General features: G+C 38.4%; 4 protein-coding genes and 2 pseudogenes across 17 annotated transcripts; 3 read left to right on the forward strand and 3 right to left on the reverse strand.

Moving 5' to 3' along the window:
- The first annotated feature begins 41,608 nt into the window (after nt 1-41,608).
- On the forward strand, nt 41,609-57,643 carry TRIM59 (tripartite motif containing 59). Of its 3 annotated transcripts, none has more exons than XM_059163633.1 (3): nt 41,609-41,738; nt 42,687-42,767; nt 54,483-57,643. In XM_059163633.1, exon 3 carries the CDS (start codon nt 54,486-54,488, stop codon nt 55,695-55,697), a length of 1,212 nt encoding a protein of 403 aa, XP_059019616.1. In that variant the 5' UTR covers nt 41,609-41,738; nt 42,687-42,767; nt 54,483-54,485; the 3' UTR covers nt 55,698-57,643. The 3 variants fall into 3 exon arrangements, with proteins under 3 accessions (XP_059019616.1, XP_059019617.1, XP_059019618.1); XM_059163634.1 differs by having other exon boundaries at nt 41,615-41,738; nt 42,687-42,763; XM_059163635.1 differs by lacking the exons at nt 41,609-41,738; nt 42,687-42,767 and adding an exon at nt 49,275-49,421.
- A 231-nt stretch (nt 57,644-57,874) lies between these two features.
- Nucleotides 57,875-94,284, reverse strand: SMC4 (structural maintenance of chromosomes 4). Of its 2 annotated transcripts, XM_059163631.1 has the most exons (24): nt 94,143-94,284; nt 92,852-92,995; nt 91,812-91,990; nt 91,161-91,352; nt 89,441-89,617; nt 82,292-82,456; nt 81,915-82,042; nt 78,562-78,702; nt 77,681-77,831; nt 76,339-76,503; nt 74,137-74,370; nt 72,054-72,239; nt 70,667-70,828; nt 67,866-68,091; nt 67,706-67,785; nt 66,727-66,879; nt 65,458-65,584; nt 63,225-63,414; nt 61,869-62,013; nt 61,401-61,574; nt 60,754-60,936; nt 60,376-60,608; nt 59,675-59,858; nt 57,875-59,235 (listed from the first exon to the last, which is right to left on the reverse strand). In XM_059163631.1, exons 2-24 carry the CDS (start codon nt 92,988-92,990, stop codon nt 59,083-59,085), a joined length of 3,867 nt encoding a protein of 1,288 aa, XP_059019614.1. In that variant the 5' UTR covers nt 92,991-92,995; nt 94,143-94,284; the 3' UTR covers nt 57,875-59,082. The 2 variants fall into 2 exon arrangements, with proteins under 2 accessions (XP_059019614.1, XP_059019615.1); XM_059163632.1 differs by lacking the exons at nt 91,812-91,990; nt 94,143-94,284 and having other exon boundaries at nt 92,852-92,968.
- Nucleotides 94,285-94,607: 323 nt separating this feature from the next.
- Nucleotides 94,608-219,599, forward strand: IFT80 (intraflagellar transport 80). Of its 11 annotated transcripts, none has more exons than XM_059163641.1 (24): nt 94,608-94,739; nt 99,848-99,990; nt 103,631-103,673; nt 106,556-106,640; nt 108,167-108,201; nt 109,375-109,455; nt 112,037-112,260; nt 121,588-121,698; nt 123,186-123,254; nt 138,796-138,905; nt 145,262-145,351; nt 146,087-146,224; nt 168,126-168,305; nt 178,186-178,304; nt 182,672-182,746; nt 185,347-185,510; nt 196,053-196,117; nt 198,874-199,009; nt 199,423-199,570; nt 202,529-202,700; nt 203,542-203,631; nt 203,731-203,903; nt 208,847-208,970; nt 217,696-219,599. In XM_059163641.1, the coding sequence occupies exons 6-24, from the start codon at nt 109,421-109,423 to the stop codon at nt 217,804-217,806; spliced, it is 2,334 nt and encodes a 777-aa protein (XP_059019624.1). In that variant the 5' UTR covers nt 94,608-94,739; nt 99,848-99,990; nt 103,631-103,673; nt 106,556-106,640; nt 108,167-108,201; nt 109,375-109,420; the 3' UTR covers nt 217,807-219,599. The 11 variants fall into 11 exon arrangements, with proteins under 11 accessions (XP_059019624.1, XP_059019627.1, XP_059019623.1 ...); XM_059163644.1 differs by lacking the exon at nt 106,556-106,640 and adding an exon at nt 106,678-106,746; XM_059163640.1 differs by lacking the exon at nt 108,167-108,201.
- On the forward strand, nt 176,172-176,671 carry LOC131824925 (alpha-ketoglutarate dehydrogenase component 4-like; annotated as a pseudogene).
- On the reverse strand, nt 204,336-204,840 carry LOC131824924 (large ribosomal subunit protein uL23m-like; annotated as a pseudogene).
- Nucleotides 219,600-236,004: 16,405 nt separating the features above from the next.
- On the reverse strand, nt 236,005-239,199 carry C2H3orf80 (chromosome 2 C3orf80 homolog). The gene is made up of 2 exons (XM_059163649.1): nt 237,600-239,199; nt 236,005-237,473 (listed from the first exon to the last, which is right to left on the reverse strand). Exon 1 carries the CDS (start codon nt 238,658-238,660, stop codon nt 237,914-237,916), a length of 747 nt encoding a protein of 248 aa, XP_059019632.1. The 5' UTR covers nt 238,661-239,199; the 3' UTR covers nt 236,005-237,473; nt 237,600-237,913.
- Between the last annotated feature and the right edge of the window lie 49,159 nt (nt 239,200-288,358).

Consider the following 288,358-nt stretch of genomic DNA (forward strand, 5'->3'; position numbering starts at 1 on the left):
AGAACCATTAAGACCATTAGTGATTTATGGGAAGAAGGAAAAATCACCTGAAGAGTTTAGAAGAAGTTGAACCCTTACGAGTGACTGAGGAATTCAAGACTTCAGTGAAGAAAGTAACTGCGGATGTGGTGGAAATAGCAAAAGAGCTAGAATTAGGAGTGGAGCCTAAAGATGTGGCTGAACAGCTTCAATCTCATGATAAAACTTGAATGAACAAAGAAGGTTCTGGAGGCACCTGGGTGGCTCAGTCAGTTAAGCATCTGACTCCTGGTTTGGGCTCAGGTCATGATCTCTGGATTGCGGTTGAGCCCCACCTCACACTCTGTGCCCATTGTGCAGTATGTTTGGGATTCTCTCCTCCTCCTCTGCCCCTCCCCCTGGTCTTTCTCTAAAATAAAATCTTTAAGGCTCCCTGCTCAGCGGGGAGCCTGCTTCTGTGTCTTCCCCGCCCCTCCTCCACTCCTGCTCTTACTTACGTGCTCTCTCAAATAAATGAAATATTTAAAAAAAAATTTTTTTTTAAGTGCTTTCTTGAGCTGGGATCTCCTGGTAAAGATACTGTAAAGATTGAAATTACAACAAAGGATTTAGAATCTTACATAAACTTAGTTGATAAAGCAGCAGCACGGTTTGAGAGGATTGACACTCCAATTTTGAAAGTTCTAATGTGGGTAAAATGCAGACAAACAGCATCGCATGTCACAGGAAAATCATTTGTAAAAGGACAAGTCAGTCAATGCCGCAAACTTTAGTATTGTCTTATTTTAAGAAATTGCCACAGCCAGCCTCCAGCAACCACCACCCAGAGCAGTCAGCAGTCATCAACACTGAAACAAGACCCTCCACCAACAAAAATATAAGGATTAACTGAAGCTCAGATAATGGTTAGCACTTTTTAGCTACAAAGCATTTTTAAAGGTATGTACATTCTAGACATGATACTAATGCATACTTCATAAAATAGGGAATAGTACAAACATAATTTTATATGCACTGGGAAACCAAAAAATTCATTTGACTCACTTCATTGTGATAATTTGCTCAATTGAGTTGGTCTGGAACTAAACCTGCAATATCTTCAAGGTACACTATAACCATTTTTACTCTGAAAGTTCACATCAGGGAGTGGTGGGAAGGGACCAGAACAAGCTTTATTTAGGGAGAAGGACTTAGGGATTTTAAGTGGAAGAGGGTCTTTTCAAGTTTTTTTAATAAATCACTGTCAACTTTATTGAACGTGAATTTCAGGAAGACTAATTAGAAAACTTTTAGAACAATCAAGCATGAGATAAGGAGGTGCTGAATAGGGCAGTAAATAGTAGGAAGAAGGAATGGCCTAAAAAATATTTAGAGGCATATCTAATATCAGTTATCTCTCATCTCCAAATCCACCCTAATTTGCACTACTTTGTGACACTGGAGCTAGACCATGTAAACATTTTTCCATTACCAGCTGGCACAATGTTAGGCTTTGAATATAGAACACTGGCGTGACATCACAAAACTATTGTGGGAGGAAGACACTTCTGGATGCCATCTGTCCATTTTTATTATTTACCACTGGAGCCTAGTGACCTTTAGAGACAAGATCCTGCTGTGCCTTCAGGCTGTGCTCTTTCAACATGGCAGCTGCTTCAGAGCAGCTCCAACAGGTCTCTACCATAGCATCGTGGATGTATACCATAAAGCAGATATGATAGTGGCACCTGGGCGGCTCCGTCTTTAAGTGTCTGACTCTTGATTTTGGCTCACGTCATGCTCAGCGTTGTGAGACGAAGCCCTGTGTCAGCCCCCAGGCTGGGTGTAGAGCCCACTCTACATTCTCATTCTCCCTCTCCCTCTGCCATCCCTCACTCTAAGAACAAATAATAAATAAATGTTTAAAAATTTTAAAAGATGACAAAAATATATTTACAAATTTTTATCCAAGGAGTAAACTTTATAAGAATATTGCCAGAGTAAGGTGAAGAGAACTTAAAATGTTAATGCAGGAAATCAATGTAATCTCAAAATATATAAGCTTTCAAAACTCAATAAGAAAATAACCCAATTTCGGGGTGCCTGGGTGGCTCAGTGGGTTAAAGCCTCTGCCTTTGGCTTGGGTCGTGATCCCTGGGTTCTGGGATCAAGCCCCATATTGGGCTTTTTGCTCAGCAGGGAGCCTGCTTCCTCCCCATTCTCTCTCTCTGCCTGCCTCTCTGCCTAGTTGTGATCTCTATCTGTCGAATAAATAAATAAGTAAAATCCTTAAAAAAAAAAAAACCCAATTTAAAATAAGCAAAAATTTGCATAGACACATCATGAAGGATGATATATCATGACAAACATGAAAAGATGCTCAATATCTAATCATGGGGGAAATGTAAATAAAAACTACAAAATACCACTACGCACCTATATTAAAATGGCCAAAATTAAAAACAAAAAGACAACCAAATACTGATAAGGATGCAAAGCAACTGACCCTCTTACATTCCTGGTGGGAATGCAAAAAATTCCAAAGTCCAGCGTCTTTGGAAAACAGTTTTTCAATGTCTTTTATAGTTGAACATGTACTTTACCCTACAACTAGCAATCCTGCTCTTAGGTATTTACTCAAGTGAAATGAAAACATGATTCACACAAAATCTGCACGTGAATGTTTATAGCTGCCTTATTTGTAATCGTATAAAACTATAAACAACCCGAAATTTCCTTCACCTGGTGAATGGATAAACTGGTCATCCATATAATAGATTATTAGCCATCAATTGAAAAAAATAAGTAGATATACACAACATGAATGAATTTTAAAATGCACTTTGCTAAATAAAAGAAGCCAAATTCAGAGGCTTTATACTGTTTGATTCCAATTATATGATAATCTACAAGAGGAATAGGAATTATATGACAATCTAGAATAGGAAAACAACTATTAGTGGGTTGCCCGGGACTAGGGAGGGGAGAGTATAACTATAAAAGAATACAGGAGGGATGGAGAAGTGCTATATCCTTAGCGTAGTGGTGATTACATGACTATATTCATTTGCCAAAATAAACAGAACTGCCCACTAAACAGGATGAAATTTACTAGACGTAATTTATATCTCGATTTTTTTTTAAGATTTTATTTATTTTGAGAGAGCACGAACTGGGGGAGGGGGCAGATGGAGAGGAAGAAGCAGACTCCCCTCTGAACAGGAAACCTGATGTGGAGCCTACCCCCAGAACCCAGGGATCATGACCTGAGCCCAAGGCAGACACTTTAACCAACTGAGCCACCTGGGGTCCTCTATAGCTCAGTTTTTTAAAAATGCTATCATCGAACACAAAAAGATGTGAATTAACAGTCATAAATATCAGGGCACCTGGGTGGCTCAGTTTTCCCAAGTTGACCTTTTGAAAGAAAAAATATAACAGGAATATTCATGAGAATTCCAAAAAGGAGTACTAGCTCTACCAGGCTTTAAAAATAGAAATTCATCATAATTAGAAGTGTGGAACTGAGTCATTAATAACAATTCACTAAAGCCCCAAATTTTGAAAACCCAGAAGTAGACCCAACCACATACAGGAACATAGTATATATTAAGAACAATATCTCAAATAACGGGAGAAAGATGAATTACTCAATAAATAGTAATGGAAAACTGAACAGTCTTCTAGAAAGAAAATTGGTTTCATACTTAACATCTCATACCAGGAAAAAATCCAAACAAAAGTACAAAAACCCACTAATACTATAAAAGAGCTAATGGAAGAAAGAAGCTCTTTCTGGATATAATACAAAAATTCAGAAGCACCATAAACAAGAAACTGATAATTTTACTTACATAAAAGACAATTATCTGTGCAGGAAAATCTTTACAAGCAAACTTCAAAAGAAAAACAACTTCAAAAATTAATCATTCTAGACAAAGGGCCATTTTCTAACATGAAAGTTCCTTCAAATCAACTTTTTTAAAGTCTCAGTGGAAATATGGATAAAATATATGAACAGACAGTTTAAGGAAATATAAATGATTTTGAGTCGAATGGTGTCCCTCTAAATTTTCTATGTTGAGAACCTCAGAACATGGCCTTATTTGAAAAAAGGTCCTTAAAAAGAAAAGTTAAAATGTGATCATTAGGGTGGGCCCTAATCCAATATAACCAGTGTCGATATAAAAAGAAATATGGAGACAGACATGCACAAAGAAAGAACACCATGTGAAAATGAAGGCAGCAATCAGAGTTTCTCCAAGCCAAGGAACACCAAGTATTGCCCACATCCCACCAGAAGCAAGGGATGAGGCATAGATCCTTCCTCACAGCCCTTAGAAGGAACCAACCCTGCCAATGCCTTGATCTCAGACTTCCAGCCTGCAGAACTGTGAGACAATAAATTGCTGTCGTTTAACGCACCCACCTTGCAGTACTTTGTTATAGCAGCCCTTGCAAACTAATGCAGGCTCTTGGACATAGGAAAATAGACTCAGTCTCCCGCAACCCCGCCACCAAAAGTACAATTAAAATTGCAAGAAGCCATGTGTGGTCTTCCTGATTGTTAAAGATCAAGAATCTGGTTAACAAAATGTGTTGTCATTAGTTTGTCTTACTGTTTGGGGTACAAACTGGTACAAATTTTGTGGAGGGAATTTTAACAAAAATCTCTCAAAATTATAAATACATGGAACCTTCTCAAAATGTGAGAAATGGCATACCTAGAGATGTATTCATTTCCACATCATTTGAAAAATCAAGAGACTAAAATTAACCACCAATATGGTACTGGTTAAATCAATCAACATACATATAAGGGAACATCATACACTTACTAAAAAATTAAGGAAGGGCGCCTGGGTGGTTTAGTTAGCTAAGCGACTACCTCTGGCTCAAGTCATGACCCCAGGGTCCTAGGATGGAGCCCCGCAAGCAGTTCTTTGCTCAGAGGGAAGTCTGCTCTTCCCTCTCCATCTGCCCCTCCCCCTGCTTGTGTGCACATGCTCTCTCTCTCTCTCTCTCTCTTTTAAAATTTTTTTAAAAAACTTACTTGAGAGAGAACAAGTGGAGGGAGGGCAGGCAGAGAGAGAGGGAAAAGCAGACTCCCCACTGAGCCGAAAACCCCAGATAGAGCTCCATCCCAAGACCCCAAGATCATAACCTGAGCCAAAGGCAGAGGCTTAGACAAATGAGCCACCCAGGCACCCCTAAATAAAATCTAAAAAAAAAAAAAAAAAAAAAAAAAAAATCAGTAATAAATAAAAAATGAAAGAAGATTCTGTGCATCAATATAGAAAAATTCCCCAAATGTTAAAAGACTGAAAATGCAAAATGTATATAGTAATCTGTATTTGTGTTAAAAATATAACCGCATTTGCTTAAATATGTTTAAAATACTCTGGAAGGATATTCACAAGAAATTATCAATATTGGATTCTCCGTGGAGAAGAAACCACTTTCTGAAGGATGATGTTGGAGAGACAGTTTTAATTACATGTTTTAAAATATATTTTTCGAATTTTCAGCCACATGAATAATAAAAACAAGAATATGTTTTTTACATAAAGTTTCACTTTTGCTGCCACAAGGGGGCAGTGTTGAAGGCTTTGTGGTAGAACGCAATACTGAAATGAGTCTCAGGACAGAACTTTTTTCATTTGGCTTGTAATTTTCAAGGATCTAATTGGGGATTGAAAATACATAAAGTGTATTTTCGTACAAGATAGCATATTTGGAGAGCTATGTGAATATTTCCCCTTCATTTTCCTAATTTTATAATCATAGTCTGTTTTCTTTTTGCTTTAATTAAAGCACTATTGGCTTGTGGTTAAAAGCAAAACAGATAGTACAAAAGTACTTTTAATGAAACATCAGTCTTCTTCTCTGTCCCACTTCGATTCCCCAGAGGTAACTACCTTTTACCAATACTGAGGTTACATCCAACACTTTAAATAATATGCATTGATCTCTAGTTTTTATTTTATCAACGTTAAATAGCAAATAGTTAAATAGCTACATGTAATATGAAAGTCAGGAATTAGCTCATAACACCTTCCACTTTCATTCTTCTCTTTCTCTTCCCAATTTTGATAAATTATTTTTGAATTCTTCTAATGGATATACTTTGTTCATTGAACCTCTATTTCTTATTCTATGAGTTTTCAACATTATCTCTTAAGCCCCTGGTATGTAAGATAATTGTATTATCGCTTCAGCTCTTCTCTTCACCCCTGTGCCCCCTTCCTCCTCCCAACTTTGGTTGGCTTTTATTGAGGTATAATTCATATGCATGAAGTCCATGCAATTCGATGGTTTTCATGCACAACAGTTGGGCAGCCATCACCACAATCTAATTTTAGAATATGTTCATTACTCCAAAAAGAAATCCATTCCCATTAGCAGCCACTTCTCTTTTCCCCACACCTCCTCCAGACTACACAACCAGTACTCTGCTTTCCATCTCTATAGATTTACCTGTTCTGGGCACTTCAGATGAAGGGAATCATATACTATTCGGTCTTTTGTGACTAACTTTCTTCATCTGGCATAATGTTTTTGAGTGTCAGCCATGTTTTGGTATGTATCAGAATTTCATTCCTTTTTATTGCTGAACAATATCCCGTTGTATAGATATACCACACTTTGTTGGTCTTAGTTAATGGACATTTTGGTTGTTTCTACTTTTTTTGCTATTATGAATAATGTTGCTGTAAACTGTTCAATTTATTTTTCATTTTATTCTGTAACCGTAATTGTCTTATCTATCTTGACTGCAGATTGATTCTAAAAATTGAAAAATAATGAATAAGGTTACATTATTATGAACATGTTGCTCACTACAGAGCAAAATACTATGCTGAGATTATATTTACTTCTCTACAAAACTAATACCATAATCTCCTCCTCCCCCCCCAAAAAAAATCCCCTCCGGAGCCTTCTGCCTGCCGAGGAAGGAATCTCATAAGGGACTTGATCCCAGGACCCTGGGATCATGACCTGAGCTGAAGGCAAACACTTAATCCACTGAAACACCCAGGCATCCCAAAAGCATCTTTTAACGGGTGGAAACTAGCATTGTGGAAAGGTAGTTATATATCTAAAGTTTACCTTCAAGATGTAACTGTTACTTGGAAAATTTTAAGTAAGCCATATAGAATTATTGCCTTCAACATAGGACACGCTAAAAAAAGATTTTCAGGAGCGCCTGGGTGGCTCAGTGGGTTAAGCCTCTGCCTTCAGCTCAGGTCATGATTGCAGGGTCCTGGGATCGAGCCCCACATTGGGCTCTGCTCAGCAGGGAGCCTGCTTCCTCCTCTCTCTTCCTGCCTCTCTACCTACTTGTGATCTCTGTGTGTCAAATAAATAAATAAAATCTTAAAAAAAAAAAAAAGAAAAGATTTTCAACATAACACACAATAATCAGATAATTAGGTCACAAGTATTTCCTGTGTCACAAGCTTCCTATGTACTGGGTCCTGTCCTAGGCCCAAGGAATATTCAGTAGTAAATAAAATAAGAGATGGTTTTTGTTCTCACAGAGCTCATATTCAAGCTGATTATATAACAGGTTCTATATTCGTATATATGTTCTCTCTATATATGATATGTATTTTATTTATGATATATGTCGGATATGTTAACTATTAGGCATTGCCGTTGTCACTCTCAATCCAGGCCCACGAGTATGAGGAGTCTGAGGGAGAACTGGACAGGTCAACACGGGGTCGTTGTTTACACTGGCAGCTATGGTCCTCCTTGCTGCTCTGAACTTGCCGTGAACACCAAAGGGATAGCGGGAAGCAGCTCCAGACCCCTGCTCCCCTCTCTTCGCGTTCCGTCTTCTTCCTGCAGGGCCTTTCCTTAGAAGCGCGGTTCTTGTTTCTATTTCTGTTACTCCTTCAAATCCTGTGGTGTCTTGGATTTGATTTTTGAAACTTAATGAAGGCTCCTTAACATCGCTCCCTAAGAGTTTGCCTAAAAGTGGTTTGGCAACTCCCAAGAACAGGGACAGAGCCCCGCTACGCCGGGTGGTCTTTCTTACTCCTGTTTTCCCGTAAATCAGAAATAGGGAGGGAGGAGGACGGACCGGAAACTTGGTTCAGACTCGTCGACAGCGCCCCCTCTCAGCTGCCTGTCCCAACGAGGGGCCTCCCACTCCGGGGTAGTGAGGGAGCACGTTGGACAGAGGAGGCCTTCACGTTAGCCGTCACCCCAGCTGCCATGCGGTACAGACAGTGGCGCGGAAGCAGCCAGTCTTATACCGAGGCCCAGTGGGGCAGAGCAAGCGGCTCCCCCCACCCAGAGCCGAGGGTGGAGAACAAAGCTAACCACCGGAGAGAGAACATGGCAGATTCAGGGGTCTGCAGGCAGCAGAAGTCTGGGAAAGCCAGGAGGCTAGGGCAGCCCCTGGGACCATTGCCCACGCTGAGAGGGTCCAGTCGCCCTGCACTTGAACTGTAAAGTCTGGCAGCTCAGAGGGGGACTGAGGGACTGAGCTGATGATGGATTGTGCAGAGCCACCAGGTACAGAAGCAAAAACTGAGCATGGTTCTAAGGCCCTTGCCTCCCCCCATCCCAAGTGTACAAAGTCACAGAGCAGCCCCTCTCTCCTCAGCATCCAGACCTGCCTGAGAGAAAGAAGGAGCCTCAGCGGTTGTTTCCACAAGGCCAAACACTACCTAAAGAGATTTTTTTTTTTTTTTAAGATTTCATTCATTTATTTGACAGAGAGAAATCACAAGTAGATGGAGAGGCAGGCAGAGAGAGAGAGAGGGAAGCAGGCTCCCCGCCGAGCAGAGAGCCCGACGCGGGACTCGATCCCAGGACCCCGAGATCACGACCCGAGCCGAAGGCAGCGACCCAACCCACTGAGCCACCCAGGCGCCCCCCTAAAGAGATTTTTTAAGTGACAAACTTCAAATGGAAATTTTATTTAAAAATGTTGTTTTTCTAAGAACTTGTGAGTAAAAGCTTGTTAGTAAGATCAGCAGACCTGCTAGACCAACCAGAGATAAAATAAAGAGGGTACCTTTTCTCTGCACATCCAAGTTGTGGGATGCTACATTAGTCTTCTCCAAAGAAACAGAACCAATAGAGAGAGAGTGTGTGTGTGTGTGTGTGTGTGTACACACATAAATACATACATATGTACTAACACACACACATATGCAGACAGAGAAATTTATTATGAGGAATTGGCTCAGAGGATTATGGAGGCTGAGAAACCCCACGATCTCTTGCTGGCAAGCTGGAGACTCTGGAAAGCCCGTGGTTTAGTTCTAGTCCAAGCCTGAAGCCTGACAAGCAGGAGTCAATTGTATAAAGCCCAGTCTGAGCACTGGAGAACACTGATGTCCCAGCTCAAGCAACTAGGCAGGTAAATTCTTTCTTCCCCTTTTTGTTCTCTTCAGGCCCCCAGTGGATGGGACGAGCCCCCCATACATCCACTGGAGGGAATAGTCTGCTTCACTCACTCTACCGATTCAAAGGCTAATCTTTCCAGAGGCATCCTCACAGACATACTCAGAAGTAATGTTTTCCTGGATCTCTGGATATTCCGTGGCCTAGACAAGTTCATACACAAATTGATGTATCATAGATGTAGATTTTTTTTTTAATCCTGATATGGAAAAAGTCCATTTTGTCCTTTCTCTTCCTCTGTGGGCCTCCCAGTCATAAAATTGGCCAAGTCTGATCCTTGATATGTTAATGGAGGACATAAAAGTTTTGTAGATGTTTTATTTCTCAAGATGATAGTGTAGCATGCCTTACAAGGCTGTTATCTTGTTTTGGAATTTTTTTTTTTTGAATGTCAGAAGCTAATATTCCTCATTTCTCTTCTAAGCAGATGGATCCAGGGCTAATTCTAATGGTCATATATTCACAAAGTCAAGGCATAATGCATGTTAGTCATTTTGAAAATATTGTTTCAGGCATAAATATCTGCTCTGACTTATATAAACTCTTTTTAAAGCAACTTTTGCATTCAACAATCGTTATTCCAACACACTTTGTCTGAAAGCAGAATCATTACAAAATGCTATAGGTAGGAAAGAAGGAAGGAGGAAAGGAAGGAAGGAAGAAAAGAAAGAAAAAGAAAGAGGTAGCCTCCACGGAAATAGAGACTGTCCACCAAACCCTGTGTATTTGTACCACTAAGACTTTCTGGTCTCCTCCTTAGTCCTTAGTGTGGTGGAAAGAACATGGACATCTGTGTTGAGCAAGACTGAGCTTGAATCCTACCTCTGTCTTCTTTACTAGGTGAGAAAAACTATTTAATCAATCTAAGCCTTAGTTTGCTAATCTGAGAAAAAAAAAAAATATGTGTTCTATCTCCTGGTAGGAGTAAATGAGGTAATAGATGCAGAGTGCCAAGCATCCTTTCTGGAACATAGAAGGAGGAAGAGGAGAAAAAGGAAAAAGGAAAAAAAAAAAAAAAAAAAAACAGAGCAAAAGGTCTACCATGGTTCTTTATCTCACAGAACCCCTCCTAGCAAGTTCTGTCTTCTTTATGTCTTAAATATTACTACTAAATTTATTTCTATATTTGCCATTTTGATTTCCCTTCTTAAAGACTTCCTCCTTCTCTTCGATAGTGTAGGCCTTAAGGTTTTGGGGAAATTAGACAGGGGAGAATTACTGAACTTAAAAATCCTTCGGCATATAGAGTTGCTAAAAAAAAAAAAATTCCTAGTTAGTTTAACTTGTATTTTTTTGAAGCTTAAAACAACATACACTTATATCTCACAGTTTCTGTGGGCCAAGAGTTCAGGAGTGGCATAACTCAGTTCTCTGCTTCAGGGTCTGCTGGCAGGGTTGGGGCAATCCCGGTTTGCAGTTTAGCTGGGGAAGGGTCCACATGGAGCATGACTCAGAGTGTCGGCAGACTTCCGCTCCTTGAAGCTGTCAGGCCTCTGCCGAGCTGCCTGCAGATCCTTCCATGTGGGTCCCTTCTCAGGCAGTGCACAACAGGGGTGCCTGCTTCTTCAAAGCCAGCAGGAGAGCGAGAGCAAGACTGCAGCAAGCTGGAATATTACAAACATAACGTCATGGCCCGAGTGCCATCCTATCCCATTTGCCATAATCTTCTGATTAGAAGCAAATCACAAATCACTGCCCCCCCCACACACACTCGAGGGAGGGAATCATACACAACGATGAACACCACACAGTTGCATACTCGATGGTTCAACTTTTAATACCGTTTTCACAGATGATTTCCTGTATCTCTCACAGATTTCTCAAGGATCAGCTTTTAAGTCGTGGATTAAGAATGGTGGTTTGCGGGGCGCCTGGGTGGCTCAGTGGGTTAAGCCGCTGCCTTTGGCTCAGGTCATGATCTCAGAGTCCTGGGATCGAGTCCCGCATCGGGCTCTCTGCTCGGCAGAGAGCCTGCTTCCCTCTCTCTCTCTCTGGCTGCCTCTCTGTCTACTTGTGATTTCTCTCTGTCAAATTAATAAATAAAATCTTAAAAAAAAAAAAAAAAAAAAAAAAAAAAAGAATGGTGGTTTGCCTTAAACCCTTTGTGGAATGAGACGGTCTGTCTGTATCTATTAAAAAAAACAAAATAACTTGCTCTTCATGTGTGGAGGCACCACAGGATACGCATTCGAGAAGAGGTATGCTTGGACTGATTTCTCAGCCGCCTTCATGCTTTCCACTGCTGGCTTCCCTTGACCACAGGCACAGACTTCTGAGGCAACAATTCAGAGGTATAATGGCTTAAAAAAAAAAAAAAAAAAAACTCTCTGTAATGAGCATCAAGTACATGTCAAACTTCTGGCCTTAGTCCTTTAGCACCAACTAAGATTTGGTTTATCCAAAGTTAAGTCAGACGCTAAAGCTGAAGTCTGTTGGTGAATATGTATGTAGTTTTCAGCTTCTTCAACACTCCAAACAACAGATAGGAGTGATGGAGTTCCTCATTTGATTGTTTTCCTGCAAATAAAACTACATATAGCGAGTCCCTAATGAACCTTGGATCTAATTTAATGAGGAATCCACTCACTGCATATACTTAAGTGCTTTTGTACGTTTGTGAGACGGAATACGAAGAAATCATTAGCTGTTAAATAAGCCGATGTGTTGCCATTAAGTAACTAGAAGGATGACTAACATGATTGTTTGGTTTTTCCAAATGCTATTTTTATAATTTGTAATAATTTTGATTCATTCCTCATACCCTTGGATGGCTCTATCCACTCCCTCTGCTGTGTATTTGGCTTAAAAGATTAGTTTTTAATCATAAGTAAATAATGAATGATAGTTTATGAGACACTAAACAACCTTTTGTACTTGCCTTTGAAATGAAATTCATTTTAGTAAAAAAAAAAAAAAAATTAACCTAAAAATGGTTCTATTTTTAAAAAGTCCTCTCTTCTGTGAAAGATCCCCTAATTTAAATGGCTCTAGGATGCAAAAAACGCTTTCAAGGGCATTCTGAGACCATATAGACTGGAAGAAGCACAAGGAGTGCCTAAGCAATATGTACAAAAACAGAGATTACCTCTCCAGGTAGAATCAAAAGTTGGTGGTGGAGATGTTCCTCTAGCCTGAGTCAAAAGGTTCTTTCTGTAAAAGTGAGATTTTTGTTGTACCCTAAGAAGAAGGTGACTGTACCCAGGATCCATGAGGGGCTGTTCATAGACAAGATTTTGGCCAATGTATGAAGCTGGAGAAGAGATTCTGTGTCAGGTTTAATCACACTGGAGATCAGAACAGGAATTTTGGACTGTGCATGCAGTAATAACCAAGGGACAGAAATCTGAGTTATAAAAGGCCTTTGAATGATGGCAGACAAAGGAGATGGGTACCTGGCTGGCCCCCACCCAAAACCATAACTCTGGAAAGTTCATCAAGCTGTTTTGTGCTTTGTGACCTGCCCTGAGAATTGCTCCCACACTTCCATTGTTTCCTTTCTTTCCCTCAAATTCCATAGCAGGAAGTTGTTATTCCCAGTTAGTGCTAAAACCAAGAGGTCCGTGTGTGTGTGTGTGTGTGTGTCTGTGTGTATACATATATATATGTATATATATATATTTTTTTTGATGATGATGTTCCTTTTCTCATTTGTCTAGTTCTTATCACATCTGTAGAAAAAGACATTTTGACTTCCAAACATGTAAAAACATCTGAAATATGCCCGCTTAGAAAGTGAGAATGTTTTCTCTAGGTTCAAAGAACTCATTCTTATTTATCTTAATATACCTTTAGTCACCTTTTTACACCTGCACTTCATAGGTATTCAGTACATGAAAAAATAAATAGAATTAATCTATTTCCTAGTAATACATATGTAATATTCTTTTTTTAAAAAAAAGATTTTATTTAATTATTTGACAGAGATCACAAGTAGGCAGAGAGGCAGGCAGAGAGAGGGGGAAGCAGGCTCACTGCTGAGCAGAGAGCCCGATGTGGGGCTCGATCCCAGGACCCTGAGGTCATGACCTGATCCAAGGCAGAGCCACACAGGTGCCCCCATGTGTAGTATTCTTATTTTGCCATGGGGTTATAAGCTCCATGAGGATAGTTGTTTCAGAGCTATAGTACCAAGTAGCCAGTTGAGATTTTTTTTATATTTCTTTAAAAATGATTATTACAATTACTTATTTGCAAACAGAATTATCATAACTGACCCATTACCTGCTCCAAAAGAAGGCAGAAGCAAAGAGAACAAACAGAAATCCAGGGCAAGTTTTACTGTTTACAGTGTTTCTGTCTCTGGTCCAGTGAGTGGTTTTGTTGGGACTTAATCACCAGGTCTGTGAAGAAGACCTCACAGAGGGTGAGAAGGTGAAGGCCTCTGGGTGACTCCAGCTGGCCACCCCAGGGTTCAGGTGGCCACGGGGCTCTCTCCAGAGTTCCTGTCTTGTTTCCCCTGTTCAACAAAGAAGGCATTACCTGTGATAAACTGGGGTATGTGATAAAGGCACTCCAGACGACCAGCTCTCGAGTGTCACCTTCACTCCAGCCTCCCAGCAGGGTCATCACAGAGCGGTTCTGTTCAAATAGGTTCTTTACAGTGTGAGAGGCAAGAAGTGCCTGAGACCTTTAGGGGAACTCTCTAAACATCGGAAGATGGGCTTTCACACAAACCGAAGGCACTGCAAAGCACCCAAGTCTTCCCACACACACACCCACTCCATTTGCTAAAAGCCTCAGGGCCTACCCTATTTAAAAGGATATCAGGTACCTTGAGCTAGGAAAGTGCTCAGGTCCACACAGTGTAGATGGCCATTATGGCTATAGTGTCTCACTGGTAATTTAGTGTCATTTGTTGTGAGGCTGTTCCTCCATTATCAAGGACAGTTACTGTTGGCAGCTGAGTGGTTGTGCCCCATAGACCCAAGTAAGTGAACCTTTGAAGCAGGACATTCCTTCTCTCAACACTAAGCTTAGCTAGGGAAGGCCCTCACTTGGGATTAGTTCCCAGGGTGCTTATCTCTATAGGACCCATGCGGGACATTCCCCGCACTGGAAGTTGCATTCTGGCATTCACTGCTGGAGAACCCAAACCACTGTTCCCTTTCTCTCTAGGGTTGGTCAGCAATAAGCCTTCAAACCCGGGGGACCGATGACCTTACCTCCTGGAAAACAGAGCTCTGGGCCCCTCCTCCAGCAGGCAGCCACTCTCAGGAGGCAGGCTTATTGAAACAACCCTGGCACCTCTCACTGGAAAGCCAGAAGAAAAATCATTTTATCTGCCGAGGGACATACTGCAGAATGGTAGGCTGCCAAAGCAGGTACACATTTTAACTTGCACTTCCCTCCCTCTCACAGTGTTCTATCTTATCACACCTCATTCACACTCCCTAGCCTGAAATCTCAAGTCCTGTCTGCTACTCTCTTCGGAGTGTTAGAAACATTCTAAAGAAGCAAATGTGAGTGAAGGTGAAATAATGCATACCTATAGAAGTAAAAGAAATAATGCATACCTATAGAAGTAAAAGAACGAGGGGCACCTGGGTGGCTCAGCTTTTAAATGTCTCTCTTGGTTCCAGCTCCGGCCATGATCCCACAATTGTGAGATCGAGCCTCATGCTGGGCTCTACATTCAGGGGGAAGACTGAGATTCTCTCCCTTTCTCTCTCTCCCTCTGCCCCTCCCCTCTGCACCATGTATACTCTGTCACTCGCTCTCTTTCTTTCTTTTTTTTTTTTTTTTAAGATTTTATTTATTTATTTGACAGAGAGAGATCACAAGTAGGTAGAGAGGCAGGCAGAGAGAGAGGAAGGGAAGCAGGCTCCCTGCCGAGCAGAGAGCCCGATGCGGGACTCGATCCCAGGACCCTGAGATCATGACCTGAGCCGAAGGCAGCGGCTTAACCACTGAGCCACCCAGGGGCCCTCGCTCTCTTTCTAAACAAATAAATAAATCTTCTTTTAAAAACATATAAAAGAACTATAGGAGTGAAAATTATCATTAGGATATAGATTCAGATTATATTCCAGCAGGGTTAGTTACATATGTGTATGTGGTTAATATAGCAATAGCGTCTCTCAAACAAAAGAACAAATATATAAATGAACAAGAATACTATACATAGGCTTCAGACTGCCCACAATAGATACAGTAACTCGATGGTCTATCATTTGATGGCCAATATTATTTTGATTAGCACTTATTAGCCAGGTCTTTCAACTGTAACATTTCTACCTGGCAGAAACTCTTATGGGAGCAATCACTTTGGTTTGAGACTCAATTTTAGTCTTGAACACACTATGAGAATTTCAGGAGGAAAGGTCCTTAAAAGTGGTGGAGTTTCTTAGTTTCTCTTCCCTTGGAAGATTAACCTTTCCTTTCTTTCTTCTTGAGTTTGGTCATTTATTAGCTTCATTTGCATTTAGAGTCACTGCCCAATATAAAGTATAGCATGAATGTAACCCATTTTCCACCTGATGACTAAAGCTTTTTGTTTGGTGACTATGGTTTGGGACAATCAGTATAATCTTGAAAGGACTTACTGAAGAGCTTGCCCCAGACCTTGTGTTACTCACCCCTTCACCTCCTCTGCTTGGACCTTATTCCATAGTCAGCCTTGAAACAGTGTATCTGGTCTTTCCTCCACCCAAAGGAATTGGAGGGAGGAGGGAGGAGGAGGGAATGAAGGCAGGAAGAGAGGAGGCACAGGGACTGTGAATCCCCCCCACCTCCACAGTCGTGAACTTATATCCTCAAGCCAAACACCAAACATTAGGAGTGGGCCTTGGGGAAAGGGGGGAGCCAAGTTTGCTATCTTCCCTAAATGTGAAATTTTTAAAAAGCATTATTAACAGTTGGGGCACCTGGATGGCTCAGTTGGTTGAGCACCCCACTCTTGATCTCAGCTTGGGTCTCCATCTCAGCGTTGTGAGTTCAAGCCCCACACTTGTTCTGTGCTGGGTGTGGAGCCTACTTTTAAAAAAGTGTTATTAAAAATATACTGGTTTACATTTAGTTACTTTCTAATTTGTGCTGGTGAGAAATTTTGTAGCAATTGTTACCAATTTAAACCTCTGTTATTTACAAAGTTCAGGAGTTACATAGTTTTGTAGAACTGCTGAGATCTAAAGAGCCCTGGGGAGCACAGGCCTTTGAAGCTGGAAAGGAGTTCAGAGACCAGCCCTCTCACCTGATGGACGAGAAGACTGAGGCCCAAACAGGGGTATCTGGTGTGGGTTAATGGGCTGGAGGCACAGCAGGGACCCAAGTGTCTCCCCCCTGGTTCAGTGCTTTACCACAAAAGCTGGTGCATTCTTTCACTCACTCTTCAAGAAATGTTTAGGCTCTCACTATGTGCCCAACACATTTCTGGGCAGGGTTCTGCCCTCCATGAATTGTGTTGGACACTACTGAGGGCCGGCCTTAGGGAAGTTCAGGGTGCTGTGGGCAGGGAAAGGAAGTCCGGGGCAAGAGCTCACAGGCCTCTCTGGGTAACAACTGCAAGTCATTTTGGTGTGACTGGAATGTGAGGAAGGGGATGTGAGGAGAAAACAGAGAGGGAGGAGGCTAGAGAAGGAGGCAGGGTTAGGTCTTACAGAGCCCTACAGGGTTAGGTCTTAGGAAGCCACAGAAGGAGGCTGAGCAGGACAGTGACCTTGGAAGTTGTATGCATCAGAAAGCCCCCTCTCACTGCAGCAGGGTGAAGAAATTAGTCCAGAGGTTTCCAGGGTGGCATGGATGGCTTTAAAAAGAGCCCAGATAATGAAACTCTTAGCTTCTGGGGCAACAGGCAAAACCTGGTGGCTTCTTCCAGAAGCCTAAAATGGTTATCCCAAGTGTGCCGTGCAAAGGTTGTCATTTTCTGTGAGTCCTGTGATAAGAAACAGATCGGAACGCATGGCCTTGGAGGAGAGCAAAACTCTAGGTGGGGAGCCCCATTCCACAGGACGTCCAAGACATATTGACCTGAACCATGAGGTGAGGATTTGACTCTTGACTTTGTGTTTTATTGGCTGTAAAGCGGGGAGTAGGACTCAAGGTGTTGGGCAACCAGAAGGGTGATGGCGCCATTTGCAGAGATGGGGAATGTAGGCAAAGAGCTAGGGTATGGGGCGGGACTGTGAGTTAGGACATGCTGGTGATAAAGGATCTGGAAGACATCCAAGAAGAGTTAGGTGTCCAAGGAACAGGAAAATATGTGGCTCTGGGACAGGGAAGGGAGCCTTGGCTAAAGCTGTAGATTAGGAAATCCTCAGCCTACCCATGGTCACAGAAGCTGGAACAGTGAGTGTGTTAGCGGAAAGAACTGTGTGCAGTGAAGGGAAAGTGGGTCCCAAGAAAGGAGTAGCAGCATGTAGACATGGCATCAAAGTGGATTCCCAAAAGAGAAGACATGGCCAGGGAGAAGGAGTGAGAGCTGAGCACGTGGGAGCCTGGGTGCAAAACTGAGAGCCTTTCTAGAAGATAGAGCTGCCTAAGGGTGTAAAACGCTGCCAATGCTTGCTATGTGGGGCCGTCAATAACCCCACACTCTGAGATTCATCTGTATTCTCAATATACATGGATGGTATTCACTTTTTTGTTTTTGTCTGAAAAGGAAAAAGGGGGGAAAAGTACTATGTAAGGTGAGGAATGCGGTTAACCAAGCTTCTTGAGTAATCATTTTGCAATATATACATGTACCCAATCATCACTTTACATGCTTTAAATTTACACGATATTATCTGTCAGCTACATATCAATAAAGCTGGAGAAAAAAACAAAAAAAGAGGAAAAAGACATTGTCATCTAGTGGTATGGAAGTGATGGAGAAAGAGGAAAAAATGGAGACCCTGAGAGGTTCAGGTAGAAACTGTAGGACTGGATGATGAGGGACCTTTGAGACTATGGGGTCTATGGGGCACAGGGTTGGAGACAGGGCCTCAGTTCCATGTAGCATGAAGGACCCCTGGCTGAGACCAGAGAGCAGCTGGCAGTGCGTGGTTGGGTATGGAGGGGGTGAGGTGGGGAGGGGGGTGTAACATCAAGACCAGCCTCTAATGGCTTGAAAAGGAGCGAGCTCTCATTACAAGCTTGGATGGAAGAGCAAGAGGACCTGTGAGTGGCCCTCCGAGGCCATGACACATCCCTAGGGACACTTTGGAAGCTGAGGGTTTGCTGGTGGTGGAGAACGAAGGAGCAAGCACGAAATGTGCTGTCATCTACATCCGCACTGCTGAGACTGGGTCCATGTCCCCGGGGTGTGGGAAAAAGCCCAGTGTTCTCGGAGAGAGCTGCAGGAGACATGACTCCTCCGGGCAGAGCCAGTTTCAGAAGTGGAAGGAACTGTTAGAGGAAGGGAGGAGTATGTATGGGGAGTTGTTTTCCTGGAGACAGAAGTTCCGGAAGTCACAGAAGAAAGGAAAGTTCAGGAAGGAGTGGAATAGTAGAAAATTAGGCCAGGGAAAGAAAGCCCAGAGGAATAAGGGGCTAAACATGCATAAGAGGAGACATGATGAGAGATGACAGCCACCAAAGATATGCAGGACTTGAGGGGAGAAAGAGGTAGACTGGGAGATGGGAATGGGAGAGCCAATTCAGCTCTCATAAAGAACCACTGGGCTTCGAAGAGGGCCTTGGCGGAGAGAAGTTCAGGCCTTTTTCCATTCTCTATAAAGAGCATGGGTCTCTGGGGAATAGGATATGCCCCACTTCTTGGGAGAATTTATTTCTGACTTGGTCCCTAAGTTTCTAGGTCAAAGTTGGGTATGCCCTGGGCTCTTCCCTCCACATATCTCCTCTGTTCCTCCAAAATAAATTCAAAGCCTTTAAATTAATTACCTGTCAGCTAGTGGGAGTGCTCCTAATGTATATTAATTAGCCTTTCAAGTTGTCATCTTAGAGTTTGGTGTTTGCTAGTTAATTCGATGCACACTTTATCCTCATACACTCTTACACATGCAGACCTAAATGTCCTACTACTGTGAATCTCTAGCCTATCAGACACCCACAGGCTGGACCCAGCTTATTCTGGAGTGGCTTGGTGACTCGGTGAATCAGGCTGCGGTCAGAGGGACTGCTAGGTCTCAGGCTCCACCTCTGTGTTCCATAACAAGACAGGAAAGGTGTGTGATTAGAGGGGATGCCTGAGAAAAGCAAGAAGCAGATGTATTATAATGGATATGGACTATAATGAGAGAGGGATATACTTAGTGTCCCAGGAGCTCGTGTGAAAATGCCTCTTTGGGTTGGGGATGGGCTGCTTATTCCCTCACAAAATAATTTTACCAGCAGATATGAAATGGATTTTAAACCCTGGATGTGAATGCAGAAATTCTTCAATTTCAGCATGCATCAAAAGACCTTATTAAAACAGACTGTCAGCCCCTGCTCCCAGTTTCTGATCTGGTAAATCTGGGGTACGGCCTGAGAGTTTGCATTTCTGGCACATTCCTGGGTGGTGCTGATGCTGGTGACCCTGAGAAGTTCAAGTCAAAACTGTAGGACTGGATGATGAGGGACTCTGTGAGACTCTGGGGGTGGAGACAGGGCCTCACTTCTATGCAGCACTGAGGACCCTTTTCTGGCTGGGCCCACAGAACAGCAGGCAGCGGAGGGCAGGGCGATGCAGCATCAGGACTGGCCACTGGTGGTTTGAAGAGCAGTGAACTCTGTTTAAGAGCGTGGAGGGAAGAATTTGGCTTTTCCAAATTCTGGGAACCATTGGCTCGCAAGAAAGATGAGACTTCCCGAATAACTGAGGGGGAAGAATGTAGGTCTAGGGGAAGTGGGATTCAGGAGATGAGGAGAGCCGAGGGAGGCAAAGGAGGTGGTGGAGTGCTAGAAACTGTGTCAGACAGTCCTCCAAACTCTGATAAAGCCTTTCAAACAATATGTTTTGCGTGAAGAGATTTCTTGTGAAAACTAGAAATGGGCTTGAGCTCTGCCTTCTGGGATGATGTGGGAGATGAAATAGAGACATTACCCACGGGGCCACGGGGACTTATAGCTAAGTCCATGGAAGTTTTCAGAAATCTTGAGGAACCCCTGAGAATTTTCCTGGGTGTCGGAAATTGAGGGTTGGAGGCAATTTAAAGGAGCTGCACGTTGAAACGCAAGGGATAAATAAACAAATAAGCAAATACATAAAATTCAAGGGATGGGGAAGTGGCATTTTGTATCCCAGCTGACCTCTAGACTGTGTGTGTTCTAGGAAGAAGTACTTGCTGGGGAGAAGGAAAGCCTCTCGAAGAAGAGAACACTGTACATTCTTGATGTGATAAAAGCTAATAGTGTTCACAGTCCATCCAATGTTAGCAAATACATGGAACACCTGGAAAACACAGAAGCTGCTCAACTTCTGAACAGGACAGGATTCAAACGACTTTTAATAAGCCCGTGTGCCTATTAATCCAAGGTGACATTAGTATGCAAGTCTCCACTAACTGCATCCTTTGGTGACTGGAAGAGGCGATGAGGTTTCTCCCCTGAGTTAATTTTTCCCCTACTTGTGGATGTTCACAAGTGAGGGGATTTCTTTACGTACCACACCATTAGCTATGGATACTCTGAAGGGTAGAATCATTACATTTTCTTTTTTTTTTTTTTTAAGATTTTATTTGTTTATTTGACAGACAGAGATCACAAGTAGGCAGAGAAGCAGGCAGCGAGAGAGGAGGAAGCAGGCTTCCTGCTGAGCAGAGAGCCTGATGTGGGGCTCAATCCCAGGACCCTGGGATCATGACCTGAGCTGAAGGCAGAGGCTTTAACCCATTGAGCCACCCAGGCGCCCCCATTACATTTTCTACTTCATTTCTGGGCCAGTGATTTTTTTTAAATAGGAAGCCTCATTATTTTTGTAATCAGAAAATGTTTTCATAAAGCAGATTTTTATCTCATACTTAGATGTTCAGCCATCTCATGAACTAGAGACTTTTCTCACCTGAAAAGGGAAAAAGGGCGAGACAGCTTTATCACATAAAGAGGAGATTGGGCTGAAGTTTAACTTTACTGTGTTGACACTGAGCAGACAGAGATGAGCACCTTGCAAGTGTGTATTTGAAATTGAACTGAACTAACCTGTTTTGTAACACGTTTATTTTAACAAGCTTCTGACAGAGACCTGTGAGGAATGCCGCTGTGTGGGCACACAGGGCCCTTCTGGTGGCAGCCACCCCCACCCTGCCACCCCACATCCGTCGGGGGACCTCAGCTCAGCCATGCACAGGTCTGGCTGCTAACAGAGATGAGAAAATTTCAGTGACATCCAAAACTATTAACATGGTTCTAACATGAGACAGTTAACATACATAAATCCAACTCAAGCAGGGATGGATACCAAATTTGCTCTTTGTATTTCCAACTCCTTCAAACTGAAATTTTCAGTTTTTTTGTAAGTAACAAAATTGGTTTCATTATTGAGTTTCTTTATCAGAAGTCCAGATACTGTCTCCTTCGGGGAGTAAAAGGTCTTCTTTCAGGAATCACTGTTATTTCCATTGCATTTGTAAGATATATTTTATATACGTGTGTGTACGTTTTTTTAAGATTTACTTACTTATTGGGGCGCCTGGGTGGCTCAGTGGGTTAAAGCCTCTGCCTTCAGCTCAGGTCATGGTCCCCGGGGTCCTGGGATCGAGCCCCGCATCGGGCTGTCTGCTCTGCGGAGAGCCTGCTTCCTCCTCTCTCTCTCTCTGCCTGCCTCTCTGACTGCTTATGATCTCTGTCAGTCAAAAAAAAAAAAAAAAAAAAAAAAAAAAAAGATTTACTTACTTATTTTAGGGAGGGCAGAGGAAGAGGGAGAGAGGGAATCTTTTTTTTTTTTTTTTTACTTAAAAGAGAATAATCTTAAGGAGAGACTCCTGCTGAGTCTGGAGTGCAAACCAGGGCTTGATCCCATGACCCTGAGATCATGACCTGAGCCAAAACCAAGAGTCAGTGGCCTAACCCCCTGAGCCACCCAGGCACCCCTGTATATATTCTTAAAAATCCACATTTCCACATTGGTAGGGCTCTGAGGGCCCAGCCCAGCCCCCTTGACATAATTTTGGCTAAGAAGACAGTATACAAGAATTTTGAGGAGTTTCTGGGAAAGGTTTTCTTTCTGGTGAAAGAGAAGCCATGGCTGGCATTGTCCTTTCCTCCCTTCTTTTCTAAACAGCAGGCGGACATGGCGTCTGAAGCTGGGCCAGCTTCCTGTCCCCACGAGGAGAGACTAAGGGAACTGCAGAGGTGCTGGGCCCGAGGTTGGGGAGCTGCTGAACGAACACAGGGGACCACTTAACTCCAGGTTTCTTGTGATGTGAGAAAAGGAAACCCTACTTTTCTAACTCTTGTTAGTCCTTCCTTGGGAGCTGCTTTTGTGTTACTTGCACCCAGAATAATCCCTAATTTATTCAGAGTCGCTGTGTGCTGTGGCACACAGGCAAGCAAAGTAAGACTAGCAATGGGCAGTCCACGTAGGCCCGGGTAGGCAAGGAGTTGGTGCAGGAAGCTAAGTAGCCGGTTGTCAGCCGCAGGATGAAGGGTAGAAGCACCTGCTTCTCCAAACATCAAAACTACACAAAAAGGCACACTCAGAGAAGCATCACTGTACTTGCATTTCCCATCCCCCATTCTCCACACCCCTTCCCCATCCATGCCCTGTAGACTACCTATCTGTTATCAGTTTTTGGATTCCACTTCTGGGTTTCTTTTTGCACAAATGAGAAGATACACATATATTCTTAGATCCTCTTCTTTCTTCCATGTAAAGAAACTTTGAACTTTGCGTTTTTCACCCGATGTTCTGTCCTGGGAAGCACTGGCATCAGTTCATGAAGATGTTCCTCACCTTTTACACAGCTGAATAGTACTCCATTAGACCAACGTCCCATAGTTTTTAATTCAACCACTCTCCTGGGCATAGGCATTTAGGTTGTTTCTAGTATTTTGCAAATACAATTGACTGCAAAGGTGCTGCAACATACAACCTTGTACGTATGTATTTGATATTGTTGGAGGTATCTCTTGGAGTAAATTCTTAGGATTATGAGATCAAAAGATAAGTGCTCATGTAGTTTTGTTAGATATTGTCATGTTTTGTTCCAAAAGGATCTGCATTCTCATCAGCAATGTGCAAGACTTACCAGAGCCTTACCACAGAATATGCTGTCACAATTTCTCATCTTCAACGATATTTTACCAATATATAAGTGAGAAGTGTGATATATCATTTGCATTTCTCCAACTCTGAATTCAATCTTATTATATATGCGAGTGCCATTTTTGTAATTTTTTGTAAATTATCTGTTTATATCTTTTCCCCAATTTTCTATCCTATTTATGGTATTTGTCTCTCAAATTTTAAGAGTTACTTATATATGAGGATTATATATTGGTCCTTTGTGACATATGTTGCAAATATTTCTCTCAGCTTTTCAGTTGTCTTGTTTTTGTTGATGGTGGCTTTGCCATGCAAATTTTTTCATTTTTATATTGAAAATTATCAGTACTTTCTTTCATTGTCTCTAGTTTGAATCATATTTTGAAAGCCTTTCCCTACTTGGAGTATTTACAATATAAATGTAAAAAGTTACATTTTTGTGTAATATATGGAGGGTTTAATTTTTATTTTATTTAGAATCTTAATCCATTTGAAATTTATTCTCATGTATGATGAGAGGTATGGATCTAATTTAATCTCTCTCCCAGTGGCTAATTAATTGTCTCAGCAGCATTTAATAAAAAATCCATTTTTGCCTCTGTAATTTGAAATGCCAACTTTATTAGATACTAAATTTTATATGCATTTGAATCAGGACCCTCTATTCCAAGAGTCAGCAAACTTTTTCTTAAAGTGCCATATAGTAAGTATTTAGGCTTGTAGGCCCTTAAAGCCTCTGCTGTTTGAAGGCAAAAATAACCACGGACATTGCTGTAACATTTTATTTCCTTTCTTTCAAGATTTTATTTATGTGAGAGAGAGAGAGAGAGAGAAAGAGAGAGGACACAAGGCGGGGGTGGGGGGAAAGGCAGAAGGAGCCCAACTCAGGGCTTGATCCCAGGACCCCGGGATCATGACCCGAGCCGAAGGCAGAGGTCTCAGCCCACTGAGCCACCCAGGTGTCCCTATTTGTCTATTTTTGCATCAGTTACTCATTCTTTTAATATAGAGGCCTTTTAGTATATTGTAATGTCTGCTAGGGTTTGTTTCCCCCTGTTCAATTATTTTTAAAAACAGATGTGTGATAGACAATGAAATAATGCACCTATTTTAATCTTGTTCGCCTTTGGCTTTTGGTCTGGTTCATGGACTGACTCGAAAGACAGTTTCTGAGCTGATGCTTTGAGCAATGTTAGTGTAATCATTCCAGTCTCCTGAGGGGCTAGCACTTAGAGACATGGCACTGATCTGAATGTACCCAGTATGGATTGTTAAAAAGTTAAATCCTGCAACTTACTGTACGGTTACAACTTTTTCATGCGTACTTAAAAACTGAGGTAAAAAAGATTTTGCTGAGAAAAATATTTTGAAATGTTCTAATAATCACTGGGGACACTTGAAATATTCTGGGCCAGTACAACCAGAGCCAGGAGCAGTTTCAGGAGGCATTCCCTCCCCCAACCCCCCGCGGTAACTACCTTGTCTACTGCAAATAATACCTAATTCTCCATAAGCTAAGATCATTCGAGTTATAAAAATAATCCTGTCAATCATCTCTGACTTACTTAGCAGAATACCCTTCTGCCCTTCTGGTGAATAGTTTTAAATGACAGAAAGCTTCCCAATTCTATGAGGCCCAGATCTTTGTCCTGCTGGACATGTTAGCTAATCCTTGTTGGTAACCTGATCGCTAATCTGGCAGTACTAGCTGTTGTCAATCCTACAGCTGGACAGAGAGGGCTCTATGAACAGTAATTCAGAAGTGGTGCATGAATAGGAAGTTTGTAACTCCCTGATGACCACTAAGAACCAGAAGCCCTAAACTGCAGGCAAGCCTGGCCTCACCATATACATGAGTTTCATGGTTTTGGCAGTTTTTTAAATTATAAAGGTAATTTTTCCTTTCCAGGAAAAGTGCATAGTGGTGTTTGTTTGTTTGTTTGTTTGTTTTATATAAACGTACAACTCACTTTTGGTTGCCGTCAAGTGGGTACAGGCTGAAAACCACGGTGTCTCCTATTGACGCCAGAATGACTTTTAGAGAAGGAACGTTTTATCCCCTCGTGGTAGGAAAAGTAACTTGACCCTGTGAGTATGGCAGTCAGAAGCTTGTAGCATCAGAAATGGCCAAGCTCCTCTCCATTCAAAAGTGAGTAGACTGTGTTTTGCTTCCGAGAGAGGGCGATGGGAAGCGAGGTCCAGTGAAACCAGAAAGGCGAGGCCGTGTGCGTAGTGAGCTGGGCAGAGTCTGCTGAAGCCATCACAAGCTGGGACCCATCTCTGCCAACATTGTCCCGCTGTAACAAACATCTTTTTGTTCAAGAGTAAGAGATCTCCAATTGTTCATGGACAAGTGGTAGAGAGGGTGACTTTTGTTTTCAACACAATGTGAGTGATAATTTGAACAGGAACCTACATAGAGACTTTAAAATGTTCTTTGAGGAAGGTTCCTTTAAAATGTACTCAGTGGGGGAAGGTCTTCCAATGATTTTGGATGGAAATGCCAACAAACCTGACTTTTTTGGTTGGCTCTGCAGGGTTTGGTACACAAAGCCCTGAGGCCCCTTTAACTTGCAAAACACAAGCTTCACCTTCCCTTGAAACTCCAAGCTACTCCCTCAGGTAAGGCCTGCTCCAGGAGGGCTGCTGGTTCCTGGGGCAAGCACAGGGCTGGCTTCTTTCTAAATTACCTCCTCTCCACCCCCTACCCCCACCTCTCCTCCCAGCTACCTACTGTCTCTAATCTGTCCTGCATTAGGACAGAGGGCAGAGGGGAGAGAAAGTTCTGGAAGCCCAGTTTGAGTTCTCTGGACCTGGGAGATGTTTGAAACTGACCTTTTTTCCTGGAGGCTCTTTTGCAATTCTTTGGAGACTTGGGAGTTCTTCCATGGGTTTCTTGGCATCTATCTTTGGGGGCTTCTCACCTGCGGTTTGCCCGGGCTAGGGGAGGCGATGCCCTCAGGCTCCTTGTTTACTCTTCCTGCAGCCTCTAGGAGTGCTAGGGTATTTCCAGCATTTCCCACTGAGGCTCCTGTGCAGCTCTGGTTGGCACCGGGGACAGGACCTTAGGCCACCGTATCCCAGCTCATCTGATCTTTTGGGACACTCATGCTCCTGTGGCCCCCCCAGCTCTGAGAGGGCAGGCCAGTTCTCCTCCTGCTTGCAGTCCCCTCTTAGATTTCCGAGGGCCTTAGTTAATGTCAGGCTGCTGGGCCCCTCCGGGACAGGGCAAGCAGAACTGAACTCTTCAATGGTGAGGGACAGACACTGGGGCAGAGAGGCAGGGCAGAAAGCACCCCCCAAACCTTTACAAAGGGAGCCCTCACACATCCTCTCCCACCCCAGGATACTCACTCCAGAGGTGAGAGGCTAACACCCATGACCAGTTCTCAAAGTCCTCATATTCCCCCAGAGTGGTCAGCCTCCTGCTTCACTTCGGTATTTGATATCTTATATCTTGAAGCTGTGACTCAAATTTCCAATGCAAAAGTCATCTGGAGAAGAGTAATTTATTTGGTCTGGGGAGGAGGTCAGTATCTAAGATTTGGACCTAATACCTTAGCAGTCAGATGGAAATAGATATAATGATGTAACTTTCATAGCTATGTGTATCCTAGTCTAGCTGTGAAAACAAACAAACAAACAAACGAATAAACAAAAAAACACACCTTTTTCCTGAGCCTGAGATCTGAGAGAAATTTGCCACAGAGACATACTAATCATTGTTTTTTTTTTTTTTAAAGATTTTATTTATTTGAGAGAGAGAGACAGTAAGAGAGAACATGAGCGAGGAGAAGGTCAGAGGGAGAAGCAGACTCCCCATGGAGCTGGGAGCCCGATGTGGGACTCAATCCCAGGACTCCAGGATCATGACCTGAGCCGAAGGCAGTCGTCCAACCAACTGAGCCACCCAGGCGCCCCTAATCATTGTTTTTAATCATGATTTTTTGACAGATGAAAACATTTTTAATCCTACAATGATATATATTAATCATCCTCTCATTATGTGAAAGGGCCCTTGGATACAGCATCAGGAAGGTAAAATGTGGCCTTAAATCTGCTGTGAACCTGCTGTGGCCCCTTGCATAAGGGACCCCTCTTATAAGCCTCAGTTTATTCTGCTGAAAATGGGAGAGGATCTCTGGGATTCGTTATCTAGTTTTCTAGGAGTCTGTGAAGCCCTCAACAATGTACCTGTGAAAAGTACAATGTTCAGGGATCTTTTTTTTTTTTTTTTTAAAGATTTAATTTTGTATTTGAGAGCGAGAGGGCACGTGCACACGTCGTGGAGGTGGGGGAAGGCAGAACGGGAAAGAGAGAATCCCAAACAGACTCTGGACTCAGCATGGAGCCCAACATGGGGCTCGATCCCATGACCCCAAGATCATGACCTGAGCCAAAAGAGTTGGATGCTTACCTGACCGTGCCATTCCAGCACCCCAAAATCAAGGATCTTATTAGGAAGGCATGGTGGATTAAATGGTGGTCATCCAAAAGAGGTGTCCATATCTTAGCTCTTGGAACCTGGGAAATGTGACCCAATTCACATAAAGGGTCTTTGCAGTGGTGCATGGGTGGCTTGGTCGTTGAGCATCTGCCTTCGGCTCAGGTCATCATCCCAGGGTCCTGGGATCAAGACCCCGCATTGGGCTTCCTGCTCAGTGGGAGGCTGGCTTCTCCTTCTCCTACTCCCTCTTCTTGAGTTCTCTCCGTCAAATAAATAAATTTTAAAAAAAAATTTTTTAAAGGGTCTTTGCAGATGTAATTAAGAATCTTGAGATGGGATCATCTTGAATTACGCAGGGTGGCCCTAAATCTATGACAAGTGTCCTTATATGAGACAGAAAAAGAGAAGAAAGACACACAGAGGACAAGGCCTTGGGAAGGCAGAGGCTGGAGCTGGAGTGACACAGCCTCAGGCCAAGGGAGTACTGGAGCCCCCCAGAGCTGAGAGGGGCAAGGACAGATTCTCCCAGAACATTTTCAGGGAATGCAACCCTGCCATCACCCTAGTTTTGGACTCTGTCTTTCCAAACTGTGAGAGAATAAATTTCCAAATTTATAGCCATTTGTTACAGCAACTGTAGGAAACTAATATAGAAGGTGAGTAAGAAAAGGAAAGCACATGGCCCAGCAGTGAAGACGCCTGCTTGGGAATCAGAGAACCCTATTTGGTAGCTTGATCAAGGGAGTTACTGAAACTTGCTTGTTCCTCCCTTTGTAAAATAAGGATAAAAATAAGAGACTTTTTTTTTAATACTTCATTTAAAAGTTTAAAAAATAGTAACTATTTTATAGAGTGGTTGTGAGGATTAAGCGAGTGAATGAATGATATAGTTCAGTGTGTGGTTTATATTAAGTGCTCGATAAATGTTAGCCATTGTATTGAGATTATGACATCTGTGAGGTGGATGTCTCTTCCTTTTTTTGAAGGCTATCTCTAAAACTTGTTTGGTGTTTACTGATACGGTGCTGAGATAATCTCGGCAATGAGACAGGGTACCAGAAAAACATACCATCTGCTTTTGTCTTTCAATCTGTCTTTAAGAAAAGGCGAATTCTGGTTATAATGAACACTGAGGGCATCCTGGAAGAGAACAAAAAGGAACTGTATGTTACTGTCCACATGAATCATTTCAAGGTCTTAACACACATGTACTTGATGTTGCCATCTTGAAGATATAGGATGATGAGTGTATACGGCCCTATGCCAAGTAGGTGGGTCTTTGTAACTAGAAAAGTCTTAGCTCTTCTCCTTTAAAAGAAAACAGGGCAGTGTCTCAGAAGAGAATTTAAACAACAGAGGGGTATTATTCCCTGCCTCTAAAACTTAAGATGAATGCTTCCTGATTTTTCAGCGGTGAGGCCAGCCATGGCTAGGAAGGTATTAGCCAATACCACACTTGTCTTGCCTCACTCCAACCAGTCTGAGTATAGGTGACAGAGACCATAAACTGAAAAGGTGGTGACTATAGACATGACACATGGAAATTTAATTGTGAGGCGGGCAGCCACTCTGATTTGTGTCAACTACAGAAACCACTCTATGGACTTTAGAACAGGTGAAGATCACCTCCGCCTAACCCCAGCTACCTGGTCACCAGTTACCAGTAGTCCTGGGAACTCCCCCGATTCAGGCCCCGGCTCCTTGTCCCATTTGCTATACACTCACCCTAGACTACAGCTTCTCTGGTATTATTAACTCTACTGTAGCTGTGAATTAGTTCGCTTAGATAACAGAGATTGTGTTCTTTGTGTCTTTCATGCTGTGCATTTATTAGTCAAATAATCAAATTGGTTTGATGAAGTGGATTAGAGAACCAGATAAGACTGAATCAGCATCAAAATTCTATGAATGATTTACAGGAAAGAATTCTTGAAATTCAAAAATGTTTGAATAATTTTTAAAAAGCTTTTATTTATTTATTTATTTATTTATTTACTTGAGAGAGCAAGCACGCACAAGCTGGGGGGAAGAGGAGAGGGAGAGAGAGAGAGAAACAGGCTCCCTGTGGGGGAGGGAATCCTACTTGGGGCTCCAACCCAGGACCCTGGGATCATGACCTGAGACAAAGGCAGATGCTTAACCGACTGAGCCACACAGGTGCCCCAAAATAAAATGATTATTAATGATAGATAGTAAATGAAAGGGAAACTAGTTTGGAGGTAACCTACTATTGAACAGAAGGCAGACTTTTCCTTCTCCAAATTGCATTCAGTGGTATAGCTGAAAAGAGTTGTGTGAAATAAATCCTACATATGCCTCAGTGTTTAAAACTGAGCAGTTTAGGGGCGCTTGGGTGGCTCAGTCAGTTAAACCTCCAACACTTGATTTCAGCTCAGATCATGATCTAGGGGTCATGAGATTAAGTCCCAAGTCAGGTGTGGAACCTGGTTAAGATTCTCTTTTCCTCTCCCTTTGCCCTTCCCCTTCACTCTCTAAAACAATAAAGTAAAATTGTGTAGTTCATATATTTTTTAGGTAGCAGTATCAAAATTGGGCTCAAACTCAGCATTAAGGCAATCGTTAAGGCAATACCAACACAGCAGGTAGGTTTTTTTCCTCTGAAAATGAGGTTTTTCTGGATTTCCTCTGAGTCTGTGAACTCTGCTACAGCATACAGTTTGGTGCTTTTTGTAGTGGAAATGAACTTGTATGAAATGCTAGGAAGTCCTCCTAGCTCACTGTCCCCTAGGCACTGCCCCTGTAATCAAGGTACCAGTTGCTACTGTGTTTTCTCTGAAGTCCTAGAAAGGAGCCACAGGTGCCTTCCAACTTTGGAAAATCACAGCTTATCTGTATTATATAATTCCTCTGAGGCTGATGTGCTGGGAGACAACAGAGGGATGTTGAATTCTGTGGCTACTAAAACCCCAAATCAGAAAGTGTTTTAGCTTGCCTACGGGGCAGCTCTCTGTGACTGAGGCCCTCTGTTCTGGTGCTTGAGACAGAGAATGTCTAAGCAGGGAGTCTGACTTGAGCGCCAAAGATCGACATAAAATTCATGTTGTATCGCTTCCTCTTCATATCACCTGTTAATAACTGCCAAAATTTACCATCTTTTTTCTTTTTCCTAGATCCTATCAAAAAGAGATCAGTGCCAGTATATAGGCAGAGCCCCAAAGCAGCTGAATCTTCCCCCTCCCTTCCTTTTTTGGGAGGTAGCTGAGCACCTCAGCACCTCAGATTTTTAGGCTGAAGGATTATAACTACATACTTCTGCATTCGAGTGTTTTCTTTTAGCCAGCCTTTCCAAGCCAACATGATCTTCTGCAGGAGGCCTGAATCCCAGCCCACAAACCCAAGTAGGGAGAGTTGAGGGTCTCTGCTGAGGCTGCTATTCTTTGTGTGGGCTCTGGAAGCTTTCTGCCACTTCCTGGTCATGCTGGGTCACAGGAAGCCATGGCAGAGTTGGGAGCCCATGGGCCTTGAAGGCCGCCTCCCTGTAGAAACAGCTGCAGCCTGTCCTGTAGGTGTGATAGCTTCCTCCACCCAGAGCTGAGTCATCTCCATTCTGAAGCAGCCTCCACACTCCTCTCTTTCTGCTTCTCCCAAACATTCAGCCTCTTCCCCTAGATGTTATTTTCCTCAGCCAGCTGAGGCTTTTTGGAAAACAGAAACCAGTTAAGTCTTGTGAGAGCTACTTCCGCTGTCTTGCGACAGAATTATTTTCAGGGAAGGAGGTAGGAGGGAAGACGTAAGTGGAAAATATAATAGCTCCAAGTATTATTCATTATTCAGTCATATTAACTAATTCTAGAAGCAATTACACTAAAAATTTTAAAATATCGATAAAGACTTTTTTTTTTAGAGTTTGGGTTCACAGCAACATTGAGGGGAAAGTACAGAGATTTCTCATGTATTTCCTGCACTGTACCCTCTATGCATAGCCTCCCCCATGATCAGCCTCCTCCACCAGAGTGTTACTGATGGGGAACAGAAGCAGAAAGATGTTCACCATTAGCTCACTAGGCTGACCTCTAGCCATGGGTCCTGTCCCCATGCTACTGCGTCTTTTGTAAATAGGTTGCGGCCAAGCTCCTGTACCTGCCTCTCTCTGCTTTTCCTGAATCACTCACCTTCTGTTTGTTTGCTTCTTCTTTCACGTGCCAGATCTGGACTACTTCTTGAGAGGACTGGATGGATGCTGCCTGACTCTTGTATGTGGGGTTTTCTGCCTCATCCATTTCCTGGGTTAATGGCTATAATAATTGAAGCCAGTGGTCTGGTTAGTAGTCTACCTCAGGACAGGGACTTTAAGGAATATTCCCAAGCAGCTGCCAAACTCTTTTTATTTCGGGGAGGTACCCTGTCTTCTCTAGCCTGACATGGACTACTTATTTTCACTTTTTGTTGGTGGAAAGAAAACAGGTCTGTTCATCTGTCTGAACGGATGAGCTTTAGGAGCAGGAGTTCTCTTTCTCTGCCCCCTGAGCTTTTTTTTTTTTTTTTTTTTTTTTTAAGATTTTATTTGTCAGAGAGAGCGAGAGAGAGCGAGCACAGGCAGACAGAGTGGAAGGCAGAGTCAGACGGAGAAGCAGGCTCCCTGCGGAGAAAGGAGCCTGATATGGGACTCGATCCCAGGACGCTGGGATCATGACCTGAGCCGAAGGCAGCTGCTTAACCAACTGAGCCACCCAGGCGTCCCGCCCCCTGAGCTTTTATCCACCTCCAGCCTTCCAGGCCTCACCTCATCTCTTCTGCCTGCATCTTCCTCTCCTCCAGTTTCTGCACCAACTCGGGCGTGGACTGCATAGTCAGCTCCAGTACCATCCTCAGTGCCGCGGGTGCCATTGGCTCCTGCTTCTCCTATCCTGGCTACCCAGGTGAAGGGCACCCCTCCCTGGACTTAAACTGCCCACTTCATTTCCCCACAGGTGTGCCCCAGGTAAAAATCGACAGTGGGGAACAAAAACCTCTTAAGTGGACCGAGGTGCAACATATTCAATATTTAAACTAATGAAATTTGTTAGTTTAATTAAGATAGACATGTCTGGGAGTGCCTGAGTGGCTCAGTTGATAAAGCATCTGACTCTTGGTCTCAGCTCACACCTTGATTTCAGAGTTGTGAGTTCAAGTCCTGCATTGGGTTCCATGCTTGTCAGGGAGTCTACTTAAAAAAAAAAAAAAAAAAAAAAGACATGTCTTTAGCGCATTAAAACTTGTATTCTGCCAAGGCATACTAAAGGTCAAATAAGCTCAAGTTATCTCTGTTGCAGTTTGTCTGCAAAAGATGACTTAATATGAAGGTTAATTTTATGTGTCTCAAAGTTCTCATGGGTAACTGCTAAAATAGCCTTCAAAATCTTTGGTAACCTGAACCTTTAAAGTTTTGCTAAGTTAGATGACAAATTGGGTTAAACTCATTGGATAACTAAGTCTTTTCCAAATAAATAGAATACTAAACATTGATTACTGAATATAGGCTCATCTGCTTTTGGTTTCTGACTGCAGAGAAACTGAGGATACTTGGGCTGTTGGTAATCATGTTTTCTGCTTTATTGAAAGATTTAGTATGGACAACACATATGTTTTTAGAAATTATGAAATATATTTGTAAACAGTTCCAAATTGGCTACTACTTAATTTTTACTGGAGACTAAGGCTTCTACAGGTTAAAATTCTGCTAAACGTAATGAAGACTGATGGAAATTAGGGAAACAACTCTGTATTCAAGAAAAAGATGTTTTTATGCTCCACAAGTAAGTGAAACCATATGATAACTGACTCTATCTGTTTGACTTATTTCACTCAGCATAATCTCCTCCAGTCCTATCCATATTGATACAAAAGTTGGGTAGTCATCCTTTCTGATAAAGGCTTAATACTCCATTGTATATTTGGACCTTATCTTCTTTATGCATTTTTTCTTTTGAAGGGCATCTTGGCTCTTTCCACAGTTTGGCGACTGTGGCCATTGCTGCTATGAACATTGGGGGTACAGATGGCCGTTCTTTTCACTGTATCTTTGGGGTAAGTACCCCGTAGTGCAATTGTGGAGCATAAGGGATAACATGGAGGACATTGGGAGATGGAGAGGAGAAGTGAGTTGGGGGAAACTGGAGAGGGAGATAAACCATGAGAGACTGTGGACTCGGAGAAACAAACTGAGGGTTTTGGAGGGGAGAGGGTGGGGAGTTGGGTTAGCCTGGTGGTGGGTATTATGGAGGTCATACATTGCATGGAGCACTGGGTGAGGTGCATAAACAATGAAAGCTGGAACACTGAAAAGAAATAAAGTAAAATAAAATAAAAAAAACCACAAAAAACAAAAAAACCTCAACCCAAACAAACACTTTAAGTGATAGAGTCCTCCTAAGAAGCTGTTTTGAGGCATTGGGGAGGGTATGTGATATGGTGAGTGCTGTGAAATGTGTAAGCCTGATGATTCACAGACCTGTATCCCTGGGGCAAATAATACATTATATGTTAATAAAAATAATTAATAAAAATATGTTTTTAATACAAAAAGATATAAGGAATGGGATTTTGTTGAGAGAGAAAGAAAGTACTTTGGTCCCAAAATGAGACTGAGTATTTGGAGAGAAAAGGCTTAGGACAAAATCTGAATGAAAAAGAAAGTATAGAAGACTTGTGAGGGGAAATTTTTGGAGTAGAATTTTATATGTGGTTAGGACTAATGTGGAAATGAATGGATTTTAAAAGTACATTGGTATGAGATTGAAATCCTGCTTTTTCTCTCTCCATTAAAATGATGATGTTTTCTTAGATTGTTGGTCTGCTCTTGATAGAAAATGAAAACGAAGGGGTTTTCCCCCCTTTCTATTCTTTATCTGCTCAGAAAACCAAAGCTTCTGTGTTTTGTCTTTATCAGGACTTCGATTACTTAAGAAAGTTAGAACTTTTCAATGTTGGGTGGCTCAGTTGGTTAAGTGGCTGCCTTCAGCTTTTGTCATGATCCCAGGGTCCTGGGATCGAGCCCCTTATTAGGCGCCCTGCTCAATGGGGAGCCTGCTTCTCCCTCTCCCTCTGCTGCTCTACCTGCTTGTGTCTCTTGCTCTATCAAATAAATAAATAAATAAAATCTTAAAAAAAAATTTCTCAATGTTAAAGGAGCTAAGTTTTACTAACAATTGTATAATCTTCTGTAGAATCCCTTAGTTAAATGTTAATATTAAATTTATAATGACCTGTAATCACTTAAAAATTTTTTTTTAAATTTATTTATTTGAGAGAGCAAAAGAGAGCAAGGAAGGGAGCACGAATGGGTGGGGGTGGGGGGGCAGAGGAAGAGGGAGAAGCAGGCTCCCTACCTGGGATACCTACCTGGGATCATGACCTGAGCCTAATACAGATGCTTAAACGACTGAGCCACCCAGGAGCCCCAGTGACCTGCAATCCTATTGAGGCAATCCTATTGAGGCAATCTAAAACGTTCTGAGGTTTTTGGAGCATATGGGACTGGCTCAGTCAGAAGAATGTGACTCTTGATATCGGGGTCATGAGTTCAAGCCCCGTAGTGCATATAGAGATTACTTAAATACATATTTAAAAAAACAACAAGTTTCTCAGGATTTTTTTTTTTTTTTAAGAAGGTTTCACACCCAGCATGAGGCCCAACATGGGACTTGAACTCACCATCCTGAGTTAAGATCAAGAGTTGGCATTTAGGGGCGCCTGGGTGGCTCAGTGGGTTAAGCCGCTGCTTTCGGCTCAGGTTATGATCTCAGGGTCCTGGGATCGAGTCCCGCATAGGGCTCTCTGCTCAGCGGGGAGCCTGCTTCCCTTTCTCTCTGCCTGCCTCTCTGTCTACTTGTGATCTCTCTCTGTCAAATAAATAAATAAAATCTTAAAAAAAAAAAAGAGTTGGCATTTAATCTACTGAGGCACCCAGGTGCCCCACTTTCTGAGGTTTTAAACAAATTTCCTTGAGATCAGAATTGTAAAAGAAGTCTTTTTGACTAATTAGGCTTGTTTATTTGGTATGTTAAGTTCCTTGGAAAGCACTGTCAAACCAATAACGATAAGCCTTAGGTTGTCTTGGATGGGTATATGCTATAACTATTCTAGAAAATACATGAAATTCTTGAAGTTTTAATATATGTTGATATAAGGTCATTGCTTGAATGATTGAAATGTTGTGTGTCACAGAAACAACTGATTTCCTTGTCAGCTACATAAGTAGGAACCCCGTATCAGATCCTTAACCATGTCCATTTCTGAGTCTTGATTTTTTTTTTTTTGTCATTTTTTAGTTATTGTTCTGATGCTCTTGCAAAATGTGTTTCATCTTCAAGGAAATTCATAAAAAGGACTTCTGGCAGATACAGGTTTTTGAGATCTTTAAAATCATAAAACTGAGCTTCCAGAATTTCCAGAATGAATGGGCAAGCTGCATTCAAACTAAACAAAAACTAGTAAATAGGACTGAACAAATTGAGGAAGATGATAACATATTCCGTTGTGAACAAATGGAAGCATTTAACTTTTCTCTCTACCTGAACCTTTCAGAAGTCAGAAACTCTCAATGAGCATTCTTTCTTCCACGGCTACTTCCATTGCACAAGTTCAATGACCTTCTGTTCTTCTTGTAATAGGACACCATTGGAAACATTGATTATAATACCAAAGCTTTGACTGGAATGTCATATTTGAGAGAGACATATATAGACTGAGATATGACAGACAGCTCCAAGGAATTAAGATTGACTTTACGGAGCCATTAAAACCCGTTGAGAATGTTAGCCTGATATGTTGCTTACAGAGTGTCCAGCAGCCTTACCAGGTGAGTAAAGAATGTTACTTCCTGGCAGGTGCAAGAACCCTCAGGGTATTTGGGGACCTCAAGAAGAGGAATGCACCCAAATCTATAGGTATTGCAAACAAATATTTGGCTTTACTCTGGTCTTAAGAAGCTATTAAAAGTTCATTCTAAAGATTCCTTATAAAAAGTCCTAGCAAAGCAGATTTTAAAAGATCTGTATGATCAATCACTATTTTCGCTAAGATTATATAAATAATTAGACCAAATTTGTTAAAACTGGACTTGTTTTATAAATGAATTAGTATTGATTTGGCTGTCTTTGGAAATAAGAGTGAATTTAGAGAGAAAAATTATGCTTCAATAATGCATCCTTATGGATGTAAGATTCTAGTTTTGTCTTTAAATGTTTGTTGTTTGCCTAAACTAGACAACTTGAGGTAAACTTCAGACACATTGCCATAATAGCTCATATATAGACAATCCTTCTGCTTATCACTCTATGGGGATAATAAAAGGGACCCCATGGGCATATGATTATTTAAACAGTTGGACACTAGGATGAACGCCCCAACAATTATGTAACTCAGCCATCATCTTGATCAATTCTATGTGGCTGGGATAACAAAATTTTTCCTTAAAAGTCAGAGCATGGGGCACCTGGATGGCTTAGTGGGTTAAAGCCTCTGCCTTCAGCTCAGGTCATGATCCCAGGGTCCTGGGATTGAACCCCGCGGGCTCTCTGTTTGGCAGGGAGCCTGCCTCCCCCACCCTCTCTGCCTGCCTCTCTGCCTACTTTGATCTGTCAAATAAATAAGTAAAATCTTAAAAAAAAAAAAAAAAAGAGCATACCCCACCCCATGGGGTTAACTATGAACTAGTGGAGATAATGGATGGCCCCACCTTCCTTATAATTGGATTGGAGAATGTACTTGGGGATGCCCTAATCTCTTGGGACAAGTCATCTCCCACTTGCCAGCAATTCCTCCTAATTAAGATACTGTTAAGGCTAGATGTTAGACCAAGAAGGCTTCTTAATGCTTTTATCCCTCAGCCATATTTGTCCTGGGAGCCACCTCTGTTATTGTATAATTATAAGTACAGTGTTTGGCAAAGCGTACAGTGGCTGCTTTTAACCAAACCCAACATAAAGTCAGCCCCATACCAGCACATATAGGTATCTTTCTATTACTAAAAATGTTTTTTATTGGCCTGTGGTAATGTTACATGGGACTCTCTAGTCTATAGGCACCTCTCTCTTAACCTCAAACTATCAACATTTTAACAGACTATAGCAACCCATAGATAGGCTCATGACGACAAATTTCCCCACTACACAGTCCTAATTGATACACCTAGGAAGGTTTATATCAAATATGTGATGGATATATGTTGCTTACTCCTAAAATAGGACAACTAAGCCAAAAGGCCCTTTTATGCTGGGAATAGAAAAACCATAAGATATTTTTAAGATATTATTTATTTATTTGAGAGAGAGAGAGAGAAAGCATGAGCAGGGGGAGGGGTAGAGGGAGAAACAGACTCCCTGCTGAGCAGGAAGTCTGATCATGCCCAGGATCCCGAGATCGTGACTTGAGCTGAAGGCAGATGCTTAACAGGCTGAGCCACCCAGGTGCCTTGAAAAACCATGCTCTTGATTCATAGCCCAAGAGTACTTGCCAAATGGAGTGGCTCCTCCCAAAAACCCTGTGACCATGCCATTATTTCACAGACAAATGATTGGTTTTCTACTGACTGGACAAGGCGATCAGGCATCAGACAGCTTGCACCTAATGGAACATAAAGGTTATGTGGGCCAAATTTGTGACCATAGCTTCCACCAGGCTGGATTGGAAGATGCACTATGCATGACTTTAGCACTAGGACTATCACAATTCCAGCTAATCTTCCATATCTAAAACAATGATAGACAAGATCCAAGTTCCATTGGTATGAACATCTGATGTCTCTTTTTCTTCCATCAATAGATTTAGAAGATGTCAATGGCACATGGAGGCCCTTGATAAATACACAATTAAGGCCTTAAATGATTCTGAAGATAGCATTATGTTATTAAACACTAAAGCAACTCATGTGTTAAGTAATTCTATAAAACAGAATGGCATTAGATATCTTAGCAGCGGCACAAGGAGGAACATGTGCCATTATTACAGTGGAATGTTATGTCTATCTTCTAGATGATAACAAAAATATAACAGAATTACTGATATGAGTAATCAAATTGGTGCTCTTAAAGTCCCTACACTGCCACTTAATGACTGGTTACATTCCTGGTTAGAAAGTTGACTGTGGTCCACGCTGAAGGACCTTCTCATTGCTCTTCTTATTTTCATTATAACATTAATACTAATATGTTGTCCCTTTCACTTTGTTCTCTCCTATTGTCCAGATACATGCAAGCAGTTCCTGACTCCTTTGCCCAGCTCACAGATGATTCTTACTACTCGAAACAAATTTATTCCAATGTTCACTCTGGACTATATAGCAATGGCCTCTGTAATTTATTTATAGAGACAGATAGTGACCATTTTCAGTCCCGTAGCTAGGGACATCTCTATGGCCCCTGTCAGCTTGAAGAAGTTATAGAAGATGAGCCTTTCACCCTTCAACAACTTTAAAGATTTAAAGAACAAAAATTGATCCGGGGGGAAATGATGAGGGATTGAAGGAGAAAAATGTTCACCTTGAGCCCAGTAGGTTGACCTAGAGCCTGTATAGTCTTGATGAGGATCAAATGTGTGCTGGTTGCTACATTCTAAAAGGGTCTCATGACTGCCTATACATCTCATCAAAGGTTAATAGTGGGCTGAATGATAAGCACCAGAAAATCTTGGAAAAGTAGTTTTAGGAGTAGAAATTTCAAGAAAACATTCATGATCTAATCTTTCTTGCACATCTCCTCCCCCTTGAGCACTAAGCATACAACTGGCTTCATATAATGTCCTGTCCTTGTGCTACTTAAATAAACTTACTAAGTTGTACCATACAATGTCTCAGGAATGCTTTCTTGGCCTTTGGATTCCACAATCCTGCAACAGTACATTTGTTACAAGCAATGAATCTAAACTGACACATCATAATCGCCCCAAATCTAGAGTTAATATCACTGGTTTACTTTTTTTTTTTTTTTTTTTTAAGAGAATAGGGGCACCTGGGTGACTCAGATGGTATGGTGTCTGCCTTTCACTCAGGTGATGATCTCAGGGTTCTGGGATCAAGCCTGCTTCTCCCTTTCTCTCTGCCTGCCTCTGCCTACTGTGCTCTCTCTGTCAAATAAATAAATTAATAAATAAAATCTTAAACAACAACAAAAAAAGAATAATTTTATCTAGGTACAGTGCATTTATTGCTATGGAAAGATACCCATATTATTTTGACAAGAAATTTAAAATCTATGAGGATGAATCTGATATTTAAATAGAAAATGTATAAGCATAATAAAGCTGAAATGGCTCTATACCACCATGTAACAGTAGGAATCCTAGGATATTGCCAGAATCCATACATCATAAGCAAACTTTTCAGTAACTGAATTGGCGAAGACATCTGAAATTGACTTGAGTACTACTCACTGATATTACCTTGTGTGTTTTTTTTTTCCTACAATTTACTGCATAAGACCCTAATACCTGAGGATATTGGCAATACAAGTATACCAACGCTCGTTTTTTTAAATTTGCTTTTAAGATTTTATTTATCTATTTGACAGCAACAGAGAGAGAGCTAGAGAGCTGGCGCGAGAGCACGCGAGCACACAAGTACGGGGAGTGGAAGAGGGAGAAGCAGCCTTCCAGCTGAGCAGGGAGCCCCATGCAGTGCTCAATCCCAGAACCCCAGGATTAATCCCAGACCCCAGAATCATGACCTGAGCCAAAGGCAGATGCTTAACGCTTAACGACTGAGGCTCGCAGGGGCCCCCAAGGCTCAGTTTTATCTAGGACAGCGTTAATTGACTTTTCAGTATAGTTAAGAGATGGAAACTGTGGTTAAGAAATCTTGAAATACGGCTAAAGTTTTTCAAGAAAAAAGGGAACCCTGACTAGTGAACTGCATGTTTTCTGATTCTAGGGGTTTAAGAAGGTGAAAAGAGGGTGAAGAGATTGAATCAGAAATCAGGTATTCTGGGCAACAGTGGTCATCTCTCAGTGATAATTTCACGAGGTTGGGAAATGGAGGGGGGAGAGGAGGGAGACAGTTATAAAGGAGTCCTAAGGTGCCGCTGGCTGTCACACAGTGAGTTCTCTTTAAGAAAACTGTCATCAGAAGCCCCCTCCCCCACACTGAGTCAAGTATTCAGGTAGGTCCAGAAGTTCGGATTTCGTGAACCAAAGGAAACGCGGAGTTGGAGCAGGACGGAGCGTGCCTGCTGGGTCGCGTGCCCTCGGGCCGGTGATCTCCCGTTGCAGAAAGCCTGTGAAGTAATAATGGGAGACGCCGCACCTTAAAGTCTAGAATCAGAACGTGCCAGATTAGCTCCAAGTGAAAAACAGTCCTATGAATCTTGCGGAGGTCGTCAGCCGCCGCCAGGCTCCACCTCTCCCGGGGCGGTGGACCACGTCCCACTTCCCCAGGAGGTGGGCCGGCCTAGCACCGCCGTTTGCAGAAGCACCCGCACGCACTGAAGCGCCTTCTGCCGCGTGCCTCGGAAGCTTCCGAGAGGCGGGCCGGCGCCTAGTGCGCAGGTGCGGGAAGCTGGCCCGGGGCTTCGAGCCAGGCCCTGGCAGTTACGCGTCCGCCTCCAAAGGCGCTGCCGGCCGTTTACTTTTGAAAGGCTGCCCCGCGCTCTTTCCCATTGGCGGACGCTACGCAGTTGAACGTTGCCGGGAGACTGCGCTTGCGTCGTGAGGCTCCGCGAGGCCCCGCCCCGTCTGGGCACCTGAAATCCCTCAGGGCGGAGGAGGGCGGGGACGCCAAGCATCTCGGGGACGCGGAGCGTGGAGGCCGTACAGCTGTTCTGGCCTGTGGAGTAGGTTGGTCTCAAACTCCCCGTGGTGAGTCTAAGGAGCGTCTTGGAGGGGTCCGTCTTCTTTGTGAGCACAGGCTGGTGTACTGGGTGTGTGTGTTTGGGGGAGAGTCTAGGGGCTTGGTGATGGAGAGCGTGGGCACGGGTCCTGCATTTACTCTCTCTCGTCCCAGAGGAGGAGGTTGCGGAACCTCGTTTTTCTCCCTCGGGTGCGGAGCTGAGTTTCTGTTTGGGAGCAGGCCGCGTGTAGTGGTGAGGGTGAGAAGAGCGGGACTCCACGGACCTGGTCTGCCTCGCGTGGTTTCGCCGGGGGGCGCGGGGGCGGTGGAAGTGCATTGTGGGGGGTGGGGGGAGGCTCGGAAAGATTTGCCCTAAACCTTGGAGAAAGGGAAGGGTACGGTTATGTTGCGGCCCTTTGTGAGAGGTTCTCACAAGACTTAATAGTGGGTGTGCCCATTTTACAGGTGTGAAACCTCGGTTCTGAGAGGCATTAGGAAAAACTGACCCAGGGCGCCGCAACATTTTAAATGGCAGAACTGAGACATGTACAGACAGACGCCTTGGTGGGGATAACATAAATCAGTATTTATAATATTAAGCTGGCAAAATCTTACGCTCCCGTGGATGTTTCTTGTTTTCAAGTTGACGTGAAGAAGTTAAATGCGCTTGAATGTTTGCTCCGTCATCATCATTGTTGGCTAACATTTTCAAGTGCTCGTAAGATACTTGACGCTACAAAAAGAGATCCTTTGTGACCATTTATTTGGTCACAGGATTGTTGGAATTTTCAGTGTACAAGTGATACCTCTCCTGCACCACCAACTGTTGATATTTCTCACTATTTTTATAAAAACACAGTGAGGCTTAGGGGAGATAAACGTCGAGGAGTGAAATAACCTTTCCTGTGATGTCATATTTAATTTGTTCTTTGAGAATGCAAACCTAAAATATTAAGGTAAAATTCTTTTAATTTTAGAACACGAATACAAGAAACTGAGTAAGTTGGAGAAGATAAAGTATATTCAGTCGCTAATCCAGAAGATCAGCAGCAAAGTAGGTAAGCTCTGAAAGATTAAGTGAATACAAAATTCTCAGTAAATTTTTTTGAGTGTATGATTTAAAGTGGAAGTTGAGATTTTTAAATCTGAAAAAAGACATGTTGGTGTATAAAATTCAAGCCATCTAGGAGGAGCATAAAGTGAAAACAGCTCCCTCATCTGATGTGTACCTTAAAGATAGTCAATTTTGTGTACTTTTTCAGAAATTTTACAGGAATTTGTGTACATCTAAACAAATGGTATCATTTTAGACATACAGACCTGCAAGTTGCATTTATTCCTTACCTGGATATAAAAACTATGCATTTACATACTTGATTTTTTTTTTTTTTTTTTTTTTTTTTGATGACTATGTAACTACCCTTTGAAGTAAGTTACAATAATTTAGTTGGGGAAGGTGAAAATTTTGATTTTAGGTCATGTTAATTTTAACATTGCCTTTCAGCAAACATTGCTGAATATACTTTCACTGTGAAAAGTGCTGAGGGAAAAACAGTGAAAACCTGAATTTCTCGTTTCAGTTCTTGGTTAAATCACATAAGTAGTTTCTTTTTTAGTTTGGGGAAATAGATTGATGTCAAATGCAAGAACAATGCAAATGGGCAGAGTTAAAGTCATATCTGACCATAGGATTTTTTTTTTTTTTTTTTTTTGAAAGGGTTATGGTTACCCCCCATTATTTTTGTATATTTAGATGTACAAATGTATTTTTAAAATTTTGCCCTATGTATATGGGCAATTGTATTTCTGAAGTAATCTTGAATTGCATAAAATGTGCCTTGTTATCAGTTTGGGCCACAGAGATGTGAGACCCAATCAGAATTTTCCCAGACTTATAGCTGACTCACACTATAAGTTCTGGAGCAAGTCACTTAAACTCTGTAATGTGGTAAACATAATTTACTTCAGAGGTTGTAAAATATAATGGAATTTTTATTACTATTCATGTTTAGAGATGAAAGAGGCATTGTTAGTGAATTAAAACTTAAAAAATCATTTACACATACTGTGTAAGAGAATGGATTTTTTTTGTACTGTTTAATTCTCCATAATCTCTTTCTACTGACCATTCTAGTTAGGCATCATGGAGGCTCTGTAGGAAATCCACTTTATGGAGAATGCCTTAAAAGTTCAGAAATTCAGAAGTGTATTTGTTTTTGACACTAAAACACAAGAATTTTGTGAAATAATTTTATAAGTGGATGGTTTAGCCTCAATTTCTTTCTTTCTTTTCTTTTTTTTTTTTCAAAGACTTTATTTATTTGACAGAGAGAGATCACTAGTAGGCAGAGAGGCAGGCAGAGAGAGGGGGAAGCAGGCTCCCTGCTGAGCAGAGAGCCCAATTCAGGGCTTGATCCCAGGACCCTGAGATCATGACCTGAGCCGAAGGCAGAGGCTTTAACCTACTGAGCCACCCAGGTGCCCTAAGCCTCAATTTCTGAAAAGATTTTATTTTTATGTTCATTTCTTGGTGACTTTTTAAAAATTTTTTAAAAACGATTTTATTTATTTAAGAGAGAGAGAGAAAGAGAAAAAATTTACCATTATACGCAGTAAGTGTACAGTGGAGGGTCATTAAGTTCATTCACATTGTTGTGCAACTGTCAGCACCCATCTGTCTCCAGAACTTTTTCCATCTTCCCAGACTAGAATTAAACAATAACTCTCCATCTCCTCTTCCTTTAGCCCCATTTTACTTTGTCTTTGTGGGGTGCTTACTAGTTTTTATATTACATGCACTTTCCACATCTATTGCAATTAAAAGTTTTGCCTCCATTGACCTGAGTAATTTTCAGTTATTAAATGAACTTACATTTCTGGGAAGAATCTCATTTTGATCATTGTACTCTGGATTTGGTTTTGCTAATATTGTGTTCAGGATTTTTATATTGGTATCCATTTTTGAAATTAGTCTATTTTAGTTTTTATTAGGTTTTGGAATCATGCTATACTGTTTTCAAAACAATTTGCAAACTCTACATCTTTGTATTATAGAATAGTTGAACTGGAAATTGCCTCCTAAAAATTTGAAAGAGCTCCCCCAGAGAAGCTTGTCCCTTCTTTTTTTCAGAATAGCACTTTTCTAATTTGTGAATTTCTCTCATATTTTGTTTTATATATTCTCTGGTCAGTTTGGTATTTGGACTGATATAGAGAATAATTCATTTTTGGTAACTCTTCCAAATATAGTAGCATAGAATTATGCAAGGTATTCTGATTTTGGATTTTTCTATTTTTGGTTTATTTCCTTTTTTCAATGCTGACTTTGTATATTTGTTGTTTCTTCCTTTTGTCTCTTGATGGGTTTGTGTATTAATCAATTGCTGCATAACAAATTATCCCCATATTTAGCAGCTTAAAAGAACAAATATTAAAATACAATTTCTGTGGGCCAGGAATCTAGGAGCAGCTTAGCTGAGTGCCTCCAGCCCAGCGTCTCTCTCATGAGGTTGCAGTCAAAGTTGTTGGCTGAGGCTGCAGTCATTGCAGGATTTCACTGGACCTGAAGTATCTTGCTAGTAAGCCCACTTATCAGCAGACTTCCAGTTTCTAGGGGGCTGTTAGACTGAGGGCTGTAGACTGAGGGCTGGTCATAACAAGTGGACTTTGGTCTGCTCACAACATGGCATCTCTCCTCCCTCAGTGACAGTGATCTAAGAGAGATGAAGAGAGCCAGGTCATTCCTGATGGAAACCATGGTCTTATTACAAAACCTTGAAAGTAATATCCGGTTGCTTCTGCTGTATTCTCTTAGAAGGGGGTCCCCTGGGTGGCTCAGTCCGTTAAACGTTTTCCCTCGGCTCAGGTCATGATCCCTGGGTCCTGGGATTGAGCCCCGCTTTGGGACCCTGCTGAGTGGGGAATCTCCTTCTCCTTCTCCTGCTCCCCCTGCTTGTGCTCTCTCCCTCTCTCAAATAAATAAATAAAATCTTAAAAAAGAAGAGAGTCACTAGGTCCAATCTACACTTAAGGGAAAGGGATTACAAAAGGACATGAGTACTAGAAAGTGGAGGTCATTGGGAGGCCATCTTGGATGCTGCCTATTCCAGATAGCTAGTGGCTTATTTATTTAAAGACAGCTCTTGGGTTTATCAGTACCAGCGATTTTGTTAATCATTGTTTTCTTCATTTATTTTTATTATTTTTGTTCTGCTTTTCTAGGTCGGTTTTCCTTTTTTTCTCTTTGCCTTTAGATGAATCCTTTTTCTATTCCTTTTGTTTGGTAATGAAAGTATATAGCTTCAGCTCTGCCCTATACAATTCTTTTTTTAAACCCTATAGATTTTCCTAAGTATTTTTGTCTCGCATGAATAAAGTACATCTTGGCTGGGTACAGAATTCTTAGGTCATACCCTTTTCCTTCTAGACCCTGTGGACCTCGCTATATGATTTCTTAGCATTCCTTGTTGCTTTGGAGATGTTCTGGTTATGTGTTGCCCTGTAACAAATACCCGAAGGCTTGGCTGGCTGTGTGTTCATGATGACTTTTTCACTCACATGTCTGGTACCTCATTGCTTCTCTACTTTTCCTCTCTTGCCAGCAGAGTAGCCTGGACTTTGTTTTACATATTGATTCATGGGTCTGGGACAGTAACCTGCCAGGCTAATTAAGGGCTGTACCCAGAATGGTCATAGCATCACTTGTACTTTATATCCTGTTGATCAAAGCAGTCACATGGCCTGCCCAGGTTTTTTGTGGGGAGAAGAGATTTCATCGTTTGATGGGGGAGTACCACTGAAGCCACATTGTGGGGAGTGTATGTGGGAGATAATGGTTGTGGCCATTTTTGGAAATTACAATTTCCCAGAAGAGAATTCTGAGACCATTGATTTTCCTTTTTTAAATATCTTAGTTTTTTGCCTGGATGCTTGCTTGTAGGATTGTCTCTGTCTAAAATTTTGTTTTTAGTTAGCTGTTAATAGTTAAAAATAAAATAGCAGTATTGAGGTTAATAATGAAAAAGAGTAGCCCGTCCTCTCACTCTTCCCACTCCTGATTCCTGCTCTCCAGAAGCAACCACTCTCATTCAATGATTTCTTTTTGTATCTGCTTCTAGATTTTTGGTATCTGCTTCTAGATTTTTTAATGTGACTTCTTGAATTTTTACTTTTGACTTCCTGGAAGATTAAGATTTAGTTCTTAGGTGTTTTTTTAAAAATTTATTTGACAGAGAGAGAAAGGGCACAAGTAGGCAGAGTGGCAGGCAGAGAGAGAGGGGGAAGCAGCCTCCCCTGCAGAGCAGAGAGCCCTATGTGGGGCTCTATTCCAGGATCCTGGGATCATGACCTGAGCCGAAGGCAGCCACTTAACTGACCGACTGAGCCACCCCAGTCCCCCTAAGATTTAGTTCTCAAACACTGTTTCCTTCCTTTATTCCCTCCAGCCAATATAATAGTCATTTTCTTAGTTTGGGCTATTATAACAAAAATACCATCAACTTAAGTGGCCTAAACAATAGATTTCATGTAGTTCTGGAGGTTGGGACGTCTAAGATCAGGATGTCAGCATGGCTGGGTTCTGATAAGAGTTCCCTTCCTGGGGCACCTGGGTGGCTTGTTGTTAAGTGTCTGCCTTCAGCTCACATCATGATTCCAGGGTCCTGGGACTGAGCCCCGAGCCCTGCGTCAGGCTCCCTGCTCTGCAGGAAGTCTGCTTCTCCCTCTCCCACTCCCCCCAACCTTGGCTTGTGTTCCCTCTATTGCTATCTGTTAAACAAATAAATCTTTAAAAACAAACAAATGCTCCCTTCCTGGGTTGCAGATGGCCCTCTTAATGCTGTTGTCCTTACGTGGTGGAGAGCTGAGGAGAGGGAGCACACCATCCTGTCTCCTCTAAGGGCACAAATTGGTTCATGAGGGCTCTCTGCCCTCATGACCTCATCTCCCAAAGGCTCTACTTACTAATACCATCTCATTAACCGGTAGGATCTCAACATGAATTTTAGGGGGACACAGGCATTCAGTCCATAAGTCATGTTTTTTGGTAAAGTCAATATTTAATATTACACTAATATAAGAGAGCCATATATTTCCTCCCATTTCATGGTTCTATCACTTTTCCCAAACTTTAGTTTTGTCATCACCTCTTAATATGTTCAGACACTTCTTGAAATATTGTCAGTTCTATTTCTCAAAGACATTCCTTTCGGATCTTTTTTTCCCAGACTACTTGTTCTCTAGGCTTGCTCCACAGTTGTTCTGGATTTAATTTCACCATTAACCCGGTGAGAATTCTTGCTTTTCTTTTCCAAAATTTATTCTTCTGGGTATAGAATTTTAGGTTGGAAGCCATTTTTTCCCGGAATATTAAGGGCATTGCTTCACTGCCTTCTATTTTCCAGTGTTGTTATTTTACATACAACATGGCTAAATCCAAGATACTCATCCTTGAAAATAAACATAGGTAAAGTTTTTGCCCCTTTTTTTCCCCCTCAGAAGTCTGACCTGGATATAGAAAACTTCTGGGGCATGAAATTTCATGCTGGTTTCTGAAGAACTAGTTTCTAAGCATGATAGTGACCTATACTTTCTGATTCTCAGAGTCAGAAAGTTGCTGACCTTACAGAGTTGTTTTCATCTAGGCCTGCTTCTGTTAAACAGTTCTGACTGTTCATAAATGTATTGCCTAAAATCAGGTTTTTTTTTTTCTTTTTTTTAAGATTTTATTTATTTGACAGAAATCACAAGTAGGCAGAGAGGCAGGCAGAGAGAGGGGTGGGGGGGAGGAAGCAGGCTCCCTGCAGAGCAGAGAGCCCGATGTGGGGCTCGATCCCAGGATGACCTGAGCCGAGGGCAGAGGCTTTAACCCATTGAGCCACCCAGGCTCCCCTAAAATCAGTTTTAAATAGCTCAGCAAGAAGAGGGTCGTCCAAGAGTAGGATTTTATTTCTGTATCTTTAGGTTATCTACAAACTTCTTTTTTAAAGATTTATTTAGTTATTTGTCAGAGAGAGAGAAAGAGAGCACAAACAGGCAGAGTGGCAGGCAGAGGAGAAAGAGAAGCAGGCTTCCCGCTGAGCAAGGAGCCCAGTGTGGGACTTGATCTCAGGACCCTGGGATCATGACCTGAGCCAAAGGTAGTGACTTAACTGACTGAGCCACCCAGGTACCCAGTTATCTGCAAACTTCTAATTACATTTTAAAAAAATGTTTATATACTTTGAAAGTTAACTTTTGAGACCGTATTTGCTTTTTATTTTATATGAGCCCAGGAGATGGCATTTTCTTTCAATATTGTGGTAAATATCTTAATTGTAAACAAAGTTGAGCTCTTACGGGGAAGGTCCCTAAATGGGTTCTGAGGGAAAAATGTTTTCTAGAGTTTTGTCAAATATGACTTTAGAGGGAAAGGTTTGATTCTGTTTTAGTCCTAATTTTGGCACTTTTAAATATTAAATAGCTCTAATATTAATTCTAAGTTGAATATATGTCCACTGCTCAGTTATTTTTTCACTGCAAAGTGCTGTTTTTTTTTTTCTTAAGATTTTATTTATTTATTTGACAGAGATTACAAGTAGGCAGAGAGGCATGCAGAGAAAAAGGAGAAAGGAGGCTCCCTGCTGAGCAGAGCACCTGATGCGGGGGCTGGATCCCAGGACCCTGATATCAGGACCTGAGCCGAAGGCAGAGGCTTAACCCATTGAGCAATCCAGGTGCCCTGTAAAGTGCTGTTTTGTTTTTTCCTTCATTATGAATTCTGACATCACTAAAATCCTCTGAGAAACATGTTTGTTTTTCATGGGTGGTTTTGTGTGATTATAGAGCTCTCTGTAGATATAGAGGAAAGTCAAGAAATCTTCCCAGCGGGGCGCCTGGGTGGCTCAGTGGGTTAAAGCCTCTGCCTTTGGCTCAGGTCATGATCTCAGGGTCCTGGGATCAAGCCCCGCATCAGGCTCTCTGCTCAGCAGGAAGCCTGCTTCCTCCTCTCTCTCTGCCTGCCTCTCTGCCTACCTGTGATCTCTGTCTGTCAAATAAATAAATAAAATCTTAAAAAAAAAAAAAGAAATCTTCCCAGCCTGCATTCTCTTGCACTGAATGTCATCATCTGTACTGTCGCTCAGTTACTTTAGTTTCCTGGAATGCTTCACAGTTCAGGCTTAGTATCTGTGTGATACGTCTTGGCTCATTAGGGTTCTGAATATTGTCAATCTGAATGGAATATTTTTTGATAGATTGTCCTGTTACAGCTTTTCTGAAACAAAAGTAGAGATTTTGCTGTTTAAAAAACAAAAAACTGGGGGTGCCTGGGTGGCTCAGTGGTTTGGGCCTCTGCCTTTGGCTCAGGTCATGATCTCAGGGTCCTGGGATCGAGCCCCACAACGGGCTCTCCTGCTCAGCGGGGAGCCTGCATCCCCCTCTCTCTCTGCCTGCCTCTCTGCCTACTTGTGATCTCTGTCTATCAAGTAAATAAATAAAAATCTTAAAAAAACAAAACAAAGATCTAATATTAATGTTGGTTTCTTTTTTTTTTTTTTTAAAGATTTTATTTATTCATTTGACAGCGATCACAAGTAGGCAGAGAGGCAGGCAGAGAGAGAGGAGGAAGCAGGACTCCCACAGAGCAGAGAGCCCGATGCAGGGCTCGATCCCAGTACCCTGGGATCATGACTTGAGCCAAAGGCAGAGGCTTTAACCCACTGAGCCACACAGGTGCCCCTTAATATTGGTTTCTTAAGGGGTAGTATTTATTCAATCAGTGAGTGAATCCCTACTGTGTTTAGTGAAAACATGTAGTGAATGCTTAAAGTTCTGTTTAGACACAACTCCTGCCCTTACTACAGGCTTACATCCTCTAATATATAGGGAAATTTGACAAAAATCTCTTAACTCTGGTTAAGTGCTGTAAATTGGCAGTACAGCATTCAGTGAGATTGAGAAGAGACCTTATTTGGGGAGGAGGCAGAGCCCAATTTGAGACTTGAATAAGAGATTGATTTTGAAAATGTGAAGGAGCATAGAGCCAAAAAGTCTAAAGAGGGTTTTTTTTTTTTTTTTTTTAAAGATTTTTATTTATTTCTTTGACAGAGATCACAAGTAGGCAGAGAGGCAGGCAGAGAGAGAGGAGGAAGCAGGCTCCCTGCCGAGCAGAGAGCCCAATGTGGGGCTCGATCCCAGGACCCTGGGATCATTGACCTGGGCCGAAGGCAGAGGCTTTAGCCCACTGAGCCACCCAGGCACCCCTAAAGAGGTTTTCAATAGTTAATAAAAGTACACAATTATTTGTAGATATCTTCTCAAACTTTTCATCTTAAAAGTTAGTTTTATAGAGGATGATTTACGTGAATGGGACTTGGGTTTTTTGTTTTGCTCTCAAGTTTCTCTAGATGGTGTAATTTGATTTTTCTCTACCATGGCTAAGTTTAATTCCTGAAGATTGTGGCTTGCATTGAGGATAGGTACAAACTAAGACTGTAAGATAAGGTAGGGTACAAAACTGTCAGGCTTTTGTTGTTGGAAATGTCAAAAATATCTTGCCAAGAGGTCAAATTATTATTTCTGGGTTTCTTTCATTAAGGAAAAGAGGACTAATGATGTTCTTACCACTAACGCTCTACTAGTCAGTAATTCATAGTTAAGCCCAATTAATAGTTCATCTTTAAAACTAGTTTTTATTGGAAGGACTAATTAAAAAATGTTTTTCCCTTCCAAATTGAAAGTATTACTTTGCAGTAGTAAACTGTGCTGATTCTGAACTTTAAGCATACTAGTATTTCAATTGAAGAAGCTAAGAAATTTATAGTAACTGTTATTAGAGAAATTTAATACCTTTCCTTAGGAACTATGGTTGAGCCAATTGGGAATATGAATTCTTTTTTTTTTTTTTTAAGATTTTATTTATTTGACAGATGGAGATCACAAGTAGGCAGAGAGACAGGCAGAGAGAGAGGAAGGGAAGCAGGCTCCCTGCTGAGCAGAGAGAGAGCCCAATGTGGGGCTTGATCCCAGGGTCCTGGGATCATGACCTGAGCCGAAGGCAGAGGCTTTAACCCACGGAGCCACCCAGGAGCCCTGAGAATATGAATTCTTTTGAATTAATAACATAATTTTGCTAATCCCAATCTGTTATTTAGTAGGAATGTTTGATCTTGCCTATTTTTGCACAATTAAAAAAAATTTCATGGGACACCTGGGTGGCTCAGTTGGTTGAGAGTCTGTATTTAACTCAGGTCATGATCCTGAGGTCCTGGGATTAAGTCCCACATCGGGCTCCTTGCCCAGTAGGGAGCCTGCTTCTCCCTCTGCCTGCCTCACCCCCTGTTTGTGCTCTCTCTCTGGCAAGTAAGTAAAATCTTAAAAAAAAAAAAAAAAAAACAAAACCCCAACTTATTTTCAAGTACAAATGATGTACATTCATTAGTTTCATGTGCATGACAGTTTCAGCAACTCTATATATGTTATGCTCACAGAATTTTAGCCACCATGTCACTATACTGAGCTGTTAAAATACCACTGACTGTATTTCCCAATGTTGTGCCTTATCCCATAACTGGAAGCCAGAACCTTCCTATCGCCTTCACCTATTTCACCATCCCCATCCACCCTCTGCCCCACAATCACTTTTGTTCTCCGTATTTTTGGGTCTGTTTTGGTGTTTTTGTTTGCACATTTATTTTTTTTTTTTTTAAAGATTTAACTTATTTAGAATGAGAGTGAGAGCACGAGCTGGGGAAGGGGCAGAAGAAAAGGTAGAGAATCTTAAGCAAACTGCAGAGCAAGGAGCCCCCATACGGGACTCGATCCCACAACCCTGAGATCATGACCTGAGCTGAAACCAAGAGCTGGACACTCAGTCAACCGAGACACCTAGGTGCCCCCGCTCATTTGTTTAGATTCCACATATATGGTATTAGTCTTTTTTCTGCTTAGCATAATACCCTCCAGGTCCATCCATGTTATTGGAGATGACAAGATCTCATTTTTCTATGGCTGATTACTCCATTGTGTCTATATTTATCTCTCTCTCACACACACACACTCACGATCTCATCCGTTCATTTTTGAAGGACACTTGTTATTGCCTCCATATCTTGGCTATTGCAGTGAATATGGGGTGCATACGTCTTTTGGAATTAGTGTTATCTTTGTTGGTTAAATATCTAGTAGTGCAATTACTGGGTTATATGGGATTTTGATTTTTAGTTTTTTGAGGAACCTCCATACTGTTTTCCAGTGGTTGCACCAATTCACACTCCACCAACAGTGCAGGGTTCCCTTTTCCCCCGCATCCTTGCCAACACTCATTTTTCTTGTCTGATACTAGCCATTCTGACAAACCTAAGGTGGTGTTTCATGGTTTTGGTGTGTGTTTCCCTGATCACTGATGAGCATTCTGTCGGATCTGTTGGTCATCTGTATGTCTTTGGAAAACGGTTTATTCCGGTCCTCTGCCCATTTTTGGGTGTTGGGTTGTACAGGTTCCTTATATATTTTGGATATTAACCCCTTATCAGGTATCATTTACAAATAACCACTCATTGCCTTTTCATTTGTTGGGCAGAAACTTTCAATTTTGGTGTAGTTCCAGTTTACTTCGTTTCCCTTGCTTAAGGAGACATATCTAGAAAAATGTTGCCAAGGCCAATGTCCCAGAGATTATTTTCTATGTTTTCTTTATGGAGTTTTCTGGTTTTACATTTTGGACTTTAATCCACTTGAGTTTATTTTTGTATATGGTGTAAAGAAATTGGTCCAGTTTGTCTTTAACATAGAGCTGTTCATTTTTCCCAGCATCATTAAAGTTATCTTTTCCTCATTATATATTCTTGTCTTTGTCAGAGATTGCCCATGTACGTGGGTTTCTTTCTGGGCTATCCTGTTCATTGATCTGTTTTTGTACCAGTACCATACTGTTTTGACTACTGCAGCTTTGTAGGATAGTTTGAAATCTGGGATTGTGGTACCTCCCTAAAGAACCACCTTTGTTGTTCTTTATCAAGATTTGCTTTGGCTATTCAGGGTCTTTTAGGCATATTCCAGTTCTATGAAAAATACTTCCTGGTATTTTGGTAAGAGATTACTGTGAATTTATAGATTGTTTTAGGTAGTATAGACATTTTGACAATGTTCTTCCAATCCAGACTATGGTGTATTTTTCAACCTGTTTATGTTATCTTTAGTTTCTTCCATCAGTGTTGAATAGTTTTCAGAGTACAGGTCTTTCACCTTCTTGATTTCTTCCTAGGTATTTTATTTTGGTAAATGTAGTTGTTAATTTCTTCCTGCTACTGTTGAATGTATAGAAATGCAACAGATTAATTTGTATACTGCAACTTGACTGACTCTTCATTTATTTCTAACAGTTTGTTGGTGGTCTTTAGGGTTTTCTGTATAAAGTATCTTGTCATCTGCGAATAGTGAGTTTTACCTTTTCTTTTAACCAATGTAGATGCCTTTTCTTTTTTCTTGTCTGCTGTGGCTAGGAGTTCAATTCTTGTGCATAGCTTAGATTTTAGCACTTAAAATGTTAAGAAGTTGCACAGGTTATCATTGAGTAGACTTCAACAGAATACTTAATTTTACTTTTGCATAGATGCAAACTTAAATAACTTTAATTTGAAATATTTACTACAAATTAGAATTGTTTAGTATGATTTTAGTCCCAAAGTTAAGCTCTTAAAAAATGATGTCTATATATTAGGAATTGTATTACTTAGAAATGTATGTACAAGTGTTTTGTTACATGGAGGCTTAAAATAGTTTTTTCTTCTTGACAGGAAATGCACAATTTTGAGGACGAGTTAACATGTCCCATTTGTTACAGTATTTTTGAAGATCCTCGTGTACTACCATGCTCTCATACATTTTGTAGAAATTGCTTGGAAAACGTTCTTCAGGCATCTGGGAACTTTTATATATGGAGACCTTTACGAATTCCACTCAAGTGCCCCAATTGCAGAAGTATTATTGAAATTGCTCCAACTGGTATTGAATCTTTACCTGTTAATTTTGCATTAAGGGCTATTATTGAAAAGTATCAGCAAGAAGACCATCCAGATATTGTCACCTGTCCTGAACATTACAGACAACCATTAAATGTTTACTGTCTCCTAGATAAAAAACTAGTTTGTGGTCATTGCCTTACCATAGGTCAACATCATGGTCATCCCATTGATGATCTTCAAAGTGCTTATCTGAAAGAAAAGGACACGCCTCAGAAACTACTTGAACAGTTAACCGACACACACTGGACAGATCTTACTCAACTTATCGAAAAGCTGGAAGAACAGAAATCTCATTCAGAAAAAATGGTCCAAAGTGATAAGGAAGTTGTTCTCCAGTATTTTAAGGAGCTTAGTGATGTATTAGAACAGAAAAAAAAATTTTTCCTAGCTGCTCTCTGTGATGTTAGCAATCTGATTAATCAAGAATATACTCCACAAATTGAAAGAATGAAAGAAATAAGAGAGCAGCAACTTGAATTGATGACACTGACAGCATCTTTACAGGAGGAGTCTCCACTTAAATTTCTTGAAAAAGTTGATGATATCCGCCAACATGTGCAGATTTTGAAACAAAGACCACTTCCTGAGGTCCAACCTGTTGAAATTTATCCTCGAGTAAGCCAAATATTGAAAGAAGATTGGAGCAGAACAGAAATTGGACAAATTAAGAAACTTCTCATTCCTGAAATGAAAATTTCTTCAAAGAGGATGCCATGTTCCTGGCCTGATAAAGATGAGAAAGAAGTTGAATTTTTTAAGATTTTAAACATTGTTATAGTTACTTTAATTTCAGTGATCCTGATGTTGATCCTCTTTTTTAACCAACACATAATAACCTTCTTAAATGAAATCACTTCAATATGTTTTTCTGAAGTTTCTTTATCTGTTTACCAAAGTTTATCTAACAATCTGCATGATTTAAAGAATATGCTATGTCACACTTTATATTTACTGAAGGAATTCATGTGGAAAATAGTTTCTCATTGAAAATTCAAATCTGAATTGTTTAAGTAGGCTTATTCTGTAGAGCCGACTAATAGCCATTGCTAAAGGGAGATATAGGGTAGGATGGACAAATAACAAAGTAAACTATCAGATTTACAGCAAATATAGAAATATGTTAAACCATCCATGCTGCTTAGCTAGAAATTTGTCAGAAATGATACATAAGGTGTCTTAACCAGAATATCTAGTTTACTTGATTTAATATATTATCCCATTTTATTTGCTTGAGGTTGGTATTATTGTTGTGGCACTGAAATACTCCTGTATCAATACTGTCTTTTAGCTTTTTTTTTGTCTTTTAGCATTCTGTTACTGCAGTGGATAGTGTTGCAGTTATGTAAAAATAGTTTTTAGATAAAAAAATCCTTAAAGTGTAAAGGCCTTTATTTTGATGTGGCTTAAAGCCTTTGGCCAAATAAAGATGTTGAGTAGAGGTATTAAATTCAAGTAGCAAAGTCTAATTGATAAGGGATTGTTTACATTAAGGATATTTTTGATCAAATATATCTGATTACCTGATAACATTAATGTATTTTAAGATAGACTTAAGAGCCCTAGAATGTTTATCAACCTTCATTCCTGACAAAGCTATGGCTTTTGGAAATACATTGTTAGGGAACAAGCAGTGAACTTTTTCAAATAATGGTTCTATTTTATTCTGTGGTTTGTGTAAATTTAACGTTTTGGTTAGTGCTTTAGTCTTGCCAGTCAAATCTGTTCTTGGATAAAAACTCAAAACGTTACTAGCATTGTATATTGTTGATAACTTCCATCATTAGATTTAGGTGGCATCATGCTAACTCTTATTTGTCTTAAAAAATGGTCTTTTTGTGCTATTTGCTAATGCTATTATCAAAGTACCAATAATTTAACTTTCTTAAATTTTGCTTAAATGGGAGCCTGTGTGGCTATTTAGTCAAATCCCTTTGATTAGTTCCCTTATTGTTAATAGGGACTGGAATTGTGGTGCTTGTGGTAGGACTTCTGGCTTGCCCCTTTTGTTCATGAAAATGTTAAGTAAAAGATCATTTTCCAGAAATTCCAAATTGGCTGTTGCTCTTAGATCCATTCCCTAGGAGCCCTATGTAGTTCAGACTTTCAGGTCATTTTGGGGAATGCTCCTGGTCCTATACTACATATAAATTATGAGTTAATATGGCTGTAGTTCTAAAATGTTCCTAATGTCTTATCTGCTGAGAATATCAACACAAAGATGGCTGGCTGTATTAAGTCAAATACATGACCAGAATCAGAATATATATATAGCACAATTAACAATCACAGAGGCAAAGAACACTTGGAGGTTATTAATGGTGGTGGTGGTGAGCTAAATATTAAGGTATTAAAATATAAATACAACACAGTAACTTAGATTGAAGTTGGTTGGTCACAATACAAAAATGCCTCTTTTTTTGAATACACATATTAGTAAGCATTGAAATTTCTAGCTGTTTGTGTCAAGCACTTCATGTCAGGTTTCTGAAGTAGGTATTATCTTCTTTTTGTAGATAAGGAAACAATGAGAAGCAAGCGGTTTGCCTAAGGCCATACAGCCAGCATAAGGGACAGTATATTTTTAGTGTTTCTGCTGTTATGCTACCAAAACCTTGAGCCAAGATTTTTATTCAATTAGGACTAATTTATGTCTAAGAATCTATTTATATAGCTAAAGATTGGGACCATATACTTATTATTAACACATTTTAGGTTTGACATTGTTAAGTTGCCAGTTCTTAGACAAAACTGAATTTTATGTAGTGTGTATGAATATAGTCAAGAATACAAATTATTGATTCTTAATACATGCTTTTCTGTTTTATAATTCTTATCAAGAGAATGAAACTGTAAAACTTAAAGTATATAATCTCAATATTTCTAAGTTTTATGTATAACAAAATATATTTTAATAAACTTATTTTGCTATTTTATGTGCATTTGAGTGGCTTAATAAGGCGCTCAAACTCAGGGGTAGTAGCTCTGGAATTTTCATATGGGTAATGGGAATTATCTAAACTCTTGTTTAAGACTTAAAATGTTGTAGAGCTTAGTACTAGAGTATTAAGTTCTGGAAATTCATCACTACTTTCACCAATGAAAAAGCACTTGATTATATTCTTTTTAGTTTTCCCTTATATCTTGATTGAAAACAAACGACCATATTAGAGTTTCATATCTTGCTTTATTTAAGTCCATGCTCATGTATTTACATATTTAATGACTGTTAGGATACAAACCATCTTTGTTGGATCTTTTAATACCTAAACAATGGCTGATTATTGAGCTAATAACTTTTAGTTTTAATTTCTTAGGATCAATATCCCAAAATCAAATAGCTAGGGCAAAGACTTGATTCAATACCAGAATTCCTCTTGAAAACCAAGTGGTTGCCAACTTCAGTTTACAGTGTAACACCGAGCTAATGCAGGAAAGAAAAAGCCCTGGCAGATGGATAGGCAAACAATTCCCATTTATACTAAGAAAGTTAACCCCTACATACTTCATTTTTCTTTAAATGAAGCAATAATAATGAGTATTTATTCCTTTTTCACTGATGAGTATCTTGCTCATGTTCAGATACTGCCTGTTTGCTGACTGGCCCTCTTGCAAGTTTTAAACACACGGAGTTAGAAAAGCATATAAAATATTTAAATTTTCATCTTGTAGAATTCAGAACTGTTTAAAAAAATGTTCCCATTGTTTGGGTAATAAATACAGTGACTGTCCACAAACTGTTATAGTAAATTAAATAGAATACCTTAAGAATTTATTCATTAGTAGTTGGCAGGCGTTTCCACTGTAGATTAGGGATCCATGATGGTATGTGCATCTTGAGTTAACATGATGTAGTTTAGAACTTACTGTTCATGAACTAACATACTTTTAAACTCTGTTGGTAGTAACTTCAGACTAAGGGCAAATCATCTAGCACTCCCAAGCATCTTAGTTTCTCCATAGCCTGCTTCTTACAAAACTGTCAGATTCTTAGTCTCCTAAAAGCAGGTATATAGAATATTTAAAAAAAGATTTGAGAGACAGAGGACACAAGCCGGGGAGAGACAGAGGGAGAAGCAGACTCCTTGCTGAGTGAGCAGAACCTGATACAGGGCTCAATCCTAGGGTTCTGGGATAATGACCCAAGCCAAAGGCAGATGCTTAACCAACTGAGCCACTCAGGTGTCCCTAGAATATTTTATTAGACTATTTAACCTACCTCCTAATAGCATAAACTAGAAACCAGTTAGTTATATGATCCAGTTTAGGAATATGTATTTTACATAATTTATAGTCCTTTACAAATAGAAAATCAATAATACAATATGCTCAATCTTCACTGATTCAATTTAAAGAATCCTGGCTATAAATAAATTCAACAAAGTCCTTTAGATGCGATTTGTTTTGGGTTTACTGCAACACTTTTTGTTATATTGTATGTCTTGTAAATTCCAATAAGTCTGTCTGAAATCTCAAACATGTTATTTCGAAGAGAAATTATTATGAACTGGGCATTTTTTGTTTGTTCCTAAAGAGAAAAAAACAGAAGTATTAGTAACAAATCATAACAAACATCTAACTTACTTGAAATGTTTTTGCTGGGCAATAAATTCAACAGTTTGATAATTAAGATGAAGAGGAATGATAGCATGTGTAATTTATGACACAGCCATTTGAGAGGAATTTGGTTATTTTGGGATACATGGTTGCCCAGAAGCTTCTTGGGGGGGGGGGGGGGGGGAGATCTAAGTAGACCAGGGATTCTAGCTGGGTTTCTGCTACTAATTTACATTACTTGTTCAAATTAGAAATATTTAGTTCAAATAAAGGACGTGGTCTCTCGGATACCACAGGACACCGTATTTAAGAGTATAGGGGAAAAGTTCAAAAGAAGTCAATAAATTCCATGTGTATTGTTAGGGAACCTATAAAATTCTCAGAATGAAAACCTCTAAATGATTACTTACATATATATAAAATGCGACAATGGACACATTTTTAAAATCAAGGGCTGCATCAATCTCATCCATGAAGTACAGAGGAGTAGGTTTGTAGTGGTGAAGAGCAAATACTAAAGCCAATGAACTAAGTGTTTTCTCTCCTCCTGAAAGATTGAAGATCTTCTTCCAACTTTTCTTAGGTGGTCGTACACTGTAAAGAAAATCTCTTATTAGATAACTTGCAAAGCTAAAGATTTCATGATTTGTTTGATTTAAAACTGGCTTCTTCTATCTTTCTGGGGATCTCTAATTTGCTTTTCACAGATTTAAACTTTTTTGAGGTTATTTTGTAAAAATGTTATTGGAGAACGAACACATAAGAACACTTATCAAAATTTTAAGATTTAAACAGCAAGACAGTAAACACTTCTTGCTATTCAGTTTCCAGTGCATTTTTTTGCTTTGCAACTTTAAATCCTAATGTTAAACTGAAATGGCTCAAATATTTAAAAAGATGAACTAGACAAATACCATGTAAAATTAAGTATTTGCTGCTTGCTCAGAATTTATGTTGTAAATTGCCAATATGTAAACAAATTAATACTCACCATCAAACAAAACAAGCTGGAGATCTAAACTACACATCCCACCCTTAAAAAATACTGACAGTTTGGAGAATACGTAGAGATATGTAACAAGAGGATCCAAAACTCAGTATAATTACAAACCTGAACATGATTCCTTCAGAGAAAGGATCCAAGCTGTCTACAAGCTCCAGTTCAGCATCACCTCCCAAAGTTAGCATTTGGTAATTTTCCTTTAATTTATTTGTTATTATATAAAAACCTGCCATGAATTCATTAAGCCTTTGTTTCCGAAGATCTTCATATGCCTGTCTAAACTGATCTCTTTCACAAGTAATTTTGTCCAATTCTGCTACCCGCTGTAAATACAATTCTTCCTATGAAAAAAAATCACGAGAAAAACATCTATTCAGTTACTCTTCTGAAATGAGAGTTAAAACTGCTAATTATACAAATTAAAATTCACAATTTAGGTTAAGGACTAAAGAATTTCTGTCTAAGTCATTAACAGTTTACTCGTACCTTCTTTTTATATTCTGCAATGGCACCAAGGTTTGGTTTCATTTCATGACACTGGGCTTCTAAGAGTGCAATTTGATTTGTTATAGAATCTGGGTTCTTGATTGCTTCAAGATCCTCTGGGGTTAAAACTGCAATCTCTTCAAGAGGACTGTCTTCTATGGGATGCAGTGATATTTTTGAAATCTAAAATTTCAATTTAGATGAACATTAGGGAAGGCACAGAACTAATTATTTAAAAAAAAATCAAATCACTATATGACAAATTACTTATCTACTAAATATATACTAAGGGTTTATGGCTAATTTCTGTAGCAATTATTTTTCAAAGGACAAGAAGAAAAATATTACAGTGTTCCAAAACGTTCACGTAGTCCTTTGTTAAATCTCTGAATCAGCCCTGGGGTGAAAATACTGACTAGTGGAATCATTACACAGATATATCTATATATAGAAATTACAATATATATTGTTCATTACATCCCCTGTAAACCTAAGAAATGATTATCTCTGGGGATTAAGTATCACAACATCTCAAAAATGCATCTCACAAATGCATATCACATCATCTCAAAAAATAGAAACAAGAAACACCACTCTTCCATAAGGATCTTTTAAAGTGACATTTAACTAAATGGTAACCATCTTACCTCTTTTTGCCAGTATTTTATTTTCGAATTATGTTCAGCAATGTGACCATCTATTTGTTCAAGTTTCAACTTAATACTAAGTGCATCTTTTTGAAGAGCATGTTCATTTTCTTGAATTATTTTTAGTTCTTGAAGTAGATTACGATGTTCTTTTTGGATCTCCGGTAAGGACCCCTAAAAAACAAGAACTACTACTATGGATAATGACCTTCCCAAATGGAAAGAAAGAACAGTATTTTTACATTACAGAGATGAAGAAATTAGTAATCTCCCCTTATGCCACTTCCATTTTTTAAGTTTATTTATGGAAAAGTTACAATACTCCTCTTTTTTATTGTACAAATAAATGTTAGTTATAGCTACAAAACTTTTAAGCTATTGAGTCTTTACTGTGTCAAGGTACTGATGTCATATATCCAAATCTTTAAATTGCTTCCAATACCATTCACTTCCATCTCCAAGTCTTACCTCTGCAGCATTTGTGTTCTTTACGACCTCTGCTGCTTTGTCCTCAAGACTTTTTAGTTCTGCTGTTAAATCATCTACTTCTTTCTCAGTGTCTTTTATTTCTCTCTCTGTGCGAAAGACGGAGTCTTGTGCTTTTTTAAGATTTCTAAACAAGCAAAATGATACATTAAAAATGTGCTAACATGGGATTTGTTTTTCTGCTTATGAGAGTTTACCAGAAAACTTCATGAAATTGACAGATTTTACTATCACAGATTTTAAAATTTATGATTTCTGAACCATCCTTGATAAGGTTTTTATGTTATACATACACTTCTGGGATGTATATTTTATTAAACTCTGAATATAAATTAATGAAACCTAAACCATGAAGCAAAGTTGTCTGTTGTATTATTATATTCTTGTCATTTTCTTATCTGATTGGAGATCCTTAAATCTCTACACTCATGAAGTTATACCTTCCAATAGATAATACCTTCCAGTTAGAGCAATGTGTGTTTCCCAAGGACGGGAACAAGGACTTTTTTCCCCCTTAATAAAAGTTACTTCTACTTTGACCAATGTGTTTAGATAAACTTCTGCTCCTAAGAAACAAATGGCTTATTAGTGCTTTATCTACCTTTGAGCCAAAAACACTGGAGTAATTTAACTAGATAAAATTGTAACAAATTGATTATTAAGATAAAAAAGTTATTCACATTTTAACTTTTTTTTTTTTTTTTAAGATTTTATTTGACAGATCACAAGTAGGCAGAGAGGCAGGCAGAGAGTGAGAGAGGAGGAAGCAGGCTCCCTACTAAGCAGAGAGCCCAATATGGGGCTCTATCCCACAACCCTGGGATCATGACCTGAGCCAAAGACAGAGGCTTTAACCCACTGAGCCACCCAGGCGCCCCACATTTTAACATTTTATAAACATGTTTAAGCTTTAATTATCTAGAAACACCAATACTCTAAAAATTGATTTAAAAACAAGACCTATGAATGGTTAAGACAATGGAGTAATCCAATGAACTAAAAACTAAGTTACCAAGACAATTTTGCTAATTTTCCTAGATCTATTTAATAACCATTGAACTACTCTATGCCAGAGAAATAAAACAGATTTTTAGGTGCATACAAGTGGAGAGTTACAGAACTATACTTTGCCAAGGCATATACCTGTTCACCACTTAACACACACACACATACGCATCCCCCCACATGGTCATCATAAATGTTTAAAGGTTTCCCTTTACTAAAGTCCTATTAGATAAAAACATGTTAGATAGGGTTACTAAGTAATAGCATACTTTCCAAGCTTTTCCAATATGGAAGCAGGAAGAAAACTGGTTAGGGTTAGCATACATACTCTACCTGTCAGCAGTCTTGATTGCTACTTGAGCTTTAGTAATAGCAGAAGCACATTCATCTAATTGCTTATTTATTTTATCAAGTTTGTCTTGTTGGGCCTTGAGTTTATGGTTATTGATTTCTACAATAATATTGTGTAGTCTTTTAACCTCAGCTTCTACTTTTCCAGCTCTCTCAGCCACGTTGTCATATTCTGAAATAAAAAAAAGAGCTCAATTCACGTTTCTAAGGTTCACACACTATTTCTTACTAGATGTAAATTTTGTCAGTCATAGGACTTAACCTGATGCATGAAAAATTTTAGACATTTGGGGAAAAGTGTATCTCAAAAAAAACCAGAACACACGATGTCAAAACAAATGGTATTATAACCACACATGGTTAAATTCTCTGGCTTAGCCATAGCATAAGCCACTCATTTCTTCTTTTTTAAAAATCATTTATTTATTTATTTAATTTGACAGAGATCACAAGTAGGCAGAGGGGGAGGGGGGAGTAGGTTTCCCACTGAGCAGAAAGCCCGACGCAGGGCTCGATCGCAGGCCCCCGGGATCACGACCTGGGTTAAAGGCAGAGGCTTTAACCCATTCAGCCACCCAGGCACGCCAAGCCACTCATTTATTAATGGCTTCATGCGCTCAGGCTCTTTTCAAAAATCTTTGCAACTTTTCTCTCCAAGAAAAGTAGCCACTGGAGAGTGATGTACAGGGAAGTGGCATTATGTGACCAGGGCTTTTATTTATTTTTAAAGATTTTATTTATTTACTTGACAGAGACCTGACTTGAGCCAAAGGCAGAGGCTTAACTACTAAGCCACCCAGGCGCCCCCTGAAGCTGCTTTTAGAAACCATACAAAACCAAGAAAAAGGGGCGTCTGGGTGGATCAGTGGATTAAAGCCTCTGCCTTCGGCTCAGGTCATGATTCCAGGGTTCTGGGATCGAGCCCCACATCGGGCTCTCTGCTTGGCAGGGAGCCTGCCTACTTCCTTCCTCTCTCTCTGCCTCTCTGCCTACTTGTGATCTCTGTCAAAGAAATAAATAAAATCTTAAAAAAAAAAAAAAAAAAAAGCATGTCATCTCTATTAAAGAATGCCATGGGGCAGGGCACCTGGGTGAATGACCAGCTAGCTCTTTGTTTCCACTTAGGCCTATGGCTCCAAACTCAGAGCAGAGTTTGCTTACAGATTCTCTCCTTCTCCCTCCCACCCTCAGCTTGCTCTATCTCTTAAATAAATTAATCTTAAAAAAAAAAAAAAAAAAAAAAAAAAGCCTTGGTGCTTAGTAGGACCACAGAAGCCTCCCAAAGCCATCTCATTGTACTCCCTTGGAAATCTAGAAGAACTGCTTGCAGGAAAAGGCACTCAGATTAACAAGGAAGGAAGTAGGAAAATGTAGAGATGCTGAAGAGAGGGGCATCTTGATCCAAGGTTCAGAGACCAAGAAAGGGGAGGTAACCTGGAAATGGGAATGATAGGAAAGAGGCAGTTAAAAGTCTGCTTTAGGGACACCTGGGTGTTTCAGTGGGTTAAGCGTTTGCCTTCAGCTCAGGTCACGATCCCAGTTCTGGCTTTGAATAACGCATATGCGGCTCTTTGCTCAGCAGGGAGAACCTGCCTCTCTCTACCTCCCCCTGGCTCGTGCTCGCTCTCTTTCTCTCTCTGGGCCAAATATATTAAGTATAAGATTAAGAGCATGGGTTCTGGAATCAGACTGCCTTGGTCCTCAATTCCTCTATCACCACATGCTGTATGACCTTAGGCAAATTATATGAACGATTCTGGGGTGCCTAGATGTGTCACTTGGTTAAGTGACTGCCTTGAGCTCAGGTCATGATCCTGGAGTCCCAGGATGGAGTCCCACATCAGGCTCCCTGCTTGGCAGGGAGTCTGCTTCTCCCTCTGAACCCTCCCTCTTCTCATGCTTGCTCACTCTGTCAAATAAATAAATAAAATCTTAAAAAAACCCAAAAAACCAAAAACCAACCATAATCCATTCTGTGCTTAAGTTTTCTTATCAAATGAAGTACTTAACAGTACTTAGTTTATAACCTTTTAAGAACAAAACAATAGAAACCATGAAACGGAGACGTGACTTGCACAGAAGTATGTGACTGCTATTTTTATTCTATAAACTGCTACATTAAACACTTCAAACATTAAAAGCTTATTTTTAACAATCTCAAAAAAAAAAAAAAAAAAAAAAGCACGTATGAGCAAGCAAATATCTTTAAACATACCTGTTTTGAAAACACTAACATTTTCTTCTAGTAATTTCTGCTTTTTTTTGTCAGGAGCTGTAGCAAGTACATTAGCTTCAAGTTCCTTAACTTGGACATTCAAATATTCTTCTTGCTCTGATAAACGCTACAGAAATGTTTTAACATTATGTCAATATTTTAACTAATAACATTTGCCTTAAATAGTTTAAAAGAAATAAAGACACTTAAAATCTTTAAGAAAATACTAACAGTAAAAGGGCAGAAAACATGAACAATATAAAACATGAAAATGGCAAACACAGGAAATTTGTAATTCATCACAAAGACGAGTTAAAATGCCATGTTTTAGGTGCAGATTAGCAAACTTAAAATATATGGAGACTACACCTAGTGTTCAGGCTTGGAAAAACAATTACCTGTATGTTACTTAAAGTTAAACGAATCAGAACCATCTTTTTGAGAACAATTTTATATTATACAATAATGCCTGAAACACTGTACCCATAGTGGGTAATAATTTTAGGAATCTAACCTAATAATTGGACGAATATATAAAGATATACCTAAAAAGCGTTATTTATTTTGAAGATTTTAAGTAATTGTTAGACCCAACCTGGGGCTTGAACTCACAACCCTGAGATCAAGAGTCTCAGGTTCCACTGACTGAGCCAGTGAGGTGCACCTGTCAAGGGTATTTTAAACACAGCAATATTCATTACATGGAAAAGATTTATCAAATTGTGATACAAACGAAATGCTCAAATGCAGCTGTAAACAAAGTAAATTTATACTGGTTTGGAAAGAAAACCACAATTTACTATGAAAAGTTAGTATGACTCATTAAAAATCTATGTATATATCCACATCTACCATAAACAAACACAAAGACTAAATATATTAAAAGGATATACATAAAAATTAAGTGTGATAATCTGTATATTTTCTGCAAACCACTTTTTTTTTTTTTTTTAAAATAGTGGGTACGCACTGCTTTTCATAATTAAAAAGCACTCTTCTTTGAAAAGAGAATGAACATAAAGGCTTACATAGATGTTAAAGGAAGACTCCATTAAGTATAAATGGAAGCCAAGAATAGCTGTGGTTAGAGCAAAACTGCAACAGGGCATTTATCCATTAGTACTAAGGGAAATGAAATCAAGACACAGGATTTCCATCTAGAGACCCACTCTCCTCCCTTGTATTCTAAAATTATAAGCAAACAACGAAATGCTTCTGCCAAATGTTACTGAATTCCAACAGTTTTAGCTAATATTGACAAAAGAGTACCTGGATGCTTGCAGTAAATTTTTCTAGGGTATTCCTCATTTCTTGTTCATTATGCCTTAACTCAACTACTGCTTCTTCCAGTTGTACTTTTTGCTCCTGGATTTGCATTGCTTTTTGAGAGTCTCTCTGCAACTGTGATTCCATCCTATTTACCTACAAAGAATACCAGAGAAATAAGTTTACTCCATGAGTCATTTCAGAGTAGCAGCCAAAATCAACCAACGAATGAAGAAAACTGAAACTTGTGATTTTAAAGACTAGAATAAAACAAAAAATCCAGTTCCAATTCACAATCCGAAAGCTTAGGAGACGGTCGAACTGATTTCTGTATCACATTTTAAGTGCTGTATAGTTACCTATTACACCATGAAAATTTTTAAGTGGAAGCATAGCAACTATTTCAAAATATGAGAAAAACAAACAAATAAAACCCAAGATACACCTTTTTGGAAAAAGGTCGGTATCCAGGACATTGAAATTTATGTTTTTAAGGAATAAAAAAGTATAGTGTTCCAAGGGGATGATGGAACACAGAAGTTTTTTCTAGACATTTTAACATTCTCATATACTTCTGGTCATGTTAAAACAGTCTGAAATAAAATCTGAAAATATGCATCAGAAGTCTTTGCTATAGTTAAATTTTTTTGAAATAGAAAAAACAATTACACACTGCAACAATAATTATATGTGGAAAAACATTAAATGTCAAATGAGTGGTTAAATTATGAAATATCCATATGATCCAAATGTAATACTAGAAAGATACATATGTGGAGCATATATTTTCTAATTAACATGTTTTATTTTTAGAGCTTTAGAGGGTTTTATATTTTAAAAAATTCCCAAAGCTTATGTCATTTATACAAAATTCAATCTGTTAACTTAAAATTTGAGTACGCTTAGACTGAATTTTATAGTATGTATGTTACATATCAATAAGCTTAAATAAAGGTCTGACTGTAATTTTATATATGCTGACCTCTTCTTCCGAGATTTCGACAACAACTGATGAACCCATCCTTCCTTTCATTACTTTGCTTCCACCACCAGTCATTGTACCTATAGAACAGAAGTAGACTTAGTTGTCTCCCCAAACAAGATTAAATAAACTCAATGCCAGGAAAAAAAATGATTATTACCTGACTGTTCTATGATTTGCCCCTGTAATGTCACCACTCTCCATCTTCTATCTTTTTGATATGCTACTCTTGTGGCTTGGTCTAAATTGTCAGCAACTAAGGTATCCCGTAAAGCAAAGTAAAAAGCCTGGCGAATTTTCTCATCTTTTACTTTTACTAAATCAAATAACCGAGGAGTATTTTCAGGAGTTTGAATTTTGGTCATTTTATTTGCCCACACTGTCATCTAAAAGTTAAAAAAAAAAAAAAAAAAAAAAAAGTATCATTTATGTAAATAATATACATATATTTGTATCAGGTAAGATCATGTATACAAGGTTCTGAGTATCTGCATAACTGAATATTATTCTACTATTATTGGAAAAGAGTTACTGTAAAATTCTATTCACCGATGATATATAAAATCTTATGGAACACACACACACGAAACTATTAAACCTAGTATTTCAACAAATCAATATACAAAAATTAATTGTATTTCTATACACCAGTAATGAATAACCTAAAAATGAGATTTAAAAATTCCATTTGTAAGGTCATATTAAAGAGAGAAAACCTCCAAAATAGGAATTTAACAACAACAAAAAAAAACAAAGAAAAACTGTATAGTAAAGGCTATAAAATATTATGGTATAGATTCAGACCTAAAAAAAATGGAAGACATCCCCAGTTCCTGGACTGTAAAGGTTTAAAATTATTAAGACGGCAATACTACACAAATTGATCTACCGTTCAATGCAACCTGCATCAAAATCCCAGTTACCTTCTCCCCCCCACCCTGAAACTGACAAAATTCATATGGAAATTATAGGGACTCAGAATAGCCAAAACAATCTTGATATCAAAGAACAAAATTCGGGGTGCCTCGGAGGCTCAGTTGGTTAAGAATCCAACTCTTGATCTAAGGGTTGTGAGTTCCAGCCTTGCATTAGGCTCCATGCTGGAGGTGGAGCCTACTTAAGAAAGAAACAAAGGGGCGCCTGGGTGGCTCAGTTGGTTGAGTGACTGCCTTCGGTTCAGGTCATGATCCCGGAGTCCTGGGATTGAGTCCCACATCAGGCTCCCAGCTCCGTGGGGAGTCTGCTTCTCTCTCTGACCTCCCCTCTCATATGCTCTCTCTCTCTCAAATAAATAAATAAATAAACAAAGAAAGAAAGAAAGAAACAAAGGAACAAAATTAGAGGACTCCTGATTTCAAACTTTTTTTTTTTACAAAACTATAGTAATTAAGACAGTGTGGTCCTAATGCAAGGACAGACATACAGATAAATGAAGAGTCCAAAAATAAACCCTTACATTTATGGTCAGTTGATTTTTGACAAGGATGTCAAGTAAATTCAGTGGGGAAAGAATAGTCTTTCCAACAAATGGTGCTGGAACAACTGGACATCCACATACAAGAGTAGAGTTAGACCCTTTAACACAGTATTATAAAATTAAAATGGATTAAAAACCTAAATGTAAAAACTAAAGCTATAAAACTCACAGAAGAAAACAGAAGGTCAACCACCATGCCCTTGGATTAGTAGTAGTTTTAGGTATGACACACAAAACACAAGAATCCATATTAAAAATTTATCAAAATTTTTAAAAATTATGCTTCAGAAGAAACCATCAAGAAAGTGAAGACAACCTACAGAATGGGAGAAAACCTTTGCAAATCATACATCTGACAAGAGATTTGGACCCAAAATACAGAAAGACTCTTACAACTTAGTAAGACAAATATACCAGTGAACAAATGGGCAAAGGATTTGAATAGTTCTCCAAAGAAGATAAATAAGCACATGAAAAAATATTAACATTAAGCAATCAGGAAATGCAAATCAAAACACAAAGAGAGGGGTGACTGGGTGGCGCAGTGTTCAATTCTTGCTCTCAGTTCAGGTTTTGATCTCCGAGTCGGGAGTTCAAGCCCCATGTTTGGGCTTCATACAGGGTATGGAGACTATTAAATAAACTGAAAGCTTTATACATTATGGGTAGTACATGGTACAGCAGCAGTGGGAAATTTGTAAGTTCCTCAAAAAGTTAAACAGTTAACAAATAACCCAGCAATTCTAATCCTAGGTATTAACCAAAGAGCTAAAAACATGGGTCTGCACAAAAATCTGCATATGAATGTTCATGGCAGCATTACCCATAAAGTCAAAACATGGAAAAAACACAAATGTTCATCACTGATGAATGGATGAACAAAAGGTGGCACATCCACAGCTTGGCAATAAAAAGGAACGAACTGTTGATGTATCCTACAACATGGATAAATTTTGAAAACCTAAACTAAACCACACACAAAAACCTATATATTGAATGATTCCATTTATACAAAACACCCAGAATGGGTAAATAAAAAAGCAGATTTTAAGTTGTGGGGGGTGGGTAACTATGAATGAGTAGATTTTTTTTTTTTGGAGAGAGGAAAATATCCTGGAATTAGTGGTCATGGTTTAACAACCTTGTAAGTACACAAAAACCCACTGAACTCTATACTTTAAAATGGTAAATTTTATGATATGTGAATTTTATCGCCATAAAAGGTTTTCGGTTTTGTTTTTTTAAAAGTAGTTACTGACAATGGAAATTAAAAAGAGTTACCAGTCACTCTAATATTGGAATATATATTCATTACAAGGTTTTTTCCTATAACCATATGTCCCTAGGGCCTAAAATAATCCTCAAAATATTTCCGGTGTTCACTAAATAACTATAAAGAAAACTAGGGTTCAAAAACCAAAAAGTAGTTTTCACTTTAAAATTAAATTATAGGTAATTATAGGTAGCTTATTATGAATACCCACCTTATCCAAACCTATAAAGGTTGCAACTCCAATATTTTGTCTTTTAAGGAAGTTCACACAATCTTGGGCTGTATCAATAGAATCAACAACAATGTAGTCTAATGCATGACAACAGGAGGAAATAGCAACATCATATTTTTCATCAATTGCTCCTAAATCCCCCTAATAATTAAGAGGAAGGGAAAAATTCAATGCATAATCAGTAGGAAATTAGGCACAGGATCATCACAATTTCTACAGACCTTTCATTACTTTAACTTGAAAAACTACTTATGTATGGTATAAATATAAAAAGGGTACACAATGAAAAATATGTGTTCTTCTCAACCTTCCCCTTCTGCAAAATCAATTAGTTTTTAATGTACCTTCAAAAAAATTTAGATATGCAGAATTTGAATTTTTAATGAACACAAATGAAAAGCACTGTTTGTTGCATGAAAATAATGTGAAGAGTTTAAAATCTTTCAACCTTAAAAGTACTATGGCATAAACTAAATGCTAAAATAATAACATTTTTAATTATTGAAAGCCAGCTAAGATTATTTAAGTCCTGATGAAACACATTTGCCTACATATCTATTAATCAGCCATTAAGCAGCGTCCACAGACTAGACTTTTCCATGAGAACAAAAGAATAGAATCAGATTATCTCCCAAGAAAATCAGGTGGAAGTCACCTGACACAAAGACATGGAAGTAACCACGCTAGGTAATTTTCATTTGCCCTTATGAATCATTCTTTTTCTGCTTACTTCTCTGGAAGGTTGACTCAGGAACTGCACTAATTGGTACCCTTAGTTCTCTAGCTTTAGAGAATGTGAGGTATCAGCTCGAGATGGCATGGTAGAGATGAAAGGGGCTGAAATATTTTCCCCATTCCCTCCTGTCAGCCTCTAGCCATGACTATAGTTCCCTTCCCTCTTCAAGTTCAGGGGCAGTAATGGTCTCCACTACTGCTAATCTGGGTTTCTATATTACCCCTTGTTGATTTCCCTACATTCTAGCCACACCCTTCAGTAAAATGGTATAAAACACAAAATTTATCAAATTCTTGTTTATTAAAAAAAGAATGAAGTGGTTTTGTTAAATTTCCTTATCACAACCACCTAGTTTTTTTCTTGGTAAAAAAATGATAGCTATCTGAAATTAAAAAAGAAAACTTTTAATCCATACCCATAACCCATGAGATAATCCATACTACAAAAGAATTTGATCAAGCCTAAAGAGCAAAGTGTTTAAAAATCAATGTCTTTTAAAACTAAAATAAATGTTATTTCATGTACAATAACTTAGCATTACAATATCTTAGCATTCTTTAAGTCAAAGGAAGAAAATTATTTACAATTGTCTTTAAGAAATATAGTCATTGCCAAATAAATCTACTTTACCAATCTTCCATATATTCCTGGAATCCTGCCAGATTTTTTTTCTTGAATTATTGCATCAAGGACTTTCCCCCTACTTCGATTCATTGCTAAGGAACTCTTTGCTTCTTCAACTTTTTGAAAAAGATCACGAACCAAACTTTTAAATTTTATTTCTTCTTGTGTAAGTTTTTGAAGTTCTTTTTCTTTCTAAAAGTATAAAGTGAAGAAAATGAATCCTAGAAGCATATGCCCAACCACAGCACAGAATTAGTTGTAATGCCTCATAAAAAAAAGGAAAGACCAATAATAATCACTTGAACCAGAACTAAACTTCCATCTTGCAACTGTTGAGGCTAGGTTTGAAAATATGGATCAGTTTTCATTTTAAAGGAACATAAAATTATTTGAGTGAATAATAAGGAACGTGAGTGTAGTATGGTTCTGGTAGTACACTGACTGACAGAATTAGTTGAGCTATGGCTGTGGAAATCCCAGCTTGGCACCACACAGCTATGCAAAAGTGTGTCTTAATTCTTTAAAAAATTATTTTATATATTTGAGAGTGAGAGAGAAACCATGAGAAAGGGGAGGGTCAGAGGGAGAGGCAGACTCCCCACTGAGCAGACAGCCCAATGTGGGACTCAGTCCTGGAATTCCAGGATCATGACCTGAGCGGAAGGCAGACACTTAACCGACTGAGCCACCCAGGTGCCCCAGTGTATCTTAATTTTTAATGTCCGCACTAATTAAAAATGGACCTTGGTACAGCACCCAGAATACAGGTTAGTGGACAGGACTATGGTTATATACTGTGCTTTGCATTCTAAATAATGACAGATTTTTATATTTATTTTATTTATATATATATATATATATATATATATATATATATATATATAGTTTGTTTGTTTGTTTTTAAAAAACCACAGCCCTTTAAAAAAAGATTATTTTAGAGAGGGAGAACATGTCCCATGAATGGCCGGGGCGGGGGGTGGTGGTGGGTAGGACAGAGGGAGAGAATCTTCAAGCAGACTGCCTGCTGAGTGTGGATCTCCCCCTCCCACTTGCGATTCTATGCCATGATCCATGAGATCACAACTGAGCTGATACCAAGAGTTGGATGCCCAACTGACTGAGCCCATCCAACTGCCCCCAAAATGCAGTTTTGAAAGGGAACATGGTAAATGAACAGTACTACTGCTACAAAAATGTCAGGCTGCCAACAAGAGGAACCATACACATGGATACAAAACCCCAATCTCTGTTTCTCAATCTCTTAAGTTAGAGCAGCCACTTTTTCCCTGACATTCTCCCTATCTCCCGGCTTTAAAAATATTACCTCTATTATTAGTCATGGTGTCAAGTAAAAGCTTAAGTTATAAACATTAATTTATCCCCAAATAAAATGAATCACCAACAAGACAGAAGTGGTCACTGGATATAATTCTACATTTTAATTCTAACTGGCCATGAAATTCCCTGATGACCAAATGGTGTACATTTACTAAAATAAAAAGGTTTTCAGTATAATTCAACTTCAAACAGCATTTTGTATTGCCATCTTACCCAATGAGGGTCTCCAAATTAAAGCTGTGAAATTCCTTAGAGACCTAGTTCACTCAAGGATAAGGAGGGGAACCTAATAAAGAGCTAAGATAGATATCTTAATTTGTTTAAAACAGTATACAGTCCCAACGACGACAACAAAACTATATCCTTAAGTTCAAAATCAGAAAAAAATACTAAAATATATATAAGAATGAATATAGAAACCATCTATTTAGGTTTTTCATTTACCCCTGCGAAAGTGGTCTACATTTAGATTTAGGGAAACACAAACTTCCTTTTATTTCTGTGGGAAATAATGGTGGCAGTGGCAGTGTTATCTATTGTTTGACAATTCTGGGGAGAATATAGTTCCTTGATAGACTCAATTCACAACTAACTCCATTCTTTTGGGGAAGATTACAGTAAATGAAAAAAGTAAATCTAAATATATCAGTCACTTCAGATGTTTAAATTAGAAAATATATATATAATGTATGAATTGATAACAAGGGTTGATAAAAAATATTTCAGATGAAATACAGAAGCGAAGATTTACCTCCTTTAATTCCAGTTCAGACTGAGGGAGTCTTGCTTCTATTTCTCTGATTGCAGCTTTCCTCTCTTTGAGAGTCTCAGAAGCTGTAATTAGAGCTTCCTTGGCCTTACTTAATTGAGACACTGCAGTATTATGACGACTGAGATAGATATCAAGTTCTGATTGGGCAACATCCATCTTTGAACGAGCTTCATTTACCAATTTGCTGAAACCCATAAGTTCTTTCTCTCGACTCTGTTAAAATATGATGGACTCCATTAAATCCGAAATACATTTTCAAAGCTAAGCTGAAATGGAAACCATACATGTTGACTTCGCCTTTAGAGATTCTATAAACATAATACAAAAAAATAATTTTTACAGTTGGAATTAGACTAGTAGTTTTTGCCTAGTGGCCAATGTTCACTATACATAAAGTCTCTTCCCAACTAATTTCACAAGGGCTTAATGGACTAGATGTAAATATGCTCATTGTGAAGATTAAAACAACAAAAAAAGAGTGGTCCAAAGAAAAACCCAAGTCTAAACTCTAGATCCATGGTCTTTCTACACTACTTTATCTCAAATGGTAATAAGGTATAAGGACTATTGAGCAGTAAGTTTCCTCAAGTATATTTATATTGAGAATCTTTGTAAATTTTAGAGGGTAGGCCAGGTAATCCTCAATACCAGTGATTATTTGACAAGTGAACAGAAATTATGGGCTACTATAACTGACTGTGTAGAAAGGATCTATATATTAGAATAATGGCAAATGAAAGGCCCTTACAAAAAGCTCAATCCTTCCCTTTCACACATAAGGGAAAAGGCCCAGGACCATGGGTTATGTGCGAAGTCATCAGATCATCAGTTTAAATGTTTGATGGTGAAAATCATGCACACTAACATATATACACACTGCTCATGATGTTCTAGGCCTATTATGAATGTTATGTATGAATTCTTTAACATAATGATTTCATGATGTACTATCAATGTTCATTTTGAAGAAAATGAGATCAATTTAAATACTTTGCTCCAAGTCATACAATCAGTCTTAAATGGTAGAACCTCTATTTTCAGCTACTATATTATGTTGAGGAATGAAGAAACTTGGATGTATGTCCTGGCTTTGTCATTAACCCACGGTGCCAAGACACAGAGAAATACTCAATATGCATTAGATGAGCAATTGTGAAAATCTGTACCCATAAAGTACTATATCATAAAAGCTACTGCATTATCTACTGCCATTTTAACACTTTGGCATCCTACTTGTAAAAGTTTGTAGTGCAGCATTAGAACATGCCTCTATTCTAAAACAGAATCTACTAAATCTTTAATTAAAAAAAAAAACAAAACCCAAGAAAACTTTACAGAGATATACAAAGTTTGTACAGAAGTCTATAACTTATGTATGTAAGCCTTACATATCTATATGAATTTACTATATAACATAAGTCAATTCAACTCAATTACTAATTTCTACTCAGTTTTGTCAAATGTTGTGAATATAAACAAAGACAGCTAAACTCTGTGCTTTATATATACTCTTCTTGGGCAGATAAGATATCAATATGACCACCTCACTCTCATTAATAAGGTGCAAAATAGCTAATGTTTATTATTTATAGGTACTTTATGTGAGAATATGTACATTTTATTTTCACGAAGATTCACAAGATGGTTAGTATTTTCTTCCATTCTGAGAAGAGCACTTGGAGACATAACCCATGCAAGATCAGAGATAATAAATGAATGAAGTAGGATTTCAACCAAGAACTGACTCAAGGGCCATGGTTTCAAAGTATTATACAAGTGTTACAGGAAAAAAAAAGGTAAGTATCAACCTGTGGGTAGTGTGTTTCCATGTTTTTATAGGTACTAACCTATTAAATTATTTTCTTGGTAACTTAGACGAAAAAGACTATCTGATGAAATTAACAAACTTAAAAGAATGACATATATAACAAAGTATTTAACATCACACATTTCTTGCCATCATCATAAATTCTCATTTAGTTAACTTTTTTAAAAATGGGAAAGTAGAAAACAAAAAGGGAAAAGAGTCTAGGCTGTTTTTAGAAACATTAGATATTAGAAGTCCAAAATTATTCTAGCAGTTCAGTTTTTATTATTATGCAAAAACATTAAGTAAAAAAAAAAAACAAAAAACAAAAAAAAACCTCACCAAAATAAATACCAACAGATAAAGAATCTTACCTCTTTTTCCTTCTGAAGCCCCTGTGTTTCCTGTTTAAGGCTATCCATAACTTCTTTTAATTTGTCTTCTTCTTTCTCTTTTTCCTTCTCTAGAGCACTGTTTCGAGCTGTTGTTTCAGTTATGATCTTCTCACTCTTGGCAGGTATACTTTTAAATTCTTCAACCTAAGATGGTAAAATAAACTTATTGGAGCATATGCCTTTAGACTAATATCATCAATATTTGACTTATTTAAAACTATTTCTCAGGGTCCTCTAAGTCTTTGTGGTTTCCTCTGTAAATCAGACTTGAATTAGCTAGCTTTAGCAAATACTTTAACCATTTATTGCATTTCTGTGTTCTCAGTTTAATAGAAAAGCTAATTCTATGAATTCCTCATTTGTTAAGGAAGAAAATCCTCCCTAGCTGGCCATCAGGTCTTTCTTCCTTCTGCTCCATTTCCAGGCTGTAATTACCCTTTTTCACCAATTAATACACTCAGAATATATGGAATTCCCAGACTGTCCCTCACAGAATATTGCAATTTACCATAGATTACTTTTATACCCCTGGCCTCCCTGAAATCTTAAAATCTTTCATGATACCCTTCCAAAGTTACCATGTAGGACTAATACCTTATTCCATTAATACCTTTTGATAATAACCATTTACTGACATATTTTGACTAAAAGCTAATACTCCTCTAAGTTATAGCTGGCTTAGTTGTAATTTAAGGGTTACTCTCAAATCCATGTTTTTGTTTATCCTGATAACCCAGTAGTAGTTCAGTATTTCCCAAAATGATGATCCTCAAACACTGAGTTATTCTCATGCTGAGCATAAAATATTTTGTAAACAAATGTATTTGGAAAAATACAATGAAAGACTTCCAACTGATTATTAGGGACTCCTAAAAAACTGCTTCAAACTTCAGTGTTTTTAAAAAGTTTTAGAACAGCTACTCAGCTCCTTGTAGATTTTGAGTTTCCCTTCTCTTCTTTTCAAGAGGGAACTCCTACTCTGATATTTTCAACTTGATTTTTGTTGGAGGTAGGTAATATTTTTATAAGTCCAAAATATATAACAAAAACATCTCTTTAAACTGTTACCCTAAGAAAAAGAAAACTATTTTGTGATTAAATAGAACTGCTATTTTGGTAACTATTTCCCTAATAGTGTATGCCACAGAAAAATAAGCTCTAAACTCAAAGCCAATGAATGCTATGATTTACTTTTAGAGAAAAAAAATCCTGAAACAGTTATTATTCGGAATCCCAACTCATTCTCTTAAAAATAAGGTCTGGTACATCTACGAAAAATATTGAAAATTAGATCTGATATTCAGATTCTTTGAAAACCTACCTTTTCTTTGTCTTTCTGAAGTTGTTTCTCCAGTTTCTTGGCTTTACTTGAAGCATGTTTTAATTTTTCCTGAACTTGAACATCTTCCAAATCCAGCTGTGTAAATTTTTCTTTGTTTTCCTCAATAAATTTTGTTATTTTATTCAGTTTCCTAGCAAGGAAAGAGAATTATGTCACTATTCTGGATATTCATTTAAAGCCATGTTATATGCCCTGCTGGGACACTGCTACTGTAAACATGTCCAGACTCATACGAGGTGGAAGATCCTACAGCAATCCATTTTCAAACTGTACCTCCCACTTAATTTGAAGGAGCCATTAAGATAGGATTATGAGAGCTGCTTTGCCCTTCTAAGCTAGCTAGGAAATACATTTTCCAGTGACTATAATGTCAAGGTATAGAAAAAGTTAACCATAAACGTAGGTGAAGTTCATTTTAAAGGAAAAAAAAATCACATGGGTAAGAGATACTGGTGTTACCAAATACCAACAGAGAAAGATCATGATAAAATTAAAAAAAAAAAAAAAAAATCCTATCTAGAGTAACCTAATTCTACCTCAACTAGATTAGTGGACTGTTTTTTCTTTAGACAACTAACGTGTCAGATTAAATGCTTATTTTCACTATGATGGTTTGAGTTGTGTTCTGCCACTGGGGGGCAGCATCCTCTGCTATTTTAATACCAGTGTTGGACATTGAATTTGTAATAATCAATTGGATGCACGGCAATTAAGTTTATTTTCTGTTTGGAAAAGGAAACCATTTTATATGCTGGCAAAAGCATTACACTTATGTGTTGGCAGTAAGATTATGTATGAACACACACTTAAAAACAAGAACTCAACCCAAATTCTTTTAACACTTTCCAAAAGATTATTACTTCTCTACATCTTTTACAGCTTTATTCTTGGCTTTCATTTCATTTGATAGTATACTGCTCTTCTCATTAATTTCTCTGGTATCTTCATGAATTTTTTCCTTTTGAGTTTCCATTTCAGCAATTCGTTTCTGCAGATCATAACTAGAAAGAAAGAAAAAAAAAAAAATCAGAAAACCTAAAATGCCATTTCTAAAACTGTATAACTACTTCTGGTAAAACCAGTTGTTTTTAAAGTATTCTTTTTTTTTTTTTTTTTTTAAAGATTTGAAGAAGAGAGAGAGAGAAAAAATGAGCAGGGGGGAGGGGGAAGACTCCCTACTGAGCAGGGAGACTAATGTGGGCCTCCATCCCAGGACCCTGGGATCAGGACATGAGCTGAAGGCAGATGCTTATCTGACTGAGCCACCCAAGCACCCTGTGTCTAAAGTATATTCTTAGCTGCAGTCAATTTACCATTACTTAGGGCTAGGGGAGGGGGAGAGACAGGGAGCACTAGAGGATAGACCTGAGGGTCAAAGCTAGAATTAAGGACAAAATAGGTTCCATATAGACACAATTAGGCTGGCTATTACATGAATTATATATATATATATAATAATTATATGTATAATCATTATACATATATTACATAATATATATTATTATGAATTATAGAGAATACATATGTAGAATTATTAAGTATGTTAACAAACACTGGTGAACCCATCTCCCAACTAAAAGTAGGATTTTTAAAAGTCAACTCTGAGGACTTCAGGGGTAGGTAGGACAATAGAAAGGTCCTAAGTTCACCTCATCCCAAGGATACAATAGGTAACATCCACATCAGTTTAAACCCAGAAAATGATGAAGACTAGCAGAGCACTCTCCAGAGCTATATGTAAAGAGGCCAGCCACACTGAAAATGGTAGGAAAGGCGGAGACAGGCTTGGGACTACAGAGACCCAAGGCACTATTCTTGGGAGGGAGAGGTGCCACAAGCATTAAAAAAAAGGGAGGGAAAGAGACACATCAAGAATCCCAGGTATGGGGAAGAGGAATCCCTGTAACATTTGGCTTTGAAAACTAGGGGGGCCTAATTATGACAGTTCTGATAATCAGTGGGGTGTCACATCTTAACTTCAAATATCAGCAGGAAGAGAGGAGAGGGTGAGAGGATACGGAAACCGGACCCTTAAAGAGACAGCACAAAAAGCCAGATGGAGCATAGAAGCAGCAGTTTGAAAACTGGGGTTTATGTGAAAGAAATTTATTTACTAATCTCAGAGCAATTGCTGGACTGGAAGGGCAGACAGCTTTAGAAGACTCTTCCAGAAACAAAGGAGCTAGCAGGAGCCATTTCCTTCCTCTATCTCCCAGCCTAGATACACAGATAGCTGCATGAACAAGTGCAATGCCAATACCCTCCACTTATCTTGCTAAGAGCTTGCACCCTCCCCCAATTCTCCTGAAATCCTGCCCCCTCTAATAAAATGCCCTTGGCCAGAGCCCACCCAAAGTGGTGCCATAAGCCTGGCAATGTGCAAGCAGCACAGACAGGAACCAGAACTGCTCCAAAGTGACACCTGCCCTGGGGAGAGGGGAATACTGACTAAACCCCAGCAGTGGGCTGGGAGCAGACACCTGGTCTGGCTGCAGACCCTGCTTACCAATAGAAGCTTCTCAAGGGACAACAGGGAAAGTGTCCTGTAGTTCGGTGCTATTGTATCTCTGGCAAATGCCTAGTCTGATTAAAGTCAAGCTCAAAGTGGCCCCAGACTAACTCACTAATAACAGAGGGAACAAACCTGCCCAAAAGGCAGAGAGAGACTATTGCAGACAACACTGAAGGCAAATGCAGCTTAAGCCACATCAGTGGGGGCACATGCAACAAACACATAACAGATATTCCTGCAGTGGCAAGTTCTGGTGAACAGAAAACACTGCAACGCAGGGCATTATAGCACCTCTTTATGAAGCCACTACTTTCAAGAGCAGAAGACGGACTTTCCTAACACACAGAAAATCAGAGTTGGACAAAATGAGAAAACACAGAAATATGTCTCAAATGAAAGGACAAAAATTGCAAGAGACCTAACAAAATAGAGATAAGCAATATGTCTGATAAAGTAATGGTCATAAAGATCCTAGCTGGAATTATGAGCGGAGGACCTCATTGAGACACTCAACAAAGAAACAAAAAACATAGAAAACCACCAACCAGAGATGAACTCAACAACTCATATTAAAAATACACTAGAAGGAATAAATAGAACAGAAGAAAACAGAAGAAAGGATCAGTGACCTGGAGGACAGGGTAATGGAAAGCAATCAAGTTGAAAAGGAGGAAAAAAATAAAAATGCGGAGTGGGAACTCAGCAACACCATCAAGCGTAATAACATTTGCATTACAGGGATCTCAGAAGAAATGGGGGCAGAAATTTTATCTTAAGAAATAATGCTGAAAAGTTCCCAAATATGGGGAAAGAAAGTAAAAAATAGAATCACTATATGATTCAGTTATTCCACTACTAGAATTTATCCGAAGTATATGAAACCACTAATTTGAAAAGAAATAGGCACCCCTATGTTTACTGCAGCATTTACAACAGCCAGACTATGAAAATAGCCCAAATGTCCATCAAAAGATGAACGGATAAAGATGTGGTACCAGATGCCTGGGTGATGCAGTTGGTTAAATGTCTGCCTTGAACTCAGGTCATAATCCTAGGGTCCTCGGATTGAGACTGTGCTGGGCTCCCTGCGCTGGACGGGAAGGAAAGGGAAGTCTGCGTCTCCCTCCCCTTCTGCCGCCCTGCACATACTCTCCCAAACGCTAAAAAAAAAAAAAAAAAAAAAAAAAAAAAAGGTGGTATATAAACACACAACCATAAGAAAAGAATGAAATCTTAACATTTGTAACATGGATGGATCCAGAAAGTATAATATTAAGTGAAAAAAGTCAGAGAAAGACAAACACCATATGGTTTCACGAGTATGTGGAATTCAAAAAATAAAACAAAAGGATCAAAGAACAAAAGACAAACCAAGAAAAGAGATTCTTAAGTACAGAGAACAAATTGATGGTTACCCAGAGGGAAGGTAGGTGACAGGATGAGCCAAAGAGGCTAAGGGGATTAAAAGTATACTTATGAGTACTAAATGTAAAATTGTTGAATCACTACAGTGTATACCTGAAATTAATATAATATTAGAATTAAAATGAAATAAAAATAATCAACTTTAATAATATGGTAAAAGACCCTAATTTAATGAATTACATAAAAGTTCTTAGAATTTTTTTCTATCTTTTTCTTTACTATAGGAAAGATAGAGCTTAATGTTAGAAATAAGAACTGATAAATTAATGTACTTACATATAATACTGACAGACATGGTTCTTTTTTCTAAATATTTCATTTTCCAAGGTAAGAAATTCAATGGCAATGTTTTTCTCTCCTTCTAAGGCATCCTTTTCCTTTTCCACCAGCTTAACTCTGTTTAACTATAAAAATTTTGTGTGTACAGATTATTCAAGTATGCTTTATATGTATAGCTTCAGTTTCAAATATACCCACATTGGACAAAAACATCAACAATATTAATAAAATATTGAACTTTAGATTTCTTTTTGGCATTTAAATGAGCAATCTAAACAGTAGATTTCTTCAATAATTCTAACTTTAGGATTTGACTCAACAAAACCTATTCAATAAACAGTCTGATTTGCAAGAAAAGTCTACAGAAAACTCACCTTCTCTCCTCTGTGTTCATTTAATATTTCAACTCGCCGACACAAGATTTTAATAGGCTCATTTAGCCGTCCGCAACCAATGATATCTTCTAAGTATTCAAGCATACCCTCATCATGTTCAGTCTGGCCTTTTGGTTTCATCATAGCGATTTGTTCAACTTCACCCTTAAAAAAAAAGTTGTATTACACACTTACTGTCTATGTTTAGCCACATCATCTTAAGTGAGGATCAGAAACAATCAAACCCAACAGTAACCAACAACTAAATGATGTCAATCAGTCGTTCAATGAAATTTAATAAGATATAAATAAAAATGTTTTCTCCACTGGTGTTAGGAGTTTTCACTGTCATAGGTGGTTAATATATATTTGAACTCCCTTACACAAACTCTTACAAAATTACAATATACAGTCACATACATATTAGAGCCAAAGAAAGATTCCCTATCTAAAAAGTTCATTCAATATAAAAAATAAATAAAAGTATTAACTTCTCCATGAAGCAAAACTCAGCAAGAAATTCACATAACCTACAATTACTTTGGCAACATTATCAATTCTTAATAACCTAATTAGAGCTCCTGTTCTGAAACAATGAATTTTCAAAAAGATCCCTCATAGCTCAACTGTAGTAGGAATCTTGTCCCAAGATGGTACGTTATTCAACTTTCTCTATAAACCTGGTGTTGAGTTCCTCAACAAGTGCTGGACTCTATAAGGACATCTCAAATTTAATGCCCTAACTTCCTAAAATCAAGACCATTAAAAAAAAAAAGAAAATTACCTACTTACTACAAGACATCCAAATGACCGAAAACTAAAGGTCATGGTACATATGAATTTGGAAAACTTAATTGCAATTAATATAACCACTTTAAAGTATAATTAAAATTCTTAGATTAGCATTATTTGTATTTATGTAATTTAATTACAAAGGAAAAAAGAAGAAAAATGCACAATCAGTAACCTTCAAGGCTGATTGCCAGGCAGCCACTTAGTTTCATGGTGGAGAAAATTTTGTCTAAACATGCTGAGGCAAAATGCTGCTGCTTTACTTCACAGCACAAGCCTGCTTGTGCTATTACAACAGAAGATGAGGCAAGAAGAAAAAATATATACTACAACTTTATTTCAGCAAAATAACAAGGGTGAAAAAAATCAAGAATACCCATAAAAAGCATACCACTTCCTCAATTTAAATATTCAAAGTATTTATGAATAAATCTCAAAAATCTGGAGTAAATCTTGCCAATGTAATGACAAAGTCATATTTACTAAAAGCTCCCACATAAAAATAAGAAAAAACAAAACAAAACCCAAAACCAAACAAAAACACAAAAAAAAACAACTTTGGGCACTTGGCTGGCTTCGTCTGTAGAGCATGCCACTCTTAATCTCAGGGCTGTGAGTTTAAGCCCCACGTTGGGCATGGAGTCTACTTAAAAACAAAACAAAAAACACAACAAATACCACCCCCCCCCCAACAAACTTAGAAACAGTTCATTTTAAATCTAATCATTTAAAAAAATAACATTTTTGTACACTATCACCTTTCTATAGTTTAACACAACAGAACATTATTATCAAACACAAAGTAAAATGTTATCCAGAGAGCTTGTTATTTTTTTATTTCTCTGTAACCTTCAGTAATGTATAGTGTTTTAACTAAGTGTTTAAAATATGTAGATATTTCGGGCTCTCTGCTCAGCAGAGAGCCTGCTTCCCCCTCTCTCTCTCTGCCTGCCTCTCCATCTACTTGTGATTTCTCTCTGTCAAATAAATAAATAAAATCTTTAAAATATGTAGATATTTATAAAAAACCTTTTATTCTGCTTTCAATATGTTTACAGTATTATGTTTACAGTATTAGCTTTAAGTTTTAGGATTAAACCTGGAATAACATCCAAAGTTTGGGATTACAACAAGCAAACATCAGCCCTTGAGGAAGCATAGAGTCTTATCAAAGTTTTTAAGGAGGCAGGTTTTATCAACAGCAACACTACTCACATTTTGGGCTGGATATTCTTTGTTGTGGGGAGTTTTGCTAGGCATTACAGGATGCTTTGTAGTATCTCTGACCTCTACACACTAGATGCCAGGAGCATACCGCCCCGCCCTCAGCTGTAACAACCCAGTGTCTCCAGACAATGCTCAATATCCCGAGGATAGGGATGTAAAACTACACCCAGCTGAGAATCACTAATTTGAGATAGGACTCTTTTTGGGTTTATATTTAACAAAAAATATCTGACATCTGATAATTTAATATACTGCCTAATTCAATTTGAGTATCTGAACACCTGTTTTAAGAGGATTGAAAAACTAGGCCAAGAGAATTTAAATCTTAGACAAAGGGGCATACGGTATTATTCGAGTAGCTGCTTTTCGGATAGCCAGAAGTTAGGACTCAGTGTAGAAGTTTACACTGACAAAAATATTCCTAAAGGCATTATACTTTTCCTGGCCAAAATTACTCAAGAGATGGAATAATGCTATTAGGAGACTGCCTAACTTTGAGTAAAACATAGTGGCAGCTTCTTTTGGGTTACTTGTTCTTCCCTCCCCAGTTAAAATGATGGCTATATAGCTATGATTTTTTTAATTCTAATAAGGCGGCAGTCTGTTAAAAATAAAAATGCTAAAGTTAAGACAAGGACATTTATGAATCAAAATAGTTCCATTCCAAGTGCCACAAAACATTCAGTTTTAAATTGTTACATGGCACTCTTTCTTTCCCCAGACAGTTATTATTAGATTAGTACTACTGATTCAACAGGCTACTAGAACATTCAGGCCTCCACCTGTCATTTGACTTATTAGAACTACTGTGCAACTCCAGTGACAACCTGGGACTTTTCTTATGGCTCTGTTCCTTGATGTTCTTTGCCTGCTTTACCACCTGCTACTATTTGCTTTCTTCTTTTTCCATTTTACATCATTTCATATATACTGGGAGTTCACAATCTGTGCCTGGAAAACCATTCCCCTACCCCCACTGCTGAAAACATACCTAACCCCATGTGAAATTATACAATATAGTTTTAATTTAGGGCATAAGTTATATGCTCATACATTTCAGAAATGATTCGAAAGCATCAACCTAAATTTAAAGTCACCCATCCATATCAAGGCCCTAAATCACAAATAATGACAGCATGAAAACATAAAAAAATTTCAAGTTGCTCTCATATTAGCATCTGAAGCCAGACAAGCCCTACAGGCCTCCAGGTATCTCTAGCTTCTATACCTTCAGGAGACGGAGTAAGATTTCAAGCCCCCCCCCCCCTTTTGCTGTTCTTTACTACAAACTTTAATTCTATCAGAGACATTAAGCAACTATGTAAAATACCAACTATGGTTTTTAAGAGTAACAGAAATTGCAAACATTATTTCAAAAAAATACTTATAATAACCAAGGGCTTGAACCTTAACTCACTAAAATAGGTGGCAAATCAGGATATTGTGATTCAGTTGCACTATTTTTGATAACTTATTTTATAGAAATAGAAATACACAACTTAAAAATCTAAGAAATAGGTATGATGCTCTTTATTCTTAATTCATACAGAATCCAAATTTTAGCAAGTATGAACCACAAGAAACTCAAGTCCAGAGCTATATTAAAACTTTTTTCCTAAAAAGGCTTGAAGGATTCTTATGATAAATATGGGTGTTTGCATCAAAATTAAATGGCCCCGATTTACTGGGCTCTAAAATTTTCGAAGATTTTATTTGAGAGATCACAAGCGCCCACACACTGGAGCATGGGGAAGAGGTACAGGGTGAGGGAGAGGGACAAGCACAATCCCTGCTGAGCATAGAGCTAGATGCAAGACTGAAGCTCTCCATCTTGAGATCATGACCTGAGGAGAAACCAAGAGTGAAACGCTCAACCAACTGGGCCACCCAGACACTCCTGGGCTTTGAATTTTTATATTGTCTTGATAACCTTTTTATTTTCTCTACTTTCCCCTGTACCATAAATTATTGTCCTTTATATTCTGCTAGTAAATTTTTATTCTAATTTGCTCTTTGTCAGCGTCAGAGGACAACAGACCAAATCACCAAGGTTAGTATCGGCCTAAAATACATACATAAATAGAAAGGATAATGCTTTAGTAGGTAGACAGCTTGATGTCTATTCTGGTTGCTTAGGAGTAGCTTCTTTCACAGCTGAGGCTGTTGAATCAGATACTTTTGGGTAACTGATAAAGCTAAAAAACTCTTGAAATAGCACAGACTAATTTCTACAGCTAAGACTATAACCGAAATAGTTTGTATGACATGCCAGGCTTGGGAAAAATAAACTGGAAAGAAAAAGGAACAATAGATAAACTGGATTAACAAAGGTCTGAGTTACCTATTTCCAAATTACTACCCAAGAAGAAAAAAGTCTTGGTTCTTATTTAAAGTTCTATCTCAGATTTTATAATAATGAAGACAAGAAGTATAGAAAATTGAAAACTTTGACAAAACTAAAATTTCTTTAATAGTTGTAGCTTTTAGGAGTTTACAAAACTGTTCCGGAGACAGCAATCATTAGTGTAATTTTGAACTGCCATAAAAGCATTAAGGTTATCATTCTTTTAACTTTGGAACAAATGTTCCAAAACCAATTAAATCTCATTTATAAGTCAGAGTTACCATGAAATGTTATGGAGACCTAACAAAACCCTACTTATTTGCACCAACAGTTATTACAAGGGGACAAAGGCTTTGAAATTAAGGTAAATATAAATGAGGACATGTACAAACACGAGAAGTACAATGGCCAATTATAATCTAACACTTTTTGAAGGCATGTGTGCATCCCTCTAAGGACAAGAAACAGGGCTTAACCATTTCTGTATCTTTTATATCATTTTCGTACATAGCCTCATCATGTACTCACTTGAATCAACTGATGCAATTTAAAATGGATCCAAATACTAGAAATGTCTACTTCAAAAAACTACTAAATCAATATAAACACTGCAATTTTTTTTTTTTTTTTACTGTTATGGACTTCTAAAATTTAATGGTGTTTAATCTTAAAAATCAATATTCACTTTACCTAATTCAGATTACTTAGCATGATCACTGGCCAGTCTATATGTTTTAGTCAAACTAAGCACTTTTGTTTTGATATTATGCTGTCTCCAAGTTCCCAGCCTCCCAAATCACATTAAAAGAAATCTTCAATGGGAGAGAAGATAATTAAAAAACCATAGTTTTTACTTACCTTCAACTGCTTTAAAAAGTTAGTGCAGGAGTCTAAACTTTTGAAAAGGAATTAAACATCCATAGAAACCACTGTCACTCTCCCTCAAACTTTTAAATAGGGCATCATTATTCTACCTAGTCCAATCTTTATTTCTTCTTCCTAACAAGTGAATTCCTAAGGTTCCTACCTGTCAACTTAATCAAATGGAAAATCTGTTACTTAGGAAGTTTACCTTGATATTAAAAATGCTTTAAATAATTTGTTAGAAGGACACAAAAAGGTTGTGATTATAGGAGGACAAATGGCATAAGCTCAGGTACTTCAGAAGTACATGTTTAACGAAATTGACATTAAAAAATTACTGTTATTTACTTCTTTGGGAAGTTATGACTTTATTTACCTTCCTTTGTTATGGAATTATATAGAGAGGATGCGCCAAAGGAAAAAAAATTACCCTTACAGGGGTTAAAATGCAGTATACTTTATTTTGAGGAATCTTGGCACAGATGTAAAATTTTAACCAATTATCCCAGGATGACAGTAAACAGCAAATAATAAACAAAAATAAACACAAGAATAGGGTCCTGCAAAATGCTATTATAAAATATAGTATTATAGAGTGAAATAACTTATAATCCATAATTAACCAAACCAAATCCTAGAATATGAAAGTCTATATAAGTTAAATTTGATTAAAGACAAACATACATACACAAATACACACAGCTTTATTTTCATATTTTGTAAATACAAATTCTGTTAAGAAATATATCTGCAGCTGATTTCCCCCAATATTCATTTTTAAATAAGTCTGGGTTACAGAAGTATTACAAATGTACCATGCCTGGTAACAAAAGATAGTAACAGAAGTCATTCTAGAACAATGGGAATTGACTGAGAACACTCAGGCATCCTAATGAAACTTTCAATACCAAATCAAAATTCCCAACTTAGTTTAAAATCAGTAGCATAAGACATTAAAGAATACCAGCAGCTATTTTACATCACAATATAGTTTTGTTTTAATAATTATGCTCTTGGGAGGGTCTGGATAGAACACAGGAAAAGAAAGGAGCTTCAAATCAAAAAGGAATTAATATATCTGACAAAGCCATGTTTTACACTAATAACTTTCTGAAGGGAAGACAAAAGAAATTAGGTATTTTTCTTACCAGGCAAGACTGGTAAAACATATCTTTACTCAGGGAACACAGGGTTCCTAATAAAATTCAACTTAACACCAGGTATTAGTTTTATACCTCTCTAAAAAGACTTTAAAGAGTTGTGATATTTCATAATGACATAGGAGTTATTTTCTTGTCTTCCAATATTTAGTAGTTCAAGTAGGCCATTCTAACCAAAACAAAAACCAGCTTGGTAAGCTTTTAGTTAACCATGCCAAGGTAAAAAAAAAAAAAAAAAGTAAGGCACTGAAGTAAAATCGTCAAACACCATGTGTACAGAGTTCATTTTTGTGCTATTTAAAATTAGTACAGATAAGAACAAAAGTAAAGGACTATTAAAAGATAATGAATCTCATTTAAAATATTGTCTTAAAGGAAAATATAAACAATAACAATAAAAAGCTGTAATATCCCTGTCACGCTAAAGCAGCACAATAATATTGGTGTTTAATATTTATTTCACTACGCCAATATTTACGTGCTGCTAGAGCGGAACAAGTATGTCAGTCCATCCAAACATAAAACAAGCATCTTATGGTGAAAATAGTTTTGAATGAATTTCCTTAAATTTCTAGAGCAGCAAATAATGATTCGCATCTTGACTGTAGTATGTAAACCATGATGTGCTGCTACAGTACTTTAAGGCCTCAATAATACAGGATTCATCCAACAGGGGGATAACCCTCTAAACTTTATTGAGGGGAAAAAAAAAAAGAAAGAAAGAAAAAGAAGAGACTCTCTTAAGTCTTTAATAAAACTTACCTGCAAGATTAAAAATCTATTATGGTCCAGGTCAATTCCATGGCTTCGAAGAAGATTTCCAACATCCTTAAACGTTGTCTTTTTCCCACTTATGTGATAGACAGAAGTATTATCTCTGTAGGCAGTTCTGGATACATAGAAGTTACTGTTAGGAATGACTTCATAATCATCCCCTTCCTGTTTTGCATAAAAACAAAACCAGAAAACAACTGTTGGTATTAAGTCACAGGTCTGCACCAAATTTCATTCTCTTCATATTCAAACCAATTCTATGGATTAAAAACTTCAACATGCACATAAACTGGCAATAGTTCTAAGACATAACCCTCTGAGCAAAGAATAGCCTCCAAGTTCTGATCTCTTACTCATAGATCACAAAAAGCAAAAGGCCAAACAAACAGAAACAAAACAAAAAACCCACTTCCAAACAAGTCAAAATATATTTGACTGAGAAAAAGGGCATTTGAAGTGAGAAAAGAATCTCACCATATCTGAAACAAACTCATCTAAATTATCAAGCCATGTTGACAGATTAAATTACTAGTCCCATTTTTTAAAAGCTGCAAGAAATGATCCAAGGAAAGGAAGGTAATAATGGCATAACATGGCTTAATCCTCCCCCCACCCCCTGCTTTTTGGTAAACAATATTCTATTAATGAAAGGTATAAAGAACTGCAAAGAATTCACTACATTCCTCCAATTTCTAGAAAAATCAAACAAATTTTTAAAAATGAAGTGTAAATCTACTTTAATATTAAAAAGTTGCTTTCCCTTAAAAGCTTTCCCATTCTGAAATTATGGCTTTTAAAATTTACACAAATCAAACATAATTACAATAAGCAAAGAAATCAAACCTGATTTACTGGCAATCATTTTCTAACCTAAATTGTACAATAAAAAAGCACTAAGAAACAAAATAGATGCCATCATGTAAATTTTATTAAAGTCCATTATGTTAAAAAAAAATCTAAAAAACAAAACTTAGAAGCCAAGTCACATCCTCGCTTCACTATGAAGGTTTCTATATTTTTAGGTTCCAACCGGTCAGTTTTAAGCCATGAATTTCCAACGTTAGCTATTCAACAGATAAGAAAAAAAACGAGTACTAGCAGAACCATGTAAATAAGCTAAATATTTTACCTAAAATTGTTTTTCTAGAAAACATATCAACTTTGCCTTTTCCCTGTTTTAAAAGGGTGGTTTTATTTATAAAGGATAGTTTAAACTGAAGCAGAGTTTTTTCATATTACAGACAACTAATAACATTAATGTGAATTAAAATAATGGAGATGGTAAAATTAGTAACATTTGTAACATTTTCAAATTTAAGAAATTTATCTGAAAGCAATAAAAACAACTTTAAAAACGAACCCAAAATTTATAGTGAAAGAATGCCTCGATGGCACTCAGGATTATACTCAATGTTTTATTCTAAAAAGGTAAGTACTACAATGAGCTACATATAATTCATTCCCCTGGCTACAAATTTTAATATTTTAAGTGTAACAGCTGCCACCAACACTACTCAAAAAGAAAATATGGTCTGGAGGTAATGAAATCAGATCTGGGGGGTAATAAAATAATTATCTGTTCTGCTTTAAACATACGCTGATTTTTTAAAAAGCCAATTTAAGCCAAAAATAATAAATGCACAATGTATGGAAATCTTATGTTCCGTACTTGAAATTGCAAATAACTAAATACTCCAAAGTCCCTTACCTTATCAATTATCTTCTGAAAATGAACCTCTACAGTACAACTCTGAATGTCCTTGTGTTCATCAGAATTGTGTATTAGTACTGAAAGTTTTTTAGATCTTATTTTTTGTGCTCGATAGCCAAACACAAAAAGCATAGAATCAATAACATTGGATTTGCCACTGCCATTTGGCCCAATAATACAGGAAAAGCGCTGCATAAAAAGAACAGAAAAAAAATTAAAGTTAAAAAGTTCATACCATACAACTGATTTAATTTAAAGTGCTTGCCTTTTTTACTTGCAGCAAAACTATTAAGTATTTAAAAGGTTTCATTTCAATTTGTTTTCTTACATCATGTTCTCCTTTATCACGAGCTTCAACACCTTTAATAAGACCATATTCTCATTCTAACTCACTTTTTACAAAATTCATTCTAATAGAGAAAATACTTCCTTCAAACAAAAAACTCACCAATTCTATTCTGTGAGGGGAAACTTAACAGCTAAAGTCGTACCAAAGATAACCAGTATAAACAAAAATTAATTTCAGTTGTTAAAAACACAGGAAACATACCATTTGTTGTCAATCAGGATGAACATGATAAAACTGATTTATTCATCTTGTAATAAAAACACATGACCCTATAATAGTTACTTAAAACAGTCAAATACCTTATGAAAAGGTCCCAGAATTTTTTCCCCAGCATAGGATTTGAAGTTCTGGTTTACAATATGAGTTATCATAAGCCGAGGAGCTCCAGCTTCATTGGCCATTGCTGGAGGCGGGGGAGGAGGGATGCTATTCAAAATTTCTTCTAAACTTCTATTATCAATTTCCTCACTTGGAGTCTCTAGGTCAGTCAAAGGAAAGGGAAAGCAAGGGGGGAAAAGCCTATATTAGTGCAATTAGTTCGGAGAACTACTGCTTGCTAATTTTTGGAGAAATGTTATTTATGAAATCTAGGAATCTGTATTTTCCACTTCAATGTGTTATCCTAAATTCAGGAGAAATGAAAATCTTTCAGCTTAGTTTTATAAAGAAAGAAATTCTCAAAAGAAATAACCTACAAAAATACATCTCTTTAAGAGTCAAAATGCTACAACATAAAGCAGGTCTGGGAAAACCAGAACAACGTGATTCTCTGCTCCTCACCTTAAACAGGTGGTTAAATCCTAAGGCTCTATTCCGCTTATCTCTGAGTACCGGGAACCTTAACTTTGCACCCTCAAGAGCTCCAGCGACCCTGTCACAGGGGCTTTCTAATGTCACCCAATTCCTGTACTCAAAAAAGTTACAGTAGTTTCGAGTAAATTATTCTCTCTTTAAACGCAATTTAAGACCAGGTAAGTTAAGTTATGGTCAAGCAACTTTAAAGATGCAATCATGTTAATTCTGTCCTAGAAAACTGTATACTAGCTATTGGCTTACCGACTTCGGTGGAAATACAAGGCCACAAATTCATAACTGTAGCCACATACTTGCCCTAATACCCACCAGCACCGTTACATAGAAATTGCACGAACACTCTGATCTCTGAAAATTGCCAAATCGCTTTCTTGAGCTGCTCTATGGGACCGACACGCGACCTACAGTCATCAACTCCGCAGCCCCTCACCTCCACGCCTCCAAACACCAGTCAGTCCCGGGTTAGGCGCGGACCCACAATGGTCTCCTAGCGCGTTTTCCGAGGGAGTCGCGGTGGGGTACTCACCTGCGGTAGCAGGGGCCGGGCTGCCCGCGCGGCCGGGCGGGGGTTCAGGCTCCGCGTCGCTGCTGGTGCCGTCCGGGGACTGAGGCGGCTCTTCCCTTCTGCGCCGGGCGGTGGAAGGCTGGGTGCCTTTGCGGGGCATGGTCGCTGGGGCCGGGGGAGAGCCAGGGGCAAGTCAGCCCGCCGAGCCGCAGGACAGTACCGGTACATTCCTCGCTGGAGCCCGCGTCGGATGGGTTCAGCCCCCACCCCTTCCCACTCAGGGGAAAAACTCTGCCAGTTTCCGAGAGCCCAGTTTAAAATACGCCGCTCGACGCCAGCGGGGTGCTCGATAAAGAAGGCACGAAAAACCCAAGTGCCCAAAAGGCGGGATTCGTTTTAAGTCCGAAGCGAGTGGGAAAACCTAGACGTGCCTGGTTGTCAAGCAAGGATAGAACTGCCTAAGTTCTTTTTATTTCCTTAATGCCCCCTACTCCCGTCCCCCCACAGGTGTAAGAATCTTATCCTTTAACTTCCTAACGAAATAATTCCTATACGCCGGCATTTACTGACATTCCCACGCTGCGGGGGTTAGAGAAGCAAGCGCACGGACTCTGCGAGAAGAGTTCTATTAGCTTCAGGTTCGGGGGGACTATCCACTCTTCCTAGAGTAGCTAAGAAGACTAACCGGCGACTCGCCGCCTACTTTCCCCGCCATTTAGCTCTCGGTGCCGTTGACGGCCCGGCGCTTCCAGGTCTCCTCGACACCGTCCGACCCGGAAAGGCGGCAGGAGACTGGGGTCGACCACTCTCGACTTCCAAATCAGACATAAATAGCGCCTGCTCCAGCTCAGTCATCTTGGGGTGGCGGGGTCTGTCCCTCCGGGGCCCGTTGCGGAATCTCGTTGGACAATAAACTACAAAAGGTCACCACTAAGGGTTCAGACCCGGTGATTATTCCCTTGAGAGAAGAGAGAAGGTCAGGGGGCCGGGGCAGGGGAGACGCCCTTTCCCCGACAGAGACCAGGATTTCTGAGAAAAGATCCGTGAGGCTTAGAGTCTGCGTCCCCCGCACCCCCGCCGAGAGACGCTTAAGTAGCTCAGAGAAGTGGCGCCCGCGAGAAGCGCGCGGGAGTCCCGACTGCCGGGAGGCGGCCGAGGGGGGAGGGGTGACAGCGAAAGAAATCTCCGGGCGGCAGCCTCAGCCCAGAGCGGACTTCGGCGGCTCCAGCTCAAGGCCTCTACTTTCCAGGCGCCCGCAGACGGGGCAGGAAGTAACAGTGTGACAACCTGATCAGGAAAAGAAGTACTTTACCTGCGGGGTAGTCCACGCACACCGAAGCTGGAAACCGTTGTATAGCACCCCCGCTTCTACCGGTGTTTCGGCTCCGGGTCCTTCACTCGAAAATGGCGCCTAAAATACAAACTCGAACGGAAATTCGTTACAAATGCGCGCAATGCTTTCTGGGAACCACTAATTTGAAAAAAATGCGGCGATTACCACCGCCATCTTCTGGTCGTTTACACGCATGCGCGAACTCCTGGCGGGACCCTTGTGCCAGGGCACTTTTATAATAAGTTAAAAGGTAGAGCGAAACACTGTTTTGTCTGACTCCTACGGCAGCAGTATTTTTATAAAAATGTTTTTCTTAAAAACACCAATCTGGAGAATGGTGAACGAGAGGAAAAAAACCAGTAGGGCTCCACCCACAGCTGGAGGAGGACTCAGTCGTCCACTAACGTCCCTTAAAAAGAGGGCGGGATCGGGTGACCCGCGATGGGGAAGTATCGCGAGAAGAAGGAGTGTGCGTAGCTAGCAGGAGTCACTATGGTGACGGGGAGGTCGGGAGGTTTCTTGGTAACTGGTCCTAGCTCTGTGGGAGCAATCGCCACTGCTTTCCTGGAACTTAAGGTAAATCTCTTCACCTCTGGATGTGGTGAGGAGGGGGTTTGGAAATTGTGACCATCAATGGACCCCACCTTACTTGCTTTAATAGTGTATGTGACATAGAGCATCAGTTATTTTTCCATCTCCGTGGAGGCAGTGGGGCTCTGGACGTAGCTTTTGGGACGCGAAGCAGGAAGCCCTAGGGAGTTTGGAAGGAGTAGAAAGACAAAAACAACAAAAATCCTGAATTCGTGAATGATTGTATGGTCTATATATATGTGGTTAGCAAAATAATTTCCGAATTCATTGGTGTTAGGTCGTTAGTGTCACGAGTGAAAGGGGATTTCGGGCTTTTGAAATCATTTGATTGAAAGATTCCGTAATGGAAAAAATGATTTGTTGATGTCATCTGGTTATCTTCATGAGAAAATTATCGATCGGAAAATATTTCTTAAGTAACTTTTGAATACGTTGCGTTGTGCAAGGCATAATCAGGATTATTAAGCAAGTATTCCTGTTCCAAGAAAACTTAGTTTTGTTAGTCGATTTTTAACCTGTAGTCTGTGATCCTGGTAGTAAGGTGATTGAGATTCAGTGGAATTCCTAATTAACCCTTCCTCCCCCCAGCCCCCCACCCTTTCCGCTGCTGAAACTGTAAACAGAATTCTGTGTGTTTGTGCTTTTTTTTTGCGGACTTGGTTTTCCCAGAACTTTGATTACTTTCTCAAATGTGGTCCTAATCTCCTATTATGTTAACCACTGGTTGATTTGACTACCTCCAATGATGTATTTATTCAGCGACGCTTAGTTTGACTATGAGAACTGGGAGTCTTCTTTTCCCCTTTAACCTTTGCATACCTAGGGCCCGTCACAGTAAAGCTCCCATAAATCTGCTTTATAAATGAATTTATGTTACCATTCTAAGTAAGTAGTATGAGTCTTGCCCCAGGAGCATAAAGTCAGGTTCAGAGATTCTCAAGTGGGGTGTGGAGGACACCCCTTACAAACTAAGAATTTGGTGAGGTTCAGTGTGGTTAGCAGGAACATTGACTCAGTACTAGAATACACATTTATTTATTTATTTTTATTTTAAATTTATTTTTTATCTTTTTAAAAAAGATATTCATTTGTCAGAGAGAGCACAAGCAGGGGGAACGGCAGATAGAGGAAGAAGCAGGTTTCCCGCTGAACAAGAAGCCAGATGCCAGACTCAATCCCAGGACTCTGAGATCACGACCTGGGCCTGAGCCCAGGCAGACACTTAACTGACCAAGCCACCCAGGCGTCCCTATTTATTTTTATATTTACTTACTATATTTACTTAACATATAGTGTATTATTAGTTTCAGGGGCAGAATCTAGTGATTCATCTGTTTCGTATAACACCCAGTGCTTATTACAATCAGGTACCCTCCTTAATGCCCATCACCCAATAATATACCTTTATTTTTAAAGTTGAAAAAATTATTGTTTTCATAAGACAAATTACAGACAGTAAAACTCAATGAAAAAAATTTTTGGCTCGTAGGCATATCAAGAAAATGTAGTGATTCTGTTTGAAGGCTTCTTTTCAGAGTTTATAAAACACTACAAACCCTGAGTCAGAGAGATATCAATCGTGAAAAAAGCAAAGACTAGACCAAACTGAGTGGTGTAAAAGAGTCATGGAGATGATGTAGTAGAAAGATGTACCGTAACAAAATCCCAAGTCCCATCATTTTTTTAGCTACGTTCCTGGACAGTTTACTCAATTTATCAATCTCTTTGAGAATATTTATTATAAAAATCAGTATATAATGTCTGCCTCATAGGATTGTTTATAATTATCTAGTACACATGTGAAGCATTTGATAATACTGTGTTTATGACATTGACCTTATTAGGGCATGTGCTAAGGATGAATAATGGGATGTCAAGTTAGAAAATCAGCTTATGAAGGGTCTTGAAAGCCAGATTGAGCATGTTAGATATGATATAGAGGAAACACTTATTAGAAAAATTTTGAGCTAAGGAATGACTTGGTTAAAAAAGAAAAAAAATAATGATAGTTAAGTAGGATGTGTTAAAGAGGAGAAAGACTTACATCAGGCATGGCTGAACTGAATTATTAGTATACAGTCTCTCATGTGGAGGGAGAAGTGCCTACACAGTAGAATGGAAAAATATCCAGGAACATTTGGGGGGAAAAAATCTATAGCTTCTGAAGATTTTAAGGTTTAAGAGTCGAAACACCTAAAGTCAGTCAGATAATATTCTTTATTGGTGAATCCCGAACTAGTGATGAGAAGAAAGAAAGAAAAACAAGTTATGGATAATTCCTAGTTTTACTGCCTTTGATGATTGCTATAAACAGCAGTAGGTCTTAATGACAGATGAGAAAGATATGCAATTTCAATAAATCAATTAAGTAACCTATTGATTTAGATTTAGTTCAACCTAACTATGCTCCACTCAGAACAAATATTTTCAAAATAGCTTAAACCAGGTTGTATAATATAGAAAAGATATTTATAACAAACAGCTACAGAGTAGACCTAAATCTAAAGTGAAAGTAGGACGCTTAGAATAAGTGAAGTGATTTGAGAAGAGATTAGAATCACAAGAAAAAGTCTTGATTAATTCCTTCCAATATTTTGGATACTTCTCATGAAAATAACAGTGTTTAATTATAAAAAGAATCTGGTCAGATTGGGATGGACTAACTTAACAGTCATTTGGTAAAGTATAATCAAGCCTTATCTTTCTGATCCAAAATCATCTAATAACCGTTATGTGTAATTTCAGGCAGTCTGAGAAAAGAACCCTCACGTTTTACATTTTAAAAGGGAAATTGTACCACATAGGAAGAAAGAAAAATAAATTTAAAGAGAATAATAGAGTTAGAATTTAAATCCACATTTGCAATTCTTTAAGTGCATACTTAAGTTTTGTCATCATTATAATATATTTTGTCTGTCTTCTAATGAGTTTCAGCATTTCATAAAGTCTGATATTAGATTTGTGGATAAATGTTTAAAGATCTCAAGTTTTTAGTTAATTGTGAGTATTTGGATTAATTGGATATTAACTAATAAATAAATAAATATGAATTTATATAAGTAATGAATACTTAGAGAACGTTGTTCAAAATTAATAAATTGTTTGGGGTGCCAACCCTAGGAGTCATGACCTGAGACAATGGCTTCTGCTTAACCACTGACCCACTCAGGTGCTCCCATCTCATTTCTAGATCATTGCACAGCACTCTGGCATATTGTTGAATATGATTATTTTTTTATGCTAGTTGATCAATTAAAAGGATGAATTAAAGATGACTACGTATTTGAGATTTTCTGGCTAGAATTTATTAGGCCATACTGTAAAAGGATTATAAATACAGCAATATAAACAATTATAAAAGACTGGCTCAGTTGGTGGAACGAACATGCAACACTTGATCTCACGTTGTGGGTTCGAGCCCCACACTAGGTGTAGAGATTACTTAAAAATAAAATCTTACAAAAAAGATTAATAAATTGGCTATAGAACAGGACAGATAGTAATGACTATTTCTCTTGATAATATAATGTTATTATACATTTACATATTATATATTTTGTTATACATACACATAATATATATATGCATCCATGTAATATGTACATAAATACATTATATATTATATATTAGTACATGAATGTTATTGGAATTCTCACTTTTTTTTTTTTTCTTCAAGATTTTATTTATCTGACACAGAGAGAAAGTACAAGCAGAGGGAGCAGCAGAGGGAGAGAGAGAAACAGGCTCCCTGCTAGGCAGGGAGTCTGAAGTGGGGCTCTTTCTTAGGACCCTGGGATCTGACCTGAGCTTAAGGCAGATGCTTAATCAACTGAGCTAGCCAGGCTCCCGAAATTCTCACCTATCTTAACAAAAGAAATAGGAAGTGAGGAAGTAGAATAGTGTTTTGGGGAAAGACTTTTGAAAAATGAGTTTGCTTTTATTCATGTCAGTCGGGATTAGGAAAGATATATCCAGTGGGAGCAGAGGCAAAGAATATAGTATAGGAAAGAAAATAGGATGAGGCAGTGCTATATGAATGAATAAAACATACAAATAGATTAGTTTTTTAAGGTTGTAAAGTGAGGATAGCACCAGAAAATGTCCATTCTTAGACTCTAGGAAGGAGAAATAATTATAGTAATGCCTCAGGATGGATTCTAGATCATAGGTGATAGAAAACCTAATCTAAATTGTCTTGAGAAAAAGGGAAGTTTTTCTTCCACATCACTTATTTGAATAAAAGTCGTGGGCCACCTGTGAAACAGTCTCTGCAAAGGGAATGGAATGTTCTAATTGGCTTAAGTCTCTCTCATGCTGGCTTCATTGAAGCCACATGGGCTAAAAGTGGGGAAGTGGGTGTTCCAAAGAGAAAAATTCTTTGTAGCTAGGAAGAGTGACAAAAAACACCAATTTTCAACTATGAATAGCTAACAGTTATGTAATTTTTTACTATGTTTCAGGCACTTCACTGGACATTTTACATACATTTAATTATCATAACCAACCTGTGAAATAGATATTATTAGACATATTTTATATAAGGAAGAAAACAACACAGTATCTGGAAGATCAGTAGGTAAAAGTTTCAATAAAAGGGGGTGAAGTGCAGTAGAGATTGAAGGGAATGAGAATGGTGATCCTATGAGAAAAAAACATTAGTTTTTTTTCAAATGCAGAAATGCATGAAGAAGACAACAAAACTGGGCCATAGTCTTATCACTCAGATAATCTTGTACTAAACATACAAGTGTATAGATAAGTAAAATACTATGAACATAGTAAAAACTTCAAATGGTACAGAAACCTAAAACGATAATTAAAACCTTCCCTTCTCATGCCAGTGCACCTACCCTTACAGAGGTCTCCATTGTCTTGCATATCTTCCCAGAAAAATCTTTTATAATCTTCTAGCTTAAATATAGTCCTTTTTATTTACACAAAAAGGATTGTGTTATATTATACTGCTATGAACTTTGCTTTTGTCATTTAGCATTATACACCTCTTTCTATATGAGTACATACGGATTCAACACACACAGATTCACCTCATTTTAAATTTTTATTTATTTTAAAAAAACTTGTTTATTTGACAGAGCACAAGCAGGGTTAACAGCAAGCAGAGGGAAGAGAAGCAGGCACCCCTCTGAGCAGCGAGCCCAATGCGGGACTTCATCCCAGGACCCTTGCAATCATGACCTGAGGCAGAGGCAGCTGCTTAACCCACTGACCCACCCAGGTACTCCCATCTCATTTTCTAGGTAGTTGCACAGCACTCTGGCATATTGGTGAATGTGATTCTTTTATGCCAGCTGATGAATTAAAAGGATGAATTAAACATGACTACGTATTTGAGATTTGAGAATCTCATGGTTTACTGACTAGAATTTATTAGGCCATACTGTAAAAGGTTTACAGATACAGCAAACAAGAATAATATTAAAAGTGTGGTTGGCAATATCTAGACATAATCATGGCTAGAACTGCAGAGAAATGTAAATACCACAGTATATACATATACTTTAGCAAATGCATAGAGGCATTGGAATGGGATGGGGGTTAAAGATCTTCAGTAATTGAACTCTCTGGCCATTTGCAAGCCCATTTTCTTTGCTTATTATGTCTTTGAATCTGTCTCTGGAAATGGTGCCTGCCTCGCTCTTCTCTGACGTGCAAGAGATCCTACCTCTAGTCTGCAAGTGATTTTATGACAGGGCAACCTGGGTAAAAAGATCTGCCTTCCTCTCTCTCTCTCTGTACTCTCCTGGGAAAGAATCACAGGAATCTGATCAGAACTATCAATTTACAAAACTGTACATAAAAGTTGCACTTTCAAAAATAGGGCCTTGGATAGTCATAAGCAAACCATTCATTTTAATATCAATATCCAAGGGCTAGCCAGTATGCAGATGACCCAGAACTTGGTATAAATGTACTTATGATTTAGCTCTTGTGAGTTATCTATTCTTCACATTCTTGTTCACTCCTGAGGCTTATCTGCTATTTCTTATCTATAAATTGATGTTATACCTTCCCTCTTTCCTGCCTAAAATTTTTCTCATCTTGTTAGTGCTTCTACCTCTTAATTTTAATTCTTTTTCTAAATAAGATTTTTTTGGTTGTGTATTTATTTATTTGAGAGAGAGAAAGAGAGAGTGCAAACGGGGGCGGGGGAACAAAGGGAGATGGAGACGGAGATAGTATCAAGCAGACGCTGCTCTAAGCCCAGAAACTAGCTCCAGCCCCCATTTCATGACCCTAAGATCATGACTTGAGCCAAAATCAAGAGTTAGATGCTCAACTGACTGAGCCAACCAGGTGTCCCTCTTAGTTTTAATTCTTAAATCTAATTCTTTTATTTCTTTTTTTGTAAACCATTTAACCATTTTTAAGTGTATAGTTCAGTGGCATTAAGTACATTAATATTGTTATACTATCATCTCCATCTATCCACAGAACTCTTTTCATCTTGCAGAACTGAAACTCCATAGCCATTAGAGAATAACTCCCCTTTCTTCCTCCTTCCTGCCACCAGCCCCTGGCAACCACCACTCTACTTTCTGTCTTTATGAATTTGACTACTGTAGTACTTCATATAAGTCTAATATACAGTATTTGTCCTTTTGGATGCTAACTGGATTATTTCAGTTAGCATAATAGTAAGTCAAATTCTCAAAATTAGTTCTGAATTTCAGTTTCTTGGTTCTAATTCATTTTCACATTATAAACGCATATATCCACAAGCTGAGTGTGTAATCCATGATGAACATTTAAACTTAGTTTTTGATAGAAGTATACAGAGTTCTGTAATAAACAGGTGTATGCAGTTGCATATATGTCTTGATGTACGTTTATATGTATGTGATAAATTCTTATGACTAGCGATTCTTCCCAGGCTAGATTTCTTATACAATACTTCCATTGAATTGTAGCTTCTAACAAAGTTTAGCACAGATGTGTCAGATTGGCAGAGCCTAGGGTACTTACCTCTGTCTAGCTATAAGGAAGGCTAGAAAGGAAATAATGTTTCTTATAATGAGAAAAGGACTCGTAAGATAGGGGATTACCCAAGTATAGGCAAACCAGTCAAATGTTTGGGGTAGAGAACAGAATAAATGACCATTAGCAGTAATTTACCTGCTCTTCAGTAATGTATGCGTTGCGTTTCTGTTTCTCCATATGCCAACACTAGGTTCTGAGTATTTTGCGTTTAACCACTCTGATATCAGAAAAGTGGTATCTAGTTGTTTTAGTTTTCATTTCTTTAATTACAATTGAGGCTAAGCATTGTTTCATGTTTTTGATTGCCCACCTACCATCTGTACTTATGTTTCTTTTTTTTTTTTTTTTTTTTTAAAGATTTTATTTATTTATCAGAGAGAGAGAGGGAGAGAGAGCCAGCACAGGCAGACAGAGTGGCAGACAGAGGCAGAGGGAGAAGCAGGCTCCCTGCCGAGCAAGGGGCCCCATGTGGGACTCGATCCCAGGACGCTGGGATCATGACCTGAGCCCAAGGCAGCTGCTTAACCAACTGAGCCACCCAGGCGTCCCTGTACTTATGTTTCTGTGAACTGTTAATTTATATGTTTATCAGTGCCCTTGATCCAGTGACTTCATGGATGACTGTGTTGTCTTAGTTATTTTCTGCTTCTATACTATTGCCAGTCTATCCCTCTCCACTGATTACTTCTTTTTTGTCCCCAAATATACTGGAGTTTACCCTAGATAAAAAGGCCTTTATAGCTACTATTCTATTTCATCCTTTAATCTCTACACTTAAATAGCTTAATATGTACAGTTATATAATTTTAACTTCTACCCTTATGACCTATGCTGCTGATTCTGTTTTAGAGCATGCAAGGATGGTTCTAGATGCAGGGAATATAGGAATGAACAAAATAGACAAAAGTTCTTGCACTTAGGAAGCTTACATTTTAGAAAGAGAACGGTAAGTAAAATTCATAGTATGGCAGTTGGCCTTATATAGGTTGTACAGGGAAGGCTTCACTGAGAAGGTGATTTGGAGGGGAGAGATATAAAGGAGGGAAAAGGAGTAAGCCAGGCAGCTACCTGGGGGCAGGGACTTCAGTCAAAGAATACAAGTTCAAAGGCCCTGAGGCAGGAGCATTCTTAGTATGTTAGAAAAGGTAGAGGTTTTTGTGTTTGGAGCAGTTTGAGTGAAGAGAGAGAGAGAAATCAGGTAGGGTCAGAGAATATTAGGATATATTAGGGCTCTCCAGAGAAAGAAGAGTTGATGTTGTAGTCTTGAGTCCAAAAAATAGAAACTTGGGCAAAATTTCTGTGTTGCAGTCTGGAGGCAGAATTCCTTCTTGAGGAAATAGTGGTCTTTCGTCATAAGGCCTTCAGCTGATTAGATGGAGGCCACTCAAATTATGTAGGGAAATCTGCTTTACTCTAAGTCGACTGATTATAAATGTTAATCACTTCTAAAAAATACATTTAAGCAACATTTAGATTAGCCCAAATAATTGGGCACTGTTGTATAGCTAGGTTGACACATAAAATTAACCATTACAGTAGAGGAGTTCAGATTAAGAAAAGCTTTCAACACTGTTGCAAGAACCTTAACTTTGAGTGAGATAGGAAGTCATTGTAATATTTTGAGCAAAGAAGTGCTATGATCTATTTTAAAACAGTCACTTTGGCTGCTGTGGTAAGTATAGATGATGAAGGGTTAGAGGCCAATTAAGAGGCTATTATATCCAAGCCAACAAATGATAGCACCTTAAACTGGGGTCATAACAGTGGGGGTGGCAAAAATCAGATACTCTGAAGATAGAGTGTAAAAGTTTTGATTTTTAAAAGTTGGAGTTGGGATGTGAGAGAAGAGTCAATAATAATTCTAATTCTAATTCTAGGCCTGTGCAACCACAAGAAAGGAATTACCATTTACTGACATTGGTAAGGCTGTGAGGAGCGGTTAGAGGAATGATCAGCGGTTTCATCTGGATCTCAAGTTTGAGATGTTTGTTAGACATTCAGATAAGTTGTTAAATAATCAGTTAGATATAAAATCAGGTTCAGTGGAGAGGTCTGAACTGGAGATATGAAATTGGAAATTGTCACTATGCAGTCAATATGTTTGAATTTATATTAAACCATGAAACTGGGTGATACCACCATGTCAGTAGTGTAAATATAGAGGAGGTACAAAAACGGAGCCCACAGTTTAAGGCTGGGAAAATTAGGACAAGAAGTTGGTGAAATTTATTCCCTCTATAACTCTGCAGTTCCTTTCCCTTCCTAACCTGCCCAATGAAGTAAAGCCTAATACCCCAGTAGATTGAAAAGGAATCCCGCAGAGTTCCATGTTCTCTTAGGAAGATTGCCTCTTCCTTCCTTAGAAAACTGCATCAACACTGCTAACTACCGTAGAGACCAGTTCCAGGAAGATGGCTGCAATTTAAATTGATTATCCACCCTCCCTTGTGAGACCACTGGGACTATTCCAGCATACCTTATATCTATGTTTACCTCAGTCTCCACATTCAAGATTCTTAATTCCCTATATTAGTTCGTTACTGGGCTTATCTGTTGATGATGGTAATTTCCACATGATAAAACTTTATTATCTGTCACTGAAAAGGTGGTAAAAACTGATAGGACTCTCCACAAGGTCAGGAATCTTGGCTCTTTCTATCTTGTTACTGTTGTATACATGGCCTTGATGACATAGCATGGAGAGTGTTACTCTTATTTTTCAAGTTTTATTTGTCAATTATGTTGTGATTTATAAAACTTTTCTAAGAGTTAATAAAATGGCTTCCTTAGGAAACTCATTTACTTTTCATATTGCTGTTGTGGTTAACCACAGAATGTAAATCCCAGATTGGGCCACTAGGTTGATGATGATGTACCATCTCCACATGGGTTTCAGAATTGTTAATGCCCTGTGTGGCCACATCTAGTTTTGAGGGCAGCTGGGAAACATAGTTTTATTCTAGGTGGCCGGTGTACAGCAAAAATTCAGATTTTTTTTTATCACAGAAGGAGGGATGAATGAATATTGGAGGACAGCCTGCCATTTCTACCATTTTCTACCATCTGTCCCAAACTCCTCCCCATAAATACTACCATTCTACCTTTTGGAACTCACAGTATGTTATTGGCCAAATCTGTATTCTCAGCCTTTACTCTGAATGATCCCTTTACCTTGGTAGTCTAACTCAAGTCTTGTTGTTTCCTAAGGAAATTGCTTTCCCCATGACCCCTTCAAGTAGAGGCTCTTTGCCTCCCAGGATCCCATGTGTCAAAAGGCCTTATTTCTCACTGATGTATCTAGACAATGGATTCTTTTTCTCTTTTTCTTTATATATCTCTAGTCCCTTTAAACAAGTCCTACCCGATTAAACCATTCTCTATCCATTTTGTAGTCTCTGCAGTTTTTCCTCATACAATGAATATTTGAGTGCCTAGCTGTCTTTATCCTCTACTACTATTATTGTCATTATTCTCAGTGATTTAATATCCACAAATCATTCCACTCCATTCCCTGGCCTCTTAGCTCCTTGGCCTCATATACCCACTTTTACAGTCTTTTTTTTTTTTTTTTTAAAGATTTTATTTATTTATTTGACACACACAGAGAGAGAGAGAGAGAGAGAGAGAGAGAGAGACCGAGACCACAAGTAGGCAGAGAGGCAGGCAGAGAGAGACTGGGGGAAGCAAGCTCCCTGCCAAGCAGAGAGCCCAATGTGGGGCTTGATCCCAGGGCCCTGAGATCATGACCTGAGCTGAAGGCAGAGGCTTAACCCACCTAGCCACTCAGGTGCCCCGCACTTTCACAATCTTTATCATTACGACCTTATCATTACCAATGTCTACTTCTCTCTCAAAATCTGATATAATTGACACATAATAAAATAAAACTTAAAACTCCAATCTGAATTTTAGTTTAGTTTTTTTTTTTTTTTAAGATTTTGTTTATTTGACAGAGAGAAAGAGCACAAGCAGGGAGAGTGGCAGGCAGAAAGAGAGGGAGAAGCAGGCTCCCAGCTGAGCAAGGAGCCCAATGCGGGACTTGATCCCAGGACTCTGGGATCATGACTCGAGGTGAGGGCAGATGTTTAACCAACTGAGCCACCCAGGAGTCCCTTACATTTTTTCTTCTTAAGCCCCACAAATGTTGACCTATACTGGACCAAAAACAGCTTATCAGTGATTTTTAGGGGTAAAGGCATAGTTGCTCCCATCATTTTCTCATATAAAATTGCAGAGTAGATCAAGTTAGCTATACTGTGGAGATTTTCTTACTATTATCTCCCCACCTCAGCCACTCCCTCTCCCCAAATACTACTGACTGATCAGCCTTGATGACCATGGCTTTGGGTGGAAAAAAATGCCTCAATGCAGTTCTCAGGAAGCTTTGTACTTCCTCAAATTGGCAATGCTCTAATTCTTCTTTTCCCTTACTCTACTATCCAGTCTCATATTAGAATGCACATATCCTTCATGCAGATGATCTCAGCTAAATTGGACAAAATATCTTTCTGAGCAAGGGAGAATCTTCCCAGTGTTGGAATGCCTTGCTCTGATTCCTTGGCACCAGGTTTCTGAATGGTGGCAGATACCTTTCTTATCAAAACCATACTGCCTTTACTATTTACATGGGATTATAATTTCTTTGGTGAGGAATTATTCCTAATTATCATGGTTTTCAACAATTTGAGGTATTTTGATGTAGGATACATCATGCCTTTGTCAAAGATCTTTTAAGTTTCTGATTGCAATTGTATATTCAGATTTTACATGTATTTTCTTATCTATTGTGTTTTCATTTCCAGAAGCACCAATTTGTCTGCCTTTATTGTTTTAAAATCCTTATAAGCTTGGTAAATTTGAATCATTGTGGAAAAAAAGCAGGATTTTGTAAGTACTTTTGCTCTTTTTCCTCCCCTATAATTAGGAGAAGTTCTGATGGAAAGGAGGAAGGAGTTTTGAGAAAGGTGCTGAAGGTGCTCCCAAAGACGAAAAAGTAAGCCCTGGAAGGTGTGCCTCAGAGAGAGCATATTCTTGCTCTGGCTACTATACATAGATTCATACTTTTGAGAAGGACAGAAATCTCCCTAAATGAACTAACTGGAAAAGAAGTGTTTCTGACCCTGTGGTTTTAACAGTCCCCACCCCCACTCAATCTAACAAATTAATGAGCAGAATAAGTGAAAAAGGTGCTTTGAAATACAGCTGTGTTTAGCACTTTGCTGATCTAAAAGTCTTCTTGGGTTTGGGAGAATGAGAAATTATCTAAGGGAGGTCCACTGAATACTTATCTGTACTCAGCAGCTCCTTTGATGTAGTTAGCAGTAATTTTCTACTGGACAGAGATATTTTTTCCTTTAATTACACTTTCATTTTTTTTTTTTCTTTTTAAGTTAGTGATATTACTCTGAAAGAATTCTGTAACTATAAATTAGGTTTAGACAATTTAGCAATTTTCTTGTTTATATAAATAAATATATGAGTTATATATATGAGTAATTTATTTTTTAAAAAAATTTTAAAAGATTTCTTTATTTACTTGCGAGAGAGTGAGCAGAGGGAGGGGAGGTAAGCAGACTTCCACTGAGTGGGGAGCCTGACCCTAGGCTCAATCCCAGGACCCTGAGATCATGATCTGAACCAAAATCAAGAATCGGCTGCAGGGGCGCCTGGGTGGCTCAGTGGGTTAAGCCTCTGCCTTCAGCTTGGGTCATGATCTCAGGGTCATGGGATCAAGTCCCACATCTTGCTCTCTGCTCAGCAGGGAGCCTGCTTCCTCCTCTCACTGCCTGCCTCTCTGCCTACTTGTGATTTCTGTCTGTCAAATAAATAATCTTTAAAAAAAAAAAAGAATCGGCTGCTAACCAGCTGAACCCCCTGGTGCCCAAGAGTAATTTAAAAAATGTTATTTATTTATTTATTTTAGAGAGGGAGAGAGAGAGAGAGAGAGAGAGCGAGCATGTGTACATGCATGAGTGGTAGGGGAGTTTCAGAGAGGGAAGGGGCAGAGGGTAAAGGAGAGAATCTCAAGCAGATTCCCCACTGAGCTTGGAGATCCACCTGGAGCTGGATCTCAGGACCCTGAGATCATTACCGGAGCTGAAATCCAGAGTCAAATTCTGGGGCGCCTGGGTGGTTCAGTTGGTTAAGCAAATGCCTTAGGCTCAGGTCATGATCCTAGAGTCCTGGAATCAAGTCTCACATTGGGCTCCCTGCTCAGCAGAGAGTCTGCTTCTCTCTGACTCTCCCTCTTCTTATGCTTTCTCTCGCTCTCAAATACATTAAGTCTTAATTAAAAAAAAAAAAAAAAGGTGCTTAACTGACTGAACCACCAGGTGTTCCAATTTATATATATATTTTTAAGTTTCTTATTTTCATTCCAGTATAGTTAACATACAGGGTTATGTTAATTTCAGATATACAATACAGTGATTCAGCAATTCTGTACACGGTAAGTGTACTCTTTAATCCTCATCACCAGTTTCAAACACAACCCCGCCCCTCATAATCATCAGTTTGTTCTTTATAATTAAGAATCTGTTTCTTGGTCTGTCTCTTTTTTCCCTTTTGTTTGCTTCGTTTCTTAAGTTCCACATATGAGTGAGATCATATGGCACTTGTCTTTCTCTGACTTACTTCACTTAGCATAATACTGTGTAGTTCCATCCATGTTGTTGCAAATGGCAAGAATTCATTCTTTTTTATGGATGATTAATACTTCATTATATACACACATACACACATACACCACCTCTTCTTTATCCATCTGTCAGTTTACACTTGGGCTGCTTCCATAATTTGGCTATTGTAAATAATGGTACAATGAACACAGTGGTACATATTTCCTTTTGAATTAGTGTTTTTGTATTCTTTGGGTAAATATCCAGTAGGGTGTTTCTGGATTGTAGGGTAGTTCTATTTTTAATTTTTTGAGGAAATTCCATTTGATTTTTTTCTTGTGATAACAAGGTTATTTGGGGGAGTATTATTCTTTTTCTATATTTTTATTTGGCAAATTATCATTGCAATTTTTATATAACTTTTATAAGAGATTTATTACCTCTTTCTTAAATAACTCACGTATTTTTCTCATTGCTACTGTGACAACCATAACTGTTGGTCAGTGTATCTATCTCCAACAGAATGTAAACCTCAGACTGATGATGTCATCATAGTCACATGTGGGCTCCAGAATTGAAGCCATTAAAACTAAGGCCTTGATCCCTTGATTAGACCTTGAGAGTTTATTGTAATATACCATTCAATAGGACCAATAATGATCTTCCATTAAGGGGTTCCCAGTTTATAGAGTCTTTTGATTTGGCCCTAGGAGAGCTTTTGGAAATTATTTACCTGCTCAGAATTTGTGGTGGTCTGTACTTGTATAATGTTCAGGCAGGCTGTAGAGGACCTCTGGAGTCCCACCCAAGGCTTCCAGTCACTCCTTGGCAGGATTAGCATACTGACTAGTTTTCTTCTTCTTTCCATGTATTTGATGCCAACAGTATTAAAGGTGTTTTGGTGTCCTTAGAGTGCTAAAATGTTTTGTTTGCTTTTATTTTTTGTGTACATGTGTTTGTTTTTAATACAGATTTTATATTTTCCCTCAACTTTTATTTTACAGTGAATACAATCAAATTGCATTTTAAAATTTTGCTGAAAGTGGAGACATGAGACTGAAGATATCTCTTTTAAAAGAACCAAAACATATCCTTTTGATACTTATAAACCTTATTGTGATCATCTATTGTTAAAAGTTTCCTATTTTGTATTCTAGTTATAGAGTGGATTTTTTTATTCTTTTAATGGTAATTTAGCTAAATTGTTTTTGAAATATTTGAGATCATGTGCTGCAGGTAATTTTCCAAAGCAAACTATTTGCTCTAAATCTTACTTTCAAATTCTTATTGACTTTTTTTTTTTTACTCTGTTTAAGTACTGAGCTTAAGTGCATAAAACACAGTTTTTGTTTAGTCTAGTAGGATCCTAAAGAGTGGCTTTTTTTTTTTTTTTAACCAAGTAACTTCTTTGCTATTGTGATTTAGTATGTTTTCACTGAGTTTTGCTCTGTTTCTTCATACTCATGATAAAGTGGAGTTTAAGCCAGGGAAATCTGAGCAGTGAGACCTTTATTATTTCATGTGGGAAGGTCGTGATTATAAATATTTTCTCAAATGCATGACTCTATATTGTGTTAGCAGGAATACCCAATTATGTATCAGGAGGGTATGACAGATCTCTCTACCTTCATCCTTAGTTATTTAGATTAGTGCTTCTGTAAGAATCAACTGTAGACTGTTACAGGTCTGTGAAAGGATAAGTACAGAAATTAGAAAGTAAGAGGTAAATTCTTACAGCAATTTGACATTGTCATAACACCCAAATATAAGATCATTTTTCTAATAATTAATTTTTATTTTATCTTATACAGGTTGGAAATAGAGAAAAATGTGGTCCTTCATCAGAGATAGCAAAGCACTGTTTAGATATTTGATCAAATTTTTAAAATTTATACTATCCTGCTTATTTAACCTATTGAGTAAAATAGAATTCCTTTGATTTCTCCTTAAATCCTTTTTACTGTCTTTTCAAAGTGTTCTCTCAAGAGTTCATGCCAGGGCGCCTGGGTGGCTCAGTGGTTAAGCCGCTGCCTTCGGCTCAGGTCATGATCTCGGGGTCCTGGGATCGAGCCCCGCATCGGGCTCTCTGCTCAGCAGGGAGCCTGCTTCCTCCTCTCTCTCTGCCTGCCTCTCTGCCTACTTGTGATCTCTATCTGTCAAATAAATAAATAAAATCTTTAAAAAAAAAAAAGAGTTCATGCCATATACAGTCTTACAGATTTTGACTGTGTCTGTAGTCTGCTTTTACCTTTTCAAGTTGAAGTATAACAGTTTTTTAAACTTTCTTAATCTGTCAGTCCCCTCATTTCTCCCATATTCTTAGTTGACCTGTTAGGCTGAAGATCTATCACACACATCTGTTGTGCACTTACAGCAATTTATACAAGGATAAACTTAATGTTTTTGTTTTGGAATGGTGTGCTGTTTTTGTGTATTTTCTTCCTTTCTTGGTTTTATCTAACATTCTCCCTTCCTAATGTTACGTTTTACCTAACATTATTTAGACCATAGCAATTATATTGGAACAGTTTTTTTCAGTAATGGTCTTGTGATATCCAGGTCCTTTTGTTTAGATTATATGTTGAATATTCCAATGCTACTTTGTTATCTGTTTTTGAAGACTCTAAAGTTCTTGCTATAATTTCTCTTTTACCTTTTGGTTATTTGCTTACTCTGTCATTTTGAAATATTAAATCTTAGAACATTCCAGAATAATTATAGCACATTGTTTCTTTTTCCTTGGAGTTTATTGATTGTTCAGAAAAGCCAATAAAAAGCACTAGTGAGAAGAGGAGGAAGTAAAAGGATTATACAAAAATAGCAAGAAAACAACCCAACTAGGAATGATCTGGTAATACAGATAGCCAGATATATGAAAGAGAAAGGTTTCTCTTAAATGACAAACTGAAATGCCTTCTCTATGTACACAGTTCTGCTAGGGTAAGCAGCCTGTTCTGATGGAGGAACAGAGGGCTCCTTGAGCACCTCAATTTATAGAAATCCTCCTAATAAATCAGAGGCCGAAAAAATGGGTTAAATAAAGTAGGAATTTTAGGGTTCATATCTTATCCAGTGCTATGCATCATGTAGGTGCAGTAAATTATAATTGAATTGTTTCCTGGGTTTAATGTCAAAAAGTTTGGTAAGATTTTATTTTGGCAGGTAGGCTGTAGGTTTTTTTCTAGGTAAATTGTTATTATAATATGTAATTTAAGCAGGTATTTTCCTGTTAGATTTCGGTCTTCTTTTAACACTTGATTTTTTTAACTTATCAAAATAATACATATTTCTTCTAATATGATATAGATCTATATAGATTTGAAAATTATAATTCATTATTCTCACCTGTCCCCCAGCAGTTTAGTGTATATCCTTTCATACCTTTTGATCTTTAAATGTCTGTGTATCTTCTGGCCTTATTTATGGAATCTTTTGTAACAAAATTTAAAATTTTTCATGTCAGATCTTTCTTTTTTTCCTCTTTTAGCATGTGGATTCTTGCTTTCCATTCTTCTTGCAATTGTCTTGATAGATGCAAGTCATGAAATGAAAATGTATTTAGAAACTTGAAACATTTTACTCTATCTTATCTTTTTCCTATAATCTGCATCTGCAAATTATTTTATTATGATTTAAGGTTTTTGTGTGTCTCCTTAACATGGTGATACATCAAGAATTAGTAAGCTGTGTGGGCTGGACTACGGCTGAAGAACTGTATTCATGTAGTGATGATCACCAGATAGTGAAGTGGAACTTGTTAACCAGTGAAACAAGTCAAATAGTAAAGCTTCCTGATGATATTTACCCAATAGATCTTCACTGGTTTCCAAAAAGTTTAGGCATAAAGAAACAAACTCAAGCAGAAAGCTTTGTCCTCACAAGTTCTGATGGTAAGTTTTTAATAAATGTTGTATGCTTATCTTTGTATTTAAAAGACATATTAGTAGTGTGACTTACACTTTTAGTTGTTTTACAGAGCTGATATTTGTAGATCTGCATACCTCTGTCTACACATTTAATCCATATTCTTTGTAGTCATTTGCTTTGTGTATAGGCTATAAAACTGTTGTCATGGGAGAAAGTAAAGCTGGCATATCATGGGATTTGATCTGAGCTTTTAGCTTTACTTTTTCTGTGATCTCACTGAAAATAGTTGTTAAGCTGTTATCAGTTTTGGTTTTGAATTTAACTTTATAACATAACCACACTAAAAAAATACGGACACACAAAAAATATGGGCACAATGCAACATTTAATAAGCTATTTAATATTATCTTTCTTTTCTTTTTTAAAAAATTTTTATTTATTTATTTGAAAGAGAGAGTGAGAGATCATGAGCAGAGGGGGAAGGGTAGTGGGAGAAGCAGACTCCGCGGTGAGCAGGGAGCCCAATGTGGGACTCAATCCCAAGACCCCAGGATCACAACCTAAGCCCAAGGCAAACGCTTAACCAACTTAGCCACCCAGGCGCCCCCAATATTGTGTTTATTTTCTGTTACATGTTAGTTTCCACTCAACAGAGTTGGAGTTTTGTTTAATTTGACTGTAGCTTTATTACTGGTGAGTAAAAAGCACGATTTTTCTACTTATTGAGGAAATGTTTTTATTTTCATTGAAATAACTTGAACTGCTTTTGTCTGTATTACATTTTACGTACTTTGTCAATTTAAAATACATTCATCAAAAGTAATGGAAACTTATTTGACTAACTTATGCACAGATGGAGTTTTTTGGTTCACCTAACTCTAGGGGTGGACCTTCAAGCATAGCTGCAATTAGGCCCCTGTTCTCATCATCTCTTAGATGGGTTCTCCCTACAAGGTGAGCATGATGGCAGCCAGTAGCTCAAGGCCCATCCATAGAGAAGTGTCAGCAGAGAGTGCTTCCTCAGTATCTCTTGCAGACAAGTTGCAGGAGAATCCTGAGGAAACTTGTGTCCTGTGCTAATGAAAGAATCACTGTAGTCATGGGAATAGGACACTGATTGACTGAGCACAACTGGCCTCAGGCTACCATAGAAAAGTAAAGAGAAAGAGAAGAGGGCTTTTGTAACAAGAATAGGGAAGGGATGTTATGACAAAGTATCAAATCAGATTTCACTTCTTTTACAGACAGAACTTAGGATATTTTTTTTTAACCTTATTTTCTGAATCTTGATTAAATGAGATGTTGTGTGAAAGTAATTGGACTTAGAAGATTGACTCTGAACCACTGCTAGAATTTGGCTTACCTCAGATGTTAAAATAAAGGGTTGACTTAAAAAAAATTTTTTTTAATTTTGATATAATTTCACATTTGCAGAAAGGTTGTAAGAATTGTAGAAAAAACTCCTGCATATCCTTTATCCAAATTCATTTCCTGTTAACATTTTGCCCCATATATTTTATCATTGGCTTTCTCCCTCTCTCTCCCCCACTTCACTACACATATACACGCACATACACAGACACACATACTTTTTTCCCCCTAAGTATTTAAGGGTCATTTTATAGACATGCAACATGCCCCTTTTACCATAAAATACTTCAGTGCACTTCTCGAGGGTGAGGATTTTCTGTTACATAGTCACTGTACATTCATTGGTCAAAATCAGGAAATTTAACATTGATGTTAAATTGAATATACAGTTAATATTCAAATTTTAACAAGGGCCGTAATAACATCTTTTATAGAAATTTGGTTTTTTCTGGTACAGAATAACCACACTGCTTTTGTCATATCTCTCTAACCTCCTTTAATATAGTTTCCTCAGTCTTTCTTTTATGATCTTAATAGGTTTGAAGAATACAGATCTGTTTTTTCTTTATAGAATGTCCCTCAATTTGTGTTTGTATGATATTTTCTTATAATTAGATTCAGTGTACACAGTTTTTAGCAGCAGTAGTTAGGGCATCAGATTGCAAGGTTCACGATGCTGGTTTGATCCATTATTGGTGATGTTAACTTTGAATACTTTGTTGGTTTTTTTTTTTTTAACTTTGATTACTTTGAAAGGTTGTATTCACTAAAGTAATCCACTGTGAAGTTACTATTTTTACCTTTTAATAAATAATTTGTGAACAAATACTTTCAGGCTATATAAAAATATTCTCTTCCTCCTTAAAATTCTACCTACTATTTTAGCATCTATTGTTGATATTCGGCTGAATCATTTATTATTCACATGGTTGCCAAATGGTGATTTTTTTAATTCCATAATTCCTTCCATATTGATTGGTTGGTATTCTGCTGCATGGAAAAGCCCGTCTTTTCCTACCCATTTGTTTACTTACGTCAGATTAGACTCATAGGTTCTTTATTTTATTTCTGTAATTTTTTTATTTTGTTGTGAAAATTGTCCCAGCTTTGTCTAGTAGAGTCCTATTAAGCCAGCTCCTATGAATTTTTGGGGGTGGGTGGGTGGGATAATGTTTCCTCATCATTTTTTGAGCACTGCTTTGCTGGCACAAGATGTTTCAGTCTTATCTTGCGCTTTCCCAATCCAGCCCCCCAAATTATCCATTTCTCCAAGGAGATCTCTTCTTTTCTTGGTGCTTTCTGGTATTTTAAAAACAATATGAGAGGGGCACCTGGGTGGCTCAGTGGGTTAAGCCGCTGCCTTTGGCTCAGGTCATGATCTCAGAGTTCTGGGATTGAGTCCCGCATCGGGCTCTCTGCTCAGCAGGGAGCCTGTTTCCTCCTCTCTCTCTCTCTGCCTGCTTCTCTGCCTACTTGTGATCTCTCTCTGTCAAATAAATAATAAATAAAAAAAAACTTTATAAAAAAAAACAATATGAGAATGCTAGCAAGCTCATTTCAATGAGGTGTGTTTGCTTCAAGGTCCTTTCAGAGAGCTAAGAAATGGAATATAAATGTATATTAAAGAACAATTTTCTCTTTCTCCTGTCCTTCCCTTTATTTTCTTTTCTTCCCTTTTCTTTCTTCTACTTCTCCTTCCTTCCTTTCCATACTAAAAATCATGAGTTCATTCTGATGCCACCAATTCAACATCACAGTTGGTTCATTCCAGTCTTTCTTTTTTCCATATTTGGAAACAGTGAGTGAGCTTGGCTCCTATTATTCTCAAATATATTTGCTCACTTGCTCAATTCTGCAGTACAAAGTAAGTTGTTTCAGAATGGCTTATCTATACTACTGCAAAAAACTAGAGTTTAATATTTGTTTACTCCTGTTTTGATCTTTATACTGAATATATGGAGTTAAAGTCCTGTGTTCAATAGTTACTTGCATTTCCCCTTCCTTAACTGTTATGTTATTCACAGTTAAATGTGTTATTTGTGTTTTCTACTTAAGGTTTCCATTGTCTCCCATCCTTGTTGATTTATCTTCTGAATATGTAAAATAGTAACATGACAAAACTATATTAAAGAAAAAATTATATTGAAAACCATAGACAAAATACAAAGACAAAACTATATTTAAAAAGCATACTCAGGGGCTCCTGGCTGGCTCAGATGGTTAAGTATCTGCCTTAGGCTCAGATCCTGATCCCAAGGTTCTGGGATTGAGCCCCACACTGGGCTCACAGCTCAGCAGGGAGTCTGCTTCTCCCTCAACCTCTGCCTGTCTCCACTGCTCATGCTCTCTTTCTCGCTGGGTCTCTCTTTCTCAAATGAATAAATAAAATCTTTAAAAAAAAAAAAAAAAAAAAAAGCATACTCAGAGCAATGTCACTATTCCTACCCACCCAATCCTATACACCTTATTTCTGTTTACTCCCTGTAGATAAACAGTCTCTTTGGTTCTGGCTTATCCTTCCTGTGTTTCTTTTGGCAAAGTAAACAGATACATGCATATTTTCTCATTTCACCTTTTGTATTACACAGAGGGTGATATACCATATATTTTATTTGCATTTTCCTTTTTAAACTCAGTAGTATATAAAAATTAACTTTCTATCTGACGAATATGGACAATAAACATAATTAGTCTTGATAATTTTTGTTGTCTGAGTGTCTCTCTGAATTAAGATCATTTAATTACACTCAACTAAAAAATATTTGCTTGAGTCTCTATTTCAAATTGGTTTTAGAGAAAATACTTTCTGTGAGGGAAAATATTTTAATGTAAAAATGTAACTTAAAAGATAAATTTGTGAGATTTATATAAATCTATAAGTATAAATATATTATGACTCTTCAGAGGAAACTATAATGTTCAATATTATTTTTAGGTTCACTCTATTAATAAAACAAATAACATACATGCCACAGCTAGATGTGGGAAATGTGAGAACCAAAGCAGAATAGTTGAATATTTTCTTTTAAGGTAGGATGAGGAGTATCGGGCCTTGTAAAAGAGGGAAAAGTGTGATAGATTGAAGAAAAGAAGAAAGAAGAAAGAAGAAAGTAGCTGTCAATGGGAGGTAGTCAAGGGCTTTTCTGTCAGATAAACATTTGAAGTTATTTTATGTATCAGAGCTATATTATTTGTTAACCCAATACTTAATACTACTCTGGTTAAAAAAATACATAACATGTGATCTGCCCCGTTAACAAGTTTTTAAATATACAGTGTGGTATTGTTAACTATAAGCACAATATTTGTACAGCAGATCTCTAGGACTTTTTCATTTTGTATGATGTTAACCCAATTAAAAAATTTTTTTTTCTTCAAAATTTAATTTACTGCCCAGGAGTTTCTTTTTTCTAGTTGCCACCAACTTTCTCCTCTTGATTTTTCTCCCCCAGTGTTGGCAGAGAAGGGTTGCAGTTTTGGAGTTCTTCTTTCTCTTCCAGTGTTTTTTCATCATACCCCCTCCCTCTCCTGTGTAGTGGTAACATTCCAAAAGAGATCCCTGAGATCTGGTGGTAGGTCCTTAAATATATAAGGCAGACTTTTGCCAAGTGTTTTGTCTTACCAATAATTCTCTCCAACATTACTGCTTTTTGAATATTTCATGCAGCTGTACACTACTTTTTAGAAAAGATATTTGACAATGTATTAAAAGATTTACATTTAAAAAATAATTCAGGGCGCCTGGGTGGCTCAGTGGGTTAAGCCGCTGCCTTCGGCTCAGGTCATGATCTCAGGGTCCTGGGATCGAGTCCCACATCGGGCTCTCTGCTCAGCAGGGAGCCTGTTTCCTCCTCTCTCTCTCTGCCTGCCTCTCTGCCTACTTGTGATCTCTCTCTGTCAAATAAATAAATAAAATCTTTAAAAAAAAAAAAATAAAAAAAAAAAAAAAAAAATAAAAAATAATTCAATTATGTAAAATGCATTAGGGGACTTCTGGTGTATAATCTTCTGTAAAACTGTTAAATACTCCTTAAATTATATTTACTAAAAGATGATTTTTTAAATACATTGTATTAGATAGCTTAAAATAGTTCTTTTATTTTCTTAATATGTCTATTTTAAAATCCCACTTTAAAAAGAATTTGTGTGTTCATTTCTTTTATCATAAGTTGGTAGTTGGTTATAGATCTCTGGCTTTTTGCAACCATCTGCCAAATCATTTCTGCTATTAAGCAGTCTGCAAAAGTGCTCGTGTGTCCTTTTTCCTAACACCCTATTCAAGGTCCTTTCATGTTTCCATGGACATCTGCTAAGGCATTTCTAACTTTAAGAAATGTGTTTTATATAATTTTAATGTTTCCTCTGTTCTTTTTCTCTTTTATAACATATCCCTCTTTTTAAAAAGTCTTTTTTTTTTTTTAAATGAGCAAAAGGTTAATTTTTCACCTTAGGAATTAAATATCCAAATCTGCTTTTTTGTTCAATAAATTAATAATTAATATAACCATATTGACTATATTCTCTTCTCTACCCCAGCCGTAGCAAATAATTAGAAATAAATTGATCTGCATTTGGGTCTTGCATTTTGAAAAGATTATAGAAAATTTGGAGAGAAGAAAGAAAATAGTTAAATGGATAATTATATTTAAAATTATTTAATTTAATTTAAAAATTATTTAATTTAATTTAAAAATTATTTAATTATATTTAAAATATTTAAAAATATTTGTGATGTGGGGGCACCTGACTGGCTCAGTCAGTAGAGCTTGTGACTATTGATCTCAGGGGGCTGGGTTCAAGCCCCGCATTGGCTGTGGATCCTACTTAAAAATTGTTTTTTTTTTTTTAAATGAAAAAATAAAAATATTTGATATATATATATATATAGTTTTATATTTTTGGTTTATTCTGGGTGTGCTATTCTTATAATCTCTAATCAGACAAAATACAAAGGCCAAAGATTTATTGAGTACCAAATCTATGCAAAGAGCTGACCCTAGTTTGTCCCAGTATATATCTTTCTATGTGAGGTCATAGGAAGCAAGAATAATTTTAGCACTTGTCAGAAAATCAGTATTAGGTATTTTAGGATAAGAAATATCAATAATCTAAATACATAAAATTTCTCAAATACAGAATAGATTGAAAGGAAATGTCTGGATCCTTCATTTCTTGTTTGAGAGATATTTGGTTAATCTCTTTGGTGATGGATTCATGCATTAGATGCAACAGTTTATATGCAATATATATTGTGATATATAATATGCAATATAATATATATATCATAATATATTATATATGCAATTATATGTAATTATGTTTATTACATGGATATTCTGTGTTAGGAAATGTGCTAACATTTAGTGAGAACAGATCTCAATAAAGTAAACAATGACCACAGGATTAGCTTTCCACTTACTGTATATCATCTTTACAGTTTCCTCTTGAGATTTTTTCCCCCACCTTTTCTCTGTAAAGCAACTGATTAAAAAAAGCATATCCCAGTTAATTTCAAGTTAGTTTAATGAAGAGAATAATAACAGTTGAATTTAAAGTAATTTTATTACATTCAAAAATGACCTAGCAATAAATAAAAAGTTAAAAGGAAAGGTATGGGGAAAAATAGTTGCTGCTGGTGGGTAGTTAGATGAAGGAAAAGGGTAGCTTTTTTTAGGCCTAAAAAATGAATGGTGAGAAAAGAAAGCTATTAGATGGAATGAGAAAAAAAGAAAAAAAAGAATGTCAGCGTAGTTTTTTCTTTTTTTTCTTTTTTTTTTTTTCAAGTTGGGAGATGGTTACCTAGTTGGTCAAATTTAACAAGTGCTGATTATGTAAAAGCACTACTGCAAATAAAAATATGTAAGACATGGCCCCCTGCCCTTAAAGAGATCACAGCCCAGTAAAAAAATGCTGTAACAGAGCTGCAAATAATGCTCACAGTGTAAAAAAGACGGAATTACTTTGTTGGTAAAAAGGGGTAGATGGTTAGTGAAGTAACCACAGGGTGCTAGGTGTTAAGTGTTTCAAAGCCATCTGTATTAGAGTTTCCCAGAGAAATGTCTTAAAGCCATCTCAAGCATCTGACTTAGATATATAGTTATTTATTTTAAGATTTTATTCATTTATTTGAGAGAGAGAGCATGAGCAGAGAGAGGCAAAGCCAGAAGCATATGCCCCCACACTGAGCAGAGAGCCCATCATGGGCCTTGATCGAAGGACCCTGGAATCATCACCTGAGACGGAGGCAAACACTTAACCTACTGAGCCACCGAGGTGTCCCTGACTTAGATATATTTTTAGTAAATTGTTAATATTATGACAGTCTGGAAAAGCCTTCAGTTAAAAGTGTATTCAAAATAAATTCTATGATGCCAAAATTTGATTAGCCACATGGTTTTTTTTTACTGTAAGATAGATGACTGATGATAGATTGATTCGTGGGAAATTTCTAATTTTACTGTACTTAATTATTATGAGCTATGTATTACTAGATTTTATGATTATTCAAACCCACATTATTTCATGATCTTCTCTCAGCTTTTTTAAAAAAAGATATTTATTTATTTATTTATCAGCAAGAGAGAGCACAAGCAGGGGGAGTAGCAGGCAGAGGGAGAAGCAGGCTCCCCGCTGAGCAGGGAGCCCCATGCGGGGTTCATTCGGAAGATCCTGAGATCATGACCCAAGTTGAAGGCACTGATGGAGCCACGTGGGCACCCCTTTTTCTTAGCTTTCTGTAATACTTTATTCTTTGCACCGTTGATTTGTCCCCTTGATATTTCTTAGGTACTTTAAAGTTGTAAGTTTAAAAAGTTGTGCTTTTTACCTATATATGTGCGAACTTTTTGAGAATAGCAATCTGGTAGCCTGCTCCTTTTTGTCTAGCTAGTGCCTGGCACAGTGTAAAATCGTATGAGGCAAGTATTTTAAAATTTGGAATTATCGATTGTTAAATTAAGTAAACAACAAGGCCATTAAACAGAGGGGGCTCCATGCCTTTGGCCAGCATGAGCAAACCAAAATCTGTCTGTAAACACGTCAAGGTTTTGAAATTAAAACCTAAGGATAATCAGTCACAAACAGCCAACTAAGCCATAGGCTATAGCCAATCAATAATTTCCTCACTTTGTTTCTACCTTTGCTCTATAAAAGTCTCTGCCTCAGCCCCTGCTGGTGAAACATACTTTACCACTTTTGGTTTAGTGCAACCCATTTGGAAGACTTTTGCTCAAACCCTTAAAATTTTTTGTCAGACCTCAGTTTATTTTTTTATTTTTTTATTTTTTTATTCTTAGAGAGAGAAGAGGGGAGGAACAGAGGGAAGGAGAAAAAAATATATGTATATTTTATTTTTTATATATTTTTTAATGAGAGAGCTGGGAAGGAGGGGAAGAGAGAGAGAATCTTAACAGACTCCATGCCCAACATGGAGCCGGATCTTATTGCCCTGAGATCATGACCTGAGCAGAAAACAAGAGTCAGATACTTAACAGACTGAGCCACACCAGTGCCCCTGCTTCAGTTTATTTTTTAATAAACTGTTCTGGTTTTTTGACTGTCCTGGTTCCTGTCTTCTATACCTTTTCAAGCTTTTCTATAGCCTGCAAAAAAAAAAAAAAAAAAAAAAAAGTAAGGCCACAAAACTCTGCTTAATTAGAAGGTTTTCTTGACATTTCTTTTGGCCCCCTTTGACCATATCCCAGTGGAGTTCTATTGTCCCTCTCATCTATCATAGCATCGTATAATACTTCTATTATATCACTTGTTTCAGTGTTTTATAATTTCGTTTTTGTGCCTATTTTCCAATAGATTTGTTTTTTTTTTGGGAGCAGGAACAATTATTTGAGTAGGAATATTATTTGTCCTTATGTCTCCAGTGCCTAGCACTGTGCTAACTAGTCTAGGAGAAGGTACCTGTTTAAGAGATATTTATTGATTGAGTAAATTCAAATAGATTTCTCAAGTTTAATTTCTTTTAGGTAAATTTCATCTGATTTCTAAGTTAGGAAGAGTGGAAAAAAGTGTAGAAGCTCACTGTGGAGCAGTTCTTGCAGGAAGATGGAATTATGAAGGAACAGCATTAGTTACAGGTACGTTGTCTACAAAAATGATGTTATAAATGAACTGTTTAAAGAAAAATTTTCACAGAATCAGGATATTTTCTTTAGTAATAGTGTTTTTCATTGTCCAAGAGCAAATAATTGGCACAGCATTGAACTAGGCTTCTAGAAATGTTATGATTCAGAATATCATTTTATTAGATTTCATATATGACTTACAGACAATATTTTTATCAAGGATTTTGAAATGGTCACTTATGGGGTAAATAAAAGTTGTAATTCTTTAACATGTTAAAATTCAAAATATTTAATTGAACTTTACCCCCATTCTTTCACTCTCCCATTTCCTGCCCTATTCTCATAAGCATTCTCATCTTCATCTATGCTATTAGCTAGCTAATGATGTCTAAAAATTACCCCAAAAGGTAATGGCTTAAGATAGTAAACATGTATTATCTTATAGTTTCTGTAGATCAGGGAACAATTTAATTTAGCTGGGTGGTTCTGTCTCAGACTCAAGATGTTGGATAGGGCTGCAGTCGTGTGAAGACTTGATTGGGGTTGGAGGTTCTGCTTCCAAGATGGCTCACTCATATGCTCTTGGCAAGAGATCTTAGTTCTCTTCTCCTTAGCAGGAGGCCTTGGTTCTTAAAAGGGCTTCTCCATAGGGCTGCTTGAATGGTCTAACAACATAATTGCAGGCTTCATAAGGGAGTGATCTGAGAGAGAAAAATGATAGGTATAATATATTTTATGACTCACCCTTGAAAGTCATACTCCATCATTTCTACCATATCCTATTAGAAGCAAGTCACTAAATGTAGCCCAAAGAAGAGAAATTAAGCTCCACCTATCAAAAGGAGGAATAACAAAAAGTTTTTGGATATGTAATCAAACCACCAACCTATCCTCTAGACTTTCTGTAGGGCTTTGTTCAGTGGATTGTTTCCTCTCCTGCCTATTTTTTTAACTTGTCCTTTTCCAGTGGTTTCTTTTTCAGCATATAAATATGTCCAGATGTCATCCATCTTGAAAATTGAGAAGAAATGGAATAAAAATTCTGCCTTTAACAAATGATTCTCTCTAGAGAATTTTCTTTCTTTCTTCTTTTAAGCAAGTTGTTCAAAAGAAAAGTCTACTACATCACTCAATTCAGTCCCCAGCTCACTGAAATTTGCCTGCAACTCTTCTTATTGCAAGGAAAGCACTTTTCTTTGAATTCTAGGATGGAGATTTCAGTGAAAATGAAAGCACTAGTTGAATAATATACTGACAAATCTCCTAAGATTAAAGGAAAAAAATAAACTTTTTGACATGGAAGTTAGGAGAATCTGATAAAATTTTTTCAAAGTAATTTCAATTTAAATTTTATAGTTATGAAACACTGTTATTTAATGAATAAATTGTGTCTGAATTTTAAATATGTATTAATGTAGATATATTGATTTTTCGATGCAAACTTAATGTTTAAATTTATTTCCTATAGATAAAAATATCAATTATTTTTCTCTTTATAGTTGGAGAAGATGGACAAATAAAAATCTGGTCAAAGACTGGGATGCTGAGATCAACTTTAGCTCAGCAAGGTATGTATATTAATCAATTAAGATATATTAATAGTTCCTTTTAAAGACCATTATAGTTCCTAAGACTGATTTAGGTAAGGTTCAAAGCCTGAAATCTCTTATTATTATTATTTTTTTAAGATTTTATTTATTTATTTGCGAGTAAGTGAGAGAATGCATATGAGTGGGGAGGGGTGTGCTGGGGGAAGAGAGATTCTCAAGCAGATTCCACTGAGTGGGGAACTCAATGCAGGACTTGATCTCATGTCCCAGAGATCATGACCTAAGCTGAAATCAAGAATTGAATACTTAACCAACTGAGGCACCCAGCACCCTGAAGTCTCTTATTTCTTTTTCTTTTTTTAAGATTTTATTTATTTATTTGACAGAAAGAGACATAGCGAAAGAGGAAATGCAAGCAGGGTAAGTGGGAGTGGGAGAGGGAGAAGCAGAGTTCCACCAAGTAGGGAGCCCAGTGCGGGACTGGAGCCCAGGACACTGGGATCGTGACCTGAGCCAAATGCAGACTCTTAACAACTGAGCCACTCAGGTGCACCTCTCATTTCTATTTATACTTTTTCTTCTTACTTTCCATGTTGCCTGATAAACCATGGTAACTGTATTATTTGAGCCAAGAAATATAAGAAACACTCAAGGCCTTTTTCTTTTTTAGTGAGTCTGTATAAATGCAGTTAAAGGCTGATGATTTTTTTTTAAATAATTCTGAATCCTTATGAGCATATATTATTTGGAATAGGATTGACTGTCTAGTTAAGTAAATAATAGTAATAGAAATATTAGGAGTAACTCCCTACTTAAAAAGTCCTAATAACTTCATAATATTACCATCCTTTCTAAACTGTACTACACCAAGAACTAATGATGTACTGTATGGTGACTAACAAAATAAAAAAAATAAATTGTATGTTTGATATCTAAACTACTGGAGGGGAGCAGATACTCTGATGGTCCAAAACATGGTAAAGTGCAACTGCTTAGAGAAGCATTTCAGTTTTCCATGTTAATTGGGAGGAAGTGCCCATAAAGTCAATTCAGTGGTCATTCCTGTTGAGATTTAGGTTACATACAATTTTTTTTGTGTGTATAGAAGATCTATTTTACTAATTAGATTTTTATGTAGGAATAGTAAAGCGGTTTTTTTTTTTTTTTTTTTTTTTTTTTTAATTTTTTATTTTTTATAAACATATATTTTTTATATACATATATTTTTATCCCCAGGTCTGTGAATCACCAGGTTTACACACTTCACAGCACTCACCAAATCACATACCCTCCCCAATGTCCATAATCCCACCCCCTTCTCCCCAACCCCCTCCCCCCGGCAACCCTCAGTTTGTTTTGTGAGATTAAGAGTCACTTATGGTTTGTCTCCCTCCCAATCCCATCTTGTTTCATTTATTCTTCTACCCACTTAAGCCTCCATGTTGCATCACCACTTCCTCATATCAGGGAGATCATATGATAGTTGTCTTTCTCTGCTTGACTTATTTCGCTAAGCATGATACGCTCTAGTTCCATCCACGTTGTTGCAAATGGCAAGATTTCATTTCTTTTGATGGCTGCATAGTATTCCATTGTGTATATATACCACATCTTCTTGATCCATTCATCTGTTGATGGACATCTAGGTTCTTTCCATAGTTTGGCTATTGTGGACATTGCTGCTATAAACATTCGGGTGCATGTGTCCCTTTGGATCACTACATTTGTATCTTTAGGGTAAATACCCAATAGTGCAATTGCTGGGTCATAGGGCAGTTCTATTTTCAACATTTTGAGGAACCTCCATGCTGTTTTCCAGAGTGGCTGCACCAGCTTGCATTCCCACCAACAGTGTAGGAGGGTTCCCCTTTCTCCGCATCCTCGCCAGCATCTGTCATTTCCTGACTTGTTGATTTTAGCCATTCTGACTGGTGTGAGGTGATATCTCATTGTGGTTTTGATTTGTATTTCCCTGATGCCAAGTGATATGGAGCACTTTTTCATGTGTCTGTTGGCCATCTGGATGTCTTCTTTGCAGAAATGTCTGTTCATGTCTTCTGCCCATTTCTTGATTGGATTATTTGTTCTTTGGGTGTTGAGTTTGCTAAGTTCTTTATAGATTCTGGACACTAGTCCTTTATCTGATATGTCGTTTGCAAATATCTTCTCCCATTCTGTCAGTTGTCTTTTGATTTTGTTAACTGTTTCCTTTGCTGTGCAAAAGCTTTTGATCTTGATGAAATCCCAGTAGTTCATTTTTTCCCTTGCTTCCCTTGCCTTTTGCGTTGTTCCTAGGAAGATGTTGCTGCGGCAGAGGTCGAAGAGGTTGCTGCCCGTGTTCTCCTCAAGGATTTTGATGGATTCCTTTCGTACATTGAGGTCCTTCATCCATTTTGAGTCTATTTTTGTGTGTGGTGTAAGGAAATGGTCCAATTTCATTTTTCTGCATGTGGCTGTCCAATTTTCCCAGCACCATTTATTGAAAAGGCTGTCTTTTTTCCATTGGACATTCTTTCCTGCTTTGTCGAAGATTAGTTGACCATAGAGTTGAGGGTCTATTTCTGGGCTCTCTATTCTGTTCCATTGATCTATGTGTCTGTTTTTGTGCCAGTACCATGCTGTCTTGATGATGACAGCTTTGTAATAGAGCTTGAAGTCCGGAATTGTGATGCCACCAACGTTGGCTTTCTTTTTCAATATCCCTTTGGCTATTCGAGGTCTTTTCTGGTTCCATATAAATTTTAGAATTATTTGTTCCATTTCTTTGAAAAAGATGGATGGTACTTTGATAGGAATTGCATTAAATGTGTAGATTGCTTTAGGTAGCATAGACATTTTCACAATATTTATTCTTCCAATCCAGGAGCATGGAACATTTTTCCATTTCTTTGTGTCTTCCTCAATTTCTTTCATGAGTACTTTATAGTTTTCTGAGTATAGATTCTGTGTCTCTTTGGTTAGGTTTATTCCTAGGTATCTTATGGTTTTGGATGCAATTGTAAATGGGATTGACTCCTTAATATCTCTTTCTTCTGTCTTGCTGTTGGTGTAGAGAAATGCAACTGATTTCTGTGCATTGATTTTATATCCTGACACTTTACTGAATTCCTGTATAAGTTCTAGCAGTTTTGGAGTGGAGTCTTTTGGGTTTTCCACATATAGTATCATATCATCTGCGAAGAGTGATAATTTGACTTCTTCTTTGCCGATTTGGATGCCTTTAATTTCCTTTTGTTGTCTGATTGCTGAGGCTAGGACCTCTAGTACGATGTTGAATAGCAGTGGTGATAATGGACATCCCTGCCGTGTTCCTGACCTTAGCGGAAAAGCTTTCAGTTTTTCTCCATTGAGAATGATATTTGCGGTGGGTTTTTCATAGATGGCTTTGATGATATTGAGGTATGTGCCCTCTATCCCTACACTTTGAAGAGTTTTGATCAGGAAGGGATGTTGTACTTTGTCAAATGCTTTTTCAGCATCTATTGAGAGTATCATATGGTTCTTGTTCTTTCTTTTATTGATGTGTTGTATCACATTGACTGATTTGCGGATGTTGAACCAACCTTGCAGCCCTGGAATAAATCCCACTTGGTCGTGGTGAATAATCTTTTTAATGTACTGTTGAATCCGATTGGCTAGTATTTTGTTGAGTATTTTCGCATCTGTGTTCATCAAGGATATCGGTCTATAGCTCTCTTTTTTGGTGGGATCCTTGTCTGGTTTTGGGATCAAGGTGATGCTGGCCTCATAAAATGAGTTTGGAAGTTTTCCTTCCATTTCTATTTTTTGGAACAGTTTCAGGAGAATAGGAATTAGTTCTTCTTTAAATGTTTGGTAGAATTCCCCCGGGAGGCCGTCTGGCCCTGGGCTTTTGTTTGTTTGGAGATTTTTAATGACTGTTTCAATCTCCTTACTGGTTATGGGTCTGTTCAGGCTTTCTATTTCTTCATGGTTCAGTTGTGGTAGTTTATATGTTTCTAGGAATGCATCCATTTCTTCCAGATTGTCAAATTTATTGCCGTAGAGTTGCTCATAGTATGTTCTTATAATAGTTTGTATTTCCTTGGTGTTAGTTGTGATCTCTCCTCTTTCATTCATTATTTTATTTATTTGGGTCCTTTCTCTTTTCTTTTTGATAAGTCGGGCCAGGGGTTTATCAATTTTATTAATTCTTTCAAAGAACCAGCTCCTAGTTTCGTTGATTTGTTCTATTGTTTTTTTGGTTTCTATTTCATTGATTTCTGCTCTGATCTTTATGATTTCTCTTCTCCTGCTGGGCTTAGGGTTTCTTTCTTGTTCCTTCTCCAGCTCCTTTAGGTGTAGGGTTAGGTTGTGTACCTGAGACCTTTCTTGTTTCTTGAGAAAGGCTTGTACCGCTATATATTTTCCTCTCAGGACTGCCTTTGTTGTGTCCCACAGATTTTGAACCGTTGTATTTTCATTATCATTTGTTTCCATGATTTTTTTCAATTCTTCTTTAATTTCCCGGTTGACCCATTCATTCTTTAGAAGGATACTGTTTAGTCTCCATGTATTTGGGTTCTTTCCAAACTTCCTTTTGTGGTTGAGTTCTAGCTTTAGAGCATTGTGGTCTGAAAATATGCAGGGAATGATCCCAATCTTTTGATACCGGTTGAGTCCTGATTTAGGACCGAGGATGTGATCTATTCTGGAGAATGTACCATGTGCACTAGAGAAGAATGTGTATTCTGTTGCTTTGGGATGAAATATTCTGAATATATCTGTGATGTCCATCTGGTCCAGTGTGTCATTTAAGGCCTTTATTTCCTTGCTGATCTTTTGCTTGGATGACCTGTCCATTTCAGTGAGGGGAATATTAAAGTCCCCTACTATTATTGTATTGTTGTTTATGTGTTTCTTTGATTTTGTTATTAATTTGTTTATATAGTTGGCTGCTCCCACGTTGGGGGCATAGATATTTAAAATTGTTAAATCTTCTTGTTGGACAGACCCTTTGAGTATGATATAGTGTCCTTCCTCATCTCTTATTACAGTCTTTGGCTTAAAATCTAATTGATCTGATATAAGGATTGCCACTCCTGCTTTCTTCTGATGTCCATTAGCATGGTAAATTCTTTTCCACCCCCTCACTTTAAATCTGGAAGTGTCTTCGGGCTTAAAATGTGTTTCTTGGAGGCAACATATAGATGGGTTTTGTTTTTTTATCCATTCTGATACCCTGTGTCTTTTGACAGGGGCATTTAGCCCATTCACATTCAGGGTAACTATTGAGAGATATGAATTTAGTGCCATTGTATTGCCTGTAAGGTGACTGTTACTGTATATGGTCTCTGTTCCTTTCTGATCTACCACTTGTAGGCTCTCTCTTTGCTTAGAGGACCCCTTTCAATATTTCCTGTAGAGCTGGTTTGGTATTTGCAAATTCTTTCAGTTGTTGTTTGTCCTGGAAGCTTTTAATCTCTCCTTCTATTTTCAATGATAGCCTAGCTGGATATAGTATTCTTGGCTGCATGTTTTTCTCGTTTAGTGCTCTGAAAATATCATGCCAGCTCTTTCTGGCCTGCCAGGTCTCTGTGGATAAGTCAGCTGCCAATCTAATATTTTTACCATTGTATGTTACAGACTTCTTTTCCCGGGCTGCTTTCAGGATTTTCTCTTTGTCATTGAGACTTGTAAATTTTACTATTATGTGACGGGGTGTGGGCCTATTCTTATTTATTTTGAGGGGCATTCTCTGAACCTCCTGAATTTTGATGCTTGTTCCCTTTGCCATATTGGGGAAATTCTCCCCAATAATTCTCTCCAGTATACCTTCTGCTCCCCTCTCACTTTCTTCTTCTTCTGGAATCCCAATTATTCTAATGTTGTTTCGTCTTATGGTGTCACTTATTTCTCGAATTCTCCCCTCGTGGTCCAGTAGCTGTTTGTCCCTCTTTTGATCAGCTTCTTTATTCTCTGTCATTTGGTCTTCTATATCACTAATTCTTTCTTCTGCCTCATTTATCCTAGCAGTGAGAGCCTCCATTTTTGATTGCACCTCATTAATAGCTTTTTTGATTTCAACTTGGTTAGATTTTAGTTCTTTTATTTCTCCAGAAAGGGCTTTTATATCTCTCGAGAGGGTTTCTCTAATATCTTCCATGCCTTTTTCGAGCCCGGCTAGAACCTTGAGAATTGTCATTCTGAACTCTAGATCTGACATATTACCGATGTCTGTATTGATTAGGTCCCTAGCCTTCGGTACTGCCTCTTGTTCTTTTTTTTGTGGTGAATTTTTACGTCTTGTCATTTTGTCCAGATAAGAGTAAATGAAGGGGCAAGTAAAATACTAAAAGGGTGGCAACAACCCCAGGAAAATATGCTTTAGCCAAATTAGAAGAGATCCAAAATCGTGAGTGGGGAGAAAGGGGATAAAAAGAGGTTCAAAAAGGAAGAAAGAAAAAAGAAAAAAAAAAAAAAAAAAAAAAAAAGAAAAGAATTTTTTTTTAAAAAAGAAAACACCTAAGAAAAATGTAAAAAATATATATATATATATTAGATAAACTAGTAAAAAATCGTTAAAAAAGAAAAAGGTAACAGTTAAAAAAAAAAAAAATTTTACCCGAAGGCGAGAAAAAAAAAAAAAATGAAAAAGAAAAAATTAAATTAACTGCAAGACTAAAAAAAATCACAGGAAAAAAGCCATGAGTTCCGTGCTTGGCTTTCTCCTCCTCTGGAATTCTGCTGCTCTCCTTGGTATTGAAACCGCACTCCTTGGTAGGTGAGCTTGGTCTCGGCTGGATTTCTTGTTGATCTTCTGGGGGAGGGGCCTGTTGTAGTGATTTTCAAGTGTCTTTGCCCCAGGCGGAATTACACCGCCCTTACCCGGGGCCGGGGTGAGTAATCCGCTCGGGTTTGCTTTCAGGAGCTTTTGTTCCCTGAGCGCTTTCCGTAGAGTTCCAGAGGACGGGAATACAAATGGCGGCCTCCTGGTCTCCGGCCCGGAGGAGCCGAGAGCCCAGGGCCCCACTCCTCAGTGCGCCCTCAGAGAACAGCGCCCAGTTACTCCCGTCTGCCTGACCTCCGGCCGCGCTCCGAGCTCACCGAGCCTGCGACCGGTTCAAGGTAACACGGAGCTGCGAGCTTACTGTCGGCTCTGTCTCTGTAGCCGGCTTTCCCGTTCCAATACCCGCAAGCTCTGCGACACTCAGACACCCCCGATCCTTCTGTGACCCTGCGGGACCTGAGGCCACGCTGACCCCGCGTGGGCTTCGCTCCGGTTTAGCCTCTGGAGCGATGTCCCTCCGCGGAGCAGACTTTTAAAAGTCCTGATTTTGTGCGCGGTTGCTCCGCCGCTTGCCGGGAGCCGGCCCCTCCCCCCGGGGTCTATCTTCCCGTCGCTTTGGATTCACTTCTCCGCCGGTCCTACCTTTCAGAAAGTGGTTGTTTTTCTGTTTCCAGAATTGCTGTTCTTCTTCTCTTCGATCTGCCGATGGATTTTCAGGTGTTTGCAATCTTTAGATAAGCTATCTAGCTGATCTCCGGCTAGCTGAAGCAGTCTCAGCTTGCTACTTCTCCGCCATCTTGACTCCTCCAGTAAAGCGGTTTTCATGTTTAACTGAAAATATATCAGCTGGCCTTCAAAGATGGCAGACTATTCTCGAGAATTATATAATCAAGTTATATTGTGAAGCATCTCTGGTAACTGACTTCCAAAAATTTCCAGATTTCATTAAAAAAATTTTTTTTAATGATTTTTTAAAATTTATTTGGCAGAGAGAGAGACAGGGAGCCCAGTGTGGGGCTCCATCCCAGGACCCCAGGATCATGACCTGAGCTGAAGGCAGACACTAACCGACTGAGCCACCTAGGCACCCCCAGATTTCATTTTTTAAGTCACGTTTACTCTTAAGATAGTGTTAAAATAGTTACATTTCTTTAGCTATCCATTAACCAAATTTTAGCGAAGGGTAACCATAAATACTGGGTAGTACTTATCTAGGTAACCATAAACACTTGGTAGTAGCAAAAATGTTGATGAGATTCAGTTTATCCATTTTTTTCTCTGATTGCTTCTGCTTTTGGTATCATATCTAAGAAACCATTGCCTTATCCAAAGTCACGAAGATTTAGACTTTTATTTTCTTCCACGAGTTTTATAGTTTCAGTGTTTACATTTAGGTCTATAATCCATTTTGAGTTAGTTTTGTGTATGATGTTTATTTTAGAGAGGGATGGGTGGTACTCTCTTTAATTTTTTTTTTCCTTCCTTCCAAATAGATGGGTAAATAAATTCCCTTAGAAAGTTAAAATACTGATTAGGTTTATGATAAAGGTAATTTTATTATGTCTTCATCACATCATGTAATGATATTTTCCATTGACATTCCAAATAGCTGTAATTTTCTTAACATCAAATGACTGAAAGGGCTTATCATTTTTATCTCATTTGAATCTTATTTATTCTCCTCACTTGAGGTTTATATTAAGTATGAGATTAGTGAGCAAAATTAAATTATATAGATTTTCATATTTTAGTTAACCTGTTGATATTTCAAGATAATCAGATATCTTTGGATTAAGAATTACAGATTTACTATAGAACTATGCATCTGATTTTTAGGTTTTTGATTGTTGGTGCCACCCATGCTTTCCTAATAAGGCATAGGCTTTTCCTGTTTCATCTCTGGGGAAAAACATTGGAAAAATTAAGTTATGATGATATTAACCCTGAAGGAAAAATCTCTGGTTATTTATAAGGTTTATTTGATTTATTAAAGGCTATAATTTTTGATGGTGATTATGAACTACTGATAGCTGGATGCTAAAGGCTCAAATAAGGAGGCCAAAATAGGTGGGGAAGGGGACTTCTGCCTCTTTTAGGGGGAAAAACTGTAAATTTTGGCAAAAAAATGAAATAACATAAGCCTGAGTTATTGTAACACTTGGAATTCAGTAAACAATGTTGAAAACATCCTGGTGATTTTTACTACATGTTTATATTAGTTGCATTTATTTTTGATGAATAGAAAAAGTTTCCTGAATTCATTTCTTTTTTTTAGAAAAAGATATTTTATTTATTTATTTTTAAACATTTATTTATTTATTTTAGAGAGCACACATTCACATGGGGGGGGAGAGAGGGAGAGAATCTTTAAGGAGACTCTGCTGAGGGTGGAGCCTCTCATAAGACTCTCTCTCACATCCCATGAGATCATGACCTGAGCTGAAACCAAGAGTTGGACACTTAGTTGACTGAGCCACCCAGGCATACCCTTAATTCATTTCTTAATGATTGGGGATGGATATATAGATAGAAGTCATGGTCATCACCTTCTCCTCTAATATAGAAAAAGCATTAATCCCAAGTTTTTAATTTTTTTTTTAAATTTGACTTAGTTTAAAAACAATTCCTACTGGTACTTATGAGGAGTTATTTTTCCTCATTAGAGAAAAATAGTGTATGGGCCAGGGATAATTATAATTAAGCTTTGTATATTTTAATTATAGGCTAAAATTGGAATAGAGTAATACTGCAAACTTTTGAGGACATTTTCCCCACCCCACATTATATTCAAATGGAAGGATGGAATGACAAAAATGGAACCTGGAACATAGAAAAATGGAACTAAATAATGAATTTAGTAAAGGAAGTGAACTGGAAATATAAATAACTGTAGCATAGGCAGGATGTTTTTGTTATTACAAAGGTGCTGTGAGAGGATAGGAAAGCAGAGATTATTGCTTTGGAGGGAAAGGAAGTATCAGAAAGGCTTTCTGGCAAATATCAGAATATCTTTTTTTTTTTTTTTTTTTCTTTTAAGAGAGGGGTATGGGAAAGGAGAGAATGAATCTTAAGTGAACTCCATGTCTAGTGCAGATCCTGATATGGGGGGCTTGATCTCAGAACTCTGAGATCATGACCTGAGCTGAAACCAAGAGTCGGATACTCAACTGACTGAGCCACCCAGGTGCCCTTGGAATATCGTTTGATTGAGCTTTAAAAGATAAAGAAAGTAGGGAAGGAAATGGGCCTGTTAGCAATGGAGTGGAGCTGTGGAGGAAGTTAGGTGGTCAAAGGTTTAGAGGCAGAACAGCATAAGGTAGGGAAATTAGGTATATAGGAGCAGACCCTTTGGGCCAGAGGGCAGGCTATATGAGGCTGTATATCCAAAGGGACCGAGACATTGATGACAATGGATGCTAAATGAAGGGTTTTGATTTTGTTTTATGAGTATACCAAACCTTAAAAAAATAAACAGAAGAATAAGAGGTAAAAACTATCTCTTAGGAACATAAACTTAGCAGTAATATGTAGGATAAATCAGAAGAAATAGAGATTAAATGGGGTGGTCAGCAATAGACACATGAAAAGATCTGAACATCACTGACCATCAGGGAAATGCAATTCAAAACCACAATAGGATAGCACCTTACATCTGTCAGAATGGCTAAAATAAAAAAAAAGACAAAAAACAACAAGTGTTGGTGAAGATGTGGTGAACAAGGAATCCTCATGCATGGTGGTCTAAGTTAATACAGCCACTGTGGAAAATAGTATGGAGGTTCCTCTTAAAAACAGAAACATTATATGATCCAGTAATTCTACTACTGGGTGTTTTCCCCAAAAAATGAAAACACTAATTCAGAAAGATATATGCACCCCTGTTTACTGCAGCATTGTTTATAATAGTCAAGATATAGAAGCAACCTAAGTGTCCATCAGTAGAAGAATGGATAGAGAAAATGTGGTAAAAATGTACAATGGAATATTACACAGCCATTAAAAAGGATGAGGTCATCTCACTTGAGACAACATGGATGGACCCGGAGGGTATTATGTTAAGTGAGGTAAGTCAGGCAGAAAAAGACAAATACCATATGATTTCACTTATATGTGGAATCTAAAAACAAAACAAATCAGTAAACAAAAAGCAGAATCTGACCTATAAATATACAAAAGAAACTGATGATTGTTAGACAAAAGAGGGTGTGGGGGTGGGCAGAGTGGTTGAAGGGAAGTGGGAAATATAGACTTTCAGTTATGAATGAATAAGCACCAGAGTATAAGGCATAGCATAGAGACTACAGTCAATGATACTATAATAGTGTTGTATGATGATAGATGGCAGCTACACTTGGGGTGAACATAGCATAATATATAGAGAAATTGAATTACTGTGTTGTACACCTGGAACTAATATAACGTTGTGTGTCAGTTACAGTAAAAAAATTAAAAATAATAATAACGAAAAAAATAAAATGAAAAAAATGGGGGTGACCAGTAAGGAGGTTATTGGAATGTTCTATGCTAGTGTGCATTGAGGCTTGAACAGAGACAGTAATGATAATTGAAAAAAGTGAGTAGTTCTTAGTAGTTGACAGGAATGGATATCCTATAAGAGGTAGAGAATTCAGAAAGAAGAATTAACGAGGGATTCTGTTAGAGGGATGATAGTTTTGAATGTGTAGAGTCTGAAGTCTTTGATGCAAGTAGAAATACTGTGTTAGGGCTCAGAAGTAAAGCTGAAATAATGTGAGAGTCAATTATAGAAAGGTGAAAGGTGAAGCTATAGGGGAAGTTGTGATCGCCAAGGGATAAGTGGCTGAGGATAGAAACTGGAGATACAAATGCATTCATTTAAGCCTTTTCTCTTTACTAATCCAAGAACATATATAACCAAAAAGTTGCTTTTTTGTGGAATAAATCCTACTTGATTGCTTACTGATAATATATGTCCCTCAAATAGAATGAAAGGGAAATAATTCTTGGGTTTTTAATTCTTGATGATTTGGCAACCGAAAAAAAAGTTGAGTTCCTACTATCATGAGCAACACAATAAACAGCTAGTTGCTTATTGAATTACAAAGTGATTTCTAGTAGTGGTGGGTAATAGATAGTGCTTATATAGTATCAGACTCTGCTCTAAGTACTTTCCCTATATTCCCCCAATGTAGACTTATATTGCATTCAAGGCAAAGATAGCTTATACTTCACTGTGATAGTGAAGAGTTTGTTTCAAAAGCATTCTTAAAAACATGCAAAAACATTTAGGGGCTACTTTTTAGTATGAGTTTGAAAAACATGGTATATTTGACCATGTACTTCCTTAAAACAATTGAAATACATTTTTGTCTCCTCTTCTGTGGTTTAAAATGCCTTCAACAGGTTGAAAGAATTTAGATAATTTGTTTTACAGAGAGATAAGGGTCTGACATTTAACACAACCCCAGGTGCATGTGGTTTCTTAAAAAATGTCAAAAAGGTCACATGATCTTAGTGTACAGAGTCAGAAAAACAAGATATTTTTGAGTGTCTTAACTGAAATGGAACATAAATAAAAATTCCCAATATAAAAAGCAAGAAATTCTTTAATTATTATGAAACTACTTTTTTTTTGTCCATTTTTTTGCTAACTATTGGAATTAATAACATTACATAATTTGCTAAACTTTTGGTTGAAAACTTATTTAACCTGAAGTCTATAGTTGTTATTTTCATACTGCGTTTGCAAAGTGAAGTGTAATGATGAGAGTAATTCAATGCTTTAATAAGCATGTTTTAAAAAAAATATATTTAAAATATTGCAGGTTTTTGAAATGCAAGTGGGATGGATTTCATTATAATAAAAATCATTATTTTCTTTATAAAGCTAATTTTTCCACTTTCAGTAATGATGTTCATCAGAACTACCCAAATTAGAAATTGTATAGTATATCTCCTTTTGGAAAAGAAAGCATTCGTGTATACAATGGTTTCACACTTAACATTTTATTATAAATATAAGAGATGAATATAATGAAAACTTGTCTTAGTTCTTGATATTATATCCATTTTAAATATTAGTGGTTAGGAAGATTGAACTAATGGGACTTAACTATTAATTTGGGGTTTTTTTTGTTTATTTTCCTGTTTGGTTGTTTTTTAAAGATTTTATTTATTTATTCGACAGAGAGGGAGAGCACAAGTAGGCAGAGTGGTAGATGGAGGCAGAGCAAGAAGCAATCTCTCCACTGAGCTGGGAACCCAAAGCAGGACTGGATTCCAGGACCCTGGGACCATTACCTGAGTTGAAGGCAGCAGCTTAACCAACTGAGCCACCCAGGCGCCCTCTGTATTTGTTTTTGATAAACAAATGTGGTTAAAAGCCACATGTTATAGCAAAGGAATTGCTTAACTTTTTCTCTATAATCTTATTTTGTTTTATACTATAAGTTTTTATATCTGTTTTTTTAACATTATTATTGTTTAAAAAATATTTTATAATCAGGAAATGAATAAACTCCCAAGTCCTAACAGGGAAGATAAGTATTGTGAAGATTTATAAGGTTAATAAGCAAGGAAATGGTGACACAGCTGACTTAATGAGGCCACAAATTCAATGCTAAAGAGGACAAAAGCGTCCCTAGCTCCTCATCCTATACCCCAACTGTGCCTTTTACCACAACTAAAGGGCTAGAGTCACATCCTGTATAACTCAATAGGAGTTGTATTTACTGAATTATTTCCTTGGGGGTAGATGTTTGTCATTGTTTAATGTATACCCCAGAAAAGTGTAATTTTACTGATTCTATTCAGGATGACTTGATAGTCCTTAATTAAAATATATTAATTTACTTTTTGCACAATAATTACAACTATAATAATGGAAATAAAGAAGGTACCTAAAACTCTACCACCCTATCAAATAAGCATTCAGCCTCTATTCCCTTCCAGTACTCATCAAGAACCATATTTGAAATATCTGAAATTTTGATTTACATGTTCTAGGGAGTTTATTAGAGTTGAATTCTATTTGGCAATTTACTTGTAAAATCCAGGTCAACTTCTGGCTACTTCCAGAGAATATTCCAAGAGAATGTACTTACCAAGTGTAGAAGAAGTGCCTTCTGGCCATTTGTGGGTTCTTCAGATACAGATCAGTCCTAGATGTAATTGACTGAATAGCATATTTAGACCCAATATACTATCTAACCTAAATCATGAAAGGCATGCTTTAGAGTTTGTTTGGTTGTTTTTTGTTTGTTTGTTTTTTGCTCTAGGTCTGTTGTAAACTAGACCTTCTAAATTCCTTAAACTGCTGAGACTTGCTCACAACTGAATTATATTCTGATTGGGAATAAAATGGCATGAAAAAAGTAGGGTGCCACTTGAGCACAAGCCATTACTGAAATTTACTCCCTGTTGATTACTGATTACTCCTGTTGATTAGCATCAGTTGGGTTTCCCATTTAAATGAACAGTTAAATCTTATTGATTACCCATAAATCCTCAGACTCAGATTTCATTTTCCTAAGAATGTCTTATTCATTCACAGAAAGTCAACTGCTACAGTAGTCTGATTTATAAGTTCTAGATGATTTTTGAAAGCACCTTTAGAAATATTAATGGATTAATATTTCATAGATTAATTGTATAACCTTGATTCACTTTCCTAATGGATGGTAACTGAGTCAGAGAGTGGAGTACAGTTTATTTAATGCTTTTGCCAGGTATAATACTCATTTTTTAAAAAAAACTAGGTTCAAATAAAGTACAGCCTTCTAGAAGATATTAATGTGAAAGTCATTGAGTTAAAAAAATACCTTCTCCAAATTCCTATCCTAAGAAATTGAAAACAGTATGAAGTTTAAAGTAGTTTATAAAATGGTACATTGAGGGCGCTTGGGTGGCCCAGTGGGTTAAGCCTCTGCCTTCGGCTCAGGTCAGGATCTCAGGATGCTGGGATTGAGCCCCGCATGGGGCTCTCTGGTCAGTGGGGAGCCTGCTTCCCCACCCCTTCTCTGCCGACCTCTCTGCCTACTTGTGATCTCTGTCTGTCAAATAAATAAATAAAGCCTTTTAAAAAAAAAAAAGAATGGTACATTGAGTCAAACATGTACTTTTCCCCAAAAGTATAAGTCAGCTTCATCCTGGTTATGGGGTATCTGAACCCTTCTTAGCCTAGCTTTCAGGCCAAAGTCCCGCTTGATCGATAGCAAAACTTTCCCCAATCTGATGTTTAATTTGCCATTTATAAATTCTAGATAGGAGGGGGTAGATCATTTGGGGGTAGAATGGTTTCTGTCCATTAGAGAACTGCTTAAGCCCCAGATGAGTGGTAGGTCTATTTCCTGTAGTATCCTCAGGAATGGGAATTAATCAATAAAGTAAATATACCATTTATATTTTTGTATGGAAAATTTAAGTCAACTTATGTATTGAGTCAGTTTAAGCACTGATGGCTGTTGGTGGGAAATGATAAATCATGACTTTTCGGATATTTCTTTATATCTTAAAATAATGAAGTGTATTTATTTTATGTTCTATATTTTAGTAGCACACTATATTGAGTTCCTAAAAACTCCCATCCTCTCTTCTCAGCAAGATCAAAATTAGTTAAAAACATAGTTTTTCAGTTGCTTACAGTAGATTTTCAATGGTCAGTATGAACTCAGTTTGTTTTAGTATCAGGCTATTCTTAAAGGGCCATTGAATATGAAATGAAATGGCACTCCATATTGCTTTTTTTGATGCTCTTAACTAGCTCTCTTGTTATAAGGCATAATAATGAAAAACTGTTGAATTTTTTTTTAAATTTTCTTTTCCTTTTTACAGGAACACCAGTATATTCAGTAGCATGGGGCCCTGATTCAGAAAAAGTTCTTTACACGGCAGGCAAGCAGCTGATCATTAAACCTCTTCAACCAAATGCTAAAGTTTTACAGGTATTTCTCAGGCATTTGTAAGCTGTTATCAGGATCTGTTGGACTGCTAAGTGAGAGGTCACTTTCTTAGGAGTCCCTTTCTTCTGGGTGGTCTTTTGTCTGAAGCTTTTAAGTGTGTGTTTTTACTAGTCTTTATTACAGAATAGGGGATATCTGGTTATGTTTCTAACAAGGTTCACTTCCTCCTTATTCCAATTTACATTATACCAGTAAATCATAAATGTGTTTTGAGTTACTAAATTGTCACATGATTTGGCATGATAGGCATCTTTAAATTTAGCAGAGTCAGCCTCACACGTATAGATTTGAAACAAAACAGGACAAAATCATAAAACTTTAAAAGCTTGTTTAGACTGTGTTTCTTATCATTATAACTAGCATCCTCCCCCTCCTCTTGAACATCATTTATTCAATACACTTAAGCTTTCTCTAAAACCGTAGCATTCTTTTAGTAATTTTAGAAGGGTCATCAGTGTAATGTTTAGAACAAGTTAGGTGTATATATTTTTCCCAAATATATAGAAGCAAAACTATGGTGACAGTTAAGACAGGTCAGAGTAGGATAAATTAATGAAAAATTTTAAGTCTGTATTCAGGGTTTTGATGTTTGATTTCAGTGTTAAAAGGCAGAATCATTTTCTTCATATTTTGATAATGACACAGTATAGTATGGATAATAAAAATACAGGCTTCAGACTTAGTCACCTGGTTTCAGATGTCCACTTACTTACCTAAAGTAACTTTAGGCAAGTTAAAAAATATCTTTGATTCTCAGCTTTCTCATCTCTTAGTTGTGATGCTAGTACCTACTTATAGGACTGTTGTGAGGATTAAATGAGTTAAATTACAAAGTGCATATGACAGTCTATACAATAAGCATATTGAGTGCATATAGTAAGCACTCAATATAGAGTAGTTGTTACTATAGATGTTACTGGAGAGTTATGTCATCTCTACCATTTAGTCAGCTTCTAATAAATTAGAGCCAGGGAGGCTGGAAAAAAGATGTAGAATGGTTGGGTCCTGAGTAAGGGATTTTGGTGCTGGAGATTGAGCAGCTACAATGGGTATAAAAGTGTTTTAAGAAGAACTATCAGATTTAACAGTTCAGTATGTATAGATTTTGGGGAGTAAGAAAATAGAAATGACATTGAGTTTCTATAATTTTAATTTTTATGTAGATTATGCTATACATATTTCATAAAGTCAACATGCATTTACATTTCTACTATATGCAGAACACTTTGCTAAGAACTATGGTACAAACAAAAAATAGAAGATACAAGTCCTTGCTTGCTCTTAGGCAGCTAAGGTAAAGAATTTGGGCAAATGGAAGAAGCTGCGAAAGAACTAGTTCCGCCTGCCTTTAGTCAAAGTTCTTCCATACCATTTAAACTCCAAAAATCTGCTTTAAAATTATACAGCAAAAACAGGCAAGGTGAATCTTTTGGTTTATAGTTATGTGATTTATTGAGATACCTGTAATTAGGCTTATATGAACACAACTCAGACAGATACTATATATTACCATTGGTAAATTATAGTTTAGTGGTTTAGTAGAATCTTTGGGCCAGCATGTAGTAGAGGGCAAGAAAAGCACCCACTGCCAAAATTCTGCTACTGTGGAAGAGGAGTTGAAGTATAATTGGTAACTTCGTGCAAATTTTCTTTTTTTTTCTTTTGGGTAAACTAAAGCTGTGGCAGTTTTCCTTAGGTATAAACACATATTCAAATTTGGGTTGTCCGCAAAAAGGAACACTTACTCTTGCTTGTAGAATATAGTTTAGAAGTGTATACCTGATTTTTATTAAAAGCTTTAGGGACTCTTCTTGAGACCCAGAGCTTGGTTTTATAGTGAGGAGACTTTTGTTTATTTATTCATTCAGTGAAAATGTAGTACATACATACTATATACCAGATACTGTGCCTTATGTGAGATAATTCAGAGTGAAACAGATCATAGTTTCTGCCCTCAAGAAGCTCGTTGTCAAAGGAATTTCACAAAATGTCTGGTTAATTGAGAAATAATTGAAAACTGTCTATGCCTTATGTGTAGTATATAAATATGTATAATATAAACTGATAATTCTAAATCATAGTATATGGAAGGTTTAAATCATATTTTGTTCCTAACTTTTGAATATATAAAAATTTATTTTTATAGCTTAGAAAGGAGACTCTTGAGAATTTCTGTGTATGTGTATCTATATATACCCATATCTGTGTCTGTGCATTTTTTTTAAAAAATATTTTATTTATTTATTTATTTGACAGAGAGAGAGACACAGTGAGAGAGGGAACACAAGCAGGGGGAGTGGGAGAGAGAGAAGCAAGCTTCCCACAGAGCAGGGAGCCTGATGTGGGGCTCAATCCCAGGACCCTGGGATCATGACCTGAGCTGAAGGCAGACACTTAACGACTGAGCCACCCAGGTGCCCCTGTGCATTGTTATTTTTATCCTTGTAGTCTGTTTCAGGACATTGTATTAATTTGATGGTAAATTGTGTGAATTAATTCTTTTTAATGTATATTATCAAAACATTTGTTTTTGAGAGTAGCTATTTTTATATATCCTGAGTAAAGCAAGCTATGAATTACTATTTATTCTTAAAGATTATTTGACTCTAATTTAATATTTTACTCTGTGTGCATTAAGAACAATAGGATGGTCTGTTGTGCAACATAGTACTGGAAGTCCTAGTCTCAGATACAGACAACAAAAAGAAATAAAAGACATCCATATCAGCAAAGAAGAAGTCAAATTTCCACTCTTTGTAGATGACGTGATAGTCTGTGTAGAAAACCCATAAGAACTCCACCAAAAATTTGCTAGAACTGCTACAGGAATTCAGAAAAGTCACAGAATATAAAATCAAAACACAGAAGTGTGTTGCATTTCTATACACCAATAATGAAACAGCAGAAAGAGAAATCAAGGAATCAGTCCCATTTACAATTACACCAAAAACCATAAGATACCTAGGAATAAATCTAACTAAAGAGGCAAAAGATCTGTACTCTGAAAACTATAGAATACTTATGAAAGAAATTGAGGAAGACACAAGAAATAGAAAAGCATTCCATGCTCATGGATTGGAATAATAAATATTGTTAAAATGTCTATACTACCCAAAGCAATCTACACATTCAGTGCAATCCCTATCAAAATAACACCAGCATTTTTCACAGAGCTAGAACAAACAATTCTAAAATTTGTAGGGAACCATAAAAAACCCCGAATAGCCAAAATAATGTTGAAAAAGAAAACCAAAGCTGGAGGCATTACAATCCCAGACTTCAAGCTGTATTACAAAGCTGTAGTCATCAAGAGAGTATAGTACTGGCACAAAAACAGACACATAGATCAATGGAACAGAATAGAGAACCCGGAAATGGACCCTCAACTCTATGGTCAACTAATCTTCGACAAAGCAGGAAAGAATATCCAACGGAAAAAAGACAGGCTCTTCAACAAATAGTGTTGGGAAAATGGGCAGCAACATGCAGAAGAATGAAACTGGACTACTTTTTTACACAAAAAATATTTTTACACGAAGATAAATTCAAAATGGATGAAAGACCTAAATATGAGACAGAAATCCATTAAAATCCTAGAGGAGAAATAGGCAGCAACATCTTTGACTTTGGCCACAACAACTTCTTACTAGACTCGTCCCTGGATGCAAGGGAAACAAAAGCAAAAATGAACTATTGGGACTTCATCAAAATAAAAAGCTTTTGCATAGCAAAGGAAACTGTCAACAAAACCAAAAGACAACCAACAGAATGGGAGAAGATACTAGCAAATGACATGTCAGATAAAGAGCTAGTATCCAAAATCTATAAAGAACTTAACAAACTCAACACACAAAGAACAAATAATCCAATCAAGAAATGGGCAGAAGACTGGGGTGCTTGGGTGGCTCAGTGGGTTGAGGCCTCTGCCTTTAGCTCAGGTTATGATGGGATCGAGCATCATGGGATCGAGCCCTGCATCCGGCTCTCTGCTCAGCGGGGAGACTGCTTCCTCCTTTCTCTGCCTTCCTCTCTGTCTACTTGTGATCCCTCTCTGTCAAATAAATAAATAAATAAACTCTTTAAAAAAAAAAAAAAAGAAAGAAAGAAAGAAAGAAAGAAAGAAATGGACAGAAGACATAAACAGACATTTCTCCAAAGAAGCTATCTGAATGGCGAACAGACACATGAAAAGTTGCTCAACATCATTAGGCATTAAGGAAATATGAATCAAAACCACAATAAGATACCACCTCACACAGGTCAGAATGGCTAAAATAAATAACTCAGGAAACAACAGATACTGATGGGGATGTAGAGAAAGGAGAACCCTCTTACACTGTTGGTGGAAATGTAAACTGATGCAGCACTCTAGAAACCAGTATGGGGGTTCCTCGAAAAAAGTTAAAAGTTGGGGCACCTGGGTGGCTCAGTGGGTTAAAGCCTCTGCCTTTGGCTCTGGTCATGATCCCAGAGTTCTGGGATTGAGCACCACATCAGGCTCGTTACTCAGCGGGGAGTCTGCTTCCCCCCACCTTCTCTCTCTCTGCCTGCCTCTCTGCCTACTTGTGATCTCTCTCTGCTAAATAAAAAAATAATAAATACATAAACTTTTTAAAAACTTAAAAAAAAAGTTAAAAATGCAACTACCTTACATCCCAGCAATTATAGTACTAGGTATTTATTCCAAAGGATACAAACATAATGATTCAAAGGGGCATATGCACCCCAAATGTTTATAGCAGCAATGTCCACAATAGCCAAAATATGGGAAGAGCCCCAATGTTCACCAGCTGATGAAAAAAAGGTACACACACACACACAATGGAATATTACTCACCATTGCAAATCTTGCCATTTGCAATGACATGGATGGAACTAGAAGGTATTATGCCTAGTGAAATAAGTCAGTCAGAGAAAGACAAATACCCTATGATTTCATTCATATGTGGTATTTAAGAAACAACATAGATGAACATGAGAGAAGGGAAGAAAAAATAAGATAAAAACAGAGAAGGAGGTAAACCATAAGAGACTCTTAACTGTAGAGAACAACTGAAGTTTGCTGGAGAGGTGGTGGGTGGGAAGATGGGGTAAATGGGTGATGGATATTAAGGAGGGCACGTGTTGTAATGAGCCCTGGGTGTTATATGCAACTAATGAATCATTAAATTCTACCCCTGAAACTAACACTACACTAAAAGTTAACTAACTTGAATTTAAATAAAATCTTGAAAGAAAAAAAAAGAAGGAACAGTAGGTTAGGAATGGTCTATAGAGAGAGAGCCCTTAACATCAGTTACTCTTTGATGTGAAGATAATTGGCTCAGACATTAAAATGTACCTGTGGTCTTCAAGAAAAATTAGTTCTTTTTCAGTTATATTATTCTGCCTTAAACATGGAAAAATGCATATGCTAAATGGGCACATGAATTTATTGTATTGAAGAGCAAGAGGGGATCCATGCTTACTTACTAGATTATCAATTTCTGGGTGACATATATGTAATGCATTCTATATATGTGTATAGAATATGTACATATCTGTGGAAAACTTTTTTTGTTATGTGGTAACAAAGTTTATATACAGAGGTTTCTTATGTAATTCAGTGACCAGAGACATGAAGGTAGAAAGAATGAGGCTTAGGAAAATATGCAGAAGAGAATGAACAGACTAGTAAAGAAGATGGTCATATAATAAAAGTTTTTTAAAAAGAAAAGAATTAGTAAGTAAGAATGAAGACAAGGGGCGCCTGGGTGGCTCAGTGGGTTAAAGCCTCTGCCTTCGGCTCAGGTCATGATCCCAGGGTCCTGGGATCAAACCCCGCATGGGGCTCTCTGCTCGGCAGGGGGCCTGCTTCCTCCTCTCTCTCAGCCTGCCTCTCTGTCTACTTGTGATCTCTATATATCAAATAAATAAATAAAATCTTAAAAAAAAAAAAAAAAGAATGAAGACATTATCTTTAACTGAATCAACTGTGTAAAAAAAGAGTAAGATTTGGATTCAGTCCAGTGTTACCACACATGTCAAGCTTGGAATACTTCAATAGCAAGAGATTTTCCATCTGGAGTCCAGGCAATTGAGATTTATAAGGAAGTAAGCTATATAGTGGATGTCATAATCCTAGGTGTTTTCATTACTTTAAATTAGAAATGAAACAAGCAAATGAGGTTATGTGTAACAGCTATCAAAGGAAGATGGGAATCTCCAAAGACAGGTTAAGAGAATCATTAGAGAGGCAAACTGTCTTTTCTTAAAAAAAAAAATAAAATAAAATAAAACAAAACTTTCTAGTGTTCTTGAAGGTATAATTAACTCTTTTTTTTTTTTTCCCCTCATAGTGGAAAGCTCATGATGGCATTATTCTAAAAGTAGATTGGAACTCTGTCAATGATTTGATTTTGTCTGCTGGTGAGGATTGTAAATATAAGGTATATGATTTTTGAATTTATCATCTGGTTGAAGGAATTAAATTTAGGTAAAAAGTATTTAGCATATAAGAATATTCTTTTAGTCTTTCACTTTAGCTATATCTTTTAACTTGAATGATTTGGCAAATTGTTATTTTATAATTTTAAGTGGTATTTTAAAGTGTTGACTTTCTCATTGACCTATCTTACTGACCTATAGAATTTGATTTAATGAGCAGGAATATAAAACTCCTGGTTTTACTGGTTATTTAAATTAACTCAAGTGAAGTTTTAAAAATCAATCTTACTGGTTTATTGAAAGTTGTTCAGCTTCAGACCAAAATAATTTATACTATAAATAAGACTTAATGTAACTGAAGTTAGAGGAAATTTAACTGAAATAAATACTTTTAGGTAAAGTTGATAGAGCACTTACTGACCAAAAATTTTAAGCAAAAAATTGAATATTTCAAAACTTTGTCGTTTAATTTAAAGGACTCAAATGTATAGGTTGTATGATTAACCAAAGATTTAGTGAAATTGGAGAATTATTACAAGGTTATAAAATTTTTTTTGAGATATTTAGGTTTTAAAGAATACAGCTTTCCCCCCTTATGTGATAGTAAAGACATTTAGTTAGTACTATTATAAAGTGTTGATTTCTAAATCTCTAATTAATACCTTACTGTTAGGACAAACTTTTTAGTAATAATATGGTGACTGTTATATAAGATTTTTAAAACTTTGTTTTTTTAGGTATGGGATAGTTATGGCCGCCCTTTGTACAATTCACAACCTCACGAGCATCCTATTACCTCAGTTGCCTGGGCTCCAGATGGAGAGTTATTTGCTGTCGGATCGTTTCATACTTTACGCTTGTGTGATAAAACTGGGGTAAGTTGGGGCGCCTGGGTGGCTCAGTGGGTTAAGCCGCTGCCTTCGGCTCAGGTCATGATCTCGGGGTCCTGGGATCGAGCCCCACGTCGGGCTCTTTGCTCAGCAGGGAGCCTGCTTCCTCCTCTCTCTCTCTCTCTGCCTGCCTCTCTGTCTACTTGTGATCTCTCTCTGTCAAATAAATAAATAAAATCTTTAAAAAAAAAAAAAAAAAAAAAAACTGGGGTAAGTTATAATGGTGAAGAATCACTGATGTACTGTCATAAATGTGATTATGCATAACACACCTGGTTCTCAATCTTTAAAAAAAAATTTCAGTGAATGCGCTTGACTGCATCTTTTTGATTTGCCTTCTGAATATACTAGTTCAATCAATTCTAGATTTATGGGACCATATAAACTCTAAGTTGAATTTGAGGAATGGGTATATTCTCTATTATTTGTCTTTCTGGAAATACTGATTTTAAGCATGATTATAGAAGATGGTGAAGTAGCTACAGTATTAAAATTTATACCCAATCAACATGGAGAGTTCAATTTTTGAACTTTTTTTTAAACTGTCAATATGTTTCATATAGAAATTTTAGTTGCATGTTTTTAGCATGGATTAATAGTAAGTTTTAAAAATGATCATTTTTAAACCAGAGGAGTTGGGTTTTTGTCAAGAATTCATGTTTGCATACATGGGGGTCCTTTTCCTCACAAGAGAGTATATATACCCTTCTTTGTACAAATTCTGTTTAGAACCTAAACAAACAGCCAAGCTCAACAACATTCACCCACTGAACTTAAATAATGAGTTACTTCATCAGAGTGTTACAGAAGCAGCCGAGTGATGAGTGGGGTTATTCTGTACTATTCCTAACTAAGAGGAAATGGCATAATTATTCTGTGGCTTAATTTCCTTGAATATAAACCAGGACCATTAAGTTAAAATTATTGAAGTTTTATAAGTGATCTGCTTTATAAGTTTTCTATCACTTGAAGTCTGGCTTCATATGGCTTCAAAATATGCCTGGCTTTAGAAGCTCTCTGAACTGTAATACCATAAAATCCATTCAGTCTTTCCCTCACGACTCCCTAATTTGTATCTGTGCTCAAATTAGGCTCATGAATCTTCTCCGACCCTAATATCCTCACTCATCTTTTCCTTTCTGTGGAATGCTCTCACCACTGTTTTATACTTACTGATTTCTACCCATTCTTTAAGGCCCATCTTGTGTTTAACTTCATTTCCTCATACCTTCCGCAGGTATTTATCTGTTTTTCTAACTTCCTCTCCTATAAAGTCTCTCTCTTTTTAGTTATAAATTAGGATGTTGTATCAGATAATCTCATTTTCATCCAATATTTCAGTGATGATTCTAAGTCTATAGAATATGTACACATTCTCACAATGTATTATGCTTTTATATTTTCCATTTTCATTTTTGGTATGTTATTGTTGGCTCCCTAGATAGTTTATAAGATTCCATAGGTCAATGGTTCTCTATTATCTATATAACCCAATAGATACTCAATAATTCACTTATAAGTTGATTTAATCATGATAATTTTAAATTGCCATTTTGGGGTACTTGGGTGTTTTAGTTGGTTGAATATCTGACTCTTGATTTCAGCTCAGATCATGATCTCAGGTCCTGAGATCCAGCCCTGTGTCAGGGTCTATGCTCAGTGGGGAGTCTGCTTGATGATTCTCCCTCTCTGCCCTGCTTACGCTTGCTCTCTCTCTCTTTTTAAAATAAATAGATAAGGGTGCCTAGGTGGCTCAGTCTGTTAAACGTTTGTCTTCTGTTCAGGTCACGATTCCAGGGTCTTCGGATCCACTTCTGCATCAGACTCCCTGTTCAGTGGGAGTCTGCTGCTCCCTCTCTCTCTACCCCTCCCTCCTGCTCATGCTCTCTCTCTGTGTAGCTCTCTCTCTCTCAAATAAATAAATAAAATCTTGAAAAAATAGACAAATCTTTAAATGCCATTTTGATGAAAATATTAAAAAATTTTAAAATGTGGGGTGTTGAGTTGATTGGAATAACTGAATTAAAGATTTACTTTATTAAACACTAAACCTATTTTTAGAATGTTAAATTCTATTCTGGAAAAGTAAACTTTCTAAAAGGATTTTTCTTTTACCTTATTCAGACTGAAGAATTGTAACAGTTTTATAAGGATTTGAGGTTAGCACTTATATATATTTTCTTTTATTCAGTAGACATCGCATGTATACTGCTCATCAGAGTATTTTAGAAACTGGTGATAGAGAGATGTAGAGATTTTCACTCAAGGTGTTGACAGTCTAGTATAGAATCAGGCTGTAAGATTTATAGTACAATGTGACAGATGCTATACAGGAGGATTATTTTGTGCAAGCACCATGAAGGTGTGGAAGAGCTTAGTTCTGCCTGTGAATATTGATTGGAGAGCTGAGGCTTGAAGAATTAGTAGTTCTTTAAGGAGACAAGTTGGGAGATGAGAGTTGCAGTCAGAAGGAACCTCTGGGTATCCAAGTATGTTGCCTTTTGTGCAAGATTTTGCATGGGATAGTACCAGGAGATAACACCGAAAAGATATTCTTGGACCAGATCTATGTTTGCCCTGTAAAAGAGTCTAGCGTTTAAAAATCAAATTATTTTCTGTGAAGCACTCTTAGGAATTGCTGTAGGGTAGAAAGGAGGTGAGGAGGCTGAGCTCCTGGTCATTCTTTCCAGCTGCAACCACAAACTCTCTGCATTAATCAGTTTTTCTATTTGAGCATCCAATATTAGACTTCCTTTGAACAGCTAAAATATAAAGTTGAAAAACTGGTATGTTAGACAGTAGAAAGCCATTGATGGTGGCTAGTGACATGATCATATTCAAATATTGGAAATATTGCTTTGGTATCAAAGGAACAGTGGTACAGGACAGGGAACAGAACATGATAAGGCAAGGAATTATAATCTGTTAGAAAAATTAAAAGTAGATTAGAGTTTATTTTCAGGCAGTAGTGAGCCACTGATTCATTTTAAGTAGTAACCTTATTAGATTTAGCATTTTTAGGGAAATGTATTCTGAGATCAGCAGGGAGATTTCTAATTAGATAATTTTTGTTGACCTATCTTCAAGTTACTAATCCTTTCATTGGTTATCTTCAATCCTTTCATAAGCCTGTCCAGTGAATTTTAATTTCCAATATTTTTTTTGTACTTCTAGAACTTCCATTTGGTTATTCTTTCATAGTTCTTATTTCTCTCCTGAGATTTTCTCTGTTGTTACAGTGTTCAAAATGATATTTTCCAGTAAGGTCTTGGTTATAATATCTTCTTTAAAATCATTATCTGCTGGGGGAGGAGTCAAGATGGCAGAGAAGTAGCAGGCTGAGACTACTTCAGCTAGCTGGAGATCAGCTAGATAGCTTATCTAAAGATTGCAAACACCTGAAAATCCATCGGCAGATCGAAGAGAAGAAGAACAGCAATTCTGGAAACAGAAAAACAACCACTTTCTGAAAGGTAGGACCCGCAGAGAAGTGAATCCAAAGCTACGGGAAGATAGACCCCGGGGGGAGGGGCCGGCTCCCGGCAACTGGCGGAGCAACGGAGCACAAAATCAGGACTTTTAAAAGTCTGTTCCGCTGAGGGACATCGCTCCAGAGGCTAAACTGGGGCGAAGCCCACGCGGGATCAGCGTGGCCTCAGGTCCCGCAGGGTCACAGAAGGATCGGGGGTGTCTGAGTGTCGCAGAGCTTGCGGGTACTGGAACGGGAAAGCCGGCTACAGAGACAGAGCCGACAGTAAGCTCGCAGCTCGGTGTTACTTGAACCGGTCGCAGGCTCGGTGAGCTCGGAGCGCGGCCGGAGGTAAACGCGGCCGGAAGTAACTGGCGCTGTTCTCTGAGGGCGCACTGAGAAGTGGGGCCCTGGGCTCTCGGCTCCTCCGGGCCGGAGACCAGGAGGCCGCCATTCGCCATTTGTATTCCCGTCCTCCGGAACTCTATGGAAAGCGCTCAGGGAACAAAAGCTCCTGAAAGCAAACCCGAGCGGATTACTCACCCTGGCCCCTGGTAAGGATGGTGCAATTCCGCCTGGGGCAAAGACACTTGAGAATCACTACAACAGGCCCCTCCCCCAGAAGATCAACAAGAAATCCAGCCGAGACCAAGTTCACCTACCAAGGAGTGCGGTTTCAATACCAAGGAGAACAGCAGAATTCCAGAGAAGGAGAAAGCAAAGCATGGAACTCATGGCTTTTTCCCTGTGATTTCTTTTTAGTCTTGCAGTTAATTTAATTTTTTTCTTTTTCATTTTTTGTTTTTTTTTCTAGCCTTCTGGTAAAATTTTTTTTTAACTTTTACCTTTTTCTTTTTTTAACGTTTTTTAACTAGTTTATCTAATATATATATTTTTTCTTTTTTATATTTTTCTTGTTTTCTTTTTTTTAAAATTCTTTTCTTTTCTTTTTTCTATTTTTCTTTCTTCCTTTTTGAACCTCTTTTCATCCCCTTTCTCCCCCCTCACGATTTGGGATCTCCTCTAATTTGGTTAAAGCATATTTTCTTGGGGTTGTTGCCACCCTTTTAGTATTTTTACTTGCTCCTTCATATACTCTTATCTGGACAAAATGACAAGAAGGAAAAATTCAACACAAAAAAAAGAACAAGAGGCAGTACCGAAGGCTAGGGACCTAATCAATACAGACATTGGTAATATGTCAGATCTAGATTTCAGAATGACAATTCTCAAGGTTCTAGCCAGGCTCGAAAAAGGGATGGAAGATATTAGAGAAACCCTCTCGAGAGATATAAAAGCCCTTTCTGGAGAAATAAAAGAACTAAAATCTAACCAAGTTGAATCAAAAAAGTTATTAATGAGGTGCAATAAAAAATGGAGGCTCTCACTGCTAGGATAAATGAGGCAGAAGAAAGAATTAGTGATATAGAAGACCAAGTGACAGAGAATAAAGAAGCTGAGCAAAAGAGGGACAAACAGCTACTGGACCACGAGGGGAGAATTTGAGAGATAAGTGACACCATAAGATGAAACAACATTAGAATAATTGGGATTCCAGAAGAAGAAGAAAGAGAGAGGGGAGCAGAAGGTATACTGGAGAGAATTATTGGGGAGAATTTCCCCAATATGGCAAAGGGAACGAGCATCAAAATTCAGGAGGTTCAGAGAACGCCCCTCAAAATCAATAAGAATAGGCCCACACCCCATCACCTAATAGTAAAATTTACAAGTCTCAATGACAAAGAGAAAATCCTGAAAGCAGCCCGGGAAAAGAAGTCTGTAACATACAATGGTAAAAATATTAGATTGGCAGCTGAGTTATCCACAGAGACCTGGCAGGCCAGAAAGAGCTGGCATGATATTTTCAGAGCACTAAACGAGAAAAACATGCAGCCCAGAATACTATATCCAGCTAGGCTATCATTGAAAATAGAAGGAGAGATTAAAAACTTCCAGGACAAACAAAAACTGAAAGAATTTGCAAACACCAAACCAGCTCTACAGGAAATCTTGAAAGGGGTCCTCTAAGCAAAGAGAGAGCCTACAAGTGGTAAATCAGAAAGGAACAATGACCATCTACAGTAACAGTCACCTTACAGGCAATACAATGGCACTAAATCCATATCTCTCAATAGTTACCCTGAATGTTAATGGGCTAAATGCCCCTGTCAAAAGACACAGGGTATCAGAATGGATAAAAAAACAAAACCTATCTATATGTTCCCTCCAAGAAACTCATTTTAAGCCCGAAGACACCTCCAGATTTAAAGTGAGGGGGTGTAAAAGAATTTACCATGCTAATGGACATCAGAAGAAAGCAGGAGTGGCAATCCTTATATCAGATCAATTAGATTTTAAGCCAAAGAATATAATAAGAGATGAGGAAGGACACTATATCATACTCAAAGGGTCTGTCCAACAAGATTTAACAATTTTAAATATCTATGCCCCCAACGTGGGAGCAGCCAACTATTTAAACCAATTAATAACAAAATCAAAGAAACATTCATCTGTTGATAGACATCTAGGTTCTTTCCACAGTTTGGCTATTGTAGACGTTGCTGCTATAAACATTCGGGTGCATGTGCCCCTTCGGATCGCTATGTTTGTATCTTTAGGGTAAATACCCAGTAGTGCAATTGCTGGGTCATAGGGTAGTTCTATTTTCAACATTTTGAGGAACCTCCAAGCTGTTTTCCAGAGTGGCTGCACCAGCTTGCATTCCCACCAACAGTGTAGGAGGGTTTCCCTTTCTCTACATCCTCGCCAGCATCTGTCATTTCCTGACTTGTTAATTTTAGCCATTCTGACTGGTGTGAGGTGATATCTCATTGTGGTTTTGATTTGTATTTCTCTGATGCTGAGTGATGTGGAGTACTTTTTCATGTGTCTGTTGGCCATCTGGATATCTTCTTTGCAGAAATGTCTGTTCATGTCCTCTGCCCATTTCTTGATTGGATTATTTGTTCTTTGGGTGTTGAGCTTGCTAAGTTCTTTATAGATTCTGGACACTAGTCCTTTATCTGATATGTCGTTTGCAAATATCTTCTCCCATTCTGTCAGTTGTCTTTTGGTTTTGTTAACTGTTTCCTTTGCTGTGCAAAAGTTTTTGATCTTGATGAAATCCCAGTAGTTTATTTTTGCCCTTGCTTCCTTTACCTTTGGTGATGTTCCTAGGAAGATGTTGCTGCAGCTGAGGTCAAAGAGGTTGCTGCCTGTGTTCTCCTCAAGGATTTTGATGGATTCCTTTCTCACATTGAGGTCCTTCATCCATTTTTTTTTTTTAAGATTTTTATTTATTTATTTATTTGAGAGAGACCACAAGTGGGCAGAGAGGCAGGCAGAGAGACAGAGAGAGGGGGAAGCAGGCTCCCTGCTAAGCAGAGAGCCCAATGCGGGCTTGATCCCAGGACTCAGGGATCATCACCTGAGCCTAAGGCAAAGGCTTTAACCCACTGAGCCACCCAGGCGCCCCCTTCATCCATTTTGAGTCTATTTGTGTGTGTGGTATAAGGAAATGGTCCAATTTCATTTTTCTGCATGTGGCTGTCCAATTTTCCCAACACCATTTATTGAAGAGGCTGTCTTTTTTCCATTGGACATTCTTTCCTGCTTTGTCGAAGATTAGTTGACCATAGAGTTGAGGGTCTATTTCTGGGCTCTCTATTCTGTTCTATTGATCTATGTGTCTGTTCTTGTGCCAGTACCATGCTGTCTTGATGATGACAGCTTTGTAATGGAGCTTGAAGTCCGGAATTGTGATGCCACCAACTTTGGCTTTATTTTTCAATCTTCCTTTGGCTATTCAAGGTCTTTTCTGGCTCCATATAAATTTTAGGGTTATTTGTTCCATTTCTTTGGAAAAAAAAAAAGAAGGATGGTATTTTGATAGGAATTGCATTAAATTTGTAGATTGCTTTAGGTAGCATAGACATTTTCACAATATTTGTTCTTCCAATCCAGAAGCATGGAACATTTTTCCATTTCTTTGTGTCTTCCTCAATTTCTTTCATGATTACTTTATAGTTTTCTGAGTATAGATTCTTAGACTCTTTGGTTAGGTTTATTCCTAGGTATCTTATAGTTTTGGGTGCAGTTGTAAATGGATTGTAAATGGGATTGACTCCTTAATTTCTCTTTCTTCTGTCTTGCTGTTGGTGTAGAGAAATGCAACTGATTTCTGTGCATTGATTTTATATCCTGACGCTTTACTGAATTCCTGTATAAGTTCTAGCAGTTTTGGAGTGGAGTCATTTGGGTTTTCCTTCTGCCCATTTTTTGACATGATTATCTGTTTTGTGTGTGTTAAGTTTGGGAAGTTCGTTATAGATCCTGGATATCAACCTTTTGTCTGTACTGTCATTTGCAAATATCTTCTCCCATTCCGTGGGTTGCCTCTTTGTTTTGTTGACTGTTTCCTTTGGTGTGCAGAAGCTTTTGATCTTGATGAAGTCCCCAAAGTTTATTTTCACTTTTGTTTCCTTTTCCTTTGGAGATATATCTTGAAAGAAGTTGCTGTGGCTGATATCGAAGAGGTTACTGCCTTTGTTCTCTTCTAGGATTCTGATGGATTCCTGTCTCAAGTTGAGGTCTTTTATCCATTTTGAGTTTATCTTTGTGTATAGCGTAAGAGAATGTTCGAATTTCATTCTTCTACATATAGCTGTCCAGTTTTCCCAGCACCATTTATTGAAGAGACTGTCTTTTTTCCACTGTATATTTTTTCCTGTTTTATCGAAGATTATTTGACCATAGAGTTGAGAGTCCATATCTGGGCTCTCTACTCTGTTGCACTGGTCTATAGTCTGTTTTTATGCCAGTACCATGCTCTCTTGGTGATCACAGCTTTGTAGTAAAGCTTGAAATCAGGTAATGTGATGCCCCCAGTTTTGTTTTTCTTTTTCAACATTTCCTTAGCAATTCGGGATCTCTTCTGATTCCATACAAATTTTAGGATTATTCGCTCCAGCTCTTTGAAAAATACCGGTGGAATTTTGATCGGAATGGCATTAAAGGTATAGATTGCTCTAGGCAGTATAGACATTTATTCTTCCAATCCAAGAGCATGGAATGGTCTTCCATCTTTTTGTGTCTAGAAATATATTTTTTAAAGAAAAAAACCAGAAGAACAAAGTCTAAACATAAATTATCAATAGAGAAATTATAAAAAGGAATCAAATAGATTATCTTGAACTGAAAAAAATGAGCAAAGAATAAAAAGTATATTGTAAATGTCTGCAGAACCCCAAAATATGATCTGTCTCTTCATGATACAAATAGAAATCACAGTGTAATGCCACTTTTCAATCTTCAGAAAATGGGAAAATGGGTCTCCTTACAAAGCGGTGAAGGGCGTATTAAGTGGTACAACTTTTCTCAAGTATAATTTGGCAAAATCTATCTAGAACCTTGAAACTTTGACACAGCTATTATCCTTTCAAGGAAGTTTAAAGATGCATTGCATATTCATTTGTTCATTTATTTTCATATTCATTCATTCATTCATGAATATTTATTGTGTCTATTACATGCCAGGCACTTGCCCTAGGTGTTAAAGAAACAGCAATAAACAAAATAAATTCCCTGCTCTCCTTAAGCGAGTTTTCATTCCAGCAGATGAAAAGCTATATACAAACAAACAGAATCAATATATAATATGTTAAGTGATAATAAATGACAAAAAAATAAGGCTGGGTAAGGAAGATGGCATTATTTTAGGTGAGGTAGTCAGGGAATTTCATAAACTAAATATACAGTATTGAGTTGTTAGTAAAATAAATTATAGTACAAGTAAATTACTTATGAAATAAAAATTAAAATCCATAGTACCATAATTTTCCCCTTCATTTGATAATAAAATTTTTTTTTTTAAAGATTTTATTTATTTATTTGACAGAGAGAAATTACAAGTACACTGAGAGGCAGGCAGAGAGAGAGAGAGAGAAGGAAGCAGGCTCCCTGCTGAGCAGAGAGCCCGATGCGGGACTCGATCCCAGGACCCTGAGATCATGACCTGAGCCGAAGGCAGTGGCTTAACCCACTGAGCCACCCAGGCGCCCTGATAATAAAATTTTTAACTTTGATTTTTAATAAACACATTATTCAAATACATGAAATAGAAACTTTCAAGTTAAATTAGATTATATTATTGAATTGCATTATGTTACATTAAATGGAACAGAATTAAAGGGAAAAGATACCTTTGGCCAGGTTTTTAAATTAACCTACATTATTGCTTTTATTAATCAGCAGGTGGTGCTATTGCTTGTGTAAGACAACTTTTGCCATTTTTTTTTTCACTGTTCATGAATATTCCGTTAGTTATTATAATAAAAAGACTTCCCTCTGTTCATTCATTCTTCCATTCAATTAAAATAATTGCAGTGATTCATCACCTGCAGTAACTGGTCTTACTGCTATATGTAACTTTTCATTGTCAATTACAGATGTGAACACATACAATTTAAGATAGCCTGCAATTTCCTAATTCCTGGGATATGAGGGAGAATATTGATTTTAAAAATCATTAGTGTAACAAAGAAATGTAAGAAACTTTGCATCTATCATCTCTTCCCCCTAAACTTAATCTGTAAGCACACACTTTACCAACTGAATTCATCCGACTTGGCTAAGGATACATGCTTTTGAGAATCTTTTTAATCTAGTATATTTATAGAGCAGTAGTAAAGGGAAAGGTGAGATTGGCATTTGGGAGGTGCTTTTGTAAGTTTTTACAGTTAAATCTTGTGTTTTAGTGTAAATATTTCTTGTTGCGTTGGTGGGGAACTCTGTGCCTAAGCAATTTGACAGAATACAGGTCTCTTCTCTTTCAAGGACGTAAAATCCTTTAATGAATAAGTCAACACTTTATAAATGCATTCTCATTTGTTCTCTATATTAGCTGTGCAGTATGATGGCATATTATATTTATTTTTTTAAAGATTTTATTTACTTATTAGAGAGAGAGTATGTGAGCAGTGGGAGGGGCAGAGGGAAAGAGAGCCTATCAAGGAGATTCTGTACTGAGTGCAGAGCCCGGCCTTGGGGCTCAATCCCACAACCCTCAGTTCATGACCTAAACCTAAATCAAGAGTCAGATGCTTAATCCACTAAGCCACCTAGGCACCCCATGTTGTAATGTACTTTAATGTAGGAGTAGTATTAACATGGTTGTAGAGCCCTAGAGTCAAGATCAAGACTCCAGTGGTGAATTTACAGAGTTAAAATGGGCTAAGCTAAGTGATTACCTCTTCCCTTTCAATTCCACCATTCTGCGATACGTCTTTCATGGCCATTGGAAATACCTGCTTGCTTCTTCTCATAAGTAGTAGTAGGGTGTTGTTTCTTTGTTTTATAGGAAGATTGTTACAAGGAAGAGGTAGCACTGCACGTGGTATACTAGAAGTAGGAAAAACTCAAGCAGTGCTAGAGAAGTGTGGCTGATCCTGTAACTTCAGACTTATTATATATTTTATTATACTTGGATATAAGTAGCAGAAACCATTAAGCAAAAAGAAGAACTGGCTACAAGGTGACTGGGATATCTTCCAGAGGCCAGGTCAAGGAACTGTGCTTCCTTTGCAGTATGAGACCCTACTATCCGAAATTGGGAAATTCACCAAGCATAACAGAGTTCTATTACAGAATTAATTTTTAATCTTAAAATCAATACCTAACACATGGCAGGTGTTCCATAAATGTTGCATTTTAATGGATCATTGTACAGACAAAAGACATTGTTTTGGTTTTGAATGGCTTATATTTACTTAACAGTATAACTCAGTGACTTACATTGCAGCATATTGACTAGATTATTCCTAGAATTGATCCATTTAATCAATTTGGTTGATGTTTTTGAGAAAGCTACTTTAAGATTTCTAAATCTTTGGCTTTTAATTTGTTCCTTGGATTTTTCTATTTTAAAAAGGTAGAAGTCAGTGGCGTCTGGGTGCTTCAGTGGGTTAAAGCCTCTGCCTTTGGCTCAGGTCATGATCCCGGGGTCCTGGGATTGGCCCGCTCAGCGGGGAGCCTGCTTCCTCCTCTCTCTCTGCCTGCCTCTCCGTCTACTTGTGATTTCTGTCTGTCAAATAAATAAATAAAATCTTAAAAAAAAAGAAAAACGTTGAAGTCATGGTTGAACTCTGGGAAAGAATTCTTTGCTAAGGACACAGGCATATTCATTCATTCATTCATTTAACAAATACTGATGTGTGCTAAACTCTCTGTGATACTCTAGCTAGTCAAAGAATAGTATTCATATATGTCCTTTAGGAGTAAGTCACCCTCTATTGAGAGTACTGATATGTAAACAGATAATTAAATAACATGGTTATTTAATGGCAAAGATTATAATTGTTGTGGGAGAATAGAGAAGGAATAGAGTATTGGCAAGTTTTTAGGTATGTCTGTACTTAGGATGAGACTAAAGTTGGTTTAAATAAGCTTTCTTTCTGGTCAAATACCTTAAAAACATTAAAATGTGGGTTTTTAAAAAAATAACTAGAGATCTTTTTTTAACCAATAAGCACAAATTTGATATTGCTTTTTTTCTGATTTTGGTACCTAAAAATCTAAATTTAATTATCTATGTCTAGAAACACAGAACTTCACTTCTGTTGACAAATGTTCTTTAAGTGTACATGTGCTAAAATCATGCAGAAGCTCCTGTTACACATGGACCAGTCCACTAATTTCCACACAATATGTCATTGTTCCTCCATCCTCCATTTGGAGAAGTGGTATAATTTCCTCTTCTACAATCTCTCTCATAGTATCTTCTGCATAAACAAAAATACCTCATTAACTAAACTCCAATATTCATACATTCTGATTAGTTAGTGCTAGAAATCAGTTGTGTAAAAATTTTAAATCCTTTATTTTGATTTAAGGAAAGATGTTATTTCCTTTTACTTAATCATTTTTAGTTAAATTATCTTTCCCTCTGAACCTCTTTCCTTTTTATTTTTTTTTTTTTTAAGATTTTATTTATTTGAGAGAGAGAGCATGAGAGGGAAGAGGGTCAGAAGGAGAAGCAGACTCGCTGCTGAGCAGGGAGTCCGATGAGGGGCACCATCCCAGGACTCCAGGATCATGACCTGAGCCGAAGGCAGCTGCTTAACCAACTGAGCCACCCAGGTGCCCCCCTCTTCCCTTTTTAAAGAAATTCTATAGATTTTTTTCCCAGACCATTAGGGCATATTAGTATCATCTGTTTAGTATCATCTGTTTAAATTTTAATAATCTAAAATTGATCCTTAAGGATTTTCCCCTCAGGATTCTAAGATGTTCATATTTTCTCTGAGGAAGGTTCTGTTTAAGAGTCTTAATTTTTTTATACCATCAGGAAATATTCATGAAAAAAATAGCTTGCTTTTTCTTAATAAAGACATGCCTCAGAGATTTTGTAGGCGTGGTTCCAGACCACTGCAATAAAGCGAATATCAGAATACAGCAAGCAAAAATGAAACTTTTTATTTCCCAATGCATGTAAAAGTTATGTTTGCACTACGTTATAGTCTATTAAGTGTGCAATAGCATTATGCCTAAAAAAAGACATTTATATACCTAAATTAAAAAATACTTTATGCTAAAAAAGGCTAACCATCATCTGAGCTTTCAGTGAGTCATAATCTTTGCTGGTGGAGGGTTTTGCTTTAGTGGGAATGGCTGCTGATTGATTAGGATTGTGGTTGCTGTCTTATATGGACTTGGTTCATGGTGCCCCAAAACAATTACAATAATAACATCACTGACCACAGTTCACTGTAACACATATAATAATATTGAGAAAGTTTGAAATATTGTAAGAATTGCCAGATTGTTACACAGAGACACAAAGTGAGCAGATACATTAGAAAAAACAACATCAATTGACTGGGTTGTTACAGGTTGCCACAAACCTTCAATTTGTAAAAAATGCAGCATCTACAAAAGTCAATAAAATGCAATAAAATAAGGTATGCCTGTATAATTTCAATGCTTTCTGTTTAACTTAATGGTAGACTATTAAATGCATATTTTGCTTGATGTCATAAAGCCATTTTGATTCTTTTTTCTTTCTAAAAACAACTTGTTCAGTAATTTTAAATCATTTCTTTTGGATATCCTTGAGAATTTGATACCATGTGAACAACACCAAGATTCTACTACCACTTGGCAACAACATGATCAAATTATTGTTTAGTTTCTTTTTAACTGTGAATGAACCTTTTGAAAGCCAAAACCACAAACCCCAAACTACTTGAAAAAGTGGTAAAAGTACTGGTTAATGTGTTTATGCTTATATCTGAGTCTGAATCTTTGGAGAAAAAAAACTTAAAATCTCCGAATTGGGGCACCTGGATGGCTCAGTCCATTAAGTGTCTGCCTTCTGCTTCCAAGACCCTGGCATGGAGCCCCAAGTTGGGCTCTCTGCTCAGTGGGGAGTCTGGTTCTCCCTCTCTCTCTGCCCTTACCCCATCCTTCGTGCTCTCTCATGTGTGCTCTCAAATAAATAAAATCTTGAAAAAAATGATAAATAATAAAATTTCTAAATTGACTTCTGTAATTTCACAGTAGGTCAAATAATGGGCCCCCAAAGATGTCCATGCCCTAATCCCCAGAACCTGTGATTATGTCACCTTAAAAGGTAGAAGGAACTTTGATGATATGATTAAAGGTATGGACCTTCAGATGGTAAGACTATCCTGGATTGTTCAGATTGGCCCAGTCTAATTGTAAATCCTTAAGAGCAGAGAATCTTTCCCAGCTGGGTTAAAGGATGAAGGAGGAGGAGATTCAAAGTAAGAGCAACTCATTCTGCTGTTGCTGGCTTTAAAGATGGTGAAAGGGCTCCACAGCAGATGAATGCAGGTGCCTCTCGAAGCTGCCAGTGGCCTGCACAGAAATGAGGACTTCCATCCTACAGCCATAAGATACTGAATTCTAAGACCCTGAATGAGCAAGGAAATGGATCCTCCCCTAGAGCCTCTAAGAAGAAATGTAGACTTACCAACAACACCTTGATTTTAGCTCAGTGAAAACAGTTTTGGATTTATGATCTATGAGCCATTCTAAGTTTGTGGTAATTTGTTACAATAGTAATAGAAGATTGTGTCTTTGTAACTGAAGTTCAGGGCCATGAGTATGTGGCAATGAGCATGTGGGTGGAAATACCCTGGGGAAGGCTTCCACCACCTTATTGTTAACAAAACTTCTATTAGTTTTATTGCTTTGACTTAAGAAATTATTCTTTTCAGGTCCTTTTCCAAGTATTTGGCTAGTTGAGAGCAGATTTCAAATGAGAGTGAGGAGAGAGGTATAAAATACTATTACACAGGGAGAGGGCCCTTTATGGAGAGAATTTGAGTTGGCCATAGAACACCGTCAATGTTTTGGGTATTTGGGGAGGTACCAGAGTCAAAACCAAACTGGCCAGCCTTAAAATTTTTCAAGATTGCTTTAGAAAAAAATAGTGCTAAACCTCTCAAAAGCATGCCCATCAACAACTGCTGTGCTCTTGCTCAGTGACATAGTGCTTCTTATAGGCAGCTGAAAGTAACATTGATGTTTTACTTGAATAACATATTGTGAATACAGATCACATTTGTGTTCTATAAACTTATTTTATAATTACTGCCTTTTCTATTGCTTTTTTTTCTGTTCTTTGCTTATCTTGTGTTTTTAGAAATTATTTGTTCTTAACCAAGCCAAAATTAGTATTTGTTTACCTTTTCATACTCTGTATCCTAAGAAAACTGTGGTTGCTGCAATCAATTTATTGCTTTGAATTAGGGGGGAAAGATAGACTACTTCATCAGTTTTGTGAAGGCACAAACTTTACCAGTATTGTGAAGGCACAAATAGTGATTAATATTAAACAGTTTAATTAGATAAACAAAAAAGCTTATATTTTGAGGAAATTAGCAACAAAAAATCAAAATAACAAAAATAATGAAAACAAAACCAAAATATAATGTGATAATCATAACATACCAAAAAAATTAATATTTTCATATTTGTATGAACCTGTGTACCTTTCAAGTCTTCGGACAGACTTTTTTTTTTTAATATTTTTTTTTGTTAGGTAATCTCTATACCCAACATGGGGCTTAGACTTAAAACCCTGAGATCTGGAGTCACATGCTGTATTGACTGAGCCAGCCAGGTGCCTCTGAACAGACATATTTTATGAACAGACATGGTTCACATATATTTGTATGTATCTTTTTACTTTTTAGTATTGATGTTGTATACTTATTTTAGTTCAATATTATGTTATGTCTCAAAACACTCAAACTATGAAAGCAAAGCATAATTTCAATAAAAATAGGTTAAGGGGGAAAGATAATGGCAGAGGTAGCATTTTTTAAAAATTAAGATATAACATATACAGTATCTTATGTGTAAGCACAGTAAATTTTTACATATGTAAATACCCAAGAAACCACCACTCACTGATATGAAAAATATTAACAACCCAGAAACTTTCACTGGGTTTCCTCCCAGTTAGTTACTCCTCTATTGTAACTGCTATTCTGACTATGTCATCATAGTTTAGTTTTGCCTGCTTGTGACTTTTATATAAATGGAATCATACAGTATTTTTACTTTCATCTAATTTTTTTTATTCAACCATATGTCTGTGAGATTTAACTATGTTGTTGGGTATAGTGTCATAATTTTTGAATCTTTTCAAATCTCCCCATAAAACAGAAAATAAGAGTATAACCAACATTCCACAGACAGCCACTACAACAAAACTTAGATGATATCATATTCCTACAAACTGGTTTGTGGTTTCCCAAAATAGTGGTATTTCGACATGTAAACATAGTCTCAGCATCTGTGTGTGAGGAAGCAGAGGAAAGACAACTAGGCGTCTCAGATTATGAGAAAAGAACTCCCAATTTGCCAATAAATGCCTGAAAGTGAGACAGGCTAATCAGTTCAAATAGAAGTTGAAACTGGACAGAAATCTGTAGGATCATAGTCGCAGAACAGGATCTTAGTCAAATTACATAATGTTGCCAAAGATAATGAAGGCATGCCATAAATAGACAAGCCCTGCCAAATAATTCAAAACAAGTTGAAGGATATTAAAAACATGCAAAAGCTATGAAATAACCATATAAATCAAAACTAGGAAAATTAAGAAATGAGGTGACTAGAGAAAGGGAGACTAGAGATGGCAGAACTCAGAAGGGGATTATAAAAAAGGGAAAAATTATTACAGAAGTGAAGATGAAACTAGAAGGAATATAAGGCAAATAAACAATGGATATTGCCTTAAGGGATAATAGGAAGTAAAATGAAAACAAGGAAAGGGCAAAAGAGATACAAAGTTTTGATAGAAAATGATAGATATAGAAAATAAAGATGCAAAGTATATATAATAGTAGTCTTCAAAGGAGAAGCCCAAAGTTATGAACAGAACAAATACTAAAAGCTACCACTACAGAAAGATTTCCTCAAACGTAAGGGATTTTAAATTGATATTGAAAAGGCATACTAGATACCTAGGAGAATTGACCCAGATAGCCAACACCCAGATATATGCTAAAAACAAAAACAACAACAACAAAAAAAAACTATAGGGGTTTAAAGAAAAAGAAAAAAATTTTGTGGACATCAAAGGAGAAGACTAAGTCACTCATACAGGGGAGAAAATTGAAAATGTCACTAGACTTTGATAACAACACTTTATGCTAGACTATAGGTAAACATAGGATACTCAAAGAATAGGCGAGCCAAACATTTTATATCTGGCCATTCTGAACTTTAAAGGTCTGAAGCAAACTGGTATAAACATGTAAGGACTCAGGGAATGTGGTTCCCATAAGTATTTCAAGGAGTCTACTGGAGAATTAGCTTCAGATTAATAATATGACTAGGGTTATAGCAAAATAAGTACTGATTGTGAGCACAAGATACATATTTACTGAGAACTAAGACAAAATGTCTGTGAAGGATACAGTATAATAGGAATCAGCTATAGGCACACATTGCAAAAATGGGAGTAGAATGGAAGTGTATGAAAAGTAGAATAAGGTTGCTTGCAGATGTTAATTGGGAATAAAAAGATACTACTTAAAATCAGACACAGGAAAAAGGGAAGGGGGAAGATATCTCTTAATTTTCATGTTGCTTATAGTGGACAACCACCTAAAACAATTAACAAATTCCTTAATATTAGCAAATATCCAGTCACTGTTCAAATTTTTCAACTCTTTTCTTTTTCAGTTTGTTGAAATTAAGATGCAAATAAGATACAGTCATTGTGATTGATCTTTAAGTTCCCCTTCCAAATTTTTTTCCCTTTGTAATTTTCTCTAGTTAAAGAAACTGGGTCATGTCCTGTAGTTTCCCACAGTCTGGATTTTGCCATCTGCAGTCTCGTGGTGTCATCTAACATGTTTTGGCCGTACCCACCCTACATCTACTGTATCAGAAACTGGAGTGGGTCCAGTAATCTATTTTAACAATCCCTCTAGGTAATTCTAATGCACACTGAAGTTTGAAAACCAGTGCTTTCTGTTACTCTTCCTACTTTAGTTTGTTTGGAATTCTAATAATAAAAAGTGAGAGAGGAAAAATTAGGTTGATGAATGTGTAACAAGGAGAAACTTAGCATGTCTGACTCCATATTGCCTTGATTTCCCTTGCTTAGAAAGTTCTACTTAGCCCTGCACTCAGGCCTGTTACAGATAAGCTTTGCCAAAACTGCTTTTTACCCAAATCTAACTCACTCGAGATGAGGACGGATATACAGAAACTACATGACCAGATTCCTGTACTCAAAGATCAACTGATCAAAGACAAAGAGGTTACACGGTCTTTCTTTACAAACAAAATCACTCTCCTTGCCCTGTCATCTAGCCTCTCAACTTAATTGCCCTGTCAGGTGGTGAGCAGAGCAAGCTTGGACTTGGTAACAACTGTAAAAAAAACAAGTTTACGCATAAATATGAGAAGCTGGATTAGAGGCCAAGACATCGGTCATGTAATTTTCTCAAGAGCTGGCAGATGAATTGGCAGGGTATTAATAGTGAGCCAGTTGTTAATGATAGTCTTAGACCAAATTACAGATTTTGCTTTTCTTGTAGAACAGTGGCTGTATGTTAAAATCACATAGAGAACTTGAAAAAAAATGTACCCAGATCTCATCCCAAGAATTTCTGGACTTAACTGATTGGGTCCCTGGGTTTTGTTATCTTTTATAAAAGCATCCCAGGTGATTCTAATGTGCAACCAGAGTTAAGAACCAGTGTCCTAACTTTCCCATGCTTAAGAATCCCCGAAAGAACTCATTAAAAGTTTCCTGGCCCTCAGAGGAGTTGGGTCCATTAATTTACATTTCTAACAAGATCACAGGGAATATAGATGCTCCTGGCCCAGTCATATCCTAAAGTAAGGGATAGTTGCCTTAAAGCAAAAGAAAAGTGTTAAATGTTAAGTGAGAAGGATATTTAAAAATTAATCTTCACGGTTCTTACTACTACTATCACTAAATTACATCTAGGGAGGCTGCCTTATTTCTTTCTAGAGTTTGAAACACAAACATGAATATTCCATGGCATATTTGGGGAAGAGAAGAGGCTTAGAGTATTAAAAGTCTCTTTATTTACTTGATTTATTTATTTGAGAGAGTACAGCAGCAGGGTTGGGGCAGAGGGAGAAGGAGAGAGAGAATTTCAAGCAGACTCTCTGCTGAGCGTGGAGCCCAAATGGGGGCTCAATCCAATGATCCTGAGACCAGGACCCAAGCTGAAAGTAAGAGTAGGATAGATACTTAATGACGCTTAACTGACTGAGCCACTCAGGCACCCCTAGAAGTCTGTTTAAAGCACAGATGATAAATAGATCCTTTGACTTACCAATAATTATTAAATTTACTGACTGGACAAAATCACCTTATCTCCCAACCCCACCCCCCAGATTTCATAACTATTAAAGATCCATTCTTTGATGATTTACTTGTGCTTGTATTTTTTTTTAGAAACTAATAGAGTCATCTAAAAGAAAACACTTCTTAATTTTAAATAAAAATATAAATATTTAATATAACTTATATCATGGTACTGTTATATTCTTTGAAGTTTGTTTTTAGGGATAAGTTGCATGTTGCAGATGTCATTGTTAATGAACCTTACAGACTGAAAGAAGTCAGAGAAATATAGGGTGATGATAGTATTATCTACACATTTCTTTCCAGTTTCTCCTTTTAGTTAGGATCAGTCATCCAGGGGTTTTTAGATACATTTTTCTATGTTTAATTTTAGTAAAATGTATCTTTCTGGCTGATTTGGTTCTTTGGGTATTTTAAGATCATACTTTAGAGTAAATAGGTTTAAGGGGCACCTGGGTGGCTCAGTCAGTTAAGCATCTGACTCTTGATTTTGGCTCAAGTCATCATCTCGGGGTTGTGAGGTCAAGTTCTGTGTCAGGCACCACGCTGGGCATAGAGCCTGCTTAAGATTCTTTCTCTCCCTCTGCTCCTTTCTGCCACTCCCAGTCCCTGCTCTCACATGCTCTCTCTCTCTCTCTCAAAAAAAGTAATATTTTAAAATATGAATCTGTGGTTTAAAAATAAGATCTTTGTTGCATCTACACCATGAGAATAGACTAGTTTTAGAATGACAGATGTGCCATAAGCCTAGTCCAATCTGTTTTGTATATTAACAATAAGCCTCATTTGCCTATACCAACCACTTAATTTTTATGTAAAATAGTAGTCATGCAGGATTTCATAATACTGTTTGTCAAACACAAATGAGTTGATTTCATTTTATTGCCAGAAGCATATTGTTGGTATCCTTAATGTTGTCTTATTTTTAAAAAGATGATTTCAACTATTATATATATTCTTTTCTTGAACTTGCTCTTCTTAATTTTAGAAAAGGAAGTTTCTAACATTTTCATACTGCTGATGAAGTGAAAGTTCGTTTATTACCTTCTCCTTGATGACTTTTTTAATAGGCATTTTATTATTATTTTTTTAAGGATTTTATTTATTTGAGAGAGAGAGCATAAGAGGGTGAGGGTCAGAGGGAAAGCAGACTCCCTGCTTAGCAGGGAGCCCAATGTGGGGACTCAACCCTGGGACTCCAGGATCATGACCTGAGCCAAAGGCAGTCACTTAACCAACTGAGCCACCCAGGCACCCTATAGACCTTTTACTTAAGCAACAGATAGAGGTTTAAAGGAAGTGTCAGTGAGTGAAAAGAGTCATTCAGCATATTTATTGTATATATGAACTTTATAGGGAATTTAAAGTCTTTTTTGATAGTAGTGTGAATTAATGAATCTTTTTCTATATCTTTCCCATTTTCTCCACATTTTTTGGTCAGTGAGCCCATAGCTAACAATGAACACATTTGAAGCAGCAATATTGTGCAACAAAATAAATACCCACCAAGAGCAACCAAAAAATCAACAACAAAAAAAATCAAGACTTAATTTGACTTTGGGCTGTAAGGTTGGAAGAATGGGAAGAGAATGTATATCAATTTAGTCAAATAAATAAATCATCCTTTTAGCAAATATTTATGTCGCATCTGAAAAAATGAAAGAAAATGCTTGTAATAGCATCTTTTTTTTTTTTTTTAAGATTTTATTTATTTATTTGACAGACAGAGATCACAAGTAGGCAGAGAGGCAGGTGGGGGGGGAAGCAGGCTCCCTGCTGAGCAGAGAGCCTGATGTGGGACTCGATTCCAGGTTGCTGGGATCATGCCCTGAGCCGAAGGCAGAGGCTTTAACCCACTGAGCCACCCAGGTGCTCCTTGTAATAGCATCTTTTAAAAGTCTTTTTCTTACTGTCTTATTCACACACACACACACACACACACACACACACAGAGTCTCTTTCATCCTAGTTGATGCTTATTGATTAGGTAACTTTCTCAAAAAGGTAGTAGACTCTAGAAGAGATTATATTTACTACATTATGAAAAAAAAGAAAAGATCCATTAACCTATCTTTCATGATTTAAAATGTATATCAGAGATGTCTTAGTTATATTGTGTGTTTAGTTTCAATTTTTTAGTGACACTATTGGAATATTAAAACCAATCTTTCAGATGTAGGGACTATAGAGATCCTTAAGAATTAATAGCAAGGTATCTTTTTTTTCTTCTATAGAGTCTTTGTGTTAACCCGTTCAGTATTATTACTTAATAATAATAATGCTAATGGAAATGGTATGGGTGTTTTGCAGTGCTTGAGAGATTTTACATACTTCTGTTGTATTCTACTATGTACTTTAAAAATTACATCCATATCTTCTGTTCAGTACACATTTTAGTATGAAAAATATTAATTCTAGGATAAAGGCACAGTCTTTTAAAAATCATCTTAAAATGTTAATGTATGCTCAATTTAAAACTTAAGATTTTTTTTTTCAGTGTATCGATTTTTCTCTCATTTTTTCTTCTCCAGTGGTCATATGCCTTAGAAAAGCCCAACACTGGCAGCATATTTAACATCGCATGGTCAATTGACGGCACTCAGATTGCTGGAGCCTGTGGAAATGGGCATGTTGTTTTTGCACATGTGGTGGAACAACGCTGGGAGTGGAAAAATTTTCAAGTAACATTAACTAAACGAAGAACCATGCAGGTATGATTATGTTCCATGCCTGATTAACCTTGCTTCTTCTCTCGTCAGCTCACTATACAGAATATGGAATTATCTTCACTAAGTATATTTAAATCAAGTTTATAAAAATTCAGTTATATCGGAAATATTTTAACTAGGCCATTAATGACTTTTTTCATGACCTAAAGTTAAGAACCTCTCACCATTATAGAACCCAAGTGCCCACAGCTACTCTGGTGGTAGGGTTGAGGCAGGGATGGTGAAACTCAAAGCGTTTAGGGAATGTATGGATTCAGTTGAAGAAGAGGGGGAAGAAGCTGTGACAAGCTTGATCTTATCACTCCAGTTAGGGGCTGACCCCATGGCAGGCCTAACCTGCTAGTCACTGTCCGGGTTTTATTATTTTATTTATTTATTATTGTAGAAGCTTATTTAACCTGATTTTTTAAAAATTTTTTTTCCTTTTAAGAATTACTTAGGCAAGCTAAAGTGGGAAAATGGTAAGAAGTTTTTACTGGGAATTAGGGAGAGAAAAACAAGTACTTTTGGAGTAAAATAAAACAGGAAGGTTAGAATGTGGCAGTGGGAGATAGGTGGAAAAGTCCAGTGGGAGGAGTTATCAATGCAATTATAAGCTTCTTAAAGGCACAGCACTGTGTTTCATTCAAGCCCAGTGTCTTACGTATGATAAATGCTCAACAAATATTTTAAAAGTTGGTTGGCAAAAGGTAGGAGGAAGGGGCCAAGGACTATGTGCCAGTGGCAAACCCTCTGCCAGAGAAAGGTGAACCTGTACCTTCTAAGTCTTCTTCCTCCTATCTGTAACTGTTGCCTCTGTCTTCATATTGAGAATCCAGAGTATTGTAATTATTTGGAAACATATGTCTTGTAATTTCTAGGTCTACTCAAATATTCTTTAGCTTAAGTATCTAGATTTTTAAATTTGAATAATATTACTAGATTAATAATAGTTAGCTCTACATTGTAGTTTTTCTTTGTTCTGTTCACTTATCTTTAAATTTTTAAACTTTTTATTATGGAGAATTTAATACCTACACAGAAGTAGACAGAACAGTGTAATGAGTCTCCAGGTACTCATCACCCAGCCCTAACAACCATCAACCCATGATCAAGCCTGCCCCATCTATGTCCGTATCTTCCTCCTTCCCCATTATTTTGAAACCAATTCAGATATATTTTATCTGTAAAATTTTCAGTATACAACTAAAAGGTAAGGACTCTTTTTTTAAAAAATATTTTATTTCTTTATTTGACGGACAGAGATCACAAGAAGGCAGAGAGGCAGGCAGAGAGAGAGAGGAAGGAAGCAGGCTCCCTGCTGAGCAGAGAGCCCAATGCTGGGCTCAATCCCAGGACTCTGGGATCATGACCCAAGCCGAAGGCAGAGGCTTGAACCCACTGAGCCACCCAGGTGCCCCGGGACTCTTTAACATAACCAAAATACCATTATTGTGCCTTAAAAATAATAATTCTTTAATATTATCAAACATCCAGGAAGTGTTCAAATTTTCAGTCATTTCCTACCTGTCACATTTTTTAAAGTTAGTTTGTTTGAGTGAAGATCCAAAGTGGTTTACAAGTTGTAATTGGTTGACATGTCTTTAAGTCTCTTAATTTATACATTCCCCTTCAATCTCTGTTTTTACCTCCTGCATTTTATTTGTTGAAGAAACCAAATTGGTTTGTTCAACAGAGTTTCCCACAGTCTGGACTTTACTAATTGTATCACTATGGTGTCGTTTGACATACTCCTCTGACTTCTCTATTTCCTGTAAATTAGTTTTTGGATCTAGATGATGTTATGTATAAATAGATATTGCTGTTAATTAACCTGGAAACCAAAACATTATTTATAGTATTGTATCTGTGACAAAAAATGCATTGTGAGTTTTTTTTTTTTAAATCAGATTTTATGTATTAATTTGAGAGAGAGAGAGAGTGCATGAGAGAGCACAAGCCAGGAAGAAGGGCAAAAGGAGAGGGAGAAGCAGACTACCTGCTGAACAGGGAGCCTGATGCAGGGCTCAAATCCAGGACCCCACGACCTGAGCTAAATGCAGACACTTAACCAACTGAATCTCCCAGGTGCCCCGCATTGGGTGTTCTAATCAGTTAATTTGGGGACTTGATTATTTTATTCATATAGTGCATGGGGAGCTAGCTAATATAGTAGTGCTAAAATAAATTCTAACCCTATTTTCAAAAATGTCCCAAGATGAGAATATATCTAGAAAAGAGGAGTTTTTCTTACATAATAAAAAGGAGTCGTCCTAGAGATTAGAAGATTTTTACACGAGATAAAGTGAACAGTGGAGGTGCTAAAATGACTTTTCTAATCCAAATTCCCTTTATACTTAAAATAATGTTTCTAAATAATCTTTCAAAGTTTTAGAACTAGAGCACTATTTTAATTTTTTTAAAGGTCTTTTATTTTACTCTTTCAGTGATTATAAAACATTTGCGTTACACTTTTGCTAAGTTAGGCCTATTCAGTGTTTTTCTTAGAATACCTTCATTCACACATTCAACAGATATTTATGGAGTGATCCCTACTTGCCAGCCCTTGGGGTAGGCAATGGGAAATGAAGTTGTAATGAAAATAAATTTGGTCCCTGTTTTCACAGAACCTCCTAGATTAATATGTTGAAAAATCTCTCTCTCTTTTTTTTTTCCCCATAAATTCATGTCAAATTGAGTTAAGGTAAATAGTGAAGAAAGAAGATTATTTCTTCACATGAAGTCGAGAAGTAGACAAGGCATTGTTAGATTCAGAGGCTTAAATGTCAACAAGATTTCATCATTTTCCCTTTCTTGACTTTCCTTTTCTCTATATTGGCTTTATTTTTACAAAACCTCTCCCTCATTTATGGCCTTGATAGTTCCAGGCTAACCTCTTTCAACTTCAAGTCCAACAAGAAGAGTGCTTTACTCTCCACAGTGATTCCAACAGAAGTCTCAGCATCAGGTCTCACGTGTCAAGATTAAGTTGAGTGTATTTAGTTTGTCAGGGAGGATGAGTCAACCTCATCTAAACCTCTTGGTTACTGAGAATAATGGAGAGAATGGTCCCCAAAGGAGAACCAGGATATGTTTACCAGAGACGAGCATTTGATTCAGGGGAGACAAAAACCAACACATTTCCACTATGGTTTATCCTTTGGCTGTTTACTACCATACTGTACTAGTTATCTTTTTTTTTTTGTTGCATAATAAATCACCCTAAAACTTAATGGCTTAAAATAACAACATTTGTTATTTCTCAGTTTCTGTGGGTCAGGAATCCAGGCATGGTTTAGAGAGGTTTTCTGGCTTAGAATCTTTCATAAGGCTACAATCAAGGTGTCGGCTAGGGCTTTAGTCACATCTGAAGGCTCCACTAGGGGAGGATTTGCTTCTAAGCTCACTGACATGGTTGTTGGCAGAATTCTGTTTATGATGATCTGTTGAACTGAAGGATTCAGTTTCTTATTGACTGAAGGCCACTTTCAGTTCCTTATATGTTGGCTTTCCAAAGGGCAGCTGAAAACTTGGCAGCTTGCTTTATCAGAGCAAGCAAGTGAAAAGGGCCAGAGTGAGTGTAAGCAAGACTTAAGTCACAGAGTCACAATTTTTTATGCCCTGAACTAAGAAGTGGCACCTCATCATTTTTACCATATTCTGTTCACTGAAAGCAGACTGCTAGATCCAGTCCACACACAAGTGGAGAGACATATCCATAAACGTGAATAACAGAAGGTGGAGAGCACTGAGAGCCACTTCACCAGCCCATTTATGTAACTAATGCAGCTATTCTGTATGCAGTTGAAACCAAGCCCATCCCGCCCTAATAGAAAATAACTTAGATTCATCCACTTATTCCATCCAGTTCTAAATCTCTGGTCTGGAAAACTATAACTAAATGTGAATTTTATTTATTCTTCTTCCTCTCCGCTACCCACCCCCCTGCCCCAATATTGCTAACCTGCAGTGATGGGAAAACAGGATGACTGTGTTGAAAACAATTTGGAAAAGAGGAGAGGGAAAACAATACATTGTTATTACCAGGTCCATAGCTAAAATCTAGCTGGCCAGGAATATACTGAGAACTCTTTTTCTTTGCAGTAGAGTTAGCTGCTTGGTTAATTTGGCAACCCTGGTGAGCTTTTCTGGGAAGATCTCCCACTTGGGAGCATTCCCTTTCTGGGGACTGTACATTAAGCAGCACTTAGTTTCGTTGTAAGGGGTGGGGGCATGGATTGTCATAGGGACTGAACAATCACATATTTTTGTGTGTGTTTGCCTGGTTTGGAGTTTCACAATTTCCTTAGAAATTTAGTAGACTGTTGGTTGGTTTGTTTTTTATTAATACAGAAACCAGGGATCATGTTGAGTCCAAATTGTTAAATATAGAGCTGGACCTGGCAGTTGCTACCTGGCAATAGGCTTCATTTTTACCTGTCTCCCTGGACCTCAGCTTTTCTGTGTATGGTAACCTGGAGTGAGAAGTTTTCTTCCTCTGTCCTTTGCCTTCAGGCTGAATCTTAGTGGATGATGCTTTCTGAAAGAAATAGCTGATGTTTTTGTTAGGAAGAAATGCCTAGAAGGGAGAGAGAACTGGTGAGGGAGATGAAGCATTTCCCAGGTCTCCTCTTTACCTTTTTTTTCTCTCCTGCTCCTCTCAGTTTAGCAAGGGGCACAATTTTGGCTTTTCATAGTTGGCATAATTCAAGATTGAGTTTTAGTCACTCTATCTTTTGTAAAGATAAGAATTAATAATAGAGTGATTTTGAGGATTAAATGAAATGATATATGTAAAACAAAAATAAATGGTAAGTATTGCTATGATTATATCCATGTATAGGATTAAATGAATACTCTGGAAATGTAGAAACAGAATTTTGGGGTTTATGTCAGTCTGAGTAGTCTAAATATTGTGGTCAGGTAGGAGTATTAGGTGATACAAATATCAAGAGGCTAATCTTGGAAATGCCCTAAATTGAACAGAGTAAATGGGTGCATTTTAAAAAATCTCTCCCTCTCCCTCTGCCCCTCCCCCCAATAAGTAAATAAAGTGAGTAAATAAATCTTTAAAAATAAAAATAAGTAAGTAAATAAATCTTTAAATCTTCAAAGAAAATAAATATTCAGCACAGTACATTTCTGATGTGAGATTTAACATAGTTTTGAAATTATAACCACAATTATCAGGGTGTTTTGTTATTATGGCTGACATGTTTTATTCCTTTTTTAGTTCTAGTGTTCTAGATTCACAAAAAAGCGAGTCCCCCCCATTGGATGCTTTAGGCAAATATGAATTTTAAGAAACCTATTTGTAGTTGAATAATGGCATAGGCTTATACAATTGTACTGTTAAATATTGAAATTCCCCAAACTGGTATTAACACCTAGTTTGTTTCACTGTGTATCATGTTGCTATAAAGAAACTACCATATAACTTCCTTTAAAACTTTCATTCCATTCCATTAGCTTAAAAATTTTTTTTTCTAATTAATTTTTTATTTTTTATAAACATATATTTTTATCCCCAGGGGTACAGGTCTGTGAATCACCAGGTTTACACACTTCACAGCACTCACCAAAGCACATACCCTCCCCAATGTCCATAATCCCACCCCCTTCTCCCAAACCCCCTCCCCCCAGCAACCCTCAGTTTGTTTTGTGAGATTAAGAGTCACTTATGGTTTGTCTTTAAAGTGTTTTTAAGAGAGGATGGTATTATGGGCTTTTAAAAAAGTTTGTAGATTTCTGGTTAAGATGGTATCATTAAGTTCACACTAGGGAGAGGGACTTACCTGTGACTCCAAAGAGATTAATAATATATGAAATACATGTATTTTTAAAAAGACTTATCTCAGGACACCTGGGTGGCTCAGTCAGTTAAGCCTCTACTTTTGACTCAGGTGATGATCCTAGGGCCCTGGGATCAAGTCCTGCATTGGGCTCCTTGCTTGGTGGGGAGCCTGCTTTTCCCTCTACCTCTGCCTGCCTTTCCCCCTGCTTGTGCTCTCTCGCTCTCTCTCTCTCTCTGGCAAATAAATAAATAAAATCTTAAAAAATAAAATAAAAATAAAAAGACTTTTCTGGACTCAAAAACAAGGTAAACATCTCTGTGCAACAGAAATGGAACAAAAATGGAGAGTGTGGAGTGAAGTCTCTGACCTGCTGGACTCCTGGTCCAGAAGCAGAGTGGAAAAGGCAGGGAGGAGAGTGGCTCTGCTAGCTAATGGAACTAAAAGTACTTGAACCTGATTTAGGCCTGATTTAGGTCTCTTTAAAATCAGAGCCTGGGGATCTGCAAGGTAGTTGTCTTCTCCCTTTCATGAAAGACCTCAAAAAGCCTTGGATTTAAATAAAGAGAGACTTGCAGAGATGCCTCCTGCAGTCGTGGCCTGCTTGGTTCTAAGGGACCCATTCTCTTAGCCCTTTTTTCCATTTGCCCTAGTATGCAACCTGCAGTATGCATCCATGGCTTTGCAGACACAACTCACCCTTTTTACTGAAGGCCCTCTTCACATTTTTGTTTCAAGTCAAAATTGGCTAATTCCTGAGAGCAGTGTTTCTTCTACAGACTTCTCAAGTAGAAGTGTTTTTCCCCTTTATGCCAGGTCTAGAGATTGAGTGGATGTCTTCCTTATCCTTCATTGCTGATTTCAGGCCACAATAATGTCTTCTTCCCTGAACAACACCAATCCTTTGAAGCACCTATGATCAGAGTACTCCCCCTTTTGCAGTCATTCCCCTACTCACTGAAGAGTGAAGCAAACATATCAGTGTCTTTTTCTTTAATATAGTCCAACATTGCTGTTTTGTAGTAAGACTTTTTAAAAGTGTCCAAAAGATTAAACTGTTTATTTTATCATAACCATAGTAGCATTTCACATTTCTCTAGTTGTTTACTCAATGTATCTTTCTATGATAACAGGTCCCACTTCTCCAGTTATTTTCTGAATACATACTTATATGGTTGATTTATTAATGTCAGGAAACAAAGTTTCACTTTGCATTTAGTTGATTTGTGTCTTCAGTCTTTTTAAATCTGAAACAATTTCTTCTCTTTCTTATTTGCTTAAGAGGCCAGGTGGTTTGTTCTGCTTAATTCTTCACTTTTTCCCATTTGCTTTCCTATGGTGTGATTCCACTTAACGTGTTCATCTAATCCCTGTATTTCCTGTAAACTGGTTATTAGATTTAGAGCCTTGATAAGGATAAAGAACACTTCATAATCAATGCTGTGGACTTCCTGTTGCATCACATCAAGAGACAACATATGTCACCTTAGCTCTCTTTTAGTGATGCTATGGTTAATATGTTCAGGTATTGTAAGTCTTGGTTCATCAATCATTAAAAAAAGTCTGAAGAGTTCTTTAGGCTTTTACATTAATATTTTTAGCAGCCATTGATAATACTTGTCTAGAACCATATTTCACTGGGATTTGCAAAATGGTAATCTTGTAATTCTACCATTCCTAACACATTTATTAGCTAAAGTTCTTCCGTGAGACACTGCCTTTTCAACCATTTGGTTACTCTGAGGTGAAATAGTTACGAAGTTATTTTCTGAATTTACCAATTTTCAAATAATGAGTTGATTTCCCCATGAATGTTGTTGTTGATGATGATGTTGTCATTATAAACTTGTAGATTTTAATATTTTAGAGAACCATTATTTAATGCTCAAATGGTCCCATCTTTGGCCTATCTTACCATATATATATATATATATATATACATACACACACACACATACACACACACATATATATTAAACTATATCCCAAAATACAGTTTAAAATAACAACATCAATTAATATGTTATGAGTAGTGTTTTGGGTTTCTTGCTTTGTTTCTGTAACATAAACAAATCCATATATCACAGGTAGGGCCCATCCCCAACTCCTCAGAGCTCCTATTATTTCTGTGCCTAGCAAGCACCCCAGAAGCTGCCCCATCGCAAGGTGATGATGGACAGCAAGATGGCATCTGCTGGCAGGGTCATTCCAGTAGTCAAGCTACATACTCCATTAATATGGTACTCTGACAGAAGAGACAAGCGTAAACCCAGTGTATCAGAAGTTTCAGATCAGCAGGACTACCATTTCACTCTTCTTCAATTTCACAGCATTCTAAAGGGAGTAAATCACCAGATTTGCATGCATCAGGGTCCACCAGACACTGCAGAAATAATGAAAATATTACCTCAGAAATACAGAAAGAAGCTTGTATCTCAAGAAGAAATTGAATTTATCTAACATGGAGGTCCAGAATAATCACTAACAGTATGGCTGCTGTTTGTCATCAGACAAAAGAATGGTCTTTACAATAAAGGACTTCTAATGTGGCACATGAAAATTTATACAGTAAACAACTTGAATAAACAGTATGTAAAAAAATAGGATATTGGAAATTTAGATACTTACATCTCCCAGTGTAGGTATCTTGGTCAGCTTCTCCATAAGCTTACCTAATTGTTTATATACTGATTTAAAGTATTCATTTAAGAAAAAAGAAATTCCATTTATCTTCATATCCTTCCCTTCATTAGATGAAAGGTTTTATACTGTACACATTGTTTTGCATCTTGCATTTTTCACCTTACACTATATCCTGGAGATCGCTCTATAGATCTTCTTTCTTTTTGGAGCTGTGTAGTATTCTACTTTGTGAGTATGCCATAGTTTATTCAGTCTATCCCTTACTGATAGACATTTGGGCTGTTTCCAATCTTTTGCTATTACCAATAGAGCTATAGATAGTTACAGCATTTCATGTGTGTGTTATTTCATGATTTTGCTTATTTGTCTTTGCAATAGAATTCTAGAAGTAAGATTGCTGGTCAAGGAATATATGTATATGTAATTTTGTTATCTATCATGGTGGTAGTTTTCTGGGGATGGGAGTTGAAGAGCAGATAATAAAAATATAATATGCCTTATAGGTATAAGTGCTTTGAAGAAGTACTTAAAAGAAGTTTGGCTTTATCTTTTTAACTTTTTTCCATACCCTTTCTATAGTCACATTTTATTTAGAAAGATGATAACATTTTGAGGGAAATTTTTTAAAATTCTAACTTCTAGGTACAATTAATCTCTTTTTCTCTACTTCCACCTTTTACAATGTCCGACCCATTTTGGTATTGACAAGAGATTAGATAAATTTAGCTTGCTCGATGTTTTTCTTAATTTGTTGCAGATAGTTTATCAACTTCAGGGTTGTAAGCAGATACTGCCAAGGGTTAAAATCCTTGCGAACTTTATTCTGTTACTTTTATAATGGTTTGACTATCATAAGTAAAATTTTTATTTGTTTGTTGGTACTTAGCTTCTTTATATATTATGTCTGTCTATGTTTTAACATATGGAAATACTTGTGCCCCTCTGTGCAGCTTGACTTCTTCACTGTGCAGCTGTGCAGCTTTACTAATACCAACCACTCCATTTTGATTTTTTAAAATTATTATATCGCTTTTTATAAGAACTTAAATTTTAAAGTAAGACCTAGCCCTAAAAAGAGACATTCTTACTGTTTGGATAGGAATCATATAGTCTCTTTCCAACTCCTATATGCCATATATATTATTTACTATATCTCAGTGTTACAGCATTTTTCACCTTATTTCTCCATTGCTACATTGACATTCAGATTGGCTTTCAGGTTAGAAATCTACATTTCTAAGAAGTTTTTTTAATGTCTTTCTTTTGCTAGTTGACTTTTATATAAACCAAGTATGTTGTCTTATGGCTATTTCCTACTGAACTCTTTTATATGATTAGGTAATCTAGAGTGCATTGAATTTTATGCTTCAAAATCTTGCTCACTTACCTAATTAAAATGCTGATGTATTTTAATGTTGTTTGTTGGTATTTCATTTTTCCTTGTTTAGGTTCGCAATGTTCTTAATGATGCAGTGGATTTACTGGAATTCCGTGATAGAGTCATTAAAGCATCTCTGAACTACGCACACTTAGTTGTTTCAACGTCTCTTCAATGTTATGTGTTCTCGTAAGCATCTTGCATTTCTTAAAAATTCAGAGTTTTGTCTGTGATGAGGAAATTTATTTTCAGCCTTTCCTATCAACGTGGTTTGGTTCTAAATTTAATTTTCTTAAAACCTCGCTTATCCTAACTTACTCCCAATCAAGAAGTGATTTTAAAATGAGCTATAACCAATGAAAATAAATCTAATAAAGTTGTGCATCAGAGATTAATAATCATTTTTATAATAGAAAATACTTTCTCTGAGAGTGTTTACTCTTTCTTTACTCACAGTCCTAAGGAATTTAGTATAACTTGATTTCAAAGTTCGGAGGAACAGCTGATAAGTATTGGGAAAAGGACCCACCTAGCCACTGGAAGAAAGGGAACAGCTAGCAGCCTGACAACAGGCTAAAAGATGTTCAATAGAGACACAAGGAGGTATTCAGGTTTAGTGTTCTAGCCTAGGGTAATCATGGATGTTCATACTGAAGATACAGAGTTGCCCAGAGATGATCAAGGAAAATATATTCAATCTGCTTTTTAGAAAGCCGGGAATAATTTCAGTACACCCAAGAAACTTGTGCTTAAAACAAATATACTTGGTATTTTTCAAAATCTAACTCAGTATGTGCTGATGAATGTTGAACTAGCTTTCTGGAAACAAACAAACCTGATTTTTCAGTGTTTGCCTGTTTCTGTAATGTAAATACTTCTACCAAGGCTGATTTCAGGATACCAGTATGATGTCACTGAAAGCAGAATTGAAAAGAGATGCACAGTAGCGAGCTATTATATAGACTTGCCACCGTATAGATACAACAGATGTAAATAATCTCAAGTGCATAGATAATAGTAAAATGTAGTAAGATCATCTGGAAGTAATAGGTTTGGAGCACTTATCTTTGTATTGAATATAATTTGCTTAATTATAAGTTTATATAATTTAATTTTAAATAATAGCTCTGTTAAACAGTTGGCTTGCAGAATTCCTGAAAATATACCAGTTGGTAGAAGCTGGCTCTAAGCATGCCCCCAGCTGACTTCTCACTATCCAGGAAACTCAAATCACCACTATGTTAACTTCCTGAGTTGTGAATAGTTAAGGATTGTTTTTTACATTCTGTGCTTATAACATCATGTGATTATAGTTTAATCATTGAATATAAAATTGAAGATAAGGACTACATATGTCTTATTCACAACTGTACACTCAGTATCCAGCACTATACTGTGTTCACCATGTATAGGTACTTAATAAAAAAAATTCTTGGATGAATAAATGAATCAAAAAACAAAGTATAGTGGTATCTTGGATTCCTAAGCCCAGTAGTACACAACACAAAGGTATCCAATATGATTAACAGCAATACTTACTACAACTATATATTAAAAACTCTCACTCGGGGCACCTGGGTGGCTCAGTTGGTTAAGCCGCTGTCTCAGCTCGGGTCATGATCCCAGGGTCCTGGGATCGAGTCCCACATCGGGCTCCTTGCTCAGCGGTGAGCCTGCTTCTCTCTTTGCCTCTGCCTGCTGCTCTGCCTGCTTGTGTTCCTCTCTCTCTCTCTGACAAATAAATAAAATCTTTAAAAAAAATTTAAAAAAAAAAACCCTCTCACTCACTATATGTAAATCTGCTACTAATCAGAATCTGCAACTTAGGACAGCAGTCAAGAATTAAATGGAAGAAGCAGAGAAGAGAGGGGATAAAGAAACAGGTGGCTCAATTTAAGTTACAATATAACTTAAGCTAATATAATTTAATATAAGAAAATTTTTTCTCATATGAATGAGAAGGAGCAACAATAAGACTTGGGAAAGTCAAGAAATATACCAAGTTAAGTAGTTGCTATATAGGGGAGCGATTATAGAATGTGAAGAAACTTCTCAATCACTTAGTGCACATAGTCATTTGAATAATTAATTTTCATGGAGTTGAGGAAAAATAGAGAAGATCTCTTCAATTGAGGGTTTGTTTGAAGAAAGGTAGGACTCTTAACCATCCCAAATGATGGGTTTATTCTGCTAGTTTTAGTGGCAATGATGTAATGTTTGAATCCATAGGATTAGTATCATGTGTTACTTGTATTAGAAAAACTGCTTTTTAAAATACTGAAGAAAAGTTTGGCAGTTATGATTTAATTTTTTTGTCACTCTACTTTTCATATATTAGTTAATATGTGGCAAAATATAAGACTGCTTTTCTTCTTTTCTGACTTAGACATGCCTTCCCTCTCTTGTCAAGACATTTACTAAGGTACAAAATTATTTATTAAAGTGAAATACCAGGTAGTGGGAATGAGGGAGTGCTGAGACCTATCATCACCAAAATACATTTCATTAAATTAAAAAACCTACTAGCATTTTTATTTTATTTATTTATATATTAAAGATTTTGTTTTTAAGTAAACTCTAAACCCAATGTGGGGTTCAGCCTCAAACTCTGAGATCAAGAATCATATCCTCTATTGACTGAGCCAGCCAGGGGCTTCAGAACACCTACTAGTATTTTAAATAACAACTATTGTTTATTGAGCACTATTATACTGTCTTTATGGTCAAGGTTTAATTTACCCAGGGTGTTGAGTATTATTATTACTTCCATTTTACAAGATGAAGAAACTAAAGGATATACAGATTATTTAAGTAACTTACCCTAGGTCAAATTACTAAACTTCCTTACTAAAGGAAGAGCTGGGGTTTGACCACCAGTTCTTGATAACTGTTACCCCTTTTTATTAATAAAAATATAATTTTTAAAACAAGCGTGTAAGCAATATAGTGTTTTATATGAAAAGAAGTTCCAGAAAAAGTAAATAATACATAAGAGTTCTATGTTAAATTTTCATTTGATTTTTCAAATAATTTTTTAGAATTTAGAATTCAAGTAATTTTTAGAAAATTGCTGTATTCATCAGTGTGGCTTAGGGCAGACATATATATCCCAGTTGTCATAAATACCAGATATTTTGCGGGGGGACATTAAAAAAACTTCACAATCAGGCGCCTGGGTGGCTCAGTCAGTTAAGCGGCTGCCTTCAGCTCAGGTCATTATCCCAGGACCCTGGGATGGAGCCCTGCATCGGGCTTCCTGCTCAATGCAGAGTCTGCACCTCCCTCTCCCTCTGCCTGCCACTCTGCTTTCTTGTGCTCTCTACCTTTCTGTCAAGTAAATAAATAAAATCTTAAAAAAAAAAACAAACCTCACAGTCACTATTATCAAAGACAGAAGGTTAATTCTAATGACTACATAAATGAAACATGCTATGATATCTTTTCTAAAGTACAAAGCACAAATCTCTATCATACCTGTGAACACCAGGCTTACTAATTATTTGTAGTTTATTCATTGTTTTGCTTTGTGCATACATTTACTTATTGAAATGCATTTGCATTTACTTACTGGCATTAGCCAGTATTAATTTCCCATCAGTGTGCCCACTTACTGCAGCCTTCTCCTTCCCACACTTTCTGGATCTGAATATGAGGTTTAATCTGATTTAAAGATTTGGTTTCATGAAAATAATTGAGAGGAATTCAGAATATATAAGAGTAATAAAACATTTTAAACTGAAATTTTGATGACTTGGGGTGGGTTTTCAGTTTGTAAATGCTCTCTCCCTTTTGCCTATCTTTGAATCATATTACACTGTAGAAACCAAAGGAGTTATTTGTTCATTTATTTATCCATTCATTCAAGAAGCATGGTCATAACTTACATTTATACAGTATTTTAGTTTACAGAATGCTTCACAGAAAAATTCATTTGGACCAACAGTAACATTGGGAGACCTGCAGGAAAAATGCTCATATTCATTATTGTTATTATAGTTTCTGTTTGTTCAAGATCTACTATATAAAAGGCAGTTAGCTAGGCACTTTAGGTGAGTTGCCATTATCTTAATTTTACAAATAAGGAAACTGATTCTTAGAAGATTAAGCTGATTAAGATCATATAGCCGACAGGTGGTGCAACCAAATCGCTAATCCTGATCTGGCTAGCCAAAAATGTGTCCTTTCTTCCCGGAGCCATACTATTACTTTATTACTTTATCAGATGAGAAACGTAAGATGACTTGCCCAAATCACAGAGCTAATAAATGACAGAATATGTACTTAGGATTCCTCAATTCACATATTGTAATATCTAGAATAAACATTTGTTGAACATTTACTATTGAATACTTATTACTTACCCGGAGTTTGATTTCTAGTCAGGGATACAGCCATGTAAGTGAATGATTTCAGAACAATGTGCCTAGTCCTATAATAGAAATATATACAGTTATGGTGAAACTGATAATACTTTTTAAAGTGAATACTTATCTATTTATTAAAGAGTATTTGGTTTTTTAAAAAGTTAATAAATATCCATTTTATTTATCTTTTAGTACGAAGAACTGGAATACGCCACTTATATTTGATCTTAAAGAAGGAACTGTTAGTTTAATTCTGCAGGCAGAAAGGTATTTGTTTATCATGTTTGGCTCTTGAATATGGGGTTAAAATATTTCAGATTGCAGTAAAGTACTCTTTAAAGCATGCACTTACAGAATGGTATATTAGTCATTTGGGATCAATCTGTTTTTATTTATTTTAAAGGAAAAGTGAGAATAAGCTATTAGGTCAGTGGTTCTGAAACTTGTTGGTCTCAGAATTTCTCTACCTTTTTTTTTTTTTTTTTTTTAAGTGTAGAGCCCAGTATGGAGCTTGAACTCATGAGCCTTAGATTGAGACCTGAGCTGAGATCCAGATTCGGATGTTTAACTGACTGAGCCACCCAGGCACCCCTCTTTATACTCTTAAAAAACGTTCTTGGAGGTTATATATAGGTTATATATCTCATCATTTACTATACTAAAAATTTAAATTGAGAAATATAAAAGGAATTAATTTATTAAGAATGATGAGACTAAATTTATTATAAGTAAATATCAAAGTAGTGATGTGAGAGAATGAGAGGGAAACGGGTGAGTTGGGGTGCCTGGGTGGCTCAGTTGGTTAAACATCTGACTTCAGCTTACGTCATGATCTCAGGGACCAAGCCCCAAGTTGAGCTCTGCACTCAGTGGGGAGTCTGCTTTTCCCTCTCCTTTTGTCCCTTCCCCCTCTTATGTCCCTTTCTCTCTCTTTCTCAAATAAATAAATAAAATCTTTAAAAAAAATAAAGAATGAAAGAAATGGGGGAATTACTATAAGGTCGTTTTGACCTCAGGATCCTTATTTTTTATAATGTTCAGTTCTTACTTTTGGTTTTAAATATTTGAAACACATTGATTTTATGAATCACTACATGAATGTGATCTGAAGTTTGAAAAATAATATTCTTTACCCACACCTTTGGTGTATGCAGGACCATGAAACTCCAGGCCAATAAACTGGAGTAAATTGGGAATAGCTATTCCTCAAGAACCCACACTTTTCCATGAAAACTATCATCAATCAGTCTATCGAGTACAGTGATATCCGATTGAATCAAAGGTCAGTCTTAGGAAGCTACAACCCAACAAAACCAGAAATAAAGTTTGAAAATAGAATCAGCAATTGCCTAAAATAGCTACCCATGAAATCTTTGCACTAAAACCATATATTTTATTCCTCATTCCTTTACTCACACCTAGGCAATCTCTTAATAGTGTTGTTACCAGGTTTTCTAACCCCCAGCTTTTATAAATAGCAAGCCAGAAGAGGAATGCTGGTGGGCTGTGAGAGGCTGGCACAAGGATAAGAAGAAAAGTGACTGCCTGGTAAGGCAGCCTAGAGAAAACAAAAAGCACAGAACTGTATCGCTAAATAGCTTAATTATTTTGATGCACCAAGAGAGTCTCATGAGTACCAAAGCTGTCAGTTAAACAGTTACTGAAGAAGATAATCATCACATTGATGACCTTGAGAGTTGAAAAATTGTGTCAAATTTTGTCTCCTTTGTTTAGTGAAATTGAAATATATTATCTTGTAATATCATACATTTTTAAAACAAAAAGACATCTTTTCCACTTAAAAGATAAGATGTCAGCTATCTAAAAAACCATATTTCTGAAATTCTTTTTACTTGAACAGTGCCAAATAAATTTTATTTATACATTACTTATTAGTGTATTGAGTATGCTCTTAGTAAAGGTATATGTTAATGGCATAACTGATTAGGCAATTAAAGAATAATTTACTTACTGCCTAATGTTTGTCCTATTTCTACATTTAGAAATGTTTACCCTTGGAAACACAGTGTTACTCACAAGAATGTTAAAAGCTTACACAATGTCTTGTTCAGGAGAGAAAAAGGTTTTAGTATTGAAACAAAGAAAAAATATATACTAATATGATGTGTCACTTTGTCAACATTAGCAAATATTGTTTTCATACATTAATGTGTAAGGGCCAAACCTTTCAATTAAACTACATACCAGTACTCAAGTATTAATTTAATTAAAATGCATGTATTCATTTCCAAGGCAAGAAAGAACACTTAGCAATTTCTAAATCAAGAAATAGTTCTGAATCAAGGGTTTTACAGTTTTGAACATAAGATTTAAAAAAGTAATACTGTGTCCAGCATCAAGGAATCAGGCACTTCAGTATGGCAGTAATATGAGTGTAAATTATTAAAACCTTTTAAAGGGCAATTTAAAAATACATAATAAAAATTTATAAGTATATGCCCTTTGAGCCAATTATTATATTTCTAGAGTTATACTAAGGAAATAAGTAAGATAGACATACAGAGATATGTCTATACATTCTTTAAAATGTGTATAGATATTCTTTAAAACAATGTTTATAGTCATTCTTTAAAACAATGAATAATTTGAAATAAATGTCCATCAGGAATGAGTTAATAAAATAAAATTATAATATATCTATACTTTGTCCTAAATTACCTCTGTAGAGAGAGGATTGCTAGAGATCTTTTGCTTTTGCTTTATTGTTTGAATTGTTTTTTACAATGCCATAAATTTTCAAAGGAAAAAAAATTACATTTTTCCAAAGAATAAACTTCTTCTCCAGTTTAAAAATGAAAATATAGTAAGCTTCTATTTGAGAATGTATTTTTATTCTTTTTTTTTAGACATTTTCTTCTTGTAGATGGTGGTGGTATCTATTTATATTCTTATGAAGGCCGCTTCATTTCTTCTCCAAAATTTCCTGGAATGAGAACAGATATTCTGAATGCACAGACTGTTTCTCTGAGTAATGATACCATTGCAATAAAAGACAAAGCTGATGAAAAAAGTAAGTGCATTTTTATAATTTTCCATGAAATTTGTTAACAGTGTAAAATTTCCTCAAATTAGCTTTTATTTTCTCATCTACTAATATGTTAACTTTATATGAAAGAATTATGAGCTTCCTAATTCGTCCTAAGTGTGAATTAATTAAAGAACTAGAGTCATATTATACCCAATTGATTGATAGACATTGTGACGACATCAAAGCTTATTGGTAAGGAATAAATCCTTATATATTTAGTAGCTGTTCGTAGAGAGATTGAGTTCAAATTTGTGAGTCCTAAAAATGTTTGTTAATTTTTAAATTTAGTGATTTTTTAAAAATGTTCCCTTTTTCTTCATTAGGTATCATAGTAAATACTGTGCTTCGTTGTACAGTGTATTTTACTTATATATACTTATATTTTTAGAAATATTTTAAAATTTATTTTAAATTACTGAATTAGAAGACAGTTATGAATAATTTAAGATTTTCATATAAAAATAAAGACTACATATTTGTAAATTGATATAAGTATGTGAGGTGTTTTGGAATTCCATCATACAGAGACACCATTTTATTGGGGCATTGCTATATCACAGCAACATCATCCAATACCGAGTACTTGCCACATACCAGGTATTTTTCTAGAAGTTGAGGATACAACAGTGAATAAGACACACAAATGAACATACAAGTATGTAATGGGTTGTCAGCTAATGATATGTGTTGTGGAGAAAATGCAGGATGAGGGTATAATAGAGTATGCTGGAGGTGGGACAGGACAGGGAATGACTGTAGGACAAGTAAGTGCAAGGGTTCTGAGATGGGAATAACTGGCATGTAAAAGGAACTGCCAGAAGTCCTAGGTCAAGGTAGAGTGTGGGAGGAGAGGACAGAGAGAAAGATCATGTAAAAATTTGGCCGTGGTAAGGATATTGGCATGAGAGAGACAGAAAGAAGAGGAAAGCATAGTATTCTACATTTTTATCCTGGATGAATAAGATAGAAGATGGGGAAGGAGGAAGGTTAGAGGAAGTCCACATATGGAGTTCTATTTTGGTCACGGTAAGTTTAAATGCTTCTTGAACATTCAAGCAGGAATGGAGAGTAAACAATAAGATAGACAAGGCCAGATCTCAGGAGAGAGTTGGGGACTAGAAATATAAATTGAGAGTCACTGGTGTACAGATGCTGCCATGGCACTGAATGAAATCGCCTAGGAAATGAATATAGGCAGAGAAAAGGACCAAAGCCTGAGCGCATCAATATTTAGAGATGGGTGAGAGGAAGTAGAGCCAATGAGATAAGAGAGAGAGTGAGTTATCCCTAAATCTTAATGGAAAAATATTAAATAATTATTTTTCCCTATTGATACATATTGCTAAACATTTGTTTGTCACTGTGATGTGTTATTAAAAGAAAAAAGAACTGACCTGAAGGGTAATTTTGTTAGTCCATGCTATGAAAGACCTAATTCAGGAGCTACTGTCCCGCTGTTTAATTTTCAGTATTTTCAGGTAACATCATGTCTCATGCTGGTAGAAATATAATCCTCCTAAATAGAGCTTTTATCTCTTCATGCCTTAGACCTTCTCTGACAGAGGACATTTGGTGATTGCTTTGTTTTCTGAAGGACTTCCTTTCTGGCTAAAAAAGAGAATCAAATAAGATACTATCTGGTTAGCAGACGCATTTAAGATGGCTAAGTAATTGTTGATAATAATAATTTGGAACTCAGAGTTTTGTCTTCAGTAAACTTAAATTTAAAAATCCTAGTGATCATCATGAGTTAGTTGTCTTTACTTCTCTTGTTCAACACCACAGATTTCAGATAGAGGCTATATAATAAAGTGTATGTTTCCTACTAAATATACCTTATTCTGAATTTTTCTATATTTAATTCACATCTGAAACGTTATTTGTTAATTCTTTGATAATTCATAGAATTTTAGAGCTAGAAAGAATTATCTACATTTTCAGAAAAAAGGGTTTATCTGCCAATAAATTATGTTTTACTTTAATTTTGATTGTTGAAGATGATCGTGCAATTCTGTTTTACTGTAAACAGAAACTCAAAAATACCTGAATAAAATTATTGTTGTCAACTGATATAAAATGAGCAGGAACATATTTTTCATATGTTCCTTTTAAAAGAAACTAGTATTCATTGATGGCTAAATAGAGGTATATGCTAACAGTAGAAAACAAATTGAAGTGCATAGAATCATTAACCTAAGAAATGTTCCTTCAAGTGGGTGGACCATTCCATATGAAACCAATGGTGCCTTCCTAATTTGGGAGCTCCTTTATAAGTAGGATTCTTGCACTGAGTACAGTATTCTACCACTTTGGGTGACCAATTAAGTATAGAGGTACTAGTGCTTTTGGCTTCCTTCTCCTTAAACACTTGCACAGATACGCTATGATATTAGTGTGGGTGGCTATTTGGAACAAATATCTGGGTATGGGGAGAGAAGTTAGAGAGCAGTTTCTTATGTTTAGAAGCAGCTCTTTCAGGCTGGCAGCTCCTTGGTTCTTTCTACCAGTGTTTGCTACATATTAACACTAAATACAGATCCAAGCCTCCCATAGTTCGTGGCCACTTACAGTTAGTTATAGAAAGAAGTAGACAAATCTATCCCTATACCTCCATCTCTTTATAATATATGCAATCAGCAAAAGGATGGAATGCTTTTATCTTTAAAAAAGCTTCTCAAAAAAACAAAGAGGCAACCCACGGAATGGGAGAAGATATTTGCAAATGACAATACAGACAAAAGGTTTATATCCAGGATCTATAATGAACTCCTCAAACTCAACACACACAAAACAGACAAGCATATCAAAAAATGGGCAGAAGATATGAACAGAGACTTCTCCAATGAAGACATACAAATGGCTATCAGACACATGAAAAAATGTTCATCATCCCTAGCCATCAGGGAGATTCAAATTAAAACCACATTGAGATATCACCTTACACCAGTTAGAATGGCCAAAATTAACAAGACAGGAAACAACATGTGTTGGAGGGGATGTGGAGAAAGCGGAACCCTCTTCCACTGTTGGTGGGCATGCAAGTTGGTGCAGCCTCTTTGGAGAACAATGTGGAGATTCCTCAAGAAATTAAAAATAGAGCTTCCCTATGACCCTGCCATTGTACTCCTGGGTATTTACCCCAAAGATACAGATGTAGTGAAAAGAAGGGCCATCTGTACCCCAATGTTTATAGCAGAATGGCCACGGTTGTCAAACTGTGGAAAGAACCAAGATGCCCTTCAACAGACGAATGGATAAGGAAGATGTGGTCCATATACACTATGGAGTATTATGCCTCCATCAGAAAGGATGAATACCCAACTTTTGTAGCAACATAGACGGGACTGGAAGAGATTATGCTGAGTGAAATAAGTGAAGCAGAGAGAGTCAATTATCATATGGTTTCACTTATTTGTGGAGCATAACAAATAGCATGGAGGACATGGGGAGTTAGAGAGGAGAAGGGAGTTGGGGGAAGTTGGAAGGGGAGGTGAACCATGAGAGACTATGGACTCTAAAAAACAATCTGAGGGGTTTGAATTGACGGGTGGGCGGGAGGTTGGGGTACCAGGTGGTGGGTATTATAGAGGGCATGGATTGCATGGAGCACTGGGTGTGGTGAAAAAATAATGAATACTGCTATGCCGAAAATTAAAAAAAAAAAAAGCTTCTGGTTTGGGGGCTCCTGTGACTCCGTTGCTTAAGCGTCTGACTCTTGATTTCAGCTCAGCTCATGATCTCAGGGTTGTCAGATTGAGCCCTGCCTCAGGCTCCGTGCTCAGCACGAAGTCTGCTTGAGATTCTCTCTCACTCCCTCTGCCCCCCTCCACACTCAGTGTACTCTCTCTCTAAAATAAGTAATGTTAGCCAGTGTTTTTTTCCTATGTGGCCTTTATTATGTTGAGTTATTTTCCTTCTAAACTTACTTCATTGAGAGCTTATTATGAATGGATGTTGTAGTTTGTCAAATGCTTTTTCTGCATCTATTGAAATGATCATAGAGTTTCTATTCTCTCTCTTGTTAATGTGGTTTCCATCGATTGATTTGCAAATATTGAGCCACCCTGACATCCCTGGAATACATCCCACTTGATTGTGGTGAATAATTTTTTTAATGTATTGTTGGATTCAGTTTGCCAATATTTTGTTGAGGAATTTTGCATCTATGTTCATCAGAGATATTGGCTTATACTCTTTTTTTGGTAGTGTATTTGTCTGTTTTTGGTATCAAGATAATGCTGAACTGATAGAGTCAATTTGGAATCTTTTCTTCGTCTTCTATTTTTTCTTAATTGTTCGAGAAGAATAGGTATTAACAACCTTTAAATGTTTGGTAGAATTTACCTGTGAAGCCATCTGGTTCTGGACTTCTGGTTTGGGGGAGTTTTTTGATTACTGATTCAAGTTCATGGCTATTAATAAGTTTATTCAAGTTTTCTCTTTCTTCCAGCTTTAGTTTTGGGAGGTTATATGTTTCTAGGAATTGATCCTCTCTTGTAGGTTGTTCTAGGTTGTCCAATCTTTGACATAGAATTTTTCATAATATTCTCTAATAATCTTTGTATTTCTGTAGTGTCACTTCTTATTTCTCTTTCATTTCTGATTTATTTCAATCTTCTCTTTCTTTCTTTTTTTTTTTTATGAGTCTGGCTAAAGTTTTATCAATTTTGTTGATCTTTTCAAAGAACCAGTTCCTGGTTTCATCGGTCTGTTCCATTGTTTTGTTTTTTTTAGACTCTATTTCATATATTTGTTCTCTAATCTTTATTATTTATTTCCTTCTACAGGCTTTGGGCTTTGCTCATTTATTTTTTTCCTAGCTCCTTTCTATGTCAGGTTAGGTTGTTTGAGATTTTTCTTGCTTCTTGAGGTAGGCCTATACTGTTACAATCTTACCCCTTAGGACAGTTTTTGTTGCATCCCAAAGATTTTGACCATTGTATTTTCAGTTGTCTCTATATATTTTTTTATTTTCTCTTTGACTTCTTGGTTGACTCATTCATTATTTAGTTACATGCTATTTAACCTCCATTTCTTGGTGTTCTTTCCAGATTTTTTTCTTCTTATTAATTTCTAGTTTTATATCATTGTCATTGGAAAAGATGCATGATATGATTTCAGTCCTGTTTAATTTGTTGAGACTTGTTTTGTAGCTTAACATATGATCTATTCTGGAGAATGTTCCATGAGCACTTGAAAAGAATGTGTATTTTGCTGTTTTTTTGGATGGAATATTCTGAATATATCTGTTATATTCATCAGGTTCAATATGTTGTTCAAAGCTACTGTTACTTTGTTGATTTTCTGTCTGGCTGATCTATCCATTAATGTAAGTGGGGTATTAAAGTCCCCCACTATTATTGTATTACTATCAATTTTTTCTTTGTGTCTGTTAATAGCTGCTTTATGTAGTGAGTGCTCCCAGGTTAGGTGCATAAATATTTACAACTTTTAAAAATATTTACAATTGTTATATCTTCTTGTTGGATTGTTCCCTTTATCATTATGTAATAATGTAGCATATGTAGCATAATGTAGTAATGTATGTAGTAATGTCTCTTTGTCTCTTGTTACAGTCTTTTTAAAAAAAGTCTATTTTGTTTGATATAAGTGTTGCTACCCCAGCTTTCTTTTCACTTCCTTTTTCATCATAAAATTTTTTCCATCTCTTCACTTTAAATGTACATGTGTCTTTAGGTCTGAAATGAGTGCCTTGTTGGCTTCACCTTTTTATTTATTTCATTTTTTTAATTTTTAAAGGTTTATTAATTTTTTTAAGGGAGAGAGAGAGCACAAGGTGGAGGGGCAGAGGGAGAAGGAGAGAGAATCCCAAGCAGACTCTACACTGAGTGCAGAGACCAAAGCAGGGCTCGATCTCATGAACCATGAGAGCAGGACCTGTGCCAAAACTAAGAGTCAGATGCTTAACCACTACACCACCCAGGTGTTCCTTGGCTTCACCTTTTTAGGTATCTGGTATACTTGAGCTAAGAAGTAATATCAGTTTTAACATTTATTTATTTCTTCGAAACTAAATATAATACTGTATGCTAACTATACTTGAAAAACAAATAATATCAGCTTTTGCTTGGAGACTCTTTTGAAGCATTAATGAAATATTGGTTTTCCTCCATTGCACACCCATTTAGTCATTCTTTTATTCTCAGATACTATTTCTCCTTCTTTCCATTTATAAAGAACTAGTGGGCTGTCTCTACTACTGGGCAGGATAGCTGCATTCACATTTAACCTGATATTTACCAGCTGGAGTGGAAGCACAACCCATTACCTCAGGTCCTTGGAAATTCTGACCTCAAAGTTGAAAGTACAGATAGTTTCATGCCTCGGAATCATTTCTGCTTCTGATAATTGTAGTTGTAACCTTGGTCCTGAGACCATTGTATCTAGTAAAAAAAAAGAAATTTGAGGTGATATGGGAAAGAAAGGAAAAAGTATAGCCATCATACCAGCATTCTCCTTTTGTGGGAATAACTGCATAGTCATGCTAGCATCTTCCTCACCCCCTATTCCTTATTTCCACTGAAACTGCAGAGGAATTTAGTGTGAACATACCCTTTGCTCCCTTCATGTTGAGTGTCAGTACCCACTCATGAAGTCTTATAAGCTAGTTCTTCATGCCTATATTACCTTTTTCCCCATTTAAAAATACCATTGTTTTCATTGCCCATTCTAATTCTTTGCCAAACTATTACTCTCAAAAAGGGTCTCTGCCCATTGTTGGGCATGATGGGCTGTAGAGTGTGTTCCTTGGTCTGAAGAAATGTGACTCAGTGGTCCAGCTCAGTGCAATACCTTCTACTCCGGTTCTTCCATAGTACTCTGAACCTTTGCCTCTACCACTGGGTAAGCAAAGCTCAGCCCAGAGTCAGTGTCCATTTCTGTCAGGACCCACTTGTAGTCCCCAGTGCTCCAGGCATCAGTCGGACTTGCCGCTGTGCACAACGACTCCCTGCCGAGCAACCTCCCCATAGCCATCTGCAGTCCCTAAATCTCTCTTGTTGGCAGACAACAGTTCCTGTTGGCATTTTGTGCCTCCACAGATGCAAAAGGAATATGTCTAGAGTCAACCCCTCTTGCATTGTTTCAGTCCACTCACTTGATTCACCCAGTGGCTACCTCAAGTGGCACACCTGGGTGTCTGCTCACCATTTGTAAACATCTTCTGATGCTGGAAGAGGGTTCTTCTGATGGGCATTGACATGGCCTGTTTGAATGCACTACCCTTCAGATTTCCACAGTGATTTCCATATGGCCATGCCCTGGAAGAGCACCCGGTTCGTAGTCCAGTCTTCCACTGCCCATCCACCGCACCGTATGGCCAAGCCATTCCAGTGCCTGTGAGTAGGTCAAAATCCAGACATATGGGTAAACAGCGTGCAGTGCAGCTCACTGAGCCAATTTGTTTTTACCTTTTGTGATCCGAGTGGTGGCCTTCCAAACCCAGTGTCTTGTGTTCCTGTTGGAACTGCCGTCCATAAGCCAAGCAGCTGTTTGTTGGTCTGTTGAGAGCTGTTAACAGGCTCTGTGCGAGTGATGGTAGAATCCTGCAGGTCCTCACATGGTTCCAGAGTCAATCCTGGGGCAGACAGGCTACCTGCTCATGAACATGTTGTGGAACTCTGTGTGTTGCCCTAATGGCGTGTTCCTGCTCAGACCATTTCTGTTCTATCACAGAATCTCCTGAGTGCTACCTTCCTCTTAGAGCATTTCTCTGACATCACCCAAGATAATCCTTATTTTATGTTTTTCAGTCAGAGGCAGTTTCAATTAGTGTCTGGTAGCAAGCTAGTCATTGCTCCTCCAAATGGAAATTGTCTTGTATAGAGTTCCAGTAGCTATCACTGGGACGTGCTCCCACACCCCTCAGTCTACACTCCACAGAGACTGCTGTACAGAGAACGTATCTTTATTAGCATTCCAGCTTCTGTTTGGTACCATTTGGTATAAGACCTCTATGTTTGGGCAGTCCCATGGGTTCCCATTTTGTATGTCTAGTTAATATTGTTGGAGAGGTGGGTTTTTCATGCCTTTTGTTTTATAATATTTGATAGGGAAAATATTCCCCAGCTAGGCACAATATCAGTCCTTATAGCCCATACAGGTAAAAGAGACACAACTGCTTCATATGAAGCTTCTTCAAGTGTACTTTCATTTAAATGTTCATCTTAATCCATTAGTTCTTCTATTCTCTTATCTCTCAATCTAATTGACTACCAGTAGGACTTTGCCAACAGGTTTTAGTTTTACAGCACTAGGTAGTGGAAGGATTCCTCAGTCAGACACAATACCCAATCCCATTAACATTCAGGAGACACAGCCTCTTCACATGAAGCCCATTTAAACACTCCAATTTTCATCCAAGCTTCACTTTACTCATATTAACCCTTGCTTTTCTCTGTTCTCCCAATTTAATTTTAGTCCTCACTATAACTTCACCAGTGGGTTTTGGTACCACAGTGCATGGGACTCTCATAACAAGAGGTCCTAGAAACTTCTCTCTTGGACTCCCTGGCCATTTTACATACTCCTGTGCATAAGGCCTTGTGTCCCCAGTAGAGTGTTGAGCCAAGAAACCCTTTCATCAAACCACCTCTTAATTAAATTGGGGAACCATAGCCCCAGGCAATTGGAGGTGAGGTTTCTTTTTGCTCTCTTGCCATATAGCTTTCCAAATTCCTCCAAACTAGGATGAATAGAGCAGATTTGTTTAAAGGCCTTCAATGTTAGGTGACCAGCAGGGATTTCCCATTGGTTCATCCAACCTCTTTTTTTTTTTTTTTAAACCCCATCAATGTTTGTTTTATTCATCCCGTTTCTTAGATTTTCATCTAGCTGGGATGAGGCCCTTGATGCTCCTCTCTGTCTATCTCTAATCGTTTTAGCGTTTTTCATGATTTTTTTTAGCATAACTTTTTCCTTTGGAAGTCTTAAGGATAGTCATTATACCTCAGGCTAACCAGAATCAGGATTTTCTCCAACATACTCTTTCAGTGGGAGCCTTGGGACCAGAGGCTGTAATTGAGACTGTCCAGAATCTATATTTGGCCCATCTCTTACTTTCATTTTATTTATTACAGATTATAATAACCATGGGATTGTATATTTTCTCTTTTTCATATTATTTTGCACTTTCTTATGCATCTAGTGAGCCAGCTTCCCAGGAGATGGATCCATCATCTCAAAATTCCATAGGTAACTTTTACCTCTCACAGCTGATTGCAGCTTAGCTGCTGTTTCACACCATGGGTGATCCTGCTGCCTTTAAGAGTCAGAGGTTCCTCATCCCCTGTTCTTTCATCCTTTCTCTTCCCAGACCGCATGTTTCAGTGAATTAGGGTTGTTGCAGTGATTCTCACCCTTCCTGACACCTACTATTTCATTTTTACCTTAACTGGTATATTGCAGTCATTTCTAATACTAACAACCTGGAGTTAGGGCAGACTCCAGGGCTTAAAGGCAAAGTTCTCCTCAAGACTTTCCTCACTTCAGACACTGGCCACAAGCTTCAGGGAGCCCCAGACCAACCCATTTTGCTGACTGGCTGGCTACAAATTCAGGGACTCCGGTGGCCCCCTCAAGTTGGATAATTTGCTAAAATGACTCACAGATCTCAGGAAGATGCTATACTTAGAATTATAGTTTTGTTATAAAGGATACACATAGGGCGAGGCCTGGGAAGGAACACAGAACTTCTATGCCTTCTCATGAAATCAGGGCACATCACCCTCCCAGTATATCAGTTATGTTCACCAATGAGGAAGCAACCCTGAGTTTTTATGGGATTTTTATTACATGGGCATGATTAATTAAATTATTGGCCACATGATTGAACTCAATTTCCAACCCCCCAATCTCCCTATCCCCAGAGTTCAGGGAACTGAATATGCTTAGGCTTTCTGATGACCATCTCCTATTCTGAAGCTATATAGGGGCTCACCAAGAGTCTCCCCACCAGTATAACTAAGACATTCCTAATCACTCAGGAAATTCCAAGGGTTGTTGAAGGTCCCTGCAAGGAACCCAGGACAAAAACCAGACAAACTACTAATTATACCACAGGGAACTGTGCACTGACCCCAGAGAATTAAACAGTACATGACACATTGCCTGGTATTATAGTAGACACTTGGCACATTTTTCTTTTGTGAAATATGATTGTCTGATGTTATATTTGTCCAAATCAGAGTTCTGAAAATTACAAATTACATCTAGATTTGGACTTGCCATTGTAGATCTTATGGAGGAGTGAAACCATACCATTACATTAATAACTATTCTAAATAGGGAATATGTTTTAGGAAGAAGTATTCAGTTCCACTGTTTTTTAAGAAATATAACCCCATTGATAAGTAGGAATTTGATGCTGCTGCTCTTCTATGCTGATAGATACTCTGTGGTTTAAAGGGTTAAATAATTTCTCATTAGGATATAATAATACACTGAAGTTTACCGATAAAAATTCTAATTTAATACATTAACTCATGCTTATTTTTTTTTTTCAAGTAATCTTCCTTTTTGAGGCATCAACTGGAAAACCATTAGGCGATGGGAAACTTCTTTCTCATAAGGTAATGGACATTAGCTACTTCTAATGTAAATAGCCACTGTTTAAAAATAGCCACTTTTTAAAATTAATGTTTTCATCTTAAGTCAAAAAACATAGAAATTAATTTTTTAAGTTATCTATAGTAATTGCCTCATCCTCCACTTTATTTTTATTTTTTAAGTTTTAATTTATTTATTCATTTTTAAGTAATCTTTATAACCCCACATGGGGCTTGAATTCATGACCCCAAGATCAAGAGTTGCATGCTCTTCTGAATGAGCCAGCAAGGCACCCCTAGAAATCAGTTTTATATTTAAACCCAGTTGCATTCTACTAGAGTATTTTGCCTAAAAATGTCACAAAGACTGAACACTAGTAAACTCTGTAATGGAAAGCTATTTATACAAATTAAATGGATAAAATAATCTGATTTATATGTCTTTATTAAGGCTATTTACTGCTTTTTAATAAAATATTCTATGTTGATTAAACTTTTAGTACTTATCAGTAAATAAAAATGTTTTGCTTTTCTAAACAATTTGTAGTTTTCCCACTGACCAGTCTTTAGCCAGCATTTTCTTTTAGGTTTTAACACTGTAGTTAAACTGAAAAAAAAAAAAAAATTCTATAGAAGGACAAAAAGATCTTGAAGTTGCTTATTGGTTTTTGATTTTTAGCATTAAAATAAAGGAGCACATTTTATTTATTCTAATAAGAGATATATTCAGATTTAGATATGTTTTTAACTTTATTGTTCAATGCCACTAGTGAAGCATTAGTCTGTATTTTATTTTCCTCTTTTTGTAATTATTAGAGTTTGAATAACAGGTAAACTCATAAGGTTCAGAAACAAAAAAGCATAAAGTATACAGGGAAAAAGTCTCCCTACTATACCTGTTTCTTATCAGTACAATTCTCTTCCACCAAATAAGTAACAAGCATTATTTTTTTTGGTAAGATTTTTATTTATTTGACAGAGATCACAAGTAGGCAGAGAGACAGGCAGAGAGAGAGGAGGAAGCAGGCTCCCTGCCAAGCAGAGAGCCCAATTCAGGACTCGATCCCAGGACCCTGAGATCATGACCTGAGCTGAAGGCAAGGGCTTAACCCACTGAGCCATCCAGGCACCCAGTAGCAACCATTATTAAACTCCATTTTCTTTCCAGAAACTTTTTTAGTGCATATATAAAAACAAAACTGATATATGTTCTTTTCCCCCTCTTTTACAAAAATGTGACATACAACTCTGTATGTTGCTTTTCTCACATAAACTGTTCCTGGAGATCTTTCTGTATCAGTACATAAAGTACTTTCCTAATCCTTTTCCCCTCACCATACAGTATAACATTTTATGGGTGTATCAATTTATTTGACCTGTGTCCAAATGATGGGACATTTAAGGTACTATTATACCTTCAAAAAAACCCAAAATAAATCCTAGCAAGTCTAAAAAAGTAAAAAAGTCTTAACAAGTCTTAAGACAGTAAGTAGTAAATAAATCCCTCTTGGATTCAGTTGAAATGAATCCACACTGAACCATAGAAGGAAAGTCCTTTAACTAGCTAGTGTAATAGTGTAAGATAATGCAGTATGCCAGAAATACTTTATTATATGGACATAACACTAATCTTAAAGTCAGAAATCTGAATTTTAAATTCTGGATATGCTTGTCACTAGTTTTTCTGAGCGAAATCACTTAATGGCTATACGTGTCAGTCTTCTTGTCTATAGAGTAAGTATAGGACTACTTACTTTACAAGGTAAAGTACCTTGTACCTTATATAGTATAGTTCCTTGTATCTACAATACAAGGTAGTTTCCTGTTTCACAGGAAATATGAAAGAATGTGTAAAATCTAAAACCCTAAAAACATAAGATATTTTCATAAATCTACTCTTAAAAATCTTTTAAAATTATAGGCTTTCTATTTAGAGTAAATTTTGTTATAGAATGTATTAATTAAAGTAGACCTCTCGTGATATTCAGACTTGCCTCACCCTTTCACTCCGTCTACTAAATGTAAAACAGGAGGACAGATAGAAATGTTTCTCAGCATGGTGCATCTGGGTGGCTCATGGAGCATCTGACTGGGTTTTGACTTAGGTCATTATTTCTTGGGTCATAGGGCTGAGCCCCACCTCCTCACTGAATGAAGTTGGGCTCCAAGCTCAACCGGGAGTCTGCTTGATGATTCTCTCCCTTTCCCTCTTCCCCCACTGGTACACACACTCTCTCAAATAAATAAATAAACACATCTTAAAGAAAAATAAATGTTTCCCAGCTTATGAAGTTTCAAAAAAATACACATTATTTGTAGTGTTTTCAGGGGCATCTTTCCCTTGTAAATTTTTTTTTTTTTTTTAAAGATTTTATTTATTTATTTGTCAGAGAGAGAGCGAGCGAGAGCGAGCACAGGCAGACAGAGTGGAAGGCAGAGTCAGAGGGAGAAGCAGGCTCCCTGCGGAGCAAGGAGCCCGATGTGGGACTCGATCCCAGGACGCTGGGATCATGACCTGAGCCGAAGGCAGCTGCTTAACCAACTGAGCCACCCAGGCGTCCCCCCCTTGTAAATTTAAAAAAAAAAAAAAGTAACTGTGCTTTAGCTTTTGAATTATACCAGTAGTTTAAAATTACTTAACAGGGACATTTTATCATTCCAAGTAGGGAGTGATATTTAATTGATCTTTAAGTAAATAGATGTTCTTGCAATTAAATAATTTAAATGATTTGATGTCAAGCACTAAAGCTAATCCAGTATTTTCACTTTTCTAATTTTAGAATGAAATTTTGGAAATTGCTCTGGATCAAAAGGGACTTACCAATGATAGAAAAATTGCCTTCATTGATAAAAATAGAGATCTCTATATCACTTCAGTGAAACGATTTGGGAAGGAAGAACAAATTATCAAACTTGGTAAAATAATTATAATACATTTAAAATTTGATTACTTTGAATTTTCTTGAATCTACTCTGTCATATTTATACTAAGTAGCATACTTGCTTGAATTAATCTGTGAATAATGCTTTAGTATAACCTTTCTTAACTACTTAACACCACTTAAATAGCAAGTCTTTAGCTGCTACAGCTACATTAGCATTGAAAGAAATACTTATAAATTGAAACATAATGGTTCTAGATAAAATACTCAAATATTTCCATACATTTTTAAATGAGTTTTTGCACATTTTCACCATTAAATGATCGGAAAATATAGTCATACCTACCGAAATTAGAAGGGGTCCTGTATGTCAGTTTATTTTTTAAAGTATTTTTAATACTTACTGTAGTAGAACTAATAGTACCTTAACATTCTTTTTAAAATAAGGAACAATGGTGCATACTTTGGCCTGGAGTGATACATGTAATATCCTTTGTGGACTTCAAGATACTCGATTTACAGTGTGGTATTACCCCAATACGGTTTATGTGGACAGAGACATTTTGCCTAAAACATTATTTGAAAGGGATGCAAGGTAACATTTTACTGCTGGAATTATTTGTTGTGATAAATAACTCTAAAGTGTCATGTTTTTGCCCCTATAATTTCAATCCCACAAGGTACCTTTCAATCTACTCAGTCAATGAAATTGCTTAGCTAATGCTAGCTTAATGAGTTTTAAGTGTTGGGGTCAATTTGAAAGTATTATATAATACTATTATATTTATTTGTTCCTTTTATAGATATAGTTTTCCTTATATAATTTTCAAGCCTGAGGTTGTTTAATGTAACTCAGTTTTTTTCAGTGTGTTTTAGTGGTTTTAATATGAACATTGTTAAGATTTTTCAGTGATATAAAAAATGTGTCAACCTTTATTCTTTCTCAGATTATCATAAATTACAAATTATTATCATACTTACAGGACTGTATGTGTTTCTAGAATTGAATTTTTAAATTAATATTAAAGATAGAAAAACTATATAAGGCTACTGAAGAGGTTTTTTTTTAATTTTACACGCTTCAGAAAATACATGTATATTCTATTCCTAAATTCTCTAAGAAATAACAAGATCTCTCACTCTTGACAAAATAAGAATACAAAGCTTCTTAGCTCCAAACCTTAGCTTAACTTTCAAATCTATTCTGAGTTCATTTTAATATTCAGTTCATAACTTTAGCAAAACCAGAGAGGATCATTTTAAAAGTATTTAAACTAATGAAGAGAAGTTAGTCTCTTGAAGTTCATCTCTTTTTATTAAGAGCCTTGGAATCACCTTAATTTTTTATTGGTTTATACTTTCAAAAGTGAATGCCAATCGCTTCTCGGCCTTTTGGCTAAGATCAAGTGTAAAAGTGAATGCCGAGATTTTTAAACATTTGTGTAATTTACCTTAAGACTTAGGGGGGAAAAGTTTATTTCAAATACTTTTAAGCATAGCTCTCAAATACGCAATAATTTTTTTTTAACAAATTCTGTGTGTTTCACCAGTATTACATCATATTACATCACATTACAATTTGTGAAAATGAGGATAGAAATTAAAAAAAATGAAAATTAGGAAGGATTTTAAAACTCATCATTTTCTGTGACCAACAAATGAGGGGAAAATGATGTACTAATGAGCTTGAGAGGGATTCCTGAGATTTTTTTCCCCCAATCTACCTCCACTTTCAATGACATTTCACAGTAATCTTTTACTGTTTATCAGGTTAACATTAAAACACTTCTGGGGATAGAGATTCCAGAACTCCCTAGATAAATCATTGGCTATTTTGTCCCTATTAGTAGTCATGATGCACTGCTTAAAAATCCCTCATAACTCATTTGCAAATTGCCATTTCTTTTTTTTTTAATTTTTTAAATTTAATTTTATTTTTTCAGTGTTCCAAGATTCATTGTTTATACACCACACCCAGTGCTCCATGCAATATGTGCCCTCCTTAATACTCACCACCAGGCTCACCCAACTCCCTACCCTCTTCCCTACAAAACCCTCAGTTTGTTTCTCAGAGTCCACAGTCTCTCAGGGTTCGTCTCCCCTTCCAATTTCCCCCAACTCACTTCTCCTCTCCATCTCCCAACGTCCTCCATGTTATTCCTTATGCTCCACAAGTAAGTGAAACCACAAGTAAGTGACTCTCTCTCCTTGACTTATTTCACTCAGCGTAATCTCCTCCAGTCCTGTCCATGTTGATACAAAAGTTGGGTATTCATCCTTTCTGATGGAGGCATAATACTCCATTATATATATGGACCATATCATCTTTATCCATTCGTCTGTTGAAGGGCATCTTGGCTCTTTCCACAGTTTGGCAACTATGACCATTGCCGCTATGAACATTGGGGTACAGATGGCCCTTCTTTTCTCTACTTCTGTATCTTTGGGGTAAATACCCAGTAGTGCAATTGCAGGATCATAGGGTAGCTCTATTTTTGATTTTTTAAGAAACCTCCACACTGTTTTCCAAAGTGGCTGCACCAACTTGCATTCCCACCAACAGTGTAAGAGGGTTCCCTTTCTCCACATTTTTTCCAACACTTGCTGTTTACTGTCTTGTTAATTTTGGCCATTCTAAGTGGTGTAAGGTCGTATCTCAATGTGCTTTTGATTTGAATCTCCCTGATGGCTAATAATGATGAACATTTTTTCATGTGTCTATTTGTCATTTGTATGTCTTCTTTGGAGAAGTGTTTGTTCATGTCTTCTGCCCATTTTTTGACATGATTATCTGTTGAGTGTTGAGTTTGAGGAGTTCTGTATTGATCTTGGATATCAGCCCTTTGTCTGTAGTGTCATTTGCAAATATCTTCTCCCATTCCATGGGTTACCTCTTTGTTTTGTTGACTGTTTGCTTTGCTGTGCAGAAGCTTTTGATCTTGATGAAGTCCCAAAGGTTCATTTTCGCTTTTGTTTCCTTTTGCCTTTGGAGAAATGTCTTGAAGTTGCTGTGGCCGATGTCGAAGAGGTTACTGCCTATGTTCTCCTCTAGCGTTCTGATATATTTTTCCTCACGTTGAGGTCTTTTATCCACTTTGAGTTTATCTTTGTATATGGTATAAGAGAATGGTTGAGTTTCCTTCTTCTATACATAGCTGTCTAATTTTCCAAGCACCATTTATTGAAGAGACTGTCTTTTTTCCACTGGATATTTTGTTCTGCTTTGTTAAAGATTATTTGACCATAGAGTTTCGGGTCTATATCTGGGCTTTCTACTCTGTTCCACTGATCTGAGTGTCTTATTTTTGTGCCAGTATCTCAAATATGTAATAATTTTTGCCAAATTAAACTACTGTATTTTGCTCCAAGAGTATGGCAAATTAGATTCGAATGTTTGTTTAAATATATACATCCTACCTAGAGTTAACATTTTTGTGGGTGAATTTTGGAGATTTGGAGACTTTATATCTGTATCAAAGGTAAACTTCCCAAATTTAGTGTATATGAAAGATTTTGCTCAGAATATAAATTATACTTTGCTTTTTTCCAACAGTGAATTTAGTAAAAATCCCCATATTGTGAGTTTTGTTGGAAATCAAGTAACTATAAGAAGAGCTGATGGCTCACTGGTTCACATCAGCATATCACCATATCCTGCTATTCTCCATGAATATGTAAGCAGTTCAAAATGGGAAGATGCTGTAAGACTTTGTCGCTTTGTTAAGGTACTTTACATTTTAGATCCCTAATTATGTATATATTGCATATTTATATATGTCTTTGTGCAAAATAAGAAATGATAACAGCTAAGGGCTGGAAAAATCATGTGTCTTTTTAATGAGTGAAAACATAAGCAATACAAGGGGATAGATACTGCTGTATGATTTATTTTGGAAGAAGCTATAGATTAAATGATTCCCAAGTTTTACCATCACAGAGATTTTAATTTATTCGATCTGGGATGAATCCTAGGCATATTTTTTAATTCCTCAGATGGTTTGTACACTTAAGGTTAAGAACCTCTACTTTAGATCAGCAGTTCCCAGCTTGGTTGAATCCAGTTTTATCAAGTATAGTTGACCACAGAACTTTTTAATTTTACATGGCTTAGCAGCCCTTAGAATACACTTTTAAAATGACTTTTAGATGCTTTCCCTTACAATGAGTTGTTGATGGCAATCTGCGATAATAGCATCACCTGAGAACCTATTTCTCTGGTTCCTTGTAAGTTAAATTCTTTGACCTCATTAAAAAGACTAGAGGGTTTATAACCCTTAATTATCTTAAAAGTATGTCAGAAGTTCAAAAATAAATCTTTGATAATTAGAAATGAAAATTTGCAGAAATGTTATTCAAAAGAAATTCTTTATGTATTATTAACGTATTTCAACAAAGTAGTCACATGTAATTTCCACATCATTAATTAAATCAGTAGTTTTTTCAGTGCCATGCTCAGCAAAGTTTAATTTTTTCATTAAAAAGCAACTTTAATGTATTTTAAATCATTGCTTATTTTAAGGCAGTTCTGCTCATCATTGAAATAATTGTTCTCCTATTTCACTTTAGGAGCAAACCATGTGGGCTTGCCTAGCTGCTATGGCAGTTGCTAACAGAGATATGACCACTGCAGAAATAGCCTACGCAGCAATTGGTGAAGTAAATAATGTTTACTTATCTGTATGTTTGTGGTTTTTCTTACCATAATTTGTTACATTGCTGTCACTACCCACTTTGTATATTGTTTTCTTTTTTTAGATTGATAAGGTTCAGTACATTAATTCTATAAAAAAGCTTCCATCTAAAGAATCAAAAATGGCTCACATATTAATGCTTAGTGGGAATATACAGGAGGCTGAAATGATACTTCTTCAGGCTGGCCTTGTTTATCAAGCAATCCAGATCAATATCAATCTCTATAACTGGGAAAGGTAATAAAAATGTTTTTCATCAATTCTAAAACCCAACTGATCTTAATATATTCTTCTGTCTACCACTTGGAAAACTACATTTTCCACTGTACTCAATAGTTTTCTTAACATCACAGAAGAATTTATTCACATTTCTATTGGTGAGGAGTTTGCCACTGAAGATTTATGCCTTCTCTAAACTTGCGATTGATTAGAAGTTGAAGTGTGAAGAAGAAAAGAGAGGCTAGGATGTCTCCCGAATTTCTGACTTCAGTAACTGGATAGATGGTGGTATTATTAGTGGATTTGGAAGGGAATATAGTGAATTCAGTGTTAGGCATGTTGGATTTGAAGTATTTGTGAGGAGATGGAGATGTGATAATCGCCCAGGGAGCACTGTGATGGGTCCACGCAGGCCATGTGCGCCCCTCTTTTTTTTTTTGGCTCCACACGTGGGACTTTACTGGGGCCGTTACAGGCCGAACCAGTCTGGCACGCCGCTGCGCCGGGGATCCTGGCTCTGCCTCTGCTGCTGCTCCTCCAGGAGTTTGTCCTGGATGTTGTTGCCGCTGGGGCTGCCGTCGGGGCTCTGCTTTTTCTCCGGAAACAGGTCGGGGAACGTGAAGGTTTGTCCATGGGCCAGCTGCACATAGGCCATCTTGTAGTCTGGTCTCTTCATCCTGACGTTCCTGTGGTCCCTCTTCCTGTTGGAACCATGCTACACCCTTGTCCGCACGGTGGCCACAGGCATGTTGTAGATACGCTCAAGGTAATTCCGGAGGTCCACCCTGGTGATCTCCATGGGGATCCGAAACTGAAACTGCATGGTGTCTTAGGGCTGGGCCGTGCCCGGCCGCACCAGCCGAATGAAGAAGTTTGTTCGGAAGACGCGGAGCTGGGGGTTACCCAGCTGGTACAGGGGGCACAGCACGTTATGCGCCATCGCCCGTTTCCGGGCCGCGGATGCTCAGAAGATAGATTTGAACTGGGGATGTAGATTTAGGAGTCATCAGCAAATGGATAGCGCTTAAAGGCAGAAGAATGGATGCAATTACTTGGGAAATGTGTAGAGTAAGAAGATCAACTACGTTTATGGGATGGGCGAAAGAGGAGAAATCTGCTGAAAAACTGGGATGAAGCAGTCATACTGGCAGGGAGAGGTACAGCCATGAGAAGAGATTTGTGATGCTAAGGAAGAAAGGCAGTAGGATTTGAAATGAGGAGTGCACAGTAGTAGCCTTCTCTGGATTAGGCTTCAACACAGATTGCTTTCAAAACAAAGTGGCATGCTTCTTCTCTCTGACATATTAGGTCATTCTCTCAGATATGTCTCTTGGTAAAAAAAAAAGAAAAAAAAAAAAAAAGAAAGAAAGAAAGCTATAGGGCTTATATACACCTGAAATTACATTATAAAATTGGCATGCTGATTTTTCCAGGTTTGAAATGTCTTTCATCATCTTATCTCAACCTCTACCCTACTATTTTTTTAAAAGCAGATCCCAGTAATCAGATCACTTTATCTATAATATTTCAGTATGTATCTCAAGGTTTTTTAAAAAATCTAGCCACAGTACCATGGTCACATTTTAAAGAATTAACAATAATTCTATTCAGTGTTGTTATTTTTTTGATTGTCTCGTGAATGTTTTGATTTGTTTTATGGTTTCTTTTGTTCAGGATCCAGAAAAGGTCCATACCTTATGATTGATTGATGTGTTCTCAAGTTTCTTTTCATCTTAATAGGTTTTCCTCTTTCTTGTGTTTTCTTGTAATTTTCCCACTGCAGAAACTGGGCCAATAGAATTTTCCCATAGTCTGGATTCTGTTAATTACATCTTTGTGGTGACATTTGACATGTTCCTCTGCCCCTTGAATTAGCCATATTGGTGTTGAATCTAGAAACTTGATGAGATTCGAGTTTAACTTTTTTTTTCCTTTTGGAAGGCTTAGTCAGAGGTGGTATTCAATATATTTTCACAGTGACTGGTTGCCTGTGTTTTTCTGTTGATCATTACCCAGATCCATTAATTGGAATGAATTAATTAATGATCATTACCCAGATCCATTAATTAATTAGAATTCTAGAAGGATAGAATTTAAGTATTGGATGAAAAATATATTACATTGCTTTTCCGATCCCTGAATTTCTATATTTATTTAAGTCCTTTAGAAGGGAACAGATTTCATTTTGTTAATATATGTTATTCCATTTGAGAAGTACAGTCCTGCTGGTTTGTATTTCTGTCATTCCTATTTGAATTTGAAAATTACCTGCAACCAGGGTGGCTCAGATGGTTAAGCATCTGCCTTTGGCTCAGGTCATGATCCTGGGGTCCTGGGATCAAGCCCCACATCAGGCTCCCAGCTCAGCGGGAACTCTGCATCTCCCTTTCCCTCTGCCTCTCCCCCTGCTCAGGCTCTCTCACTTTCTGTATCTCTCTGTCTCAAAAGGATAAATAAAATCTTAAAAAAAAAAAAGGGAAAAATAAAATTACCTGCAACCTAATAGGTTATACCCTTAAAGAGTTGTAGGTAAGCAAGTCATCTATTTGATGTTCACTTTGGACATCTGGTGGTAGTCTGTTCTCAAAAATTGAAGTTAAGAGAGGTAGAAATTTTATATAAGTATTAGTAAAAAAATAATTTTTCTACTTCTACCAGTTATATAAAGTGATTTTGCTTCATTCAAGTTATATAAAAGATCATATTTTGAAGTTATAAAATCTTTTTATATAACTTCCTTCTATTTAAAATCAGAGAGGATACATGGATTTATTCCAGCACCATAATCTAATGTCACATTTGTTTGGTTGCCAAATAACCATTTTAAAACTAGAGACAGGCTGTTCCCATAACCCTTATATAATTTGGAGTGAATTCCCTCCTCTGTGTGATAAAGAAACATTTTTTTACCCAGTGTATGCTTTTAGAGAACATTTAAAATAGCACATATAATTTGAATGCTTACCATTAGCTATTGCTCTTCAATCAGATAATACATATTTTATAATAATGACTATCATATAGATAATACTTAACATCTAGTATCTAAATGCAGTATTAGACCTCATACTCTTTTCTGCATAATTAAATGTACTGATGTTCCATAACAAATTACCTCTTTGGAGATAATTTTCTTTCTGAAAAACCCCAACCCAGAATAGATGCTTACATATTCCCCACTTGGAATACTTCTGGTTTGGCACAACAAAAATTCCTTCCCCAGTTGTGCTCAGTCATAAAAAAAAGGAGCAGGAAATGGCATATTTCAGGTGCCAAAGGGCTGGTTCGCCAGAGTCTCCACTCAAACATCCACACTGGAGACAGAGCCTTAGGGATATATAGAGGGTGATAGGGGACAGGATTAGGATTAAACATCTTTATTTCTGCTGCTCATTTTTTGATACTTTGTGAATTGGTTTTGCCTTCTTTCATTTCGCTTCCGTTCTTCAATGTTGCAGTACTTCTACATTCTTTTCTGTGTATTCTCTTTTTCTCTGAAAGACTTAAAGTCACAGAGGAAGGAAGGAACTTTGTGAGGAGTTTGTGATGGGTAGCAAATACTGATCCTTGGAGTTAGCCATATGGTTTATGTAAATATATTTTTTAAGAAATCATTGTGTTGAATATTGGCATTATCATTTGTATTACACATGACTTATATTCTTAATTTTTATATTATCTTTAATATTTCTTTCAATTGTCTACCAACTGTCAATTAATGCACAGGGCATATCTAAAATACTTTTTAAAGTGAATATTTAGGCCAAATCAAAGCATGCTAAAAATGAAACACATTTTCCTACTGGAGGGTCACATGTTGCAAAAAAATCTAGTCAGTAGTTACTGTTGTCTAAAAGAACAGATTTATAATATTTGCGTCTGATAAATAAATCATGACTGGCCTATTCAGAAGTAATATGTCATATTAGGAGACAAGGGAACTTGAAAAAGAATGTGCTTTAACATCATACTTAGAAACAAGATTATAGGTTACCTGGGTGGCTCAGTCTGTTGAGATTGGCCTTCAGCTCAGGTCATGATCCTGGAACCCCAGGATTGAGCCCTACATCAGGCTCCCTGCTCCACGGGAGTCTGCTTTTCCCTCTGACCCTCCTCCCTTTCATGCTCTCACTCACTTGCTCTCTCTCTAATAAATAAAATCTTTAAAAAAAACACACACAACAAGATTACAGTGAACAATATAGTATTGATACATATTAATTGGATTATAAATTTTAAATGGCTATTAACTTTTTCTAAGAACCAAATGGCAAAAGGCATTTGTCAGATTTTTATTATCCACAAATTTTAGTTTTATATTTTAAATTTGCTGTGTTATAACATAAAGGATATCAGTATTTAATTGAATATTAAGCAGAATGAATTCTAGACTTTAGATAAATTCTAGAACAATAAATTATAGACTTAAAAAATGGTTAAGATAGTTAAACCACTTACATTGGGGGGGAAGTCTATTCACGTGAATTTTATTATGATTTCAATGAATTTTTCAATGAACATTGATCATACATATACTCTGGAGTACTCACCAAAGAGAAATAAAACTCAGATTTCCCTTCAATAAATGTATAGGTTATGGAAGAGACAGACTCATAAATAATAATAATATACTGTAAGTAGTGCTGTAGAAATAATAGTATGCGTAAAATGTTATGGAACACAGATAAGAAAATGGTCATTTATTTCTGCAAAGGAAGTTGATCAGGGAGAAGAGATCATGTTTGATCTGAACCTGGAAGTATAAGTAGTGTAAGTAGGAATTTGAAGTATAAGTAGGGATTTGCAAGATGGGTGAGATAGGGAATGGTGTGTTCCATATTGAGGAATGAGTGGGGAGGGACCAACATAGACCATTTGTCCCACTGTCTTATCCCAAAACTCTGCTGTGTATTGATGCTAATACAGGCAATGCTGGTAATCTTTTTTGTTTCTCATTATAGGGCACTTGAATTGGCTGTAAAATACAAAACACATGTTGATACAGTTCTTGCTTACCGTCAAAAGTTTTTGGAGACATTTGGTAAACAGGAAACTAATAAACGATATTTGCAGTATGCAGAAGGTGTAAGTATTATACAGTATTTTATGATAATGTAAATGCTTTATAAGTATATATACTATTTATCTTAATAAGACAAAATTGGAATAATTCATACCAAATCTCTAAAAAATAACTTTTGCCTTATGATATTATAGTCTTATTTTAACTCTGTAATTATAGTACTGATTTTTTCCGGAATCTTAAAGCCATATGTTTTGTTTTGTTTTTCAAGATTTTATTTATTTATTTGAGAGAGAGTGAGAGAGACAGAGCACAAGTAGGGGGAGGGGCAGAGGGAGAGGAAGCCAGCTACTGGGCTTGATCCTGGGACTCCAGGAAGGCAGGTGCTTAACCAACTGAGCCACCTAGGCGCGCTGTAAAGCGATGTTTTGATTAACTCAAGTCTGTTTTCATTTTATTTAATTTGTGTTAAAGTTGGGTGCTAATTGTTATTTTTATATAAACAATATAAATGGCTGGGAAAAAGGTTTCTGACTCCTGAATTTTGTCTTCTACTAGCTGCCCCTCTGCTCCAGGGGAAATACATAAACACACAGGGCATTGGCCAGATAATGGATACTTTGTCACTTTGCAAAATTTTAGGGAGCTGGTTCGCACCTGGAGAAGGGCCTAGCCCAGGGAGACCTCACTGCCTAGAACTAAAGAAGGCTAAACTTTTGCCTTTCGAATCCCTGCCAGAATCTGAGGTTTCATCACTATAATTAGAAGAAAGTCATTCCAGTATATATCAGCCGACAAGGAGAGGTGGAGCAGTTTGCCTAGGTACCTAGAGCAGGACTGTTGTTCGCCACTGGCTTAGATCCATCTAGGCTCAGTCTACAGAATAAACGGTTCACCTCTAGCCATGCAGACCCAGGAGCCTTGTCATCCCAAGACTGGGGCAGCCTTGCTCCCAGCTCTGTGAACAGGTTGATTTTCATAGCCTTTTATTCATTCATTTATTCAAAAAGTCTGTATGAGTGTTCACTCTGGCCAGGTACTATGCTGGATGCTGAGTCAGATAGGACTTCTGTTTTTGTGGAGCTTGTAAATGATGTGGGAGTGCTGCTTCTTGGAGACAGAATAAAATGGAATGTTCTGACCTGTCCTAAAGGGCAGGGTAAATTAGATGGATCCTGGGAAGAGCAAAGAAGGTAGGGAGAAGGTACCTATGATGTCCACTAAAGCCAACATCATCCATTTGCTATATGACTTGAGAAACTCCATCTTTCTCCTCTTGTATAGATTAAAGCACAGTTCTTTCCTACTATGGGTCTTTCACATGTGAGTTTCCTTTACTATTCATTCACAAAGAACACTTCATTTCTGGTCACCTCATGTGTGGCTTTGTCCCCCATGCCAACAAACAATTCTCCAACACCAGCTGGGTGTCCTATCTATAATTTAACTCAACTCTGACACTGTCTACCTGGAGATAGTATCAGATTCCACAGGTAAAGGGCTCAGTCCCACAGGATTGTACCCCACCCCCATCAGATGCTGGTTGCAAGCCCAGGTTATCACCTGTGCTTCTAAGACTAACTAGTTATAGGTCAGAGGTTCCAGTAACCCCTGCTTTAGGTTTCACATGCCAGTCACAAGTCCAGGTTTTTAGCTGCACTTCCAGCTCACAGCCTATAATTCAGAGGTCCCATGTCTCTTTTGTTTGATTAATGTGCTCACAGAACTAAGGGAAACATTTACTTATGTTTATTTAAAACACAAGTTTAAGGGCACCTGGGTGGTTCATTCGTTAAGCATCTGCGTCTGGCTCAGGTCCTAATCCCAGGGTCCTGAGATCAAGCCCCACGTGGGGGTCCCTGCTTGGCATGGCTTCTCTCTCTCCCAGTCCCCCTGCCTGTTTTCCTTCTCCTGCTGTGTCTCTCTCTGTCAAATCAATAAATAAAAAATCTTAAAAAACAATAAAATAAAATAGAAGTTTATTAAAGGATATGATAAAGGCTATGGATGACAACCAGATGGAAAGATAGTCAGGGCAAGGTTTGGGAAGGCCCTAACTTCAGAAGCTCCTCTCTTCAAAGTGGGGTGTGTCGTCCTCCCAGTGTGGATGTGTTCACCAAACCAGAAGCCCTTTGAACCCTGTACTTTGGAATTTTATGGCAGCTTCATCCCATAGATGTGATATATCATTAACTCCATTTTCAGCACTTCTCCTTGCTCAAGAGGATGGGGATCAGGATTGAAAATTCCTAGCTTCTAATCATGGCTTGGTCTTTTTGGTGACCAGCCCCCATGCAGGAGCCATCCAAGAACTCAATCTGGAGTTATCTCTCTCTCCTTTTTTTTTCTTTTTTTTAAATTTTATTCATTTATTTGAGGGAGAGAGAGAGAGAGCACAAGCGGTGGGGGGGGGGGGCAGTGGGAGAAGCAGAGTCCCAAGGATCAGGGACCCCAATGGGGGGCTCCATCCCAGGATCCCAGGATCATGACCCAAGCTGAAGACAGCACTTAACTGACTGAGCCACCAATCACCCTGGAGTTGTCTCTTTAAAAGAAAAAAATGCTCCTTGGGGCGCCTGGGTGGCTCAGTGGGTTAAAGCCTCTGTCTTCAGTTCAGGTCATGATCTCAGGGTCCTGGGATTGAGCCCCCCATTGGGTTCTCTGCTCAGTGGGGAGCCTGCTTCTCCCTCTCTGCCTGCCTCTCTGCCTACTTGTGATCCCTCTCTCTGTCAAATAAGTAAGTAAAATCTTTTTAAAAAAGAAAAAAAAATGCTCCTTTAACTCGGGAAATTGCAAAGGTTGCAGGAGCCCTGTGTCAGTAACCAAGGTCAAAGACCAAATATTAGAACAAAAGATGCTCCTAGTGTTCTTATCACTTAGGAAATTAAGAGTTTCAGGAGTTCTCTGCCTGGAACTGGGAGCCAAAACCAATATATATATTTTCTGTTATCTCACACCATATTTAGCACACTGAGTGTTGTGATCTACATTTTTGCACTTCAGAACAGTTCACAAGGTAGTAAAGACTTTGGGTTTCTTAGAGTTTCTTCAATGCAGTTTCAACATCTGGATCTGGGATAGACATGAGTTGTCTATTTCTTGGTAGGAAGGAGTGTATTTTTTTGTTTGTTTGTTTGTTTATTTGAGAGACACTTGTGGGCTGAGCAGGGAGCCAAACGATTGGATGCAGGGCTCAATTCCAGGACTCCCAGATCCTGACCTTAGCCAAAGGCAGACGTTTAACAGACTGAGCCTCCCAGGTACCCGGAAAGGGGTGTATTTTACAGATGTTCCACAGACTTTTTGTTTCATTCAGAACTTCAGTACTGAAAATGAATCCTCTAAGAGTTTGGGCTCTGAGAACTTACTATACTATTGGGACAAATTCAGGGCCCCTGGGATCCCTGAGGACGACACTCTTAATTCACAGAATATAACAGCCGCCACTACCACTACAGGGCTAAGCAGACCAGAGAATCACCGATCACTTGATCTTTTTGTCACAGTTTTGAAAAAATGATGAGATGTTAAAACTGAGCACTTGGGGCACCTGGGTGGCTCAGTGGGTTAAGCCTCTGCCTTCGGCTTAGGTCATGGTCTCAGGGTCCTGGGATCGAGCCCTGCATCGGGATCTCTGCTCAGCAGGGATCCTGCTTCCCCCTTCTCTCTGCTGGCTTCTCTTATGATCTCTTTTTCTATCAAATAAATAAATAAAATCCTTAAAAAATTTTTTTAAAAAAACAGCATTCACATTAAATTCACTTGATTGCCTAATTTTTAAACAGATTCATACTACTCTGTTTCTTCATCATCCTTGCCATCAATATTTTTTTTTTTGGTATTTTCACATTAGGTGCTTTAGAGGATGTAGAAAATATAATACTTACCTTCAAATTTTTAATTATCGTAATTTATAAATATTGCATTATTATAATCAAAATATTTTAGATAACAAAAATTTAACATTGTTACCTTTTTTCTTATTATCTATGTATGCAGCTGTTACCAAAATGTAATAACTTCAATCACAAGAGTGGCAGAAATCTTCAAATGGGGTAACTAGAACAACATGACTTTGTGGTATTTTGAGGGTTTTTTTTTTAAACCCTGAAACTATATAGGTTACCTTGACTCCCCATGGTCCTGTGTTCTAATATCCTCCTTTTTTTTCTTCATTAATGTAATTTGGAAGCTAACTAGAAATTACAAAGCAGTATTTTAAGATGAAAATTACTTTTTACTTAAAAATTCCCACTGTTTATCTAAGCCAAAATTTTGATTATATAAACTTGAGAACTATGAGTTAAATACAAAGAGATCATTAAAAACTGAGAAATTAGGGGAGCCTGGGTGGCTCAGTCAGTTGAGCATCTGACTTTCTCTCAGCTCAGGTCCTGATCTCAGGGTCATAAGATCCAGCCCTACAATGGGCTCTGTGCTGAACGTGGAGCTTGCTGGAGGTTCTTTCTCTCCCTCTCGCCCTACCCATTCTCACTTTCTCTCTCACACACACACACACACACGCACACCCAAAAGAAATAAATCTTTTTTAAAAACTGAGAAATTCTGGATATGTGGTGAATTCTTGTGGGCTCGCAGTGCATAGTGTGAAACCTTATATGTGAAAAGTTTCATATACAATTGTACTTACGAGCTCTGAAATGTTATTTGGACATTTCTTGTTTAAAATATGGAAACCTGGGATTCATACAAAATGGACTGTCTTCTAAGAACCCTAACTAGAGTCATTATCCCTGGTCTACAATAGTGTTCAATAAATATTTGTAAAATAATCTGCAATTCTGGCAAATAAAATTTATTCTACCGAATATATTCTGTACAAGAAGAAAAGCAGAAAAACCAGGAAATGTTTAAAACATTATTCCAGGAGAAAGAAAACAGTGGAAATATAAACAAACCAATAGCTTGGGGGCAGAATTTCAGAAGGTATAGAATTTTGAAAAAGATTGAGAAGTTCAGACACACCACTTTAGGCATAGCTACTTTCTAAGCTCTTTTTCAGGCTTTAAAGCCTTAAAACTTTATGAGGTCCTGAGACACAAAACCCAAGAGAAATTGTTAGGTGATAGCTCATCTGCTAGGTAATTACCTTTTCTTTATTCAATATTTATTGAGCACTTTGGGCAGACAATGTACTCCCCTTGCTACTTTGAATATAAAAGTAAACATGGCAGACGCTGACCAGGTAGGAGATTACTATAATAGACCCACCAGAAGATGGAAAGGGTAAGATTAATGTAAAAAAAATTTTTTTTAAATCGGTTGTAAAATCAAGAGAACACTGTGGCTCGGGGTGGGAGGAGAGGTGGTTAAGTTGGCCAGCAAGACATTTGAGAGCAACTTCAACATTTCTAATATGGGTGACTGGTGGAGAGATACCATTAATCTAGATAAGGAACATGAAAATATACATGTTTTAGACCTTTTGAGTTTGAATACATGAAAATACACATTTTTTGTTTGAAGTCCCAGTAGGGTATCCAGGCGGAGATACATAATGGGCAATTGGAAATATAATTGTGAATACTGAAGATATTGACAAAGGAGCAATCAGGACGTGATAAATAGATTTATGGTCATGACCATGTAGGCATAGTAGAAGCTATGTGAGTTGATGTGATCTCCTAGGGAAAGTATAAAAAGGCTGTGGTTGGAACCCTGATGAATACTAACAGTTCGGAGTTTGTCTAGGGAAAAGATACAGGAGGGGAAAAGAACATTTAGAAAACTGGAAAAAACATTTAGAAAGGACAGCGCAAACCAGGAGCAAGTGATATAAAGTCTGAGAGATTTTTCAAAGCGCTGTGGTCAACAAGGTCCAGGGAATGTTTCTACACTAGGGCCGTTTTCTTCCTTTTGTCATCATGCTCTTCCCCAGATACAAGCATGGACTCATTCGTCTCTTGTAGGTCTTCAAATCAGCTTCTCAGGGAGGCCTGTTCTTACCATTCTGTTTGAAACATAACACCCATTCCCCCCAACGCCACACCTGGTGCCACACACTGTTTCCCTTCCCAGTTTTCAAAACTCTTACCACTTCTCACATTTTGTATATTTTTATAGACTCCATTGTTACCTTTGCTATTCTTTCTATGAAGACTGATTTTTATCTTTTGGTTCACTGCTGAATCATTGCACCTAGAACAATCTTTGGCATATAGTAAGCACCAAATATTTTTTGACTGCGTAGTTGAATCATATATAGGATGAGAATAAAAATACTTAATCGTGGCATTAGTGAAAAGTTTATGAAGTATAGTAGGAACATGGCCACATTACAGTGTTCTGGGGAGAAAATGAGAGTCAGGAATGAGAAGTATGAGAGTGGTGGTTTGCAGGGAGACAGTATTGAGGGGGAAGGATGTAAGGAGCAGCCAGTAAAGAGAAGGAAATTGAATATGTAAGTGATAACTGAAGGCAGATGTCCCTTCTGGGGAAGTGGAAGAAGATGGGATTGGGGACATATGTGAAGAGGTTAGTCTAAGACAGAAGTTGAAAGAGCTAGAGATGGATACAGATGTAGATAAGTTTGTGTGAAGAAGGAAATTAAGTGAATTCATGTCTGATGGCCGTTGTATTCTCTGTAAAGAGGAAGCTGATTTTCAGCAGAGAGTAAGAGAGTGGATGGAAAGCCATTTGGTATGATTTTGAAACACTTCCATGTGAATAAGAATAATTTACCAGGGACTAGAATAAGAAGTGCCAAATAGTACTGACCCTCCCTATAGTATAAAAAGATGTATCTTCGTTTAGAAGTCAGTCACTTGAAAGTTGTCATGAGTACATCCTTATCTAATACCCACTAGTAAAAATACTCTAAGAACTAAATTATCTGTAGAACACTATTCTAAAACTAGATTAATGCCAGAGTGAAAATGAAACATTTATTTTCAGTAGGATAGCTATCAACTGACACCCTCATCTGTACTATGACAAGTGACTAATACAGATATCATCAATTTGCTTGATGGACTTCTGGTGCAACAGAGCGACAGTTGTATAGTGCACGGTTAATGTATGGTTTTATTGTGATGGATTTGAGAAACGAGTGTAAGTCAGTTCAAGGCTGGAAGAAGGCCAAGACATTAATCAAGTTTTGTCTTTCTTTTTGCGAATGTTTTGTTAGACTTAGAAATGAGTGTTTTGCCGTTTAAAAATATAAGCTCTGACCTGATTGAAAAATCAGTCTTTCAAATAATTTAACATTTGTTCTACCTTTCATTGAGCTTTCACTTGCGTCTTACCACAGACATTCATCTTCTATGAGTAAGCAGGATTCTTTTAACTCATCTACTTTATATATTGTAGAAAAGTATATGGAATTATCTTCTTAAAAAAATTGACCCAAATATCCACAAATTACAGAAATTTAGTTGAAGGATATTAGAATAAAAAAGAACCACATACTTAGTTCCATCAACTTCCAGCACAAAATAAAAGAGGTGTGGGGGTACCTGGGAGGCTCATTTAAGCTCCGACTCTTGATTTCTGCTCATGTCATGATCTCAGAGTTGTAGGACGGGACTGCTTCTGGCTCCACGCTCAGCAGAGTCTGCTTGAGATTGTCTCTCTCTTTCTCTCTCCCTTTGCCCCTCCCCCCTGTGTACGTGCTCTCTCTCTCCCATCCTCCCTCTCTCATATAAAGTTTTACAAAAAAAAAAAAAAAAAAAAAAAAAGGCATGGGGTCCTGATAAGGTTAAATTAATCTCCCAGGTACTTGAAAGAAATCCACTCAGGCAGCATGTAGTACTTCAGTCTGGTTTAATGCTACTTATTTCACACAACTCTGCTATGTGGAGGTGAAAAACCTATTCACTTTCGGCTCAGTCTCAAAGTTTGGGTTTATTTCATTGTAAATCAGTTAGTTTAATCTAGGCCCCAATTTTTCTGTGTCTTTCCTGAGAGAATACACATTCCTAAAGCAGTGATCTCCAAACTTTTATAAACAATAGAATGCTTTTTCCTAAATAAATTGTTCATAGAACTCAGAGCGGAGTCCATTGCTAACATCCAGTGTAATGAGCTTAGGGGAAAGGTAGGGCAGAGGGTACTGCATCATGGATCAAAGGGAAGAACAGGGGTGCCTGGCTGACTCTGGATCTCCCATTTGTGAGTTTGAGCTCCAGGTTGGGCCTCGAGTTCTTAAGAAAAAAAAAAAAAAAGGAAACAAGAATGGTAACACTTGTGATTGTTTTTGTGTCCCCAGCCTTGCTTACCCACTGTGCTTCCTTTAATATCTTTTTTGCCATTGTCTAAACCTTCACCATGTCTATATTACTTAAAAAGTTGTTGCCAAGCAGCCACATTTTCAGAGTATGCTCAGGAGAAGCAAGTGCTCCTCTATCCTTCCTTATAGCTAGGCTTCTAATGGAAACCTCAGTATTTAAGAGGTGAAGTGCTAACCCATGGCTTCATGGCGAGGACCCTGTCCATTTTTCTCCTTTTTCACCTCCTCTTGTCCCTGAGGCACCAGTGCTGAATCCTAAGACTCCAGGGGACTCTGTAGATATAGCTTCTATAAATAGCTACAGCTAGATTTTGGTCTTTTCAATCATAATAAGTATCTTTGCCTTTTGTTGTAGTAATTGTTCTCTTTGATCTTATTCTTAAAGGTATTTTTTTAGCATTTTATGACTTGTCTTTCATGCTCTCTTTTTTTGCTAGTGATTTAGAAGCTATTTTATTTTTGTTTGCTCTTGGTTACCTTGAATTAAGCAAAAATATGTTATACTATATCAGTATGTTTCTTCTTTTCTTCTTTTGCAGCTCCAAATAGATTGGGAGAAAGTCAGAGCCAAAATTGAGATGGAAATTACTAAAGAACGAGAGCGATCATCCAGCAGCCAGTCCGGCAAGAATATAGGTCTAAGGCACTAAATTTCTTGCTTACCTCGAAGAAGTTTTACCTTTTGAAACTAATTCTGATTAATCAAGGATTATCATATTTTCAGTGCTAAAAAAAAGGCAGTATCTTTAAGTATAAGCACTTGCTATGCAATACTAAAAGTACATTCAAAAAGACTAATCACAAAGTAATTGACATAATTTCATCTTTTATATATTTTAGTCCAATAATTAGCAAAATATTCTTATATGTTTATGTAGTGTTGCTTACATTCCAGTTTTTTGTCTATTATTTTATCCCTGAATCTTCAGCATGAACAAATATTAATTCTGATAATAAAACATTGGACTCTTAAAAATGTACATTATCATTAATTTTTATTCAACCTCTAAATTATAAGATGTTCCAAAAGTTAATTTATACAAGAAAAATACATGAGGATGGATTTATGAAAATGTATGTATATTTGTACATCAGTGTTCATAGCAGGATAATTCACAGTAGCAAAAACATGGAGAAAAAAGATGTCTATCACCAGATGAATAGATAAACAAAATGTGGTAGAGACATACAGTGGAATACTATTCAGCCTTTAAAAGGAAGGGAATTCTGACACATGCTACAACATGGATGAACCTTGAAAATACTGTGCGAAGTGAAATAAACCAAATATGACCCCACTTATATGAGGTGCCTACAGTAGGGAAGTTCATTGAGACAGAAGAAATAGTGGTTGCCAGTCTCTGGGGGAGGTGGAAATGCGGCGTTATTGTTTAATGAGTACAGAATTCCAGTTTGGGATGAATGAGGTCTAGAAATGGTAATGATGGTTGCACAGCACCATGGATATACTTAATGCCACTGAATCATACACTTAAAAATGATTAAAATGGTAAATTTTGTTCTTACCATTATTTTAGAAATATATCTAAAATAGGCAAAAAATTTTTCCTCATTCCTTTTCTGACTTGAGAATGTTCAGGCACTAGGTCCTGGAGTCTGAATTTGTGAAAATCTTAAATGATAAACCTTTTTGTCTACCTTAATTCAGTATGTCCTAAAATTATTGCCACAAAAGCTTTTGATCACTAACATGAAAACTCTTTAGAAAAAGTCCTCCATGAAGTAAATTTTGGAAAGGTAGATTATAGACTGGATATATGCATATGCATTAGAACGTGATTACCTTGGGATGCCTGGGTGGCTCAGTTGGTTGAGCGGCTGCCTTCGGCTCAGGTCATGATCCTGGGGTCCTAGGATCGAGTCCCGCATCAGGCTCTTCGCAGAGCCTGCTTCTCTCCCTTTCCCTGCTTGTGCCCTCTCTCTGTCTCTGTCAAATAAATAAATAAAAATCTTAAAAAGAAAGAAAAAGAAAGTGATTACCTCTCTCACCCCCATTTTAATGAATATATTTAGATTTCTTTTATGAAAATATTTCTTTTCAGCGTATTTTCTTTTTTTTTTTTTTAAAGATTTTATTTATTTATTTGACAGGCAGAGATTACAAGTAGGCTGAGAAACAGGCAGAGAGCGAAAAGGAGGAAGCAGGCTCCCTGCTGAGCAGAGAGTCCGATGCAGGGCTAGATCCCAAGACCCTGGGATCATGACCTGAGCTGAAGGCAGAGGCTTTAACCCACTGAGCCACCCAGGTGCCCCAGCATATTTCTTTTCTTTACTGGAATGTGCAATGTTCTGTTCTTCATCCAGCTGCTGGGTGTAAGAGTGAGTTCAGTTTGTGAGATATGATTGAGCAGTTTTCTTATAAGTTGTATTTATTTATACGTTTTATATTGTTATATTCCAATAAAGAGTTTAAAAAGAAAAATGGTTAAAAGGGTAAATTTTATATTTATTTTACTATAATTTAAAAAGTTAAAAAATATGAAATATGTCTGTATTCTAACCATTCTGATACCAACAAGGTGTTCTACAATTCAATTCTGACATTACCCAGAGTTAGTGTCAGGTCCCACAAACTAGAGGACAGGATCTCCAACCAGACTGCTCGTATTTTAGTTGCCAGCCATATGCAGGGTCCCCAGGATAGCCACACTTCTGACTTGGCTGCAAATTTGAGGATTCCTACCATACCCACTTTAGGTTTGATAGTTCACTATAATGACTCACTGAACTCACTAAAATGCTTTACATTCAACTACAGTTTTATTATAAAAGACACAACCCAGGAGCAGCCAAGTAAAAGAGATGCATAGAGCAAGGTCCAAGAGAAAGGAGAGATCTGGGGGGACAGCAGGGCAGCATAGGGCTTCCATGCCCTCTCTTCATGTGATCCAGGCCTGTCATCCTCCCCGTACATTGATGTGCTCACCAACCAGGAAGCTCTCAAAGGCCTTGCTGTCCTGAATTTTTTATCAGGGTTTTATTACATAGGCATATAATTGATTAAATCACTGGCCATGTGATTGAACTCTTTGTCTCCTTGGAGGCCAGGTGACTGAAGGTTTTAGCCCTCTAACCATGTGGTTTTTCTGCAGGCCAGTCATGCTGAAGCTCACTCACACCACACCACACCACACCACACCACACCACACCACACCTTTCCTCATTAGCATAACAAAGATACTCCTATCATTAAGGAAATTCAAAGGGTTTTGAAAGTTCTGTACCAGCCACCCCCTACACACTTCACCTCAGACCAAATACATTCTTTATTATATCACAAGTCATCCCCTGGTCTTTCAACATGGGATCTTTTACAGCAAGGTACATACCTGACTGAGCATAAAAGATACAGCAACATTTAGAAGAGTCAATGTGGGGTAAAGATAAGCTATTAATCAATTTCCCAAAGCATTTGTTTATCAATAGCAGAATTATCTTTTCAACAATGCCAGTGTGTAATAACTTATCACATTATCATATACATAACCTGAAAACGTGAGCACACACTCGTGAAGGCATGTAAACCCGCCTTTTTTGACTCTCTCCACCCACCCCCTACCCCCATTTAGATAACCAGTGTTCGATTGCCTGTTCTAATCCTTTACCAAAGTACTACCCTGAGGAAGATACAGGAAGGAGTCCCTCTTTATCTGTGGTGTTCGTTTTCACCGTTTTAGATACTGGTGTCAGCCATGGCCCAGAAACAGGTGTTCCTCCTTCTGACCTTTTGTCAGATGGTCAGTAGTCGCCAAACACCATATCCCAATGCCTACATCGTTCTCCTCACTTGATCTCATCACAAGAAGGGTGAGCACAGCACAATGAGATATTTTGAGAGAGGGAGAGAGATGACATTCCCATAACTTTTATTGTAGTATATTGTTACAATTGTTTTTTGTTTTATTAGTTCTTCTCTTATTGTGCTTAATTTATAAATTATACATTATCGTCAGTATATATGTATAGGAAAGAATATCGTGTACTTAGGGTTTGGTACCACCTGCAGTTTCAGGTAAACATTGGGGATCTCAATGCATATCTCCCTGTGGACAAAGAGGGCTACTGTTTTTCTCTGCCCACTGTTGGGCATGATGGGCTGTAGAGTGTGTTCCTTGGTCTGAAGAAATGTGACTCAGTGGTCCAGCTCAGTGCAATACCTTCTACTCCGGTTCTTCCATAGTACTCTGAACCTTTGCCTCTACCACCGGGTAAGCAAAGCTCAGCCCAGAGTCAGTGTCCATTTCTGTCAGGACCCACTTGTAGTCCCCAGTGCTCCAGGCATCAGTTGGACTTGCCGCTGTGCACAACGACTCCCTGCCGAGAAACCTCCCCATAGCCATCTGCAATCCCTAAATCTCTCTTGTTGGCAGACAACAGTTCCTGTTGGCATTTTGTGCCTCCACAGATGCAAAAGGAATATGTCTAGAGTCAACCCCTCTTGCATTGTTTCAGTCCACTCACTTGATTCACCCAGTGGCTACCTCAAGTGGCACACCTGGGTATCTGCTCACCATTTGTAAACATCTTCTGATGCTGGAAGAGGGTTCTTCTGATGGGCATTGACATGGCCTGTTTGAATGCACCACCCTTCAGATTTCCACAGTGATTTCCATATGGCCATGCCCTGGAAGAGCACCTGGTTCGTAGTCCAGTCTTCCACTGCCCATCCACCGCACCGTATGGCCAAGCCATTCCAGTGCCTGTGAGTAGGTCAAAATCCAGACATATGGGTAAACAGCGTGCAGTGCAGCTCACTGAGCCAATTTGTTTTTACCTTTTGTGATCCGAGTGGTGGCCTTCCAAACCCAGTGTCTTGTGTTCCTGTTGGAACTGCCGTCCATAAGCCAAGCAGCTGTTTGTTGGTCTGTTGAGAGCTGTTAACAGGCTCTGTGCGAGTGATGGTAGAATCCTGCAGGTCCTCACATGGTTCCAGAGTCAATCCTGGGGCAGACAGGCTACCTGCTCATGAACATGTTGTGGAACTCTGTGTGTTGCCCTGATGGCGTGTTCCTGCTCAGACCATTTCTGTTCTATCACAGAATCTCCTGGGTGCTGCCTTCCTCTTAGAGCATTTCTCTGACATCACCCAAGATAATCCTTATTTTATGTTTTTCAGTCAGAGGCAATTTCAATTAGTGTCTGGTAGCAAGCTAGTCATTGCTCCTCCAAATGGAAATTGTCTTGTATAGAGTTCCAGTAGCTGTCACTGGGAGGTGCTCCCACACTTTTGTCACAAGCCCCAGTCTGCACTCCACATGAGGCTCTTGCGCAGAGGATCTGTCCCTACCAGCACTCTAGCCTCTGTTCTATATTGCAAGGGCCTGAGCAATCTTACTCATTCCCATTTAACATGTCTAATGACTATGACTTGAAGGAAGGATTTACATGACTTCTGTTTTACAAGGCTAGGTTTATGTTCCCCGGTCAGACACAATATCCATTACCAAAATTCATTCTGATAAGAGTCATAACCACCTCACATAAAGATTGTTGAGATAGATCAATTTTTGTCCAGACTGTTACCTTAATCCCATCACCTCTTGGATTCCTCTGCCCTCTCCTCTCCATTATTCTTCCAGCATATCAATGTGTTTAACAGCTAGGAAAGTTCTCCCAGTCTCAGTGTCCCAAGTTTTGTTGTAGTTGTTGTGTACTCTTGATAAAATCACTGGCCTTGTCATTCATCTCTAGCCTTTGTCTTCTCCCTGGAGGCCAAGTGGCTTAGGAGTGTAGCCCTCTAATCACCTTGCTGCTTTTTCTAGTAACTAGCACCCACCCTGGAGCTACTAAGGGCTCCTAGAGTCACTTTATTAGTATAAGGTACTCCCCTCTCTCAAGAAATTCCAAGGGCTTTGGAAGTTCTGTGCCAAAAACCAGGGACAAAGACCAGAGATATTTTTTATTATATCACAATATCACTTTGACAGTCATAATGTATATTTATGTCCTTTCGTCTTACACTTGAAAAAATATAGAAACATCTTGGTTGGTTTAAACTAATAATTTCATACATTTTAGGGGATTTGATCTAATTTGGTGCTTTTTAAATGTACATATAAATATTTTTATGTATTTCATAACCATCAAATAAGGAAGATTGTTCATACAGAATGCCTGGGGTCTGGCCCCATTACAGATAAGTGAGATTTTGGGGGCCATGATGATCCCTCCAAAAATGCTTTGGCACAAAGACTGTGGTACATGGAACATTAAGTTATAATAACTGGAATATTGTGGTACATGGAACATTAAGTTATAATAACTGGAATATGAAACATAAGTTATAATAAAATTAAGAAAACATAAGCAAGTTTTAAAGCAAATGTATTTTAGAAAGTGGTTTACTATAGCAAATGGTTACCATGAGTATCAATGGAAGAATATCTTCAAATATCTGTCATTTTTTACTTAGAGAAAATATATTCATTTTTGAAAACATATGGTACATAAATCCTGTTTAAATAAATACCTCAAACATATTTTTCTTGTCAATTTTTATACTGAAAAAAATCAGAATTTACAAGGTACAGAATATTAAAAGGTAATATCCATAATAAAAATATATGGGTATATGGATTTGTTGATCTGCAGGTAGAACTGTGGCAAAATCACTTGTCAGATTTCTTTAAACACAGAAGCCAAAGAGAAGGTGATGAAGCAACCCTTTTTTTTTTTAAAGAAACCCATCTTTACCTTCCCCTTGCCCACAGCCTGTATATTATCAGTATGTCCTGCTCAGTGGGCCAAAAAAAAGGTATAAGATTTTTGCAAACTTATATTGCCTGTAACAAAGTCATTTTCTCATTTTGCCTTCTTTCCTCTAAAGCTACTCTGTTGCCACAACTTGGCCTGAGCTGCTGGACATCACTCTCTGACCATCTTACGCTAACCAAACACTGTATAATTTTTAAAATGTAGTGATTTCTAACATGGATGATTTCAAAATAATTTAGAGCAATTCAACTTTTCAGAGGCTTCTAGATGTTCTAGATGATCAAAAACTGCTCTTTTATTTTAATAACTTCTACTATAAAGTAACATTCATATTAAATTGTTTAATTGGAGAAACACTTTAATAGTTTTATGGAAATAAGGCAAATATAAAGTAGCTGTAAGCTTAGCTCCCATGTTTTAGCTAGCTAGAGTCCGCAGGGCCAGCTGCAGCTACAAAAACTAACCCCAGATCCTGCCTTGTTATTAAAAGGATTTTGAATTCTGAAAAAAGTAAAGTAAAATAAAAAATAAAATAGGGTGTAATGGGGTGGTGTCACTGAGAAGGTACAATTTGAGGAAACACTTCAAGGAAGTAATGCTCAATTTAAAGTTCTGCCAAATAACATATAGGAAAACTATCAAATAAAATTCCTATTCTGTGAGCTTATGTAACCCTTCTTTAACATAATTTAAAACATGCTAATCTATAAAAGTCTAATCTATAAAATCTATGAAAATTCTGCATGGTTTTGACATAAATAGTACCCAATCATACATAACATGGCTTATCTGTGAATAGAATTTATTTACATGGTCATAATAATGTAAACACTGAATATTTGTCTAACCAAATTATAATTATTTAGGTTCATAATGCCATATCTGAAACCCTTGGGCCAAATATGTTTCAGAATTCAAATTTGTGAGATGCATGGGTGGCTTAGTTGGTTAAGCATCTGCCTTTGGCTCAGGTCATGATCCCATGGTCCTAGGATCAAGTGCTGCACCGGGTTCCTTGCTCAGTGGGGAGCCTGCTTCTCCCTCTGCCTGCTGCACCCCCAGCTTGTGCTCTCTCTTTCTCTCTCTGACAAGTAAATAATATCTTTAAAAAAATTCACATTTGTTTAAGAAACACAATGGATGTTCAAAATTTCTTGTAATATAACAAATAGATAATTACAGAACATCCCTAGAAGGGTCTTACCTGTCACTCCCTAATCAAACGTATCAGTATTTCTGCAGCTCACACATAATAATATTTCTGCAGCTCAATATGAATATTTATATTAAGCAATAAAAATTAGAAGTAGTTTCTCATCCGTTTTGCTGCCAAATGAGTTCAGGTTGGGTGAATTATGAAACAATGTTTTGGAACTGGGGCTATGGGATTGTGGGTTTATTTTGGAGGAATTGAGTACATATATTGGAGAGGGATAGATGGAAGAGTTAAAAAAATTTTTTTTATCTTCATTTTTTTCATAGTGGAAAGCAATAAATAATGCCAAAAAAATCAGGAAATAATAGACATGCTATTTAGTGATGTGGCAATAAACAGGAAGAGGGCCAGCTAAAAGAGCTGGAAGTGGCTGCTTCTAGTAAGAGAGAGGGGCACTGAGAAGGAGCTTAGTCCTGCTGTTTTTTATAGCAGATCTCATAGAACTATTTGTCTACTTAAATCTGTGCATATATAACTTTGACAAAAACAGAAATGGACTCTTAAGAGGAAGTATGCTAACCCCGTATCTAACAAGAGACTTGCACCAGAATACCTAAAAAACTATCAAATCTGAATAAAAAACAAATGATTCAATTAGAAAATGGGCAAAAGATATGAACAGACATTTTACCAAAGAGGATATACCGATGGCAAATAATGCACATGAAAAGGTGTTCAACATCTTAGTCATTAGGGAAATGCAAACTGCAACTTCAGCAATCAGAATGGCTAAAATAAAAACTGGTGATATCATGAAATGATGGTAAGGATATTGAGAAACTAGATCACTCATATATTGCCGGTAGGAACATAAAATGTTCCAGCCACTAACAGAAGGAGTATGGCAGTGTCTTGCAGACTAACCATGCACATACCACATAACCCAGCAATTACAGTCTTAGGCATTTATCCCAGAGAATTGAAAACTTATGTTCATGCAAAAAGCTGGTACACAAATGTTCATAGTAGCTCAATTCATAATAGCTAAGAGCTGAAAACAATGCAGAGAAGATGTTTTGGTGGGTGAATGGTTTAACAAATTGTGGTACATCCATATCATGAAATACTATTCAATAGTTAAAACTATTGCTATACACAACAACTTGGGTAGATCTCTAGGGGATTATGCCAACCAATCTCAAAAGTTTATTTACTGTACAATTCCATTTGTATGATGTTCTTAAAATAACAAAATATGGAGATGGAAAACAAATTAGTGAATGTCAGCAGTTAAGGATTAACTGGAGGGTGTGCCTGTGGTTATAAGGCTATAATGGGTGGCATGAGGAGCCCTATAAAATGGAATGATGCTTTGTCTTGATTGTGGTGGTGGTTACATGAAGTTACACATGTGATAAGATTGCACAGAAACAGAAACCTTCGGTGCAAAATAATATTATATATATTTACCATGAATACATCTCTATGAAGTAAAAATATACAGAGAGTATTTTGGAAGGATATTCACCACACAGTGGTTAAAGCTCAAGTTGAAGAAGTAGGCAGGGATTGAGGGTGGTTGTGTTAGCAGGGGTTTTGTTGTAACGTTTTCTTTTTTAAAGGAAGAAGTACTTGCTATTACCTGGGTAACTAAAAATTTAATCAAAAAAGGACCGGAAGATCTATATATTTGTTGGAATATCTCAGTGTAGTGGCATAAACTATGGGTTTTATTTTATTTTTTTTTTAAAGATTTTATTTATTTATTTGAGAGAGAGAGACAGTGAGAGAGAGCATGAGCGCAGAGAAGGTCAGAGGGAGAAGCAGACTCCCCATGGAGCTGGGAGCCCGATGTGGGATTCGATCCTGGGACTCCGGGATCATGACCTGAGCCGAAAGCAGTCGTCCAACCAACTGAGCCACCCAGGCATCCCAAACTATGGGTTTTAAAACAGGATTTTCTTGTATGCGTCTGTGCGCATTTATTTGTAATAGGATTTTATTACTTTTTTTTTCATTTAAGGACATTATATCATGGATGTTTTCCCATATTAATAGATTTCTTGGCACATCATTTTAAAAGCTGCAGAACTGGGGTGCCTGGGTAATGCACGCATTCGAGGGTGAGACTCTTGGTTGCGGCTCAGGTCTGATCTCAGGGTCATGAGATGGAGCCCACATCAGGCTCCACACTCAGTGTGGAGTCTGCTTGAGTTTTTCTCTCACTCTTCCTCTGCCTCTCCCCACTGTGCTGTCTCCGTTTCTCGCTGGCTACAGAATGTCTCTTTGTATGATGGAGCAGAATTTATTTAATCAGTGTCCTACTATTGGATAATTAGGGAGTGTTCAATACTTCACTATTAGCAATGCTTCAAAGGTTATCTCTTGCAATCAGATCTTTGCACAGGACCTTGATTGATTATTTCCATGGAATAGATTCTCTGTGGGGGAACTGCTGAAACAAGGCTAGATATATTTTAAGGCTTTTGATAAGTACTAAAGGGCTGCTTTGGATGGATTCTGGAATTCAGGGCCTCCTCAAAGCTCAATGTAGAAAACTCCTTCAAGGGCCTCAAAGTCAGACTTGATCCTTCCTTTTTCACCTCATATATAGATATAGATTGTACGCTGTGCGAGGCTGTGAGAGTTTTACCCACTGATGTACTACGTCTAGACTCCTTTTCAGAAGAAGAAATTGAGGCGCGAAGAAGTTAACAATTCAGCTGAAATCACAGCCCTAATAAGCAGTGGATCTGAGGTCATGAGCCTCAACAACCTGGTCCACTGCTGCTTCGGATTTTTAAAATTGATGGCATATAATTGACATATAATGCTGTATTTGTCTCAGGTATACAACGTAATGATTTGGTATTTGTATATATTGTGAAATGATCACCACAATAGGTCTAGTTAACATCCCCTTTTCTTTATGGCTGAATAATATTCCATCTTATATTTATACACACCCCAATTTCCTTATCGATTCATCTGTTGTTTCTGTGTCTTGGCTATTATAAATAATGCTATAATGAACATAGAAGGGCAGATATTTTTTCAAGATAATAATATCATTTCTTTTGGATAAATACCCTCTAGTGGACTTCCTTGATCTTATGAGAGTTCTGCTTTTAATTTTTTGAGTAGATGCCATACTGTTTTTCACAGTTATTCCCATCAGTGCACAAAGGTTCCCTTTTCTCCATATCCTTACCAACTCTTGTTATTTCTGTTATTCTGATAAATGCTATTATAACAGGTATAAGGTCAGATCTCATTGTGGTTTTGATTTGCATTTCCCTCATGATGAGCAATCTTGGGCACCTTTTCATGTACCTGTTGGCGTTTGTAAGCCTTCTTTGGAAAAATGTCTGTTCAGGTCCTCTGCCCATTCTTAAAATCGGTTTTGTCTTGTTTTTGGTTTTTCTTTCTATTGACTAGTAGTTCTTTTTACATTTTGGATAGTAACTCCTTAGCAGATATATTATTTGCCAATATTTTTTCCCATTCCATAGGCTGCCTTTTCATTTTGTTGATGACTTTCTTTCCTATACAGAAAGAAGCTTTTTAGTTTAGTTTAGTTTAGTTTGATGTAGTCTTACTTACAGATTTTTGCTTTTGTTGACTTAGCTTTTGATGTCAAATCTAAAAAATCATTGCCTAAACCTATTTCTAGGTGCATAACTCCTCTATGTTTTCTCCCAAGAGTTTTACGGTTTCAGGTCTTATATTCAAATCTTTAATCCATTTGAGTTATATTTGTGTATGGTCTAAGACAGTGGTCCGGTTTCATTCTTTTGCATGTAGCATGTGTTCAGTTTTCCCAGGACCCTTTACTGAAGAGGCTGCCCTTTCTCCATTGCACATTTTGGCTCCTTTGTCATAAATTAATTGACCATATATGTGTGGCTTTATTTCTGGGCTCTCTATTCTGTTGCACTGACCTGTGTGTCTGTTTTTATGTCAATACCATGCTGTTTTGATTATTATAGCTTTATAATACAGTTTGAAACCAGGAAGTGTGATACCTCCAGCTTTGTTCTTCTTTCTCAAGATTCCTTCTGCTATTTAAGTCTTTTTGTGATTCCATATAAATTTTAGGATTTTTTTATCTATTTCTGTAAAAAATGACATTGAAATTTTATAGAGATTGCATTGAATCACTGTTTTGGATAAAATTAACACTTTAACAGTACCAGTTCTTCTAATCCATGAGCACAGAATACCATTTCACTTATTTGTGTCTTTGTTAGTTTCTTTCATCCAAGTCTTATAGTTTTCATTGTAAAGATCTTTCACTTCTTTGGTTAGATTTATTCCTATTTTTTATGCAATTATGAGATTGTCTTAATTTCTCTTTCTGATAGTTGATTATTAGTGTATATAATTTTTGTATATTGATTTTGTTTCCTTCAACATTATTGTTTATTAGATCTAACAGCTTTTTTTTTTTTTTTTTGGTAGAGTCTTTAGGGTTGCTGTGTGTGTTTAAATATAATTTTTGTAATTTAAAAAAGCAAGAAAATTGCTTTTAAAACACTTGAGGGAAATAACATTCATGGTAAAATACTAGAGAGTTATATAGTCATCCATTCCTCTAGAATATAACCTATTTGGGGATTGGACCAAAGCATTAGGAGTTGAGAGTTACTGTACTATATTATTTAGACTTATTGAAAAATTGTACTGAGCTATAATATTATACCTATAGTGAGTAATGAGGATCTAATGTTTATAAGCCTTATGGAACATAATTAATATAAAAATGGTTGAAAGTTATTCTTGACATTACAGTGTCTTTTTTTTTTCTTTCTGTAATCTCTATGCACAATGTGAACTCACAACACACAAAATCAAGAGTCACATGTTCTGAGCAGCTAGGTGCCCCTATAGTGTCTTCCTTATGAGAAGTCAGAGGAGAAACTTCTGCCAAATGTCAATTCCAGAAAGATCTGTACTTCTCTCAAGCACCTGGTCTGGTCTTTACTTACAAACACTGAATCCTTTAATTGAACTTTTTCTTTGTATTTCCTGCCAAAAAGCTCAGAATCAAGGTATAACCTTATTTTTGCAGCTTTGCCTTTCTCCAATGCCTTTGTTCCTTCATTTACTTTTGGAGGATCTTGTTTTGTGTGTTCTTTTTGCAAATGACCTCAAGTATGTTTTTTGGTGGGTAGCTGAATGAATAGCGCATGGATGAGTGGATGGACAGATGGAAAGATGTATTTACAGTTTGATTTTTTTTTTTTTTTACCTTTAAGTTCTACCTTTTGGAGCTCCGTAAAGAAAGATTAATTCCACTTCTGTAAGTTTGCCTTTTAAATATTTCATGACAGTTATATTCCCTTGGCTTTCTCTTCTTCAAATTAAAAACTAGAATTGTCTATGTGAATTCTTTTCTTTTTAAAAAAATTTTCTTTAAAGATTTTATTTATTTGTCAGAGAGAGAGAGAGATTGAGCGTTGCACAAGCAGGCGGAGGCAGAGAGAGAAGCAGGCTCCCTGCTGAACAAGGAGCCGGATGGGAGACTCGATCCCAAGACCCTGGGATCGTGACCTGAGATGAAGGCAGCGGCTTAACCCACTGAGCCACCCAGGCATCCTTATATAAATACTTTTCTATCAGACTCCGTTCTGTCATACCTGAGGTGGGTTTCAATGTCCCATCGGGCCATCCATTTGCTCTCATTGACCTGCTCTTCTCCACCTGTCCTTTTATCCCCCTCAGAAACGTGGACCCTCCTCTACACTTACAGCCCTCATGTCCACTCTCCAGGACCTACTTCCAAGACCACTGTTTCCACTTTGTCCTTGCCCACAGCTTCTCTGTGGATGAAGTCTCAAGATTCAGTATCCCAATCTCCTACTCCACTGGCCTAGCTTTCTAGTGTTTCTTACCTATCTCCCACTGCACTGCTCCTTGAAATCAAGCTCTCCACACTCTCAACCCTTCCTATATGAGTTAGTCTGCCACTCCTGGTCCTTCCTTGCCTGCCCAAGCCCCATTTCTTTTTTCCTACACAGGCTTTCACCCACCGTGTAGTTGAGGCTTTCACCTCAACCAAAACCAGTTGACAATTTTTTAAGTAAAGTTAATATGAGACCTATAACATACCTTATTGTGACACCCAGCTGAGGTAGGTACTCTCCCCATTTTGCAGAAGAGAAAATAGCCTTAAGAGAAATTAAGCAACTGGCTATGGCGGTCATATAACTAGTAAATCCAGTGTCTACACATTCACTGGGTAGTCTAAATCATGTTATTCCATATTAAGTCTTAACAAACACTTATATTCTACCACAAGAATATAAATAGAATCTTAATCTGGGAAGCTCTTTTGTTCTTGTTTACATATTAGCTGGCACTAAGGATTTAGTGATAATGTTAGACTCTACAGTTCTTGTTTTTTATGCTGCGCATACAAAAAACAATCTGGCTTTTTTTTTTTTTTTAAGATATTGGACAAGATTTATGAGCTATTTTAAAGAAATGTTTTTCAATTTTTCAATTTAACAAAATCAGACTAGGAAGGAGGCACACTTGGTATTGAAGGACTTGGCTGAATGAAATGCAAAAAATAATATCTCTGTTGTATTCGTTGACCATTTCAGGTTTTATCCATAAAACTTTTCTGCCATTTCCACAGTAAAGATTTCTGGCCTAGATTCTATTATTTTTTAAATAATAGTTCCTTTAAACAGCAAATGACAAATAATAGCTACCTTATTTCACTTGTGAAAAAACAAAAAGTAATTCTAACGAGATGCTGTGCAGCTCGAGCCACAGCTCCAATGGTAAGATATTCTGTGAGGTTAAATTAATTGCATAGTGAAAGTTTAGTGGTTCAGAGTAACAGCTCCGGAGTCTAATAGGCTGAATCTACTTCCTGGATCTTCTGCTTATCACCCATGTGACTTTGGGCACACTACTCTGCCTCTCTGTCTGCACTTTTCTCATCTGTAAAATGGGGTTAATAATCCTTGTTATTAACCTCTGGGGGCACCTGGGTGACTTAGTCGGTTGAGCATCTGACTCTTGATTTTGGCTCTGGTCATGATTTCAGGGTCATTATATCACACTCCAGGTCGGGCTCTGCACTGAGTGGAACCTGCTTAAGATTCTCTCTCTTCTTCTGCCCCTCCCTTCACTTGTGCTCACACTCAATAAAGAAAATCTTAAAAAAAAACAAAACAAACAAACCCTTAGTTCCTCCTGTTATGAATTTTAAATGACATAATATATGTAAGATGCCTAGCCCAGTGCCTGGCATATGTAAGCATTCAACAAATTACAGTTATCATTGTTATAATTATCTTGGTAGCAAGTGAAGAGTGCTACCACCCACAGCAAATGACAAGCTTATGTCTAAAAATGTGCACATTTATATTTTACTCTTTGGAAAAATGGCTACAGTATAAGCTGCTACCAAATTTTAAATCAGAGCTAGAAATGCTAGAAATGATATTTAAGTTATCAAAGTAAATTTTGAGAACTCACACACAGTACTATAAGTTTCAGGAATTAACTTGTAGATTAAAATTAGGTGTCTACAGAAAGCTTTGGAGCACCCCAAAACAGAATCTGGAACCTGTAGAAACTCTTGGGCTCCTCAAGAGAGTGCTGCAAACACCTGAAGAAAAGGCAGAACTTGTGGAAGACCTGACAGGTATCAGGGAGCTCCCACAAACAAACACCAAAAGAAACAGGAACAAATAAATGGCAATTAGTTCCTCAGAAAGCTTAGGAGTGTGCCAAAGCACAAGCCAGACTCAGTAAAAACTAAGAATTCTGACAGGAATGCTGAGGGCACCTAAAATAAAACCAGAACCCATGGAAGACCTGGCAGCCATCAGAGAGCTCCTACAAACCTAAAGGAACAAACCAGTGATGGTAAGGTCCACGGAAAGCTTAGGAACGCTTGAAAGCAGACCCAGAACCAATAGAAATTCTAACAGGCATCATCAGGAGGCTGCTGAAGACACTCAAGATAAAACCAGAGCCCTCCGAAGACCTGGCGGGTATCAAAGAATTCAGGGAAACACCAGCAGAACCAGAGAAATACATAAATGGTTGTGATGTCCACAAAAAGCTTAGAACAGTCCAAAGCACAAACCCGAATGATGAGGAAATCTAAGAATATTCAGGGTACAGCTGGAGAAGAACGAGGAAAGCGCAGACTCGGTGGAAGATCTGAAGGCATCAGAGAGCATCTAAAAACACCAAAGCCAAGCAGCTACAATCAGAGAGCAAAAGCAACAAGAACCCCTCATCTCCCAAGCGGAAATGTGGAAAAGGTGAAACCTCACTCCGGGTGTCAAGAGACTGCCAAGGGCCTTAGGAAAACTACACAGTAAATGGTGGACCCCAGAATATAAGACAATCAAGAAGAAGCTTGGATTTCTCCCAGAGAGAAATGTGAATCCACTGAACTGACAACACTCAGGAAAATGCTGAAAACTTCTGTGGGAAACTTCTGTGTGAACCCAGAAAAGACCCAACAGGCATCAACGGTCAAAACTCCTAAAGAAAAGAACCAAGTAGAAGACTTGACAGGTGTCAAAAACCTGCAAAACAGAGTTAGTCAAAGAACAAGATACACCCTAAAAAAAACAAAAAAGTTTCATTTGCTAGTCCAAGAAATAGTATGCAGAGATGAATGGAAGAAATAGGAACTTAATTTTCAAGCAGAGCTGAGTCAGCATTGTCCCTCTATCACGGATACAGGTGTAGAACCAATATAGAACTCAGGAGTCTCATTGCTTCTAGCAACAGAAAAATTTTCAAATAAAGTAAAATGGAAAGAATACTGTGCAGAGCTTCTAAGAGAAAAACTCAGAGAAGAGGAAGAACTCAGAGAAGAGGAAGAAATAAGTTGGTATAAATCAGAGAAAAGAGCAACTTGGAGTTCTAGATGTATTTTAGTGAAAACAAGTACTGAAAATTCAAAGCAAAGTAACAACATACAAAGAAAGAAAAATTAGAACTGGGAGAGATGAAGATAATGAAGGTGCTTGGTTAAGAAGTTGAAGAGGAAAAAAGTGATAAACTTTAGTCAGATGGCATAAATGTCCAGCATTGTAAAATTTTTGTTGTAAAATTAAAAGTGAATTCTGTAAGTAAAAAACAATAAATAAAATTAGGTTCTATATGTATTTAAATATAATCAAAGTATTGGTTTTATTTGACATTTGATTATTTTATAGGGAAATTTTTTTTAAAAAAATTTTTTTAAAAAAATTTCTTCTATGGAAGAAAGGATGTTTTAATTCCTTACAATTAGCTGGTTGCTGATTCATTCTTTGTTGATAAAATACCTTCCCTTAGCCTACTATCTTTTCCCAATGGATGAAAGGTGAATGAAAAGTAAATTGCAAACTAGTGATACAACCTTGCCAAATATTCTATTACTGATTGGTTGTCTGCAACGTAGAGTTTTGGAGAGATGATTAATGCTGGGATACTCAAAATAAAACAACTTGTCATTGTTTCTTTCACTCTGGAAATCCAAATTAATTATGTTCGTGACATTTTTACAGAAATCAGTGCAGAACATTGTTTAAATCTGAACACCATATTCATGTTTATAACATAATAAGTTCCAGCTGTGAACTCTTTCCTTTATTAATTCCACTTTAGAGAAACTGTATACATAAAGTACAACATTGAGGTACTTAGCATATTGCCTTTTAAACTGTTGGAGGCCATTTCCTTAATATTCCTTTCAGCCTCTACAGTTCAGTCTTGTTTTCCTTTTATAGCACACCTGATGCCCTTTGGCATAATTGCTAAAGCTGTCTTCATGGTTGAATTAATGGCCTCTTGAAACTATTATTCTATTTCAAGAAGACATTTCCCCCTTGTTTATGATATTGAACACCAACAACAAATTGCTTTTAAGCAACAGATTTCACGTGTGTGTGTGTATACATATATAATTAAATAATACACATAACTGAAAATTTTAAAGTCATGCTTTTAAGCAACTGATTTTATATATACATAAATATGTGCATATATATATACATATATATCTGTGCCCTCACCTATATAAAAAAATGTTGAAAACAAGTAAAATCACATCACAAATTATTTTGAGTTGAGAGAATAACTTTTCTACATTAATGCTTTCTACATTACTGTTTTTTACTAGTTCTAGGTAATAAATAACTGCCAGGTGAAATCTATAAAATTGTTACACCTAGATACTGCCCTTAGTGCTTTAAAAATGTTTCTATCCAGGCATTCAAGCACTGTGAATACACAGGTTCTGTGTGTTTTAACAGGGTATGGTGTGTGTGTGTGTGTTTGTAACCATGAAACATGTTCATTTGTCACTAAAAAATTAGTTTTTAAGGACTCCTCCTCCCCAAAATTGTGCTTGGTAAACAATGAAGTGCAAGAGAAAAACCAGAGTCAAACTCATTTTTATTAACTGAGAGATGTGCATAAAAGCTTGTGTGCTGTTTAAGAAGAAAACAAGTGTTAAATTTGTGGTGACTTTAAAATTCAGTGGAACCTCACTGCATGACTAGTATTACATTATAGACATTCTGAATTTTAGGGGGAGAAATGTTCCATAGTTGATACAAGGGAAATACACTTGATTCGTATTATAAATGTTTTTACAAGATTAGCTCCAAATGCTAATAACAGCAACATGTAGGATATACTACATATACTGGTACTTGAATGTTCACGTTGCTGTTTTGGATCTGGGTGAATTGTAAGATGTATCTAAAACATACCCTTAAAGGACAAATAATTTAAAAGATTATGGTAACTTTCCTGTTTGAATGGAGGGTGATATTGATAGCCACATGTAACTAAAATTTACAGTGTTTGAATAACATTAATGTGCAGTTACTCAATATGATGTGATTTCATTAAATCTTGTCCCATTCTCAATTTAAACAAATTGTCTCAACTCCTTATTGTTTTGCCAAACACAGCTTAAAATTGCTTTTAAGTCTGAAAGAGACCCATATCATATTTTATTACATTGCCATATAGTCACACATCTGATACAGTTTGCACAGAGAAAGATTTTAATGTTTTTCTGTATTTTAATAATACTTCAAATGATTTTAATGACAGGATCATTAGCTTTTAGCAGCTTAGAGTAAACCATTCTCTTCTGTTACAATTCAGACTTCTTAGAACTGTCAGACTTTTTCTATTAGCATTTAAAACTTTAAGTCATTTTCTCAAATTAATTTCACAAATCACTTCTCAAATTAATCAAATCAGTTTCCTCTAATACAATCTCAGGATTGTCAACCTTTTTTCAATCATAAGAACAATGTTTCTAGATACATATATATGTAAGGTTCACACATATAAAATCTTAATATAACACTCATCCTTCTCCAAGCAGAGAAACATTTGTTTTCCTTTTCCTTTCATAAACTATAGTAATTATATGGTATACAATATGTATATATGTACATAGACTGTGCATATGTACATTATACATAATGCATTTTAATATTTTATATTACCATTTGCTTAAAGGACATTTCATAGAATGGTAGAGCTGATACAATGACATTCAGTTTTTTCTTAGGATATGTTGACTAAATCCTTCTGTAGTACATTACTTGCACAATTATGGCTTTAAAGAGAAGTCACAAGTTCTTATGTTTTGTGTCATGTTGTGGAAGGTACTTCAAAATAAAGGGAAAAGCATATGACATCATGCTTCATGCCATGGTATGACATATTATGCATCAATCATTTCTACATACAACTATGTGGTGAGTGATACAATTAAGACCTAGACTACACAATCTATGCTTATTACAAAATGTTGTATATTATGCCACAGTACTAAAAATAAAATATATTCTTCTCAAATAGTGAAAATAAGATATCCTTCATGTGTTTTAGGTCACATCTGTTTTCTTCTTTGACCATGCCTCTTTTTTCCCCCATTGTAAATGAAATCATGTCCAATATTTTGTGAAACAATGACAGACAATTCCCAGACCATTAAGGGGAAGAGGGCCATAAAGAAGAAAAGACGTTTATCTTGTCATTAATTGCACAAGTACACTCCTGATACGTTCAATACATGGCAAAAATACAAAAATAAAAGACAAATAAATAAAAATATCTTCTCAGTTATTGAGAAATCAGAAGTCCAACTGTACCTTATTAAGAATACGATCTTCGATACACCTAATTCCTGTGTGTCTTCAATAGGTACAGCACCTAACTGGATATCACGGGTATCCCTCCCCGTATTGTGAGCCGTCAGCGGTGACTATGCTTGGCCAGGAAGATACCAAGGGGGGGATTTTGGGTTCTCCGCAAGGGAGGGAGGGATTCAATCATACCTAGACGCTGCTCTCCCCGACCGCGCGCAGCAGTCTCCAGTCGCCGCTCGCCCCTACGGCTCCTCGCCCTCCGCCCATCTTGGGAGACCGTGACCTGTCCAGGCGAGAGGCAGAGGTATGGAACTGCGTCCCTTTCCCCGCATCCCCAAAGGTGACAGCCTTTCTCCCGACGCACTAAAGGGCTCACGTGTTCTCTTTGATTCGGAAAGCAGGCACTTACGAGTGAACACAGGTCTGAGGAGAGGCTGAGGGCGGGGACGTCCTTCGAAGTTGCGCTCCAGCCTCGTCCGCTTCTGTCGCCCCCGCCGTGCGAGCCTAACGTTTCCTTGAACCGAATGAAACGTAGGGAAACTTAAGATACCGGGGCAAGCGGGAGTGGGGGTGACTCCAACCCAGGCGACAGGCGATTCGGCCCGGGTGCCAGGCGGGGTCTGAGGCAGTCGGCGGTGGCAGCGGCCACCTCGGTCGTCGCGTCCCACCCGCAGCCCCCCTAGCCCCGTTCGGTCCGCGCGGTCCTCGAGCGGCCACAGACGCTCAGATGAGCGGGAAGCGGCCCTCGCCGCCGTCGGACTCCCCGGCGCCGCCGCCTCGCGGGCGGCCAAGCACCGACACGGGCAGCACGACCTCCCCGGGGCTGAGCTGCTGCAGCCGCATGGACTCCTCGTAGGTGGGCAGGTACTTGACCTCCTCGTAGCTGGGCAGCTGCAGGAAGACCGGCGAGACTACGCGAAGCTCGTGCTCCGAGGCGCAGGAAGGGGCCGAGCGCCCGCCGCCTCCCCGGCCTCGGCCCCCGCCGCCACTGTCCAGCAGCGAGTCCTGAGAGCCGGCGGCCGCCTCGTCGCGCAGTAGCGCGGGCGAGTCGTCGTCGTCGTCGGGCGGCCCCGCGGCCCCCGGCGGCCCTGCGCCCCCCGGCGGTCCGGGCCGTGCCTGCCCTGGCCGCGCCTGGCCTCGCGGGTACCTGCGTGGGCTGGGGCAGATGATGCGCTGCAGGAAGTAGCCGATGGCGAAGAGCACTAGCAGGATAAGCAGCCCAGAGAGCTTGCGGACGAACCAGCCCACGTTGTCTAGGAAGGCGTGCAGCGGCAGCTTGCAGCAGCGCACCGCTGTGGCGTTGGCCGCGTCGCAGCAGCGCTCCCGCTCGCCACACGCCAGCTCCGCGCAGCCCCCGCCGCCCCGCGAGGGCGCCACCAGCGCCAGCGCCAGCAGTAGCAGCAGCGGCAGCAGCGGCGGCGGTGCCGGCGCCACCGACAGGCCCTCCGCTGTGACCCCGGGTCCCCACATGGCCGGCGCAGACCGTCGCTAATGTCCGGGGAGGGGGTTGGGGGGATCCGTCTGTCCGCGTGTCCGTCGGCCCCTCCCCGGGCGCTGCGCTGGGTCCCGCGCGCCGCCTCCCGCGCCTCCGCTACCTGCGGCCGGAGCAGTCCTCACTTGGCCACGCTTGGGCGGAAGGAGGAGCCCGAGGCGCGCCCAGGCTGCGGGAGGCGGCCGCTTCTCGCAGCGGGAGCGGCCTCCTGAGTTTCTGACCTTAACCCCGCGCGCCCAGCCGCCCCGGCCCGCCTCAGGGCTCTCGGAGCCGCCCAAGATGGCAGAGGCAGCCTGTCCGTGACTGCCGTGGGCATTTTCGCCCCGCCGGCCGCACTCTTCCAAGCCCCCCTTGCCACCCTCCGGGGCTGGAAGGGTTAACGCTCCGCTCTGAGCCCGGGAGCCCCCTGATCTCGATTAATTCAGCCGTCGCGCTCTTCCCCGCCGCTCGGGCGGGGGGCTCTTGCTGGCGTAGGTGTCTCAGTTTTAAGTGATTGGATTTCCCCAGGAATGTTATTTAAATTGACTTGCGACTGGGATTCGCTTACCATCTTTCTTGTGATCTTTCTGATTAAAAATGGATGATGGCCACAAATGGCTAGCGCAGCCCCGCAGCCGTCCCAGAGCTTGGGGGATGGGGGCCGCCGGATGGTTCCGGGCAGATGTTTGGGGCTGAGAAGTTGGAACTCCAGGAGACCTCCAGAACAGATAGAGAACTCCCCAGAGAGACTCAAGTCGAGGCACCAACACAAGTATCCCCGGGGAGGCAGGGGAGCCCTCTGGCAAGGTGACTCTAGTTGACCAAGGAGAGGACAGGGGGCCCCTATTTCCCCAGCGGCTCATCCTATAAGACCCCACTGCACCCGAGGCACAAAACAGGAATTTGGGTTTTGGGGTAGAAAGAGGCCTCTTCTCCAGCCTGAAAACACATCTGTGAAATGTCGAAGGGGAGTTGTAAGTGGTTGGCACTGTTCCTGAGCATTGATCTGCATAGAAAGGGTCTTTCTCAAGGTTATTCTTCTTTGCAAAGTTTGTCTTTAAAGGGAGTCTGTGGGCGCCTGGGTGGCTCAGTGGGTTGGAGCCTCTGCCTTGGGCTCAGATCATGATCCCAGGTTTCTGGGATCTAGCCCATCATCATCATCATCATCATCATCATCATCATCATCGGGCTTTCTGCTCAGCAGGAAGCCTGCTTCCTCCTCTCTCTTTGCCTGCTTCTCTGCCTACTTGTGATCTCTGTCTGTGAAATAAATAAATAAAATCTTTAAAAAATAAAAAAAAAATAAAGGGAATCTGTGCTCTCTCAGCACAGGGGACTGAGTATGGGTCTGGGTCCTGGAAGTCACTACTTCTTGGAGATGGCCCTGAGGGCACTTTGGGAGGGAAGGCAGTTAACCCGGTTTCAGACTCACAGTCTGCTGTGGGGTGGCCTTCAGCCGCCCCTTGGAGCCACACCATGGAGAAGCCAGGAGCTTGTGCTTTTATGAAAGAAGACTGAAACAGTTATCTTTTTAGGATTAGGATTTATTCATTACTTCACCCCTTAACCAATAGGACCCCTATAGAGAAATCAAGCAGGAAACTCCATAGTCATTGAGAGAAAAAAGTAAAAGCAAAGGAAAAGTGTAAAGAAAAGCAGGGTTCAAATGTAGGCCAGATAAAAGCAGACTTCTCTCAGTAAGTGACGCTGTATCTCCCTAATAGCCTTATGGACCAAGGTTAAGGGTGGTGGTTTGATTTAAACAGGCCATTGCCCTGTCTAAATGAAAGCATTTAAAATATTTCCGCTCCTGGGAACACTTTACTTTGCCTCATACTCCAAAACAATCCTTTCTCCCTCTGGAGAATCTTGGAAGTGTTGCTCAGACAAGTTACTTCATGTGAAACTTGGTTGGTCCTTCTTTCTAAGCTCTCCTGAAGCTACAACATTTCTTCGTGCCATGGTCTATTTCTTTGTAGAGAGACCTTAAACCAATTTTGTAAAGATTGATTATCAAGGGGTTTCAAATTGAAGTCAGATAAAGGAGTGGAAATGATTCATTTTTAAACAATGAACACTGCATTATTCTTTTACTCACTCATTCTTTTGTCAAATTTACATCAAACATCTTCTATAATCGAAGAACTCTGTTAGATATTCACCATTATGGGGAGAAAAAAAAAGAGATTCTTCCCCTAGCATGGAATAAACTGAGGTCTGCACTCCCAGCTGCTGCCACTAAACGGAGTAAAGAAGAGACTCATCCAAGGGCAACAAGTGGCAGTTTTCTCTTTGGTCCTGATTCACTCTTACTTTCCCAAAGAAAAAATGAATTAACAAGTTTCAAACAATCTTGAGGATGAAGGCAATTCATAGTTTGAGATGGGCTTCGATTATGAAGCTGAAGAAAATATCGAGACCTCTTTGGGTTTTTTATTATCCGATCTCTTAGGATTTCTGCTAGTAGTAGTAGGAGCAATGCAAAAATAAAGGAGGAATGGCATGGCTGGTGATACACAGGTGAAAGTGCGGGGCACCAGGGTGGTTCAGTCAGTTAAGCAGCTGCCTTCTGCTCAGGTCATGATCCCAGTGTCCTGGGACTGAGCCCAGCATCAGGCTCCTTGCTCAGCAGGAAACCTGCTTCTCCCTGCTTCTCCCTCTCCGTCTGCCACTCTCACTGCTTGTACTCTCTTTCTTTCTCTGTCAAATAAATAAACTCGTAAATAAAAAAAGTAGGTGAAAGCACCTTGCTTATTGTTATTTTGAAATTAAACAAACAGCATTGAATTGTTTAATTTCTGTCTGCATTTAAGGTGTTAGGATTCGTTTGCATAATATTAGAACAGTAGAAGAACAACATAGATCTTACATAAAATAAGACAGTGTCAGAGTTACTTATATGAAAACAAAGAAAAGGATGAGGTCTGCAAAATGAGTATGAAATGGATTTTTATTTGATTTTTTTCTTTCCAAATTGATAGCCTCAAAGTATCATCCATTAAAGACCCTCTACAGAAACTGGCACCTCTGTTTTTTTCTTCTCTAACCTCTCAGTCTCACTTAATTCATTTTTATTTGTAATATAATTTATAGTGTTTAACCTTTTGAAGGAAAGAAAAGAAACACTATAGCTTTAAAAGCTCCAGAAAAGACCTGATCTTTATTACTCAGCATCCTTATTCTTTATACTTTTTTAACACACAAATGAATGGAGTAGACTTCAGCTCACAGAAAGTCATAAATTCAACTTAGTGAGGAAGTTAGAACATAATTACATGTTCCATAGAATAATTGAAAGATAAAGGAAGATGACAATGTAAAAATGGAAAAGAAACCTCATTTTGTTGAAAATTGGCACTAAATTGTGTGTAAGTAAGTGTGTGCAAGAGATAAAAACAGATGGAAGGGGAATGGAGACTGTCTTTTATCCAAAAAACGTGGTGTCTTGGAGTATAGCTTGATAGACATTAAGAATATTAATTGCAGGGTGCCTGGGTGGCTCAGTCAGTTAAGCATCTGCCTTCCACTAGGGTCATGATCTCAGGAACCTAGGATTGAACCCCATGTGGGGCTCCCTGCTCAGCAGGAAGCCTGCTTCTGTTTCTCTCTCTCCTTTTGCCTTTCCCTGCGCGCCCCCCCAACCTTGAGCTCTCTCTCAAATAAATAAATAAGATCTTTTTAAAAAAGAATATTAATTACTTTATCTTGCCATAATGCTTGAATAATTTTTTGAAAAATTTACCTTCCTCATTTATTTACACTCATATGAATAAATGCCAAATTAACCACACTTTTTCACTTTTCAAAACAGAAGAAAGTAAACAGAATGCAAGAAAACTGGCTGCTGTTTTATTTATGCTTCTCGGAGCCATCCTGATAACTTGAGTGAAACTGGGTGGCCTTATCATTCAACTTTTTGTTCTATCACATGACACCTGGTCCAGAAGGGAATTTTTCTCTGAGCACCACTGATTGTGAGTTGTACCTTCAAGCCTGTGAAACAATAGTTCTGCACTTTCCACATCCCTTCCTCAAAATGTGTAAACATGGGCATTTGGGACCTTGTAAACCATCCAGTCTGTAGGAGCTCTTTATTAAGGGTGTGTAGGCTATTCCCTTACTACTAACTTGTTATTAATATTGATTTATTAACCTTCTCATTTTATGGTTTCCCTCCCTGAGCTACAATAAATTAAGGGTTTTTTTTTGTAAATAGCATATATTTACATAAATGTGTCTATATAGAAATAATTTGTGATCTGAAGTAATCGGCTTTGAAGTTCTTTTCAGATCGTATTTCTTTCATCACTTATTTAATAAATACTTAATGAGGACTCACTTTTGAGCTAGGGGATACTATATTCTGTTTGGGGGATTCTATAAAAATCAAACTCTTCCCTTTCCCCAGGGAGCTTACTGAGGAGAGGAGAGAGAATAACAGACACTAATCAGTTAAACTAATGAATTCCTCATTCCAACAATGACCAGGATTATAAAGGAGAAGTTTAGCTTACTAACATTTTTTTTACACTAGATATGATCTGGAAGGGGGGTGTGATAGGGGTATCAGCCAGAGAGTCTTCCCTAAGAAATAGTTCCTTAAGAAAAGACACGGTGAAGAGGAAAGATGTATTCCAAGCAGAGGAAACTGCATGGGGACAAGTTCCCAAGGTGGGAAGACCCTTCCCTCATCATCTCCTATGCTTGGGGCAAAGCCTATGTCGTTTCTACTTCAACAGTTGAGATTCTCTCCTATATAAGCTTTAAGTAGAGTCAAGCCATCTCCCCCTGTTGTGCAATTTTTTTCCCCAAGATTTTATTTATTTATTTGACAGAGAGGGAGAGATCACAAGTAGGCAGGCAGAGAGAGAGGAAGCAGGCTCCCCACTGAGCAGAGAGCCGGATGCAGGGCTTCATCCCAGGACCCTGAGATCATGACCTGAGCTGAAGGCAGAGGCTTAACTCACTGAGCCACCCAGGTGCCCCTGTTGTGCAATTTTTAGACAAATCTGGTTCTCTGCAGTGTCTGTAACAGGTTGTGTGAGGATAGTTACCTCTGCAGTCCTGTTCAGTTTCTTCTTGGAGACCAGGAAAGTTCCAGCAATGTGTCCTATTCTCTCCACCTCCACACCCCGAACTTGAAGTGGAGTTTGGATTTCCTTTCAACTCTATTAGTTGGCAGCTCGCTGACAAAAGGCTTCTTCAAGCCAAATGCTTGAAGTAGGAGAAAAGTCAATGTGGGATGTTTGTACCTTTTGTTCAGATTAGATGCAAAAGGAAATGGCAACCTTTCTCACCCACTTGAAATAAAAAACAAAAGGATGAGTACACTCAGAACCTTATGAACATAATACCTACATTTGTATTTGATCTTTCAGATTTTCAAAACACTTCTGCATGCATTGTTTGGTTTTCTCCTCACTACATTCTCATGAGATGGGCTGAACTTATTCTTACCCCTTTTTCCAGGTGAAGAGAGGTTAAAAAGCACCTGAATTCCAGAGCAAATCGGTGGCAGTCCTGAAACCTGAATCCAAGCCTACCTCAAAATTGTGAGTAGGCCTCTTACTTCCTCTTGGCCATGTCTCAAGGGGCCCCTGTGGGGGAGGCACTTGTCTTCTCTCAAGACATTTCCAGTGTCTTGAGAGACCAGCCAAATTATAAGGAAAATGAGAGTCGAGCTGGACTGTGTTCTAGACAAGGAATACGAGATTCTTCTGAGGAAATAATTTCTGTCACTTCTGTGGCCATTTTCAGTAACACATTAATAATGGTTTAGATAATAATACGACGGGCCAGCTATTTTTGTACGCATTTCTGTAAACAAAAAATAAATTCCCCTCCTTCATTGTTTCATTCTTTATCCATGAAATAAGCTACCCGTATGCTAAGTTTTATGCTGGAGAAAACAAGGATATATTGGGCTCTGAAACACAGTATGTATGAGTGACTTAACCTTCCCTGTTTAAATTTTGCTTTATACCAATTTATCAGTTAATTCCTCATGGCAAACTTTCTCTTTTTTGCTAGAGATATAAAAACTAAACCATAAATATTATGAGATATATTTAGTGAAGCCAAGAAGATCTGAAATTAGAATTCCAGTTATGTCAGCTGAATGAATTCATTCTCACTCATTCTTTTTTTAAATGGTCAGATTGTTGAAGTTAGAATATATTTGTCAGTAAGCTGATGTACCAGTCAAATGCTCACACTGGCAGAAAAATCATATAGTGTGAAATGAATAAGATGAAACATTTTTACGCTCCATTATTTTAACTTGAAACTAGTAATATACCCTTTGCCTCCCTTTCATTACAAGGAAAAATTGGATGTTAATACTGTCTTCTCAATATTCTCTGTACACCTGGATGGAGTGTGAAGTGATTGTTCTTGCTCTGTACTCTACCCTCAACTTTAGAGTTACGGGGCATCTGGAAGAGTAGCACTGACTCTGAGCCGGCCATTTGTCCCAGGACAGGGCTTCCTGCTTCTATCGTTCATTGACATGGATAACTATCTATCAAGACACTTGTGAAAATAGACCAAATATTCAAATTTTGGGTTAACAATTTCAACTGTAGATTTATCCAACTATGAATTTTTAAAAGGGCCTTTTTTCAAAATTTATTTTTTAATTTTTTAAATTTTTTATAAACATACAATGTATTTTTATCCCCAGGGGTACAGGTCTGTGAATCGCCAGGTTTACACACTTCACAGCACTCACCATATGTACACCTCCCCAGTGTCCATAACCCCACACCCCTCTTCCAACCCCCCTCCCCCCAGCAACCCTCAGTTTGTTTTGTGAGATTAAGAGTCACTTATGCTTTGTCTCCCTCCCAATCCTATCTTGTTTCATTTATTCTTCTCCTACCCCCTTAAACCCCCATGTTGCATCTCCACTTCCTCATATAAGGGAGATCATATGAGAGTTGTCTTTCTCTGATTGACTTATTTCGCTAAGCATGATACCCTCTAGTTCCATCCACATTGTCGCAAATGGCAAGATTTCATTTCTTTTGATGGCTGCATAGTATTCCGTTGTGTATATATACCACATCTTCTTTATCCATTCATCTGTTGATGGACATCAACAGATTAATAGTTCTTTTCTTCTACTTCAAGAACTATGGTTCTTTCCATTGTAGACATTGCTGCTATAAACATTCAGGTGCACATGCCCCTTCGGATCACTATGTTTGTATCATTAGGGTAAATACCCAGTAGTGCAATTTCTGGGTCATAGGGTAGTTCTATTTTCAACTTTTTGAGGAACCTCCATGCTGTTTTCCAGAGCGGTTTCACCAGCCTGCATTCCCACCAACAGTGTAGGAGGGTTCCCCTTTCTCCGCATTCTCGCCAGCATCTGTCATTTCCTGACTTGTTAATTTTAGCCATTCTGACTGGTGTGAGGTGATATCTCATTGTGGTTTTTATTTGTATTTCCCTGATGCCGAGAGATATGGAACACTTTTTCATGTGTCTGTTGGCCATCTGGATATCTTCTTTGCAGAAATGTCTGTTCATGTCTTCTGCCCATTTCTTGATTGGATTATTTGTTCTTTGGGTGTTGAGTTTGCTAAGTTCTTTATAGATTTTGGACACTAGCCCTTTATCTGATATGTCATTTACAAATATCTTCTCCCATTCTGTCTGTTGTCTTTTGGTTTTGTTAACTGTTTCCTTTGCTGTGCAAAAGCTTTTTATCTTAATGAAATCCCAATAGTTCATTTTTGCCCCTGCTTCCCTTGCCTTTGGCGATGTTCCTAGGAAGATGTTGCTGCGGCTGAGGTGGAAGAGGTTGCTGCCTGTGTTCTCCTCAAGGATTTTGATGGATTCCTTTCTCACATTGAGGTCCTTCATCCATTTTGAGTCTATTTTTGTGTGTGGTATAAGGAAATGGTCCAATTTCATTTTTCTGCATGTGGCTGTCCAATTTTACCAACACCATTTATTAAAGAGGCTGTCTTTTTTCCATTGGATATTCTTTCCTGCTTTGTCGAAGATTAGTTGACCATAGAGTTGAGGGTCTATTTCTGGGCTCTCTATTCTGTTCCATTGATCTGTGTGTCTGTTTTTGTGTCAGTACCATGCTGTCTTGATGATGACAGCTTTGTAATAGAGCTTGAAGTCCGGAATTGTGATGCCACCAACTTTGGCTTTCTTTTTCAATCTTCCTTTGGCTATTCAAGGTGTTTTCTGGTTCCATATAAATTTCAGGATTATTTGTTCCATTTCTTTGAAAAAGATGGTTGGTACTTTGATAGGAATTGCATTAAATTTGTAGATTGCTTTAGGTAGCATAGACATTTTCACAATATTTGTTCTTCCAATCCAGGAGCATGGAACATTTTTTCATTTCTTTGTATCTTCTTCAATTTCTTTCATGAGCACTTTATAGTTTTCTGAATATAGATTCTTAGCCTCTTTGGTTAGGTTAATTCCTAGGTATCTTATGGTTTTGGGTGCAATTGTAAATGGGATTGACTCCTTAATTTCTCTTTCTTCTGTCTTGTTGTTTGTGTAGAGAAATGCAATTGATTTCTGTGCATTGATTTTATATCCTGATGCTTTACTGAATTCCTGTACAAGTTCTAGCAGTTTTGGAGTGGAGTCTTTTGGGTTTTCCACATATAGTATCATATCAACTGCGAAGAGTGATAGTTTGACTTCTTCTTTGCCAATTTGGATGCCTTTAATTTCCTTTTGTTGTCTGATTGCTGAGGCTAAGACTTCTAGTACTATGTTGAATAGCAGTGGTGATAATGGACTTCCCTGCCGTGTTCCTGACCTTAGCGGGAAAGCATTCAGTTTTTCTCCATTGAGAATGATATTTGCGGCGGGTTTTTCATAGATGGCTTTGATAATATTGAGGTATGTGCCCTCTATCCCTACACTTTGAAGAGTTTTGATCAGGAAGGGATGCTGTACTTTGTCAAATGCTTTTTTAGCATCTATTGAGAGTATCATATGGTTCTTGTTCTTTCTTTTATTAATGTGTTGTATCACATTGATAGATTTGTGGATGTTGAACCAACCTTGCAGCCCTGGAATAAATCCCACTTGGTCATGGTGAATACTCCTTTTAATGTACTGTTGAATCCTATTGGCTAGTATTTTGGTGAGAATTTTCGCATCTCTGTTCATCAAGGATATTAGTCTGTAGTTCCCTTTTTTGATGGGATCCTTGTCTGGTTTTGGGATCAAGGTGATGCTGGCCTCATAAAATGAGTTTGGAAGTTTTCCTTCCATTTCGATTTTTTGGAACAGTTTCAGAAGAATTGGAATTAGTTCTTCTTTAAATGTTTGGTAGAATTCCCCTGAGAAGCCGTCTGGCCGTGGGCTTTTGTTTTTTTGGAGATTTTTGATGACTGTTTCAATCTCCTTACTAGTTATGGGTCTGTTCAGGCTTTCTATTTCTTCCTGGTTCAGTTGTGGTAGTTTATATGTTTCTAGGAATGCATCCATTTCTTCCAGATTGTCAAATTTATTGGCGTAGAGTTGCTCATAGTATGTTCTTATAATTGTCTGTATTTCTTTGGTGTTAGTTGTGATCTCTCCTCTTTCATTCATGACTTTATTTATTTGGGTCCTTTCTCTTTTCTTTTTGATAAGTCTGGCCAGGGGTTTATCAATCTTATTAATTCTTTCAAAGAACCAGCTCCTAGTTTTGTTGATCTGTTCTATTTTTTTTTTTTTTTTTTGGTTTTTATTTCATTGATTTCTGCTCTGATCTTTATTATTTCTCTTCTCCTGCTGGGTTTAGGGTTTCTTTCTTGTTCTTTCTCCAGCTCCTTTAGGTGTAGGGCTAGGTTGTGTACTTGAGACTTTTCTTGTTTCTTGAGAAAGGCTTGTACCACATTTATTTTCCTCTCAGGAATGCCTTTGCTGTATCCCACAGATTTTGAACTGTTGTGTTTTCATTATCATTTGTTTCCATGAATTTTTTCAATTCTTCTTTAATTTCCTGGTTGACCCATTCATTCTTCAGAAGGATGCTGTTTAGTCTCCATGTATTTGGGTTCTTTCCAAATTTCCTCTTGTGATTGAGTTCTAGCTTCAGATCATTGTGGTCTGAAAATATGCAGGGAATGATCCCAATATTTTGATACTGGTTGAGACGTAATTTAGGACCCAGGATGAGATCTATTCTGGAGAATGTTCCTTGTGCACTAGAGAAGAATGTGTATTTTGTTGCTTTGGGATGAAATATTCTGAAATATCTGTGATGTGCTTCTGGTCCAGTGTGTCATTTAAGGCCTTTATTTCCTTGTTGATCTTTTGTTTGGATGATCTGTCCATTTCAGTGAGGGGAGTGTTAAAGTCCCCTACTATTATTATATTATTGTTGATGTGTTTCTTTGATTTTGTTAATAATTGGTTTATGTAGTTGGCTGCTCCCACTTTAGGGGCATAGATATTTAAAAATGTTAGATCTTCTTGTTGGACAGACCCTTTGAGTATGATATAGTGTCCTTCCTCATTTCTTATTATTGTCTTTGGCTTAAAATCTATTTGATCTGTTATAAGGATTGCCACCCCTGCTTTCTTCTGATGTCCCTTAGTATGGTAAATTGTTTTCCACCCCCTCACTTTAAATCTGGAGGTGTCTTCGGGTCTAAAATGAGTTTCTTGTAGGCAACATATTGATGGGTTTTGTTTTTTTATCCATTCTGATACCCTGTGTCTTTTGATTGGGGCATTTAGCCCATTAACATTCAGGGTAACTATTGAGAGATATGAATTTAGTGCCATTGTATTGCCTGTATGGTGACTGTTACTGTGTATGTCTCTGTTCCTTTCTGATCTACTACTTTTAGGCTCTCTCTTTGCTTAGAGGACCCCTTTCAATATTTCCTGTTGAGCTGGTCTGGTGTTTGCAAATTCTTTCAGTTTTTGTTTGTCCTGGAAGCTTTTTATCTCTCCTTCTGTTTTCAGGATAGCCTAGTTGGATATAGTATTCTTGGCTGCATGTTTTTCTCATTTAGTGCTCTGAAAATATCATGCCAGCTCTTTCTGGCCTGCCAGGTCTCTGTGGATAACTCAGCTGCCAATCTAATATTTTTACCATTGTATGTGACAGACCTCTTTTCCCGGGCTGCTTTCAGGGTTTTCTCTTTGTCACTAAGACTTGTAAATTTTGCTATTAGGTGACGGGGTGTGGACCTATTCTTGTTGATTTTGAGGGGGGTTCTCTATACCTCCTGGATTTTGATGCTCATTCCCTTTGCCATATTAGGGAAATTCTCTACAATAATTCTTTCCAATATACCTTCTGCTTCCCTCTCTCTTTCTTCTTCTTCTGGAATCCCAATTATTCTAATGTTATTTTGTTTTATGGTGTCACTTATCTCTCGAATTCTCCCCTCGTGGTCCAGTAACTGTTTGTCCCTCTTTTGCTCAGCTTCTTTATTCTCTGTCACTTGGTCTTCTATATCACTAATTCTTTCTTCTGCCTCATTTATCCTAGCAGTGAGAGCCTCCATTTTTTATTGCACCTCATTAATAGCTTTTTGATTTCAACTTGGTTAGATTTTAATTCTTTTATTTCTCCAGAAAGGGCTTTTATATCTCCCGAGAGGGTTTCTCTAATATCTTCCATGCCTTTTTTTGAGCCCGGCTAGAACCTTGAGAATCATCATTCTGAACTCTAGATCTGACATATTACCGATGTCTGTATTGATTAGGTCCCTAGCCTTCGGTACTGCCTCTTGTTCTTTTTTTTTGTGGTGAATTTTTCCGCCTTGTCATTTTGTCCAGAAAAGAGTATATGAAGGAGCAAGTAAAATACTAAAAGGGTGGCAAAGACCCCAGGAAAATATGCTTTAACCAAATCAGAAAAGACCCCAAATCATGGGGGGGAGAAAGGAGATAAAAAGAGGTTCAGAAAAAAAATAATTAAAAAAAGAAATAAAGAAAAAATATAAATGAAATATATGTATTAGATTAACTAGTTAAAAATGTTAAAAAAGAAAAGGGTAAAAGTTTTAAAAAATTTAGCAGCAGAAGAAAAAAATTGAAAAAAAAATTAAATGAACTGCAAGACTAAAGAATCATGGGGAGACATGAGTTCCGTGCTTTGCTTTCTCCTCCTCTGGAATTCTGCTGCTCTCCTTGGTATTGAGCCTGCACTCCTTGGTAGGTGAACTTGGTCTTGGCTGGATTTCTTGTTGACCTTCTGGGGGAGGGGCCTGGTGTAGTGATTCTCAAGTGTCTTTGCCCCAGGCGGAATTGCTCGGCCCTTACCAGGGGCTGGGCTTAGTAATCCCCTGGGTTTGCTTCGGGGAGGTTTTGTTCCCTGAGCGCTTTCCATAGAGCTCCGGAGGATGGGAATAGAAATGGCGGCCTTCCAGTCTCGAGCAGGGCGGAGCCGAGAGCTTGGGGACGCACTCCTCAGTGCACCCTGAGAGACTAGCGCCTAATCACTCCCGTCTCCCTGGCCTCTGGCCGTGGTCCAAGCTCACCCAGCCTGCGACCAGTTCAAGGTAACCCTGAGCTGAGAGCGCACCCCTCGGCTCTGTTTTTGTAGCCAGCTTCCCTGTTCTAATACCTGCAAGCTCTGCGACACTCAGACACCCCTGATCCTTCTGTGACCCTGCGGGACCTGGGGCCACACTGACCCTGCATGGGCTTCACCCCTGTTTAGCCTCTGGAGCGATGTCCCTCAGCAGAACAGACTTTTAAAAGTCCTGATTTAGTGCTCCGTTGCTCTGCTGCTTTCTGGGCGCTGGTTCCCTCCCTCCCCCCCTCCCCTGCGGTCTATCTTCCATCGCTTTGGATTCACTTCTCCGTGGGTCCTACCTTTCAGAAAGTGGTTGATTTTCTGTTTGCTGTTCTTCTTCTCTTCAATCTCCCATTGGATTTGTAGGTATTTGCAATGTTTAGATAAGCTATCTAGCTGATCTCCTGCTACCTGATGTAGTCTCAGCCTGCTACTTCTCTGCCATCTTGACTCCTCCCCTCTCTAAAAGGGCCTTTTCAGTATAATCTTAATCTTCTTTTTTTTTTTTAAGATTTTTTTACATATTTTGACAGAGAGAGAGCGAGCAAGTGCATGTGCATGAGCACAAATGAGGGGAGGGACAGAGGAAGAAGCAGGCTCCCCACTGAGCAAGGAGCCCCATGCAGGACTCAATCCCCAGACCCTGGAATCATGACTTGAACCCAAAGCAGATGTTTAAATGACTGAGCCACCCAGGCACACTTAATCTGCCTTTTCATTTTTATTTTCCACTCCTTCTCTTCCTGCACCCTTTGCTTCAATAAATGACTACCTGACATAGATCTTCAACTCCCTGCTTAAGAGATGTTGTGCCTTCCCTTTGGCTGTGCCCTCCATCAGGGCACAATTCTCTTTTCCCATCTCCACAGGTCAAAACCATAGAAGATGTAGCTCCAATGTCACCTACCCTCCATAATTTGTACTACGCACCCCCAATGTCACTGTCCTCATTCAGAACTTATCTCTTTCTTTTAGGAACCTCCTTAATACCATCTCCTATTTGTGGCAATTCTCATTTTCTATCTTACTTCAGGAGGTTTTGTACCTATCTTAACCTTCAGGCTTCTAGAAATCAGTTCATGGCAGTAAGCTTTGTATCTGTGCCTCTGTAGAGCAGTGGTTTTCCATTTTTCTGTGAACTGACCCCTTTTGGACAACTTGGGAGGTCACCTGAAGGGTTTCCCTGCACCCACATTACCTCCTAACCCATTGCTATGCTATCCTATTGTTGGATTGTAACTCCTCCCTGCCTGCCTGTGCTCTCTTAGAAATTTGTGAGGCAAAGTTCTCAAAAGACAGCACGCCATCTTTCTATAGTCCTGATTTGCTGTTAGGTCACTCAGCAAGGTTTATGCTGTTGCACACAAGTCACAGAACCCATTCCGTTCACCCTCCCATGGGACAGGCATCCCCATATGTGTTGGGCTCACATGGGACAGCACGAACTGCTTAGCGTTGGGAAACACATCCATGAAGAGCTTCCAAAGCTCCAGAAAGCCATGGCCGCACCATGCAGGAAACTCCACCTTGGCAACTTATTCACAATAGATGCTGAATGCATTTTTACAGAATTAGTTTACCTAAGTTTATAATCTGCTTATATTTTCAACATGTACCCTTCTGAGTAACTATTGTATGGTTTTGCTACCTGCAGAATAAAGTATTTTACCTTACAAAATAAGCCATTACTTACTGGCAACCTGCCTACTCTTAGCACCTGGACCAGTCTGGGGTGATTTTGCCTTTAGATCCACTTCCAACCTTCACAGCTCTGTCCTGTATCATAGAAGACCTGATCCCTTGAGGGGATCAGGATTTTGGCAGTGTTCAGCCAGGGAGAGACTGGAAGCGGGTAAAGGGAGAAGCTGGGGTGGGAGGCCTGGAATTCTGGGCACTTCCATGGCTCCCATGGACAGGTTTGCTGTGAGGGCTCTTGTAAAACCATTTCTTCCCTCCCATTGTTGCTAATCTCTGGGCTGCTTCACTCTCTCCTGGGAGTTTGTTAGCTCTTTCTCTGCAACCACTTTCTTGTATTTAATCTAAGTCCTTCTGTTTTAAATACTAAGAATGATTTCTTTTTCTGGTTGGAACTTGACTGATACGGTGGCCCTAAACCCCCTTCTATAGCTCTAGGGATGTAGGCATAACAAATGATATGATTCCTCTGATTCTACAGATTGAAGGGAGTGGTGTTTTCTCCTTTCTTGCCTAAGTCTAGTCCCATTTCTCCCACCCATCTGCATGAAAAAGTTGGCCTCCATTGCTAGATAGTGTTAGTACAGCTCTGTGACCTTGACCACAGAATCTCTGAGTCTGTATTTCCTCTTCTGTAAAGTAAAGGATATAGTACCTACCTAACGGAGTGGTTATGAAGATTCAAAGAATGGATGCATATGAAGTGCTTACAACAGTGCTTGGCACATAGCAAGGTCTATATAAGTGTCAGCTATTATTATTTAACCAAAAAGAGTACATTATCTTTTCTTGCCTGTTATTTTGATTCTGAAAATGGTGAAGTACAAAGCTAATTTGTCTTAGGGCTATCATGATTTTATTAGATTTGTAACTTGTCTTCCTGAATCAGCCAAAGACAAATGGAGCCCATTAACTTTGTAGAATTTAATATTTGGCCCTGAGCTTTATCATTGGCAATGCTATAAGAATTAGCCACATAAATTTGTTACTGCATTTGGAAAATGGCTGGAGGCATTATGTCTCCTATGAAATTCTCCCTTTGAATGATTACTTTTAGAATTCTGTCCAAAAAAGCCTTGTTTTCCTTATGGTCTGGACCTGTTAAAACTTTATTCTTTTTCATTATGGTAATTATGTAAATGGCCACGAATCCCTTTTTGCTTTGGTTGCTGGGGAGCTCAGAGCGAAATTTAAAGGTTAGTGACATACATGCTGGTCCCTCCTTTTCTCCCTTCATATTTATGTTTCTTCTTTAGTATAGCCTTGGTTTTTAAAGTCAATTTATTTTTTAAGTCTTATTCATATTTTGCCCTTTCTACTTATGTAACAAATTATAGCAAGTATTTCTGGAGTAAGTATGTGATGTAAATAAGTAATGCTAAATTTATAGGGGTTTTAGAGCATGTTGTGAGTTTCCAGTGTTATTCTGCATCACCGAATTTCTTTAGGGTATAATCTGAGTGTAAAAAATTATACTCTTAACTACAATATGTCTTGGGAAGTTCAAGTGGTTTGATCGCATGTCTCAGACATTTTTATCTCAGAACCAATTATAATAGCCCTTACCAAAGTCTCACAGAGGAGGAGTTCTTTGTGATGCCACTGCTATTTGGAAAAATAGTTTGATGACCAAGTAAGTTTGGAAAATGTCCAGTTACAGAAAATTATGTCAGCTTCATTAATTCAGGATTTTTCAGAGCCTTTAATTTGTTAAGGTACATTGTGATTCTCTAAATGGGAACAATATAAGTTAACATTTTTCTAATGTATGTGACCAAGGAACTCCCTCCACACTGTACTGACACTTTTTTTCTTAACTGAAACTCCAGTTAATATTTAAGAAGTGAGGGCTCTTTAAGATAGGCCAACGTCCCATAGACTGGGTTTTGCCAGGCCAACAAAGCACGTACCATTTTTTCAATAAGTCCACAAGAAATTCTGAAAGGACTGTCCACCATCAGTTAAGAGCATTCCTTAGAATCATGAATCTTGAAGATTTTATTTTTAAAAAGTTCATCTTACTTTAATCATAAAATCAGATTATTTGGAAAGAAATGCATATTTTTAGTGCTCAGTCCTCACTGTTTTCTGCTTCAAGTCTACTAGTCTGGACAGAAATATAAAATCAATGACTATGTCACTGACATGACATTTAAGTTGTTCCGTATCACGGGGCCATGATTTAGTTTTAGACAGAGTCAGATTCAAAATGAGTCTAAAAATAGCGTTAAAGTGATCAAGTTGTGAAAAATGAGAATTTTTTAAATGACATATTTGGGAAATAAAAGTAATTGCTTTTGAGAACTTTTCCATATATAAACCTCAAACATGAGGCACAATTTTATTAAGATTGACAAGGCTAATCTATAATTAAAGCAGTTTGGAAAGACATTTACAGTGATTTACTTTTTCTTAAAGCTGCACAAAAATGGATCCTGCTAAGTGGAACTGTCTAATAATACAGCATTCTGGCTGCCGGTCTGTGCTTGGTTCCAGAGAGCACTGGCTCCAGAATTCCAGATTTCTCTGTTAATGTGGACATTTATTCCCTGTTACAGCACAGTTTTCCTATCATAATTCGAACACTAACACTTCTTTTGTACTTATATTTACGAAATGCTTGCACATGTGTTATCACGCTTGTTACAGCATGATGGATGAGGAAAGTGTTAGTAGGAACAATTGTGCTGGGTGTTTGGGAGTTCGAGCCATGGAGTCAGACGGACCTGAGCTTACCTGGCTCTAACATCAGTTCCACAGTCTCGGGGAGGCTACCTAACCACCCCAAACCTCGGTTTCCTCCTCTGTAAATGGGAGTAATAATAGAATCTAACTTATAAGCTAATGTGAAGGTTAAATGAGATAATTCAAAGTGCTGGATGTATAGTAAATGTCCAATAAAAAATTATTTTAATGGATGTAGAAGAAAAATGAGACTCAAGGGTGATTTGTTCAAGATTACAGAAAAAAAGAAGAGCAAAGATTTGAACTCTGATCTTATTCTTTCCAGGAGGGCTTGGGGATCCCTTCCCGCCTGGTGAACTCACTGCTGACCCCACCTGACAAGGCTCCAGCATGTAACCTACCATAGCTTCGGTAGAGATGGTCTAAAGTACAGAGCTTTAGAATTAGGCAGACTTGCATTTATAGCCAAGTGGTGCCATTTATTAGCTCTGTGAAACTGGAGTCATGGTACCTTTTCAGGATCATTGTCAGGATTCAGTGAGATGATGTACTTCAAGTGGCTGGTACATGATAAGTTCTAGATAGATGCTGGTCATTGTTGAGAAGTGATGTGGGATTATGGGGCCTCCGTCTCCATCTGGAGAGAACAGGAATTGCCCTAGTTCTTGTCCAGTGGGGTGGAGAGTTAGACTTGTATTTTATTCCCTCTACCCAGATATGAAGAAAGAGATAGAAAGGCTTTCTCATCCCCATTATTTTTTAACAACCTTGTTTATAAACTTTATCTGCATAATCCAAAATAAAATATTAAAGCTCCTTAATAGGCTCTTAAAAGTAATATTTTGGCAAGCTCTTCTGAGCATGTTTACTGCATCTTGGGTTTGTAGTTACAGTAAGTCAATATATGCTTCTAGATGTAATTGGAAATTTACACTTAAGTATCAGATGCTTAAAAGAACACCAGAGAATGGAACAGTCAGATGCCCCACCAAGGTTTGACATTAACTACTGTTGATTAGGAGTCATAGAAGCATTTAGGTGTTACAAAAATGATATCTTAAATTCTGTGGGCCTGGCAAGGAGGGCGAGGAGAAGCAGGAGGTACTCCCCTGGAAAGTGGGGGACAGCTCTACCAAAGAAGGGAAATGTGAGCCAGAGCTCGAAGGAGGAGTTGGGACAGGAAAAGACACTGAGAACTGTGGGTCACAATAATGTAAAGTGTGTACAACAGATCTTACAGTCTAAAGAATGAAGCAAATGTACATGAAATGGATTAAATGTGTCACCCCAAAATTAATATTTTGAAATCCTAACCCCAAATGTGAAAATATTAGGAGATGGGGCCTTTGGGAAGTGATTAGTTTGTGAGGATGGAACCCCCATAAGTAGGATAACTGCTTTCATAAAAGGGACCCCAGAAAGCTCACTTACTCCTTCCATCACATGAGAATAAAATGAGAAGTTGGCAGTCTGCAATCCCACAGAGGGTCCTCATCGAAGCCCCACTGTATGGTACCCTGACCTTGGATTTTCCAGCCTCTCGAACTATGAGAAATAAGTTTCTGTTGTTTATAAGTGACCCAGGCTATGGTACTCTGTTTTAACAGCCTGAGCTGACTACCATAGCAAGGGCCTGAGAATATATGTAACTCTAAAATTGAATCAGCAATTCAGTTCTCCCCTGATCTATGCCAATAACCATATATCCCTGCCTCTTGCCTCTCATCTCCAGCCTTCAACCCCCAGGGTAAAAGTAGGACATCCAAATTCCTTCAACATTGTGGCAGATTGTGTTTTCCAAAGATAACTGGACTGGAGTGTGTGTGTGTGTTCCATCTCATGTGTTTTTTTTTTTTTTAAGATTTTATTTATTTATTTGACAGAGAGATCACAACTAGGCAGAGAGGCAGGCAGAGAGAGAGAGGGGGAAGCAGGCTCCCTGCTGAGCAGAGAGCCCAATGCGGGGGTCGATCCCAGGACCCTGAGATAATGACCTGAGCCAAAGGCAGTGGCTTAACCCACTGAGCCGCCCAGGTGCCCCTTATCTCATGCGTTCTTACAATGTGATATTAACATGCCTCCCTCAAGAGCTGGAGTTTATGGTCCCTTCCTTTGAACCAATAGAATGCAGCAGAAATGGCTCTGGATGACTTCCAAGGCTAGGTCCTGAAAGGTAACATGGCACTTTCTCTTAGGACACTTGCCCTTAGAACTGTGTCGTGAGGAAACTCAGGCCACACAGAGAGGCCTCATGTGTATACTCCAGCTGATAGCCTAATCTAGACCCCCAGCCAACAGCCAGCGTCAACCACCAGACATGTGAATGAATGAGTCTTCTAAGGATTCTAGCTTCCTGCCAGCAGAGGCCACGGACATTGAGGACCAGAGCCAAAACAGCCTTCTGTGCCCCACTTGAATTCCTAGATCTGAATTCTTATTGTTGTCCTAAGCCTCTAAGTTTTGGGGAGATTTTCTTCATAGCCATAGTAATCAGAGCAAATATCTTTCCCCGGTTATTTCTGTGAATCCTGGGGGCGTTTCAAAGGTGTCTCATGAACAATCCTCTCATGCTCTTCCTTTTCCTGTGCAATGGTTGCTGCTGAAGGGGCCACGCAAAGCACAATGGCTCGCTGCTGTCACCATTGCAGGGGCCCTGGTGCGATTAGCACCAGGTTAGGCTCCTGTGGGACCCTTCTTGTGTTGCTGGGGAATCTTGACAGTTGTTTGAAATAAGCTGGAGAGAAACTGAAAGACCATTACGTGTGCCATGATTTAGTGGTTCAGGCATGTGCACTTAAGTGCTGTTCTGTGTCCTTTTGAATACAGCTTTGGCAGTGGGCTTCCATGCTCGAGGTGGGGCAGGGGGCATTCAGTCACGGTGGATGCAGGAAGATCCTTGAGAAGTACAAACCGCAGATGACATTGCCCATTCGTCTGGTGCCTCTTCAGTGCTGGAATACAGCCTGCATACTCCACAGTCCCATCGTTAGGGACCCTCCAGAGAAACTCGGGGGGATGTGGTTTGGGAAATAGGAGCAGCCAGAAGAACTGGTATGTATTTTAGCAAGACGAGCCAGGAAAGCTACTCCCACTTCTGTAGCAGATGGCTTTGAAGGGGAAGCTCTTAGAATCTTGTCTGACTGCCGGCAACAGAAAACCTGACGAAATGGTGGCTTAAACAAATGTGTGTTTTTATTTTTTTCTCAAGTAAAAGAAATCCAGAGGGAGGCAGCACAGAGCTGGGATGCTGCTCTGGGAGGTCATTTTGATGCCTTATGGTTCTAATACATCATCTCCGCCTCCAGATGTGATGACATCTGAGTTTCAGGCAGAAAAAAGGAAGAAGGACAAAATATTTTTTAAAAAAATACAAATAAAGAAAAAAAATTATACTCTAGCTTTCTGCTATTGTCGTAAGGAGCTTTCCCAGAAGCTCTACATAAACAATTCTATTGACACCATATTGGCTAGGATGAGTTATGTACCCACCTCCCAGTTGCAAGGCATCTGGGAGAGGAACTTTAGAAGCAGGCACATTCTAAACCTAACTAAATCACACTGGGGATCTGCTGGTAAAAAGTAGTGTCTGTCACAGGGGGTGTGGAGCCTCCCAAGTGTGGCATATTCCTGGGCAGATTTAGACAGGCTACATACTATGCTAGAAAAAAACACTAGCATTGGAGTCGGAAGGACTCAGGTGAAGCACTGTTATGTGATGAGGGTAAAAAAACTCCCTTTTTCTGTGCCTCATTATCCCCAACTATAAGAGTTATATTATTCTAATCAAAAATGCACATAAAGGGGCGTCTGGGTGGCTCAATCAGTTAAATGTCTGCCTTCAGCTCAGGTCATGATCCCAGAGTCCTGGGATGGAGACCCATGTCAGGCTCCTTGCCTGCTTGTCCTTCTGCCTACTCTACCTGCCACTCTGCCTACTCATGCTCTTTGTCAAATAAATAAACAAAATCTTTTGAAAAAATGCACATAAAATATCCAATACAACCCCTGGACATTTGCAAAAAAAGTAGATCCTCTTCCTTATAAGGGTCTCCAAGGGATCTCAGCTAGGATCTTCAGATTCAGGACCAATTAGTCTCTGCCAAGTTCCTGGACTCTTTTGAACAAGCAGGGAGTAAACCTTCCAACCATGTTCTCAGTGAGAATGAGGGCCCCAAGGGATCTGAACCCCCAAATGCCTGGGGAGACAAATAAAACTCATGTAGCAGGATTGCAGACCTCAGGACACCGAGGTCCTCTAACTTCTCTCCTGAAGAAGTCCAGGGCTGTGTAGGCATATTAGGGATGCCTAATGAACAGTTCTGTGTTCAAAGAGGTGCTTATCTTAGATGGTTAGCATCTCTCCTTAGCCATAGGATGTGAACTACATGGAATACAGGGTAAGAGTATCAACCGGTGGCAAGCTTAAAGCCTTAAAGGCCTTGATGAGTTTCTTGTCATGACAATGGAAACCATTTGCATTAAGAGACAATGAGATGGATGCTTATGGAGGAGAAGGCTGAGAGTCAGAAACAAGAAGATCTCCACAGATGCCATTTCCACAGTCTAGGCTTTCACATCTGTGAAATAAGAGCCAAGGCTCTGAAAGTATTTAAGGCTAGGATGGACAGACTTGTACATTGGACTTGTACAACAGAAGTTTACCTCTAGCCCTTAGAAAGTTCGAAGCAGGTCCTGACTGGAGCAAATCTCCTTCAAGCGTGATGTGGGAACCCAGACTGGGTTCACCTTAGGGTCCTTCATTATCAGTTTATCTGCTAAGCTGCCTAGAGCTAGTTGAGGGGGAGAGCATGGAGGATCTGGTGTGGGTGGTTCTTGTGGGTTAGTCCTAGAAGTGATGCACACTCCATTGACTGGAAATCAGTCACATGGCTATGTCTTATTCGAGGAGAGTCTGGAAACTGCAATCCAGCTATGTACACTGGATTGATAGGGGGAAATGGAGTTAGTGGACTGCTAGCTGGTGGAAATGAGCACAGATACCAGGTTGAAGACGTAACCTTTGAATAATTAAACCTTAGAGCTAGAATGGATTTTTAAAGTGATTTAGTCTATCTCCCCTATCTTGAATTTAGTTCCATTGCAAATCAAGACAACATGCTTTATAGTCACTAGGCTAGACTTTGTGAAAGACCCCAAAAAAGAACTCAGTCTTCTTTGCCCTGTCCTTGCCCCTGTCCTGAAGGAATACACAGTGTGTGGGGGACAGGGGTGGGGAGGGAGCAAGAAGAAGGGGCAGATGTGTGTATAATGGAAGATAAGGCAGACAGACAGATGATTGCTAAGCAATGGGCATTTCAGAGGCATTTAATTCAAATGTTAGTTGTATATATAAGTGAGGAGATGGTACTGCAAAGCCTGTAGCAGTTGATAATCATTAACTTTCAGACACGTGGTTCTTGAAGTGTGGTCCCTGGATCAGCAGCAGCAGGCTCATTTGGAAACGTGTTAGAGCTGCAAATTCTCAGGCCATATATGAGATCTACTGAATGAGAACCGGCAGGGAAGGGCTCAGCAATCTGTGTTTTATTGAACCCTCCAGGCGATTCTAACAAAGAAAGTTGGAGAACTGTTGTTTTCAAGTATGTCAGTTCTTTACATTTTTTCTTTGTTTGTTTGTTCTTTGTTTGTTTGTTCTGATGTTTAGACAGTAAGATATCCTACATCATGGGGGCACTTGGCTGGTTCAGTTGGTAGAGCATTTAACTCTTGATCTTGGGGTTGTAAATTTGAGCCCTAATTGTGTGTAGAGATTACTTAAAATCTTTGTTTTTAAAAAAAAAAAAAAAGATAGTCTAGACCTGTTCTTCTCATGTTTGTTCGATGTTGTAAGGTTATTTCATAATCAAATATCAATAACATCTGAAACCTAATGAAATTATCTGAAGTTATATGGATTGTATTTTCAACAGTTTCCAAACTATTGTTTGTTAATGATCTGCTATTCGCTGGGATCACGAAAGCATTTAAATCTAAAGACCAGTCCTCATTGCACGGTTGGTCCTTGATGGTGTGGTAAACTTGCTATTTCATTTTGGAACTTTAATTTTTCTAAGCCATGGCTCATAGATTCCTCACTATACTTAAAATCAGTGGTACCAGGGAAACAACCAACCATCCATCATTGTCAGTCACTGTTTGAGGTCAGAAAGTTTCATTTGTCCAGTGGATCTCACGGCAATCACACCCTCATCCAAATGTCTTGTCAGAGCAGAGGTCAGAGGGCAGTGCCATGAGGGGACGCTGACTGAGCCTTCAGGAAGAAGTGCTAACAATGACGCTGGGTTAGAGAAAGTGGTGGCTTTTCTGAGATACAGGAGGTTTAGGACACCTGAGAATCTTGCTTCTCAATTCCACTTTTGCCACCACTGACTCTGAGACCCTCTTGGTTTCTAGTTTTGTAAAATGAAAGAGCTGGGTTTGTTCTGTAAGTCTTAACATCTTTTGGGGTACATCTACTCCCAGGTCCACAAGCAAGCCCTGGATAGGATGGTCTCTCTGAGCCATTGCAGCCCCTGGTATTGTTCAAAGTTCTGATGCTTCTGTGAAAGCTACAGAAAGGGAAAGCTCATTTCTTAAATTCTGGAGAAGGACTTAAGACATTTTGCCATCCCTCACAACTCTATGGCTGCTTAAGGCACCATTGGTTAAGGATCTGTAAAGACCACCTTTAATCTAGTTTAACTAATCTAGTTAACAAAATAACCATAGTCTGGTAAAAGTGGTTGGTCTCAGGACAGAGAAATGAGAAACTCGTTGTTAGCCTCTAGATGGAAAAAAAAGGCCAAGAATTCATACTTTATTTATGAAGTAAAAATAAAAGTTTTACATTTTCTTTAGGTTTGTTGTCATTTTTTTTATTTTCAACAATGTTAGACAGGAGGCAGCCAATCAGAACTGTGGAGCTCTTTGGTAGTAATTATCCTTCATCTGCTAATTTCTAAGCAGGAAAAATATGATTAAAATGAATTTTCGCACAGCTGTTGATTAGGCATAATGGCAAAGTAATCATCATAAAGCTAATAATCAGAGAGGAGCTAACATTTGGAAAGTTATTGTTGCATAACCAGAAGGCTCAAAAAGCCAAAAACAACAACCAACTAACTAGAAAATGACACCCCCCCACACACACTTTTTGCCTGCAAGTCAATGTCAATTAAACAGAGCAAATGAAACCAGTTAATTACATCAATTTTGAGGTCAACTTTCAACAGCTCAAACCTCCATGATAAACAAACCACAATATTGAAAGCTCTTTTGAAAAATCAATAAATAAACAGCCATCATACCAGGAAAAGCTGGAACACATTTAACAGCACGTCAATAAATTCTAAACAAGCCTTGTATTTTGATTAGCTCAAACCCCCTGTTGCCTGCCCTCCCTTGCCCCCGATATACATTCCTGGTCCACTCAGGCAAGTGTGTCTGTGGCCTGGCGGTACCGTAGCTGGACAGCTGTTACCGACCTCCACTGAGCTGTTCTCTGTGAACGTACAGCTCCCCCTGGAAAGTGGGGATTAATGAGCTCACAAGTGGGACAACACGTAACTTCAGATCTTGGTGATGATAACAAGGAGCTATTTAGGATGCTTGATAACAGAACCACTTTCTTATTTATATTCATTATCCGGAAGTCCACAGTCAGTGTCATTAATGGAAAGTTGAGCTAATGTAGAGACATTCTATTTTTTTTAAGTTTTTATTTATTATTTATTTGACAGACAGAGATCACAAGTAGGCAGAGAGGCAGGCAGAGAGAGAAAAGGGGAAGCAGGCTCCCTGCTGAGTAGAGAGCCCAATGCGGGACTCGATCCCAGGACCCTGGGATCATGACCTGAGCTGAAGGCAGACGCTTTAACCCACTGAGCAACCCAGGCACCCCTAATGTAGAGACATTCTAAGCAGAGTAAGAGTAAATGGGGTTCTTGGGTTGTCTTTCATTATGATCCTGATTGAAGACCATTGGACAAGGTCTGTTAGGGTTCTAACCAAAATCCATTGGAAATCACTGGAGAGTCAAGGGTGAATGAGGGTGAATGTATATGAAAGAGGGTTGGTTAGATACCCAGTGGCAGAGAAAATTGTGATCCAAAGATATATATATTTGGGGTCTCAAAATCCTTTGTTGTTTTCTACTTTTGGCTTCTCTTACTTTTTCTGTCTATACATTTAAATTCCTCAGAATTATCTCTTTCCAGTGGGTAGAAGCACTGGATTTCCTCTGTCAAATGAACTGGGCTATTTCCCATGATGTCTGGTCATTCCCGGCAGATTTTCTCAGTGTAACCAACCCTACACTCCAACATTCTTCTTTTTAACTTTTCCTTTAAAAATAAATGTGCACTTCCAGAAGCCACTGAGTCCCATACTCTGGCCAACCACTGTTTTGAAACCATCCTGATGCTCTGCCATGTGATTTTATATTTTAATAGAAGGCTGAATATGGACTTCAAAATTATCTAACTCCTTTCCCATCATAAAAGCATGTCAACTCATTCATCTTAATTCCTCTAATAGCAGTCTTTTCAAGTGGATAAAATTCCACAATGTTGAAGTCAGTGCTTTACAAAGGCACTCACCACAAGACTCTACTTCCACAGAAACTCCAAATTTTTAGCGTTATGAGTGTTGGTCAATTTGACAACAGAAGAAGTATGGTCAAATATTTGAAACTTAGATAGAAATACAAATCAAAACCACAGTGAGATACCACCTCACACTGGTCAGAATGGCTGAAACGAACAACTGAGGAAACAACAGATGTTGGCAAGGGTGTGGAGAAAGGGGAACCCTCTTACGCTGTTGATAGGAATGGAAACTGATGCAGTCATTCTGAAAAACCATGAGGTGGTTCCTCAAAAAGTTAAAAATAGAACTGCCTTATGACACAGTGATTGCACTACTAGGTATTTATCCAAAGGATACAAACATAGTGATTTGAAGGGGCATATGCACCCCAATGCTTATAGCAGCAATATCCACAGTAGCCAGACTACGGAAACAGACCAAGTGTCCACTGAAAGATGAGTGGATAAGAAGATGGGGGATATATATATATATATATATATATATATATATATATTTCTAACCATTAAAAAGAATGAAATCTTGCCATTTGCAAAGACATGGATGGAACTAGAGTATATTATGCTAAGTGAAATAAGTAAGTCAGAGAAAGACAAGTACCAAATTACTTCACTCATATGTGGAATTTAAGAAACAAAATTGATGAACATAGGGAAAGGGAAGGGAAAATAAAGAAAGATAAAAACAGAGAGGCAGGAAAACTGTAAGAGACTCTTAACTATAAGGAACAACTGAGGGTTGCTGGAGGAGAGGTGGGTGAGGGAATGGGGTGAATGGGTGATGGGCATGAAAGAGGGCATGTGATGTAATGAGCAGTGAGTGTTATATGCAACTGATGAATCACTAAATTCTACCCCTGAAATTAGTAATACACTATATGTTAACTAACTTGAATTAAAATAAATCTTTTTAAAAATATTCAAACTTTTGTTGAGATTAAGGAGTTTTCTAGGTCCCCTCCCCGCCCCCCCACGCCCCGGGATCACTTTGAGAAAAGGGAGGAAGATGTAGAAGTTCTGACTGGGAGAGCTGAGGATGGGAATTACAGTGGCTGCTGAATTAGCAGAAGATAGGCATAAGACTCTGTTGAATAATTTTGGTCAGTATTTTTCCTTAAGTTGTGGGCCTGATACTCGTCTTTCTGTGTACAAGTGAGGCTAAGAATCATGTTTCCCCAGGACCAGATGTGAGTTCAGGTCCCTCCCCATTCTTGGTTCTGGGCCAGAACCAATTCCTTGCTACGCCCTTTTTGGAGGGGGCTCTTCTTCGCTGTCTGGTGAGGGATACCTAGCAGTGTGCCAGGAGGTTCCTAGAGAATGTCATGGGGTCTAAACAAGGGGAAACTACCCCATAGTTTCTTCCCTACCTCCTGTGCTTCTACTCCCATGTTTCAGGACATATCTATGAATGTCGTGTAGAATGGCTTGAGGTTGACTAAGGTAAAGTTACTATAATCTTGAGATGTTAAGATCATTGTTTACTATAAGTCTTATTTCAGTAAGCATTGGAAGTTTTGCCAAAGGATGTCTAGGGCCCTCAGAACTACCTATTAAATCTTTGCTTCTCTCAGTCACCATGTTTTAGATTCTAGGTGGCCTCATTTTAGCTTGAATGAATTTCTCAAATTTCACCTGCTGTAGTGCAGATAGGCTTTCTGTCTCTCCTTCCTTTGCCATGGGTCGGAATGGGTGATGTTGAAGTATAGGGGAGAGATTGCAGAAACTTACTTTGATCTAGTGTGAGAAAATAACTTCATGCTGATTCTCTGCTTGAGCTGATTATTAGACAATTAAGACAGTTTGATGGGCTGATTGGATTGATTGGATCCCCAAAACTAGCTTTTCTTTCTCAACCTTCTATACACTGTTGCTACTGGTATTCTCAGCCGAGAGAGAGCACGCATGAGCAGGGGAGGGGAGGTGGGTTGCAAAAGGAGAGGAGGAGCATCTCAAGAAGGCTCCATGCCCAGAATGGAGCCTGATGCAGGGCTTGATCCCATGACCCTGAGATCATGACCTGAGCCAGATATTCAATCATAAAATTTTCTATTTTAATAGGAAAATAGAAGCCAAACTTACAAGTCTACTGACATAAGCCTGCCTTCCCTCCTGTTTCAGTAGAGGAAGTGCCCCCTCCTTGCCTCCCACTTAAGCCCTGACTCAACTCCCCTTTCACCTTCTCAAGGACCTTGGCCCTTTGTTTCTTCTCTCTGTCTCCTGAATCTTCAACCAGTCCTGCTCTACTAGATTACTGCCGTCAGCAGACACTCATGTCCTTAAAAACAAAAAATCACCTCCTTCAACCTGTAAGTCTCTCCCATTGCTTTCTCACTTCTCTTTCTTAATGCCAGCATCGAAGGCAGGAATGGCAGTAGGTCACCTGGACAAGGTAGTAAGAGAAGAAAACAAAATTGGATTTCTCACTACACGGGAAGGGGGAGTAGTGGTGGGTACATGTAGATGAGTGTGAGACAAGTGTGAGGATAAGTGTGTGTTTACTCATTTAATGAACATTTAGTAAGTACCTACCGTCTGCCAGATTCTCTGTTAGGTGCAGGGGACATAAGGCTGGCTGACAATTAGTCTCTTCCCTGTAAGGAGGGGGAGTGTAGGTGTAGAAAGGAGGCTTAGAGGACAAGTGAGGAAGTCAAGGCTTCAAGAGAAGTAACGGCCCCACCCACCCCAGTCACACAGATTCACATAGATTCTGGGTTAGTTATTAATGATCACTAGAATTATGGCCTCTCTTTTATGAGAGCTCCTGAGGTTTATTGAACCTCAATTCTATTCTATACAACTGCGTTCTCAGCTTTCGGCCCTGGTACCCTAGAGCACAGTAGGCCTTATACCTAGCCAGCTTTCGTGAGGCAGGTTGGGATCTTATTGGTAGTTAAATATTAGCACAGCTTTCCAAGATCCATAACCTGAAGCAAGTAGTTAGGCTCCAGATGATTCTATCAAAGTGTAAGCCCTGTGGGGAGCCTTCTACAGCAAACAACATGACTTCTTGCTTAAGAGTATATGTGGTTTACGTATAATGGCTATTTTTAAATGAAGGAAATTGTCTCTTGTTCTGTGTCCATGCTGTAAGATTGAGATCTTGAGAAGACCTTTCATGTTCTGTATCATTTAAGGATGGTGTTGGGCTGCAGGCAAGAGGAGACATGACTGGCAGTGACTGAAACAAGTCAGGGGATTAATTTATTTCCTGCATCAAACAGTTCTGGGATAGGAGGACAGGCACCACAGGTCATGCCTAGACTTGTGGCAGCCATATTGTAACCAACTAGTCAAGAGCCAGATGTAAATGTAAAGATGGCAGAGCAGGAAAAGAAAAGGGGCCTCGATCCTTGGGGTCTTCATGTATCCTCCCAGATGATAGGAAGGAAGAAAAAGAGAAAGCAATGGGCAAGATGCCAAAGCATATGGCAGCCAAATCAGGGTCCTTTAAAGGAATTCCGGGGATCTCCACCCAGGGAATTTCATTTATATCTCGTTGGTCCATTTATATCTCATCGTGTGGGCCTCTTAGCTACAAGAGAGTCTAGGGGGGAAAACATTTTAGTTTTCTGGCCTTTTTATGAGAAGAAGACAAGGGAACATGATCTATGAATGACTTTTGGGTAACTAACAGTGTCTGCCACACACCCCATGTGGTTTCTTTCTGAAGCAGGGGTTCTCAGCCTAGATGTACATGAGTATCCCTGGGGAGCTTTTAAAATGAAAGCCCAGGCTACCCTCAGGCTAGATAAATTAGAATCTCTGGGTGGGACCCAACATCAGTGATTGTTAAAGCTCCTCAGGTGATTTCAACATGCAGCCAATGTCTGGAGTCACTGCTACATTTTTACCTTCACGACTTGAAAGGGTGTCCGAAGCATCAGTTGTGACGTAATTCTCATTAGAAACAGCGATAGATCATAAAATGTTAGAAGTGGGCAGAACCTTAGTGATCACAGGACAGAATTCTCTCAAGGTCAAATATGTAGTCAGTGAACAGTTTGGAGGGGCTCATCTCCATCCCCTATTCCTACAACTGATAATATCCCTGCCACCACCCCAAGTTTCTCACTACATCCAAACAAATGCAGTGTAAACTATGTGGCAGTTTGGGAAAATTTAACCTTTTTTTTTTTTTTTAAGATTTTATTTATTTATTTGTCAGAGAGAAAGAGTACAAGCAGGGGGAGTAGCAGGCAGAGAGAGAAGCAGGCTCTCTCCCTACCGAGCAGGGAACCCAATGTGGGACTCAACCTCAGGATGCCAGGATTACAACCTGAGCCTAAGGCTGACGCCCAACCAACTGAGCCACGCAGATGTCCCAAGGGAAAATATAGCCTTGATCCAATGAGCACTGAAGGTTGAGGAGAACAGGTGACCTTGGACTGCAGCTGTCTCTTCTCGACTTCAGTAATGACACTCAGCCTGAAATCTAATTTGGAATGAGTAATTTCAATGTGTGTTTAATTCAAAGCCACTTCTTTGTAAAGAGGCTGCTTAGGGGCTTGAATTATTAAGGTTTTCTCTGTGAAAGCCGCCCTCACTCATCTACTCTCGGCACTGTTCACTGGGTATACAATGGCCAAAAAGCCCTAAGTAAACGCCCCTCATTCATCTGGAGGTTCTATCTTCCAAAGCCCAACAGCTGATCTTTCTGAACTTCTGGCAGTGTTGATTGACACAGGGTTTTCTAGACTGTTAGTGTGGAGACTGTCTCACAGATCATCTACCCATACTGAAGCTTGGGGAGGTGGAATGACACACATTGAGACAATAGCTTCAACCTTTAGGCTAAATTGATGGGATGTTTGTATCTAGCAGAAACCTAATAAATGTTACCAAAGATATATTGGCGTCTACATATTGCCCTCCAACTTTTTGGCATAAATCTTTAAAGAATTCTGGACCCCAAGCAAGCCCATCTTGCGGGAATAACTCAGCTAGTGGAGGGAAAAGCAAACCCATATTTCTCTATGCGTTTCCCGGATTGATTGTTGGTACTGCTCAGCAACACGGGCAGCCCCTGCCAGAACCTAGCACATGCCTGGCCTGTGTGGGTTTGCTCTACCTGTGTGTTGGTCTGCACTGATCCTGGCAAGCCCTTCACTTTGCTACCCATTATTTAGAACTCCTGTGCAGAGTTACTTATTACCAGCTATAACATTTAAAGCAAAGCAATAAGAAATCAACTATCTTTGGGATTTATGTGAAAAAAACTTGTAGTAGCTGGAAGTCATAGATAGACTGATGAGTGTTTTACGGTAATGTGCTCTCAAGTTCAAGTTCTTAAGTTCTCGAGGTGACGCAAAATGATTGATTCTGAAAATGAACACCAAAGAAATAAATTGATTCCTTTGAAGTAAGCGGACCATTAATTCTTGACCTTAAAATCTCTAAAATGTTTTAAAAGGAGTTGACTTAGCAAGTTACTGCATTTTATGGAATTAACTCTTCTCTCTTCTTTTGTTAATATGTTATCTTACTGGGGGTTATCCACAAGCTTCAGGGTTTCTAGAAAAATAGGATGGAGTTGGCTATATGCCACAGATGCAGTCAGAGGATGAAGGAAGGCATAGTGGGGGAATTAAATCCACAGAAAAGCTCAAAGCTGCCTTCCAGACCACCTTAGAAATTGGCCAGTTATTTTGGTCACGGTTCTAATTTGATCTTATTAGTGAGGCTGACTCTGTCCTATAAAAATCCCCAAGGCGGACTGACTTGACCCACCATGGCACAAGCTCCTTGCTTGGGATGTGCATATCCAGACAGACTTAGAGGGTCAGTTTTATTCTTTCTGGAAACTTCTCCCAGCTGCCACTGTAGAAGCTCTGGTGTAGGGGCCTAAACTTTATTCACTCACTTGGTCGTTCATTTTTATATTTAGTTAGCTAATGTTTAATGCTTGTCTGCTGTATGTTAGCAGGCCTGCCCCTAACATCTGTCAGGCTCTGGGTGACAGAATAATTGGAGGACCCCATACCACATGTCTAAATTTTAAGTTATAAATCAAAATAATGCACTGTTGTATAGCATACCCTTGTAGAGACCAGGAAGACCAGGCTCAAATGTGTAGTTCTAGGGCTTCTTGGAGTTGTGCATTGAAAATCGGTGGCTCGGAGAGCTTCCTTACCATCTCCAGACCTCTAGCTCTCAGCTGGAAATCCCTCCTTTTCCCCACTACCCTTCCCCCTTTGCCTAGGGGTCTGAGGAGCCTCAGCTGCACAGTCTTCCCCTTGTCCACTCCTCAGGCTCCAAGGTCTCATACCAGTGGTGTGATCTGCCCTCGGGAAGATGAGGCTTACACAAGCCCTGACGTGGTTTACGGCCACGTGGCCAGGGAATTACTAGCTCTGGAGTACCCACAGTGTCTACTAGAGGGGAAGGCAGTAGCTCTGGGTGGGCCAGGCCCTGTGGGCTCCTTATCCCACAGCGGGGGCACAGCTTCAAGAGCCTGAGGCAGGTCCTCTGGGGCCCAGGGCAAGGGTCTTAGCTGCAGAGTCTGAGGCTGGTGCTGTGTGCCAAGCGCTGGGAGCCAGTAGCAAACACAATTCCTGAGGTTTTTGCCTAAACAAGGGAAACAAAAATAAACAAAATGACTGAGGTAAGGAACATGAAGGCATTGAGCTGGGTGAAGAGAGAGAGAGTGGCTGGTGAATGCTTCCTTAGAGTAACCAGGGAAGGTTTCTTAGAGGCAGTGGTATATCTCCTGAAGTAACATCTTTCCCAGCCAAGGGAGCACAAAGGAGCACAAAGGCCCTGAGCTAGTTTTTCTGAAGCCCAGGGCGGTCGCCAGGGCTGGCAGCAGTGGGAAGTAAGCTGTGTCTGTCAAGGTCAGCAGTGGCTGTGCCATGCCTAAGAGGAGAGAAACACGGGCTAAGACTTAGAATAACAGCTGGAGGCTTGGGTTCTCTGCTCAACCATCAGCTGTCCCTGAGCAAAGCCTGTCCCCTGGCCTCCATCACCTTACCCGTAAACTCAAGATGGCTTATAACTTCCCCGTCTCCCTCCGAGCATTGCAGGAGGACTGGATGGAACACTGCTGCTCCAGATACTAGACGCTAACTAAGCAGTGATGAGCAGAGATGAGCTCGCCTGAGCTGTTTCAGGGGCTACTGCTGGGAAAGGTTTGATAGTCACAGGGAGTATCTTGCTATGGCTTCAGTGGGGGACTGTTTTTCAGGCAGACTCAAGGTCACCCCCCTACCTCCACTCGGATGGACTTTGAAGGCCACCTCGTGCACTGTGTATCCTGGCAGAGAGCAGAGGCTGCCCGGCCTGCCCAGAGCCGACGTCATTTGGACAAAGTGGCTCTTCTGCAGTCCTTCCTCTCGTGTCAACAAGTAAAACCCAACCTCCCTCAGAACATTCGCCCGCCAGGAGCCTAGGTAATGTGTAAGACTCAGATCCGGATGTTGGCACAAGGGCGGAGTGGGCCCACCAATCGCTGGCCCACCAGGACTGGCCAGGACCTGCCCTGAGACTGTCAGCCCAGCTGCTTCTGGCTAGGGAAGCTGCTTAATAAGAGGAACCGGAGGTCAACATTAAATCCTCATGTTTCTTTTGCAGGTTATCAGTCTATACTTTGCCTCACAAGTTACCTGTTATCAGCACAGACTGTGAGCTCAGACATTTCCGAAAGGTCCTTCTGCCCTCTCTCTACGAGGCCTCAAGTTAAGGCTCCCTCGAGGTGCTGTGTCATAGGAATGATTTCAGGGGTCACAGCTACCATCTGGTGACCACTTACTACGTGCCAGGACCCGTGCTGAACCCGAATCTCTCAATCACCCTCCCAGGGAGGCACTCATTATTATCCCACTTTCCAGATTTTTATCCCATTTTACAGAGGAAATGGGGACTTAAAGGGATTGAGGTCCCCGAAATATCCCCCAGAGGCCAAGGATGAGCCAAGAAAGGAAGGCCCAGGAGCAGAGTGATCAACAAACTGGATGATCAGACTAATTCGGAGTGGTCACTACTTGAGAACCACCTTGCAGGAGCCTCCTGCCGATGTCAATATCAGAACTGACAATTGAGGGGCACCTGGGTGGCTCAGTTGGTTAAGCAACTGCCTTTGGCTCAGGTCATGATCCCGGAGTCCCAGGATCGAGTCCTGCATTGGGCTCCAACTCTATGGGGAGTCTGCTAGTCCCTCTGACCTTCTCCCCTCTCATGCTCTCTCTCTCTGTCTCTCTCTCAAATAAATAAATAAAATATTTAAAAAAAAAAAAAAGAAAGAAAGAACTGACAATTGAACATGAAGGTTAAATGGCTAATTTTAACTCAGTTCCAGTGCTTGGGCAAAATCATCTTAAAAAACATTTGTTTTCCAATGGGAGGAGACAAACCTGGCACATTCGTTCAACTGAAACCATGTAACTGAAGATTTTCACCCATTAATGATAGTAATGCTAACAATGGTCCAATTTACCTTAAGGTTATAGTTATCGTGGAAGGCATGGGGGTGAACAAAGACCGTTTGTTCCCTTGCTTAATGCCATAGGTTTAGGTTAAGTGTGTATGATGTGTCAACCCTTGAGTTAGGCAGTCAAATCCCATGTCCAAATGAGGTTTATGTTCCTGTTGTGGGAGGTGGGGTGTGTGTGTAAATGTCACCACGTACCACGCAAGTAATTTTCAAAAGTTTGAGAGTTGGGACATCTGGGTGGCTCAGTCAGTTAAGTGGCTACCTTCAGCTCAGGTCATGATCCCAGCGTGCTGGGATGGAGCCTCGCATCGGGGAGTCTGCTTCTCCCTCTCCCACTCCCCCTGCTTGTGCTCTCTCTCTCTCACACTCTGTCTCTCTCAAATAAATAAAGTATTTTTTAAAAAATTTCAAGAGTTGTAAGAGCTAGGCAGGACACCTGTGTCTCTGAGGGGTCTTTCAGTCTCTGAGGGGGACCTTCCATAGAACGGAGGACCAGGAATAGCCATCTTTTAAGGTACAGGAATAAAGGGAATTGGCAAGAAGTGGGGAGTAAGAAGAGGGTGCAAGTAGGCTGGGGCCATGTTTGCAGAGGCTCTGAGACAAGAATTTGGAGTGTAGAGAGAGGGCAGAGAGAAGGCTGGAGTGGCCAGGATGAGGGAATTGGGGGGCAGAAGCCTGGCGATAAGTAAGGCCCACCTAAGGCAGGTTAAGGATCTTTAATGTGAGCCTCAAAATAAAGCCAGAAGTGCAGAGAAGTATTACCAGCAGGACCAATCACATGGCAAGGCAAACCAGGTGAGATTTTGGGAGACAGGGATGTCTCCATTGCTCTTTCCTCAACTCCCCTGCCTCCCAATGTCTGAAATTTCACCACTAATTGCAGTCATTTTACTCTCCCATAATCCCCTGTTTAGATGCAGAAGGCACTCCAGTACTCCTGGGAGCAGGGGAGGGCTGCCAGCTCTAAAGAGGTCGCCACAGCAAAGGCTGAGTGAAGCTTGAAAAGCAGATCTCACAGTGTTTGGAGATAGCAAGGTGGCACAGGCGGTCTCATCGCGGAGGGGAAGCTGGAACAGCAAGGGAAGGGCAGGGCTCTGGGCCTCCTGTTTTCCCTGGAGCAGCCTTGACTGACAGCTGCACTAACTGTGGTTTCCATTGCTGATACATTATCGTATGGCTGAATTGATAATGCTTTGGCAGCTCAATGTTTTATGACTGAAGACTCCCAGGGTGAAGGCAACCAGTTAGGGACCAAAACCAAGAATCCATGGAAGCGTACTGTTCCGCTCTCTCTGTGGGCTGGCTGAGCACGGGCCCTGCTCTCCACACAGAGGGGAAGCCCCTGCCAGCCTCCATCTCACGCCAGCTCTGACCTGCCTCTTCCAAGAGGTCTTTCATGCAGTCCCTCTCCCTTCTTGCTCTCCAAAGCCTCATGCTCCTTCCTGAAACCATTGTCAGCCCAAAGGACTTTATTCACAAGAGACCCCTCTAACCCAAATTCATACATTCCTACGTTAGTACCTGAGAGCCGCAGCACTGAAGTGTCCTCCATTCATTCCCTCGTTTCTTCTAAGAGATTGAATTCGTTAAATGCCCTCTCTATCTGGTTAAGCTCCACATACACCTACCCCATTACTCAGCATGTCGCTCTTAGGGTTTTACTCCAGAGAAGGGAGGGTGTAGGTTCACGAAAACATGTTTCGTGCATGACTATGGCAGCTTTATTTATAATTACCCCAGATTGAAAACAAACTCAAATAAATGACCATCAAGGTGAACAGATACGCGAACTGTAGTATCTTTGTACAGTGGAATATCACTCAGCAATGAAAAGGAACAGACCACGGATACATGAAGCAGCATGGATGAATCAGAAAGACATGCTGAGCAAAACAAGTCAGAGAGGAGAGCCTCCACACAGTACGATTATACGTAGAGGTCCAACCCCAGATGGAACAAATGTGTGGCTTAGAGGTCATAATGCTGGTTGTCTCTGGCAGAGGAGGGGATTGACTGGGAAGGGGCAGGGGAAGCCTTCTGGGTGATCTACTTTTTAAAAACCTTAACCCAGGGAGTGCTTCCATGGGCATATCCATCTAAGAATTCATCAAGCTGTACATTAAGATCTGTACACTTTGCCATAGATAAGTTACACCTTGATTTCTTAAAAAAAAGTTCATCAGCAAGGCGCTATGCCGTGCGCTGGGCCCAGCTCTTCCAGGCTGACATTGCCGAGGAGGGTCAGTGGCTCAGCAGGGGGTCAGAGCGGCTCCTCTCAGTGGAAGCGGGCATCCCTGGGGGAAGCACTAGCCTGGGCCCCGGGTTCTCAAAGGCTCAAAGATGCATTTGGTGGTCACTGCTGTAGGCCCGCAAGGCACAGCTCTCTGGCATGGAACGGAGGGGGAGCTGGGAGGACCTCTGGGCAGGAAAGAGCCTTACTTCACCAGCGGCCAGTGACATGGGAGCCAGAAAAGCTGCTCAGCCATGGACAGGTGAGGAGCAGTGACCCACAGAGCCGAGAGGAAGGAGGTCACCTTACCAGGGAGATGACACACGGAGGAGCAACCAGAAAGCAAAAAGCAATTCCTTTTGATTTTTGGACGTGTACGGACATTATTGCACTTAGATCTCCTGACTCTGGAATGTAGGATTTGTTAGCCCTTCACAAACGGGAACCCGAGAGCTCAGGGACTTCTCTTGACGTGCTGGAGGGCAGCCAGCTGGTAAGTGCTGCATTCACCCCAGGCTTTGGGACCCCAGCCTCGTGCCCCACCTACTGCAGTCTCTGCCTGCAAGTCAGTTAAGGGCGCAACCAGTTTGATTGCTGATTACACAACCTGTGGGGGCGCATAGATAAAATAGCTTTGTTTTTCTGGATTTTTGTCCCCAACTGTGCTCTGCGGCTGGATGGAGGGCTCTCTTTAGCGTCATCTCAGTCTACTTCTGGAACTCTGCATTATTTCAGTTATTAAAATAGTGAGACCCAGTTGTTAAAATTCAGTTCTGTTTTAGAACTTCAACCTCATATTTGATTTCAAATCTTTCCTCCTTTCCTAAAATTCAGGCTAAGTTTGTGGCTCCAGGGCACTGGAGTGTGGGAGGGGGAGTGGTCTGCTCCCTTCACTGCCCACCTTCTCTTACCATGCTTCTGCACAGAAGGAAGGCCCCGTCTCCTTAAGCAAGAGCCTGCCTTGAAGTTTGGTTCCCTTCTGATTGTTGTCACATGGATCCAGTTTCACTGCTGGCAGCCTCTCACCCCCGTGGTGCTCGATCTGTGGCTCTCGTGGCCCTTCCAAGACATACCTTTCCCCAAGCTCCTCAGCTCTGCAGGCATTTTTATTCCAAACTCAGCCATCTGGTAACCTTGTAGCCCCAATCTCTTCCCTGCCTAGACTCCAAAGCTCCATCTGAAGACTGATCAGAGGCCTCTTGTATCTCTCTGAGACCTGGGAATGTAAGAAGTATCCTTACACCCCTCCCACCAGCCCATCTACCATGCCAGCTCCCCCCAGGGCACCTTGCCCAATTTGTAAGCACTTGGGTAGGAGCTCAGTGGCCAAGCAAATAGCTAAGGAAAGGACAAGACATCAGTCTTCCTTTCTGGACTAAAACCCAAACTTTATGAGCAAGTCTTTTTGGGGACCTCATTTCTAAACTTCAGTTTTTAATTAGGAATCCCTAAGGAACAAAACACCCACTCTTTCTCCCCTCTAGGGTGGAGAGAAAAGTGACTTACCCTTGTGAGTACTGTTCTCCCTCCAAAGTCCTCCACCTCCTCCTCACTCCCAATCCTCCTCTCCATGATGAAAACTCAAGCCAGCTCAACTATGGGGCTGTTTCTTGCCTGAAAGGGAGGCTTCTTTGAGCTAAGTCCTGGAGAATTTACTAATTTTATCAATGAGGCCTCTACCCGAGGGGTTATCTCTGAAGTACTCGGTACTTCAGATCCAGGGGTAGGAAAAAAATTCAGTCTTAAATTCTCACTAGCTCATAGTCATAGATTTGCCACTGTAAGCCCTCTCTGTGGGAGCCTATGTTCCTGAGGTGGTAAAGTGGTTTTCTTCCTTTTATACATTGCCTATCCTGCTGCATGGCTTAAGAAATGTCAACCCTCCAGGAGATTTGTCCTGTTAGAAAAGTCCTTCCAGACCCACCCTACCTTGCCCAGGGCAGTGGCTGACAGAGTTAGTCATGGTGAATGAAGAGTGCTTTCTGTTCAGGAGCTGCTTGGTGGGGAGGTAGGGATTGGTGGTTTGTTATTCATTTCTTGGGACTTATGGAACCATTGTGGGTATTATTGCCCCAGATTTAGGGGCATAAAACAACGACCATTTTGTTATGCTCACAGATTCTGTGGGCCAAGAATGTGAAATGGGCGCAACACAGATGGATTTTTTTTTTCTCTCTGGGGCCTCAGCTGGGAAGACTGGAAGGCTAGGGCGATCTGAAGCTCCCATTCACATGCCTGGTGCCTGGGTGGGGGGGACTTGAAGACTAACTGCCAATGGGGCATCTGCAGGCCTCTTCTCTGCTGGCCTGTGTGTTCTCCCGCCATGGCAGCCTCACAAAAGCTGGAATTCTTACATGGTGGATAAGATCTCCAAGGGTCAGTCCCTTGCCTTCCTAAGTGACAAGCTTTCCCAGATTCAAGCGGAGATGAATATGAGACGAGAGCTATTGTGGTCATCTTTGGAAAGTACAACCTGTCTTAGGAGCCCTCATGCTGTCTCCAGCCTTTTTTTTTCTTTTTAAGATTTATTTGTTTTGAGAGAGAGTGAAGGTGGGTGAGTGTGGGGGGAGGGCAGAGAGAGAGGGAGGCCAGAAGCAGACTCTGTACCGAGCACAGAACCCAATGCGGGGCTCAATCCCACAAGTCTGAGATCATGACCTGAGCCGAAACCAAGAGTCAGAGGCTTAACAGACTGTGCCCCTCAGGAACCCTACGTCTCCAGGCTTTGTCATTTCACATTCCGACAGAGGCAGGTCGAAGAACCTTCATTCCAGACAAATGCATATCCACTAAAAGCACCAGGATGGGATCACTATACCACGGAACTACTGCATTCTAGTGACTGACTGAATATTGAAGTGCTGAGTGCAGAGAAAAAGAATTATTGTCCAGCTTGTTTCCCAGATACTCCCTGCTCACAGAAGGGAAGACTTCCCACAGACTACTTGTGGAAGTGCCTCTAAGCTTTACCTCAAGGTTAAAAGCACCCAGGGGCAAATATCTAACTTTGTGACTCTTCTTTGCCAACAGGGCAAAAATCCCTCAGAACATTATTTTGAATGTCTCCAATGGGACCACAAATGCCTGAATCTCCTGGCCCTCTTGCACGTGATGATCAGGACAGGGGCATCTGTGAGGGTCTGTGAAGCTAGGGCTAAAGCAGAGCTTATCCCTCTGAATCATGGAGTTGCCAAAACCAGGAAGTGATGTGGAGCCAGAGAAGAGATGATGTCCAGGCAACCACATGGGGTTCCAGAGAAGAGGGAAGAAGTATTCATCAAAGTTTTGATTGAGCCTGGTATCTGAGAGATAAAGAGGAATGGGTTGGGAAGGAAATGGAGGAAGGGTCTAGACCTGTGCTGTCCAATGTGGTAGCTGTTAGCCACATGTGGCTATTTTTTTTTTTTTATTTTTTAAGATTTATATTTATTTATTTTGAGACAGAGAGAGCAAGCATAAGCAGGGGGGAGAGCAGAGGGAGAAGGAGAGGCAGAGGCAGGCTCTCTGCTGATCAGGGAGCCTGATGCGTGACTCCATTCCAGGACCCTGGGATCATGGTCTGAGCTGAGGGCAGACCCCAAACTGAGCCACCTAGGCACCCCACATGTGGCTATTTAAATTTAAATTAGTTGGGGTGCCTGGGTGGCTCAGTGGGTTAAAGCTTCTGCCTTCGGCTCTGGTCATGATCCCAGGGTCCTGGGATCGAGCCCCGCATAGGGCTCTCTGCTCAGCGGGGAGCCTGCTTCCTTCCTCTCTCTCTCTGCCTGCCTCTCTGCCTACTTGTGCTCTCTCTCTGTCAAATAAATAAATAAAATCTTTTTAAAAAAATTTAAATGAGTTAAATAAAATGTTTAAAAATTCAGCTTCTCAGTCACACTGGCCACATTATAAGTGCTAAATAGTCATAGGTGGCTAGTGACTTCTGTTGTGGGTGGCACAGATTACAGAATATTTACATTACTACAGAAAGTTCTGTTGAACCGTGTTGACTCTAGAACAACAACCTGTAATAGGCAGCTTGTTTCATAAACCCACGTTAGCAGAGTTGAAGGAGAGGGGGGAGAGTAAGGGGCCAAGAGTGTATTGATTTTTTCCAGCATAACACAGAGTTATTGGAGCCAAGTCATATGCTAGATCTATGGGGTACTCATGCTCAACGAATTTTTGTTGAATTAACGAGTGAGTGAGCCGGGCAGTGCTGTTTGGTGGGGGCGGAGTATAGGGAGGGAGACAGAAGGCATCTATAAAATAGAGAAGCTGAACTTTCTTGTTTTAGCAGCCCACTTACCAAAACAAAAGAAATTCTGAGGAGTTTCAGAGATGTTTTGAGTAGCGTCAGCAGTATTAGAATAAGTATAAAGCCTCTCAAAGTAACTGATTACAAAGGGACCACATTCAACTGGCTTGTTGTGTAACCATGATTAAGATTCCTCGCCACTCTAGGCTTTGGTTTCTTCTGCTCTAAAATAGAGTCAGGACTAAAGGCCATCTCAGCTTTTTCTGTGGGTCTACAGTTTGGATGTTTAAGCTCCGTCTTTATCTTTATTAAAAGAACATTCCTGTCATAACTTGGAGTTGCCATGAAAGCAGAAAATAATCAGGGAGAGCAAATAGGTGTCATCTCATGAGACAGGTCTGATTACTTGGGAGAACTTGCTTGGAAAACTCTGCCAGGAAGAGTGTCAAGACCCTATCCAAGTTTGGATGATTAGCCACGTCTGCCACAAGGATGAGGCAGTGGAACGCATGTCAACCCAGGCATTTTAGGTTTATGAACTGCCTAGCCCAGCCCCCGTTCTAAACATTTTCTCCATTGTTTACCTCTCTCACAAGTACTGGAAAACCCGGATATTGGCTTTCCTAGCTTTCTGCATCGAGGGGTGGCCTGTAATTGAGTTCCTATCTGGACATGTGTTGGTGACTGTTTTGTGACAGAGAACCACGGAGGTGCTGCCTCTGACTTTGCAGAGCTGCTAACCCACTGCCCCCAACTGCCTATCTCCAGACATCTTGTTAGGTGAGAAAAATGTGCCCTGCCCCCATTCAATTCGGCCCTCAAAGCTTGGGATTTCTATTATTGCCAGCTGAATGAATGCTTTCCTAATACATCCCAGATCCTACATCTGCTTTTCCAGGACAAATATAAACTGTCGTTGCTAAACTTCTCAGGGCTCTTCTTTCTCACTGAACTTCCTACTGTTGGTGAGGGTGGTGGTGGGGAGGTGTTCCACTTCCTCTTTTCTGTGGGAGTTTGAATTTATGATACAAATGACTGCTAATGTTCCAGAGACGTAGCCCTTCATCCACAATATTCTGTGAATATTAAAAACCTGGCTATGGAAGGAACACTGACCAGAAGGTCAGGAGGTGCAAGTTCCAGTCCTATCACTGCCGCTCACTATGTGTGCTCAGGCAAGTCACTCGGCCACACGGAACCCCAGCTGCACGTCTGCAAACTGGAGGACTGAATTAGGACATCTCCAAGGTCTCTTTTAGCTCTGACTCCTATGGATGCTGATGGAAATGGATGCAAACATGGTTGCTTTTTCTTTTGTTTCAAGCTGATTCCTGGGTATCTGGCATATTTTGATATCCAGAGACTCCAATAAGTACGCATTGTCAGAATCCATTCTTGCTGGTGAAGTACAGCTCTTTCTTCGTGCTGGGCGATAGTTTCTTGGCGAGGAATAACCAAGGAGTCTTGGGATGAGACAATCCTTGAATCAGACACAGGGCTCCCTCTCAGAACTGCTGTCCTGACATTTCTGTTTGTTCTGTTCTGCCCTTTGTCTGCCTGATATTTGACATTTAAGCGATCCTACAACCTGGGTTTGGGAAGTTCCCCCATGTTTTGGATTTCTGCTCCCTGGATTTGTCCTGCTCGGCCCCCCTGACTCCCTCTTCATTATTTTTCCACCTCTGATAACCCCTCCCCTTTCCTTAGTGCTCAACATTTCTCAACCTGAAATATGCAGGGTGAGCCCTGCTCTCACTATAATCCCTAGTGACAGATGGAAACAATGGCATTGCCCATACAGAGAGCCTGAGATCTTTGTCCGCAAGTCCTCCCTCAGACTCCCCTAATCTTCACTACTAGAAGCTCCGGTTGCCTCCTTGTTAATGAGCAAGCATGAGGGTGCGGATAATGTTATCCCTATCCTGGTTCTCAGAGATGGCCAGCCACGTGCAGTCTGATCTACAAAGTAACTACCTTGTAAACACACGGCAGCCAAGGAAAGTCCTCTCTGACTATGCTTCCTGTGGACTTTGAAACTCAAGTTTTGTTAGGTACACAGCGGATCCCAGCAATTTGATAACATTTCTATAGGAACCTCTTCAGCATTCACGTGAGCCACGCACGCAGGCACCTTGGTTTCACCTCTGAGGTGTGGGATGGCGTGCTTATCTCCTGACTTTGCAAAAACTATCAGCTGTCCCCACCCGTGTTTCAATTTTCCCACTTGCCAAGGAAGAGGACTGAGCTGGCTTGGAAACCTCCCATAGATGAACAGCCGTAATGCATAATTCAGTCTATCTTGTTAACAAAATTCACTTAGGTGATCATTAAGTCTACTTGGCAATCAAAGGTTCACAGACTTTGAGTGGGAGATTTTACATCTTCCTGGGAAATGTCAGGAGACCTTGCCTCAGAATCAGATCTGCAGTCCTCGCTGCATTCTCATGGACCTTGGCTCACCCTTACCTGCATGGGTTCTCAGACCTTCTTCAGTGCCTAACTTCCCTTTAAGCTGTGAATGAACTGCGTGGATTTCTGATCTCTTCTGTTATTTGGCCTTTAATAACAGCATGCTCTTTGAAGCTTGTGTACTTTTATCTCTGATCTCTTGCATGTTGTGGCTCTGATCATTTATATTTTCATACTACTGCCTATTTTTTTCCATTGCTAACATTTCTCTGGAGTAGTCCTGCTCACTATAACCCTTACCCAGGATAAAAGCCATATACAATGATATGTCTGTGTGCATCTACATGTAAATGTTTAATAACAGGCTAATAAATGGTTATCTCAGAGACTGGTTAATATTTCAGAATACAGTATAAACTCTCACATGAACTCAAACACAAGGTAATCAGCTTTCCTTTAGCTTAGATTAGCTAAATCTGTCTTGTAGAATAAAAAAGCAGAACCAGAAGTCTATTAGAATGTTAATGGGCCCACCTCAGCTGTCCCTCCCCTGCAGCCTTCTCAGAACATCTGTGTGGAAGAGATAGAAGTTATTTATTTATACTGCACATGATTATCGGAATAACTCCTGTCAAGTCTTCAAATGGATGCTTAAGTCTTGCTAAATATATCTGATGGAAACTTAAAAAAAATTTAGATCTCAGTTATAGTTGGCCCTTGAGATTCACATTCCATAAAGGCACATATTCGAAGATGAGGGGAGTTTCTTTCTGGCTTGGAAACCTCCCATCTCTGGCTCTGAAACCATTTTAGAAGCAAGATGACTCTGCAAGTTGGAACCGAACGAAAAGGATGTGAAACATTCTGCTGCAACCAAGTATTTCCTTCTAAGCTATGAAGAAAGGCAGATTCAGCACCTCCAAAAGATGGTGATACTTTCCTTCTCAGATTAGGTGATTTCTTCCAACAAGTTAGATAATTTCCCAAAGCAAGCTAAATTACTTAACTTCATTAAATCTTGAAAAATACTGCAACAAAATCCCATCAATGCCATGGATATGTCAGTTTCCAGATTCTGGACTTGGGTGTACTATTCAATGTCTTTACTATTCAGTGTCTTTATAGTGTGCATGTGTGTGTAAGAATAATAATGATTATTTGAACCTAATACTATTTTCTTTGTCATAAAGTAACTGACTAATGTTTAAAACAATAAACATGTCTTCACACCTTGCTGCAAAAAAATAGTGAAAATCTACCTCAAGCCAGAGCAATAACCCAATGATAGCCCAAGTTGCTCTTTGTAATACATGATACATATTAAGAACCATAACATCTTGAATCACTGAAATGTATAAAACCAATTATTACATTTGTAAGCCTGGAAAAAACTCAGAATAATGACCTGATGTAATAATAGCAATAAAAAAGCATTTATTTTACAACAAACAGGTTTCCCAAACCAGAGTTTTAAGCAGTCACATTTCTCAGGGAGCAGTAATACTATTGCCATGGATTTTCCAGAGAACATTTCACTTCGTCGTTATTTATAACCTAGCTCAGCCTCTTTCTATTATTTATATTTAAATATAGAAAGAAATCTTTTCCCACTCTTCTCTTTGGATTTGTCTTTTCAACACCCACACAAATCCATGAGTCATAAATGAGACTATGAAAATGAATGGTCCCTGTCCCATAAGAACACTCTTTGGTGACCCATGTGAATTTAGATGATGTAATTGTCAAGGTAAGTTCAAACTGCAAGAGAAATGACGACATAATTCCATTATGTGAATTCCATTCACAAAAGCCAGGAACTATGAAGTTGAAAGTTTGTCTATATGTCCTGATACAAAGAACAGATTTTATACACAAACACACTTATTTCCGAACTCTCATACACATACTGTAAAATGCATCTAGCTAAATAGAATGGGAGAGTGGGAGCCCAGCTTCTAATCTTAGCTCTCTGCTTCCTGATTGATTAGGTAATCTATGACCATCTGTGAAGCAGACATATTAATGTCTGTCTCGCCTCCCCCATAGGGTTGTTAAGACGGTCGAATGCAATAAAATATGTAAAAGTGTTTTGCAAACTATAATGTGCCATCATAATTTTAAGATATGTTTATTACCATTTCTCCACTGAAATTTATTATATAGGCAGAAGAATGACTAGGCAGTGGAGTGAATTGACAGGCAGATTATGAATTTGTCTGCTACTGCAAACATATTTAATGCTAAACTTGGTCCCCAAGGATCTGATAATGAATATGGTCCTGTAATACAAAAAGCCATAATTGATCACCATATGTCAAGTCCAATTCAACCTGAATGATCCAATGATGAATAAGAAACAAATGTCCAGTACAGAGAGATCTATTGCTTCTACAGATGAACTCAATTTACTTATACCCAAGCATGAGCTGCTCCTGGAAAACTCCATCTCAATGACTCTGCATCTTATAAAATCTTACAAGTGTTATTCCATCAACTTCATAAGAATATCTTTGTTTTAGAGATGGAGGAATTGAAGTCTTCAAATAATTTTCTTATTAAACTATATATTAAAATTTGGTCAGAGTTCTAATTTATTACATGTCACTTTTATTGTATTGGACAGAAGTTGTTAGAGTATTTGAATTGCTTCTTGTTATGTTTTATCAAATGCATGGTTTATCAGATGAAAAAAAAATTTTGTGTGTGAAAAATTTTCAGTGAATGCTAACATACACAATGAATATTCCAACAATATTAAAGAATATGTACTGAAAAGTTAGTGGCCCTATCAGGGCAACCCCCCAAATATTCAATTACCTTTCTTATAAGAATGTACTCTTACCGATCTGGTGTATCTATACATAAGTATATTACTTTAAAAAAATTCAAAGGGTTGCATAATAAGCATATTATTCCATATCTTTTTGACTTAACAATGCATCTTGGACTGGGTGACTCAGTTGCTAAACGTCAGCCTTTGGCTCACGTCCTGATCCCAGGGTCCTGGGATCAAGCCCTACATCAGGCTCCCTGCTCTGTAGAAAGCCTGCTTCTCCGTCTCCCACTCTTCCTGCTGTGTTTCCTCTCTCGGTCAAATAAATGAATAAAATCTTAAAAAAAAAAATACATCTTGGAGGTAGTTCCGTACCAATTCCTGTAGATTTTGCTCCATATTTTTTTTCATATTTTTAATAGTATATAGTAATTTGTTCCATGTTTGGATGTATAGTATTTTACATACTTCCCTATTTATGAACAATATTTTGCTGCTACCAACAAGACTGAAACCCTGTACTTACATCGGTTTGCATAATATTTTAAAAGGAAAGAATGAATTGATATTCTCAGATTTCCTGAAATACAAATATAAGCAAAATAAAAATAAGGAATTATGCATAAATTTTTTAAGACTGGAAAAACTGGGGTGCCTGGGTGGCTTAGTCATTAAGTGTATGCCTTCAGCTCAGGTCATGATCCCAGGGTGCTGGGATGGAGCCCTGCATCAGGCTTCCTGCTTGATGTGGAGCCTGCTTCTCCCTCTCCACCCCTCCTGCTTGTGTTCCCTCTCTCGCTGTGTCTTTCTCTCTGTCAAATAAATAAATAAAATCTAAAAAAAAAAGATTGGAAAAACCTCTGGGTTGCTTTTTAACCAAATGATAAAAACAGGATTAAATACCATAATTTAAATAAATTTGATCCCATGCTGACTAAGTTTTGGATGTCACATCTGATCACCCAAAATTCAATTATTCTGCAGCCAAGTTCAAGTGAAACTAGTGTTCCCATAACAGCAAACTTCTCATAAAAAGTAAGCAGACCAAAGTCATCTCCAGCAGGCAGAGGGAAAGCATGAAGAAGATAATTGTCAACTTTGCTAAATGAAAAAAACCTTGGAATTTTGTTATTTGGACTTGTTTCTGTGGCAAGTCTCAGGACATAGGACAACTTTACAAAAATAATATGTGTGTCATTTTATGGTTCAAACACTAGCAGGAATGTGAAGTTAAATCTGGCAACTGAGACTTGTAGGGGACTCTTGGATTATAGCAACTTTATTGAGATGTAATTTACATGCTGTAACACTTACCCATTTAAAATGTGCATTTTAATGACTCTTAGTATGTGGTCATCACCATAGACCAGTTTTAGACCATTTTCATCACCTCAGCAAGATTCCTTGTGCCTGCTTACCATTCATTTCCATTCCAGCCTAGCTGCAGGCCACCATTATTCTGCCTCCTGTCTCTAGAGCTCTGTTTATTTTAGGCATTAAATATAAATGGGGGGTGCCTGGGTGGCTCAGTGGGTTAAGCCGCTGCCTTCGGCTCAGGTCATGATCTCGGAGTCCTGGGATTGAGTCTCGCATTGGGCTCTCTGCTCAGCGGAGAGCCTGCTTCCCTCTCTCTCTCTCTGCCTGCCTCTCCATCTACCTGTGATTTCTCTCTGTCAAATAAATAAATAAAATCTTAAAAAATATATATAAATAAATATAAATGGGATCATAGCACGGTATGGTCTTTTGCGACTGTCTTCTGTCACCTAACATAATGCTTCTGAGGTTCGTGTTGTAGCATTATTAGCACTTGGGTTCCTTTTTACTGCTGAATAATATTCCATTGTATCAATGTACATACCCATTTTAATTGATCCACGGTTCTTACGTAATTAAGGGAAGAATAATGGATTTTGCCTGTTGTAGAATCTGGTCCTCATTTGTAAAGATAGCATGCCTCTTCATGTCCGTTTTCAGGCTGTGTCATTTGCTAGTGGGAAGAAAGCATTTAGAAAACCCAGGTTCACTTTGGAGAAGTGGACTCGGGATATTTTTTATTCTTGTTTCCAAACTGCCTGTCCCTTTATTAAGACTGTACTTGGGAATATAGACAAGGGAGAGGCTTTCCTTGATAGCTGGGCTGCTGAAGACTGAGAAGAAAGCATATTCCTCTAGGTTTTCATTTATTCTTTTAATTTTTAAAGACTAGTTTTGTATCTATAATGCAACATCAAAACTATTAGAATGAGCAGTCTTAAAACATGATACCTAGCCATTTTAGAAACTTTATTTGAGAGCGAGACTGTGCACACAGTGGGAAGGGACAGAGGGAATGGAAGAGAGAGAGAGTCCTAAGCAGACGTCATGCTGAGTGTCGAGCCCAACACGGGACTTGATCTCATGATCCTGAGATCACAGCCTGAGCCGAAACCAAGGGGTTGATGCTTAACTGACTGCGCCACCCAGACGCCCCTAGAAACTATTTAGGTCATCTCTTTATCTACCTTACTTTATCAATCTGTTCCCTCTCCCGTCTTTGGCTTAATAGAGTTATGAACTCAGCGCGGGGTGAGGGCATAAAGGAAGCAAGAATGGCCAATAAGAAAAAGAACAATGGTAAGATCTGTGCTTATATAGACAATGAGAATTAAAATGAGGTGTGGGCTGGACTCAAGTCTTCATATCTCTCCATTCTGAGGTCTGGCACTGAAGGTGGAATTGAGAAAAGGTCAATGTTATTCTTGTTTTTGTCACTCAGTCGCCTTGAGGAATTTACGTAATGATATTGCATCTCAGTTTTTGCCTTTGTGAAACAAACACTGGCTGCCCCAGAGGCCCCAGGGCGGGAGGGTGCCACCCTCAGATGAGGTGGCGGGGTCTGCTTTCCCTGGTTCCCCATTCCCTTCACTGTATATTGGGACCACTGTGGTGGTGACGAAAAGGAGAGGGGACCATACCATGTGCCCACAGGTCCAAGACCCTCCTGAGCACACCCAAATGGACTCTACACCCCTCTCTAAGGTCTGGGGAAAGCCGGGCTGACCAGAGATTCTCCCCATTTATGTCTTCATTCAGAGGCTCAGTTTTCCTTACATTTTCTGCAATATTCACCTGCTATCAATCTTCCTTCTTTGATGGATGCATTGTTTTTCTAGCTGTTTGGGAAGGATGTATTTACCTAAAAATGAATTGCACTCCTTATTATGCCAGTGCATTCTAGGATGACCCTTTTTGCTAGTGGGTATGAGACATTCTGGGGTCTGGTCCTGCGGTGTCTCTTACTAAGCTCCTCCTCTCCTGAAGAACCTGCTTCCCAAAGTTTCTGCATGGGGCAGATACACAATGGGGCATAAAATGGTTGTGAAAGGCTGAAATTTGTGGCTCACTGTAAAAATGCCAGCTATTTTAGTGATTATTTATCTTTGTTGCTTTTATGGCTATGTAGGTCCCGAGGCCTGATGGGAAGGATGGAGTTCTCTAAAGATGAATTGCACTTAACGTCTCTCATTTTCTCTACAGCCAACCCCGTGTGATTTCATCCTGATCCTAATTCCTTTCATTGGCTTAATGGCCATATTTCCTACTATGGATACAGACTCGGGGCGATGGATGTTTTTTATGGATTTTTCCCCTTTGGCCATATTTCCAAGCTGTAATGCCTCTTATGCTTGTGTTAGAGTTCTCTCAAAGAAGATTTCTAATGACCCTGCTCGCCAGTGTCCTGTTGGCCAAAGGACATGCTGAGAGCCAGCCAGTCATAAAACTCTGCTGCCAGGAAATGAGGCAGCAGTTAACAGACTGAAAGATTAGAGCCCCGCTCCAGGCTCTGTTCTTCCCAGCTCCATTCCTGACAGGCTTTGCCTCTTCTGCCTACTTAAACACATACTGTTTTCTTCTGATACCAGAAGTGAATAGGTGCTTGTAAATAATTCAAACAATCCAGAAACATATAACGTAGGAAGTCAAAAGTCATCTATAATCCCTTCCTCATAACTAATAGTGTGAACTATTTCTCTAGATTTTTAAAATGGCATATACCAACATATGCATTAGTTTTCCGAAGTAGAATCAAATTAGATACACAGTTCTGTACCTTGCGTTTTCACATCACATTACATAGGAGAATTTTTTT

This window comes from Mustela lutreola, chromosome 2, assembly GCF_030435805.1.
Source record: "Mustela lutreola isolate mMusLut2 chromosome 2, mMusLut2.pri, whole genome shotgun sequence".
Classification (NCBI taxonomy): Eukaryota; Metazoa; Chordata; class Mammalia; order Carnivora; family Mustelidae; genus Mustela; species Mustela lutreola.

Excerpts from the sequence above, each read along its gene's own strand:
- TRIM59 (XM_059163633.1), top strand. The coding sequence starts at position 54,486 with ATGCACAATTTTGAGGACGAGTTAACATGTCCCATTTGTTACAGTATT.
- SMC4 (XM_059163631.1), bottom strand. The coding sequence starts at position 92,990 with ATGCCCCGCAAAGGCACCCAGCCTTCCACCGCCCGGCGCAGAAGGGAA. Across the intron at positions 77,832-78,561 it reads GCTGTAAAAGATGTAGAGAA|GAAACTGAATAAAATAACAA; the intron begins GTAATAATCTTT and ends TTTCCTTGCTAG. Across the intron at positions 65,585-66,726 it reads AATTTACTGCAAGCATCCAG|CGTTTATCAGAGCAAGAAGA; the intron begins GTACTCTTTTGT and ends ACATTTCTGTAG.
- IFT80 (XM_059163641.1), top strand. The coding sequence starts at position 109,421 with ATGAGACTGAAGATATCTCTTTTAAAAGAACCAAA. Across the intron at positions 178,305-182,671 it reads CTTCAATGTTATGTGTTCTC|TACGAAGAACTGGAATACGC; the intron begins GTAAGCATCTTG and ends TTTATCTTTTAG. Across the intron at positions 182,747-185,346 it reads TTAATTCTGCAGGCAGAAAG|ACATTTTCTTCTTGTAGATG; the intron begins GTATTTGTTTAT and ends CTTTTTTTTTAG.
- C2H3orf80 (XM_059163649.1), bottom strand. The coding sequence starts at position 238,660 with ATGTGGGGACCCGGGGTCACAGCGGAGGGCCTGTCGGTGGCGCCGGCA.